The 213945-nt window shown below is 44.1% G+C and overlaps 1 protein-coding gene and 1 long non-coding RNA gene across 10 annotated transcripts; both read left to right on the forward strand.

Moving 5' to 3' along the window:
- Positions 1–26027: 26027 nt before the first annotated feature.
- Positions 26028–195350, forward strand: NCOA7 (nuclear receptor coactivator 7). Of its 7 annotated transcripts, none has more exons than XM_084623203.1 (16): positions 26028–26283; positions 63828–63958; positions 108157–108410; positions 150454–150533; positions 151490–151597; positions 153015–153128; positions 154406–154531; positions 156695–156879; positions 159203–160254; positions 161356–161524; positions 176333–176480; positions 186655–186780; positions 187073–187225; positions 187932–188027; positions 188788–188861; positions 194726–195350. In XM_084623203.1, the coding sequence occupies exons 2-16, from the start codon at positions 63909–63911 to the stop codon at positions 194859–194861; spliced, it is 2871 nt and encodes a 956-aa protein (XP_084479329.1). In that variant the 5' UTR covers positions 26028–26283; positions 63828–63908; the 3' UTR covers positions 194862–195350. The 7 variants fall into 7 exon arrangements, with proteins under 7 accessions (XP_084479329.1, XP_084479332.1, XP_084479330.1 ...); XM_084623206.1 differs by having other exon boundaries at positions 159236–160254; XM_084623204.1 differs by lacking the exon at positions 26028–26283 and adding an exon at positions 26506–26609.
- A 5289-nt stretch (positions 195351–200639) lies between these two features.
- LOC311518268 lies at positions 200640–206367 on the forward strand. 3 transcript variants are annotated; one of them, XR_014710936.1, is made up of 3 exons: positions 200640–201101; positions 203008–203234; positions 204866–206367. It is a non-coding gene; the product is annotated as an uncharacterized lncRNA (long non-coding RNA). The 3 variants fall into 3 exon arrangements; XR_014710937.1 differs by having other exon boundaries at positions 203182–203234; XR_014710938.1 differs by lacking the exon at positions 203008–203234 and having other exon boundaries at positions 204027–206367.
- Positions 206368–213945: the final 7578 nt, after the last annotated feature.

Consider the following 213945-nt stretch of genomic DNA (forward strand, 5'->3'; position numbering starts at 1 on the left):
CCCAAAAGCAATAGCCACAGACAAAACAATTGAAAAGTAATAATTCAATATACATATGTAAAGCCTGCCTCCCAAAATGCTCAGCCTTTGCAGTAGAACACGTCTCCCTGGGTATATGAAATTGGAGACAAAAGGAGAAATACAGTTCATGCTAACTGCAATATTTTCTGTGGATAACCCTTTCAGAGAAGAAAAGCTACACATACTGTATCAATCTTCTTCAGCCATAATGGATATCCATGACTATTCCATAAGAGAGGATGTGCCCACACATGCTTTTTTTAAAATATCTATCCAATAGTTTGAAGTCACGATATGCTTAGGGCCAATCCTGCAAAGAGACTTAAGAACACAGGCAACAATACGCAAAGGATTAGTCACATTGACTTCACTAGGACTACTCATGTAAATACAGTTATGTATGTTCTTAACCCTTTGCAGGATCAGAGCTTCAAGGAAGAAATGCTTATTTGATTTTCCTATGCAGACAAGTATTGATACAGTTCAGCATAGACACATGCACAAACATAGCAGAACCATGCTAGCATGGCCAGGAGACCTATTGTGAACTAGCAAGTAAATAAAGAATTTAAATATACTGTAGTTCAGCTTTATTATAATTCTTCATAATTCTATTATTTTTACTTGCACAGTGGTCGTTTGCAAAGGATTGGTGACCTCCTTCACAAATGCATAGTCAGACAGTCCCTGACCCTAAGAATGTATAGGATAAATCCCAACCTTGTTAACACTTACACACATGAGTAATTTTACTCATGTGAGTAGCCCTATTGATTTCTCTGGCTCTACTCACATGTATTTGCAGGACTAGGGCTTAAAAATGTACTACTAAAGGTAATATAGCATATTTTGTAAAAAATAAAAAATCTTAATGAGATCTCATTACAGCATCTGTAGTAACGTGTTTGCTCAGAGGTAGGGAGAAACCACTATTTTTCTGTATTTTTATAATGTGTGTAGCTTAGTATGCAATTTTGACTGTCAGATATATAACATCTATCTCAAGGCATCTAATTGCCATAAACAAGGAAAAGCAAAATACTAAACACTAAAGTTTAAAAAAAAAAAAAAAAAAAAAACCAGAAGCCCAAATGCCTAGAAAGCTGGTCCAGGAAGAAACCCAGTCGTCAGAAATCTTCCCACAAAGGATGGGCATGTGATTACAAAGCTGGACTGACACTCAGGAGTTGAATACACAGTTTCACACTCTGCAACATGCTCCCTGCATGACCTTGGGCTTTATGTCTCAATTTCCCATCTGTAAAATGGAGATAACACTACTTCCTTTACCCAATCCTTTGTCTTGCCAATTTAGAGTGCAGGCTCTGGGGGCAGAGACCGTCTCTACTGTGTGTGTATACGACTGTCAGACCAACAGGGCCCTAAGATCAGCTTGAAACTCTATGTGTTTATTGTAACGCTACCACTAATAAAAGATAATAGCAACTCTCAAGGCAAGCCATCCACCAACAAAGAAGTCCAATTCCTAACTGGCATAAAGGAGGAGGGGGGGCGGAAAGGAGCAGGGATGCAAATGGAGTCAAGTATAGGCCCTATCAAAATATCATATTGCTATTTATTTATATAAGTGCATGTGAATATTTATAAAATATGGATCTATGAAAAAAGTGTCTTATTGGCTCATGAAGTTATGACAATGTGTTTATCTGTCATATCCAAATATATTCGAATGCATTAAACAATTAGCCTTCCCAGAAATCATTATAAACAAAGGGGGGAAACATTAGGATATTTTCTCTGCTTTTTCCCCTCCCTTTTTAATTTTTCCCATAATTTAAATTATTTATGGGTGCTACAATTGTAAGCCAATACCAGCACTTGTAGCTCTAACCTGTGAGCTAGTAGCTAAAATCTAAGAATGAAGCACTTCATTTGCAGTTGCTGCAGTTCGGCTTTCTATTCTTATTTCCAGGGACACAGAAGTCAGACTGGTGTAAACAGTCCACGTGATGGAGGGGTTGTATTTTAAAGTATTTTTTAAAACTCTTACTGCTTGTTTTTGTGGATCCAACAAATTTCTAATGGAAGTGGGAACTGCCCATAAACAACTGATTTGGAGATCCTGTTAATAGAATAGAATGAATGGTCCTCAGATCTGCAAAAGTGGAGTAGGGGATTATTGCCTTTAACATATTTTTAACTTTTTCTTCAGAAACAAGATTGGAATAACCATCAGTTAAAAAGGAATTTGTGTCACCACAGACCTGGCTTTCAGAAGTGCTGTGTATCGACAACCATAAGTGAAGTCATTGGCAACTATACTTACTCACTACCTTAGAAAAATCAAACACTAGATGTGTCAGGTTGGGTACCCAAAAACTGAAGCACCTAGAATTAGTAGACTCTTTTAAAAATGTTAACCTATAGGTACACACATACACACACAAACTGGATTTAAAAAAAAATATTAAGATTGCATAATGCTCACAAAAGCCAGTACATTTAGGATGTTACTTTTATCCTTGAATTATTTGTTGCCATATACAACACATGCCACATATGTGGTTTATTAAGTGTTTTGTGGAGTTCAAAAAAGAATTAGATAAGTTCATAGAGGATGGGCCCATCAATGGCTATTAGCCAATATGGTCAGGGATGCAACCCCATGCTCTGGGTGTCTCTAAGCCTCTGACTCCCAGATGTTGGGACTGGATGCCAGGTGATGGATCACTTGATAATAGCTCTGGTCTGTTCACTCCCTCTGAAACCTCTGGCATCAGAAGCAGATTAAGGGTTTGTGGGGCCCTGGGCCAGAGCAAGAGGGGACCCCTCCCTACCCCTTCCGCCAGGGATTGGGGTCGGGGTGCAGGGCTTCCCCCACGCGCCCAGCACTCCTGTGGGAGAGTGAGGTCGGGGCATGAGGGCTTTCCTCACTCCCTGGCAGGAGCGCCAGACGGGCAGAGTGGGGCAGAGTGGGGCAAGCCCCCGTGCACTAACCCCACTCCCCTGCAGGAGTGCTGGGCGGACGGAATGGGTAGGGACACAGGGGCACCCCAGTTGGCCAGGGCTCCTGGGCACGGGCCTCATTGGCACCCAGTGGCTAATCTGCCACTGTCTGGCATTGGCCACTGTTGGAAGATAGTATAGTGGGTTAGATGGACCATTGGTGTGACCCACTACAGCCATTCTTATGTTCAGCCATTACTGAGGAAAAGAGAGCTGGTGGGAGGAATGACACCATTAATTCAGAATCATCCATGTGGACCGCTTTGCTTTGTCCCATTAGCCAGAGTTAGCAGTGCAGACCCATAAAGCATGTGGGATTCACAAAACTTTTTACAAGCAAGCGGGCTAGACCTGATGTTCTTGGTTTGATATCAGAGTTTTCCTTCTCCTAGATGGATTGGTTGCCATAGCTGAGGAGCCTTACCTGCCCAATATAGGCACAGAGTGATGAAGTGACATACCCAAGGTCATCCAACAGGTCATTGACAGAGCCAGGAGCAGAACCCAGAAGCCCCAGTCCTGCATCCTCTCCACTGTACTAGCCTCCTTAGAAGCCTGCCTTTGAATACATCCATGACATCCCTGGCCTGAATTTGAAATAAGGTGGAGATAGAAAAGAAGGAACCCGCTACTGACTACTTGGTGCAAAATTAGTCTTCTCCATTCTCTTGCTACTACAGTTACACCCAGGTAGTCTCGTACTTGAGGGGAGAGGGAATCAGCCATCTATTTGTGCTGGATGCCATATGCAGAAGTTCACAAAACCACCTTGCAGGTGTGAAACACCATTTTGAATCCTAGAAAGGCATCTGGGACAGCTTAAGATTTATAGCCTCCCACAGCATCACTTGAGTGGAAGAAATGCAGTACTGTAGTCTCCCATTGCCACAAACAGGAAACTGCAGCACTGAATGGGAAACTGCCATCCCATGTCATATATTTTCAGTTTATGTTTTACTTTGTCTTTGTCTTTTCTTGTGTAGCTGGTGTTGGTTTCCTGGCTTCCTGAAAGCCAGGCAAAGATTGGCAGGGCATGTTAATTTTTAAATATGGTTTACAAAAAAATAAATACATAACAGAAAAAAGTTATGGGGGAAACAAAACAGGGAAAGTTTGAAGGGGCTGGCTGAAACCAAAAGGAGGCAGAAACAGGGGTCTATCAAATAGGTTTTCAGCCCAAAGGCAAAGTCAGTTTAGGTCTTTGAAAGGATCAGAACTCTCGAGTAACTTGACAGGACTTGTTGAAGGACCTGTAGGAAAATAGTGCTTGGACTGTATTACTTGAATTTATGTATGGTTATTCAATCCATCTTTCTTTTAGGACAGAAACTATGTGGGTGAGGTAATATCTTTTATTGGACCAACTTCTGTTGGTGAAAGAGACAAGCTTTCTGAAAGAAGAGGTCTGTATAAGCTCAAAAGCTTGTCTCTCATCAATAGAAGTTGGGCAAATAAAAGATTTTACCTCATCCATTATGTCTTTCTAATATCCTGGGACCAGGATGGCTACAACAACACTTTCTTCTTTTATGATGTTAGTTTAAACAAAATGTATCCTGACTCTTCTTCCTTCACACATGCACCAGAACAACTCTCCAACCTACAGCTCTCATTTCTACAGCCATAGAGTGATGGGTATATAAGGCTAAAATGTTATTTAGCTTATCTTATTATATCAGCAGCATCTGCATATAGCATCTGCACTATCTAGATACCCAGCACTGTGGTAATCAGGCAATATAGTAATCAGACCGGATTCAAATAATCAGACCAGTCCACAGTAACTGCTTTCTCTAATAAATCAATATGCCATTTCATTTCTTCTTTAATAATGTAAAAAAAATTAAATCCTTTTATGGATCAATGTCATTTTACGGCAGATATTGCTCACTCTGGCCCTCTGTTCCCATAGGTCAGAGCAGAAGAAGATGAGACCATAGTCTTTTTTTCATATTTGTCTGGCAAAGAGATTGTGGTCTCTCCTCTTTGATATGGACTTCACCCCATCCTTATCCTTAGATGCATCCAGTTTAGAATACTGTAATGTACTCTACCCTGGGCTACCCTTGAATGCCACGTGCCTGCTTCAGCTAGTACAGAATACAATTTCTTGACTTTTAGGTAGCATTGGTTCTCCGGGTTCTCCCTCTTGCCATTTCATGTCTGAGTGCAGCTGAGTGCTCATTATGGCCCAGTTCAGCAAGGGATTAAAGCATGTGCCTAACATTAAGTCTAAAATAAATGCAACTGAAGATACTCTCAGTTACAACCACGTAAATCTGGAATGACTCATTGATTTTTCTGGAGTGACTCTGGATTTACACTGGCATAACTGAGAGCAGAACTGTGTTTCTACAGATAACAGACCATAACCTTGGTGTCATTAAGGCTGCTTTAACTGGCCAGAGGAGGATTCCCCCAGAGAGTAAAGATCAGCAGCACAGGGAGCAAGGAGATGAGTGAGGTGTCTCTACACTCGGGCAATCCCCAATTGCCAGATCAGCCCCATGGAGCAATAGGCAGCCAGGCATAAACTATAGCCATCCTTCTTTGTTTTACACCCAGGATCAGCCCAACAACTGACCAGGCCCAGGACTGGAAACATGCAACCCCACTGTCACCCCATAGCGCAGGTCAGACACAATTCAGGATCTGGGTAAATATATGGGCAAAGTCACACATTCTTTTTTAGAATTATACAGTCTTCCCATCTGGTTCCTGGACTCTTTGCTCCCAAGGGCAAAGTAGTACAATTCTGTTCTTTAAAAAGGTAAATTTTATTAATAAAAAAAAGAAGAAGAAAATACATCTGGGAACTTAGGCTTTTGCTAGATTTAAAAAAAAACAGCTACAAAGATTAAAACTCAAAAATAGCTCTCTTGAGGTCCAGCTTAAAGGTTACAAGCAAAACAAAAGCACCTGGGGTTAGCACAGAGGAATCTACAAGCCATAAAGAAATAAAAGGGATAAACCTAATAGTGTCTTCTAGACATTTCCTGATCTACTTACATATCTCGGGTTTTAGATGAGTAGTTTCTAGGTGTGATATGGATGATTTTTCAGACCTGGCCCAAGCGTCTCACAGCATAACTGCTCCCTATCTGCTTCTCCCTGAGAACAACAACAGACAGACAAAAGGGGAGTCTTGTTTCAATTTTAAAAAGTTCTAGCCTTCCCACTGGCTCTTTTTAATTCATAGAATCTCAGGGTTGGAAGGGACCTCAGGAGGTCATCTAGTCCAACCCCCTGCTCAAAGCAGAACCAACTCCAATTTTTGCCCCAGATCCCTAAATGGCCTCCTCAAGGATTGAACTCACAATCCTGGGTTTAGTAGGCCAACGTTCAAACCACTGATCTATCCCTCTCACTACTGAGCTATTGGCTAGGTGCCCACTCTCTTCCTTTTACCTATGCATAGCAGTGAGACTTTTTGACGCTTTACAGGTACAGCACTTAGAGAACAACTACTAAGAGAGATTTTATAGCTACAAGCTAGCTGAGTGTCCATAAAACGGAACTACCCATCCCCCCCTTCATTTATCAAAGATGGATAGAAAGCTGGCTAGATCATCGGGCACTTAGGACGGAAGAATCCCATGTACTGCTACAGGCTGGGGACTAAGCAGCATTTCTGCAGAAAAGGACCTGGGTATTACAGTGGATGAGAAGCTGGATATGAGTCAACAGTGTGCCCTTGTTGCCAAGAAGGCTAACGGCATATTGGGCTGCATTAATAGGAGCGTTGCCAGCAGATTGAGGGAAGTCACTATTTCCCTCTATTCAGCACTGGTGAGGCCTCATCTGGAGTACTACATCCAGTTTTGGGCCCCCCACTACAGAAAGGATGTGGACAAATTGGAGAGAATCCAGCAGAGGGCAACGAAAATATTAGGGGGCTGGGGCACATGACTTATGAGGAGAGGCTAAGGGAACTGAGCTTATTTAGTCTGCAGAAGAGTGAAGGGGGATTTGATAGCAGCCTTCAACTACCTGAAGGGGGGTTCCAAAGAGGAGGGAGCTAGGCTGTTCTCAGGTTTCAGGGTAACAGCCGTGTTAGTCTGTATTCGCAAAAAGAAAAGGAGTACTTGTGGCACCTTAGAGACTAACCAATTTATTTGAGCATAAGCTTTCGTGAGCTACAGCTCACTTCATTGGATGCATACTGTGGAAAGTTTAGAAGATCTTATTATATACACACAAAGCATGAAAAAATACCTCCTCCCACCCCACTCTCCTGCTGGTAATAGCTTATCTAAAGTGATCACTCTCCTTACAATGTGTATGATAATCAAGTTGGGCCATTTCCAGCACAAATCAGGGTTTTCTCACACACACACACCCCCCCACTGTTCTCCTTGGTGGCAGATGACAGAACAAGGAGCAATAGTCTCAAGTTGCAGCAGGGGAGGTCTAGGTTGGATAATAGGAAAAACTATTTCACTAGGAGGGTTAGTGAAGCACTGGAATGGGTTACCTAGGGAGGTGATAGAATCTCCATCCTTAGAGGTTTTTAAGGACCAGTTTGACAAAGCCCTGGCTGGGATGATTTAGTTGGGGTTGGTCCTGCTTGGAGCAGGGGGTTGGACTAGATGACCTCCTGAGGTCCTTTCCAACCCTGATATTCTATGATTTCATGCTAGCCTGGGATGCAGAGTCTGAGGTTCACTTCTCTGCTTTGACACTGATTTCCTGTGAGGTCTTGGGCAGTCTCTTTTAGTCCATCTGTAAAATGGGGGTGCTACTAGCTCCCTACCTCACAGAGTTGTTGTGAGGCTAAATGCCTTAAAGGTTGGGAGAGTCTCAGATATTAGTGTATTGGGGCCATATAAGTACAGTACCTTAACTAGGTAGACTTGTTCTAGAAACACACTAATGCACCTGATAATATTTTGTATTTTCTTTTCTATGAACAATACCTTCTAATAAAAAATGTTCAAGAGAAATATTTGACGTTTACGTACATTGTTATGTATGTTGCTGTCAAAGAAACTGATGATCATCGTAAAGTGAAGTGTTTGGGTTTGGTAACAGATATATGTTAGTATTTAATGTATTTTACCAGGAAATATGATAGGAATACCTGCTTTGTTACTTTGTGTGCACACCTCACTAAACCAAGCTATTTTACTTTATGATATTTAATGAGTAGTCTCCTTAACAGCAACCTGTACAGAGTGTGGATAGGAGTAGATCTGGAGGTCATGCAGTTAGGATGCCACCTTGTGGTATACTAAAACAATATTTTTTATCAATTAACGTATGATAGCTCTCCTTTAGAGTCTTGTGTAATATTTTATCTGGATATGTATACAGCAGACAACACAAAATAATGGGTGTCTTGACTTGCGGTTACATCACAAATGCCATGTTTGGATCATCACTTTGTTTACTATGGTTCCTTTTCTTCTTCAGAAAACACTGTGGTGTGAAATCAAGTAGAACATGTATCTTCAGCAAAAGCACCCATCATCTAAGTATCTTATTGACTGTCAATATCATGGAAACTGTTATGGATAATCAGATAAAAAAACCCTAGGTTAACATGGAATTAAGGTTGTAAATATCTACCAACAATCTAAGGGGGGAGGGAATTAGTAGAAGGTTGTAGCTTAAAAAGAACCAACCCCGAACAAACAACAGAAACAAACAAAACCCTGAATACCAGGACATTTAAAATAAAGGTCCCATTTAACAGCCTCTACCCCCTATTCCCAAATACTGGAAAGTATGTATACTAAGAGTTAAGGTAGCTATGCAAAGCTAGGCCAGATTCTCAGCCATTGAATTAAATAGAGTTTTACAGATTTATACCACCTGTTTACTGGTCTTCCTTAGCTCCATTTTCATATCCCTACCCAGGATCGGCTCCAGGCACCAGCAAAACAAGCATGTGTTTGGGGTAGCACAATTCCAGGGGCAGCATTCCGGCCACACTTTTTTTTTTTTTTTTTTTTTTTTGCAGGGGGGAGGAGGGGTTGTGCTCTCGGAGCTTGAGACGGCAAATTTTTTGCTTGGGACAGCAAAAAACCTAGAGCCGGCCCTGTCCCTACCATCCTAAGCACCTACCAGCTATAGTGGTTCCATGATGCCAACTATACAGGCTTTGGAGGGAGAGAAAAATTGAAATGATACATTTTAAAATGTCTAAAAATACTCATAAACGTTTTTCTATACATAATCATCTTGCAGTGTTAAGGTCCAAAATTTCAGAATTTATCAGGGTTAGAAGCAAGCACTGTGCATCGGTATCAACTTCTACTGGTGCCAGTGGGCACTCGACCCCCATCTGCCCCCGGCCCCACCCCATCTCCACCCGTGTCCCACTCCCTCCTGCCCCCATTCCAACCCCTTCCCCAAAGTCCCTGCTCCAACTCCACCCGTTCCCTGCCCCTATTCCGACTCCTTCCCCAAATCCCTGCCCTGACCCGCCTCTTCCACGCCTCTTCCCACCCTGGCCCCATCTCTTCTCCTGTGCGCGCCATGTTCCTGCTCCTCCCTCCTGGAGCTTGCTATGGCTGTTTGGCAGCCGCAAGTGCTGGGAGGAGTGGGGATGAGGCGCGCTCAGGGGAGGAGGCGGAGGAGGAGGTGAGGTGGGGTGGGGCGGGGCGAGGAGCTTGGCTGCTGGTGGGTGCAGAGCACCCACTAATTTTTCCCTGTGGGTGCTCCAGCCCTGCCCCACAGAGTCGGCGCCTATGGTACTGTGTACCTCATTTGAATGCTGGGAATCTGCTATTTCAATTAGTTTAAAACTTCTGTTCATCTTCTACATGGTGGCAATAACCATATGCTAAACTGCAGAGCCATGTGATCAATTTATTTCATCACTGATTGCCTCTTAGGCGCCCACCTCTATTACCCAGTTCTTCTGGGACCCATTCTAACATTCCAGTGACATGATTCACTCATTTAATCCAAAAGAACAAAAAACATGCCAGAGCAATGCTTCCTTCTCTTACCAACAAATGTGGAATTTCCTCCCAGAATCACATTGGCCCAAGGTCTAGATGGGCAATATTCATGCCTGGACCTGTAATAAGTTTAAGGTCTGATACTCTGTAACTCATTAATGCTAGAAAGAGAAGTTTTATACCATTAGAAAGGAAGGAATCTCACTTTTTAGAGGCATAAATTTCTAGCCCTAGTAAAATACAAAATATCTGACCTTAAAATTGCACCATTTGTGCATACAAAAGCTATTTTTGGGTTTTTTTTAGAAGTGTCTAAAGTCTCTTTGTTATAATTATTCTCTCTCCAATGCCTGTAAAGCTGGACTCTTGGTACTAAGAGACTCTGACTTTACCACTGGATACGCGAAAGTTATGCCCATAACAAATAACGCTCAAATGTTTAAAATATTGCTATCCTAGTTATTCTGTAAAATATATGTCATATATCACCATCACATACTCTCTCTGCTGATGGATATCACTTCAACCACTTCTAAAACTAGCCATCATTCTCTGAAGTGGAAGGCAGGAAGTAACATCACACCATTTCATTAGTCGTTTTGCACTGAGAACCAAGGGAGAGAGTGGAATATGGGAGCCACCTTGCAATCCCTGATGTTACAAATGTGACATCCTAATAGAGGTAGCAGGAGTAAATTGTAGATTACTGTATATGGAAGCAGGAAGTGTCCAAAATAAAAAGGGTAAAATGGGGGAATGGCTGAAATTCCATATTCTTTTTGCGTAGAGAATGTACATTGGCCAAACCGGACAGTCTCTATGCAAAAGAATAAATGGACACACCAAGACATTGTAACATTCAAAAACCAGTAGGAGAGCACTTCAATCCCCATGGACACTCAATAACAGACTTAAAAGTGGCCATTCTTCAACAAAAAACTTCAAAAACAGACTTCAACGAGAAACTGCAAAACTGGAATTAATTTGCAAACATGACACCATCAAATTAGGCCTGAATAAAGACTGGGAGTGGCTGGGTCATTAGAAAAATAATTTTCCCTCTGTTCATACTCACCCCTTCTTGTCAACTGTTGGGAATGAGCCACATCCACCCTAAATTAATTGGCCTTGTTAGCACTTACCCCCCACTTGGTAAGGCAACTCCCATCTTTTCATGTGCTGTATATTTATAGCTGCTTACTTTATTTCTCTCCATGCATCTGATGAAGTGGTTTATAGCCCACGAAAGCTTATGCCCAAAAAAATGTGTTAGTTTCTAAGGTGCCACAAGGACTCCTCGTTATTTTTGCTGATACAGACTAACACGGCTACCACTCTGAAACTTTTCAATATTATTAACCTAACTCAACTGAGCTAACTCAATTGAAAAACAAACACTTCTTGCCTGTCAAGCAGGGCCTTAGGGGACAAATCCTGCCTCCACCTGGTATATGAGCACATATCGTTCTATAGGCAGTGGAATGGGTAGAGAAGCACTGCAATGGGGAGGGCAGGGTGTGGGGAGTGCCATGTGACTTAGCTGGTTGGTTGGGGCATTGCTAGTGAATCCATGAGGGAATAAACCCACGAACTAGAGTTACCACCTTTGAAATGCAAAAATACCAGCATCCCCCACCTCCCAAGGCACGCCTGCCACAACCCCAACCCCAAGGCAACTCTGCAACCCCTGCTTCAACAGCCACTTCTAGTATGTAGAGATATAATACATCTAGATAAGACTGATAACAAATTGATAACAAACAGGCATTTATTTTATCAGCATCTTTTTTTTTGCCAGCCCGTCTTTGTAGTTTCAGAGTAGCAGCTGTGTTAGTCTATATCCACAAAAAGAACAGGAGTACTTGTTGCACCTTAGAGACTAACAAATTTATTTGAGCATAAGCTTTCGTGAGCTACAGCCCACTTCATCGGATGCATAGAATGGAACATATAGTAAGAAGATATATATATACATACCGAGTACATGAAAAAATGGAGTAAGAGGCTAATTAATTAAGATGAGCTATTATCAGCAGGAGAAAAAAACTTTTGTAATGATAGTCAAGATGGCCCATTTAGACAGTTGACAAGAAGGTGTGAGGATACTTAGCATGGGGAAATAGATTCAATATGTGTAATGACCCAGCCACTCCCAGTCTCTATTCAAACCCAAGTTAATGGTATCTAGTTGTTTCATTTAGCTAGTTGTCATTGAATGTGCAGTTTCTAAGGCAAACTTTTTTTCCCCAGGGGTATAGTAGGATCACTCGCACCATCACCATGATCGTCCACTGTTTACTACGCCTTGCATGTCTCCCCACTCTCACGTGATTCAAACCTTCTCTCTCACACACGTGTGCTGAGCTTGTGTGCTGGTGGGCAGCCAGCTACCGCATTTTCAAGAGTTTTGATTTATTATCGCTTAAACTGCGGAAGTGGGAACATCTCAGCATCTTTAGCTGGACAAAGAAACTTTTAACATTAGATATCCCAGTCTATTGTGATAATAAGGCAAATCTTTAGAACGACGTTAACAAAAAACAGTACTGTAGATTTTTCTGGCAACCCGCAAATCCATGAAAAAACTGGGCCAGGCTGGTCAAATACCTATCAGGTAGTAACCCTATGACCAACTGACACATTCCTCTGTGCGTGTGTAGGTGTAGAGGCTAGGGCAGGATGCAGAAGGGATCAAGAAGCAGCCTAAGGGAGGAAAGAATGTTTCTGTTCCTCGCCCCGCTGCTGTGGACACCACCAATCCAAGTCCACTTGCCAGGGCTGGATGCTGGGAGCAGGACGCGGGAAGCGATCCCGAGCAATGAGCGTGTTAAATGACAGAAATGGGGAGAACCAGGACTGGCCTTTCCATGAGGCGAACTGAGGCAGCCGCCTCAGGTGCCAGACTGTGGGACCCAGAGTGTAGAAAATTGTGTCTGCTGCTGGTGCATATGCATTCTCTCTGCTCTAGATGCACAGAGATGGTGGAGTGCTGTGCTGGAGGAAGGAGGGCACAAGAGACAAAACAGGCACGCAGGAGAAAAGGTGAGATGCAAGAACATAAAGCAGCAGGAGCTGCAGGGAGAGAGAGGAGGAGGAGCTTCTTATGTACCTCTCTAGCACCCCCAGGAGCCTGGACTGATTAACACCAGCTTCTCAGGGAGCTTCCTGTTTTTTGCTGCTTCCCTGAACCCACTTGAGGAGAATAGGCAGTCAACTGAAGTAAGTAGTAGGAGCCAGTTAGGCCCTTCAGGTGTTGATATCTTCCCTCACTCAGGCCCTGCTACCAGCCTGCTTATTTGTCCCCTTCAATTGAGTGTTGAGAGCCACTATAGCTGGCACAGAACAGCAGTCATGAGTGAAAGAAGAAAATGCTCCTCTGGGGCAGCATTCAGAAAATGAAAGCAAGCAAAGGAAGCTTTTCTATCGAAGCAGGAAGGAGCTCTCCTGAGATACGTGGACACAAACGTTCACGGTGAGCCTTCCAGCTCCAGTGAGGATGTGAGTGGTGAGGAGATGCTCTTCCAGTCAGTCAGAGTGCAGGTGACCTGGCAGCTACTGCAGCATCCATATCTCCATCTCAAATGGATGTAACCATGCACATTTCTGAAGAAAAGTGTAGATCAGAGAAAGGTGTGGTAGAGGCCCAAGAAACAGCTGCTCTGAGTTTAGTTCCTTAAGTCTAGATGATCCAGGACTGTGGACCCACTTAAGCAGTAGCCTGAGGGACTTCCTTGTACTGCATGGGCCACAGCAAGTGAAAAACTTCATGTTCCCCAAAGACAATGAAAATAGAAGTTTCCATCCAACACATTACTGACGTGAAATCCCCAATGGTGACAAAGTGGAGAGGCCATGGCTTATGTACGTCATCTGAGCTCCCTGCCCCAGGTGCCAAAATGTTGTGGGCTGGCCCTGGTAGGTTGACCAGATGTCCTGATCTTATAGGGACAGTCCTGATGTTTGGGTCTTTTTCTTATATAGGCTCCTATTATCCCCTGACCCCCGTCCCAATTTTTCACACTTGCTGCCTGGTCACCCTCGGCCCTGAGAGAACTGTGACACGTCTCTGCTGGGGCGCAGCGGGCTGGCCCAGGCCTGGCGAGGAGAGCACCAGGCCTCTGAGAGTGACCCCAGGCCATACTGCACGCACTGGTGCAACAGGCAGAGCCATGCTGGCGCACTCTGAAGGGTTTGTAGTTGTGGGGGGGTGAAAACCCCCTTCCAGGCCCGGTGCCCACCACGCTTGCATCTGCCACTGTCCTCTATGGCATGGATGGGTGGGTGGCTGTCCATCTCTACCCCTACCACACACATGTGCCTTCTAACACCGGCCCTTTAGGGGTATCCCGCTTTGCTGTGGGGGTTGTGCAAGACGCAGCTATTTGCTACTTCAAGCTCCAAACCAGCCCACGGGGGAGGGAAAAAACTTAGCTTCCCTGACCGGGAATCGAACCCGGGCCGCGGCGGTGAGAGCGCCGAATCCTAACCACTAGACCACCAGGGAGCTGGTAAATGTCTTCTCTGAGCATCGTTGTAAGCGCTACACGCAAGACGTTCTACCCGCCTCGTCACGTAGCCCCGCCTCCGCCCCCTCTCCGCCGTTCAGAGTGCGAATTCCTAACTGCGCCGACTCACACAAAACCCGCCCGTCTCGACACGTAGCCACGCCCCATCCGTAACTTGTATCACGCTCACTTCCTAGCCCCGCCCCGTGGCTTTTCCCTTTTCGGCCAGTACCACCCTGCTGGGAGGGAAGAGCCGGGGGTGACGCACCGAGCGAGGAAGAGCCCGTTCCCACCCGCGGAGGCCCGGCTTGGGAGCGGCGGGATGCAAGGGGCGGGCTGTGAGGAGCCCAGCGCGAGCGGGGGAAGCGCTGGGGCGGGGCGGGGGAGGGGGCTGGTGGCGCCGTGTCCCTGGCGCTGCACACGCGTGTTCGCGCACATGTGGCGGGGCCAGTAGGGAGGCGCGTGGGTGACCTGCATCTCTCCTGGAGTGGGGCGCGGCGCTGCCCTGCCGGGGGATGCCTGGGTTTGGGGTGAGACCTGGATCGGACGCGTGCCAAGTTGAGAGTGCTGCTCTCCCTCGCGGTATTTTAACTCGTGTGGTCACGGGTAGCTGCCTGAGACGACTAGAAGTGAAAAAGGATCCGAGGGGTTGGGAAATAATCTTTTCCTCCTCCTCTTTTTTTTTTTTTTTTTTTTTGGTGCTGTCCTCGTATTTCTTCTCTGCATGTGATGTGTAGTTGTCAGTTCTTAGTTTATTGCTTCTTTCGCATAGTCCGGAAGCTTTGCAGGTCTTGAGAGAGAGAGAGAGAGAAGGTGGCAAGCATGTTTACAAATAAGAAAAAAATGGTTAAAAAGCCACAAATAAATCAAAATCAAGGGGTTCTTGGGAAGGTGCAGGCAGAATAAATAAAATTAACTTAATTTTTAAAAACCTGGATTTCTGATTACTCTTTTAAAAAAAAGTAGTGTTACTTATCACAAGTGTAATGGTAAACACTTGGCTATATTTCTGTTTGGCCAGGTGTATTGTAGGTGCTTATGTTTCTCCATCACTCCAATAAGAAACTATTGTGCAGTGTTGGTATATGGAGTTAAATGCTTCACCTAAGAGGTAGCTGGATTTAAGTGATGGGTAAAATGCCAACCTATAGGCCAGGGGTGGCCAGCCTGACCCTGAGAAGGAGCCAGAATTTATCAATGTACATTGCCAAAGAGCCACAGTAATACATCAGCAACCCCCCATAAGCTCCCCGCACACTCCAGGGCCTCCCACCCACTGGCAGCCCCACTGATCAGTGCCTTCTGCTCCCTTTCTGCACCTCCTGCTCAGCTGTTTCATGGAGTGCAGGAGGCTCTGGGGGCGGGGGAGTGGGAAGGAGCAAGGGCAGTGCAGGCTCAGGGGCAGGGCCTGGGACAGAGCCAGGAGTTGAGCAGTGAGCACCCCCTGGCACATTGGAAAGTTAGCACCTGTAGCTACAGCCCTGGAGTTGGTGCCTATACAAGGAGCCACAAAATAACTTCTGAAGAGCCGCATGTGGCTCCGGAGTCACAGGTTGGCCACCCCTGGTATAGGGTCTGATCCAGCAAGTCCTCTGCCTGCAGAACTCCCATTGACTTCAAAATCATTTTCACATAGAGAGCTTGCAGGGTTGCAGCCAGAATTAATAAAATATCATAAGATATTTTGAGATGGAAAGTGTAGTGTGGGGGCTTAAATTTGTAGGGGTACTCAGCCTTAAAGCCTGGCTCTGATCAGAGTTATGCTTTTGAGGATGTTATGGGAAAAAGTGAGATGTAAAAAATGAGTCAAGAGTTTGATTAATGCAGCAGTTCTGAAACTGTGTGTCAGCACCCCATTTTAATAAGGTTGCCAGGGCTGGCATTAGCCTTTCTGGGCCCCTGGCCAGAAACCAAAGCCCGAGCCCCACCATCCAGGGCTGAAGTCAGAGCCTGAGTGCTTCAGCCCTGGGTGGCGGGGTTCAGATTACAGGCCCCCTGCCTGGGGCTGAAACCCTTGGGTTTGGGATTTGGCCCCCCTGCCCGGTATGGTGGCACTCAGGCTTTGTCGTCCCCCTTCCACCGCAGCTGGGGCGGCAGCGAGGCTCGGGCAGGCTTAGGCTTTGGTCCCCCATTCTCTGGTCATATAGTAATTTTTTTTTTGTCAGAAGGGGGTTGTGGTGCAATGAAGTTTGAGAACCCCTAGATTAAAGAATTCTTTTAATGTTCTTGTTGCTGCCCTACAGTTCCAGAAGAAGTAGTTAGCTGAAATCCCTCTGGCTGCCCCTGAAGACTGTAATATCTTTTCTGAGGGTTTGTTAATAAGAGCCCTTTCATCTTAATGGTTTAACTAAAAGTTAAATGGAGTTAAGAGTGACTGAAAGTATTATGACAGGTTTCAGAGTAACAGCCGTGTTAGTCTGTATTCGCAAAAAGAAAAAGAGTACTTGTGGCACCTTAGAGACTAACCAATTGAGCATGAGCTTTCGTGAGCTCATGCTCAAATAAATTGGTTAGTCTCTAAGGTGCCACAAGTACTCCTTTTTTTTAAAGTATTATCAGTCACTTAGGATAAACAGTGCTACAGGAATGTTGTAATTAACCCCAGATCAAACATCATAAATTAGAAAACTAATAGCTAAGGTTAAACTGAAAAGAAATCCAGCAAATTAAGGTGAAATGCACAGTCACAGTTGTTTGGGGGCCCTAACTCTGCCTTGTCAAGGATGCTTCAGGTTCCCCATATAGTTAACATTCACTGAAATATTCTGTATAGACTAATTAAAACAAAAAGAATTAATGGTCAATCTTTCCTCCATTATTCATGATAGAAAAATTCTCTTTCAGCAGAAACCTCAACTCTGTCCTATAGTGACATAAGGCAAAAATCACAATTTGGAGTGAGGCATTAAAAATGAGTTAACTACATGGGAAGTTTGAAATATTTGTGAAGGGGGAGAGTTAAGGTGCTTTTTTTGTTCCTTAACTGCATTTCCATACCTAAACATGTTTAGATTTCTTTTCAGATTAACCTTAGCTGTTGGTTTCCTGGGTTTATAATGCTTGGTTTGGGGATGATTACAACAGCTGTTAATGTAGCTTAGTTTACTCTAAATTACAGCTATGTACTCAGCTGTAACTCTGTTTTTAAATTTTTGTCTGGGAATTTTTATTAATGTCCTATATGAACAATAAACAAGAAACTGAAAGAATGTTATCATGTAATATTGCTAATGATTTGAAGATATGAAGCATCAATTTTCAATCATTTAAAAAAACTTTTATGGACAGATTCACTGGTATATTGTGCTGCTCCAAAGTGAGGTACAGCAGTCAGAGCATATGGACCAACTAAACTGAGTTAACAGCTGCTTTGTTTTGGTAGAGCAGCATAAAGTAACATGAGTTCACACTGCATTCACCTTATGTTTATCTCCACATGTGCCTACTCATCTTATGTTTCCTTTCCTCTCTGCCTACCTTTTGAGTAGTTTTGGTGTGGTAGGGTTTTTTGTTTTGTTTTTAAGCTATTTCAGATGATGGTTACTGCCATTATTTTTCATAATTGAAAAATGATTGTTCCCCTGCACTGTAAAGATGGGGAGACATTCAGTTCCATTGAGAACATTGTGAGAGAATGAGAACTCTTTCTCAAAATGGCCACCAGCTGTGGATTCAATCCCATTGTTCTCAATGGGAAATGGCAGCCATTGTGAAAGAGGGCACTTTGTGGAATTCTGCAGTAGATCGTTGTGTCCACAGCTTCTGCTGAGGAAGAGACTTATATGAAGAATAACAGGAAAAAAGACCATTGATCTTAAGTTCAGGTGTAGCCTGTGCATAAGATTTTAGTGAGTTTTAACTATATGGGAAGCTTGAACAGTCTGATGTTCTCGTACTGAGATTAAGAGGGTGGGGTGCCTAATGTTAGGTGCTAAACTCCTTACAGAACCCATTTGAACTAATTTGAACTCCTAAATTAACAGATATACTTATTATACACAGGAGAGAAAAAGTGGGTGAGGTAATATCTTTTATTGGACCAACTTCTGTTGGTGAAAGAAACAAGCTTTTGAGCAGGTGTTCTCAAACTGAGAGGCTTGTTATGTGACAGGGGTCACCAGTACAGAGGTTTGAGAACCCCTACTTTTGAGTTACACAGAGCTCTTCTTCAGGTCTGAGAGAGGTACTCAGAGTTGTCACAGCTAAATTAAAAATGGAACACACTGTTCAGCATTAAGTAGTTAACACATATTCTAAGAGAGCATTCAAAGTGAGGTACCCCATTAACAATTCTGCAGCCGTAAGACAAAAAAGGGGGGAGGGAGGTTAGTGGGTTACAGATTGTTGTCATAAACTGTAAATCCAGTGTCTTTATTAAGATGACGATTCTCAGTGCCTAGCAGAGTTATGAATTTAAGTTCCCAGGCTCATTTTTTTGGAGGTGTTGTGCAGGTTTCCTTTGAAGAAGAGGACTGAGAGGTCAGATGTGGCGAGGTTGTTTGTGAAAAGTGTTTGCCCGGAGATGATGGTGTTCTTGTCTTTTATCATTTTCCTTTGTGAGTTCATTTATCTGGCTGTGGCACTGAGGACCTTTCCCAGACCTGAAGAAGAACTCTGTAGCATGAAAGCATGTCTCTTTCACAAAAAGGAATTGTCCATTACCTCTCTCACCTTGTCTCTCTAGTATCCTGGGACCAACATGGCCACAACACCACAGCAAAAAACAATGGTACTTATACATTCTCAGAAAGGCTATTTTGTGCTCAGAGAGTAAGTGATTTAATTTGGGGAAGGATATATTGTCTTTTTCATATATAAAAGGTATGAATTCTGTGTCTTACATGCAAGAGTCAGCTCACCCTTTATTATGGAATTACTACTGCTACCTCCAGAATACAAGGAGAGCAAGTTCCTGAAGCCCTGCCTAGATTTTTGTATGATCTCATTCTAAACATTGATGATACAGTTAGCTTTACTTCACAGATGCATATTTCATATGCAGTAAAGCTCACTAGCCAAGTAATGTGTACATTGCAGAGGGACCCTACAATGCTAACCCACACGAAGTGTGCACGCAGGTAATTATTTTGTCCTTGTGAGTAGACAGAATACGGAAATGGAGTATAAGTCGGGTCCTGCTCCGAGTGATGTTGGTGGAGTTTTGCCACTGATGTGGAAACAGAACTGGGACTGTAGAGAAAATGTATCCTGTATATTTCCGTATACAGTCTTTGGATAGGTTTCAGAGTAGCAGCCGTGTTAGTCTGTATTCGCAAAAAGAAAAGGAGGACTTGTGGCACCTTAGAGACTAACCAATTTATTAGAGCATAAGCTTTCGTGAGCTACAGCTCACTTCCTCAGATGCATATCGTGGAAACTGCCTTTGGATAGAAACTGACCAGATCATATAGGCACACAATGGGGAACTATGCATCAGTAAGTGGAAACCTAGTGCACATGTTTAGTTTTGTGAACTCTTATGCTATGTGGTGGCTTTCTTAGGCCAGGAATACTCTAAAACTTTTGTCAGCATAGCATTTTCAGGTAGAGTTATGATTTTATTTATTTATTTTTATTTTTGCAACACTTCTGTGCCAGCAAAAGCTCTAGTCTAGCATAATTATACTGGCAAAAGCACTCTCTTGCAGCTATAAATTGTGTCTACTTTAGGAAGACTTGCTGATATAGCTATGCCAGCAAACTTTTTCTAGTATAGATTAGGCCTTAGAGGCCTTTCTCCTGAAGTTATGGGACACGTGATCATCTTCCACACTCCCCTCCCTTTTTTTAAAATGAAAGCTACGTTTCTTGCCCTCATAGTTGTGGAGGATAACTTAAAAATGTGAATTGAGTCAGAAAGCATATAAAAAGGTCCAGGCAGCTTACAAATAAAATGTAATGATGTTTTGGGGTGACTCATGATTGGCAATATTGAATGTTTGGCATCACAGTACTAGCTTTGTCCTGTTTTTTTAAAGAATCAATAGCAAAATAAAGATCTTGATGTGTGTGCTTAGGGAAACTTTAAAAGTAAAAATGTAAAATTCTCTGGTTTCACAATAAGCAAACAGAGTATTTTTCAAAATAAATGATATTCCAAATATATATAGAAAGAACTCTAATTACTTATAGTGATGATTTTAGTTTTGCGATGTGAATTCTTGTGAGAAATATTCTTTTAAACATGTAGTAAAAGATTAGCGGAGGAGTGGAGGGGAGAAAAAGTACTTTCCTGACTGGGAATCGAACCGGGGTGCCATGGTGAGAACAATGAATCCTAACCACTAGACCAGGGAATGGCAGCCTTTGGCATGTGGCCCGCCAGGGTAAGCCCCCTGGTGGGCCAGGCTGGTTTGTTTACCTGCCACATCCACAGGTTCGGCTGATCGCAGCTCCCACTGGCCGCAGTTTGCCACTCCTAGCCAATGGGGGCTGCGGGAAGCGGCAGTCAGCACATCCTGCGCCGCGTCCCGCAGTCCCCATTGGCCTGGAGCGGCAAACTGTGGCCAGTGGCAGCTGCGATCGGCCAAACCTGCTGATGCGGCAGGTAAACAAACCGGCCCAGCCCACTAGGGGGCTTGCGGGTCAAAGGTTGCCAATCCCAGCATTAGACCATCAGGGGAAAATGATAATGTTATTACACACTTGGATATACTTTTGTTTACATATGTAGGTTTCCTTTTCTTCTGTGACTAACTCATGTGACTCCTCTTTATTCTTTCACTTCACCCTTCCCTATCTAAGATAGCTTCACTATGTGTTGTTCTGTCAGTGATTCAGCTTCTCTCAGCTCCTACTGGCACAGAAGCGCAGCCGGTTGGGCTCAATGTCTCTTCAGCTCCAACTAGCATTCAAGAACAACCAAGAAAGGTGCACAATCTTCCTGCGGTTGGGGGACGGGGAGGAATAAAGTCTGAAAAAGAGACTTCCATCCATTAATTATAAAAAGGAAATGTTCATGAGCAATCAAAATTAATAAAGCCCAGCTTTTTATCAAAGGTACTGTAGCCAAAATGTTCAGAGTTAGGTACCCAAATTCACATATGGGCACCTAATAAGTATGTTATTTTCACATGGCTGCATACACGCATTTGACTAATGTGGTCATTATAAGTTAATACATGGGTTAAGTTATTACTCTAATTTGATTGTGGTTCTAGGTTCCTAAAAAGCCTAAGCAAAGTAAAGAATTGTTTTGATGTTAGATAAAATACATTAGGTAGAAGATGACTTACTGTAGATTTCTGGTGTGCCCTCTATATAGTGCTTTTTTTATAGTGCACTTCAGTACTAACCTATCTTGATTTGCACAGGAGCTCTGAGTGACATCTCTACAGTTGCCCTTTCCTTCTAAGCCTCTATTATCAGATAACTGGAGAAGAGACTTCATTGTCAGGCCCTTATAACTCTCTGAAAATTACCATTACAACTGAAGTGTTATACTTGTTTTCAGCATAAAGGTGATTTTAAAAACAAACAAACAAACAAACATCAAAATACATTGTCCAGAGCTTTGTAGCAAGCTTCAACCCTCTGCCCCCAATGTTGTGTTTATGAGCTGTGAGTTGGCTGACAGTACCTTCCTGTAATTTAATTTCCTTTATATTTTTATTACATGCTGTTAAACTTCAACTGAGCTAGAGGGTGCTATCTGAGAGTTTGTAAATTATGTTCATGTACAATATATGGCTACTATTTTCAGCTGGTTAGAAAATTGTTAGCCTTTTTTCAAAAGAAAATTGTGGGGTGGGGGAAAGGAAGTCTCAACTAAATTATTCTTGTGTAAAATGTTTAATGTTTTTTCCCTATCTTTCTTTCTCCCTTACTGTTAGACGTGAGAAGCCCTTTTCTGTACCTCAAAATCCCAGATTGCCCTTTTAAATGATTTAGTGTGGAAATGTATATGATTCTAGTTTTTACTAAAGGCTTGATCCTATATCCATTAAAATCAATAGAAAGAGTCCTGTTGACTTCAGTGGGCATTGGATTAGGTATTAATGACTATTAGTAATTCAGATAATACTATTAATAAGGCTAAGATTTAGTCATGGATATTTTTGGTAAAAGTCATGGACAGCTCACGAAATAAAAATTCATGGCTAATGACCCTCCATGACTTTTACTATACATACCCATTACTAAATCTCCACTTCTGGGGTGGGATCCTGCTCGTGGGCCCCTGCTCCAGCGTTGGGAGTTGACTCCCCCCCCCCCCCCCCGCCGCCCCCCAGTGGCCGCTGCTCTCCAGGGACTGCTCTCCAGATGGCATCCGGGGCCGCTGCTCTGGCCGTGTCAGGACTGCTACTGCTGGGGTGGTCCCCGGAGTGACTCCAGGACCAATGCTTGGGCTCTCCCTGGAGGTGGAGATGGCTGCTGCTTGGGCACTCCTTGGGGCCAGCTGCCTGGAGCTGTTCCGGCAGCAGGCAGTGTGGCTGGCTCCAGGGCCAGCCCGAGTGGCTGGCTCCGGGACCACTCTAGCAGCGGTCAGTGCGGATGGCCTTAGGGACCCACCAAGCAGCTGGCCACAGGGCTGCTCCAGCAGGGGCCGGTGCAGCTAACTCCATGGCAGCCCCTGGGATTGCTGCTTGGGCGCTGCCCATGACCAGCTGCATTGGCTGCTGCTCGGGCGGTCCCCAGAGTCAGCTGCCCAGAATCCATGACTTCCACAACCTCTGTGACAGAATCGCAGGCTTAACTATTAATAGTTAAAACTTCCAACTAACACCAAATATAACCGGTGGCTTTAGCTCTGTGCAAAGTATGCATTTCCAGTAATATTCCCCAAAACATCAGTGCCTAAGGAGAAATTTAAATCCATTCAAGAATTTGACTCTAGCATCCCAGTTATGCTGTTTGTTTATTTTGCATGTTAGTGTATCAAAAGCGGTAATTTAAAGTTTTGTCCCGACTTGGTACAAATCTCCCCAGATATCCCAGCAAGGCCACAATCCACAGAATAATTTTGTCAGTGGCTGAAAAAAAGTTATATATTTTTTTCAAACTAGTATAAACACTAATGGAACTGAATTGTACAACTCTAAAAGGACCAATTCACAGGCATTGGGGGTTTTAACTGGTAAAAACTTGACCACTATTAATAGCCATTTGATGAGCTGAATCAGAAGATGACCAGGTCGTGGGCAAATGAATGCCAAGGTCCCTATAATCATGACAAGGGAAGAGTCCAGACTTATTGTCAATCTTATGTAGTAGGGAAAAGAAGACAAAAATAAAATTGATATCAAAATATAACATTTAGTTAGGTTCTTATGTAACCCCATCACCACAGTATCTGAGTAGCTACTATCTCTAACTGTAGAAGCCCAGTATATAGTTAAGTGGAGTCTTAGACCTTGCTCTTATAAGGATTTTTATGGAGGTACAGGGTATAGCCACATGGAACATCCTGCAAGAGTGGGACCCTAATCTTCAAGATGCTTCTCATAAGTTTTATACAGCTGCCTATCATCAGTGTGGTTTCTGAGCACCTTTCATTTAAAATCTATTAGTAATAGAGCATGGCTGTATATGTTCACAAAAGCCTAAACCACCAAAAGGTGGGCAGCTACATTCTGTGAGCCTCTGCATTTTCTTTAAAATCAGCTTCAGATACAGTAAATTACAGTGATGTAGCCTGAGAGTGACAAATGCCTGGATCATCGGCTAGGTCGTTGGCCAAGAGGAAGGGGTGAAGTTTCCTTGGACCTGAAAGAAAGTATTGCTAGTCACTGACTTTACCTGCTCAGCCAAATTTAGGGATGAATTAAATAGGCTTTGCACCATTTTGAGTGGGAGATGTACATCTTCAATGGAAACAAATTGAAGAGGGAAAGAAAAAATGTCCCAGTTGGTTCTTCACAGTGTTTTCCTTTCATTGTGAATTATGTTTATTAGGGTAATGCCTGGGGACCAACCAAGAATGGGGCTTCAATAGGCTAGGCCCATATGGAAGGCATGATAATATTTCTTATCTTAAAAGAGCTGCCTTGCTATGGCACTTTATTCTTTATCTGGCATTTCATTATGAGAGTCTCATTTTACAAGCATGGGGAATATTGTGTGTTTATCATGGGTGGTGTGTGAACTGCTGGCTGGCGGAGGCTAGCTCCCAGCCCCGCCCCATCTGCCTGAGGCCTCAACCCTTCCATGCCCTCTGCCAGAGCCCTCCTTCCACTGCAGCTGCCAGCTTCGGCCCTAGGCTAGAGCCCTCAGCCCCAGAGTGCCCACAGCCTCCCCCACAGTCCTGGAGCGGGCAGCGCAGCCACAGCCTCCCTGACACTAGAGCACCGGGAGGTAGGTAGTGTAGCTACCCTGAGCACGGGGAGGGTGGGTGGCATGGCTGCAGGCCCCCCCAGCCCCAGAGTGTCGGGAGGGTGGATGGCGTGGCCTCAGCCTCTGTAGGCCCAGAGCGCCAAGAGGGTGGGTAGTGCGGCTTGAGCTGCGGCCACCCCACAGGGAGACTGGAGCTGCACCTAGCGGAAGCTGGAGGGGGGACCTGGGGATGGAGCATGTGTGGGGCCACAGCTGGCTGTTTGGGGAGGCACAGCCTCCCCCAGCCTATGATACCTGTCGCCCATGGTATTTATATACATAACTGCTTAACCTCAGGCTTTTAGTCTGCAGTTCATGATTTTGTGGGCTTGCTAAAGCCTTCAGGCCTGCTTCTGAAGTCTCAGGACTTCCAGAGCTGGAGCTGTGAATGTGAAACAGACTAAAAGGAGGAATAGAGAGAGAGGTGAACATTATACACTCTAATGGAATAGCTACAAAAATGACAAATCTTGTATGCTCGAGACCTGCTGTTGCCCAAAGTCAAATAATGTAGGAAAATATATTTATTTTCCTGATTTTAAAACAGAACACTTTTTTATCCTAAGAAGAAGAAAGGTGGAGGCTGGGAGTGTAGGGAGGCAGGGAATATGAATATCATAGGTTTTTCATTTTCCCACTGAAATTAAGGTTATCAATTTTCAATACTTTTAAAATTTGGGCCCTGATTCTATAATAGGGCTCATCATAGGTGCAAGGGGCCAACTACATGGATCAAATTGCAGGATTGGGGAGCTAGTAAAAAAAGTGTATGTACTTGTTTTGTTTTTTTTTGGGGTCCCAAAGTAATTGAGGGAACACTAATTTGTTCAGATTAAGGTGCTGACCCTGCCATGGACTCTATGGGGGTGCCGGGGGAAAGGGGGGGGGTCAACCCTTTATGTTGCAACTTGTGAGACTGAGGCCTTGACACTGGCAAATGTATCTCTCTTCCCCCTCCTCGCCCCCCCCCCCACCAAAAAAAACCCCTCAGACAAGTCAATTTGCCTAGAAAATGAGCAACCTGAGGGCCGGCTCCTTGGTGTGCTCAATGGGACAAATCACGGGGCCGAAAGCTGCGGTGACATTTTGAAGGGGCTAATACTGTCCCCCTCCCTCGGGGGCGAGGGAGCCGACGCGCACAGCGGCGCTGGAGGACTGGGCCGAGCAGGGGGAAGGCGCCTGCGGCCAGGCAGGGCGGAGCTGCGGGCCGTGCTAGCGGCGCAGGCAGAGCCGGGGGAGCGGGGCGCGCTGGTGGCAAGGGCCGCTGGGTGGGTGCGGCGCGGGCGGGGCGGGCTCTGCCTGGCGACCATGCTGCTGGCGGAGGCCGGGAGCTGCGCGCTCTCTGCAGCGGGCTGAGCTGAGCTGCAGCGGCCGGGTCTCTCCGGGGACCTCCCCTCGGCGGCCGTGGATGTTCCCGGGCTGCCGCGTCCGCGCCTCTGCAGCGACCCGCGTCCGCGCCTGCTGAAGCCGCCCGGGGGGGCATGGGGGCCCCGCTGAGCATCCCTGAGAGGATCCGACCCAGACCCAGCCGCAAGTGCCCGGCCCGCGGCTGAAGGAACCGGTGCAGCTGGGTGGGTCTCAGCGGGCGGGCAGCGAGCCCTGCGCGGGAGATGCCCCTCTCAGGCTGGGGTGGGGGTGACCCAGCAGCCGCCTGGGGAGGGGAAGGGGGCTCCATCGGGGGCTGACATTTTGCAGATCTCATAACAATTAACCTGCCTTTTCAGAGGCACAACAACACAGCCGGCGAGGGGGGAGGAGGAGGCGGGCGAGGAGGAGGCGGGCAGATGGGGAAGTGCATTAGTTTGTCTGGCTTCAGAAATGCTGGTTTCCTTGGCTTGGCTGTGACAGCAAAACCAGAGGGGGAACATCGGACTTGAGGAAGCTGCGGGACTGAAAGGTGCAGATTGTGTGTTGTGCATGTACAGCTAGCCTGTGTTTGGGGAAGGGGGGTTTCGCTTGAATCTTTACCGGATTGGTTATGTTTTGGTAGTACCCACAGCGAGGTAGCTGCTTTCAATCTCTGTAGTCCTGCTTCAAAGATTTTACTATCCAAGTCTTTTTGTTTATTTCTCTGCAATTAAAATCCTTTTGCAAATAGTGTAATTATTTCCTCTCCCACCTTTAACACGTTCTGAAATATATTTCCAGTTAGGATTACAGAATTTTTACATGCACTTCCAAGTAGTAGATTTCATTTTTTTTAATCTGAGGAGGAGGAAGAGAAGGTGATGGTGGTAATTTGAGGGAAGGGCCTTTAATGATATTTTGGGAGCATGAAATCTGTCGTAGGTATTGGGTGATGTGGGGTGGGTAGTCACTGCAGTGATGCACGGAAGCATCCAGCAATAGGCAACGATCATATTCCAGTGTGTCTGACATAACTTCATACCTGATATCCTTTGTTATTCAGGAAAATTGGTGGGCTAGAAACTTGGTTTCAAATACAATTTCAAAATAAAGAACAAATGCTGATTTTCATTGTCTTGCATCAGTCTGGATTTGGGGCAATTGTAAGATTCCCAGCATGTGAATTATTGGAAAATGGGGTTGGTTGTGATGGTTCTATTTAAAACAAATAGATGTATTTTAACTATCAAACGACATTGGTCACAAACATATTAAAGATTTGACCAAGAGAAGAGAGGCTGCTCAGAGTTAACATTACAAATCTGGACTCTGACTTGTGCCGTTGTATTTTTTTTTAAACAGTTTTAAGTGTGGATGGATTGTTATCCTGGATTAATAGTCCTGACATCTGATTTTCAGACTCATGATTTTCAGACACATTTTATAGTTTAATTTTCGTTTCTAAACAGAGAGAAGACAATAGCTAATAAGCAATATTTGGTGTATGAGAGTGGATATATTGGGCCCAGATCTTGCAATTTCATTTGAGCAACTGGACCCTACACCTGTTCACATCCTTACTGATTTCAGTAGGATTCTTTGAGTGGATACAGGGATTCACCTGTGTCGATCTGCCTGCAGTATCAAGGCTATGGATTTTTAACAGCTATCTTCTTGACATTAGTCTTTAGAGTAAATACTCAGTTATGTAATTTTATCACGTGTGTTATTTACTTAATGGTCTGTGAATACTGCACTTCCATGAGGTCATTGTACATGCTTATATCAATACATAATTATGGACTTTTAAATGGGTGATGTTTATGCACTAATTGATTATGATTTGTGTGGAGCTGCTGTGAGCTACATTGAGTGCCTGTATTTGGATAATATTTTGCATGCATATTGAAGAAGTCTTTCCAGTCTATCTCTTACACAAATTTTTTACATATTTTAAAGAATGAATACTGGTATTATATGTACAAAATATAACATTAGAAAAAAAAGTTACTGCAGGTTGCAAAAAGAAACACCAAGAAATATATATACAGCATCTGAAAAATGGTATAAGCAGCCCTGCAGATCTTGAAAATTGAAAGCAAGCCAAAGTAAAAATGCTTCCATTTTCCAGTCCTCCTTCTCTCTCAAACTCTTGTTCCTGGAAGATTTCCATAAATGAACTAAATAGATAATGGACTCAATCTTGCAAGTTGTATACCTGTGAGTACCTTTGCTCTTGTAAGTAGTCCCACTGACTGCAACAGGAGCAATCCCATGAGCAAAGTTATTCCCAGGCATAAAACTTCGCAGGATTGAGTCCATTGTCTGTTTAGTTCATTTATGATACAGTATTGTGAATTTTGCAGAAGAATCTTGCGGGAAATTCTGTTCTTTATTAAAGAACATGGAGGCTCTATGTACAGTGCCTTCCTTTTCTTTATTATGTAGCACAGCATCACACAAGGAACATTTCCAGAAAACATACTGTATATACATGCCTCTCTGTCTCTCTCTCGCCTCAATGAGCTCTTCCCTTGTGATGTTCCGGTTTCTATGAGTTGCAGCATTTCTTCATTTGATGTAGCTATGATTCTGATTTGTCATCTCTAATGTTGAAGTGATAAATCATCTCTTGAACTTGAAGTGAATCAATAAGAATGCTTCTGTTTGTTATCCTCTGTATTTAAGATTTGGAGAATACAAGCGGAATTACTCAGGGAGTGACAGTACTCAATATTTCACCTCCATATCTTTCTATACGTCCTGATTTTCCTACAGTGTGGTGCCTGCAAGCATCACAATATTAAGGCAAGGCCTTGAGCTTCTATATTCAGTGCTGATATAGAGCTGCATTCATTTGGAGAACAGAGTAGATGATAACAATGTTAAAGCAGGACCTCTTCTGTGACCTAATTGTCAGACTTGATACATCTCCTTTAGATGGATGACCAAAGTGGCGCCAAAGGGTGTCTCATACATGGAAGTATCTATATTGCCTGCCACATGATCTGTCTGATCCAATTAATTGCTGATACTGGCAGAAGAGGTTTTTACAAAAGGATAATTGTGAGCTAAATAGAGGACAGGAAAGCCCAATTTCCCTTTATACTCTAGTAGGCATTGAAGGAAGGTTGGAACACAACTGATAATAGAGCATTTTACCACTCCCTTTAATTTAGAGAGGAGGATCCTATGCCAGACAAAGCAGCATAGCCAAGGTTTGCTTACTGGTCATCAACGGGAAGAGAGTTGTTATTCTTCCAGTTCTGGAATAATAATACTAGTTTCACTGGGTTAGTAGAGCTGACGTGAGGCAAATTGGACTATTGCTTGGGCCCAAGAACTTGTATTAATAACTGGGGAGTTTCCCCCAGGCATCATGTTGAAGGTAAGAATAACAGTCTGCTTTTAGGTTAGTCACTTCTGAAATATACTGGACCTGAACCAAGACTTGGCACAGCAGACAATATAGATCCAAAGCCTTCAGCAATGTTGGACATTTTCTAGGATTTTAGACCATCCTGAGGCAATTTATGCACCATACATTGGTTGCATTGCCCTTTTCTAGAAGGATCCACAATCTGTCTCAGTTGTTCGCAAAAATCATGATGGCAAACACTCCAGTCATTAAACTTCAGTGAGTTTATGTACCAGTTTGACTCTTTAAGGGACCATTGTCCCCTTTTTGATATTTTTCACATTTTGCTCCCTAACCTGACAGACTGGCATCTGATTCTACTGTCCCATGGGGGAAGACAGACAGATTACATTGCTGTTCCATGTGTTCATGTGGTTTAGACACCATTGGACTTCCTTATTCACTTTCCACTAAAGATGTTGTCATATGAACAACCACTGTGAGGCAGGTTAGCTTTCAGTTTTTAGAGGGCCCAATTACGGATCCAGACATGGGAGGTTTGACTGAATGGTAGAGATAGTAACCCCTGAACTTGAGCCTAGTTTTTGAGGAACTGTTTGAAGTCTGAGGAATCTCTTTATCTTCTTCCTTATTTTCCCTAGTTTGTTCCCTGGGAGATTTATCAGGGCCATGGTAAAGTCCACCTGGAATCTGAAGGAAGCTGTTTTTAGTGAGGGTTCCAGCATGTATGTTTTTCCTATTCATCATAAATGCTTCTGCGTCCACGAGGAAAACCAGACCAAATATTCTCTGTTCCTGTGCTGGCTGTTGATCGGAATGTCATTCAGGGGTAAGCTGCTGAAATTGAGCCAGGCTGGACGGTGTCACCTATCAACTGAATTTGCTCAATACTTGTTCAGGCGTCTTAAACTGATCATGGGTCTGTGACTTCTGTTCTTCTTAAGTACCAGAAGGGGATACTCTCACACCTTGGAGGCTCCCCTTTGGGGGTTTCCTAGATTTTTTTTTTAAGATGAGCAGGGACCATGGTGGTCATCCAGTCTGACCTCCTGCACAGCACAGGCCATAACATTTTGCCTACCATTTCCTGCATCAAGCCTAAAAATTTGTAGTTGAACTACAGCATATCTTTTAGAAGGACTTCTTGTCTTGATTTAAAAATGTCTAGAGATGGAGAATCTATCACATCCTAGGTAAGCAATTCCCATAGTTATTTACTTTTACTATTAAAAATGTGTGCCTTATTTCCTGTTTGAATTTATCTAGCTTCATCTTCCCCACTCTGGGATCTTGTTATGCCTTTGTCTGCTAGATTAAAGAGCTCTCTATCATCAGGTATTTTCTCCCCATGTAAGTATATTCAGACCATGCTTAAGTCTTAACTTCTCTTCGGTAAGCTAAATAGATTGAGCTCTTTAAATCTCTTACTGTAAGGAAGGTTTTCCAGTTCTCAAATCATTGTTGTTGCTCTTCTTGGAAACCTTCCCAATTTTTCAACATCCTTTTAGAAGTGTAGACATGGAACAGGACACAGTATTCTGGTAATGGTCTTTCTAGTGCTGTTTTCATTCAAATTCCTGCTCTTTTCCTACTTGATATTTCTTTGCTGATGCATCCAAGGAACACAGTATCCTTTTGGCCACAGCCTCACTCAGGGAGGACATGTTCAGCTGGTTATCCACCAGGATCCCCAAGTCTTTTTTCAAATTAATTGATTTTTAGGATGCAATCCCTCTTTCTGTAGATTCCCCAAATTATGGCTTGTTTACAGATCTTCCCCTGTACACAATCAGTTTTATGATTCTGATGGAGTAGCATCAGTTCTCTGGGAGGAGAGAAGAGAAGGAAATTGTTTCATTCAGAACCCTTTCCCATCTCTATTGCCCAGGGATCCCCTATGGTCCTTCCTGAGATACAGGCAAAGAACCAGCTCCTTCACCTTAGAAGATGAGGACTAAGGCCAGGTCTACGCTACAGAGGTAGGTCAATGTAAAGCAGCTGTAAGTGTCTACACTGCAGTGTTGCTCCCGCTGATGTAAGTCCCCCCACTACACTGACCTAATAACTCCACCTCCATGAGTGGCATAGAGCTTAGGTCAATGTAGTTAGGGCGATGCAGTGTCTGGGTAGATACTGGGTAGACACTGCATTACTTACATCGCCTATCAGTTCTGCATGGAGCTCACAGCTGTGAGCCCGGCTGCTGGGTGCTGACAGTCTGGTCTGTCAGCACCCAGCAGTGGGGCTCCATGCAGAGCCTACAGCCCGCGCTGTCAGCACCTGACAGCAGAGCTCACACTGCTTCACTTAAGTTGGAGCAAGGACTCCTGGCAAGGACGTGCACACTGGCAGAAGGAGGGTAGTGTGGACATGAAAAACTGCAGTAATTACTGCGGTGGCTGTATGTTGACCAAATATAAACCGACTTAATTGTTTAGTGTAGTCAAGGCCTAAATGGAGAAGAGAGGAGACTGTTTAGGCTGTCTCACAATAATAAGAGTGAATTATTATTGGAATACCAGCCTGATGTGGATTAATTGCACAGGCATCTGCTTATCTCCAGAAAATGTCAACTAGCACCTGACTCATTTTCAAACTAAATTTAATGTTTCCTAGCAATGGCATTTTCCATTTCTGCAGTTACTCTCACTTCTGTACTTTCTGTCCCACACACCGTCTGTCTCGTTTTCTGTTTATTTTCTTATGTTCTAAACCAGCATAATAATGGAAAAGACTAAAACTATTAATATTTATGAGACTAGTGCTGTCACTTAAGTTTCAAGGGGAACTGGTGTGGCTTGCTGCCATACCAGCTGGTTCTGTGATCTCAAGCTAAATGGGGTTAGGCTGGGCCATTACTTGGACGGGACACATGCCAGGAATAGCTAAGGAGAGTTGAGGATTCAGCAATACATGGGTACTGTGTTGATGGGCACTATGGAAAAACATCAGGTAAATAAAATAGTAAGTGGCATTTGTTTCATGTAGTAAGAAATCATCTCTTGGCTAAGGAATGCCCCAACATGATGGTAAATTGAAAGGTAAAACAATGGCTTTTTTTAACCATTTGTGGTTATTTCAGATTCCATGGGACTGTTAATAAAGTAGAGTTTGACGGGATGTACAGGTGTTTTGCTGATCCCTAACCAGGATCCTATAGCCCTGCCACTCCCCACCCAGACAGTGCCCCGATGAAGAGGCCCTTTCAAGCCAGATAGTGGCCTAAGTTTTATTGATTGTCTCCCAGCAAAGGTTCAGTTACACCTCAAGTAGGCATGCCCAGCAAGAAGCTAATTAAGTTCAGCTGAGCCCAGTTGGGCTCAACACATTAGGATGACTTATAAAGGATTTAAAATAAATGTGGGCTCTTTTTTGCTCCTTTGTGATATATAAAGAATACCTGATGGCTCTTCCCCCTCCCATCCCCCCATATTTCTTTTTACCTTTGAAATAAATGTCAAGAATGTTTGTCTGGTTTTGTTGGAGGAGCTTGTGGAAGTCTCAGGGATGTTTATTGTGAGTTTGTAACACATTAAATGAAGGGACAAAGGTGCTGAATCTTAAAGAAGGCTCAAAACATTAGTCATGTACGTTAAACAGGTATTAATTAAAACGGGTTGGCAAACTTTTTGGCCCGAGGGCCACATCTGGGAATAGAAATTTTATGCTCACAGAATTGGGGTTGGGGTGCGGGACAGGGTGAGGGCTCTAGATGGGGTTGTGGGCTCTGGGGTGGGGCCAGAAATGAGGAGTTCACGGTGTGGGAGGGGGCTCCGGGTGGGGGAGTGGGGTACCTGGGGGGTCTGAGGGCTCTGGCTGGGGGTGAGGGCTCTGGGGTGGGGCTGGGAATGAGGAGTTTGGGATATAGGAGGCTGCTCTGGACTAGGACCGAGGGGTTCGGAGGGTGGGGTGGGGATCAGGGCTGGAGTGCGGGAAGGGATCCAGGCTCCAGGTGGGGGTGCAAGTTCTGGGGTGGGGCTGGGGATTAGGGGTTTTGGGTGCAGGAGGGCGCTCCGGGCTGGGATCCAGGGGTTTGGAGGGTGAGAGGGGAATCAGGGCTGGGGCAGAGGATTGGGGTGTGGGGAGGTCCCGGAAGCAGTGGCATGTCACTTCTCTGTTGGAGCACTGGAGGGGGCCATTGGAGCATGTAGGAGTTGGAGGGAGGCCTTGCTGTGGCTTCCGGGAGCTGCATGGAGCAGCCCCCGATCCTGTTCCCTGGCTGGAGCTCCGGAGTGGGGCCATGTGGCTGCCTCAGTGAGCCACGTTTAGTGGCCCTCGACCCTGCTCTGTGGCTGGAGTGTGGAAAGCCCCAGACCCCACAACCCAGCGGAAGTTCGAGGGCCGGCTTAAAACGGCTGAATGCGGCCCGTGGGATGCAGTTTGCCCACCCCTGAATTAAAAACTTTTTTTTTCTTCATTTTTAAACCATATGGCTAAAACTCCCTTTCTCTGTCGGTTATTTAGTTTTCACTCTTTCTCCTGGAGTTACCATTTTATTGGTTCTCCATTCGCCTTTATGAAAAAATAGAGACCGGCTTTATGTCTCACAAAGAAGCAAAAAAGGGCACAAGCTATTTTCCCTCTTGTGTACATCATCTTTTAAAGGTAGTCTGAGTTACTCCAAAAGGGGGAGAGGAGACTAGCAGGGAGCTTTGGGGAGACATAAGAATCTGAATAGAATACCTATTGTTTGGTTGGTAGTGTTGTTTTGGGTTTTACTGAGTGTTGAGCTGCATGGAAGAAACACAGGCAGGGACTTTTGGTTCATAGAAAAAATAAAAATGTGTGTTGTTTTGATTAAATCAGAACTTCTGAGATAAAACTGAAATCCCAGAGAGCATTTCTTGTGTTTACACAAACTCTGAACTGTCTGTGTCTAGATGAATCTCCCTTGATCTGCCTTGCTCTGGCTAGTCAGACCACCTGTCTCTCACCGTCTTGCACTAGAGGTGGAATTGCAGACACCCTCTACACAAGCGAGAGAAAATGGAAGGTCTCACAAAGTATTTGGCACAGCATTAGACCCTGATAAGAGCCCCAGAATAGTTTCAGCAAGGTCATTTGGCCGTCTAACAAAAGTAGGAGCAACTGTTCCAGGAATTACTACTTCACTGGGTCATCAACTCATCCAGCTGATGTTCTGACTTCCAGTCTCAGCCCTGCCCTGTCCAGCTAGGATATTATGATGATCTGGATGTTTACCCAGTCATTTCTGAGCAAGTAGCTACCGTGGGCGAAGGGTATTGTGAGTTCCTCAAGTGATACTCATCCTGACTGGCAAAACTCAAGCTGCCAACCAAGCCCTGGATGATGAATTTGCTAACGATTGAGAGTCTGAACCTAGCAGTACTTTTCTGAGTAGGGAAAAGTGAGAGCTACCCCGGAGAGCTACTGGTGTGTTAATTTCAGCGTCAGAACCATTTCCCCTACCTCCCCAGGGTTCTGACAATGAGTTATTGCCTAGCACTTGAAAGAATAGGCAACGTAGTGGCACTGGACAGAGAACTGCCTAGTAAAAGGCCTTTTAGACTACTGTTTTGTTCTAGAAGAACTTGCTGGCACGTGTCCAACTATGTGTTTTCTCTTTTGGAGTAAATACACCTCTGACCCCGTCTGTGGTCTGCTCAAGGGATGCCCCTAAGGTCTCAGGCCTCTAGCTGTCACGTCCCTTGGGACAGGAACCTATGCCCATTTTCCTCCAGACAAGGGTTTTAGGCTGCAGTCCCCTACAGTTTACTGTGATAATCTCACCAGGTGTGACTTAGCTTTGCACCTGCAGTTTCACTCTTTATTTCTCTCATAAGCAAAGACAATGGTTTACCAAAGACCAGACAGATGTACACAGAGCACAATACATTTATTTTAGGACAAAAACATTACAGAGAAAATGTATAATAAAACAATAAAAGATCTAAGTGCATACTTAAGCTTACCAATCAGCTGCAAACAATCAAAACCATCTGGAGGTGAAAAAGGAACATTACAACAGACAGGAAATCACCCTATGAATACTGACAAAAGACTGTTTCTGTACCACACTGAGGGGGAGAGGCGCTCTGTATCCACTCACAGAGCAGACCTTTTGAAGAATACAGGCATTTTCATGAAAAATTAGATCCTGGTTCCTATGAAGCCAGACAGCTCTGCAACAGTCCGAACTTTGTGTGTGTGTGTGAACCTGATATATTAAGTGTAGGCCCAGGTTTGCATTTGTTTTGTATTGTAACCATTTGTTTCCATCACTCTTTTTCTTAAATAAATCTTCTTTTGTTTTACTACAAGTGCTGTGTGATATACAGAAATGAGAGTTTAAGGTCAAACTAGTAACTTGGGTACAGGGAACAGTAGATCTGGGATTTCTGTGAGCAGACAGTGTCGGGGGCTGGATATCACAGGGGAACACTTCAAAGAGACTCAGGTGCATCTATTGTTAACCTGCAAGGTGAAGATGGAGCTGGCGTTCCCCAGAGAAGTGCTTGAGTGGCTGACAGGCTGATGGTGTTAGGGACCTAACACCCAGCCACCGTGGGGAAAACTACCTTTTGGGAGAGGCGGGGGTAACAAAGTGACTCTCAGTCCTGAGTACCCCAAGAATCATTACCTCTCCACACTGATTTTAGTTCCTGGGCAGAGCTCGGTAATCCTCCCCAACTAGCCAATTTACAATCCCTGGCTCAGAGAGGTAACATTTATAAAGTGGATAACATAGTTTCAAGCTAGGCCTGTGTTCATATGTGTCATGTGTGTAAAGTTGGATTTGCTGGTGAAACTCAGTCAGTCAGGCAGATGCAGCCCAGATCAGGGACACCAGAAGGGGGAGGCAAGGGGGCCAACGCCCTCCCACTTTTTGGCGCCACAGCCTCTCCACCTGCCCGGAGTGGGGGGGATCGAGAGCAGCCCCCAGCCTGTGTCTCCACCCCGTGGGGCCCCTCCTCCCCCCCGCTGGGCAGGAAGGTCCGCAGCTCCCCACAGCTGCCCGTGTGCTGCACATGGCTGTTACCTGGACCCAGCTCCAGCTGGGGGGCCACAGTCTGGCTATGGTAAGAGCTGCTTGGGGAGCTGCGGACCCTTCTGTCTTGGGTCCGTGGCTCCTGGCCTGCTCCGGCTTCCAGCTTGGTTGGGGGTGGGGCCTCAGGCAGAAGAGGAGGGGTGGGGGGCTCTGGCCCCCCCACTTTTGGGCAGGCTCTGCCACCCCTGGCCCAGGTGACTGAAAACTACACAATGACTGATTAGGTAGCAACCCTCCTTGCCATATGGTGAGAATGGAGGAGCTGAATACCAGGCAGTCAGAAGAGCCATCAGAGTTGGTAGGAGAAAAACAATGGACTACCAAAGAGAGCCCTGGTACACTCCTGCTTCTCACAAGGACTCATCAGTTACAGTGTCTAAGGAAGTCAGATTATGAGGCCAAGGAAAGTCCATTTGATTCACCAGTAATTTATTTTCAGCGTAGAACACTGGGCTTCATTAGTTGCGTGTGCCTGGTTATTCAGTGTTATTATAAGGGAGATAGGTACACCAGCAGAAAACAGATGACATCAGAACTGTGTAGCCTCCGTACAGCTATGGACCCTTGCAGTAGTTAGCTGCCCTTGTAAGTACTGCCTGAGCCAAGCCAAAGAATTAATACAATTCTCCTGACTTGTTGAGCTACCCACTGATGTTCTTACTTAACAAGGAACTAACTTTGTTTCACTTAATGCAGGAGTTTGGGAACTTCCTCAAAATTTAAGTCAGGTTCTCAAACTTTTTTTTTCACAGACCACTTGAAAATTGCTGAGGGTCTCGGAGGACCACTTAATGATCTGTCCAAATGTTGTTTGTACCATTATCTAACTATTGTAAAGCGCTTTTCATATCATAGAATATCAGGGTTGGAAGGGACCTCAGGAGGTCATCTAGTCCAACCCCCTGCTCAAAGTAGGACCAATCCCCAACTAAATTATCCCAGCCAGGGCTTTGTCAAGCCTGACCTTAAAAACCTCAAAGGAAGGAGATTCCACCACCTCTCTAGGTAACGCATTCCAGTGTTTCACCACCCTCCTAGTGAAAAAGTTTTTCCTAATATCCAACCTAAACCTCCCCCACTGCCACTTGAGACCATTACTCCTTGTTCTGTCATCTGCTACCACTGAGAACAGTCTAGATCCATCCTCTGTGGAACCCCCTTTCAGGTAGTTGAAAGCAGCTGTCAAATCCCCCCTCATTATTCTCTTCTGCAAACTAAATAATCCCAGTTCCCTCAGCCTCTCCTCATAAGTCGTGTGCTCCAGCCCCCTAATCATTTTTGTTGCCCTTTGCTAGACTCTTCCCAATTTTTCCGCATTCTTCTTGCAGTGTGGGGCCCAAAACTGGACACAGTACTCCAGATGAGGCCTCAGCAATGCCGAATAGAGGGGAATGATCACGTCCCTCGATCTGCTGGCAAAGCTCCTACTTATACAGCCCAAAATGCCGTTAGCTTTCTTGGCAACAAGGGCACACTGCTGACTCATATCCAGCTTCTTGTCCACTGTCACCCCTAGGTCCTTTTCCGCAGAACTGCTGCCTAGCCATTCGGTCCCTAGTCTGTAGCTGTGCATTGGGTTCTTCCGTCCTAAGTGCAGGACCCTGCACTTATCCTTATTGAACCTCATCAGATTTCTTTTGGCCCAATCCTCTAATTTGTCTAGGTCCCTCGGTGTCCTATCCCTACCTTCCAGTGTATCTACCACTCCTCCGAGTTTAGTGTCATCTGCAAACTTGCTGAGGGTGCAATCCACGCCATCTTCCAGATCATTAATAAAGATAATGATAAAGCTAATCTAATTGCCTTTTATGATGAGATTACTGGTTCTGTGGATGAAGGGAAAGCAGTGGATGTATTGTTTCTTGACTTTAGCAAAGCTTTTGACACGGTCTCCCACAGTATTCTTGTCAGCAAGTTAAGGAAGTATGGGCTGGATGAATGCACTATAAGGTGGGTAGAAAGTTGGCTAGATTGTCGGGCTCAACGGGTAGTGATCAATGGCTCCATGTCTAGTTGGCAGCCGGTATCAAGTGGAGTGCCCCAAGGGTCGGTCCTGGGGCCGGTTTTGTTCAATATCTTCATAAATGATCTGGAGGATGGTGTGGATTGCACTCTCAGCAAATTTGCGGATGATACTAAACTGGGAGGAGTGGTAGATACGCTGGAGGGCAGGGATAGGATACAGAGGGACCTAGACAAATTGGAGGATTGGGCCAAAAGAAATCTGATGAGGTTCAATAAGGATAAGTGCAGGGTCCTGCACTTAGGATGGAAGAATCCAATGCACCGCTACAGACTAGGGACCGAATGGCTAGGCAGCAGTTCTGCGGAAAAGGACCTAGGGGTGACAGTGGACAAGAAGCTGGATATGAGTCAGCAGTGTGCCCTTGTTGCCAAGAAGGCCAATGGCATTTTGGGATGTATAAGTAGGGGCATAGCGAGCAGATCGAGGGACGTGATCGTTCCCCTCTATTCAACATTGGTGAGGCCTCATCTGGAGTACTGTGTCCAGTTTTGGGCCCCACACTACAAGAAGGATGTGGATAAATTGGAGAGAGTCCAGCGAAGGGCAACAAAAATGATTAGGGGTCTAGAACACATGACTTATGAGGAGAGGCTGAGGGAGCTGGGATTGTTTAGCCTGCAGAAGAGAAGAATGAGGGGGGATTTGATAGCTGCTTTCAACTACCTGAAAGGGGGTTCCAAAGAGGATGGCTCTAGACTGTTGTCAATGGTAGCAGATGACAGAACGAGGAGTAATGGTCTCAAGTTGCAGTGGGGGAGGTTTAGATTGGATATTAGGAAAAACTTTTTCACTAAGAGGGTGGTGAAACACTGGAATGCGTTACCTAGGGAGGTGGAAGAATCTCCTTCCTTAGAGGTTTTTAAGGTCAGGCTTGACAAAGCCCTGGCTGGGATGATTTAACTGGGAATTGGTCCTGCTTCGAGCAGGGGGTTGGACTAGATGACCTTCAGGGGTCCCTTCCAACCCTGATATTCTATGATTCTATGATATTAAACAAAACCGGCCCCAGGACCTACCCTTGGGGCACTCCGCTTAAGACCGGCTGCCAACTAGACATGGAGCCATTGATCACTACCTGTTGAGCCCGACAATCTAGCCAGCTTTCTATCCACCTTGTAGTCCATTCATCCAGCCCATACTTCTTTAACTTGCTGGCAAGAATATTGTGGGAGACCGTATCAAAAGCTTTGCTACACTCAAGGAATAACACATCCACTGCTTTCCCCTCATCCACAGAGCCAGTTATCTCATCATAGAATGCAATAAGGTTAGTCAGGCATGACGCCCTTGGTGAATCCATGCTGGCTGTTCCTGATCACTTTCCTCTCCTCTAAGTGCTTCAGAATTGATTCCTTGACGACCTGCTCCATACTTTTTCCAGGGACTGAGGTGAGGCTGACTGGTCTGTAGTTCCCTGGATCCTCCTCCTTCCCTTTTTTAAAGATGGGCACTAGCCTTTTTCCAGTCATCTGGGACCTCGCCTGATCACCATGGATTTTCAAAGGTAATGGCCAATGGCTCTGCAATCGCATCTGCCAACTCCTTTAGTACACTCGGATGCAGCACACCCAGCCCCATGGACTAGTGCTCGTCCAGCTTTTCTAAATAGTCCTGAACCACTTCTTTCTTCACAGAGAAGAAGTGTGCAGCAGTCTGGGACCTGACCTTGTTCGTGAAGACAGAGGTGAAAAAAGCATTGAGTACATTAGCTTTTTCCACATCCTCTGTCACTAGGTTGCCTCCCCCATTCAGTAAGTGTCCCACACTTTCCCTGACCACCTTCTTGTTCACATGTGCCTTGCAAACTGTTTCTTTCCTAATTTGTCACAAAAATTACCAAATTTAATTAATTATTAGATGATAATATTCCCTAAGACTATAAGAATGGCCATACTGGGTCAGATCAGTGGTCCATTTAGCCCAGTATTTTATCTTCTGAAAGTCTGCAGTGCCAGATGTTCTGGCAGTTGGAGGTTTAAGGACACTCAAGCATGTGGTTGCTGACCATCTTAACTAATAGCCATTGGTGGAACTAACCTCTAAGAACATATCTAATTCTTTTTTGAACCCAGCTATATTGTTGACCTTCACATCATCCTGTGGGAGCCAGTTCCACAAGCTGACTGTGAAGAAGTACTTCCTTATGTTTGTTTCAAACCTGCTGCCTATTACTTTCATTGGGTGACCCCCTAGCTCTTGTATAAATAGGGACTCACTTTCTCCATATCATTCATGATTTTATAGACCGCTGTCATATTCCCCCCTCCTTAGTCGTCTCTTTTCTAAGATGACCAGTCCCATTCTTTTTCATCTCTCCTCAAATGGAAGCTATTTGATTTCCCCTAATCATTTTTGTTGTCCTCTGCAACTTTTCCAATTCTTATATATCTTCTTTGAGATGGGGCAGCCAGAACTGCACACACTATTCAAGGTGTGGGTGTACCATGGATTTATATAGCTGTATTAAGATATTTTCTGTCTTATCTATCCCTTTCCTAATGGTTCCTAACATTCTGTTAGCTTTTCTGCCAGCCGTTGCCCATTGAGTGGATGGCTTCAGAGAACTATCCACAAATGTCTCCAACATCTCTTTCTTGAATGGTAACAGCTAATTTACGTACCCGTCATTTTGTATATAGTTGGGATTATGTTTTCCAATGTGTGTTACTTTGCATTTACCAGTGTTGAATTTCATCTGTCATTTTGTCACCCAGTTTAGTGAGATCCCTCTGTAACTCTTTGCAGTCAGTTTTGGACCTAACTATCTTTAGTAATTTTGTATCATCTGCAAATGTTGCCATCTCACTGTTCACCCCCTTTCACACATCATTTATGAATATGTTGAACTGCACAGGTCCCAGTACAGATCCTTGGGGGACCCCACTTTCTACTATCTCCATTGTGAAAACTGACCATTTCCCCCTCCTCTTTGTTTTCTCTCTTTTAATCCAAGAGAGGACCTTCCTTCTTTTCCCATGACTGCATAGTATGCTTAAAAGCTTTTTGTGGGGGACCTTGTCAAAGGCCTTCTGAAAGTCCAAGTACACTATATTGACTGGATCAGCCTTGTTCACATGCTTGTTGACTCGCTTAAAGAATTGTAGTAAGATTGGTGAGGCATTATTTCTGTTTACAAAAGCTTTTTCCCGAACATATCATGTTTATTTATGTCTCTAATAACTGTCTTCTTTACTGTAGTTTCAACCAGTTTGCCTGGTACTGAAGTTAAGCTTACTGGCCAGGATTGTCTTTGGAGCCTTTTTTAAAAATAGGTGTTATATTAGTTAATCTCCAGTCACCTGGTGCAGAAGCTGATTTAAGCAATAGTTTACATACCAAAGTTAATAGTTCTGCATTCTCATATTTTAGTTCCTTCAGAACTCCTGGGTGAATACCATCTGATCCCGGTGACGACTTCTTGTTTAATTCATCAGTTTATTCCAAAACCTCATTTATTGACACCTCAGTCTGGGACAGTTCCTCAGATTTATCGCCTAAAAATAATCACTCAGGTGTGGGGATCTCCCCCACATCCTCTGCATTGAAGACTGATGCAAAGAATTTATTTAGCATCTCTGCAATGGCCTTATTTTCCTTGAGTGCTCCTTTAGCACCTCGATCGTCCAGTGGCCCCACTGACTGCTTGGTAAACTTCCTGCTTCTATTGTACCTAACACTTTTTTTGTTCTTTCACGATGGAACAATTTCATACTGCTTGCATTGGCTACACTGAGCCCTCAACTCCTAAGCTAATTGATTCTTTTGCCAGTGTGATTGATAGTGGCACTTTATTTAGTTCCAGTGGAATTGCATATGTATTGCCCATAAACTGGCCTCAAATACCTGCTTCCAACTTTAATCTTTTCCTTCCAAATGGAATTTCTTGTTGGCCCCAGGATGCCTATACCTTTGGCAGACCACTCAGTTGGTTTTAGCTCCTATGGGTATGTCTACACTGCAATTAAAAACCCAGGGCTGGCCCATCTCAGCTGACTCGGGCATGCAGGGCTCGGGTTAAGGGGCTATTTAATTGTGGTGTAGATGTTTGGGCTCGGACTGGAGCCTGAACTCTGGGACTCTGCCCCCTCGCGAGGTCCCAGAGCCTGGGCTCCAGGCCAAGCCCAGATGTCTCCACTGCAGATAAATAGCCCCTTAGCCCAAACGCTGCAACCTGAATCAGCTGACTTGGGCCATCCTTCAAATGCTTTTTAAAAATTTAAAATTTGGACTGTTTCTGAAGACAAGATACAAAAAAATAAAACATGCAGGGATTTGCTGGATTTCTCCTCAATGTAGGAACTTTTCTCGGTAGCTCACAGAAAATGAGGGGGAATGCCGAAGGGGGAAGCAATAGGGGGAAAAAGTATTATAGCAAAAACAAGATAACTCACTGACTCAGACGTAAACATTCTAATTTTTTTAGGCCTCCAGTCCCACTTTATGCCTTTTCTGGCATTAGTACAAGAGCAGCTTTCAAAGGCATTTATGGCTAGTTGTCTTCCTCAGCTACATAGAAATATCATAGCAGAACTGTGGCCTTCCAAACACTTATTCACAGGAGTAATTTAATGCAGTTTGCAGCAGTGTACAAATGGCTGCATGGTAGTAAAGTGGAAAAGACCTGGTTATATCTATTCTTAAAGAAATTAGTATTCAGTGTCACACTATTAATTATTAAAGCAAATGTAGTCATACCATGTATTATATAACTAGGTGAATTAAGTTTCCAATGAGGGAGATGTTTCTTCTTTATACACAGCACAGGTCCACTCCCTGAATACTACATGCAATTTCCAGCCCTCTACTATGGAAAGATAGAGGGGAAAACTGCTAGGCTAATAAAGGCTTTAGAGAGAATGGATTCAGGAGGAAAGGGAATAGAACTAAACGTGTTTAATATGATTGTTGGCTATAATACACAAAGGAATTTTGCAAAGAGGAGGGAAATAATTAGAAGTCTTCCTTTGTTTTTTCAGGGACGTGTCAGAGTGCACAGTGTGTAAATGATATGATTCACTGTCTAGTATTTGTGAGTGTAATGCATTCAGCGCTGCTGCATCTGAGCATCTGTTGAGCAGCAAGGGTTCTGTAATACAGTATTAAAAACACACTAATGCAACTTTAACAAGTTCAGAAATACAAAATTAAGGTTTCCATAGCAATGGTAAGTCTCCCATATTACACTTAGATAGTATTTTCAGTTACAGTTCAATGTGTTATTTAATATGCAGTGTGTGCAATGTGGCAGAGATAATGTTGCCATGGAAACCGTACATTTTGCTTCTCCTAACTTGTGTGCTCAAATATGAAACATTTGTATTGCATTACTGTACATTTTTTTCATTGGATTCCTTTGTTTTTATTTAAGAAGGAGGAAAAAAATGACAAGGGAATTTTGGAATTGCACAATTGAGTACAATAGATTGTAAAATATACCACGTGGATTGGTTGAAAAATGGGGTGTATAGTGGGGAATTAACAAGATTTTTAATTGGAATTTTTCATTTATCGTCTATTGTTTTAAAAATATTTAATACTTAAGAATGTGTCAGTTTAGTCACATGGTGGTTTTTAAATTAAAATTTTTAAAAAATCATTAAACTTCTTATCTTGAAAATGGCAAATGATAAATTATTTTTGATAATGTCTGACACATTTTGAAAAACTATTTTTCATGAACTATTTTTCATGAACATTTTCAATATTGAAAAAAAACTGACCAGCTCTAGATAGTATTCAATGGAAGAATGAAAGTTAGCTGCATTACTACTGAGGGCTTGGCTACACTACGCGCCAGATCGGTGGGCAGTGATCGATACAGCGAGGGTCGGATGCGATAAATTGAGTACTGAGCGCTCTCCTGTCGACTCCGGTACTCCACCAGAATGAGAAGCACAAGTTGAGTTGATGCAGCACGTCAGCTGTGACTTCCCAGAAGAATACTTACAAGAAGTAGCAGTAAAAGCTATACAAACTGTGGGGAAAAAAATTAAAATGTCTGGTACCCTGCTTGGTCACAGACAATGCTGCGAATGTATCCAAGATGAGAAGAAATTATTTAGAAGAGAGTGAAGAGACTCCCAAGCTAATAACATACGATTGCAGTGCTCATTTGATGCTCTTCCTAGCCAAAGACTTCAGTGCTCCAGAAATAAAGGCTAATGTTCTTGAAATTGCAAAATATTTCTGTAACAACCACTTTGCAGCAGCTGCTCTGAAAAAAGTGGGAGGAACCAAGCTAACTCTCCCACAAGACGTGCGATGGAACTCAGTAGTGGACTGTTCTGAGCACTATATCTATAACTGGCATAATCTGATGACAGTTTGTGAACAAAATCGTGAAAAAATAGATGGCATTGTCACAGCCAGAGTTTTCAACATTGGGCTTAAGAGAAATGTTGAACACATGCTTAGTACCCTGAAGCCTATTTCTGTAGCCTTGAACAAAATGCAGGGAAACAGCTGTTTTATTGCTGACGCTGTTGAAATTTGGAAGGAACTGAGTGAGATCTTAAAAAGAGAAATATACAATGACAGAGTTAAATTACAAGCATTAAAAAAACGAATGGGACAAGCACAATCTCCAGCTCATTTTCTTGCAAATATTCTCAATACTTGGTACCAGGATCAAACCTTAACTCCTGAAGAAGAGGAGATGGCTATGACATGGACCTCCAGCAATCATTCCTCCATAATGCCTACTATAATAAACTTCAGAGCTAAGGGTGAGCCATTCAAGAAATATATGTTTGCTGATGATGTTTTAAAGAAAGTCACACCAGTGAACTGGTGGAAGTCACTTAAGCACTTGGATTCAGAGACTGTTGAAGTGATAATCTCACATTTAACAGCAGCAGCTTCTTCTGCCGTTGTTGAAAGAATATTTTCTTCCTTTGGACTAATTCATTCCAAACTGAGAAATCGTTTGGGACCTGAAAAAGCAGAAAGATTGTTTTTCTTTTCCAGATTATGAACAAACAGGAAGATGAAGGTGAAGATGATTGAGTTAGCTGCAGAAGCCAGTATTTTAAGTTTCTCATGTTGACTTGGCTGACACAATCGATTTAATTTTTGTTTTTTTCTTTAAAAAATTTCATTTCACTATTTTAGTTAAAAACAATTTTAACAAAAACAAACCTGATTTTAAAAAACTTGAATGTTTAACTAAATTCAAAAATTCATATGCTTGTTTTGTTAAAATATTATACATTTGCTGTTGAAGAAAAAAATCCAGAATACATAATGTTGTTTTAGTTAAATAAAACCCTTAAATCTCTGTCTGGTGATGTTTTCCTCCTAATACAGCATGGCAAGAAAATCCTCCAAATATTAATGATTAACCTGTTGAACTGGAGATAGTTCGCCTCCCAATGACTTCATAAATATCACTGTCATGAATATAAAGAGAAGGGTGACCACTTTTCTGTATACCGTGCTATAAAATCCCTCCCGGCCAGAGGCAAAATCCTTTCATCTTTAGAGGGTTAAGAAGCTAAGGTAACCCCGCTGATACCTGACCCAAAATGGCCAATGAGGGGACAAGATTCTTTCAAATCTGGAGGCAGGGGGGAACAAAGCATTTGGTCTGTCTGTGTGATGCTTTTGCCGGGAATAGATCAGGATTGCAGCGTCACAACTCCTGTTAAGTTAGTAAGTAATCTAGCTAGAAACGCGTTAGATTTCCTTTTGTTTAATGGTTGGTAAAATAAGCTGTGCTGGATGGAATGTATATTTCTGTTTTTGTGTCTTTTTGTAACTTAAGGTTTTGCCTAGAGGGATTCTCTATGTTTTGAGTCTGATTACCCTGTAAGGTATTTACTATCCTGATTTTACAGAAGTGATTCTTTTACCTTTTCTTTAATTAAAATTCTTCTTTTAAGAACCTGATTGCTTTTTCATTGTTCTTAAGATCCAAGGATTTGGGTCTGTGTTCACCTGTACAAATTGGTGAGGATTCTTATCAAGCTCTCCCCAGGAAAGGGGGTGTAGGGCTTGAGGGGATATTTTGGGGGAAGATGTCTCCAAGTGGGCTCTTTCCCTGTTCTTTGTTTAAATGCTTGGTGGTGGCAGCATACGATTCAAGGACAAGGTAAAGTTTGTACCTCGGGGAAGTTTTTAACGTAAGCTGGTAAGAATAAACTTAGGGGGGGTTTCATGCAGGTCCCCACATCTAGAGTTCAGAGTTCTAGAGAACTAGAGTTCAGAGTGGGGAAGGAACCTTGACAGTTATTCATTTTCTCTTATAGCTATAAAACTAATCTGAAAAGTTTTCAAAATAAATCACTTTAAAAATGTATAGTGTGTACCTTCTAAAAATGAAACCTACATCTATCTCTGAGTTGTGAAGAATCTGTATTAAGGTTATAAAAATCAACAAGAATGCACTTTTATGTAGAAATCCATGATTAAATCAAGTCTTCCTGACTAGTGATTTAAATCAAATCCACCCTGATTAAAATATTACATCTTTTATCTTTTTTTAAAGGAAATTGCAGGTAGCTAGCCTTGTAGATAAGTGCTTTTAATTATATCTAAATACATAGTTCTTCGAGTGCTGGTCCCTATGTGTTTTCCGCCCCTGGGTACGCATGCGCTTCATGCACTCAAGTCTGGAAATTCTTCAAAGCAGTGTCTATTGACCTGCACTTGTGCAGTAGCCTTCTTCATGCTCCTGACTGAGGCTGTAAGAGGCAGTGTAGGTCAGTGCCTCTGCAGTTCCTTATTACTGCCACATGGTCTAAGTTGGAATAATTTCTTCCTTCGCTCCGTGCACAACATGTAAAGTAAACTTTTTGTAAATAGTTTTTATATCTCGCTTAGTAGTTATAGTTAGTATAGTATATAGTTAGTATAGGATAGGTTTCCTCCTCCCCCACTATTCAGGGGAAATCCTCCCCAGTCACAGAGTCCTGGAATTTAAGAATTGCATCTCCTGTGCTCTATTCTTCTCCATCAGTGATGAGTATTAATGATGCTTGTACTGCGTGGGTGAGGCACATATTTCTGCAAAGTGCAGTATCTGTTGATCTTTCCCTCCCAGAACTTGAGAGGCCTGAGGGCTCTGACTAAAAAAGTTCCCAAAGGAGGAGGCAATAAGGCCCTGTTCTGACCCGGGTCCAGGAGACCCCCCTGAACATTGGCCTCAACGGACCAGCAGTGCCTCTCCAAGCAGAAACCTTGGGACGGTGCCTTTACCACCGAAGCCCAAGGACTCCTTCTTCAGGACTTCCTATGAGAGTAAGGGGCACTCTCATGGGTGTAAGGACAGATGCCCACAGAGGATTGTCCATAAGAAATGCGTTTGCTCCTGAGCCGTTCTAGGTTGGGGGAGACATTGCATATGGAACCCACGGAACCAGCTCCACCAAAAACTGCCAGATTGGAGGGCAAGGCACTCAAAAAAAGGATCCACCAGTTCTGGCTGTGGCTGTGAGACCAAAGCAGAGAGACAGACACTCATCATTCCCTTCTATGTATGTGGGTCTGAACTCATTGTCGGTACCACCTCATTTATCCAAAGACAGATCAGCTGCAACAGATGAGCCAGGTATTTCAGATGTTTCTGCTGGAACTCCCCGGACTCCGGGCTGTATGGAGAACTTTGTAACACTGGAGGATATATTCCTCCTCTACCTGCAGTCTCCCCTCTTTTCAGACCCTGCCCTCCTGAGGGACATCCTTACCAAGTCAAAGTCCAATGAGGGGAGACTAGTAGCAAAAGTGGCTCTCCGGGCTACGGTAGATGCTGCAGATACAATGACCAGAAGTTTGGCCACGGGGTGATCATGCAAAGGTATTCGTGTTTCCAGTTAGGATTTCCTAGTGAGGTCCAAAACACCATCCAAGACCTCCCCTTTGATGAGGCCAACCTTTTTAATGAAAAGATGGATGAATCCCTGCACTCTCTAAAGGACTTAAGATCCACTTTGCAATCCCTTGGGATTTACATTCCAGCCTCCACGAGGAAACACCAGAGACAGCCCGTTAGATCACAACCACCCTTTTCACATGCTTCATGTTACCAGTGTCCACCTGAGCCTCCGCACGAATGACAGAAGATTCAGAGGTCCTGTTTCTCGGCTGCTTCTGCTGCCACAGCCTCTGCTTACTCCCAGACACCGGCTGGGGCCACTTTTGACATGCAGATCGAGACCCACTTACCACCACAAATGCCACCTATTTCCTCTCTGATCATCTTTGGAGGCTGTCTCACTTTATTCACCCACAGCTGGAACAAGATCACCACAGACAGTTGGGTCCTGGAGATTATCCACCAAGGGTACTTCATAGAGTTTCTTTCCTTCCCTCCTCACAAACCACCTTCCTGATCCCAGTCTCACCAACGGATTCTTCAACAAGAGGCAGAATCCCTTTTACACTGGGGTGGAGGGGGGGTAATAGAACACATCCTGCCTCACTACCAAGGGACAGGCCTCCACTCACCATATTTCCTAATCCTCAAAAAAGGCAGAGGATGGAGACACATCCTGGACCTTAGGCAGCTCAACATCTTTATTTGAAAGCTGAAATTCAGGATGACTATGCTGGCACCTATAATCCTTTCCCTTCAGGAAGGAATATGGTTCATGGCTCTCAACAGGAAGAATGCATATTTCCACATAGATATTCATCCATCTCACAGGAAGTTTCTGCACTTCATGGTTAGCCAAGAGCTCTTCTAGCTTTGTGTCCTCCCCTTTGGGCTCACTGTGGCATCCAGGATATTTACAAAAGCTTTTGCTGTGGTAGCAACCCAGATAAAACGCCAGGGCTATACGGTGTTTCCATACCTGGACGACTGGCTCCTAATAGGCCAAGCTCATCAGGAAATCACGTCAGCAACAGGATCTCTTTGGCACCTTTTTGCCACCTTTCTTTGCATAAACAAAGAAAAGTCCATTTTGTCACCCACAAGTAACAATAATTTTTATAGGAACAAGTCTGGACTCAGTCTCCGCAAGAGCATTTCTCCCCACAGACAGGTTTTACACATTGAGCAACCTTATCTCTTATCTCAGCACACGCAGACTGTGAACTACAATGCACTGGTGTCTTGCTCTGTTAGGCCACATGCACCTACATGATGCCATTCACCAGATCCACTTACGGTACTTGCAAGCTTGGCTCCATTCAACCTACTGACCAAACAGGGATTGCATCAACTCCAACGTCACTGATCCCACCAGAGTTCTCTCCTCCCTCGCATAGTGGTCCAACCCAAACAAAGCCATTGTGGGGACTCCATTCAGCTGTCCTATACCAAAGGCCACCATCTTAACAGACACCTCCTTTCTTGGGTGGGGTGCCCACCTGGACCCCAAGAGAGGCAAGACTACTCATAAACTTACTGGAACTGAGAAAGATCCACCTTGTGTGCAAGGTCTTCCTTCCCCTCAAACACTCACTCTATGTACAGATAATATCAGACAGTATCACCACAGTGGTCTATATAAACAAACAGGGAGGGGCAAAATCTTGTCCCCCAGCCTGGAAGCAGTCAGGCTTTGGAATTGGTGCATCAGAAACCACATTATGAAACAGGTTGCAAACTTCCTGGGTGTTCACAACTCCCTGGCAGACAGGTTAAGCAGAAGCTTCTCTACGCAGACCACAAATGGGAGATCCACGACAGAGTTCTAACCAACATATTTTCACAATGGGGTACACTGCTTTGGGATCTCATTGCTTCCCAAACAAACAGAAAGCTTCCCAACTATTGCTCGAGGGGAGCCATAGACCATGATTCCCAGGGCAGTGTTCTCCTGGACGGTTGACCTCAGATATGCCTTTCCTCCCTTCCCCCTGCTACCACAAGTTGTACAGCAGATCTGTCATGACAAAGTCACCATAATCCTTTGAGCACTCTCCTGGTCCAGACAACTCTGGTTCATGGAACTACTAACAATGTCCTCATGCCCACTAATCAGGATCCACCCATTTCAAGATCTCCTAAGCAAAACAGGAGGGAAATCAAGCACCGCAATCCAGGCTGACTCCACCTCACAGCCTGGCATTTGGATGGGTGTCAGAAATAGAATGTTCATTCACTGTCCCTATTCAGAAAATCCTCAAACAAAGTAGAAAAGATTCTACCAGAGCCTGCTACCAGGCTCCATGGTGGTGCTTTTCAGCCTGGGCACAAGGCCAGTAACATTCATTTGATACAGTGGGCATTCCAGTTATCCTAGACTATCTCCTTTCATTAAAGACTTCAGATTTGGCCCTTAGCTCATTGCGGGTACACGCAGCAGCGATTAATGCCTTCCTCCCTCTGATGGAGGGATGTTCTGTCTTTACACATCTGGCTACTGTGCAATTTATGAAGGGCTTGATCAGGACCTTCCCACTGGTCATTAAACCTACGCCTCAACGGGACCTTAACCTCGTCCTGTCAACACTCACCGGTCAACCCTTTGAACTTACGGCAACATCATAGAATCATAGAATATCAGGGTTGGAAGGGACCCCAGAAGGTCATCTAGTCCAACCCCCTGCTCGAAGCAGGACCAATTCCCAGTTAAATCATCCCAGCCAGGGCTTTGTCAAGCCTGACCTTAAAAACCTCTAAGGAAGGAGATTCTACCACCTCCCTAGGTAACGCATTCCAGTGTTTCACCACCCTCTTAGTGAAAAAGTTTTTCCTAATATCCAATCTAAACCTCCCCCACTGCAACTTGAGACCATTACTCCTCGTTCTGTCATCTGCTACCATTGACAACAGTCTAGAGCCATCCTCTTTGGAACCCCCTTTCAGGTAGTTGAAAGCAGCTATCAAATCCCCCCTCATTCTTCTCTTCTGCAGGCTAAACAATCCCAGCTCCCTCAGCCTCTCCTCATAACTCATGTGTTCCAGTCCCCTAATCATTTTTGTTGCCCTTCGCTGGACTCTCTCCAATTTATCCACATCCTTCTTGAAGTGTGGGGCCCAAAACTGGACACAGTACTCCAGATGAGGCCTCACCAATGTCGAATAGAGGGGAATGATCACGTCCCTCGATCTGCTCGCTATGCCCCTACTTATACATCCCAAAATGCCATTGGCCTTCTTGGCAACAAGGGCACACTGCTGACTCATATCCAGCTTCTCGTCCACTGTCACCCCTAGGTCCTTTTCCGCAGAACTGCTGCCTAGCCATTCGGTCCCTAGTCTGTAGCTGTGCATTGGGTTCTTCCGTCCTAAGTGCAGGACCCTGCACTTATCCTTATTGAACCTCATCAGATTCCTTTGTACATGTGCTATGATCCACCTGTCCATGAAGGTGGCAATCACCTCAGCAAGAAGGATCATTGAGCTAGGAGCCATGAAGGCAGATATTCCTTATACAGTATTTCACAAAGAGAAGGGCTCCCTTAGGAGCCCTAAATTTCTCCCCATGATTTTTTCTGAGTTCCATTCCAATCAGTCAATACACTTACCTGTATTTTTCCGAAACCCCATGCTTCTTCCAAAAACAGGAGACTTTACTCCCTAAGTGTCAGACGCACTCTGGCGTTCTACCTACAAAGAACCAAACCGAACCCATCCAAGACTCTTTGTTGCCATAGCAGAAAGATAATGTGGACAGCCATTATCCTCACAGAGACTTCTAAGTGGGTTTTGGGATGCATCTTAGAACGCTACAAAATAGCAAAACTTTCCCCTCCTGGGTGTATTACAGCTTATTCCATGTGAGAACAAGATGCCACTGCATCTTTATTGGAAATTCCACTTTAAGACGTTTGCAGAGCAGCACGTTGGAGCCATACTACCTCAGCTACACTGCTATTTGTACGATCACTAGCTCAATCAGAGCTATTGCAAGTATGTGTACATGAGCAGGGGAATCTCACTTCTAGCTACGAGCGGAGGCATAGCCTTTGAGATATTGTTAGGACTTTCAGGTTTCAGGTTTAATTCAAAATGTGTAATGCTAGAAGCAGGAGAGGAAGTAAGGAGCAGGAGATAAACCACAGAAGTGGAAGTTAAGAGGTGTGTGGCTCTGTCACAGATTTGCAATATGATCTGAAGGGGAATCTCTTAATCTTTCTGGGGCTCAGTTTCTCATCTGTAAAATGATGGTAATGCTATTGCACAGAAATGTTGTCGGGTTTAATTTAAATAAATAAATACTGTAGTGTTTTTTCAACATTTGAGAACTAACTGGAGCCCCAGTCCTACAAACGCTTATGCACATGCATCACTTTACACATGCAAGTAGTCCTGTTGACTTTAAGAAGTATATCATTCATTCTGTTTATAAAAATGTTATATAGGATTTTTCTGGAACATTCATCTTCCTATATGATATCTGAGAAGAAAACACTAGAGTTTTCTCTTTGTAAAGAATAGAGGGTTTGATTCTTTGCTGCATTGCCTTGTGTTGCCACGTATGCTTGTGCAACATGGATGTGAAATGCTACCAAAAAAGTGTGTTGGTGTTTTACACGAGCTTTGCACTGGTGTACATGCAAACACAAGATGCAAGGGGGTGAAGATTCCCTTTAAACCTATATAGGAATTAATTTCTACAGTAAGACTTGCCAAAACCCTTACAATTTAGATTGTCTGTTGAGAGCTACTTTTACCTTCAATATTATACAGCTCACCCCCTATTAATGAATTACCATGTTATTTTCCAGTTTTTTTTCAAACAGCAACAACTGAGTTGCACACCATGATGTATTGCACCATGTGGAAAATAACTTGATGGTGTTTGGTTGCCAAGTATTAAGGGCACAGGAGATTAAATCAGGATGTTTTTATCTTTGACAAATACCATTTTTACTCACAGCGTGGAATCCCTTGCATTTTTATTCACTCACTCATGTTCTGTGAGGAAACATAGTGATTTGATTTGGGGAACAATCCTACTTTCAGTTAAGTCAATAGGAGTTTTTCTGCTATGTCCACTGGAAGCAGGATCATGTCTTTGGATTGGAAACAGTGTTGACATACTTTTAATTCTGGTTTTCAGTAGAAGGTATAGCGATCCCACAAGATGGAGCTACCATAGCATATCTCTGTCTTCATTTAGCCAGAGAAATACAAGTCTGCATTGGTCTGATACCCAGCTAGGTTTATTTTGAACAAAAGCTCCACAGAAATCTTTTCCATGTATTCATTTTCAAATTTTTTATTTCTCGGTGTGTTTTCGAGTTGTATTAGATCAGTAGTTTTCAATCTGTTTTCATTTGTGAACCCCTAAAAAATTTCAAATGGAGGTATGGACTCTTTTGGAAATCTTGGACATAATCTGCGGAACCCAGTTTGAAAACAAGTGTTCTATGATAATGGTGACCTTCTGCAGACCCCTTAGACATAGTTTGTGGACCACAGGTTGAAAACCTCTTTATTAGATTTTAAAAGTGCAGTATCATTGCAAGAAACACTGTAGGCCTGCTGCTTCAACTTTTACTCACCCAAACACATTGAAATCAATGGAACTATTTGCATAAGTAAGGATTACTGTCATGAGCAAGGATTGCATGAGCAGACTCAATCTCACCACAATAAGGAAGCTTTCCTGGTGTAGTCTAAACTGGATAGTAAGCTGATTGGACCATGACTTTTTGCAAAGACAAAGAGCTTATTCATATTTGTGTTTTGGAAATTTCTTTAAAATTCACATGGTATTTAGTACCATGATTACATAGTTGAGGGTAAAAATTCCCTGGTTTTCTTAAGGTAACCTTCTAATAACTTCTGCATTTATTGTTCAAGGCACTTAAATCTAATTTAATAAAATATAGCTCAGGCTAAATTATATGGCTGTGCTGGAGGTTACTTATAAACCTCCAATCTCATTTGTAATTGCAGCATTCTGCCTGAAGAAAGAACTAAATAAGCTGTGGTTTACTCTAATCTTTGCTGGCTATGCATTTCTGTTGCCTTTTTATCCGGAGACACTGCAGTGTTGTTCTTCTACTTGGGTTTTTATGATAGCAGCAAATGAAATGAACTAGTTGATCATGACAGTAATTCAAAGTAAACCTGATTCGTCCAGTCATTGCTGAATAACTTAAAGAAAATTGCCATTGCCTTTCGCTTTGCAGGTATAGTGTTAAAATACACCTGCTTGTTGTAGTGTTTGACTAAATGGAAAGGCATGTTAAAATGAATATTTCTTTAAAGACTTGATAATACATATGCTTCAGCCCAGTAAACTACAGAATGTAAACCTTATTCTCATTTCCATGACTTGATAACAAATCAGAATCCTCACATTCCAAGCTTACTTGCTTCACAATAAGTCTGTATTGAATAAGCTTCTTCTATCACAATCCTGCAACAGTGTAGGTGGATTGTTGCACCCGCCTAGAGCCCCATTGACTTTATGGGGTTCCATGTGGACACAGAGATCTGCCCTCTTGAAGCCAGTTGCAGGATCATGTCCCTAATTAGTAAAATGGTGGAAGTATTTACTCTTTACTTGCAGTGCCCTAGCTTGCTGAACTCTTCCCTTTTTCACTCTGATCCATATTTCAAGATCATTCTCAAAATGCTGTATATAATTTTTCTTTAAGAACCCTGCCCCCCAACCACCCACACAGACTACTACTACATTTTTATAATGTTGAGTCCTTTTTGCTACCTATTTTCTGGCTGTTTTATTGGCAATATCCTTGCTGCTATCACAGTGTCCTAATATGTGTCAAATTGACATTGAAACAAATAAAACCCTGCATGTTTTCTTACATTTCAAATATAGTCCTTTCCAAGGAAGCAGATTCAAACAGAACCATGTGTTTAGACTATAAGCTCTTTGGAGCAGGGAATCTCTCTTCTATGTTACATGTGTGTGCAATAACTAATACAATAGAGTCTTGAGTCAGGTCTCCTAACAATAATAGGAAGCAATCAAATGTATCTATCCTCCAGTTAATAATATAGTGGTTATTCTGTGCTAGCAATTCAGAAAGCTGTTGAAATGTAGGCTCAGACTTGCCATGTCTTCCATTGTTTGTTGGAGAACCTAGAGAAAGAAGGATGTTCCAGTGGTTAGCATGCTAAGCTGGGATTTTGGAGACCTGGGTTCAGTTTCCTGCTTTTCCATAGACTTCCTGTATGACATCAGCAAGGCATTTAGTTTCCAGGTTCCTCTGTTCCCCATCTGTAAAATGGAAATAATAGCACTTCCCTACCTCTCAAGAATTTTGTCAGGAAACATGCAACGAAGATTGTAAAGCATGTACATATTACAGTAATGTGGGACATAGACGAGAGAAAAGTGCTAGCTCTTGTATGGGTTAGGCCTGGTCCACTACAAACTTAGGTTAACATAAACCACATTAAATTGATCTAATAATGGATGTCTACACTACTGAATCCCTTCCACTGACCTAAGTGGCCTGTAAAGTCGACTTCCGTACTCCACCTCCGCGAGAGGCATAGCGCTTGAGTCGACATGGGGATAGTGTAGACACTGCGTTTTGTAATTCGAATCAGTTGGCCTCCACTGTGTCCCACAGTGCTCCACTGTGACCGCTCTGGAAAGCACTTTCAACTCCACTGCATGTCAGCCAGGTACACAGGAAACAGCTGCTCCCTTGTTAAAGCCCCGGGAACTATTGAATTTTCATTTTCTGCTTGATCTGCGTGGCAAGTTCACCAGCATAGCTGATCTTGGAGACTCAAGGCCGCAAATGTGCTCTAGCATGGCGTATACAGGAGGTGGTGGATCTTATTGCTGTGTTGGGAGAAGAGTCTGTGCAGGAAGAGCTCTGATCCAGCAGATGAAATGCTGACATTTATGCCAAGATTGCATGGGGCATAATGGGGGAAAAGGGCTAAACCAGAGACATGCAGCAGTGCCGCGTGAAAATAAAGGAGCTTTGGCAAGTGTACCAGAAGGCAAGGAAGGCGAACAGTCATTCTGGTTCTGCCCCATAATCCTGCTGCTTTTATGAGGAACTGCATGTGATTCTCGGCGGTGACCTCACCACTACCCCAAAATTCGCCATGGATACCTCGCAGGAGCCCCGGGAGACCTCGAGCAACAATGAGGAGGACATTGTTGAGGAGGAGGAGAATGCACGGCAAACCAAGAATTGTTTTTAACTCTGGAGCCCATCCCTTCACAGGACCAGTTGGCAACACAGCGTGATGGTGGGGAAGGCGCCTCTGGTGAGTACACATTTCCATTCAAACTGTAGAGGTTACATGCTACTATTTTTTATGTTTAATCTGAACAAAAAAGAAGATGTAGAGGGTCTTGGTTGCCACTCCAACTATGCAGAGGGTGCTCTCCAAAAAAAGACTGTTTATCTGCACAGGGATCGCCTGGGAATCCTCCATGGAGATCTCTAGGAAGCTTTCATGGAGGTACTCTGCAATCCTTTGCAGAAGGTTTCTGGAAAGGGCTGCCTTATTTCGTCCTGGTAGGACACTTTCTCGCGCCACTCCAGTATTAACTCTGTTGGCATCATTGCAGCATGCAGCATAAGAACCAGGGCTATACCCAGACACTTGCAGAATCTGCTCTCGTGCCGCCTCTGTTACCCGCAGGAGAGTGATATCACATAGGGTCACCTAAGGGAAATGGGAAATTTTCACTGCTAGCCCTTAAACTGCAAACGCTTCAACAAGTAATCTGCCCCCGTTTGGTGAAATCTGGGTCACACAACCACGCTTTCCCAAACTGCCATGGTTGTGGTTGGAAGGGATCACCATGTATTGCAAGCAGCATTGTATTAAAAAAAAAGGGGGGGGGGAGTGACGGCTTCCTGTTTGTCTCCCTCCCCTCACCCCTTGGTGCTACTTTTCTAAAAATCAATCTACTGGGGGGAGGCTTTACACTGGTGCCTGTCCTCAAGCACCATCCAGGTTGCTAGGGGAAAGGGGGCTTTTCTGAAGTTCCAACCTGTGATCCCAAGGATGTCTTCACAAAAGCAACAGCACAAGACCTCTCACCCATGCCTCGTGGCATTACTCACCATGGCTGGAGCAGCAAACAGACTCTTGCAATAGTCAGCGGTTGTGATTACATTGTGGGTTGCAGTGAAATGTATTGAGGGGTGTTTTTTTAATAAAAAAAAATTAATCTTGCACCAGAAACAATGTATGCACTGTCAATGCTACCGTTTTGCTTTGATTCCTTGCAGCTGAAACTTTGTCTGTCGGCGCATCCTCCATACCGGGACAGAGACTTTCCTAGATTAGAAGGCAGAAAAAGAAGACTCAAGAGGACATGTTCAATGAGTTAATGCGCACCTCTGAGAGTGACAAGAAGGAGCTCAGAGCATGGAGGATTACACTATCCGAGAAGCTGGACATGGACAGGGAGGACAGGAGACCATGCAGGGAACAGGAGCATGCCACACAGAAAGGGATGCTGCAGATTATGAAGGAGCAATCAGACATGTTGAGGCAAGAAAGGCAGCTGGATGCTAGAGTCCCTCTGCAGCCTATATTGAACCTGCTGTCATCATCGTCCAGTTCTACATCCTCCTCCCCTACACATCCTATGAGGCGGGAGAGTGGGGGAAAAGTCATGTATCCCTTGCACTCAACACCAGGGGAGGTTACAAGAACCAGAAGGTGCCCATTCCCACACCTTTGATTGTTATTGCAGTGCACCTATAAGCAAACTTTCCTTGTTTCTCCCCGCCCCGCCTATAGAGTTATCAGCCCTTTGCCCAAAGTTATCTTACTTTCCTTTGCTGTCTCTGTGTGTTTGTGTGCATAATAAAACTTTATGGATTGAGGAGAAAAGACTCTTTATTCATTCAACACACGGTGGTTGGTGGGAGTGGAGTTTACAGGGGAGAAAATGCAATGGAGGGGACAGTTTGGTAAGGAACAACACAGATAAGGGTCACATTATTCTGGCTTATTGTTAAAACTGGTTTTCAAAGCCTCAGAGAGACGCAGAGCTCCTTGATGTGCTCTTCTTATTGCCCTGATGTCTGGCTGCTCAAAATTGGCTAACAGGTGATCTGCCTCAATCCTCCATCCTGGTGGAAACTTTTCTCCCTTTGTTTTACAGAGATTATGGAGCACACAGCAGGCATCAATAGCAATGGGGATATTGCTTTCACTGAGGTCTAACCTAATAAGCAAACAACGCCAGCAACCTTTTAAACGTCCAAAGGTACATTCCACCACCATTCTGCACTTAATCAGCCTATGGTTGAACTGGTCCTTACTGCTGTCCAGGATGCCTGTATAGGCTTCATGAGCCATGGGAGCAAGCGGTAGGCTGGATCTCCCAGATCCACGATTGGCATTTCGACAGCATCAGTGGTTGTTTTGCAGTCTGGAAAGAAAGTCCCTGCTCGCATCTTTCCGAACAGACCTGTGTTCCAAAAGGTGTGCATGTCATTCACCTTTCCTGACCATCCCACGTTGTTGTTGTTGAAACGGCCCCTGTGATCCACCAGCACTTACAACACCATTGAGAAGTACCCCTTTTGGTTTATATCAAAATACCAGAATCTGATTCATGCTCATCTACGTACTCATATTGTTGAATATATCATCAGCAATGTGCACAGCTCAGAGAAATAGTACTTGATGCTTGAGAACTACTGCTGCACAGCCAATCAAAAAGTGATTATAGGTTGTTACACTAGTGGCACCAAACAGATTTCTTTAAAGAAAACAAATGACTTGGAACACAAATAACATTCTTAATGTTTAATTAATTTGTTGTTTAAAATCAATTAGTTCATCTAGACAGACTGAGAGGTTAAAAGAAGGAAGAAAATAAGAGTCCCTGAGACTCAGTTCAAAGTTATCAATGAAAAGGGGTTAGAGGACTACTTATATATTAAGAAAATAAATTGAAAGCAAGAAGGCTAAACACATAACTAACCCAAATTTATAGTATAGTTTTAAATATTTCATATTGGTTTATATTTTATTTGGCTATGTTATTTAACACTGATTTAATTGTTCTCAACATGGAGTTTAGCAATAATTCATCTTGATATCAAATGTATGTCATTCAGTCAGATCTTCCCTCTTTAGAAAATTGTGTCCAAAAAACAAAACAAAACAAAACAAAAAGCAAAAAAACCCTAGCATCATCAGAGTCATTAAATAGAAATTTTCTCCCATCTATTGAAAAGTGCATTTTAGTGGGAAATAACACTGAATCTGAAATACCTATAAAGACCGATTCAGCTCCGTCATGCTTGTGTTTTTGAGCCTGGGCCATGCTGGCAGTATTTGGGAATCTGAGTATCTTTCTCCCTAATAAAAATATTATCTTTGGACCTCCATAGAAGTTTCATGATCCAATCCTTATCTGGTTACTACAAGAGGTGGATTTTTAAATATCTGTCCTAACCTAAATTAATCTAATCTCTTTTCTGACAGTATTGAAGGGACACTATCCATTAGAGTGGAAAATATGGGGTTTCTTTATTTAATAAAAGTTATAAAAATTGATTTAAGAATTTTCATATGTTTTAAAATTTCAAGTAAAAATGTGTATTATTTAGCACTAAACATTCCCCGGTAGTGTTTGTAACCAAATCATTGCAGCATTGAACTAGTGCATGAGAACCAGAAATTGAAGCTTTTCTTTCCCAACTATTGTTTTTTGTTAGTAATTACTGTAGGGTGCTATATGGTCATGATAGGAGATGGTCCATGAGACAATATCGCTATTTGTGCTATGAAAAAATTTCAGAACCTCTCGCCTACTTCGTTTTCCTTGTTCAAGTGAAGCGCAAAAACTCCAAACATAAATGGTGAAAACTAAATTGGATTTTTAAAAAATATTTTTAAAATAGAGTTTAAAAACTCTGTTTCTTTAGTAACATTAAGAAGGAATTTTTGTTAAGTACAAATTTTAACCTTACAACATACCTTTAAGATGCATTAGTATTTTGTTCTCAGAAATTTCTTTCTGAGAAAGTGAGCTAAGATTTAAAACTAAACAAAACAATAGACGTAGAACTTAAACAATATGAAGTCAGTTATATGTGAACTTTCACTGATCGGGCCAATTCCTAACAATGCTTGAGATGAACTCATTATTTCCCTCTCAGTACAATAAGACAAAAAATAACAGACACTTTTCTTCTCTTTTAAGAATTCCTCAATTTTATCTGAATGCCCTTACATCATCTCCACGTTATATGTTATGTTCCCATTTTCAGGGTAGTCCATTTATCCTGAATAGAATACTGCACTTTTATTGTATTTAGTCTTGATTTTGAAGTTGCCCGAAGGGATACACTCTGCTTCTTTTGTTTGTGTTGTACGGAGCTGAAATGGGAAGCAAATTGTAGCCTCTGGACTTGCAGTCTCATGTGTAGCTTTACTACGTGACACTGCACAGAATATAATTGTTTTTACTACCTGTTGTGTAGACAAAGTTAGAGAAGAAGAGGCTCCTTTTGCACTTGAATGTCTTGAAATTTACTAGATAGATGGTACTTGACCTCCAAGTGCAGGCTTGACTCTAAATATAGCACAAGCAAAAAAACCTGACTGTTATTTCCTTACATTTAAACATCTAAGTATTTAGGACTTAATTCTGAAAGCTGTTCAGGGCCTCCCAAAGTGGCTGGATGCAAGGGTGCTCCTAATTTTTCAGGAGGCACTCAGCATCTTGCATAATTGGGCCATAAGTATCTGGGACAGAATGGCATGTTATGGTGTTTTTCCTATGCTACTGTCACAAAGATCCTAGTATCCTACTGAAGACTTTGCAACATTTTCGTTTGCAGAGCACTTTTGATCGGGATTTTTCAGCATTTTTTAAAATGGTAAATCTGTCTAATCTAGCTAATTCAATTTAGGATTTATAATGATTGCTGTTAGCAGACTGCAATGATGACCACTGCATAAGATAACTGTATAGAAAGAAGATTTTAATTTGGAATATGTTCAGTTAACCACAAAGAGTTTGTAAGAATAGAAAGTGCATTCTGATGCAGTACATGTTGAGGAACATGGGCTGGTGATGTTCAGTGCTCATTATATGGGGATGGGAAAATTATGCCAAATATTTTGATAGAATATAATATTACAAGCTACCAAATATCTTCTTCTTTGGTATTTCAGTCAAGTTGACCTCTTTTGGATACATTTACTTTGATAGATGACTGCTAGTTTGAAGAGTGTGATTTTAATGCAGAAACAAAACTGGTGGGAACAGATTATGCTAAGGGGTAAATTTTCTGTTGCTTACATGGCAAATCATTTGTATGTCTCCCATTATTAAGGGGAGTGGTGGATTCTCCATCTCTTGATAGAAGATGTGCTTTAGCTAAACCCAAGTTATTGGGCTCAATGCAGGAGTAACTGGATGATATTCTGCGGCCTGTGTTATACAGGAAATCAGACTACTTAGATGATCTAATTGTCCCTTCTGGCCTTAAAATCTAATCTACTGCGGGAAAGTTACTCCCAATTAAATTACTACTTCCATCTGTGTATGTTTGTGTGAGAAAGTGAGCGCATGTCCAACAGAATAGCCTCTTGGAAAAAGAGTTGCTCCAGAGATGCTTTGATGGGGATTTTCAAAAACGCATGGCATTGTCCTATCATTAACTTCAGCGGGAGCAGCTTTAGACCAGTGCTGAGTAGCAGTGTATGGCCTCCCGCATATCTAAGAGCTTAGTAATTAGGGCACTCAGTTTGGATGTGGAAGACACAGGTTCACGTTCCAAGTCTGGAACAGGGATTTAAATCCAGGCCTCCCATGTCACAGGGGAATGCCCTAACCACGAAGCTATTTGTTAGCTAGTCTGGGATAGGTGTCTCTGAACCTCTTTTGTAGAAGCAGTTCCATTTTGTGTAAATAATTAAATATTCATTGAGAATGACTCTATACTATAGCCTGGCAGTCAGGCGGAGGGGAGGACACCTGTGTTTGAGTCCCTGCTCCAATTAATATTTTGCCCAGCTCTAGTGCAGAGCCCGTTTGAAAATCCTACCCTCTGGCTTAAAAGGGCCTTGGTCCTGCATTGTGTAAAGAAGCTGTGATTCCAATGCATAATGCCATAAACAGATATCTAGCCAAAACTGATATGCTAATCTGCAATAGTTTAAAACTTTGGATGTTATCTTGACCTTCTTTAGGTGTATTTTTCATTTCTCATACAGCCCAGAAAAGTCACTGGTTCCTTGTTCAAGGTGGCTACAATTCATCTGCAAGCAGCGTACAGGTTGAACCTCTCTAATCCTGCACTCCCTGGTCCAGCAACATCCGTGGTCTGGCATAGGCGCTGACTCCGTGGGTGCTCCGGGGCTGGCACACCCACGGGGAAAAATCAGTGGGTGTGGAGCATCCACCAGTGCCAAGCTGTCCCCTGTGCCCCCTTAACCCCGCACCTCTTGCGCGCTGGTGGCCCCAACTCCTCCTCCTTCCTCCCAGCACTTTCGGAGCGCTGTGAACAGCTGAGTTGTGGTGTTCAAGCTCCAGGAGGGAGGGTGAGGACCTGGGGCTAGCGGCTGGGACCCTGGGTGAGGGGCTGGCAGCTGGGACCTGGGGCTGTCATTGGAGCCCCCAGGCAGGGGGCCAGTGGCCGGGACCCCGGGTGGCAGCAGGGCCCCTGAGTGGGAGGCTATGCTGGGCGCAAAGCCTGGGGGGTGCTGCAGCACCTCCCATACCCCTACTTCCCATGCCTATGGAGACCCACTGGAACTCCGCATTGACCTCCTGTGGTTCAGCAAATTCTTTGGTTTGGCACCAGTCAGGTCCCGAGGGGGCTGGACTAGAGAGGTTCAACCTGTGCCATCTTTATTTGTGATTTTCCATATTGGTTTAATGAGGCATGACAAAAAAATACCTGTGCTGTTACAGAGAAAACAGATTGCTTTTTACTATTTCAAGTTGAATTGTCAGTGGGCCCCTACTCAAACTTTTTGTTTTTTTTGTTGCTTTTGTCAGCATTTTTCAGTAAATGCAATTTAAATTATTATTTCAGATTTTTGCTTCTCATATTATAGGATATCTCGGCAGTTTGGGACCATTATGGTCACAACTGGGAAACAAAAGAAGTGTGGGCTTTTTTGGTATATACAACCAATTTACAAATCTGTAAAGGATAAAATATTTACAAGCTGCTAAGACATTGTTACAGCTCTTTGAATTAATCCCCTGTAGTATGCCACTGTAAATGCTGTCACTGATTTTCATATCAAAATCTCTTCAGATTCCCTCTGATTCTCCCTCATTAAAAAACAAAAACAAACAAATCTCAGATATGATTTTTCTGCAGTGACTTGCCCAACCATATTCATTGTCTTGTGTTTTTGGTACAATAGGTCTGTATCATGTGACATGTTTTCACTGGTTAAAGTTTACTGCCATTTGTCATGGGGCTATGCATGTTATCTCCGCACTGTAAATTGCTGCAGAAGTTATTGACATTTTGATTTATGAACTTCTTTTTTGTTTTTAAATGATAAATACAGGGGGACTATACATGGGTATGAGGCACTGCGAAAAAGAGCAACAAACCCCAAACGCTCACCTGGCACTTTTCACTGTATACCATGGAGACTAAGGAGGAGAAGAAGGAGCGGAGACCAGGCTATTTTGCCCGGTAAGTGTGCATAATTAGTTCAGTGCTGATAAAAACGTACCTGTGGACTTTGCCATCGGTAATAGGCTTGTTTTTCACATTTTAAAATTATAATCTAGTGAATTATGAATCCACAGGTGCCTCAGTGGGAGCTGGATTTTCTATCTGCATTTCCCCCCTTGAGTTTGAGTAATGATTTGTTGTCCTTTTCCTGCTGTTTCTGGGTAATGGAGGCAGCGCTGCAATACCAGTTATAAATGTTACTTCCAGTACAGAGCTGTTACTGAACTTAGTTGCAATATGCTCTGAATCTCATATTAGCAACTTGCCTGGCTCCTGTTTAAGGTGAACTGGATAAAGCTGCAGTGACTGTAAATCTGTAACACAACAGAAGTTTGTTAACTTCAGATTCTTAAAGAGACAACGATTCAGCAGTACATTCTCATAGGGGGAAGGTGGGTAAATTATGGGAGATCATCACCCTAATAATTTGAAAGATGAGATGATGTTCTATGCTAATACTTATAAACTACTCTAATAGTTAGATTATATTACTGTCTATAAAGACAACATTATATTTTTGCCAACTACTTTTATTATCTTGGAGCCATGGCAAGTATTTTTTAAGGATAAAAATGAGTTGCTGGGAAAATAATTCTTTGTTAATATAATAAACATTTTATAAATAGTCATCCATGATGAGCTGTATGGGAGAAAAAGTGCCAAAGCTCAGTTAGTCTGTTTGAAAAATATGAGAGTAAAATTCTTCACTCTGCTTTCAAACAGAGATATACAAATAGCTGCTGTAACATTACTGGGAAGGAAAGTCCAGCACAGAGCTGCTTTTCCACCTTCCCTCTCCAGTCTGTACTTAATTATTGTTAGGCTTGGAAGGATTACGGTAGATTGTTATCAGTAAACATCTGTTTCACTGTACAGAAACTGATGAAAAAATATTTGTCAGTAATAATCAAAATTTACAGATAGGCATAGTAAGAAAAGTGCTGCTTGAGAACTTATTAGAGTTTGATTTAGGGATATTTACCTGGTATATTTTGACATTGGCTGTTGACAGTTTGTGTTTTAATGTCTATAAGGTTTTACCTTTTTGAATCTCAGCATGTACTGATATTAAATAATTATCGTCTGACTTCTCCTGATAATTTCCCGCTACTCTGAAAATTTAAATGAATAAAAATCAGGAACAAATGCTTAAACACATAATTTTGTGCAATTTTAAATCAGTAAAAATAAAAAAAAAATACTTAAAAAAATATTGACCTTATCTGTTGAAATTATAAAAAAATAAAAATCAAATTCTGCCAACCCTAATTGTTGTTAACCAACTACACCAAAAACTGCACTATGTGTTTTGTGGACTTGTAATAAAGTAGGTCCCCTCCCTAATAACAGGAGTGGAAAAAGGGGTGCAACAATTTTTTTGTTGCTGTTTAGCCAAAACCTAAGGTTAATGTGAGATGGAATGTAGAAGTAATAGTCATGTGGAAGTTCATAGTAGAGATAATTTCAGAGCTTCAGCTTTGAAAAGTTTCTGAGTGATGGCTATGGCAGTAGTTCTCTTCTCCCTTTTCCAAAGTCTGGAAGTACTCTCAGGACCCCTTAAATTAATGAAGGCTTTATGTGTTCCACATACCAAAATCCTCTTTGTTTGCAAGAGGCAGTGATCATTAGGGTACTAGTTACACTAGCTTCTATTCTTCCATATCCTGGTTGATGCATGGGATGGCTGTGGAGGGAGTTACAAGTTCCATTCCTGTACTGAGAGGAAGGTTGACACTGAGGACTACTTGGAGAAGATTGACAAGAAATGGCTGTTGTAAGTTAGGCCATGTCTACAGAAAGAAATAGCTTAAATTGATTTGGGACTTGGTGTAAACTAACCTGAAATAAGCCGCTCTTCAACCAAAATAAGAGAGTCCACACAGGGGTTTTTAAACCAGGATAAGGATGAAAATGATTTGGGGTTCATTAGGCACGCCAGGCGACTCTGTGCGCTGCCTCCGCCCACAGGTGCCGTCCCCGCAGTTCCCATTGGCCGCGATTCTCAGCCAGTGGGAGCTGCGGAGCTAATCCTCAAGGCAGGGCAGGGGCAGCGCACAGAGCTGCCTGCCGCATCTCCACCTAGGAGCCACTTGCAGGGAGCCGCCCCAGGTGAGTGACCCCCGAATCCAGCACCCCGCAGACCCTCCCATGCCCCAAGCCCCCTCCTGCACCCAAAGTCCCTCCCAGAGCCTGTGCACCGCACCCCCTCCCACGCCCCAACCCCCTGCTGGCCCCACACCAACTGGACTATAAACGGGAATTTCAGTGAAGATCAGAAATGCCGGTTTATAGAGCTTTTCAGTTGGTGAAGTGCCGGATAAAACAGCTTTTACTGCGTTAGAAAACATGCCTTATAGTTAAGGCTATGATTTTGTCATGGAGGTCGCGGAAATCATGGAATCCGTGACTTCCAAAGACTTCCATGACTTCAGGCCCGGTAGCTGGGAGCTTCAGGGTTTCGCTGCTTCCCGCAGGGCAGGCAGCTGTGAGATATCCCTGAGGCAGCTGGCCCCCAAGCTCTAAGCCACCATGGGCTGCGAGGGTACCCTGCAGCTCCTGGCCTCTGTGGGCGACGGGTACCTCGCGGGCGACAGGGGGACCGCCGCAGCTCCCTGGCCAGCAGGGCAGGGGGACCTCTGCAGTCCCCGGCCGTGGCGGCGACAGCGGCAGAGTGATCCCTGCAACTCCCCACCATTGGGGATGGGAGAGGGACCCTGAAGCTCCTTGCCACCACGGAGGGACAGGGGGACCTGGAGCTCTGAGCCCCCATGGGTGGTGGGGGCCCCAGAGCTCTCAGCCACCCCACCACTGCCCAGCCCCTTCTCATTTTATCATAGATATTTTTAGTAAAAGTCAGGGACAGGTCACGGGCTTCCGTGAATTTTTCTTTATTGCCTGTGACCTGTCCATGATTTTGAGTAAAAATATCCATGACAAAATCTTAGCCTTAGTTATAGTGATAAAGGAGCTCAATCTATTTAGTTTAACAAAGAAAAGGTTAAGGGGTGACTTGATCACAGTCTATACCTGCATGGGGAACAAAATATTTGATAAAGGGGCTCATCAGTCTAGCAGAGAAAGGTATAATACAATCCAATGGCTGGAAGTTGAAGCTAGACAAATTCAGACTGGAAATAAGGTGAAAATTTTTAACAGTAAGGGTAATTAACCATTAGAAGAATTTACCAAGGGTCATGGTGGATTCTCTGTCACTGGTAATTTTAAAATCAAGTTTAGATGTTTTTCTAAAAGATCGGCTGAATTCAAAAGGAATTATTTTGTGGAAGTTCTGTGGCCCGTGGTATCCAGATTAAATGATTCCAAGGCCAGAAGTGACCATTCTAATCTATGAATCTGTAAGTAAAGAAGGAGTTGATTATTTAGATAGTTTTGTTTTATAATAGTATCTGACAGTGTAATTAAAATATTTGAGAAATATTAAATCAGTGGTTAGATTTTCACATTCATCCTCTAGCATCAACACCTTTGCTTGGAAGAAGTAAGAAACTTGCTGTATAGAATGCATCTACACAGGTATATCAAGCTTGGGTATTTTTTATCATCTGCTTGTCCCCAGTCTTTTATGTGTTTTCAGAATGGAAAGTTTCCACCTACTGTTAAGGCATAGTGACTAGGCAGTTTATCCTTGCAGTATGAATAGTCTCAAAGCCAACATACAGCAGAAGTTGGAATTTTATAAATTACTGTGGGGGAAATATTGTCTTGTATCATCTTATTTACATAACAAAAATGGTTTAGATCATCTTACAGGGATGTAAATGTTAACTCAGTATCCTGCTATTCAGACTATAAACAGTATCATATTTTAGTCCCATTATTGTGACCAATGGCATGTATGCCAAAGACGTTTCATTCTCAAAAAAATGACTAAAGATATATAACTTGTTCAGATTTATGAATATTTATAACCCATATAATCTGTCCTATAACTGAAGATTTCTCCATGTAGTTGTGGATAAAGCTCTGGATGCTAAGGGCAGGTCTACACTTGACAGGCTTCTTCTGTCAGCGTAGGTATACCACCTCCCCAAGAAGCAGTAGCTATATGATTTAGCGCTGTCTAAACTGGGGGTTAGGTTGGTTTAACTGCGTCACTCAGGGGTTTGGATTTTTCAAACCTCTGAGCAATGTAGTTATACCTACCTGATTTCCTAGTGTAGATCTGGCCTAAGAGATACCATAAAGGAACGTCTGGGGCTTAGACCTTTGTGATATTATGGGGAGCAGAAATGTTGTAGCTAGTTTTCTGCCTGCTAGCGTGCCTTGTATCAGTACATAGCTCCAGAGCTTTTATATAACTATATAAAGTTTTATATAACTTTTTAGGGTGTTCTTTTAATGAAATATATTTAATATTTTGAATCCCTTTCACAATGGCTTTAGCTTTCAGATATTGAAGACTGTCTAGACCTGCACAAACAGCACTATAAGAAATTCTTATATTTTTGTAAGGGGCTTTGCTAAACTCAGAAGATCCTCTAGTGTGGATAGGTGGTATCTGCAGTTCATTGCTTACATCATATTGCTGTTGCATTTATTAAGAATAACTTTTATTGTATGTGTAAATCTGAAAAATGTGACAGTTTGCAGTTATCTAATTACTGCATAAAAAAATCTGTTATGGAAGTGGGTTTGGAATGTGAAGGTTTTAGGAGGTTTTGAGGCAGCACTTAACTTGGGAACTGTGTCCTTCTGATTTCTGAACTATCGGTGAGGTTTTACATTATCAGCGTGGAGCTCTTTGCAGTTCTGTGATAGCCTTTGTGTAAAACAGGATAAAAGTGTGTATAAGAACTAGCTAAGCACTACTTGTGCAATCAGTCACAGGACTACGTTCCCAACATACACGTTTTTCTTCAGGGCAGTCCAAGCAACAACTGATTTGTGCAGTCTTACTGAGTTTATACTGATATCTGTGCCTTCACTGAGTAGGTACCTTATAGGCGTGCAGAACAAACATTGTTACTAGGTGCGGGGATAGTGGGAGTATTTATTTGGGTCATTTGGGCCGTTTTCTGGAAAGGAAGAGATTCTTAGTGCTGTATGTCTAGTGACCATGCACAGTGAGAAGGGAGTGAAGGAAGAGAGACCAGGGAATAGTCCACATTTAGTGTAAAGAGATGTTAGCAAAGGGAAGAAGGGAGAAAATTAGAATGAAGAGTTTTGAATTCTGTTGCGGCACCATTATAAACATACAGAGCAAAAAGTGTTTGATTACTTAATTTCAAAACATACTGTGGTACATAAGAGATTTCAAAGCTGATTTTCACTAATTGTTTATCCTGAAAGATATGTGCAATACTAACTTGTTATGCAGTAAGCATACAGTGACCTTCTGTTTGCCTTTCTAAACGGGACCTTTGGTGACTTTTATCTGCCTTTAAAAAGAAAGCATTAGGAAAAACTGAACTTGTCCCTCCTTTAGTGTGTAAACAGTGTACATAATGCAGCTTTGATGCAGAAGTCTGTACAGTTCTGATAAGAGTTGGTGCTATAGTAGTCATAATATATTATGTCTTCATTTTCCTCCACCATAGAAAGAGTCTCAGAGCTGTCCCTGGAGATCTTTACCGTTATGTAATATTGCACAATTTAACTGATCTTGTCATTGGGATAGTTAAATAGCATTACATCTTAGTGGCCATCAAGACGTAAGGGAGGGCAGCAGAAAACAATAGGGTTGTTTGATTCCTCAGTTTTAGGCTCTTTCTGTACTCTGCAGAATCTAAGATTTTAATTTTAAAATATTGCAGTTTTATTTTTTCAGTTTTGAAAATAGCCTTTCCAGTGTACTATTGTCCTGTTAACTTCACCTTACAGAAAACTAGGTGCAGCCAAATTGCAGTAGGGAACCCCACAAATAATTCTGTTGATCTCCATGAAATTTAAGTTCAAGATGAAGCTGTTTAAATCCTAGCATTGAGAAATGGCAACTTAATAAACAAACATTCAGTAGTACAGAGTTGTGGCAGGGGATTTTTTGTTTGTTTTTGTTTTGTCTTGTTTCATTTTTTTTGTTGTTGTTGTTGTTAGCCTCTCATTCAATCAAATGTTTGGGAAGCCACAATTTACCTAACAATATTTGCAGGGGAATACAAGCTTTGGTAGTTGGCAACCTAATAAGAAGAGGCATGAAGACTGAATTGTAAACCAAGCCAAATCCCAAAATCATGTATATCCTTTACTGCTCTTTGTGATATATAAAATCAGGGGTAAAAATAAAATTTCTCTCTTACTGGTATGTGGGGGGGGGGCAGCTTTGGCCCCCTCCCCGGAAGGGGCGGGCCTCGGGTGGAAGGGGTGGGGCTGCGGGGTGTCAGCGTCCCCTAGCCAGCTCTCCCGCTCCATCCAGGGCTCCAGCAGCGATTTAAAGGACCTGGGGCTCTGGCTGTCAGTGGCCGGGGGGGGGCAAAAGGGGCAGGGACGTTAAAGTGCTGCTGTGGCAGTGCTCTAAGCTGGGTCCTTTTGCTGCGGCAGCGCTTTAGAGTCAGCGGTAAGGGCTGGTACAGGCGGCCACTTTTTACCGGTACACTGTATCAGCCCGTACTGCCTTACTTTCACCCCTGTATAAAATCAACATCAAGTTCTATGTTTGTCTGGGTTTTCTTCACACATTAGAATGATCAGGTCCTGACTTCCCTTTTTTTTTCCCTGGGGGACTTTGCAAACTTTAGGAGGACTGTGAATGTGACATTGCTGGACCCTAAAACTTGAGCTGCAGCTCCCCTGGCAATCAGTTGAAAGGGGATGGGAGTGGGGGGAGAATGTTGACCTTAAACAAACTTTCCTGTGCTCCCATAGTAAATTAAATTAACTCAAGATCTTTATCTCCCCTCAGCTGGGGACTTGAATCACTGCAGCTCAGCTTCAGTCTCTGGTCGTTCCCAGACTGCTAGAGAATGCCAATAGGATATGGGGAAAAAGAAGGAAATCCGTACCTGATATTTTTTTTAATCTAATAAAACAAGCAGATGGAAAGATCTCTTGTTTTGGAATAAAATCTTTAAGGCCATTTTTGCACATGATAATGGAGTAGTAAATAACTTTTTTCTTCACAGTTGTCCTTTAAAATGACACTGCAGCCTCCCTGCTGCCTTTTTTTCCACATTCTTTCTTTTAAGGAAGAAAGCAATTTTCTTTAAGTGCTGGTAGCAAGCCTGCCAGTGTTTGAATTACGGTTAGTTTTTTAGAAGTCAGTATCAACAAGATATTTCAGTTAGTATAGTTGGGAAGTGATTGCACAGCCAAAAAGAAATAAAAGAAAGAAACTTCGCACAATGCATCTAGGAATGTCTCCTCAGGAAATCTTTGTGACTCTGTGTTCCTGATGAGCAGGGCAATATGCCTGTAAATCTCACCCAACAGAGAATGCATCAAAAATACTGGAAAAGGACAAAACAACTCAGCTCTGGAGGAGAGGTAAGGTCTGAATGCAGGTGTTGTGGTCAAGAACGCCTGAATTTTATTCCCCTCTCTAATTCCATCTGCGGTCTTGTGCAAGACTGTTAAGATCCCTGCCTCGTTTACACCACTTTTAAATTGGGAATATTATTATGTATTTCTGGCCTGTTGTAGTTGGTTTACTAATGTGGGCATTGTGGCAGAAGCTGGAGTAGTCCCTTAGTAAGTGTCCCCAACAGTGGAAGGTCTGCCAGGTTGTAGTGGTGAAAGTTATGGTGGTGTGAGGTAACTGCAATCCCCTACCCACTACCCCAACCCTCAAACTGGGCAGCTGGCAATGGAGGAGGCATAGCCAAAGTACCTGGGGGATGTGTTGGTTCAGCACCCCTTCATTGCAGCTTCCACAGGTGCGTCTATGGAACTTAAAGCTGCCTCCTTCAGGACAAAGCTCCATGGGAGGGCAGGTAATGAAAACACAGATTCAGGGAACCTGGACCCCTGGCTCTGGACCAGCTTGGTCTGCAACAGTAAATTATGTGCCTGCAAAAATAACCTGTTTCGGCAGGAAACTGAAATACTTCCTGTGGACCAAAAATATTATCCCTTGCCAGTAAATTTGCTGTCCTAAAAATTTCACACACCCTTCACTAGGAATTGCCATTGGTCCATCTAGTGTGGTATCCTGTTTCTGACAGTGGCCCATGCCAGATGTTTCAGTGTAAGGCTTAAAACTCCTGTAATGAACAATTATGCAATAGCATGCCCATGGAGGAAGGATTTTTTTTCCCCTTAGCCCCCCAGCCACTAATTAGTGGTTGGCTAACATCTTAAAATTTGATTTTTATACTTGTGGAATTATGAATGATTAAAATAATAATAATTAAGACCCTACATTAGGAAAGTGCTTAAGCATGTGCTTACATTTAAGCACGTGATTAAATCCCATTGACTCAATAGGATTTAGGCATGTGCTTTAGGAGTTTGAAGCTGCACTATTGAAGTCAGTGAGAGTTTTGCCGTTAAATTGGATAGAAGAGAATCACACTAAGGGCTTGACTATACAACCATTTAGTTCACGGCAACCTGGGGTATAAGTCTACCCCATGCTAGTCTGCTGCTGAACACTTAATACTTGTGTGGGCTCTGCTGCTGCACACTAAGTTCCCTGGTACGCTTTAATCTACTCCTGTTTCAAAGCAGGAGACATTAAAGTGCACTAGGAAACTTTTAGTGCATGGCAGGCTAGTGTGGGATAGATTTACACCCCAGAAAGTTAACATTAAGTTAACGTTAGCCTTCTGGGTGTCCCAGTGTGTCGTGTGTTTGTCTCAGAGGTGAAAGTAAGCCAGTACGCCCCGGTAAAGCGTACCGGTAAGAGCCAGTGCACCGTATGGGGCAGCCCGGCTTCCCCAGGAGGCAATTTAAAGGGCCTGGGCCTCCCAGCAGTGGCTGGAGCCCCAGGCCCTTTAAATTGCCTCCGCAGCCCCGCTGCTGGAGCCCTGGGGTAGCGGCTGAAGGGCTCCGGCAGCTATTTAAAGGGCCTGGGGCTCCCCTGCTTCTACCGCCCGGGCCCTTTAAATAGCCACTAGAGCCCTGCTACTGCTACTCCAGGGCTCCAGCGGCTATTTAAAGGACCGGGGCGGTAGAAGCAGGGGAGCCGTGGGCCCTTTAAATAGCCCCCAGAGCCCTGGGGTATTGGGGGCTCCGGGGGCTATTTAATGGGTTGGGGCTTCAGCTGCCTCTGCTGCCCCGATCCTTTAAATAGCCGCTGGAGCCCCACCGCTTCCCCAGGGCTCTGGTGGCTATTTAAAGGGCCAGGGCGGTAGAAGAGGGGAGCCCCGGGCCCTTTAAATTGCCTCCAGAGCCCCACTGTTGGAGCCCTGGGGTAGTAGCTGCAGGGCTCCGGCAGCTATTTGAAGGGCCTGGGGCTCCTCTGCTTCTACCGCCCAGGCCCTTTAAATAGCCACTGGAGCCCCGCCGCTGCTACTTCAGGGCTTTGGCGGCTATTTAAAGGACCGGGGCGGTAGAAGAGGGGAGCCCCGGACCCTTTAAATAGCCCCTGGAGCCCCGGGCTGCTGCTGCTACCCCGGTGGGGGGGCGGGGGGCACTTACCTTACAGGGTGGTCTGGGGCTGGCTCTGACCCCCTCAACCCCACCCCTTCCACCCTAGGCCACGCCCCTTCTGGGGGCCAGAGCTGGTCCCAGAGTACTGGTAAGTCACTCAACTTACTTTCACCCCTGGTTTGTCTATTTAGATTGTAAGCACAGAGATTGTCTCCTTCTGTGTCTTATAAATAGGGAGACCATATTCTCCCAAAGGGAAAAGGGACACCCCACTGGCCAGCCTGATGCCCCCCTTAACTCCCCCCTCCGCCCCCTGTGCGGCTGGCCAGAGCCCTCCCTGCCTCCTGCCTGTGTGGGGCCAGCCCGAGATCCCCCTTCCCCCGCGGGTTTGATCCAAGCCTCACCGGCGTGGGGCTGTCCCGAGGCCCACCGTTGCCCACCCACCCACAGGGCAGGCCCAAGCAAGCCACTCCCCCAAGCCATCCCTCCTCCATGGGGCTGGCGTTGCTGCTTGGCTCCCCTGCCCTGCATGTTTTCTCCGCCCCGCTTGGGGTCGCACCCCACTGCAAACGGGACAAATGCAGAGTATGTCTCTGATACTGCAAATGTTTATGGGTGTGAGTAATTTATGCAGGGAAGAAAAGCAGAATATATTCTTTACTAGTGCAGAACACTGCGACGACTATGGCCCTATTTTCTTCCTGATTTTTAGAGATGGTCAAAAAATGTAATTGTGACATATTTCTGGGAAAATTGTTTTTTTCCCAAAATGAATGTTTCCATAGAAAATATTAATGTCAAGTGAAATTTTTATGACTTTTTAACATGAAAAGCTGTTAACAGTTTTATATTTTTATATCAAAAATCAGAAAAGCCATATTTGTTATTTAGCATATCACCAAATATTGAAGACCCACTACTATCACAGGCTTTATGATAGTAGTGGGTCTTAAATATTTGGTGGTGTTATGTTAAATAGCAAATATGGCAGTTTCCTGAATATCCTTGGAAAAACTTATTAAACTGAATTAAAATATATTTTGGGTCCACTGTGTTAAATGCAAAGTTTATGTATTATTGTGGGCTGGGATTGCATGCAACCTCTCTAGCAGGGGCGATGGGGTGAAGGGAGTAAGGCCTGAAAGTTCAAAGAACTATATTAAAAATGTGCCAGACAAAAATGGACTTTTGGAACAATAAGTGTTAAGTGAATTTCCTGGAAAATACCTTAAAAAAGACTAATGCAAATTTCCCACCTTTGGTTATGCAAAAATTCAGCCTTTTAAAATTATGCCCTAAGGAAAGAGTCTTTGTCTGCTAATTACGTGCTACCAAAGGTAACAATGAATAGCCATATAAAGAAACTGGCTGCTCTACTAACCTGTGTTCTGGTTCTAAATCCAAGACCCTTATAAACTTGTAGCCATGGGAAAAACCCAGTTGTGGGTTTTAAAGAACTAACAGCTACCAGATCCTGAGGCTGGAGTTGGGATAACCTCTGATAAGATTTTTAGCATGTGTGTAGGTTCGTTTGTTGTTTTAATATGTTTCACCTGAAAAATAAAAGTGCTTGTTTATAAAGAGCTGTGTGGTAACTTATAACTGTGGTCAACACCCTGGGCATAGTCTCTAAAAGGAAAGCAAAGGGCAGGTGCTGGCCTTTTAGGCAGTCTGGCTTGCTGGAAATATGACAGTGTAGGCTGGGAACTGTACAATCTGGAATAACAGTCAGAAGGAAAAGAGATGGGCCTCCACCCAAGAGAGGTGATGCCGGTTAAGCAGCCAGGAGCCTAAAATGGGTGCGCTTAGTGGACCACGATGGGGGAATGCAGGTGCAGTTGGCCTGAACTGTGACACTAGTGTCTAGAACAGCGTTTCTCAAATGCATGGCTGCCACCACGGGCTTTTCTTGTGGCCACAGCCTCCTGGGCAGTGATTGGGGGGGCAAAGCAGCCGGCCCGCCCCTTCCCTGTTGCTCCTCGATGTGCCACCTTGGTGTTGATTGCTGGGGCTGCCAGCAGGGGTTGGGCCCTGACCCGGCCCCCTTCTGGAGACACAGTGCTGGAGGAGCAGGCAGCCTGTGAGTTTCCAATCTTCCCAGGGGTGGTAGGGCTCAGTTTTCAGCCCTGGGATGGTGGGGTGGCAGGCTCCGGCCACGGGGCTTCAGGCTTTGGGCTCTGGCCCCATGCCCTGGCTGCAGGGCTTCGGGCTATGGCCCCGGGGCTTCAAACTCCTTCCTGAGGCCCCATCCCCCAGGCTTCAGGCTCTGGCTCCCCGCTGCCTCCCCATCTTCCTTCCTGGGGCCCTCATCACCCCTGACCCCTGCTGACTATCCATCCACCTCCCCATTCAGGGCTTAATTTGTCCCCGGGCTTGCCAGGGATGTATAAGTCTGCTGTGAAAAGTGAAACTTGTATGTTTGTTAATATCACTTTTCACATCAGACTTAGTAGCTGGCTGGGAGGCTGTAAAAAATATTAACAAACATACAAATATCACTTTTCTCAGCAGCAGACTTAATAGCTAGCAATAAATACATTACAGTGGTTTTGATGTGCATATGTGCATGTTTATTTGTTTTCCCTAAAGTTAATTAAGTATTTTAGGAAAAATTGTCAGAGCAGCCACCACAGGGAAAAAATGTGGGGTGCTGAGCACTCACCGGCACCCCCATCAATGCCTCTCCCTCCCCCTAGAGCCTCCCGCCTGCCAGAGAGCCCCGCGGATCAGCGCCTCCCTCTCCCTCCCTGCGCTTCCCGCCCGCCGTGGTCAGCTGTTTCACGGCATGCAGGAGGCTCGGGGGGTGGGGGAGGGAAGAGGAGCGAGGACGCGATGCACTCGGGGGAGGGGCGGAAGTGGGTGGGAAGAGGCAGGGTGGGGCCTTGGGGAAAGGGTGAAGTGGGGATGGGGCCTGGGGCAGAGCCGGGGGTCAAGCCCCCCCTGGCACTTTGGAAAGTCGGTACCTGTTGTTATGTGACCTTAAGAAAATGTTAAAGGAGCAATTCCCAAGACACATCACTTCATTCTACCTTCTGTCTAATGCTGTTGGTTGAGAGCCAGCTGTAACTCATTATAAAAGAAGGCATTCGGTAGATTTGTAAATCAAAGTAAAAATAGCCTTATAAAAGCCTTCCACTGTGAGGGGATTTATTAGGTTGCTGTAATGGCAATGTAGACCTGAATGCGTTATAATCTATTTTTCTTGGTTAAACAGAAAAGGTGTGTCAACACCGCTGCTGGGAGGTCTGACTCCCAGCTAGGGTAGATGTATATGCATTAGCTCTGCTTGTGCTCATGTGATAAAAATATCCGTGTGCTTGTGGTATCATGTAAGGTGGCTTGGGCTAGCTGCCCAAGTGTGACGATGCGACGCCGCAGGGAGGGGGGAGTGTTGACCTGGGAATGTGCCCTGGGGATGAGAGACCTGAGAGCCTGTCACCTGAGCCAGGAGGGGGAGGGGGAGGGGGAGGTAACACCTCTGCCCAGGAATGCGAAGAGAGGCTGCAGGAGAGACCCTGCTGGGCGGGTTTAGTTTTCAGTTTGGGGCTGGGTGGAGGAAGGCAGGGAACCCCAGGGCTGGGGTCTAAGCTCCCTGCTCCCCCAGAAGGACTTGACTGAGGGGTCCTGGTTGTACCGACAAGCTCTGTTTTGGACTGTGTTCCTGTTGTTCAATAAACCTTCTGTTTTACTGGCTGGCTGAGAGTCTCAGTGAATCCCAGGAAGAGGGGTGCAGGGCCTGGACTCCCCCACACTCCGTGACAACTGGTGGCAGTGGTGGGATGTACTGCACACTGTGAACGGTGCTTCCTGCACTAAGTGACTGGGGAACAGTAAAATGAAGGGGGATTGACGGGGACCAGGCTTGCTGAAGATTCAGAGAGAGACGGTTTCAGGGGGCAGTTAACCCCTGGGAGTGTGTGAACAGAGAGAAGGACTTTTGCAGTAACAGGGTCCCTCGGGGGATTGCAGTGAGCGGTCCCAGGGGCGGAGGAGTCTGCAGCTCAACCCTGGCAAAGAAGTGGTGACCTCAAGAAGGACTGGCACACGAGGGGTTTTTCCTGGAAACCGTAGAAAGCTGCCCAGGCCTGCGAGTGGCCAGCAGGGAGATGTACGCTAAACACCTTAAGAGTGACCTGGTGGAGCCGTGCAGGCAGAGGGGGCTGCGCATTGGGAGGTCCACCAAGGAACAGCTGATTGCCCAGTTGGAGGAGAGGGATCGCTTGGATGACCCGAACCCTGTCCCTGAGGGAAGCCGCCCGGTGGACTCACCGTGGGCCCTGGGGTCTGACCGGGCTGGGAGGGGTCAGACTGCAGCCGAGGACATCCCGAGACCCTTCCTACCTAGGCCTGGGGAAGGGGTTGGGGGAAGCCCAGCGAATACCGAGGGCACCCTGATCCTCCCTTACTGGACTCCAAAGCCGTGGAGGTGTACAGCCGAATGACAGGGGCGGAGGCAGGGGACTATGAACTGTTCAAACAGGCCCTGCTCCGTGAGTTTGGGCTGACCCCCGAGATGTACCGGAGAAGGTTCCGGAGTCAGCGTAAAACGCCTGAGGTCACATACCTACAACTGGTCAACCGAATGCAGGGATATGCCCGCAAGTGGACAGCTGGGGCCCAAGCTAAAGAGGACCTGCTTGACATAATCGTACTGGAGCAACTGTTTCCACGGTATGCATCCGATGAAGTGAGCTGTAGCTCACGAAAGCTCATGCTCAAATAAATTGGTTAGTCTCTAAGGTGCCTCAAGTACTCCTTTTCTTTTTGTATGAACAGTGCCCTTCCGACCTGAGGCTGTGGTTGGTGGACAAAAAGCTAGAGAACCCTCAGCACGCAGGGCAGCTGGCCGACGAGTTTGTGAACAGTCGGTCAGGGGGTAGCAGGGAGGAGTCCCAAAAGAACAGCCGCCCCCCCCCCGATGCAGAGAGAGAGTCACCATGGGGCCTCCCAGCGGGGAAATAGGGAGAACCCCCTCCAAAGGGGAACGCCTGGCATTGGGCCCTTCCGACCCGCTCGAGGGGACCAACGTGACCTGAGCTGCTATCACTGTGGCCAGAGAGGCCACATACGGACCCAGTGCCCCAGGCTCAGGGACAGACTGAGCAGACCCAACCTACCCAGGGTTAACTGGGTAGGGACCCAGTTGGACGAGGGGCAGATGGCCCAGGCAAGGGGGGCTGCCAGTTTACCACCTGCTCAGGAGGGAAGAGTACCCCAGGCCAGCTCCGCCAGAGGGCTGGATACTCTGGACTCAGGGTGCTCGGTTTACAGGGTGGGCGCGGGGTTGTCCCTCCGGAGAGAGTGCCTTGTTCTCCTGGAGGTGGATGGGAGGAAGGTCAATGGATACTGGGATACGGGCGCGGAGGTGACGCTGGCCCGGCCCGAGGTGGTGCCCCCAGATTGGGTGGTGCCCAACATCTACCTGACCCTGACGGGGGTGGGCGGGACCCCATTTAAGGTGCCCGTGGCAAGGGTACACCTGAAATGGGGGGCCAAGGAGGGCCCCAAGGATGTGAGGGTACACCACCATTTGCCCACTGAGGTTTTGATGGGGGAGACCTAGAGGACTGGCCAAGCAAGCCCCAGACCGCCCTGGTTGTGACCCGTAGCCAGAGCCGGCGAGGGGCACTGCACCCTGACCTTGGGGAGGGTACCACACCGGAGGCGCAGGACCCTACCCTGGTGGGGAGGGAGCGCCGAGGGTCACGGCTCAGAGAGGCTGTGGCCTCAGACCTGGCCAATGAGAGGGAACCGGTCTCCATCCCTTCCCCAGCCGCTGAGTTCTAGGCCGAGTTGAGGAAAGATCCCTCCTTGTGGAAGCTCAGGGACCTGGCCGACCTCAGTGTGGTACGGACCATGAGGAGAGGTTGCCAGGAGAGGTTCCTGTGGGAGAAGGGGTTCCTGTACCGAGAATGGGTTCCCACAAGGGAAGTAGAGTCCTGTGGGATCAGGAGGCAGCTCCCCAAGAAGTATCGCTGCAAGCTACTGTACCTGGCCCATGATATCCCCCTCTCAGGGCACCAGGGAATCCGGCGCACCCGGCAGAGGTTGCTACAGAACTTTTACTGGCCCGGGATCTTTACCACGGTCCGGCACTATTGCCAATCCTGTGACTCCTGTCAGAGGGTGGGGAAGGCCCAGGACAAGGGGAAAATGGCTTTGAGACCTTTGCCCATCATAGAGGAGCCTTTCCAGAAGGTGGCCATGGACATCGTGGGACCTCTCAGCGAGACAACCCGGTCGGGGAAGAAATACATTCTGGTGGTGGTAGATTTTGCCACCCTCTACCCCGAGGCAGTGCCCTTAGCTTCCATTGAAGCAGACACCGTGGCGGATGCGCTCCTGACCATTTTCAGCCAAGTGGGATTCCCCAAGGAAGTCTTGACAGACCAAGGGTCCAACTTCATGTCGGCCCTGCTCCGGTGCTTGTGGGAGAAATGTGGGGTCCGGCACAACTGGGCCTCAGCTTATCACCCCCAGTCCAGTGGGCTGGTGGAGAGGTTCAATAGGATGCTAAAGATGATGCTGAAAACCTTTATGAACCAGCACCCGCAGGATAGGGACAAGTACTTACCTCACCTGCTGTTTGTGTACAGGGTGGTGCCCCAGGAGTCTACCAGATTTTCGCCTTTCGAACTGTTATATGGAAGGAGGGTAAGGGGCCCCCTGGACCTGATGAGAGACGAGTGGGAGGGGAAGGCCACTCCCGATGGAGAGTCAGTGGTGGAGTATGTCCTGATCTTCCGAGAGAGACTGGCTGAACTCATGGGCCTGGCCAGGGAGAATCTGGCCAGAGCCCAGAAGAAGCAGAAGGTCTGGTATGACTGCACGGCGCGGGCCCGTGCCTACGCCACCGGGGATCCGGTGATGGTTCTCATCCCTGTGAGAAAGAACAAACTACAGGCTGCCTGGGAGGGCCCTTTTAAGGTGGTCAAGCAGCTCAGTGAGGTAAACTATGTGGTGGAGCTGTCGAACCGGGCGCACCACCGCTGGGTGTACCATGTGAATATGATGAAGTCATATTATGCCAGGGGGAATGTGGTGTTGGCCGTGTGTGGACAGTGGGAGGAGCAGGGAGATGACCCTTTAGTAGATCAATTCCCTGGGACCAGAGCTGGTTCCCCCCTGGAAACAATTCCCCTCTCGGATCAGCTAACCACTGCCCAGCAAGCTGAGGTCAGGGGGGTGCTGCATGCGTACCGACAGCTGTTTTCCAACCAGCCTGGACTCACTAATCTGACTGTCCACTGGGTGCAGACAGGGTCGCACCCGCCGATAAGATGCTCGCCCTTCCGAGTCACAGGGAAAACTGCTCAGGACCTGGAAAGAGAGGTCGGGACATGCTGGCTTCGGGGGTGATCCAGCCATCTGCCAGCCCTTGGGCCTCGCCGGTGGTGGTGGTCCCCAAAAAGGACAGGTCGGTCCGGTTCTGTGTGGACTATCGGAAGCTCAGTGCCATCACTGTATCTGATGCCTACCCCATGCCCAGGTCTGACGAGCTCCTAGACAAGCTGGGAGGAGCTCGGTACCTTACCACTATGGACCTTACAAAGGGCTACTGGCAAGTGCTGCTGGATGCAGATGCCCGTCTGAAATCGGCCTTTATCACCCCTCTGGGGCTCTATGAGTTCCTGACCCTGTCTTTCGGCCTCAAGGGAGCACCGGCCACCTTCCAGCGCCTGGTGGACCAGCTACTGAGCGGGATGGAGAGTTTTGCCGTGGCATATATTGATGACATCTGTGTCTTTAGCCAGACCTGGGAGGACCATGTGTCCCAGGTTAGACAAGTGCTGGACCGACTCCAGGGGGCTGGGCTGACTGTAAAAGTGGAGAAGTGCAAGGTGGGGATGGCTGAAGTATCTTACCTGGGCCATCGGGTTGGGAGTGGCCGCCTAATGCTGGAACCAGCCAAGGTGGTGGTGATCAGAGACTGGCCCGCTCCCCACACCAAAAAGCAGGTCCAAGCCTTTATTGGGATGGCAGGATACTACCGAAGATTTGTGCCCCACTTTAGCGCCATCGCCATCCCCATCACTGAGCTATGCAAGAAGGGGAAGCCAGACAAAGTGGTCTGGACCGAGCAGTGCCAGGAGGCTTTCTGGGTGCTGAAGGAGGCTGTGGTCAATGGCCCAGTTCTGGCAAACCCAGACTTTGACAAGCTATTTGTGGTGTTAATGCAGGAGGATGAAAAGGGGGAGAGACACCCCATCGTGTACCTGAGCAAGAAGTTCCTACCCCGGGAGCAACACTACACGGCCATCGAGAAGGAGTGCCTGGCCATGATGTGGGCCCTCAAGAAACTAGAGCCCTATCTCTTTGGGCGACACTTCACCGTGTACACCGACCACTCTCCCCTGACCTGGCTGCACCAGATGAAAGGAACCAACGCCAAACTCCTGAGGTGGAGCTTGCTCCTGCAGGATTACGACATGGACGTGGTCCACGTGAAGGGAAGTTCCAACCTGATAGCGGACGCGCTGTCCCAGAGAGGGGACCCCGAACTTACCCAGGTCACTGGTCAGAGTGACCCCGCTCAGTTCAGTCTCGAAGGGGGGAGAGATGTGATGCAGCAGGGAGGGGGGAGTGTTGACCTGGGAATGTGCCCTGGGGATGGGAGACTTGAGAGCCTGTAACCTGAGCCAGGAGGGGGAGGGGGAGGTAACACCTCTGCCCAGGAATGTGAAGAGAGGCTGCAGGAGAGAGTCTGCTGGGGGGGGTTTAGTCTTCAGTTTGGGGCTGGGTGGAGGAATGCAGGGAACCCCAGGGCTGGGGTCTAAGCTCCCTGCTCCCCCAGAAGGACTTGACTGAGGGGTCCTGGTTGTACCCACAAGCTCTGTTTTGGACTGTGTTCCTGTTGTCCAATAAACCTTCTGTTTTGCTGGCTGGCTGAGAGTCTCAGTGAATCCCAGAAAGAGGAGTGCAGGGCCTGGACTCCCCCACACTCCGTGACACCAAGTCCATCCCATTTGAGGTCCTGTGTAGGTAGTTAGACGTGCCCAGTCTGAGCTGCTGTCTGTGCCACTGCAGCCACTCAGTGATTTTTAGCGTGCTAGCTGGAGCATAGCTAGTGCGTGTATGTCTACCCAAGCTGGGAATCACACACCTCCAGATCCGACGTAGACATAGCCAAAAATTGGGGTTATCTTATGCATTTCTAAATTTGTTAGGATTTTTATATATAGATAGATATATATACTGAGTTTTTAGGTTCTTCAGTCTTACTAAAGTAATAATAAGGAGCTCTTATACATCTTTTTTCAGTTCATAGTTCTCAAAGCTCTTTACAAAAGAGGGTAAATATCCTTAGCATCATTTCACAGATGTGGAAACTGAAGTCCAGAGTTGCAGTGACTTGATCAAAGTCATAACTGAGGTGTCATGAGTGCAGTGCCATATCCATTGGATCATGCTGCCGTTTTGGTGATGCTGATGGGTGACTGTGTGTGAAATCTGAATCTGCTGTTTACTTAGGCGTAGAAGGATTAGATTTTTATTGATAAATGTCGATTTTTACCATACACACACAAACTGATAAGATCTTTCCATAGATGATAATCAAAATTTACAGATAGGCAAAGTAAGAAAAATACTGCTTGAGAACTTATTAGTGTTTGATTTAAGGATATTTACTTTGTATATTTTGACATGTGATGTTGACAATTTGTATTTTTATGGTTATAAAGCTTGAACTTTTTGAATATGTGTCTACTGTTATTAAATAATTATTTTCGGACACCCTTGTTGTCTGACATCCTCCCAATTCCTTGCAGCTGTAAACATTTAAATGTATAAATATTAAGAGAGCTTAAAAATAAACAGGTTTCAGAGTAGCAGCCGTGTTAGTCTGTATCTGCAAAAAGAAAAGGAGTACTTGTGGCATCTTAGAGACTAACCAATTTATTTGAGCATAAGCTTTCGTGAGCTACAGCTCACTTCATAGCATACTAATCTAAGGTGCCACAAGTACTCCTTTTTAAAAAATAAACATTATCCATCAAAATTACAAAAAAATAAAAATCAAATTATGCAAAGATTGTTTCTACAGATAAGTAATTAATGTCCACTAAAGAGGAGGGAATTTTCTGTAATAACCTATGCTGCTAATTTAGTCTCTTACATAGTGTATTTTGTCATTTTAATAGATAATTGGGTTTGTTTAATTGAATTACAGTAAGGTTTGTTTTGAAAATTGAGAGAGCTAGTAGAGATTATTGTTATAGTTGTGTTTCAGTGGTAGTTGAACATGTTCATTATTTTAGAGTACGAAATAGTGTGCCAGCCCGCAAATTTGCCCTGAGTCAGTTTAAGCTTCTTGGCTTTTCTCTTTCTGCTGCAGGATGTGTATCAGTGTGGGCACTTGTTGCCATTTCAGAGAGCTGTTTTCCTGCAGGGTGGCTGATACATGGATTTATGAAGACATTTCACTCAAGATTAATTGTTTGCACCAGTTTTGATATGAAAAGAAAGATTTTTGGCTCCGCAACGGAAGTCTGGAGCAAGGCGTGATGCTCTGGCAAAGCATCTGACTTCCCTTAATTTTGCAAGCAGCTATAATTTATTTAGCTTGAAATCACTTATTCATGAGGTTTCAGAGTAACAGCCGTGTTAGTCTGTATTCGCAAAAAGAAAAGGAGTACTTGTGGCACCTTAGAGACTAACCAATTTATTAGAGCATAAGCTTTCGTGAGCTACAGCTCACTTCATCAGATGCATATCGTGGAAACTGCAGCAGGCTTTATATATACACAGAGAATATGAACCAATACCTCCTCCCACCCCAGGGATGGGAGGAGGTATTGGTTCATATTCTCTGTGTATATATAAAGCCTGCTGCAGTTTCCACGATATGCATCTGATGAAGTGAGCTGTAGCTCACGAAAGCTTATGCTCTAATAAATTGGTTAGTCTCTAAGGTGCCACAAGTACTCCTTTTCTTTTATTCATCAGGTTACATCAGATCCGATGAGAGGGTAGCTGTGCCTAGAGCTGATTGAGCTCCTGTGGCACTGAGCTGAATGAAGGGGAGTTGTTGGGCAGGCTAGAGTGGAAAGGCTGGGAAGTATCTGTCTAGTGGAGTCTGATGTAGGCTTCTAATAGAATAATTCTGTGCAATATATTTGGATAGTGTAAAGTTTATGGGAGGCTCCTCTTAGAGAAAAGAATTAACATTAATATTGTGGTGAGGTGAGATTAATATAGTTAGGATGAGTATTCTTTTAATTATATTGTTGTGAGGTGATACAATGTAATTAAAATAATATTCTCCTTATTATATTAATCTCATCTCTCTAAAATAGGCATGTGGGGGCACAAACAGATAAAGATCCTTTTAAGGTGATTTAAAATGCCTATTGGCTTAATTAAAAAACAACAAAAAACACCTTACTGCATGTATGCATGTTGCTGGATTTCCAGTGACCCCGTCTGTGGAGCATAATGTGCATGTGTCACAGGATGTTATGCTGATTGTATACCAGTTGCCAGGGAAACTTTTACAAGACACACATTGTGGAACTGTTCCCAGTGGGAAAAGGATGTCCATTAAAAGTGAAATGAGGAGGGAAGGTTTGTGTGATTTACTAAGAGTTGTGTTAAAATTGTAAGCTGACACTGTACATTTCAAGGTTTTTTCCTGGTTCTGCTTGTGGGCGAGGGGCTCTGCAGGGACATGTGAGATCTTGGCCTAGCAGACAGCCTATATAGTAAGTGGGGGTGGGTTGTGCCTCTTTGTTTTAGGGAGCAACCTTCTTTCTCCCTCTCTGATTTTGGTTACTCTGTGTTATTGTTCTGGATTCTAATAATAAAAGTAATATTACATTGCAACCTTCCAGCAAGAGTATTTGAAGGTTTTTTTTAATCTAGCTTTTCTGTGTCTGTGCTGGGGAACGTAGCAGTTTGTGCGTATTTTTTCTTTCCATATCTGTTTGAGGGCTTAAGGGGAGGTTGTTTTTGGTTGGCTGATTTTTTGTTTGTTTGTTCGTATAGAGGGTGAAAATGGAAGAGGGTTTCTGTTTTTATTATATATATAGATATAGTTATATAATACAATATCAAAAATATCAAGTTTTAACTCCTTGTTTTTCTGGAGGTTTTCCTTGGAGGTTCCGAAGATGTGGACTGGGAGGTCTCTGTCTATAAATGAAGGGGCAGAATGTCAAATTGTTAACAAAAAAGAGCTTTTCTTCCAGTTGATTGTTAGGCATTTGAGTTAAAGTAACAGTTTTCAATAGTCTAAAGCAAAATTCTTTGCATGGTCAGATTTCCATTTTTTGGTATCTGTGATGTTATAAGCCTACTACTACTCCAGTCATAAAGTCTTCCGGAGAAAACAGGGGAAACAAGACAATTTCTAGTGTCAGAAAGAAACAAATGAAAAATCACCTCTTTTTAGGGTGGAGCTGGGGTGGGAATTGAGGCAAACTTTATACATCATAAAGAAGCAGAAAAAAAGCGGGGGAGCACTATCATAATATGTTTTCTTTTTGTAGGTTACCTTGAAGGGAGTCTGAAACAGGGAGTGGCCCAGGTTCACCTGCGGGGTAGATTGCAAGTGCTGAATTAAACAGACACTGTCACCTTAAATTTTTTTTTAAATGGACTAATGTGAAATTTTCCAGTTTCTGACAGAGCATCCTTTAAGGACTAAGAAAATAGTCTTGACATTTTAAAACATTGTAAGGGTTTTTCTGCTCCCCTATCACTGTTTATAAGGCCCGCTCCCCCACCCCCCAGCAAATTAACCATAGCTAACTCATACAGGAATCAATAGGAATCTTTCCCTTATTTTAGTGGGAATTTATCCAACCCCCCCTTGTCAAAATTGGTGGAAACCAACAGAGACTGGAGGCTTTGGCTTGAAAATCATTGTTATGCATTTAGATAGATGTGGGAAATAGAATATCAGTTGTTACTCAGATGTCAGGGTGTGGGAGCACTACACCAGGGGTTCTCAAACTAGGGGTCGGGACCCTTCAGGGGGTCACGAGGTTATTACATGGGGGGTCACGAGCTGTCAGCTTCCACCCCAAGCTCCACTTTGCCTCCAGCATTTATAATTGTACTAAATATATAAAAACATGCTTTTAATTTATAAGGGGGGTCTCACTCAGAGACTTGCTATGTGAAAGGGGTCACCAGTACAAAAGTTTGAGAAGTTGAGGCACTACACAGATGCCTGTAAGTAAGTAAATAAATAAAATAGTTGTGTTGCCTGTCAGAACTGCCTTATATGAAATACTATTCTTGGTGCTTAAATACAAAGACAGCTGTGAAAGACACTAATCTGAGTGATGTCGGTCCTATTGTCATGGAAATGCAGATAGCTAAAACTCTTTTTGTCTGCTGAGTGGCATATTTTCTCTTTTCCCAACCTGCCCAAGGAAACATGATAGGTTATCCATTAGTGTGATGTGGCTAACCCAAGTATCTCCTGTAATAGCAATTTATTCATTCACCAGACAGGTAATGTACTGCTGCATCCAAAGTCTATTGTTTAGTCACAGAAACCTGCCATACAGTGCTCAGACTCAATTTATTTTAAGAATAACTTTCTGGATTGGATTCTGGGGTTCAAATCTGGCCCCAAGTTTTGTTTTTTCACCAAAATAAAAAAAAGTTTCTGTAAAATTGAAAACGGTAGAAATGTTTCTATCAAATTTATTCCAAAGGAAGCATTTTTTGTTAAATAAATCTTCCTGAGTGGTTGCTGTGAAGGACATGGTAGTGATCTGTAATATTTAATAAATATTATAGGTTCCATCTTATTGATTGTTCTTGTGTTGTTTGCTGTCTGATTACAAGGGGTTAATTCAAGCAGGAGTTAGTGGCCTGTACCCAGGAGAAGGACAATAGCTTCAGATGGCCTCCCATTTACCAATACTTAAAGGACAGTGCAGGTGTCATTACTTCTAACCATGCTGAGCTCAACAGTCTGGTTGGCAGGGTGGATCGGATCCCAGCCTGTATTCACAGGGGGGGATCCAACTCCACCTAGGAAAAACTGGAACAAAGACTTTTGTATGGATAAAAAGATAGTTCCTGAAGGACTGGGGAGAGTAGGCAGCAAACTGCTGGGGAGCAGATTAAATTCCAATCCCCAAAGGTTGGAGTGTCTGGGATAAACTAGGCTTACTCTTTAGGTAAGAAGAAAAGGAGGACTTGTGGCACCTGAGAGACTAACAAATTTAAATTTGTGCCACAAGTCCTCCTTTTCTTTTTGCAAATACAGACTAACACGGCTGCTGCTCTGAAACCTGTCTTTAGGTGAGATAGACCTGCATATAAACTTTTTATTGTATTACACACCCTTTTCTCTGATTAGGCCTTGTTCCTCCTGATGAGATTAAATGATTCTTTTGTTTTGAAAAGATTGTGTTAGGTCACTGTGTTCACCACTACTCCCAACAGGAAGAACCACAGGTAGCTGCTCCCAGTCAGACCTGCTGAGGAGTGAGTGGGAGAATTGAAGGATTCCACCCTGAGTGAAGTGAAGGCTCAGGGCTACTCACCTGAATGCATGCGCTCAAATGGTATGTCTACACACCAACTCAGGCTTGCGGGGCTCAGGGTGCGGGGCTGTTTCATTGCTGTGCAGATTTCTGGGCTCAGGGTGAAACCTGGGCTCTGAAACCTTGTGAGGTGGGGAGGGTCCCCGAACTCAGGTTCCATCTTGAGCCTAGACATCTACACAGCAGTGAAACAGCCCTGCCTCGTGAGCCCGAGTTGGCTGGCATGGGCCAGCCGTGCCTGTGTAGTTGCTGTGTAGACATAGCCAAAGGGATTAGAGAGGGGTCAAAGGTGAAGCTAGGCCTGTAACAGTGAGAGTTGCAACCACATTCTGCTGCATTGTGTTAGTGTATAATAATAATATGTAGCACTTATATAGCGTTTTTCACTGGCCAGGCGGAGAGAAATGCAAATAGTAAACAAAATCAGAGAGAGGAAAAAGAAAGTGAGATTTTTTAATAATCTGTTGTGTATAATGCTAGGTGGTGTCACTAGTCCAGACAAAAGGATTTTTTTTAAAAAAAAATATATAGACCAAGATTTTTAAAGTGACTCATGATTTGTAGTGCCTCAGTTTTTGGATGCCAAACTTGAGGCACCTTAAAATGCTCTGCTTTTCAGCACTGTCTGAATAGCAAGCCCCTCTAAGGTGTCACAGATTGGAAATTCAAAATGTGACTCACCCCAAATCACTGCCTTCTCCCTGGATTTGATGGTGGTCTGAAGGCTCTATGCTTTGCTGATGAGGCTGCCGCAAATTGGCTTGGCATGTTCTGCATTCAGTAAGAAGACTAGTCACTTTTGGAAATTTTGGCCATTATTTTTAATCTTACGGTGTCTTTCTTACACGATGCCATTTGCAAAGAAAGTTACGTGCCAGACTGGTGCGAATCATGCACTTATAGTACAGTGCTCAGGACTCTGGGTTAGATGTGGTAAAAAAACACATCAACCCTGTATTCATGCTACTGCTCTCGCCATTGCTACTGCCCGTAGAACAGACCTGATAACCTTTGGTTTATGTCTTTTTCTTTTTATTAATTACAGTTTATCTAATTAAGAACACAAGAATATTATAAGCAAATGTATTAATTGGAGGAATCTGTTTATAGTGTCCTTTATATGAAACTGTGTTTCTGAGGATCAGTGTACATGTTGAGGGTTTCTTAAAGTTAGTTGGTAGATGTATGTGAGAAATCTTCTGTAATTTTCCATTACTGTTTTCTTAGTTTTGAGACTACACATATGCCCTTCAAAACTTGCTTGTCCGGTTTTGATAAAAATAAACAAACTGCAAATCTGAAAACTAAGGCCCTGGTGGGTTTAAATTGTAGATGGGCCATTAATAGGCTGTTAGTTTTACTTTTTAGTGAACCAGATGATTCAGGTCTCCCTAAAAGTGATGCAATCTTACGCACACAGATAAAGGTCATCACCTTCTCCAGAGCAGAAAATGCAAGTCACTAAGAGTCTGGAGCCAAGATCAACCATGATGTAACAGGTTGCAATTTCAGCATAGATAGTAGCTTTGCACAAGTTTACCCAAGGACTGAGTATAACCGTATGTCTGAAAAGTGAGCTGTAGCTCTCGAAAGCTTATGCTCAAATAAATTGGTTAGTCTCTGAGGTGCCACAAGTACTCCTCTTCTTTTTTCAATCTGATCATAGTGCACTGCTGCTGTTGCACCAGATTTAGATTGGGGCTGTAGTTATTTTTGACTAACAAACCTTATTTTCCAAGGGCTTTTTTGTATATACAAAACATTTTTCCTTCTCTCACTATGTATGTATATGTAAAAAGAAAAGGAGTACTTGTGTGGCACCTTAAAGACTAACAAATTTATAAGAGCATAAGCTTTCATGAGCTACAGCTCAATTCATCGGATGCATAGGGTGGAAAATATAGTGGGGAGATTTTATATACACAGAGAACATGAAACAATGGGTGTTACCATACAGGCTGTAACAAGAGTGATCAGGTAAGGTGACCTATTACCAACAGGAGAGCGGGAATGGGCAGGGGACCTTTTGTAGTGATAATCAAGGTGGGCCATTTCCAGCAGTTGACAAAAACAGTAGGAGGGGAAATAAACAAGGGGAAATAGTTTTACTTTGCAAATTAATTCCAATTCAGCAGTATCCTTGCAACAAAGCCCGTCGCCAACTGTGTCCACATATCTATTCAGGGGACACCATCACAGGGCCTAATCACATCAGCCACAGTATCAGAGGCTCGTTCACCTGTGCATCTACCAATGTGATATATGCCATCATGTGCCAGCAATGCCCCTCTGCCATGTACATTGGCCAAACTGGACAGTCTCTACGTAAGAGAATAAATGGACACAAATCACACGTCAAGAATTACAACATTCAAAAACCAGTCAGAGAACACTTCAATCTCTTTGGTCACTTGATTACAGACCTAAAAGTGGCAATTCTTCAACAAAAAAAACTTCAAAAACAGACTCCAGCGAGAGACTACTGAATTGGAATTAATTTGCAAACTGGATACAATTAACTTAGGCTTGAATAAAGATTGGGAGTGGATGGGTCATTACACAAAGTAAACTATTTCCCCTTGTTTATTTCCCCTCCTACTGTTCTTGTCAACTGCTGGAAATGGCCCACCTTGATTATCACTACAAAAGGTCCCCCCCTCCCCCCCCCCCCCCCCCGCTGTCCTCCTGGTAATAGGTCACCTTACCTGATCACTCTTGTTACAGTCTGTATGGTAACACCCATTGTTTCATGTTCTCTGTGTGTATAAAATCTCCCCACTATATTTTCCACTCTACGCATTCGATGAAGTGAGCTGTAGCTCACGAAAGCTTATGCTCTAATAAATTTGTTAGTCTCTAAGGTGCCACAAGTCCTCCTGTTCTTTTTAGGGATACAGCCTAACATGGCTGCTACTCTGTAACCTGATCTACTGTATGTATATATAGTTCAGTTCTAAACTACTGTTATACACCCCTGTGGATTGTATTGAATTTGTTTCTGATAATTAATTAGGCCTTAGTAGAGCTCATTGCAGGGTTGGGTCTTAGGCTGTAGTTAGGATAAATTTAAGAATCACATCTGTTTTTACGGCAAAGAGTCCTGTGGCATCTATAAACTTAACAGACATATTGGAGCATAAGCTTTCGTGGGTTTTTAGCTTTTTTCTTTTTAGCTTTTCTTCACCTTGTGTCTCGTGTTTCTAAGGCCTTGTCTACATATTAGTTTTCACCAGTTTGAACAGGTGTAAACCCCTATGCAGATGTTCTTATTTCTGTTTAAAGTAGCTTATTTCAGTTTACTGTAATAATAATACCTTACTCACACATACTCTTGTCATCAATAGATCTTAAAGCACTTTACAAAGGAAGTCAGGATCATTATCTCCATGCTACAGATGGGGACACTGAGGCAGAGAGCCATGAAGTGTGACTTGCCCAAGGTCAGACATCAGCAGAGCCGGGAATAGAACAAAGGTCTCTGGCATCTGAGTTAAGTGCTCTATCTGCTAGGTCAGAGGTGGGCAAACTACGGCCTGCGAGCCACATCTGGCCCGCGGGACCGTCCTGCCCGGCCCCTGAGCTCCTGGCCAGGGAGGCTAGTCCCTGGCCCCTCCCCTGCTATACCCCTTCCCCTGCAGCTACGCTGCCACATGAGCAGCACGGTCCTGCAGCACAGAGCGGCAGTGTGTCTAGCTCTGGTCGGGCAGCTGCCAGACATGCTGCTCTGAGCAGCATGGTAAGGGGGTGGGGAGTTGGGTAAGGGGCAGGAGGTCCCGGGGGGGCATTCAGGGGACAGGGAGCAGTTGGATGGGGCAGAGGTTCTGGCGGGGTAGGGGATGGGGAACGAGGGGGATGTCCCGGGGGGGGCGGTCAGGGGAAAAGGAGCGGGGTGGGGAGGTTGGATGAGTGGGAGGTTCTGAGGGGGGTAGTCAGGGGGTGGGAAGTGGGAGGGGGCGGATAGGGGACAGGGACCAGGCTCTTTGAGGAGGCACAGCCTTCCTTACCTGGCCCTCCATACAGTTTCGCACCCCGATGTGGCCCTTGGGCCAAAAAGTTTGTCCACCCCCGTGCTAGGTCATACCTCCTTCCATTTAGTTTAAACCTGTTTCTAATCTATTTAAGATAAACTAAATTAAGCTGAGTTTAAATTGATATTCAGTGTCCACTCAGCCTTTTGCACTGGGTTAAATAAATCAGTTTAAAAATGCACCTTAAGTTAAAAACTGTGCATCTCTGTTGATAGGCAAGTCTAACTATACAGAGAAGGAATTAAGCAGTCAATATGTCTCCCCTTAAAAAGAGGCTATTGTAACATTATGGAGGGATTGGGGAGGCCTCAGCTGTGAGCACTGTTGTCAAACATCATAGGGGTTATGTGATAGCAGTATTGTTCATTACATTTTCATGCTAAAGGCCACTGAACAAATTCCCTTTGTACGGTAGGCTTTTGGATCTTAAAGTACAGCTGTGACAATGTGTTTAAGATTTTTAAACACAAACTCCATTATTTTTGTTTTTGTAACACAAGTTCTTCGAGTGATGGCCCCTATATGAATTCCATATGCGTGCCATGCGCCGGAACTGGAACTGCTTGTAGTAGTTTCTGTTGGCCGTGTGGTGTGTCCAAGGCTTTAAGAGGCTGTGTGGGTCGACGCCGCTCCAGTTCCCTCTTACTGCTGCATGGCCAGAGACGGAACCCCTCTTGCTCTTAGTCCACTCAGAAAATCTTGTCCGTTCCTTCCGAACTTCTGTAAATAGTTTTTCTAGTTGTATATAGTTATCTACCAGTTTTTAGTTAGTTAGGTCTCCCCTATTGGACTTTTTTCCCCTTGCAGGGCACTCCCCCATCCTGTGCTCTGTGCTTGCGCTCCTTTTCTGTGAGCGATGAGCATCAGCGCTGTCTCTATTTTCCCTGCAAAGCCCACGTTGTCGCCAGCTGCTCAGTCTGCCGGTCATTCCCGCCTCGAACTCAGAAAGCTAGGGAACTTTGCCTCCACAAACACCTGATGGAGGAGACTATGTGTCCACGGTGCAATCGGATCTGGCACTGTCGGATCTGCTGGAGCGGGCCCTTCCCATGCAGCACCAGTGGAATCGACACAGCCGCTGCAGGCCTACGGGGAACATAAGAAACATGGATATGGGCATAAGGGTGGCTTCCTAATGCGGACCACCTCTAAATGCTGCATTGCTTCCTCAAGCCTTCCTCCAGGTCAGGTGAGAAGTCGCATGTCAACACGGCTGCTCTGCCTCCTAAGAAATCTCATACAGAGCATAAGTCCAAGCGCCGCCGTGAACTGCCAGAGCCACCTCCAGCCGTGGTAACTGGTCCATCGCCTTCATCTCCAGCACTGTCGATGCTGCCAGGGCCATCCGGACTTTCACGCCCCGACCCACGCACACCACGATGCTTGTCCTCACTGACGCCTATGTCAGAGCTCATGCTGCCATATGCTGGCTCCCCTCGGCACCCAGGTCTCCGGTCGCCTTGAGGCTTCCATCTCCAGCAGATGAACCTTTCCTGTTGCAGCAGCACCCTGCTTTTCTCTGCCTCACACTGTCAATACCGCCAGTGGCTGACCCTCTTCTGCTCCAGGAGCACCCTGTTCCACCCCATCTTGCGCTGACAGCATCAATGGCCCTATCTCTGCTGGACCCATCCTCAGATTCTGAGTGGTCCTCCAAGCTGGACCCCACATTCTCCCCCGCACGTGTTGTACCAATAAAATAAAAACCAGCAGGATCTTATTAAAGGGAAAAAGGCAAAATACCACATTTATTGTGAATACAGAAAGAATCATAGTAAGCAGTTAGTTATAGTTATAACATTCCATTCAATCTCAAATTTATTCTCACATTCATTCATTCATTCATTCATTCATACACACACACACACACACAGGTTCTGCAAGGTTGTTATCATAGTTACCAGCCTTAGAGTTGCTCATGCCAAGCCACTGGCCAGGTGGCCTGGACATGAGGAGGGAGCAGGGCCTTGTCAGATGCTCATCTGATGCTCCTGGAAGTTGGTTTGCAGAATCAGACCCCAAAGTTCTCACTTTTTAGAGTCTATTTTTATAGGAATTTCTTCCTATGCCAGTCTATGGGAATTGCTTCATCATGCTGTTGCTGAATCAATCAGCAGATAGCACATTCCTGATGGCTCCAAGATGTTATCTTGTTCTTTGGTTCTCCCATCCTTGAGGCTGTTGGGTGGATTCCAGTCTGCCCACCGGGGGGGATCCTCTGATTATTTCCACTTGACGCCTTCTTCAGCCGATGGACACTGGATTCTTAGGCTGGCACCTCCCTGATCATTCAGTTATTATCCACACCAAGCATCCATCCACATACATCCTCTATCTCTATTTTAATCACAATGGTTAATACAACAAAAGGGCAGGGAGTCTCTGGGTGCTGTTTCTGTTGTTAGAGTATTGTTTTGAGTCTCTCTCTCTCTGTGAACTGCTTTGAGAACAGACTCTGTCTTAGAATGTACTAACACAATTAGCAGCTTGCAAGTTTCACACATAGAGGGAGAGAAACAGTACCAAAAACCAAGAGACCTCTTAATTAGTAATACCCTGGAATTTAAACTCTGGGGAATCAAACTCATTTGTGATTTTAATACAGAACTTCTTTAATATGATCCAACATAATCCCCCTTTTGACACTAAGATTTATAATCGTCAGTGTCACTTTCTATGTAGCCTATTCAAGAGAAGGTACTGTGAGACAATTTGAGTTTGTGATTCCAATTCATGCCACATACATGATCCTAGTGATGTATCTTTACTACAAGGTTCTGGGGCAACAGGCAAGGTGAGGCACACCCACTTTTGAGGAGTCCATTCGGTACAACCTCTAGTGTCCAATAGCTTCCCTCCCTCCCCAGCCCACTGGCTCAAGGTCCAGGGTAGCCAAAAGGATCCCATGTGTAATATGGGGAGTGGGTTAACCTTCAATACCTTTGCCTCCAGGGACTGTTGGTGTGCAATTTTGACAACAATTTCTCCCATTAACAAGTCTGGTTTACAATACTGGAAACATATTGCATCCATTCATATTGATAAGTGTCAAACAATTATCTCTTTCTTTTTTAACAAATGCATCAAACCCTTAATATTTCCCAATATGACCCAGAACATTTTGTGTTCCAAAGTAGCTAGTGCAAGTATCTGCATTTCAGTGCATCCCATAGCTATGCCTGTGTAGTTTCCTATTTCTAATATTTTTTTTTTCTTATGGATAAGCCATGTGGTAGTATTAAGCCATTACTAAAGATTCCATTGGCCTTTTAGGTTACCCAGACCAATTTGGACCAAGTCTACTTTGGCATGTACTTGTTTTTGTATCAGGCTGTCCTGTAGCTGGGACAGAAAGCTTAATTTATTTTTAAGTTCCTGCAGGTCTTCAGTATTTTTTTTTTTTTAAACACACAACAGTGCTAGCAACAACACAAAACACAAGACAAAACATAGAACACAGAACACAATTTCTATTGTGACAGTAGATTCATGGTATTGGGTTGCTTTTCAGCTGGCAGCTTTTCCTGATTTTCTGAAAGACAAAAAGAACATGTTTCTACCCCTTTTGGGGTGGCAGATTATTGCTTAAAATATTTCTTTTACAAATACCCTTGCTGATTGCAGGCAAAACAGAGAAATTGCCCCCATATTTTCCTGTTTTTGTTCTATAGGCAGGCCAGGTTTCAAAGGCTTTTATCTTTTAAGGGTTATGGGGAAATTATCCCACTGTTTAGTCATTAAATCCCTGAGTTTTCCTTCTTATACAGCAGACCAAGTTTATAATGTTTTTCCTGCTGTGTTAAGCTTTAAGTTTTATTTACAGGTAATAACTGAGAAGCATCATTACCATACGACCTTAAAGGATTTTTCCAAAAATCATACACACTATACGTTGTTACAGGGATACTTATTATCATTAAATTTATTAAAATTATCTTGTTATCCCATGCCTTTTATTTAGACAATTTGTTTGCTGACTAGGTATGTCCTTTATCTGCAGCTCCTTTGTGCTGCTAGTTCTTTCCTTCCTTTATCATTTAGGTAATTTGCATTTTCACAGAAACTTCCTGCTTTTGGATTTAAAGCCATCAGCAGCTCAGAGACTCTATCTTAAAAGGGACACAATCAACTTTCACCAGAGTTTTGATTACTTTTAACTTCTGCTTCCAAAACACACAGCAATCTGAAAAAGAAAACCCAACCTATTGTGGCTCCCTTTGGAGCCCTAATAGCATTTCAATTAAGTAGCATGGTATGTTTGCATTTCTTTTGCCCCTTCTACAATATACCCTGCACATGTTCTGGGGCAAATGCACATTCCTTCCATAGTTTAACTTCTATAACATTATCCAGATCCATTTTTACATAAGGTGTCACTATTTCTTTTTTTTGCTTACAGAGTTTTCATGTACCTTTATCAAAGTGACAGTCTGATTACTCAGAGCCATTTTAAGACACAGTGTTTCTAACATTGCTCCTTTTTGTTTTGTGCACCTCACCCCTGCTGTTGCTTCAGAGAGGCACTGTCTTTTTTAATTTTTTTTTTTTACTACAACTCTCATCTGCTATTTTGTTACAAAAACAAACAAACAAAAAACAAACAAAAAGAATCCAAATTTTTTTTTTATATTCTCCTGATTTTGACTGCCCTGCTGCAGCCACAACTTAAAAACATTTTAAATTTTGTAAAGCATTGAGTTACCTTTTAAGGGTTAAATGCCAAATCCCAAAGCCAAACAACACTAATTACCTGTGTCTAGCAAAAAGGTCTGTCAGTTTTGCAACTTTGAATTAAAGAGTCAAATGGATTTTTAGTGGCATTATTTAAAACAAAAACAAAACTAACTGGTCCTTAGAACTTTACATATTTACACACACACAGACAGATACATACACATTTTCTTTTCCTTAACATCCCTTCCACACTGCTCTGTTTTTTACATCTTACATTCCCTTTATACATTTGAGGCAGTTAAGTTCCAATAGAACCCTCTTATGTTCTTTTAGCAAATTTGACTAAATTGTCCAGTCAAATGATTTTAATCAGTTTATTTTTGCCTGGCTAATTTACAGACATTCCTTTGGAAAAGGGCCCATTTTTCTTTCAGAATGGCTGCAAAGAAACCAAGAATGCTCTAACACTTTTCCTTTTTAACATTTTCGGTTAAAAGTTGTTTGGGTGAAATACAAAGTTTAACTGCTTAATTCCCTCCAGCCTCTGCAGAGTTAACTTTTTTTTTCTTTTTTTTTTACTCTCTTTTCTCTTTGTAATTATGCCTGGGGGTGCCGTACATAGGGCCTTCTCCCCCTTTACCTGCGTCCCTCCAGCCTCTGCAGAGTTAACTTTTTCACTCTTTTTGTATTCCTGGAGTGCCTCTTTCACTATTTTCAGCTGGCTTTGGATATTTGTAGCCAGCACCTTCCAATTGTCTGCTCCCTTTTCCGTTTGTGCCTTTTCCTCTTTACATGAAGACAAGCGGAGGGAAGAATCCTTACATGCCTCCCACAACAACCAAATTGCTGCTGCATCTCTTTTGGCAGCACTAGAAGGTTTGTATATGAGGATATACTGAGCCAATCTATCCTCTAGGTCCGAAATAGTGCAGACATCAGCTAGGGCTTGTTTAGTCCAAGGACTGTGCCCAAATTTTTGAAGGATTTGTTTAAAAGGTGTAATTTCTTTAACAAAAGGTGAGGTTGGAGTTCCTTCTGACTCCATTCCTCCCTCTGGTACTCGCTTACCCTGTTTTCTTTTAAACATCTTAACATGGATATTTCAATCTCTTTGTCACTGCTGGTATTACTTAGCAAGTGACACAGCCTAGATTCTGAAATCATAGCTTAATCTATGCGTTTTTCCCCTGCTACCTTCTCGGAGGCCAGCAGGTCCGGTTAACCTGTTTCTCCCTGCTACCTTCTCGGAGGCCAGCAGGTCCGGTTAACCTGTTCTTCCCTGCTACCTTCTCGGAGGCCAGCAGGTCCCCTGCTACCTTCTCGGAGGCCAGCAGGTCTGGTTTAATCTGTTTTCCCTACTACCTTCTCGGAGGCCAGCAGGTCCCCTGCTACCTTCTCGGAGGCCAGCAGGTCTGGTTTAATCTGTTTTTCCTGCTACCTTCTCGGAGGCCAGCAGGTCCCCTGCTACCTTCTCGGAGGCCAGCAGGTCTGGTTTAATCTGTTTTCCCTACTACCTTCTCGGAGGCCAGCAGGTCCCCTGCTACCTTCTCGGAGGCCAGCAGGTCTGGTTTAATCTGTTTTTCCTGCTACCTTCTCGGAGGCCAGCAGGTCTGGTTTAATCTGTTTTTCCTGCTACCTTCTCGGAGGCCATCCCTACTACCTTCTCGGAGGCCAGCAGGTCTCCTGCTACCTTCTCGGAGGCCAGCAGGTCTGGTTTAATCTGTTTTTCCTGCTACCTTCTCGGAGGCCAGCAGGTCTGGTTTAATCTGTTTTTCCTGCTACCTTCTCGGAGGCCAGCAGGTCCCCTGCTACCTTCTCGGAGGCCAGCAGGTCTGGTTAACCTAATAGAAATGCCTAGCTCACTAGAGCTGGCGGTGTGCACACCAATATTTACAATAACTGAGGTTTTTTACCAATATTCCCCCTTTCGCAATTCTCCACCAAAATGTTGTACCAATAAAATAAAAACCAGCAGGATCTTATTAAAGGGAAAAAGGCAAAATACCACATTTATTGTGAATACAGAAAGAATCATAGTAAGCAGTTAGTTATAGTTATAACATTCCATTCAATCTCAAATTTATTCTCACATTCATTCATTCATTCATTCATTCATACACACACACACACACACAGGTTCTGCAAGGTTGTTATCATAGTTACCAGCCTTAGAGTTGCTCATGCCAAGCCACTGGCCAGGTGGCCTGGACATGAGGAGGGAGCAGGGCCTTGTCAGATGCTCATCTGATGCTCCTGGAAGTTGGTTTGCAGAATCAGACCCCAAAGTTCTCACTTTTTAGAGTCTATTTTTATAGGAATTTCTTCCTATGCCAGTCTATGGGAATTGCTTCATCATGCTGTTGCTGAATCAATCAGCAGATAGCACATTCCTGATGGCTCCAAGATGTTATCTTGTTCTTTGGTTCTCCCATCCTTGAGGCTGTTGGGTGGATTCCAGTCTGCCCACCGGGGGGGATCCTCTGATTATTTCCACTTGACGCCTTCTTCAGCCGATGGACACTGGATTCTTAGGCTGGCACCTCCCTGATCATTCAGTTATTATCCACACCAAGCATCCATCCACATACATCCTCTATCTCTATTTTAATCACAATGGTTAATACAACAAAAGGGCAGGGAGTCTCTGGGTGCTGTTTCTGTTGTTAGAGTATTGTTTTGAGTCTCTCTCTCTCTGTGAACTGCTTTGAGAACAGACTCTGTCTTAGAATGTACTAACACAATTAGCAGCTTGCAAGTTTCACACATAGAGGGAGAGAAACAGTACCAAAAACCAAGAGACCTCTTAATTAGTAATACCCTGGAATTTAAACTCTGGGGAATCAAACTCATTTGTGATTTTAATACAGAACTTCTTTAATATGATCCAACACACGCTCCTATAGCCCGGACCCTCAGTGCTAGCTGTCTCCTCAGGTGTATGGCCCTTCCACCGAGGCGTGGTTTCATTACCCCTGGGGGCCACTGTTAGGGGGCTTATTCCTTCACCCGCTTCCTTCCCTGGTCCTTCTCGCATGAACAGAGAGCAACAATACCCAAAGTCCAAAGGTGCAAACAATTCGATGTTTATTGGGGTGAACTTCCAGCAAGCATGATTCCAGTTTCCTTCCTTAATATCCTCCTTCCCAGCTCTGACACCACAGAGCCTTACACCTGTGTCCCTGTTCCCATTCCTGCCCTTAGCCAAACATTATTCCAGTTTCCTTACCCACATTCCTTGTTCCCATCTCCCCCTTTAGCAAAACATGATTCCAATTTCCTTACCCACATTCCCTGTTCCCATTTCCCCCACACACCCCTACCCCCTCACTTCCTGATTGACTGCAGACTATATAGTAAAACTTGAGTTCTGCTTTGCTATACCTTAACCAATCATTTTCCTGAAATTTAACTAACCAATCCTAACATATTGTAACATGATTATGTAACCAATTATATCCCACCACTTTAATTAGTTTACACCCAGCAAAATTAATTATACAGCAGACAGGAACAATCACAGAACCAGACAGAGATTATACAGACAAACAATAGCAAAGTGGGAACTATAATGACAAAACAACACAGAAGTGAGGATTTCACATCCCAGCTATTGATAAGTGAGTTCTTGCCAGACAGGATGCTATCAAACTAAGTTTCCTTTTACATCTTCTAGGCACTTCCCTTTCTCTGGAGGCGATAGGCATTATCAGGACAGGATTGTATTCCTAACAGCCCAATAGCACCTTATTTCAATGTGACTAGTTTGGAATGTGAGGATCTGACCATTCGCTTCCCAGCTTATGGCTGCCTCTGCTGCTTAGCCAAAGATCTTAGCCTAAGAACAGGGCCTCTAACTGTCACAGTAAGAGAAGGCCCCTACACTGGCAGACAGTGATTTTGATTCTCTTTTGTACCTCTGTAACTAGCCAAGTGATAAGAATACACCTAAATTCTTAGAGTATAGGCCTTTACAGACAGACCTGAATATCTATATCCTAACAGCCACCAATGCCCAGTGACCCATATGCCTGGCCCTACTGGCCTGCTTGGGATCCTTACCAGGACAGCGGGGTACCATTGCTGCCACCTCACCGGCCGTACCCTGCCTGCACCGCCTCTCCTTCTGTCTGCGACAAACCCTGGGAAGTCACAGCACCCACCACTGACACCGCTGGTCCTTACTGGAGCCTCCTCGTCAGTGGACGACATGCTTATCCTGCCTTCCTTCCCCCGCGACGACCATAGTCAGTGTGACGGGTTGGATCACAGAAACCCCCTTTGGGAATTGCCACCTGATGTGCTGAGACTACCTCTGAACCCGTTTTCCCTGCCAGCTTGGGACTTCAGTGCCCTGCCTGGTTGTGCCAGACACGCTAGCCTGCTGCAAACACAGACCCAGGTCTGAACCACGTCCCCCACAAGCTGCAGGCTTAACTGAAAACAGCTTAAGAAGTGCTCCTGTCTCCAACACTCAGGTACCCAGCTCCCAATGGGGTCCAAACCCCAAATAAATCCATTTTACCCTTTATAAAGCTTATACAGGGTAAACGCATCAAATGTTTTCCCTCTATAACACTGATAGAGAGAGATGCGCAGCTGTTCCACCCGCCCCCCCCAGGAATTAATTCAAACTCTGGATTAATTAATAAGTAAAAAGTGATTTTAGTAAATATAAAAAGTAGGATTTAAGTGGTTCCAAGTAATAACAGACAGAACAAAGTGAATTACCAAGCAAAATAAAATAAAACACACAAGTCTAAGCCTAATACAGTAAGAAAACTGAATACAGATAAAGTCTCACCCTCAGATATTTCAGTAAGCTTCTATCACAGACTGGACTCCTTCCTAGTCTGGGCCCAATCCTTTCCCCTGGTACAGCCCTTGTTCCAGCTCAGGTGGTAGCTAGGGGATTTCTCAGGACTTCAGCCCCCTTTGTTCTGTTCCACTCCCTTATATATCTTTTGCACAAGGTGGGAATCCTTTGTCCCTCTCTGGGTTCCCACCCCTCCTTCTAAATGGAAAAGCACCGGGTTAAAGACGGATGATCACATGTCACTGTATGACTTCATTACCCACTTGCCAGCACACAGGTATAGAGGAAGACTTACAAATAAACACAGACATCTACAGTCAATTGTCCTGGTTAATGGGAGCCATCAAGTTACCAAACCACCATTATTGGCCCACACTGCATAATTACAATAGGCCTTCAGAGTTATATTTCATATTTCTAGTTTCAGAGACAAGAGTGATACATTTATACAAATAGGATGACCACACTCAGTAGATTATAAGCTTTGTAATGATACTTTACAAGAGACCTTTTGTTGGAAGCATATTTCAGTTACATTATATTTACTCATTAGCATATTTTCATAAAATCATATAGAGTGCAACGTCACAGTCAGTACCAGGACCTGCTTTGGCGCATGGCTGCAGCTCTCAACCTTCCCGTGGAAGACGTTCAGGACCCACAGAACCAGTTCCTGGACATCCTGCAACCTTCTGGGCCTTCTTGTACTGCCCTACCTAGCCACAAAGCCATCCTACAGCCAGCTCAAGGAGTCTGGCACACCCCGGCTTCCTGTGCCCGTACCCCAAAGTGAGCGGAATGCCGGTACTTTGTGCCATCTAAGGGTACGGACTTCCTGTTTACTCACCTGTCTCCCAACTTGCTCATGGTTCATGCAGCGACTGAGTGTGCCCAACAGCAACACCTTAAGGCCACCCCTCCTCATCAGGTGGTGAAGAAACTTGACCTGCAAGGGCACAAGGTCTACTCCTTCGTAAGCCTCCAGTTCTTCACTGCCAACTACCAAGCCATCTTGGCGGAGTACGACTTCCTCTCTTAATCCAAGTTGACGGAGTTCCAGGCCTTTCTCCCGACAGAGAAACAGCAGGATTTTCAGGCCCTGTTGGTCGAGGTTAAGCTAGTTGCCAAAGTGGCCTTCCAAGCCGCGGTTGATGTTGCTGACTCCACATTGCGCTCTCTGGTGTCTGGGGTGGTGCTCCACCCGGATTCCTGGCTTCAGTCCTCTGGCTTTCCCAAGCAGGTCCAGACCATCCTAGAGGACCTTCCCTTTGACAACCACAAACTCTTCAGCGATAAAATGGATAAGTCTTAAAGACTCCTGTGCCACCCTCTGGTCGCTTGGTATCTATGTCCTGGCCCCAAATTGCAGGCAACGGCGGTCGTCCTTCCGACCCCACCCTCACACTGCCTACCAGCCCTACCCTCAACACCTGCAGACCCATTTCGCCAAAGCCCACGCACATAGTGACCTCGCTATTCTGCCGTTGCCACTTCCACCACCTCTAACTTCTCACAACATTCATCCAAGCAGTCCTTTTGACTCTTCCTCCGAGACCCACGAACCTCACTCCACTCCTCCCACAGCACCTCTGATCATTTTCAGGGGACTTCTTGCCCTGTTTGCCCACAACTGGGACAAGATCACTACCAACTGCTGGGTGCTGCATGTTGTTCACCAGGGGTACCCCATAGAGTTCCTCTCATTCCCTCCTTGTGGCCTGCCCCATGGTGGCCGTAGGTATCCTTCCCATTGCAATCTCCCCCGAGAGAAAGTGAACACCTTCCTCCGTAAGGCTGCCACAGAATGTGTCCCGTGCAGCTACCATGGCCGTAGTTTCAACTCTCCTATTTCCTTGTGCCGAAGAAGGGGGGTGGCCACCGCCCCAATTTGGATCTGTGGTTGCTGAACACATGCATACACAAGTTCTTCTTCAAGTGCTTGTTCACATCCATTCCACATTAGGTGTGCATGCGCCGCGTGCATGAGCGTCGGAAACTTTTTCCCTTAGCAGCTCCCATCGAGCCAGCAGGGCCCCCCGAGTGGCGCCACTGCGCCATGCATATCTACCCCCACCGGCCCGACGCCCTCCAGTTCCTTCTTACTGTCCGTGGCGGTGTTGGAACAACCTCTCTCTCTCTCTCGTAGAAGAGCAGTCCCTTAGTCTTTAGAGTAGCTGTTATCAGTTCGTAGACATACCTATTGTGGACACTTAAGTCATTAGGTGCTTGGAGGCCTCCAGCACCTGCCCCAGGCCACGGGGCATGCCACAGGCCCACAGCTTCAAGGCTTGCGCCACGTGCCGCAAACCTATGCCAATTAGTTACCCCCACGACTCGTGTCTATGTTGCCTGGGGAATGGACATCAAACTGAACGGTGTAGGATTTGCAAGGCGTTTAAGCCAAGGACAAGGAAAGAAAGAGACTTTCGTCTAAAGCAACTGTTGATGGAGGCTGCATTGCAGCCGCAGGGCCCGGCGCACCCAATGCCAGCTCAGGCTTCCTCAGTGCGTAGTGCCCCGGAGCCGTCGAGAGACCTGGCACCAGCTAAGCGCCGTAAACTGTTGGCCCCAGAGCGCCAGGCTAGGCCCCGGCACCTCTCTTCCTCCCTGGTGCGGCCCCTGGCGCAGCCGGAAGGAAGGCGCAGTCGTTCCCCGCACAGGAGGCTGGCGCCTTTAAGCCGCAGCCTCCCCCTCCACGTCAGTACCAGCCTCGCCATCGGCATGAGCCTTACCGTAGGCGAGGCAGGGATAACAGGCAATGGCGCAACAACAATAGTAACAATAATGTGCCGGGCCAGAACAAACCCCAACCGGGCACTAAGCCAGGCTTTTGAAGGTGCGTTCGAGGACAGCATACCAGACCAGTCACCGAATCCATCCCTTTGTTTCCTGAACTGCCTGTCCCGTTTCTCCCGTGTGTGGTCCACCATTACGTCAGACCTTTGGGTCTTACGCACGGTGTGGAACGGGTACTCGCTGCAGTTCGCCTCCCTCCCCCCTTCTAGCCCCCCTTCTGCATCCCTCTTCAGTGACCCCTCTCACAAACATCTCCTAGAGGAGGAAGTCCTCTCGCTGCTAGAGGCGGGGGCGGTACCTCATGGCCTCAGGGGAAAAGGGTTCTACTCCCAATACTTCCTCATCCCCAAGGCCAAAGAGGGCCTTCGCCCCATCCTAGACCTACGCGGGCTCAACAAGTACATGCAACAAGTTCCTGGTCAAGGTCTGGTTCCGCATGGTCTCTCTGGGCACCATCATCCCTTCCCTGGACCCCGGGAGACTGGTACTCTGCCCTTGACATGAAGGATGCGTACTTTCATATCACCATCCACCCAGCACATCGGCGGTTCCTATGCTTCACCGTGGACCGAGAACATTACCAGTTTGCGGTTCTCCCGTTCGGTCTAGCTGCGGCCCCAAGGGTGTTCACAAAGTGCATGGCGGTGGTGGCAGCCTTCTTACGGAGGCAGAGAATCCAGGTGTACCCGTAGCTTGTCGACTGGCTCCTGGCGGGCTGATACGAGGTGGAAGTGTGGGGCCATGTGGAGGTGGCCCTGAGGTTGTTCTGTGAGCTGGGGCTCCTGGTCAACGTCCCCAAGTCCATGCTTGTACCCACACAGAGAGTGGAATTCATAGGGGCGGGCCTGGACGTGGTGCAGGCCAGAGCAAGCCTTCCGGTATCCCGATTCCGAGCTATCCAGCAAGCGGTGGCCTCCCTGCGCCAGTTTCCAATGACAGTGGCCAGGTGCTGCCTGCGGCTGCTGGGCCACATGACAGCATGCATGCACGTGGTCAGGCATACCAGACTGAGACTCAGAACTCTGCAGGCGTGGCTCGCTTGGGTGTACCGTCCAGGCAGGGACCCCCTGGACTCGGTAGTGACAGCCCCAAGGGACATGCTGGACTCCCTGCTGTGGTGGCAGTCCCAGCCTGTGGTTTGTGAAGGCATCCCCTTTGCCGCCCCACAACCGGACCTGACGCTGGTGACATACGCATCAGACCATGGATGGGGGGCTTACCTGGGGGACCTCATGACATGGGTTGTGGTCTGGAGCAGAGCGGTCGCTCCATATCAGTGTGAAGGAGCTCAGGTCGGCTCATCTCGCCTGCCAGACCTTTCACGCCACTCTGAGTGGTCACAGCGTGACAGTTCTGACAGCCAACACTACTACCATGTTTTATATAAGCAAACAAGGCAGGGCTCATTCCTCGCTACTCTGTCGTGAGGCTCTCCTCCTCTGGGATCTTTGCATAGCCCATGCAATTCACCTTGAGGCATCCTATCTCCCAGGGGTACAAAACGAGCTGGCGGACTCCCTCAGCAGGTCGTACCGCATGCACGAGTGGACATCAGGGCGGACGTCGTGCTTTCGGTCTTCCGCAGGTTGGGGTTTCCCCGGGTAGACCTGTTTGCCACCAGGGCCAACACCCAGTGCCCGCGGTTCTGCTCGTTTCAGGACCGCAGCCCGGATTCGCTTGCAGACGCGTTTGCGATCCCGTGGAGAGGGGGCTTGATGTATGCCTTCCCCCTGCTCCCCTTGGTGCACAAGGTCCTACTCAAGGTGAGCAGGGACAGGGCGGCGGTGATCCTCATCGCCCCAGTCTGGACCCACCAGCACTGGTACACATCGCTCCTAGAGCTGTCGGTGGAGGCCCCAGTAGTCCTGCCCCTACACCGGGACCTCATTACACAGGACAGCGGGCGGCTTCTCCATCTCGACCTACAGTTACTGCACCTGACGGCGTTGAGGCTCTGTGGCTAAACGCCCTGGAGAGCCAGTGCTCCCTTCCAGTGCAGCAGATTCTGCTTGGCAGTAGAAAGCCCTCTACCATGGCGGCCTATATGGCCAAGTGGAAAAGGTTCTCGTATTGGTGTGAACCCCGCCAGATGCGGCTGTGCCAGGCCCTGGTGCAGGCCATCCAGGAGTACCTCCTGCAAGTCAAGCAGCAAGGGCAAGCCCCGTCCTCACTCAGAGTGCACCTGGCGGCCATCTCCGCCTTCCGTCCGGGGTTCTCAGGGGGCTAGTGTTTTCCCACCCAATGGTGGGGCGGTTCCTTAAAGGGCTGGACGGTGGTTCCTGTACTCCTGCCCACCAGTCCCTCCATGGAACCTTAACCATGGTTGCCATCCATGTACATGCATCCGGCAGTTCCTTTCCCTCCGTGGCCACATGGAGGGAACACAAAGTTTATAAATGTGCAATATAATAAAGACAGGACATTTTTAAAAGCTGTACTAAGACCGTGTCCAGAGATGTTTATGCCAAATATAAATTTGTGGACCGAGATTTTCAAAAGCAACTAGTGATTTTGGGTGCTGCAATTTTTAGGTTCCCCGTTTGAGACACCTGATTGGCTCTGGTTATCAGAAAATGCTGCCCATTTGTGCTGCCCAAGTTGAGACACCTTAAAGGGGCCTGACACCCATCCTCTGAAAATCAGGCCCCTTTATGGTGTCTCAACTTGGGCAGCACAAATCGAGGCATCTGAAATCATTAGTCACTTTTGAAAATCTTGACCCCCCTCCTGGATTTTTTTACTGTAAACTCTGAGCCAGGAAACATATTAATACTATAATATCTTGGTATGTTACAAATATATCTGATGGAAGTACACCTCTTTTGCAATCCTTGTATGTATGTTGGTTTTCCCTTCCCATCCTATTCCATGTCATGAAACATTTTAATAACTGTAATGGATCCTTAATAGTTGTAGTTTTATGGCTATCTTCTCTCAATGCACATACATAATGACTGTTATCAGCCTCAGAGAACAACATATAGCATCCTCCTTAGTATCCCTGTAACTGAAAAGCTATTAATGCACTAGAGGGAAGGATCATTGAGGTTAGTTGTTTTTCTGTTCATACAGTCTGTGTCAGTGATTTGTAAACCAGTGGTAACAGAGGATTACATTGCCATTGATAATCTTCATGACAATCTCTCAGTTAAATGGTATTCTTACTGAAATTGAGCACCAAAGATGATGACTGGAACAGCAGTTGTGACACCTGCCATGTATCTCTCACTTTGGGTATATTTTAAGGCATTTTTGAAAAAAAAAAATCTCTTGTGGTAAAAGATTTTGTAGAGAGTTACGGGCAGGGCATTAAGATTTCTCTTCTAGAAACTGTGACAGCTTGAGAACAGCCCTATATGAACAGTCCTGACAGAACCATAGTTATGTTGCTTAATGCAATAGGCATTCAGAAACTATGATGGTGAGGGTGATATAACGACCTTTATAGAACAGAATATGAGTGGCTGCTGATAAATAACCTTGAACAAAATGTAATTAAATAAGTTTATATCAAAACAGGCTAGCTCATAAAGCAGAGGCAGTCAACTGTGAAATTATAACTTTAGCTGTTGTATTATAATACATTTAGACCTGGAATAGTTTTGATTTTATCCCTTGTCTCATCTTGAAAACATTGTTTCCCCCCTTCCTTCCCCCCCCCCCCGCTCCTTATAGTGGTATAGAGAAAAGAGTATGCTGTTTTGTGAAGGGTGTGTGTGTGTGAGAGAGATTGTAGTGAGTCACCATATAATAAATTCATTTGCAGAAATAAGATTGGCCAGCTCAGTTAATCAGTTCCCAGTAAGAGACCATGTCTCACTCTCATTTTTTTAAAATTTATATTTTATCTAGGTTGAAAAAGAAAAAGCAAGCCAAACAAAATGCTGAGACAGTCGCTGCTAATTCTCGTGGAACCACTGCTTCCAGAACTCAGGTTGGGAAGGATGATGGCAGTAAGGTCATTTTGGAGCAAATCAGTTCTGAAGACAACTGCAAACTTGCTGAGGAAAAGGAGGAGTGTGTCACTGAAGAAGAGAAGAAAAAGAAAAAATATAATCAGCTAAAAGATATCAGGCGCACAGAGCTGAAAAGATACTATAATACTGGTGAGTGATGTTAACACGACAGTATTTTGACACAGTATTGTTTTGGTAGTTCTTAATATCTTTTTCTCATGTGATTGACTTAGGTATTCCTTAAAGCGATAGTCAACTTGAAATCTTGTCATATCTAAAAATTAGTTAAAATAGTTTCAGGTACTGCCCCTGCCCCCGAGGCTGTGTCTGCTCTATGAGCTAAGGGTGTGATTTCCCTGCTCACTTACAGGTATTCACGCTAGCTGGCATTAAGGTGGCATGAGTCTAAGTGGTAGTGTAGCCACACTAGCACGGGTAGTGGCAGCGGAGCTGCAGCTGAGCTGTGCTGACTACATACCAACCAGGGCTACCGCTGTTACACTGCTATGTATACTTGCGTTGGCTCGACGAGAGCTGTCACGTGAGCAGGGAAACCACACCCCTAGTTCATAATGTAGGCATAGCCTAGTTCCCTTCTGCCAACTTTTGTAGTTTTTCAGTCACTGGTTTCCTATTTTTTTTTTTTAATGTTTTTTCTTTTCCCTGTTACTGCGTGAAATGCCCACACAAAACAGGGGAAACTGGCTGTAGGCAATGTACTGTCAGTATCATGAAGTAAACAAATGAAAAGATAGAAGTAATTTTCTTCCTTTTCAGTTGTGGAAATGTGAGGGGGTTGGTATTTTTTAAATTGATGGTGTGCATTCAATATTGTTTTTCAGTTTGTTTTTTGCATACTGACAACCGAATATATAGCAATCCTGAAGTGTGTTGTTTTTAAATGTAAGTCCTGTTCTATTTGCAGTGCAGTGAAATAAGTGTTAAAAACAATCCACCCATAGTCTTGAGAAGATATGGCATTGAGACATGGATAAATGATTAAAAAAAAATTGTCCATGGTCTCACAATCACTTATTAATTTTACACATGTGAATAATCCTATTGAAATAAAGTTTAGCTTGTGCCTTAAAGTTAAGCTCACATCTAAGTGTTTGCAAGACCAGAGTCTATATGTAGCGTCCAGTCTGTTGGTCTGGATTACATTTTGTTACATTCCCAGAATCTAGGGTGACCATATTTCCCTAAACTGAAAACAGGACACTGGGTAATTGGCAATGCCAGGCAGCTCAGGCTATCCCCGCGTCGCCTGGCGTTGCTGCTTGCCTTAGCCTCACTGCACTGGGCTGGCCTAAGCCACCTGGTGTTGCTCTCCCAAGCTGAAGTCACGGACTTCACAACTTTTTAGGCAAAACTTGGCATTTGTCCCATTTGCTATTGCCCAAACGTTCTTCTGCACCCCTTTGGGGCAAGAGCAAACGAGACAAATGCCCAGTTTTGCAAAAAAAGTCATGATGTCTGGGACAGAGGTTAAAAAAGGGGACTGTACAGGTCAAAACGGGATGTATCATCACCCTATCTAAATCATTTCAGAGACAAGGTAGGTGAGGTAATATCTTTTATTGGACTAACTTCCGTTGGTGGGAGAGACAAGCTTTCAAGCTACACAGAGCTCTTCCTCAGTTCTGGGAAAGGTACTTAGAGTGTCACAGCTAAATATAAGATCGAACAGATAGTTTAGCGTAAGTAGCTCATATTCTAAGGGACCGTTCAAAGTTAAGTGGCCTGTTAACACACCTGTAGTTACAGGACAAATATATATTTCAGATATGATTTAAAATAATATATTGTGTCTTCCAAATGTTGTATTGGGAATTTGATAGAAAAAGTAACCATTAACTAATGTTTAATTTATGGTGTCAGTATATGGCCTCACTGCAATCCTGTTCTGTGAGGACTTGCTGTCACAAAGCTGTCTCTAAAAAAATAATATTGTACATTTTACATCATAAAGACATGACCTTTTTGTGTCACATGCTATACTGTTACAATTTGTGCCCTGCACATTCATGAAAACCCTCTTCACTCTGAATATCCTGCATTGTAATAAAAGAATCAGCAACCAAAAAGGAGCTAGTGCCTTGTGAGCAGCATGTGCAGATTAGTCAACAGTTTGAGAATCTCTCTTGTACATTAACCAAAGCTCTTCTGTGGAAATTTGTGATCATTTTTTTTTTTAAAGACCCTATCCTGTAAACTCTTTTGCTTGTTGGTAACTTCATTCACTTGAGCAAAATTCCTTGTGTGTAAAGCATTGGCAGAGCTGGACCCAAAGAGATCAACAATTTAGAAGTTTTAAAAACATTGTACTTCAGTTTATCTTGAGCACTGCCTCAGATCAACAATGTATTTGCAGTAGCATCTTTAGTATAGGAACACTGAAGTGTTTGGATTGAAGAATAAATCTTTTAAATTACTTCTGTTTAGTTGTTCTGGCGAAGCTTTTTGCAAGTATTTATAACTGACAAATTGAAAGACACCAAAGTAAATACTGTGCTTATTTATTTAAATAAAAGCGTTTCTACTTAAAATGATTTAGATGAAATCTTGTTATAGAACCCTTTCTCTAAAAGATCATTTTTAAATAGAGAATGACAGTCTGGAGAAGTTCTGAGTTTTGTGAGATGGCTGGAATTTGTTTTAGTGTTTCAGAGTTTTTGTGAAACGTGGAAGAACTATTGGAACTTTCTTGGAAAAACATGACAAACACGAAAACGAAGTTGCTAGGACTGTAAACATCATGATGCTCCCCTCCTCTCTCCCTGTACTCCTTCAAGGCTCTTCTGTGGTCACATTCCCAGCCATCGTTTTCTCTTGAGTGTCTTTGCAAGCTGGTTCTTTCCAGCAAAAAATGTGCCCCCTGAGCCTTTATAAGGAGAGCGTTTAGCATCTCAATCTGAGTAAACTGAGAATGCAGAGATTGAATTTATATTAACAAAATTTATCTCATCTTTGATGGGATGTTTAAAATGGACTGGTATGCTTGAAAAGTGACCTTAAAAGCTGTTTATCTGCCACACCCAAATTCGGGATCTCTGGATTCTGCAGCACTCTGGGGAGAACTCTGGGCAGCTTCAGATGATACATTTGAAAATTGAGTTTTATTGTCAGATTAAATATAAAAATGACTAATATAATCCATACAGTAGTCCCTGTATTATTAATCCTCATACTAAATTAGGTTTATTTTACGATAGCTTCACAGTTTCAGAATACCAAAGATTTTTACCTATTTGGTTTGTAGAAGTTGTTGGAGGGAAAGCTGGGAGATATGGGAAGATTGAGATTGTGGGACAAGCACAATGGCTAGTTGTTGCTGCTAAAATGATCAACCTGAGGTAGTAGTTAACAATGTTGACATTGAAATGATCATCTTAAAGTTACAGATTTAATCAACTGAACTAAGAGGCAGCTCATACCTCTCAGAGTTTGTTTCAAGCTCTGCAAACTCAAGCAGACAAATCACTGAGGCCAGGTCTACACTATAAATTTACATCAGTATTACTACGTCATTCAGGGGTGTGAAAAATCAACATCCCTGAGCGACGCAGTTATAACAGCCTATCCCCTGGAGTAGACAGCATTATGTCGACGGGAGGGCTTCTCCCATCAACATAGCTACTGCTTCTCAGGGAGATGTATTAACTACACCAACAGAAACAGCTCTCCCATCTACCTAGCAGCGTTTCACTGAAGTGCTACAGTGGTGTATTTGCACCAGTGCAGATGCATCACTGCAGCATTTTAAGTGTAGACATGCCCTTACACTAGTTAACATTTTCAAAGTAATCTCCACAACCGTAAGGGCTATAAACATTATTTATTAATTTATTTATTTTTTAAAAAGCTAATTAGATCCCGGAGCGCAGTTCTGTACAAAGGGGTGAATTCAGGAGTTCTGCAGTTACAGAACACACAGGGCCCTACCAATAAGGGGATACTTTCTGCCCAATCAATAATATGTACACACACATCCTGCAAACAATTCACATGTTTATTTGAAGTATCACAGGACTTCCTTAACAAGCAGGCTAATGGAGAGTGTCCGTGCCGTACTTCATTCAGTCTACGTGTGGTTTTGATCAGTATTCTTTAGACAAGCCCTGAAGTGCTTTGACTAAACCCAATAACCTCACTCTCTCTTGTCCTTCTGCCTGTCCATATATCTAGTGTTGGTACATTTGTATGTTTTGGTGGTGGTGGTGGTGGTTTGTTGTGGCTGCTAGCTTGAGGAATATCTGTATAATTTAACTCTACACTTTAGACCTTTAACATTTAATGGTTTCTGAGTGGTACTTCTGAGATTATTTCTCAGTAATAGTTTATGCTTTTCCAGTACACCTTTGTGCTTCTGTGGAAAAGAAAGAAATGTATTAGATGTATTAATGGCACTGTAGTTTGCCTCATCTGTGTGCTAATGTGATTGTGGATGCATAATATATAACATGGCTTAATGGAAGTTTTATCACAAGTGCTTTGAGTCTAGGAAGGTCAAGTCTGTCAGTCTAGCAGAAATTTGTCCTCTTAATAATCTCCCTTTCATGCTTTACAGGGTCTTAAAGCCTTCTTTATTTATTCTTATTGGGGAGAAGGGGGAGGAGCACCACATCTCACTATAAATCATTATGTAGACTCCATGAATCTTCATTGCAAGCATGTAAATCTGCATGCCTGTGTTAATTTGTAAATGCTGACTGTGACTTTCGCATTCTTTCACTTTGAATGTCAGTCCTCTTAATAGAATTGTGTAATATTTTCTGTCCACACAATTTCACTGACTCAACAAATGCCACTTCTTACATTAGGATGAATATAATGCAGCTTCTTAAGGGTGTGGAGATGCATATTAACGAGGCACTGTTGCTTTTCTGATCGATGTGGAGGAGGAGATGGTTCATAGAAGGAATTGATTTTTCATTTTCTATCTTTGGAATAGGTTCCAAATATGACATGAGAATGAGAAATCTTACAGTAGAATATATGAAGAAGGAATATGATATTATCTTGTTGTTACTGGTAGAGGCCAGTAGGTGACGTATCAGAACCAAAAAGGAATAGCTGTTGCACCTTTTGATTCTGTAGGAAAGAATCAGAAAGTGGAAATGAAAAGTTCCTTTTAGTTTACCTAAGACCTCTCCCAGTGCAGTGTTGTTCCCCACAGTACATTTTCTAGTGTTTTGACTGGTTTATTATTAAATGTCCCAGGCTAGGGAGCTGCTACCACATCCTTGGGGAGAAGATTGCACAGTTTAATAGATTACACTGCCAGGCAGTCCTTCCTGATTATTTATCCTCTTCTTGCTCTTTCTCATGCAAGTTAGCAAACTCCAATTTGGACCTATAGCTCTGAAATAAACTTATAAAATCTTTCTCTTTGACATCTAAATCTAACCCTATAAAAGCTTGCTTTGTATCTTCAGCCCTCATTTTCTTGGCATCTCAGCCTTTAGGCAACCTCTGTCTGTCTCTGCTCTCAGTGTTAGTGGAGACATTATCACTTCACTCCTGATTTTGCCCCTTCCCTCCTTGGCCTTTGGGATCCACCCTCTTCTCTACACTTCATGCGGTACCTTCTCACCTCCTCTGCTGTGATTCCTGGCAGTGGCCTTTTCTAGAAATTCCTACTACTAATCTCGCTTTTAGCAGCTGGTGGGGGCTCATCAGAGGGGTCCAGGTGTAGAGGGGTAAGGATGGTCAGGGTAAGGTTTCGATAGGCTAGGGCTTGCTTAATGGGGGAGCCCCAGCTGCTGCCGCGGGGATGCCACATGCCAGGCTCCTGCTTCCCTCCTGTGATTCCTCTATCCCCTTTTATTCTCCATGCCCCTCACTCCCACATTCCCCTCCCCAGCCTTATTCCACCCCCATTTCCTTCCCCACTGCCTCCCCTTCACCCCCCTTCCCTCATTTCCCCCACACCCCTTTACCCAGCCCCACCACAGGCACTCACTGTTGCACAGAAAACAAGAAGGGTTCACAGTAGCAGCCATGTTAGTCTGTATTCGCAAAAAGAAAAGGAGTACTTGTGGCACCTTAGAGACTAACCAATTTATTTGAGCATAAGCTTTCGTGAGCTACAGCTCACTTCATCGGATGCATTCAGTGGAAAATACAGTGAGGAGATTTATATACACACAGAACAAGAAAAAATGGGTGTTATACACACTGTAAGGAGAGTGATCACTTAAGATGAGCTATTACCAGCAGGAGAGCGGGGGGGGGGGAGGGAAGAAAAGCTTTTGTAGTGATACTTAAGGTGGGCCATTTCCAGCAGTTGGCAAGAACGTCTGAGGAACAGTGGGGAGGGGGGGAATAAACATGGGGAAATAGTTTTACTTTGTGTAATGACCCATTTACTCCCAGTCTCTATTCAAGCCTAAGGGTATGTCTACACTACGAAATTAGGTCGAATTTATAGAAGTCGGTTTTTTTGAAATCGGTTTTATATATTCGAGTGTGTGTGTCCCCACAGAAAATGCTCTAAGTGCATTAAGTGCATTAACTCGGCGGAGCGCTTCCACAGTACCGAGGCAAGCGTCGACTTCTGGAGCGTTGCACTGTGGGTAGCTATCCCACAGTTCCCGCAGTCTCCGCTGCCCATTGGAATTCTGGGTTGATATCCCAATGCCTGATGGGGCTAAAACATTGTCGCGGGTGGTTCTGGGTACATATCGTCAGGACCCCGTTCCCACCCTCCCTCCCCCCGTGAAAGCAAGGGCAGACAATCATTTCGCGCCTTTTTTGTCTGCTGCCAGCCAAAGATGTAAAGGATCGATGGAGTGGGTCAGAACAAGAAATAGACCAGATTTGTTTTGGACTCATTTTCCTCCTCCCCTGTCTAGATCACACTGCAGTCAGTCACAGAGAAGGCGCAGCGAGGTTAATCTAGCCATGTATCAATCAGAGGCCAGGCTAACCTCCTTGTTCCAATAACAACGATAACTTTGGTGCACCATTTCTTATTGGAACCCTCCGTGCAGTCCTGCCTGAAATACTCCTTGATGTACAGGCACACCCTTTGTTGATTTTAGCTCCCTGAAGCCAACCCTGTAAGCCGTGTCGTCAGTCGCCCCTCCCTCCGTCAGAGCAACGGCAGACAATCGTTCCGCGCCTTCTTTCTGTGCGGACGCCATACCAAGGCAAGCATGGAGGCCGCTGAGCTCATTTTGGCAATTAGGAGCACATCAACCACCACACGCATTATCCAGCAGTATATGCAGCACCAGAACATGGCAACGCGATACCGGGCGAGGAGGCGACGTCAGCGCGGTCCCGTGAGTGATCAGGACATGGACACAGATTTCTCTGAAAGCATGGGCCCTGCCAATGCATGCATCATGGTGCTAATGGGGCAGGTTCATGCTGTGGAACGCCGATTCTGGGCTCGGGAAACAAGCACAGACTGGTGGGACCGCATAGTGTTGCAGGTCTGGGACGATTCCCAGTGGCTGCGAAACTTTCGCATGCGTAAGGGCACTTTCATGGAACTTTGTGACTTGCTTTCCCCTGCCCTGAGGCGCATGAATACCAAGATGAGAGCAGCCCTCACAGTTGAGAAGCGAGTGGCGATAGCCCTGTGGAAGCTTGCAACGCCAGACAGCTACCGGTCAGTTGGGAATCAATTTGGAGTGGGCAAATCTACTGTGGGGGCTGCTGTGATGCAAGTAGCTCACGCAATCAAAGATCTGCTGATATCAAGGGTAGTGACCCTGGGAAATGTGCAGGTCATAGTGGATGGCTTTGCTGCAATGGGATTCCCTAACTGTGGTGGGGCCATAGACGGAACCCATATCCCTATCTTGGCACCAGAGCACCAAGCCGGCGAGTACATAAACCGCAAGGGGTACTTTTCGATAGTGCTGCAAGCTCTGGTGGATCACAAGGGACGTTTCACCAACATCAACGTGGGATGGCCGGGAAAGGTGCATGACGCTCGCATCTTCAGGAACTCTGGTCTGTTTCAAAAGCTGCAGGAAGGGACTTTCTTCCCAGACCAGAAAATAACTGTTGGGGATGTTGAAATGCCTATATGTATCCTTGGGGACCCAGCCTACCCCTTAATGCCATGGCTCATGAAGCCGTACACAGGCAGCCTGGACAGTGGTCAGGAGCTGTTCAACTACAGGCTGAGCAAGTGCAGAATGGTGGTAGAATGTGCATTTGGACGTTTAAAGGCGCGCTGGCGCAGTTTACTGACTCGCTTAGACCTCAGCGAAACCAATATTCCCACTGTTATTACTGCTTGCTGTGTGCTCCACAATATCTGTGAGAGTAAGGGGGAGACGTTTATGGCGGGGTGGGAGATTGAGGCAAATCGCCTGGCTGCTGGTTACGCGCAGCCAGACACCAGGGCGGTTAGAAGAGCTCAGGAGGGCGCGGTACGCATCAGAGAAGCTTTGAAAACCAGTTTCATGACTGGCCAGGCTACAGTGTGAAAGTTCTGTTTGTTTCTCCTTGATGAAACCCCCCGCCCCTTGGTTCACTCTACTTCCCTGTAAGCTAACCACCCTCCCCTCCTCCCTTTAATCACCGCTTGCAGAGGCAATAAAGTCATTGCTGCTTCACAGTCATGCATTCGTTATTCATTCATCACACAAATAGGGGGATGACTACCAAGGTATCCCAGGAGGGGTGGTGGAGGAGGGAAGGAAAATGCCACACAGCACTTTAAGCACAGCACTTTAAAAGTTTACAACTTTAAAATTTATTGAATGACAGCCTTCTTTTTTTGGGGGCAATCCTCTGTTGTGGAGTCGCTGGTTGGCCGGAGGCCCCCCCACCGCGTTCTTGGGCGTCTGGGTGTGGAGGCTATGGAACTTGGGGAGGAGGGCGGTTGGTTACAGAGGGGCAGCAGTGGCAGTCTGTGCTCCAGCTGCCTTTGCTGCAGCTCAACCATACACTGGAGCATTCTGGTTTGGTCCTGCAGCAGCCTCAGCATTGAATCCTGCCTCCTCTCATCACGCTGCCGCCACATTTGAGCTTCAGCCCTGTCTTCAGCCCGCCACTTACTCTCTTCAGCCCTCCACCTCTCCTCCCGGTCATTTTGTGCTTTCCTGCACTCTGACATTATTTGCCTCCACGCATTCGTCTGTGCTCTGTCAGTGTGGGAGGACAGCATTAGCTCGGAGAACATTGCATCTCGAGTGCGTTTTTTTTTCTTTCTAAGCTTCACTAGCCTCTGGGAAGGAGAAGATCCTGTGATCATTGAAACACATCCAGCTGGTGGAGAAAAAAAAAGGGACAGCGGTATTTAAAAAGACACATTTTATAAAACAGTCGCTACACTCTTTCAGGGTAAACCTTGCTGTTAACATTACATACATAGCACATGTGCTTTCGTTACAAGGTCGCATTTTGCCTCCTCCCACCACGTGACTACCCCCTCAACCCTCCCCCCTCCCCGTGGCTAACAGCGGGGAACATTTCTGTTCAGCCACAGGCAAACAGCACAGCAGGAATGGGCTATACTGAGTGTCCCTGAAGAAAAGCACCCCATTTCAACCAGGTGACCATGAATTATATCTCACTCTCCTGAGTATAACACAGAGAGAGAAAGAACGGATTTTGGTTGAATGCCAGCAAACATACACTGCAATGCTTTGTTCTACAGTGATTCCCGAGTATGTGTTACTGGCCTGGAGTGATAAAAGTGTCCTACCATGAAGGACGAAATAAGGCTGCCCTCCCCAGAAACCTTTTGCAAAGGCTTTAGGACTACATCTAGGAGAACCGCAAATGCCAGGGCAAAGTAATCCTTTCACATGCTTGCTTTTAAACCATGTATAGCATTTTAAAAGGTACACTCACCAGAGGTCCCTTCTCCGCCTGCTGGGTCCAGGAGGCAGCCTTGGGTGGGTTCGGGGGGTACTGGCTCCAGGTCTAGGGTGAGAAACAGTTCCTGGCTGTCGGGAAAACCGGTTTCTCCGCTTGCTTGCTGTGAGCTATCTACAACCTCCTCCTCCTCATCATCTTCTTCGTCCCCAAAACCTGCTTCCGTATTGCCTCCATCTCCATTGAAGGAGTCAAACAACACGGCTGGGGTAGTGGTGGCTGAACCCCCTAAAATGGCATGCAGCTCATCATAGAAGCGGCATGTTTGGGGCTCTGACCCAGAGCGGCTGTTCGCCTCTCTGGTTTTCTGGTAGGCTTGCCTCAGCTCCTTCAGTTTCACGCGGCACTGCTTCGGGTCCCTGTTATGGCCTCTGTCCTTCATGCCCTGGGAGATTTTCACAAAGGTTTTGGCATTTCGAAAACTGGAACGGAGTTCTGATAGCACGGATTCCTCTCCCCAAACAGCGATCAGATCCCGTACCTCCCGTTCGGTCCATGCTGGAGCTCTTTTGCGATTCTGGGACTCCATCATGGTCACCTGTGCTGATGAGCTCTGCATGGTCACCTGCAGCTTGCCACGCTGGCCAAACAGGAAATGAGATTCAAAAGTTCGCGGTTCTTTTCCTGTCTACCTGGCCAGTGCATCTGAGTTGAGAGTGCTGTCCAGAGCGGTCAGAATGGAGCACTCTGGGATAGCTCCCGGAGGCCAATACCATCGAATTGTGTCCACAGTACCCCAAATTCGAGCTGGGAACGTCAATTTAAGCGCTAATCCACTTGTCAGGGGTGGAGTAAGGAAATCGATTTAAAGAGCCCTTTAAGTCGAAATAAAGGGCTTCACTGTGTGGACGGGTGCAGGTTTAAATCGATTTAACGCTGCTAAATTCGACCTAAAGTCCTAGTGTAGACCAGGGCTGAGTTGAGAGTGCTGTCCAGAGCGGTCAGAATGGAGCACTCTGGGATAGCTCCCGGAGGCCAATACCATCGAATTGTGTCCACAGTACCCCAAATTCGAGCTGGGAATGTCGATTTAAGCGCTAATCCACTTGTCAGGGGTGGAGTAAGGAAATCGATTTTAAGAGCCCTTTAAGTCGAAATAAAGGGCTTCACTGTGTGGACGGGTGCAGGTTTAAATCGATTTAATGCTGCTAAATTCGACCTAAAGTCCTAGTGTAGACCAGGGCTAAGTTAATTGTATCCAGTTTGCAAATTAATTCCAATTCAGCAGTCTCTCGTTGGAGTCTGTTTTTGAAGTCTTTTTGTTGTAATATTGCGACTTTTAGGTTCAGAGATCGAGTGACCAGAGAGATTGAAGTGTTCTCCGACTGGTTTATGAATGTTCTAATTCTTGACATCTGATTTGTGTCCATTTATTCTTTTACGTAGAGACTGTCCAGTTTGACCAATGTACATGGCAGAGGGGCATTGCTGGCACATGATGGCATATATCACATTGGTAGATGTGCAGGTGAACGAGCCTCTGATAGTGTGGCTGATGTGATTAGGCCCTATGATGGTGTCCCCTGAATAGATATGTGGGCACAGTTGGCAACGGGCTTTGTTGCCAGGATAGGTTCCTGGGTTAGTGGTTCTGTGGTGTGGTGTGTGGTTGCTGGTGAGTATTTGCTTCAGGTTGGGGGATGTCTGTAGGCAAGGACTGGCCTGTCTCCCAAGATTTGTGAGAGTGATGCGTCGTCAGCACACAGAAGGGGAGCATGACTGTTACTAGGACCCAGGAGGCTGAGTTCAGCTGCGGACTCAGTGGAGCCCAGATGCAGCCTCCTTCAGCTAGGCAGCTCTGCACTTGCAGAAATGGGTGGTGGTGGTGGTGGGGGGCAATGGCATGTAACCCCGTGTGCCCACCCGTGCCTCACCCCCCCCAACCCTTCCCCCCCCCCCGCCCATGGTTGTCTCCCTGAGTGACTTCCCTGTGCTTCCCTGCTGTTTTCTGCAGGGAAGGATAGGAATTTGGCGGGGGGTGGGGGTGGGGGGTGTTTTCTGCAGGCATGCAGTCACGCAGCACGCAGAATCTTCCCCACCAGTTGCACTCCAGAGCCTCCTTGAGTCCAGGCAGGCACATCTGCTAAGGGGAGAGTCTGGCGCTAGGGTGGGAGCCCTGGAGTACATCTACACGGCAGCTGGGAGCATGCTTCTGCTTCCCGGTTGGTGTAGACAGACACGACTTCCAGCTGGAGTAGTGTGCCACTTCAGGCTAGCACACGAAAAATAACAGTGTAGCCAGGGGTAGCACTGGCAGCGGTTCGAGCCAGCTGCCTATATACAAACCCTTCCAGACCCTCTGGCTACACACCTGGGCAGCTAGCCCTATCCGCTGCCTGGGCTACGCCCATGCTGACTATTTTTAGAACAGGAGCCCAGCAGAGCTCGTGCAGACCTGTCTACCCGCGATGGCAAGCATGCTCCCAATGGCAGTGTAGGCGTACCCTCAGGGGACCCTTAATGTACGGCCCTATTCTACAGATGGGAAACTGAAGCAGAAAGGTAACATGATTTCCTGAAGCCATACACTGAGTCGATGGCCAAAGCCAGCATTCAGACTCCGAACCACCTGACTCACTGCCGTGTGTTCCTTGTTCCACACCGCACTCTGTCTCACGACCAGATGGGCTGACCAGCCACAGCTTCCATTGACTAAAGCTGCAGTTGTGAGTGCTCCGTATGTCTTAATTTGGGCACCCTGAAAGTGGTGAACACACAATTAGGGGCCAATTTTTGTCAAAAGTTTGGTTTAGCATCACATAGGAACTCTTAAGACAGGGATAGAATTCAATTCTGCAGGGTGGCATTTAACTTTCCTTAACCACAAAGCCATCCATTCTCTTCTTATAATCCCCTGCCCCATTCACTATACACCTTCCTTTTTTTCAGTAAATGTGGCAGAGATGCCAGAGGGGCCTCCTTCATTACACAACCCTGATTCATCGCCATAGCAGTCCATCCAGTAAGGTGAATGAGGCAGGATCTTGTGGGAAAAATAGTTTGTGATCATGTAATTAAAGATCTTGTTCTAATGCATATGGACAAGTGTATATTCCCCTAAGCCAAAGGGTATTTTAATGGGGGAAAACAGGAGGAAGATTCATTTTGTTTGCGTCGTATCTAAAGGTGCTCTGCATGAGGCCACCTGAAGGGTGGTGCACGTACAGTGTTAATAAAATATTCAGAATTTTTAGCAGCAGGCCAAGAACAAGCTTTAGGTAGCAAGTAAAACACAGATGGGAAATGACAATGTTCAACAGCTCATACCATAGCCAAATCTGCACTGATTACATGGGACCAGCAGAAGGTAGCTCCCTAATACTAAGACTATCCCACTGTCAAACCTCAAAGTCCTCTTGCAAATCATGGAGGCGTGGAAGCTCTTTAAATAAGTCTGAAGAATTTTTGTAATGAAAAGGTTAGACAACTTAAATACATAATACTGCATGGTACATTGGGGATACACTTCAAATAATATGTATTTTATTGGTGACAGTCTTATTAAATAGACATAATCCTATTAACACACTTTTCTGAACTGGGGTGCGCAAATTAAAAAAACATACAGTAACATCAGAGCTCAGAGAAAAAATGACTTTTCCGTGTGGAATTTTCAATTTAGAGTAGACTTAAAATTGAAGCATTACTGTGATAATGTGGTAGTTTTATTGGGTATTTTAAACCACTTTGTTTAAAATATATGATTTTATTTAACATTGATAAGAAGCTGAGGGCATAATTTAATAAAGTTCTTCTCATAATTTGACCTGAAAAAGGCGAGGTACATTTAAAAAACAAAACCGATATAAACTGTCACTGGCAAAGGGCCAATTTTCTACATCAGATCTAACCATAAAAGGTTTGATTCTGCCACCCCTTATGCCACCCCTTGACTACCTGACTTTCTGAAATACGGAGCACTCACCATCCTTAATCGTAGCCAGTAGAAGTTGCAGATACTCAGCACCTCTGAAAATCAAGCCCTAGTGGGGCAAATTGTTCCCTAACATGTAGCCCAACTAGCTGGACTTTGGGGTAGCGGAGGTTTCTAGAAGGGGCTGGAGATGAAGGAATCATCCTCCAGCCAAGGCTGCAGTGTAGCAGCAGAGCTGTTCAGTGGCTACTGCTGCAATACTGCACCCTCATTATGTAGGGGATGGTGGATCCATAACGAGGCAGATCCTTAGCCCTCCTGCCCCACCCCCAAATCTCTTTATGTGACAACATTCTGGGAGTATGCAGGGCTGGGCACTGGATGTGTGCATACCCCGTGTAAGGGTATGGCTTCACTAGCAACGTTAAAGTGCTTTAATGTGGCTGTTTGCAGTGGCAAACTCACTCTCCTGCTGGTAAGTGGGGGGGTGGAGGGTGAGAAAACCTGGATTTGTGCTGGAAATGGCCCAACTTGATGATCACTTTAGATAAGCTATTACCAGCAGGACAGTGGGGTGGGAGGAGGTATTGTTTCATATTCTCTGTGTGTATATAAAGTCTGCTGCAGTTTCCACAGTATGCATCCGATGAAGTGAGCTGTAGCTCACGAAAGCTCATGCTCAAATAAATTGGTTAGTCTCTAAGGTGACACAAGTACTCCTTTTCTTTTTAATGTGGCTGTGTAATTGCGGCACCAGCACTGGGAGAGAGCAAGCTCTCCCAGCGCTGTAAAAAAACCACCCCCATGAGGGGAGTTGCCACTTTACAGTGCTGAAACTTGCAGCGCTCAGGGGTGTGTTTTTTCACACCCCTGAGCGAGAAATTTTCAGCGCTGTAAAGTGGCAGTGTAGACAAGGCCTAAGTCTCTCCATGTCACACCTCCTCCTCTGCACAATGGAACCCTAGCAGTTCAGCTACCTACTGGGACCCTATGCCTATGGAGAGGGCTAGGGTTTTCCCTTTGTTGAACGGATTTTTAACTTTGCAGGTATGAGTATTAATAAATGTAACTAAAAGCTCCATGCACATATAAATGTACCGAAGAATTTGCATATGGTTTTGAATGATTGCTTTCTGTTGAAAGCAGCTTGGATGTAAATCTCTTCTTTTTTAAAACATAAGCAACCCTTCCAACAGTCACTTATTCTTTCGCAGACAGGGAAAACCACAAACAATGCTAAATGTTGTAAGATTTAGAGAACATTGACACACAAGATACTGAAGCATAATTTCCATCCTCTGTGTAAACAGACTGAGCACCCTCATGGCCTTGCATCTCACCCTATGATCACACAGACCTATGCCAGCTTCTTTGCCCCGTCTTTCAAGCACAATATGAGTATTTAGACTAAATACTGTGGAAAAATAGAGGTGATGGAACTCATATTTAAGTACTGTGACAAAGGGATGTGATGGGACCCACATTTAAATTACGGTATACGTTAAGCAAGAAGAAAAGGAGTACTTGTGGCACCTTAGAGACTAACCAATTTATTTGAGCATGAGCTTTCGTGAGTGAGCTGTAGCTCACGAAAGCTCATGCTCAAATAAATTGGTTAGTCTCTAAGGTGCCACAAGTACTCCTTTTCTTTTTGCGAATACAGACTAACACGGCTGTTACTCTGAAACCTGTTAAGCAAGAAGATTGCTTTATGTCCTGGGAAAAGCTTTGCTCCCAGCTCCTAAGCTGACAGTTTTCTAGAGTCCTAGCCTTTGTGAGTGTGCTGTGGCTCTCATCAGGTGGCATCCAGGATCAGTGTATCATGTAACCTGAGTCTCTCTGTTTTATAGTTCCTGAAAATCCTAAAGTGCTAAAAATACTTAACAATATACTGGACATTGACATCATCTGTTCATTCACACATTTTTCACATCATATTTAGGTTTCTAATTCACAACCTCATAATTCCCTGCAAATAATCAAGGATTACAACGAACATTTCAAAGAAACCGCCCATTTCAAACAATTATTTGAAACAAATTATTTTAAGATGAATAGATAAGCATTTTGTATAAAAAACAATTCATCTTACATACTGTTAACACCTTGATGTCTTTCAAAAAGCATACACCTTTTTTTGTGCTGTCTGGGTAAACATCCCCTATTAGCAGGTCTTCCAGTATCAGGTCTTCTTCACTCTAGGTGGTTTCTTGGGTTCTTGGCTGATTTGTTAGGCAGCCTAATATTTTATATACACACAATTAAACTCACCAAGACTTAAATAACAAATGTAATAAATAAAGAATGGTCAGCGTACTATCCATAAGAGCAAGGCTTAGAACATTTTGATTCTGTAAATCATAGCAAGGGAGTCAGAATATGTATAAAATATTTGGTGCAATGTCTTCCTAAATCTAGGTTTCAGAGTAACAGCCATGTTAGTCTGTATTCGCAAAAAGAAAAGGAGTACTTGTGGCACCTTAGAGACTAACCAATTTATTTGAGCATAAGCTTTCGTGAGCTACAGCTCACTTTATCGGATGCATACTGTGGAAAGTATAGAAGATCTTTTTATACACACAAAGCATGAAAAAATGGGTGTTTACCACTACAAAAGGTTTTCTCTCCCCCACCCCACTCTCCTGCTGGTAATAGCTTATCTAAAGTGATCACTCTCCTTACAATGTGTATGATAATCAAGTTGGGCCATTTCCAGCACAAATCCAGGTTGTGATGACAACAGCACCTCCTTTGGACTCAAGGAATATTTCCAACACACCTCTGAACAACATACTAATCCATAGAGACCTCCCTATCAACACTACAAAAAGAAGGATTCTAGGTGGACTCCTCCTGAAGGTCGAGACAGCAGACTGAACTTCTACATAGAGTGCTTACGCCGACGTGCACGGGCTGAAATTGTGGAAAAGCAGCATCACTTGCCCCACAACCTCAGCCGTGCAGAACACAATGCCATCCACAGCCTCAGAAACAACTCTGACATCATAATCAAAAAGGCTGACAAAGGAGGTGCTGTTGTCATCATGAATAGGTCGGAATATGAACAAGAGGCTGCTCGGCAGCTCTCCAACACCACTTTCTACAAGCCATTACCTTCTGATCCCATTGAGAGTTACCAAAAGAAACTACAGCATTTGCTCAAGAAACTCCCTGAAAAAGCACAAGATCAAATCCGCACAGACACACCCCTGGAACCCCGACCTGGGATATTCTATCTACTACCCAAGATCCATAAACCTGGAAATCCTGGGCGCCCCATCATCTCAGGCATTGGCACCCTGACAGCAGGATTGTCTGGCTATGTAGACTCCCTCCTCAGGCCCTACGCTACCAGCACTCCCAGCTACCTTTGAGACACCACTGACTTCCTGAGGAAACTACAATCCATCGGTGATCTTCCTGATAACACCATCCTAGCCACTATGGATGTAGAAGCCCTCTACACCAACATTCCACACAAAGATGGACTACAAGCCGTCAAGAACACTGTCCCCGATAATGTCACGGCTAACGTGGTGGCTGAACTTTGTGACTTTGTCCTTACCCATAACTATTTTACATTTGGGGACAATGTATACCTTCAAATCAGCGGCACTGCTATGGGTACCCGCATGGCCCCACAGTATGCCAACATTTTTATGGCTGACTTAGAACAACGCTTCCTCAGCTCTCGTCCCCTAATGCCCCTACTCTGCTTGCGCTATATTGATGACATCTTCATCATCTGAACCCATGGAAAAGAAGCCCTTGAGGAATTCCACCATGATTTCAACAATTTCCATCCCACCATCAACCTCAGCCTGGACCAGTCCACACAAGAGATCCACTTCCTGGACACTACAGTGCTAATAAACAATGGTCACATAAACACCACCCGGAAACCTACTGACCGCTATTCCTACCTACATGCCTCCAGCTTTCACCCTGACCACACCACACGATCCATTTTCTACAGCCAAACTCTGCGATACAACTGCATTTGTTCCAACCCCTCAGACAGAGACAAACACCTACAAGATCTCTATCAAGCATTCTTACAACTACAATACCCACCTGTGGAAGTGAAGAAACAGATTGATAGAGCCAGAAGAGTTCCCAGAAGTCACCTACAACAGGACAGGCCTAACAAAGAAAATAACAGAACGCCACTAGCCGTCACCTTCAGCCCCCAACTAAAACCCCTCCAACGCATTATTAAGGATCTGCAACCTATCCTGAAGGATGACCCAAGACTCTCACAAATCTTGGGAGACAGGCCAGTCCTTGCCTACAGACAGCCCCCCAACCTGAAGCAAATACTCACCAGCAACCACATACCACACAACAGAACCACTAACCCAGGAACCTATCCTGGCAACAAAGCCCGTTGCCAACTGTGCCCACATATCTATTCAGGGGACACCATCATAGGGCCTAATCACATCAGCCACACTATCAGAGGCTCGTTCACCTGCACATCCACCAATGTGATATATGCCATCATGTGCCAGCAATGCCCCTCTGCCATGTACATTGGTCAAACTGGACAGTCTCTACGTAAAAGAATAAATGGACACAAATCAGATGTCAAGAATTAGAACATTCATACACCAGTCGGAGAACACTTCAATTTTATTGTTTTGTTTTGTATTGTAACCATTTGTTTCCATCACTCTTTTTCTTAAATATATCTTCTTTTGTTTTACTACAAGTGCTGTGTGATATACAGGAATGAGAAAAGGAGTACTTGTGGCACCTTAGAGACTAACCAATTTATTTGAGCATGAGCTTTCGTGAGCTACAGCTCACTTCATCGGATGCATACTGTGGAAACTGCAGCAGACTTTATATACACACAGAGAATATGAAACAATACCTCCTCCCACCCCACTGTCCTGCTGGTAATAGCTTATCTAAAGTGATCATCAAGTTGGGCCATTTCCAGCACAAATCCAGGTTTTCTCACTCTCCACCCCCCCACACAAATTCACTCTCCTGCTGGTGATAGCCCATCCAAAGTGACAACTCTCTACACAATGTGCATGATAGTCAAGTTGGGCTATTTCCTGCACAAATCCAGGTTCTCTCACCCCCTCACCCCCCTCCCAAAAACCACACACACAAACTCACTATCCTGCTGGTAATAGCTCATCCAAAGTGACCACTCTCCACTAGTAACTTGGGTACAGGGAACAGTAGATCTGGGATTTCTGTGAGCAGACAGTGTTTGGGGCTGGATATCACAGGGGAACACTTCAAAGAGACTCAAGTGCATCTATTGTTAACCTGCCAGGTGAAGATGGGGCTGGCGTTCCCCAGAGAAGTGCTTGAGTGGCTGACAGGCTGGTGGTGTTAGGGACCTAACACCCAGCCACCGTAGGGAAAACTACCTTTTGGGAGAGGCAGGGGTAACAAAGTGACTCTCAGTCCTGAGTACCCCAAGAATCATTACCTCTCCACAGGTTTCAGAATAACAGCCGTGTTAGTCTGTATTCGCAAAAAGAAAAGGAGTACTTGTGGCACCTTAGAGACTAACCAATTTATTTGAGCATAAACTTCCGTGAGCTATAGCTCACTTCATCGGATGCATACTGTGGAAAGTGTAGAAGATCTTTTTATACACACAAAGCATGAAAAAATACCTCCTCCCACCCCACTCTCCTGCTGGTATTCATAAACCAGTCGGAGAACACTTCAATCTCTCTGGTCACGCGATTACAGACATGAAAGTTGCGATATTACAACAAAAAAACTTCAAATCCAGACTCCAGCGAGAGACTGCTGAATTGGAATTCATTTGTAAATTGGATACAATTAACTTAGGCTTGAATAGAGACTGGGAGTGGCTAAATCATTATGCAAGGTAGCCTATTTCCCCTTGTTTTTTCCTACTCCCCCCACCCCCCCAGGTTCTTGTTAAACCCTGGATTTGTGCTGGAAATGGCCCACCTTGATTATCATACACATTGTAAGGAGAGTGATCACTTTAGATAAGCTATTACCAGCAGGAGAGTGGGGTGGGGGGAGAGAAAACCTTTTGTAGTGGTAAACACCCATTTTTTCATGCTTTGTGTGTATAAAAAGATCTTCTATACTTTCCACAGTATGCATCCAATGAAGTGAGCTGTAGCTCACGAAAGCTTATGGTCAAATAAATTGTTTAGTCTTTTAGGTGCCACAAGTACTCCTTTTCTTTTTCCTAAATCTACAGACAGACAAACTGAAGCAAATGCTCTAAGAGGTGGGGATGGCTCCTGCTCAATGAAACGTGACCCCTAAAATTCTAATATTTTAAATATCAAACATTGTTAACTATTTGACTGCTGATTACTTTAGCAGAAACACCGAGCTATTTTGGGACTGCAGAGTTTGAGTCCCATCAGACCTTCTTCCACCTTAATCTGAAATGCTTTTTATTACCCAATCTTTCAAACCATTGGGCTGATGTATGACACTCTTGTTTGCAGTCTGCGGGAGGTCACTTTATTATTCTTTTATGAACTGCAAATATACTGTTTTCTAAATGATGATTAAGGCTGTGATTTTTTCATGGAGGTCGCTGGAAGTCACAGATTCTGTGACTTCCAGCGACCTCCATGAATTCAGCCTTGTTGGACGGGAGCCGGGGGACCCCTGGAGCTCCCAGCCACCGTGGGTGGTGGGGCCCTCTGCAGCTCTGAGATGCTGTGGGCAGCGGGGCCACAGCTCCTGGCCACAATGGGGGTACCCCGAATCTCCTGGCCACCGCAGGCGGTGGGGGTACCCCAGAGCTCTGAGTCACCAATGGCAGTGGGGCCCCTGGAGTTCTGAGCCACCATGGGCACCAGGGGTCCTTCAAAGCTCCCAGCTGCTGTGGGTGGTGGGGGTACCCTGGAGCTCCAAGCCCCCACAGGTGGTGGTGGTCCCCAGATCTCGGAGTGGCCCTGCAGCTGCCAAACCTCTGCAGGCAGCATGGGGACCCCACAGCTGAGCTCCCCATTTTGTCAGGGATATTTTTAAGTAAAAGTCAGGGACAGGTCACAGGCTTGCGTGAATTTTTCTTTATTGCCCGTGACCTGTCCGTGACTTTTACTAAAAATATCTGTGACAAAATCTTAGCCTTAATGATGATAGATGAAGGCTGGACCAACAGGAAATTTGTGTTTAATCACAGAGGGAAAAGAAGCCTGCCCTAATTTTCACATGTAACTCACCCAGCTAGAGACACCAGCATGGCCATACTGGGTCAGACCAATGGTCTAGGCCAGTAACCTGCCTTCTGACAGTGGCTGGTGCCAGATGCTTCAGAGGGAATGAACAGAACAGGGCAGTATCAAGTGATCCATTCTCTGTTTTATAGTCCCAGCTTCTGGCAATCTGAGGTTTAGGGACACTCAGACCATGGGGTTGCATTCCTGATCATCTTAGCTAATAGCCACTGAGGGACCTATCCTCCAGGAATTTATATAATTCTTTTTTTACCCAGTTGTACGTTGGCCTTCACAACAACGAGTTTGATAGGTTGACTGTGCATTGTGTTCAGAAGTACATCCTTTTGGTTGTTTTAACACTGCTCTCTATTCACTTCATTGGGTGACCCCTAGCTCCTGTGTTATGTGAAGGGGCAAATACTTCCTTATTCATTTTCTCCACACCATTCATGATTTTATAGAACTCTATCATATTGCCCCTTAGTCATCTCTTTTCTAAACTGACAGTCACAGTCTTTTTAATCTCTCCTCATCATTTTTGTTGCCCTTCTCTGTACTTTTTCCAATTCTAATGCATCTAATGGGGTTACCAGAACTACACACAGTATTCAAGGTGTGGGTGTAGAATGGATGTATATAGTGGCATTATGATATTTTCTGTCTGCTTAACTATCTCTTTCCTAATGGTTCCTAACATTCTATTAGCTTTTTTGACTACTGCTGGACATGGAGCAGATGTTTTCAGAGAACTATTCATGATAACTCCAAGATCTCTTTCTTGAGTGGTAAAAGCTAATTTAGATCCCCTCATTTTGTATGGACAGTTGGGATTATGTTTTCCAGTTTGCATTACTTTGCATTTATCAATCTTGAATTTCATCTGCCATTTTGTTCCCCAGTCACCCACTTTAGTGAGATCCTTGTGTAACCCTTTGCAGTCAGTTTTGGACTTAACTATTTTTAGTAATTTAGTTTAGTCTGCAAACTTTGCTACCTCACTGTTTACCCCTTTTGACAGGTCATTTATGAATATTTTGAATAGCACTGGTCCTCATACAGATCTTTGGGGGACCCTGCTATTTATCTCTCTCCTTCCGAAAACTGACCATTTATTCATATCCTTTGTCTTCTGTCTTTCAACTAGCTATTGATCCATGAGAGGACCTTCCCTCTTATCCCATGACTGCTTACTTTGGTTAAGACCCTTTGGTGATGGACTTCGTTAAAGGTTTTCTGAAAATACAAGTACACTACATCCACAGGATCCCCCTTGCCCACATGTCTGTTGACCACTGTCTTCTGAACTAGTGGAAGGTGGAGGGGGGGGAGAGGGCTCAGGAGTGAATTAGCTAGCAAAGGGGAGGGAAGAAGCTAAAGCCAGAGAGCTGCTTTTTGCACAAAGGGGAAATTAAATGCAAAGCTACGACTAAGAAATTAAGCCCTCAAAGGCAGGAAGTTGAGAAATGACTGTTTTGTACAACATTGCAAACTCATCCTAGTTGTACATATGTGGTATTCTTATTTTGGTGGTGTTTGATTATATAACTTCATATGTTACTGTTCATATTGTTACATGTACACTAGAAAATACACTAAGAGGCAACACAGTAAGTTACCTCAGCCGTATGAACCTTTAACTTTGGAATTTCCTGAATCTTCCATCTGTAATTTCTCTATCTGAGCCTTTCAGCCTGACACGCCAGCAGGAGCAATCTATTCAGTTACACTGCTTTACATGAGTGGTGGTTTTCACTTGAAGTTTGTAGCTGAAGTGGGAGCTAGATAGCACTATCTGGGTGTGTGGTGACTAAAGTTGTTTTATACTGATCCAAAGTGAATTTGGCAAGCGCATGAAATGGTAATACTTGAATGAGGAAAACCCAGAGCACAAGAAAGCTATGCCACACATCTCCCCAGAGGACTGAGTTCAAAGTAATTTGAAGCTGAGAGGCTGTGCATACTTACCTAATTGCACTATGATACTTTTCTGCATTAGTAAGATGCCCATGAGTGGCTCTCCTCCCCTATATCAGTACATCTTTACTAGCTAGTGGTCTAATGGATAGGAAAATGAATGAAATTGTACTTTCCCAATGCAGTCAATTGTCTATGGCTTTTAACTGCATTAAATCCTCCAACCTCGAACCAAACAGTTCTTGATGCCTGTGTTCTTTCCTGTTCTGTGAGGTATTTGCATGTAGGGGACAGTTGGGTCTGGTTCATCCGGTAAATGTTTTCCTCCACTTACACAGGCTTTTACTTAAGATGCTTTTCTCATGTGTCCCTTTGAACTCAGAGTTTTAGGTTAACTTTTACAATTGCTTTAAAAAATGCTTTAAATATCTTTAATTTAGAATTGCCTGTTTTCTCTTCCATACGCCAAGGTTTTTCCTGTACACGTTGTTCTATTACTATTATTTTCTAATAGTAATCTTTTAGTTCATGTATTTTTTTCCCCCTTTGCCTCCCCACCTCAAGGTTGTTGTAATCTGGGAGTAACTCTGTCTCTGAAAAACACACAGTATGAAACTGACTTCCAATGTGTGGTCTCATGATAAAGTCCTCTCTGTGATGTGAGTGGATGCTAGTGAGAAATTCTCTAAATTACCCTTTGAATCTTAAACACTATTAGGCAAAGCCAGCTTGAGTTCCAATCTCAGCTCTTATTTCTATGTTCTTGGGCAAGTCACTTAAGCCTGCTTAAATTTAAGCATCTGAGCTGTCCTATTGATCTTGATGGCACTATTCAGGCACTTAAAATTAAGCACATGCATAAGTGCAGGATTGGGAACCTTGTGTACGCTTGGGTTTTGACAAACATTTCCCAGTATTGTTCACACCCCTGAGTCTTTAGTATTCCTACCATTGCATCCAGTGGTAGAGTAGACAAAGGAGTACAATTTTCAAAAGCACCTAAGTGGCTTAGGCTCCTAAGTCCCATTTTCAAAAGAAACTTGGGCACCTAGGAACCTAAATTTTAGTTCAGAGTGGTAGCCATATTAGTCTGTATCAGCAAAAAACAACGAGGAGTCCTTGTGGCACCTTAAAGACTAACAAATTTATTTGGGCATAACCTTTCGTGGGCTAGAACATCTGATGAAGATGCATGGAGTGAAAATACAGGAGCAGGTATAAATACATGAAAGGATGGGGGGTTGCTTTACCAAGTGTGAGGTCAGTCTAATGAGTGAAATCAATTAACAGCAGGATACCAAGGGAGGAAAAATAACTTTTGAAGTGGTAAGAGAGTGGCCCATTACAGACAGTTGACAAGAAGGTGTGAGTAACAGTAGGGAGAAAATAGTATTGGGGAAATTAAGTTTAGATTTTGTAATGACCCAACCACTCCCAGTCTCTATTCTGGCCTAATCTAATGGTATCCAGTTTGCAAATTAATTCCATATCGTGGAAACTGCAGCAGGCTTTATATATACACAGAGAATATGAAACAATACCTATTCCCACCCCACTGTCCTGCTGGTAATAGCTTATCTAAAGTGATCATCAGGTGGGCCATTTCCAGCACAAATCCTGTGCTGGAAATGGCCCACCTGATGATCACTTTAGATAAGCTATTACCAGCAGGACAGTGGGGTGGGAATAGGTATTGTTTCATATTCTCTGTGTATATATAAAGCCTGCTGCAGTTTCCACGATATGCATCTGAGGAAGTGAGCTGTAGCTCACGAAAGCTTATGCTCTAATAAATTGGTTAGTCTCTAAGGTGCCACAAGTCCTCCTTTTCTTTTTGCGAATACAGACTAACACGGCTGTTACTCTGAAACAAATTAATTCCAGTTCTGCAGCTTCACGTTGGAGTCTGTTTTTGAAGTTTTTTTGTTGAAGAATTGCCACTTTTAGGTCTGTTATAACCAGAGAGATTTTATTGACATTCAAGTGACTTAAGAGCCTAGGTGCTTTAAAAAATTGTATCCAATTTGCAGCAGCAACTGGCATTCTTAACACCATTTCGATAAAATGGGCTTAAACATTTGCAGCTGCAAAAGCCTTGTTTAGGCTAGTGCTCATGCTTTCACTTGTACTAATTGTAACAATGATGGGAAATGTTTGCCAGAAGGAGGCTGGTGTGGACAAGACTTTAACTCCCTGCTTTAGCTTCCTCATCAGTAAAATGGGGTTCATACTTAGGCCATGTCTACACTACAAACTTATATCTACACAAGTTACATTGGCATATAGCCACCATAGTTGGTACATCATTTGTGCATGTGCATACTTGGCTCCTTGTACTGACAGTGCATGTACTCACCAGAAGTGCTTGTATCAATGCAGAGTGCGGTACACCATGTGTAGGAATCCCATGTGCAATTCGTCACCATCCAGCGCACTGTCTTTTACATAATGGGGCCAAAACAAGACATGCAGAGGTGACTGGGAGCCCGGGGTCAACTTCCCTGTTTGTAACTGTCTCCATCCCATAAGGGTACCTGTATCCCATAATTTTTACACTTTATTTTTCAAAATCCTACAAACCTACACTGCCCTCCTCACTGTCCACCATCTCTGACAGAAGCATGGAGCCTGCACAGCTCTGCACTGTTGTTATCAGCGTTGCAAGCACAGGGCGCACAATCCTGGAATACTTGAAGAGCTGCAAGAACTGAATGAGTGGGGAACATGACAATTGTTGGAGGACAGACTGCTGTTGGACATAGCGAGAACCAATTCAGGGCTGTTGGTGGTGTCCACAGAGCAGCTGCGGGTGGTGGAGCACCGCTCCTGGGTGAGAAACAAGCACTGACTGGTGGGATCTCACTGTAATGCAGGTTTGGGAGGACTAGCAGTGGCTGCAGAGCTTTCAGATGCACAAGGCCACGTTCCTAGATCTGTATGCTGAGCTTGCCCCAGTGCTCCAGTGCAGGAACACCAAAATGAAAGCTGCTCTGACAGTGGAGAAGTGAATGACTATCACACTGTAGACACTTAAAACGCCAGATCGCTACTGGTTAGTCAAAAATCAATTTGGAGTCAGGAAATCCACCATGGGGGCTGTTGTGATGCAAGTATGCAGGGCCATTAATCACATCCTGCTGGACGTGATTTGAGCAACGTGCAGGAAGTAGTGGATGGATTTGCAGCAATGGGGCTCCTAAACTGTGGTGGAGCGATAGAGGGCGTATACCTGTTCTGGCACTAGACCACCTTGCCACAGAGTACATCAACAGAAAGGGTTACTTTTCTGTGGTTATGCAAGCATTGGTGGATCACTGGGGAAAGATGCATGTGGGCTGCTCAGGAAAGGTGCATGACACTCGCATCTTTAAGAACACAGGACTGTTCAGAAAACTGCAAGCAGAGACTCTCTTTCCCGATCGGCAGATTACCATTGGGAATGTTGAAATGTCAATAGTGATCCTGGGGGACCCAATCTACCATTTGCTCATGATGCCATATACCAGCCACCTTGACAGCACCAAAGAACAATTCAGCTATTGGCTCAGCAGGTGCAGAATGAATATGCTTTTGATTGTTTGAAGGGTTGCTGGAGCTGTTTACTCACAAATATTGGAACTCGGTGGGAAAAATATCCCAATGGTTATCACTGCCTGCTATGTCTGGCATAATGTATGTAAAGCAAAGGGGGAAATGTTTCCACCGCGGTGGAGTGCAGAGGTGGAACAGAGGTCTGCTGAATTTGAACAAGGGTTATTAGAAGAGCTCAAAGGCTCAGGAAGGCTTTGAAAGACCATTTTAACAGCAAGGCAGAGTAGTGTGTGTTGTAGTGTGCTCTACTTGGCCTTGCGCTTTTGTAGCCTGGTAGGAATTGTGTGGTGATTGCTGTACATGTAGGAATGTAACACTGTCAATGCACCTATTAATTTTGTTTGTGAATGATCCTATTAGTTGTGTGACATTGTACAGTAAGAGGTAATGGCTTATTTTCAGAACTGCTGAGCACACGGCGGCATATGTTGTGTACTAATAAAGATGAATTAAGCTCCAAATAGAATTTTATTCTGTAACAAAATCAGTGCAAAAAAACCCTGAGATTTTAAAACAAATACCCTAAAAAACCTAATAAATTAAGATAATAGAACTTACGAAGAGAAAGAACATGACTTTAGCTACACGTACACCAGTCATGGCTTTCACTGGTCAGTGTCTGTGAAGCTGTGATTGTTTTGAATGTTCCCTGGACTGGAGTGGTAGGGCAGTGACCCGGGATGCCATGTGGAATGTATACAGAGATCCCAATGTTGAGTTCTCAGTGGGCTACAGGTGGAGGCAAGCACTGGATTGTTGAACCTGCAGGTCCACCAGAGTCTGCAGCATCTGTGTTTGTTGCCTGAGAAGCCCCATTGTGTCCTGATACATCTCCCTCTCCTTTTCCTGCTGGGACTCCTGCCTCCTCACCACTCTTTCCTTCTTCAGGCTGATTGCAGTGTTCATGCTCACGGTCCAATGTAGCATAGGCTTGCAGGATCTTGCTGAACCTGTCATCCCAAGTCCTCTTCTTTTTCCTCCTTATCTGGCTCAGGTGTTGTGTGGTGTTGAAGGCTGCAGTGGCAACAGCTGAAGATAAAACACAGAGGTACCATTGTCAGTGCATTCACTACAGAAAGTGAAATTTAAGATTTTGAAGTCACTCCTCTCAAGTTTTAAGCAGTACATTCTCACTTCTGTTTGGGATTGCTTGTGCACAGTGGCAGTCATGGCACTAGCCATGGTGAATATGGCCCACTGAGGGTAGGGGAAATGAGGAGTGAATTGCTTGGTTGTATGAGTCTAGTAATCAAGGGCAATGGCACTGAGTACTGGCCCTATTTTCCACATAGGGTGGTGATTTTAGCTGATATCTCGCTCCTGAGGGTCACAAAGGCAGGGAGAGCACAGCAGCCGCTGGCATCCCAAAGCTGCCCGGGCCTATATGTTGCTAGCTTGTGTACTGCAATGATGCCTGCTGCAGATATCACTGAGTGGCACAGAAAAGTGTCCTATCACAGAGGAAGAAAGAGGGCAGACTTCCGTAGACACCTTCGGCAGAGGATTGCAGAGTACCTCCATGAAAGTTTCATCAAGATCTCTCAGGAGATTCAAGGGACATCCCGGTGTACATAAACTGCTCTGTTTCCCACCCTCCCCACCTAACTCTAGAGGAGAATGAAAAGTAGATAGCAACTCTGCCTTTGTTGATTGTACCACTACCTCTTCTAGCACGAGTAAAGTCATGAAAAGTCAAAAGATGTGTCCTGCTGCTTTGTGGGGGCCATCCCTGTAGCTGAAAATTTACTTACACATTTACCCAAGATTCTTTCCCCTGCATCAGGCTCAACTGCCTGGACTGCAGTGGAGTCAAAAACCGGTCCTGGCTTGCAGCACAGCTGGATCCCCTGATCGTCTGTCCCCTTTACTTCTTCTCTTCCTCCTCCACAACCTCTTCCTCCTCACTGTTCACAGCAGGGACCTGTGACTCAGGCTTCACAGAAGTATCCAGGGTGCTGCTGGTGTGGGGGTGGAGTGTCTCCATCGAGTATGGTATGCACCTCTTTGTAAAAGCAATAGGACTGCAGCTCGGCACAGGATCACGTCTTGTCCTGCCTGGCCTTCTGGTATGCCTGCTGCAGCTCCCTGTCTTTCACCCAGCACTGCTGCTGTTCCCCGTCTTAGCCCTTCTTCTGCATCCCTTTGCAATCTGCTCGTAGATGTCCACATTTCTCTGCACAGCCTCTTCTCCCCACTGGCCCAGGAGATCCAATATCTCCTGTCTACGCCAGGCAGGAGCGCGTCTGGAGTGTGTAGCTGGCATGGTCAGCTGGGCAGTTGCACTCATCAATGGAGAGCTGCTAGGTGTGCTCACCAAGCCAGGCCATCAAGAAACGGAATTTCAAAAATTTGTTGGGCTTTAAAGGGGGGACTTCTGGTCTCAGTGACCCCTGGGAAGTGGAGTTCAAAATGGTGAGCAGAGTGGTCAGTGGGGGGTACTGTAGGACAGGTGCTGGAGGACAGTTAGGGTTGACATGCAGTGTTTACACTCGCACTGTGTCAACTTAAGTACATTGGCCACAGCTCCATGCTGCTTGGGAAGGTGATGTTACTATGTCGAAGCAATGGGGTGCTCACAGCGGTGGGAGACACATGCACAACTAGGTCAACATAAGCTGCCTTGCATCAACCTAACCATGTAGCGTAGACCAGGCCTCCATTATCTCCCTCAGAGAAGTGCAGAGGATTAATTACTTTAATTTTTATAAAGTGCTCTGATAATGAAAAAATACTTTGATTGGATGTAAAAGGCTATTAAAATAGTCTTAGGTGTTCTGCTAAGGTTTTGCCTCAAAACCAAGTACATTCTCAAATGACTCTGTCCTTTAACTCAGTGTTTCTCAACCAGGGGTCCGCGGCACCCTGAGGGGCCATGAGCCCTTTCAGGGGTGCCCCGGGGCCATGAGCCCTTTCAGGGGTGCCCCGGGGCCTCACGGCTGAAACCAGGGGCCCCAACCGCCGGCACCTCCCATGGGGCTGAAGCTGGGAGCCCTGGGAGTGGCACAGAGCTGAAGGCGGCAGCCCTGCCCCAGAAGCGGCGTGGGGCTGAAGCTAGCACCCCCTGAAGCCAGGAGCCCCAGTCTGCCTCTCCTCCCCCACTAAAGCTGGGAGTCACGTGGGACTGAAGCCCCGAGCGCCAGCACTCCCCACAGGCAGAAGCCCTGAGCCCATGGGCAGAGTTGGGGGGCACAAGGATGTTGGCCCCCCCAAAGTGCAGTGCCTTACCCACAGTGGGGCAGTCTGGGGGCAGCTCCACCCCACCTCCCCCCCGACACACACCTCCTCCTCTCCCTCAGCCCCCGTTGTAGATGGGAAGCCAGAGCCAAGCAGTGCGGGGCAGCTGCTCCTCTGGCTGGTGGTGCCATGGAGTGGGCAGCTGTGGCATTTCCCCCATCTCCTGCAGGTGCCTGAGGTTTCGGCTGTTCCTCAGATCCCAGCTCCCTTTGACTGCTCACGCAGCCTGTAAGAGTCACCCAGGTGGGGGGACCCGGCTCCGGAGCCAGCAGAGCCCTCGGGGAGCAGCCACCGCAGTGGAAGCCCTCCTGGCACACAGCCCCTAACTATCCTTATCTCTGCAACCTGAGCTACCTCCCTGCAACCTGAGCTACCCCCCCTGCCCGTGCACCGCCCCTAGCTATCCCTTGCCTGCACCCTGAGCTACTCCCCTGCCTGTACATAGCCCATAGCTGCACCCTGAGCTAGTTCCCTGCCCATACACAGCCCCTAGCTGCCCCCTGCAAGAGAGAGCAGAAAGAACAAGATGACAGAGAAGAAACGTACAGGAATCAAGATGGGGACTGGGTCAGGGGCGAGAAGTGGCAGCAGAAGACATTTAAATTACAGGAGTCTAGAAAAAAAATAAAGAAGCTGAAAGAATTCATAAACAAATCCTCCCACTTCCATTCAAAACAGCCAACAGTAGGTAGGAAGATACCCCCACAGACATACAATGAAATCACCCCCTCCACATGCCAGTATCGCTGCAACCTGCTATAATGACATCCTAGAACCTAGAGATAGAAAAGACATGTTATGTCATCTTATCCATTTTCCCCCTTCCCCATGTCTCCCACACGCCTACCGTGGCCAAAGCAGGATTGCTCCCTACTTTCTATATTCTTAAATTCTGTGCGTCTCTTTTAGGATGACTCACAGGAGGAGTATTATACCACATCTGCATGGAGACGTGCAGTTTCACATTCTAAACAGGAGCTCACTGATAAGGAATGTTTTCTGAGATTCAGCCATTAACTCTGTTTCATCCCATTACCTCTAGTGCAATGGTTGGATCATTTCATCTCGCCCCTGTGTGTTCACACTCTTCAAATACTTGTGGACTGCAATCATGCATGCACTCCTTATTCGTAGTTTAGCTAAGCTATCATTATTTAATGCCTTTAACTTTTCTTGATTAAATGAATCCTTGAAGCCTTCAAGCACCTTGCCTACACTACCACTCCTGCTGCTACTGCCCAGAGAGTTGAATGGGTGATAGCAATCGTGGGATATTTTCTGCAGAAAAGCCGGGTACAGACAAAGTTATAGAGAACCTGGTCTAGCTCTCACTGGGAGCAGGAACAGACCCATAGAAAGTACTGTTTATAGTACCTTACAGCACCCAGATCTGATACTTCTGTGTATACAGCCCAGCATTTTACTGGCTTTTTCCATGGACTCTCTCTCTCCATTTACACAGATATTTACTCGGTTGCAGGAGTAATATTCTACTATAATTCATGAAGGCTACTAGGAGGATAGTTGCTCTTTTAGCATCATTTTCTTTTAGCACTCATTCTTACTTACCAAAATACCATCAAAAAGTGACTGTGCACATTTTTAAGGATCTCACAGCACTGAAAAGAAAAATCAGAATAATCTTCCAGGGAACGCAGGAATTATGTATAAATTCACAGATTGAGGCATAAAGGAATCAGTAGTTCTTTGCTAAAATCTTTTTTTGAAGCTGATCTATTCTATTGCTTTTTTTCTCTGGACACTCATTCTCATTGTTCTTTATTAATAATCATTTTCTATATACTTTTATTTTGCTTCTTGTTATTTTGCTATTGTCCATGTGTGTTGGATTCGTGAGTAGCTCCCTCTCCGCCTCCATTTTTCCCCTTCCTACAAATGCTATTCAGCACATAGCACAAATTAACAAATGGTATTAACATCTTAGAATTCTCAAATGTTCGAGCCACCAGCTTTTCGGCAAATGGGCACTACAGAAAAACCTGAGACTGAGAACATGAATGTATCATGTCAGCACTAAGCAAAAGTCCAAGTTCAAAGGACAGACTGCCTTTTTTCTTCGAGCCTGAAATACTATTTGACTCAAAAAAGGGGGATTGTCCATTCTGCCATGGGATGAAGATGCCTGGCTGACCTCCACCACCCGATATTTACTAGGTGCCTGGGACCTCTCCTGGAGCAAATGGGACACAAGTATTAGTGTCCCTAATTCATGCACAGAGAAGAAAACTTCGGTTCCTTCAGAGAGAAATGAGGGTGAGAGGGGGAAATAATAAACATATATATATATAATATTTTTGTGCAGAGTTCAATTTGTGACCTCTGTAAAGTTAAATGTATGATAAGTGTGGTTACAAGTACAGTAAAGTGACACTGTTAGGTCCTCCTGGGATTTAGGTTAGTTGGATTTCTTTTATCTGAGTTTGTTTTAAAGGTTACATTTTTTAAAAAATGTGTACGCAAGATACAGCAATAGCTCATACCTACATGCCAATATTTTCCACCAGCGGAAGTGCAATAATTAAATGGCAAAAAACTGTCAAATAATGTGGGTGGGGGGTTAGTCTAAGGATTTTATCTAGAATCAGTTACTGTATTTGCAGGGTAAAAATAAATAGCCCCAAACAAAGAAAATATGACTAAAGATTTCACATTTGTTTCTGAAATACATTTAGAAGCACAAAGGATATGGGCCCTTTTTTGTGGCTTTCAGAGCCAGAGTTGAGATGATAGATGAAGATGCGGCAGGGCAGCCTGCCAGCGTTAGTTGGGGGCATTCTGCCTGTAGAAAGCTGAGGCACAAAGCATGCCTTTGGTAAGAAGCAGTTTTCACACCCTTTTTAGAGGTGCAATATAGGCTCCCATCAGCACCAACGTCCAGCAGATGTACAAGGGGCGATATGAGCATGGCCCCACGACACTCAGCCATACCTTCTTTAGGGTTTGCAGTGCCTCTGGCTGTGCTAGCCCAGCCCCTTCCCAGGTGGGGAAGGGAGAAGATGCATGAAGCCCCTTGCTTTATCTTCTCCACTCAGACAACCACAATAAGGAAGAATTCCCCACCCTTTCCATCACACCTGATACAGTACTTGCAGCCCTGTTGATGCCTTGTGGAAAACTTTGGAAATCTGTTTAGAGACTGTTTTGCCTAGATAGCTTCACTCTTCTTTCTATCCTTTGCTCCCTCTGCCCGCCCCCAATTTTATTATTAAAGATAGTAGCATGAAAATTGAATCTTTAAGAGTCCATCTGCTCCTGTTATTTAATCCCATACCTGATGTTTAATACTTTGTTTCTGACATCAAAATTGATTATGAAATTATTGAAATTGAGGGACTGGAGTACTTGTGGCACCTTAGAGACGAATTTATTTGAGCATAAGCTTTCGTGGGCTACAGGCCACTTCATCGGATGCATGCAGTGGAAAATACAGTAGGACGATTTTATATACACAGAGAACATGAAACAATGGGTGTTACCATGCACACTATAACGAGAGGTTTCAGAGTAACAGCCGTGTTAGTCTGTATTCGCAAAAAGAAAAGGAGTACTTGTGGCACCTTAGAGACTAACCAATTTATTTGAGCATAAGCTTTCGTGAGCTATAGCTCACTTCATCCGTGAGCTGTAGCTCACGAAAGCTTATGCTCAAATAAATTGGTTAGTCGCTAAGGTGCCACAAGTACTCCTTTTCTTTTTACTATAATGAGAGTGATCTAAGGTGAGCTATTACCAGCAGGAGAGAAAAAAATGTAGTGATAATCAAGATGGGCCATTTCCAGCAGTTGACAAGTAGTTGACTCTGAAAATTGAGGGGTTGTCATTTTAGGTAGGGAATAAGTAGCAGGAGCAAATGAATTCTTCAGAAATAAGGATCCTGGTTTTCCTCTAGCAATTTTTTTAGTTTCCATATTGAGATAACACACCCACATACATACAATGGACAGGCAACCAGTGAAAACTAATAAATATGCCTATTACAAAAGAGGTCTATTACTATTGGTTATAGTTACACAAAGTATTTTCTGTGTTTATTAGATTTACTATCTATTAGTTAATAGGGTTGACCATGATCTGAATGGTGTCCCTCAAATCCCTGCTGGGAGGGGAATGGCTGTGTTTATCTCCCTCCCCCACTACTCAGAAAACTCATAGCTCTCTTTTTCATGGCATCCCTCTCCTCTGGATCCCAGGAAGATCATTCTTTAGATTCCACAAAGTGGCCCAAGAAAAGTTAACTGTGCCTGGGGCTCACAGACCATCAGTCCTTACAGGCTGTGGAGGTGGCTAAGGAGGTGGCTGTTACTCAAAACAGAGCTTGGAGTGGGTTGGATATTTTAATATTCGAACCAAACTATTGTTCAATGTCTAAGCTGATTTCCAAACTTTTATCTGGTGGTTAACCCTTTCTCTCCTGCCTCCAGTTGCCCAACTAGGATTACAGACTTTTAGCAGAACACTCTGATAAGCAGAAGTTTGACAAGTCTTACTTAACAATTTTCAGCTGACAGTCTTAAGTTTTCTGGATGCTTACATGGAATACGGAATACACGTTACTAAATATCTTTTAAGAGATAGCTTTTAGTGTTGTTTTGAACCGGGGGAGAAGGGTGTTATGGTGCCCCCCATAAGGCTTTATGGAAATATGCTTATGAATATATATGACATAACTGGAATATGTTCTGTGCTACATATGCCACGTAACATACCTATGGAAAGGTTATGATCTACTGAATCTATTAATCCTATTTGTATGCATGTATCATTATTGTATTTGAAGTTATGAATATTGGCCTTGTACTGGCTTGATTTCTAAATAACCTTAGTAGAGCATTTGATCAGTTCCGGAGAAAGGAATTTGCAAAGTTAAATGCCCAATCAAGAAGCATTTAAGGAACAATGCATCTTGGAATGCTCCAATCCACATGAGAAGTCTTCCTGGAGACATTCAAGAAACCATGTGGGCAATGGCTTCTGCCTGTAAAAGCTGTGAGTCATGCATGGACACGTGACTTGCCCAGGTGACTCCAGAACTCCATTTTGGAGCTGGACTTTGCATAGGAGAGAGGAGGGGGTCTCCATCCACAAGAGAAAGTCTATTTAAGCCCAGGGGAGACCCCCTCCATTTTGTCTTCAGCTGGCTAAAGAGAGAGCCTCTCCACCAAGAAAGAAACTGGAACAAAGGGCAATAACTACAGGGAGTGTGAGTGATTGCTGGACCTGGACTAGAAGGAGATCAGTCTGTAAAAGGTTTCAGAGTAGCAGCCGTGTTAGTCTGTATTCGCAAAAAGAAAAGGAGGACTTGTGGCACCTTAGAGACTAACCAATTTATTAGAGCATAAGCTTTCGTGAGCTACAGCTCACTTCCTCAGATGCATATCGTGGAAACTGCCTGTAAAACTGTCTGTAAAAGGAAGCTTACTGGAACTGGTGAAGTTTTGTCTATATTCAGTTTTATTAGACATAGACTTGCGGGGTTTATTTTATTTTGCTTGGTAATTCATATCATAGAATATCAGGGTTGGAAGGGACCTCAGGAGGTCATCTAGTCCAACCCCCTGCTCAAAGCAGGACCAATACCCAACTAAATCATCCCAGCCAGGGCTTTGTCAAGCCTGACCTTAAAAACTTCTAAGGAAGGAGATTCCACCACCTCCCTAGGTAACGCATTCCAGTGTTTCACCACCCTCCTAGTGAAAATGTTTTTCTTAATATCCAACCTAAACCTCCCCCACTGCCACTTGAGACCATTACTCCTTGTTCTGTTATCTGGTACCACTGACAGTCTAGATCCATCCTCTTTGGAACCCCCTTTCAGGTAGTTGAAAGCAACTATCAAATCCCCCCTCATTCTTCTCTTCCACAGACTAAACAATCCCAGTTCCCTCAGCCTCTCCTCATAAGTCATGTATTTCAGTCCCCTAATCATTTTTGTTGCCCTCCGCTGGACTCTTTCCAATTTTTCCACATCCTTCTTGTAGTGTGGGGCCCAAAACTGAACACAGTACTCCAGATGAGGCCTCACCAATGTCGAATAGAGGGGAACGATCACGTCCCTCGATCTGCTGGCAATGCCCCTACATATACATCCCAAAATGCCATTGTCCTTCTTGGCAACAAGGACACACTGTTGACTCTCATCCAGCTTCTCATCCACTGTAACCCCTAGGTCCTTTTCTGGAGAACTGCTGCTGAGCCATTCGGTCCCTCGTCTGTAGCGGTGCATGGGATTCTTCCGTCCTAAGTGCAGGACCCTGCACTTGTCCTTGTTGAACCTCATCAGATTTCTTTTGGCCCAATCCTCCAATTTGTCTCGGGCCCTCTGTATCCTATCCCTACCCTCCAACGTATCTACCTCTCCTCCCAGTTTAGTGTCATCTGCAAACTTGCTGAGGGTGCAGTCCACACCATCTTCCAGATCATTTATGTAGATATTGAACAAAAGCTGCCCGAGGACCGACCCTTGGGGCACTCCACTTGATCCTGGCTGCCAACTAGACATGGAGTCATTGATCACTACCCGTTAAGTCCGACAATCTAGCCAACTTTCTATCCACCTTATAGTCCATTCATCCAGCCCATACTTCTTTAACTTACTGGGAAGAATACTGTGGGAGACCATGTCAAAAGCTTTGCTAAAGTCAAGGAACAACACGTCCACCGCTTTCCCCTCATCCACAGAGCCAGTTATCTCGTCATAGAAGGCAATTAGATTAGTCAGGCATGACTTGCCCTTGGTGAATCCATGCTCACTGTTCCTGATCACTTTCCTCTCCTCTAAGTGCTTCAGAATTGATTCCTTGAGGACCTGCTCCATAATTTTTCCAGGGCCTGAGGTGAGGCTGACTGGCCTGTAGTTCCCAGGATCCTCCTTCTTCCCTTTTTTAAAGATGGGCACTACATTAGCCTTTTTCCAGTCGTCCGGGACTTCCCCCGATCGCCATGAGTTTTCAAAGATAATGGCCAATGGTTCTGCAATCACAGCTGCCAACTCCTTTAGCACTTCCCCCCCCCACTTTGTTCTGTCTGTTACTACTTGGAACCACTTAAATCCTACTTTCTGTATTTAATAAAATTACTTTTTACTTATTAATTAACCCAGATTATGTATTAATACTTGGGGGGGGGAGGCAAACAGCTGTGCATATGTCTCTATCAGTGTTATAGAGGGCGAACAATTTATGAGTTTACCCTGTATAAGCGTTATACAGGGTAAAACGGATTTATTTAGGGTTTGGACCCCATTGGGAGTTGGGCATCTGAGTGTCAAAGACAGGAACACTTCTGTAAGTTGCTTTCAGTTAAGCCTACAGCCGTTAGGGGACGTGGTTCAGACCTGGGTCTGGGTTTGCAGCAGGCTAGTGGGTCTGGCTCAAACTAGTTAGGGTGCTGGAGTCCTAAGCTGACAAGGCAGGAAAGCAGGAGCAGAAGTAGTTCTGGCAGATCAGGTGGCAGTTCCCAAGGGTTTTCTGTGATATAACCCGTCATAGAGGGAATCTTCCTTTCTGATGCCTTCCCTGTGAGGGCTTTACAGGCACTCAGATACACATCCACACACAGACAACCATACCTTCACATCCTAAACTAACAAAAAAGGTTGGGATGTCTCCCAGATAATGAAAACAAAGGGAAAAAGTAGAAAAAAGGGAAAAAAGAAGAAGAAGATAACAGGGAATTTGCAAACTCTTCTGTGCTTGCAGTCTTCTGGACTTCCATGGGTCAGTAGCTAGAGCTGCAGTCAAGGAAGTAGATGATGTCATAGCTAGCACAGTACTTCACAGTAGAGGGCTTTTCAGGTGCTGGGAGACTGGTCAAAGGCTGGTATAGCCCATTTATTGATGATATGATTTCCTTCCCTGGAAGTAATTAGTTCTGGGGTTCTGAAACATCAGTCATCTTTTGTCTCAAAAAAGTGATCATCTCAGCTTTCTCCTTGGTTTTGATGGGTGGGGACTGTAGCTTACTCTACCTTGCAGCACCATCCCCTGAGGGTCTTCAGGCACATCAGTTATGAAAACTACTTTCAATTCTGATAACATGGCCCAATAAGATTTGTTTTATGTCATCCTGGGCTCATGTTATTTTCTGGAAAAAAGTCCTGCTGAAACCAGCAGCTTTTTAAAAAGTATTCAGTGTTGTATGCCACATGTGCTGAAAATATCAAAATGAAAAAGACAAACACTTTTTAGGAAGTTAACATGGCATTACCTGGGTAACAAAGACCTTGAACTTCAGTGTTAGGTAGGTAGGCAAGTGTTGTTATCTTTATTTTTTTTGCAGAGAGTTTAAGTAACATGCCCAAAATATATGAGTCAACAGGTATCTGCCATAATATTTAGTCCTGCCACGAGTGCAGGGAACGGGACTAGATGACCTCTCGAAGTCCCTTACAGGCCTACAATGCTATGATCACCGTACGGAGAGTATCCTCAAATTCTGCAAAAACAACTGATTACAAAAACCCTAACAAAAATATACCAGCCACTCAATGTGAATTCACCAGCAACATTAAGAAGAAACTCAGACGGTTTATAAACATACGTCCCATCATTTCTTGCAAACAAGGCTATTTGGCAATCTTTTATATTTTAAGTACTGGGCCATAAGTCATGCAACTTATCTCTTTGAAAATTTCAATCTTATAGAAGAAAGGTGACTATAAAGGTGATCAAATTAAAAATCTATTTAAAAAGTTAATTTTATACAAGGTCTGTATTCTCATGTATGCTATTTCTCTTGCACTTGGAAAGAAGAACATATGTATTGGCAAAGGTGCTAGATGCAAGAAAAATAGTTATTGGTGAAAATTGGGTATAATTAATTTTGACAGTATCTCTTTTGCCTCAGTTAGAATTTATATTTAGCCTAAGCTGATTTTGTGAACTTTTGCAAAGCTTCCTTTCTGTTTGCATTATGTAGGCTTTTTAAATTAAAAACAAGAATCAGCTCACTTTTCTGTATTCCATCAGACAGCTGTTTGGAACCCTACTAAGTAAATACATTAACAGTTACACAAGCCAAGAACTACCATGCATTTTTGGTACTTGGAGGGGAGGAGGATACATTTAGTTGGAGCCTCTATTATGGTGTTTTTAAAGAGTTTCCATGGAGCTTGCAGGCGTTTAACTCTTATGATTGTTCCTTTTAATTTAAGTAACCTGCTCATTTTTGTATAGTTTCCCTTCTTGAAGTTAAATGCTATTGTGCTAGGTTTCTTTGGTCTTTCCCCCCTTACAAGGATGTTAAATTTCAGAGTCTCCCTAAAAGAGTAACATAAAGTACCAGAAGGCCTGCTTTGCAGTATTTGGTTACCTGTTCTCCAAATCACAAAGCAGGATGGAACAAGTGAATCAGCCACTGGTTACCTTAAAGAAATAGATATTGTTAAACAGACCTAAAGTTTAATTTTCAGGGCTTTGTGGGGTTAGATCACAAAGCAGGGACTGGAATCTATTTTAATGGGTTCGTAGAAACAGCTGCTAGTGTTGCTAAAACTGATTTGTGGAGACTGGTGTCTGTCTTCCTCCCACCCCGCTCAGGAGCCACCTGTGCAGGTAGTCTAAGTGCTCCTTGCCCCACTACTGGCCCTGCTCCTTCCTGTGCTTTATTGCAGGGCTTGGGGTTGTACGTGTTGCATGCGCAGGACCAGGGAGGGCCCTTATACTTTTGTTCCAGACAGAGCCTGCAATCCTGGGGCTGGGGGCGGTGCGTGCAGGGCAGCACTCGCTCTGGTCTGGTTGGAACTGGACTGCGCAGAGCAAGCCCCCTCCCCAGCGAGCACTGGGAGAGCTCAGCTGCCCTGCCCTCTGCCAGCGTTTCTCTAGCTGATCGGAGAAGACCCGAGGGGTGGGCAGCAGCTTCTTCCCATTGCATTAGTTCAGCGAGCAGCAAGCACGTACTGTTGTTGGAAAGGGGCCTCAGTCTGCAGGGGAGAGGCCCCCACAGCTCAGAGCAGCAAGAGGCTCTGCTGGAACTGCCTGTCTCGCCTGGAGCCAAGCGAGCGGTCTTGGGAGGAGGAGGAGGAGGCGGCGAGGAAAGGGGAGAGACGTGTCCTTTCTAGAAGGATTGCAGGACAAGCAACAGAACAGCAGGATCAGAAGTCCCCGTTCCTTTGCAGGGTATGAGCCACCACGTTCCTTATCAGACGCGTTGCGCGTGATTAGGGACTCTGCCCTCGTTCCCCGCCCGGAGATGTTTGCAGTGGAGTGTTGTTGTGCCCACGATCCAGGTGAATGTTGCAACATCTGCCCTTCTCCCGCTGCGGCGGCGGCTGCCACAGACAAAAGAGCTGCGTGCAGATTCCCCCAAGAATGCAGCAGTGTTGAAAGCGATGAGACTTTGTCTTCTGGGTACAATTCGGCAAATGGAGACAGCTGCGAGTCCTTACCTGAAGTTGTGGCCTGTGATCCTAGCAGTTTGATACCCCAGAACAACCTGCTAGAGGTTATGCACAGTTTTTCCGTTCACAAGCATTTCTCCTGGTGTGTTGACTACAGACAGCCTTACCTTTTGTTAGGTATGCAGTCTTTGATTCCTGTTTCCTTCCGCTGGTCACTTTACTTGTTAGAGTGTGGGGGAGGAGGTTAAGGGGCTGAATCAATTTGAAATCTTACGTGAATGGGTGTATTTTAGAAGTTGTTCTCTAATAGCAAATAATTGTACCTTTGCCCCTAAAAATGTTTGGTTTTGTTTCCATTAAGCACCTACAGAGACTATTTTGTAGTAAGGGCACAATTTGAAAATTAATACTTATGTTTCAGAGTAACAGCCGTGTTAGTCTGTATTCGCAAAAAGAAAAGGAGGACTTGTGGCACCTTAGAGACTAACCAATTTATTTGAGCATGAGCTTTCGTGAGCTACAGCTCACTTCATCGGATGCATGTCGTGGAAACTGCAGCAGGCTTTATTTATACACAGAGAATATGAAAAAATACCTCCTCCCACCCCACTGTCCTGCTGGTAATAGCTTATCTAAAGTGATCATCAGGTGGGCCATTTCCAGCACAAATCCAGGTTTTCTCACCCTCCACCCCCCCACACAAATTCACTCTCCTGCTGGTGATAGCCCATCCAAAGTAACAACTCTTTACACAATGTGCATGATAATAAAGTTGGGCCATTTCCTGCACAAATCCAGGTTCTCTCACCCCCTCACCCCCCTCCCAAAAACCACACACACAAACTCACTCTCCTGCTGGCAATAGCCCATCCAAAGTGACCACCCTCCCCACAATGTGCACAATTAAGGTGGGCCATCTCCAGCACAAATCCAGGCCCTCTCACATCCCCCCCCCACACACAAACTCACTCTCCTGCTGGCAATAGCTCATCCAAACTGACCACTCTCCAAGTTTAAATCCAAGTTAAACCAGAACTTCTGTGTTTCTTCACATCCAGAACTCCCAATAACATCAGATCCTAAAGGTCTTTTGGGTTTTTTTTTTTTTTTACAGGCGCTTTATTCATGCTGTGTTTACCATGTTTTGGTTTTAGCACTTGCTTATGAGTATAGATTAGCAAGAAAAGACATGATGCTGCCAATACCTTTACAATCAATACAATTATCTAGTCATTTAGCTGTATATATTTAGTAAAAGTGGTTTATCTCTTAAGTAGCTGCAGTGTTTGCATGACTGTTTCTAAGTAATTGAGGAGTAACTTTAGTTTTCCAAAGAAATAATTGCACCATGTAGTTAAGAAAAAAATGCTTGTTTTCAAAATCAGATTTCAGCCCTCCAAAGGGATCAACCTAGGCAGAGTCCCATTGATTTCAGTAGAACTCCATGCAGGTTTATCCTCCAGCACCTTTACTCAGTAATCCTTGAAGTCAGTGAGAGCTGTGGGCATGCAACTGACTGACAGATACCTGTTGTGTCTCTCATATTTTGGGCATGTTACTTAAACTCTCTGCAAAAAATAAGGATATTATTACCTACCTAACACTGAAGTTGAGAATTCTAATGAATTAAGCTCTTAGCCTGCCAAGTTTTACACACATGGGATTAATTTTATGCTCATGAGTTAACGGAACTATTCAGGTGCGTAAGTGTCTACAAGGGCCTTAGTTTGTAAAATATTTTGAGGGTGGAAATAGTATTTAAAATATTAAGTATTATTCTGATTGTTCATAAACCTACTGATGCAGAATTATTGAATACGGCCATGTGCTAGCTCTTTCTATCTGGACATCACCCCAGTCATGTAGTACAAAAATGTGCTTTGCCCCAGAAGTAAATTGTTCTTCATTAACTAAGGGAAGAATCCACGAAGACTTTTTACAGGAATGCAGTACAGTATAAGTTGACCTTAAAAGGCTTTAAAATGCTAATCAGAACCTAGTATTGATTTAGTCTTGGTGGCCATATGGTAAAATTTCAGAACTTGACAACCTTTTTTTTTTTTTTTTGCGGTGTCACTGTTGTATGTGATCAAACCACAGTTATATCCCACATACTGTAAATATCCTCACTTGAAAAATGTTGACAGGTAAATGAATGGTTTGAGACATTGTTTGTTTGTTCCTCAGATGACAATCAAAACAAAACCAATGAAAAGAAAGAGAAGAAAATGGTTGCTCAGAAACCCCTTGGAACTATAGAATATACTGTAAGTACTGGGTGCATAATTAGGTCATTTATTAATGTTGTTTAAAATGAGGTTGTCGAGGTTAATGAGACTCTAAAGAAACCAAACTAATATAGACACCCTTTAATTCCTTTTTAAAAATATCTTCCAAATATCCTGTGTGTAGGAAGGGAAATTGGTCTCAACGCCACAACCATCCTCTAACTTGGGCATCACCCACCCTTTCCCAGCTGCCTGCCTTCTGTATTTCCAGTTCCATAGTGGGGCCATGTAAAACCTCTCCTCTTCCTCTGAGAAAGATTTCTGTCCCATTAAATGTTGCCTAGGCCTTCTAGCAGGAATATGTTTGTACCCTGGTCATGAGATGCCAGCGTTTTCTTTTTGGAATGCCAGTGATGTACACTGCCTCTGTACCAGAAGTGATTAGTTGTGTACTGGGAGAAAGCTTACTGAAAGGTGCCAGGGACATATTGCAATGTCCCCTTTCCCTACAGATCCAGGAAGGGAAGGAACTCTTAACCTGATTCTCTCATGTGCTAGTATGCTGTTACCACCAGGCCTGCTGAGAACAGGCTTTAATCTTAACTGCTAGAATGGGTGAAAGAGTAACGAACATCAAATATATATATAATGTGTGTACAATGTGCCCCCCTCCTCCTCTCTCCTAACCAGTTCTAACTGGAAGGAGCTAAGTTAAAATGATACATTGTTTAACTAAGGTTGATGAAGCAGTGAGAGAGGGATCTTAACTGTTCTCTTTTCTCTGTTTTATAGAGTGGAAAAAGTGCTGTTAACACAGTAGCTGTTGTCTTATAATTAACTGTGTCATCTTGCAAAAATTAGATTGATAGGAAATATGTTAGATCACCAAGTCCATACCCTGCAACTGGTCTACCCGATAAAGTTTATTTAAACTATTATACTGATCCTGTACTTGATTATTGCTGTATCTTAAACATCAAGTTTCCTTTCTTCAGGCTGGAAGTCAGGACACCCTAAACAGCATAGCATTGAAATTTAACATCACTCCAAACAGACTTGTGGAGCTCAATAGGCTGTTCACACACACAATTGTTCCAGGGCAGGTAATTTTTAAGTTTTAAATACTGAAAAATTCTGATTTTTTGCTATGCGTTTAAAACCCCCACCCCCAACTTAATGAGTCTATTAGGCAGATGTATATGATGGTGATGGGCAGTAGTATAAAACCTCAGAACGGAGTCTAGCTCAGATGGTTGCAAGAATTGGTCTAGGCCCACTTGGGAATCAGGCAGCCCAGGAAGCCAGCTGGCCAGAGGCAATCTGCATGGCAGGAGCCCACAGCAGCTGCTGAGTGAAATTGACATCCTTGTCAGCTTCACCACTGCTAATAGTCAGTGAGCAGCTGCTGTCCTGGGAACATAGTTAGATATGGAAACACAATATATTGGCATTTCAGAAACAGATTTTTCCAGAATTTCTGATTTGCAAGAAATCTTGAAAATTTGATTTCATTCTGAGTCAGAACAAAACCAATTCTCAAAATTCTGAAATTTCTCTCTAACCAGAAATCCTGAGTGAATTCACGTACAGGGACGCCTTCAGTTTCTATAAAAAAAAATGTAATTTTTTGAAAATGTCTGTACTCGTAAATAATATTATGGGTTTAAAAAGTTCTGTGGTTTTAACTTTTTGACCATTGAAGAGTATTTCTTTCTGCACTTCTTTGGGCTTTGACATTGACAAATGACTGTGCAGTTTTATTTTTAAGGTCTTATGCTCCTAAAAGCTTGAAAGTCTGTAAGAGTAAAAATCCAAACAAAACATGGCTTAAATCTAAATGTCAACAAATGTTTTTATTAAAAAAATTTGTTGACATTTAGATTTATTTTTTTAAATAAAAAGTTTCCAAGGTACCTGACAGTGTTCCATTATATATTTTCTCTTGAATTCAGAAGAGTTTTTCCCTCTGACATAAATATGGTTTGGAAAAGAGAGATCTTATTGCAAAACATAATTTCCTGTAACTTCTAGCTCTAAAATTTACATTTGTTGCTTCCTCCAGTGGCTTCTCTTTTTTTTTTTTTTTTTGGGTCCAATTTTTGCCTTTATAACAGGCATCTGCTGCACTAACTTCTATAGACTATCCTGTGATGATTTCTGTATTAGTTAATCTTGTAGTTAGGTTGTAGTTTACACAGGTAAGGGAGGTTGTCATTCTTTCAAAACTGGTGTATGCTACTGCCTTTCTCAAAAAACAAAATATAGACCCTGATCCTTCAGTGAAATTCATATGGAACCCCACTGACTGACAAATAAGAATTTTAGAGATAGGAGTTATTCCAGAATGTGTTTTGCAGTGAGATGTGTTGTCAATACCAGATTGTCTTTGTTGGGACTCCTGCATAGATCTCATTGCAGAATCAGGACCATAGTGTTTATATTACATATGTCTGTCTTTTTTTCTTCTATATGTAATTATTTTAAAATAAGTTATTTGTGTTTAATGTAATCTTTGTGTAGGTTCTCTATGTCCCAGATACTGACCACTGTTCCAGTGCTGCTAGGTTAGCGTCTTCCAGTCCTGGTGCTCCTGTTTCTCCTTCATCATCAGATGCTGAATATGATAAACTTCCTGTAAGTAAATCTTGTGTTTATAGAACACTGTCTCTTTGAAGCTCAGGTTAAATCCTATTAAATAGTTATTTTTGATGAGCTTACAATTGAGGCATTGTAGAAAATGGCATTAAAACCAGCTGATGGGTTTGAGCCAGTTGTTCCTGGGAGTTTAGATGTTTCTGTGCTGCTGTTTACACAGTTACACCAATCCTCACCCCCAAATCTATGGCTATTTAAGAGAGATTTGAGACTAGAATGCAGTAAACTGCTGAGAGTGTTAAGCCTCAGTCCTACAATCTGATCCATGAAAATGGAATCCCATTAAAGCCAGTGGGGCTGTGTGCATTGGTATTTCCATGTCAGTCAAATTGAAGAATTGGGCCTTAGCCAGTGTTCTCTCTAATTTTTCCCACCCATGTGCAGAATGAATTTTATTATGTGCACCAGTACGGAGGTGATTTGTGACACATCACATTCATATTGGTGCACATAACAACATTCATGGGGTGGGGGTGGGGCCGAGGGGTTTTTGTGCGAGGGGGCTCAATTGAGGCAGAGGGTTGGGGTGCAGGGGTGTGAGGGATCCAGCTGGGGGTGTGGGCTCTGGGGTGGCGCTGGGGATGAGGTTTGGGTGCAGGGGTTTGAGGGCTGCGGCTGGGGGTGTGGGCTCTGGGGTGGGGCTGGGGATGATGGGTTTGGGATGCAGGAGGGTGCTCTGGGGCTACTGCGCAGAGAGAGGACCCCCACGCTCTCTCCCCGCAGCAGCACCTGGGCTGGGGCGGAGAGGCGCTTGTCCCTGCCTTGGGAGCTCTGGGGCTGGGGCTGCAGGGTAGGCACCCCAGCTCCAGCAGGGTCGGCAGGCTGGCTGTGCCGCAGCTGGGACCACCAGGCTGCTCCAGGGTCAGGCTGCACCTGGGCCTGATCCGGCCACGGCAGGTCTGGGCCGCAGGGTGAGTTCCCTAAGTGTCTGCGTGGCACTAAATAGGCTACTGCACAGCCTATAGGCCTAAGTGTGGTTAATTTAGGTGTCTAACTGAAAACTGTTGTAGTGCGTGGTTTTGTTTTTTCTTAATTTCCCGTCTGTCATTTACTTGGAGATTTTTTTTTATAAAGTTATAAACAAAACATGGTCACATGCTGGGGGGAGTATGAAATATAAATCTGGCCGTGTTTTTCCTTTAAACCAAAAGGAAAATTGTTAATGGACCTTGGTCTTTAATTTTTCAAAAACTAAGAAAGAACATGTCTGTGAAACTGGTCCTGTTGTTTCGCACTGAGGCTTTTGCTTTTTAAAGGATGCTGACTTGGCAAGAAAGGCCTTCAAACCAATTGAGAGAGTCCTGTCATCTACCTCGGAGGAAGATGAACCAATAGTTGTCAAATTTTTAAAAATGAATTGCCGTTACTTCACAGATGGTAAGGTAAGTGGAGCTTGTGCCTTGTGTCTCATTCGAGATCCTTTTAGAGAGTGAACTTTTGTTGTTAGTGTAAGTCAGAGGCCAACAGCAGGGTTGGGAGCCAAGCATAACGTAAGCAAGTGCTCTGGACATTCTGTTTGTTACTTCGCACTATACTGACATATTTGCTCTTTACATCCATTTACTTATTACAGTGACTGCTTGATAGAAGACTAGTTCTTCCTTCCCACCCATCTCTTTCTCCTTTATAGCCTTTTATTAGAAAGGTCTCCTTCCAAGAATTGTTGGGGGGGCACCCATCTGCTAGGAAGACACCCGTACAGAGAGTATTGCACTTCATAGTTCCACTAATCATGATATACAAAACGCCTGAGCAGAGACTGCCAAGTTCCATCAAATTACAGGATCACTTTATAAAATGGACAAATGTCCCTTTTCGTTGTTGTATGTGTGTGACCTGAATTGGCTTTGAACTCTCTTTAGAGGTAAATGCACAAGATCAGGGCAGATCTTCGTTCTCTCACTCCTGAAGTATGAAAACTCTGTTTCCTTACGCTTATTTATTTTTCTTATCTACTCTTGTTGTTTTTCATTTAAGTCTCCTATAAAAGATGTTTACACACTTAAGTTTTCCCATTCTTTGGAGTCAACAGGAAACACCTGAGATACTAATTGTTTCAACTTAGCTTTATTTTTCTTTTGTCCTATTGTTTTGTGTTTGCTTTTTCTGGTTCTGAATAGATGTGGAATATGCATTTAACCAACTTGGAGTTTTTGTAGAAAGTAGCAGAATACTACAGTGTGTCTTATGCAGAAATTTGTACAACATAGTGCTTTCTTATATGAAGCTTTTTTGATACTGGGTTCCATTTCACAAAATATATAACTGGTCACTTTCTTTGAAGCCTGCGTATGCTTTAGGAGCCAAAAACAGCTTCACACCTCAGCAGTCCAGTGTGGACTTTGTTCTTGGTAACATATCTTCAAGCAGAGCCTGATGTAGTCCTGTTTCCCCTTTGGCCCAAATACAGAACTTGGCCGATATATGTAGAATTCTGCTGTCTGTATTGAGAACAGTGACTTTGATAGCTGTGAGTTTGAATGGCAGAACCTCCCGCCATACACGCATATCACACAGAAGAAACATGTGCAAAGTATATCTTGCCTTTGTTCCACAAACTAAAGGTAACATGTGCTCCCTAGTATCGATCTGTTTGTTTTGTATCTCTTCCTCTGGCTTCCTAGCCTCCACTGGCATGACTTGCTGGTTGACTAGCCTTTTCCTTAGTGATGCTTGCAGTGTTATGCAGGCTAATCTTATTGTCATTTGGGCCTTGTGACAACTGTCTGTCAAATGACTTAAGATCAAGTGCAGCATTAGCTGAAAATTTGGTCATGATTGTAGGCTACTAAAAGGCCACATCCATGAGCCCCATATCTGGTTGTGGGAGACAGTCGTTTGTCCAACCCAGGGCTAGTCATTTCCAAGAGTTAAAAATCTTTTCCGCAGCAGTGTAAATTGCCAGCTTGGTCCAGTGGTGACACTGGAGGGTGGAGACTGGAATCACCATGTCGGGTCCCTGTAAAATAGGTCAAGAAAAGATTTTCTGTGTACCAGATGGCGCTCTCAAGGAAGGGGATGTGGAACCCTAGATTCATCTGCTGTCAGTACAGCAACCTCTCCATGTTCCTATTACTGGGAAGCCCTGCATGTGTGCAGAAGTCCATACCAGCAGGTTGAGGTAGGGCTGCTAGCACAGATTTACCGGTGTAGCCAAAATAAAAAGTTGTTGGTGGGTTTAAAAAAAAAATCCTCTTTCCTTGCCTCTGGTTAATTAACAAGCGGCAGCTCTAGTTTATAGCAGCCAGGGATGAGAGTTAAGTACCTTGAATCCTCTTTATAACACTGTCCTTGTCAGCTAAGCATTTTGAGTGTTCCAAAGAGTTCTCTTTTTATTTATCCTTCTTTATAATACCTGGGCCAGTGCAGCTGGGAGCCAGAGTGTTCTGTTAGAAAATATTGCCCCACATGGGTATAAAGAGACATGAGAGAGAGTATTATACTAGGCAAATAACTTAAAGGTTGACACTGAGCTATTCATTAAAGTGACCTCTGGTCAGTGATTAGATTTGATATGCTAACTCTCTCTTTGTTTTTATTATTAGGGTGTAGTTGGGGGTGTCATGATAGTGACTCCAAACAACATCATGTTTGACCCACATAAGTCGGATCCTCTGGTAATTGAGAATGGCTGTGAAGAGTATGGGCTCATCTGCCCTATGGAGGAGGTTGTCTCGATAGCCCTCTACAATGATATTTCTCACATGAAGATTAAAGATGCCCTGCCATCGTAAGGAGTGTTCTTTGCTAATTGTGTTTACATCTTTATCAGCCGGGGTGGGGAAACAGAACAAGAAAAGAGAGGTTTGGTGGGAGTGGTAATAAAGTTCATGAGAAGAGACAATTAACAGTGCCTTAAAAGAAAGAGAGGCAGAAAGGTGTGATGTCCTATAAAACAGTGATTCTCAACCTGGTGTAGGTATACCCTGGGGGTATGCAAATGTCGTTCAGGGGGTACATCAGCTTATCTAGATATTTGCCTACTTTTACAACACACTACATAAAACGCAGTAGTGAAGTCAGTACAAACTAAAATTTCATACAGACAATTACTTGTTAGTACTGCTCTGTATACTATACACTGAAATGTAAGTGCAATATTTATATTCCATGGTAAAAATGAGAAAGTAAGCAATTTTTCAGTAATAGTGTGCTGTGACATTTTTATATTTTTATGTCTGATTTTGTAAGCAAGTACTCTTCTAGTGAAGTGAAACTTGGGGGTACACAAGACAAATCAGACTCCTGAAAGGGGTACAGTAGTCTGGAAAGGTTGAGAGCCACTGCTATAAAAGAAGAAGGAAAGTAAACTTTTCAACAGCAGAAAAGGAGACACGTCGTAGGTATCAAAACCTAAGAAACAGAGGACAGTGAAAACGTCCAAAGGCAAAGAGAAAGATGGCACGCCATGTGTAATGTTTGTGGTATTTATTCCTGCGGGTTAGTTTCTGCAACTGATTGAAGCCCCACAGAAAGTGTTCCACAATTTTAATGGAAGGGAGGGGGACTACAGGATGTTAACTGATCAGCTTTAGTTCAAATTGGTTGCTGTTGTGACTATATTGGTTAATGGAGCAGGTAATTTAAACGCTTCTGGTCGCAGCAGCAGGAAAATTCCTACCTCCCACAAACCTCCAAAATATCAGTCCTCTTATGTAGGAATCAGAGATCATAACCCATTTAATTTCTTCAATACACAGCAGTGTTTTCTTAGCTGGTATTTTCCCTTTTATGCTTCGTCAATTGTACCTTGATGATAAACACTGTCCACAGGTGTGTTCTAGAAAACAACTTGTCTTCTCAATGCAGCTAACAGGGTTTCACCGTTTTAAATAAATGCGTCATCTTCCCTCTTCTCCCCTACGCAACAAAAAACAATTAGTCATAGCATCTCAGCCACGCAAAACAAAGGCAGCTAGCCCTGCAGAGATGTATAGTGGGGATATAGTCATAGGTAAGGCTAAGATTTTGTCACTGATTTTTACTAAAAATCACTGACTAGTCTCAGGCAATAAACAAAAATTCACAGAAGCCGTCGACCTGTCTGTGACTTTTACTAAAGATAATGGGGTGGCTTGGGGCTCCAGGGCCCCCCACGGCAGCTTGGGGCTTTGGTCCTAGGGCTGAGGTGGAAAATCTCACTGAGGTCTCTGAAAGTTACAGAATCTGTGGCCTCTGTGACATAATCTGATCCTTAGTCATGGGGTTTCCTGTCTTATCTGTTTAGACCTCTATACCATACTTGCCATCCCAGTATCTTGGTGGGAAAATATATAAGCTTTCATTATCTGTTCTCAGACTCTTTAACCTTGACCTGTGTGAATAATAAAGTAAATAAAGATCTTGAGCTATATGTCCTTATATTTCCAAGATTTTTCTACTTTCAGGCTCTTTGATGGCTTGCCCCCCCCCTCCCCCCCGATCCCTAAAGTTTCTGGGGAAATCCTGCAGTCAAATGATCAATTTTAGCATTGAGGGAATAACAAGTAATAAGAGTGACTTATGCCTTGTAGGGCATTTACAGCTCTAAAGTTGTGTAAGTGCTTTAAAAATGTAGAGGTTCTCTCTGTGGTTTTCTGTACTTTCAATAATTAACTTCTACCATTTAAAGAAGCAGGAATGCGGCAAGAGCCCAGAGTATTGTCCCAGACATTCCACTCTTCTTTTATAAAGGATGAGAAGTAACAGAATACACAGGCCTAGATCCTTAGGTGGCACAAATCAGTGCAGGTCCTTTGACTTCAGTAAAGCAATGCCATTTTACACCACCTGGCCTTATTTTTGTATTATTGAGTACCTGATGACGCATACCATGTTGATTACATATGTACCATATCTTCCCCCATGAGATTATACTTGGCAGAATTACTCATCTTTTTAAAGTTATACTTCCTATAGCTTCTTCATTTTGATACCATGTATTTCAGCTGGCTTACATTTTATTTGTACATTTTTTGGTTTGGTTTTGTTTAAAATCATTTTGACATATTTAAGTTGTTTTCTTTTCCATTTTGTTTTAACATCCCACGTACATCCACCATTTCTCCTGACAGTGACATTCCAAAGGATCTTTGTCCTTTGTACAGGCCAGGAGAGTGGGAAGACCTTTCCTCTGAGAAAGATATCAACCCTTTCAGCAAATTCAAGTCCCTGAGCAAGGAGAAGAGGCATCAAAATGGGGATGATTCCAAATCAATAAAGTCTTTGGACAAGGAGAAGTCTGCAGATTTTGAACTTCTTAAGCCTTCTGACAGTCCTGTTTCAATGGAATCTAAGTCACTGGAACCTCCCAATGACATGGCCTCCGCTGAACCATCTGAAAGGTCTGCTGTAGGGGGACATACCAAGGAACCTTCTGGGGGAAAAGCTGCTTCAGATTCCAAAACCAAAGAACATTCCCTTATAGGAGGAGGAGATGATGACTTCGTTGAACTGCAAGAGACTGCATCTCCTACAAATACCAGATTAGACAGAAAAGATGCAGTAAGAGAAGGTTTTCCTTTTGACCCCAAGGAGTCAGGGAAAGCCAGGTCGCAAGTAACCAAATCTCTTTCAGAAGTCCAGGACCTACTGGCATTTGATTCCTTGGACACAAAGAATGATGTTGAACCCAAAGCTGATATAGACTTAGAATCATGTGAGAAGCAAGATGTCATGCCAGAAGTAAACAAGTGTGCCAGTTCCCCGACAGGTAAGGTGGAGACTACACTGGACACTCAAAAGGAGCTAGATAAAAACAAACTTATTGAGTTTTACCTCAATAAAGATAAAGATGGGTCACAGTCTTCTGAAAACCTACATAAGGCTGGAATTGGTGAAGGTGAAAACAATAAAGTAACAGGCATAGACCTCACACTTAGCTGTTCAGAGTCCCAAGTTAACAAACTTGTTACAGTTAAAAGTGGGGAGCCCGATTCAAGCTGCATTGAAAGGAAAGAGCCTTCACTGGAAGTCAGCTTGCCTGCAGTGGAGGAAAAGGATCTTAAAGAGTCTGTGAAATCCTCATCGGTACCATCTCTGGACAAGGCGTATCAAGAAACACAGTTGGACAATAACTCAGAAATCAGACTGTGGCTGTTACAGAGAATTCAAGTACCAATTGAAGGTAGGTCTCTGTCTATCCTTATTCTGTTAACTGTGGGAGCTGGGCAGTATCAATTCAGTGCTCACTAGGATGATCTTCCTGTTAATTTCCTTTTCAGTGTAGTTTGGTATTTTACAATATAAATCTTCAGGCGATAACTTGACTGTACAAATTCTCAATCCAGAAGTAATGTAGGAGAAAAAGGATCCCTTCTAATTGTTTGGGCTACTGAGTTTGACAAATGGCTAACGTGCTTTGTCCATGTTTAGTAACTATTTTTTGTAACATTTTAGCGATAAGTGCAATAAAATGTCATCCATTTATAGAGTTGACTGACACACAGTGGCTGAAAGATTACTATTATTTTGCTATGTATTGACATGATCTGCAGTTCCATTGAAGACTGCCAATGTACTTCTAATGTGTAAAAATCCAGAGTAGTACACAGCAACATATTGACTCTAAAGAGTGTGTGTGTGTGCAGGCGTGCACATGTTTATACTGTTTCTTAGTCCTTTTTGTGCTACTGGACCACCCAAGATGTGCTGCTGAGCAGGAGTATAAGCACAGTCTTGCTGAGTGACCATTCTGTTTGTTCTACTATTATGTGACTCTTGATGAAATATAGGAGCACGTTGGAAAATGTGGAATTCTCTTGAACTTGAAAACTCTTGAACAGTTGGAGCCAAACTGACCTCCAGTTTACATAGCACGTGTGAGGTTTGGTTGTGTTTCTTTTTTTTTTTTTTTTTTTTGGCAAGTCTACGGGCCTCATTCTCCCTTAAAACCAGGGTAGCAAACTCCATTGACTTCAGTAGAGAGAGCCTTGATTTACAACAGAGTAGGACAGAGGAGAATCATAGTCTAGAGGTCACAAATTGTGTCTGGGGGGGTGGGGAATTTAAATCTCCCCTTTGGAAAAGGTCTGTGTACCACTGACAGTTCTTCGGCATCTGTCTTACTGAAAAGGTGGTCTTCGGGCCTTCCCAGGGTGAATGTGGCAAACTTGAGTTTCCCAGTGCTGTTGAATATTCCTTCCCAGAAGGAGATTGATCTTTGTGTCTGTATCTAAGCTACCAGTACTGTACTGGAAGCCTATCATTCCTTTTTTCTCTGATTCAGATATGCTTCCTTCAAAAGAGGAGAAAAGCAAGACCCCTCCAATGTTCCTGTGTATCAAAGTGGGCAAGCCAATGAGAAAATCCTTTGTTGCTCAAAGCACCACCATGGCACAGCAGTATGGTAAAAGGAGAAAGCAGCCGGAGTACTGGTTTGCTGTTCCTCGGGAAAGGTAGGCTGCAGTGCATGATACAAAGACATTTGTCTCTTCATTAATTATCAACCATATCAACAATTTTAGGGGCAAATCCTGACACCTGCTATCCCACACCAGAGTTTGCACAAGAGCCCAAATGCAGCAGGAATGCTAGGAGGTAGAGTCTGTGTGGTGTTCTTGAGGATGCAGGGGAAGTGTGTGGGGTGAAGAGGGATTGGATGCACAAAGGAAAGCGTACTACTCCTTAGCAGCATGTGAGCAGATAGTTGTTTGGGAGGTGGGGATTAAGGAGTGACTGTCAAGGAAGTTCAGTTGTTTGTTTAGAAGAGTATAAATTGTAATAAATAATTTTCAACAAAGGAGGGTTGGATTCCTGCACACAAGAATTCCAGATTTTTTTTTTTTCTTTTTCGATGAGCCTTTATGTCCCTTGTATTCTGAATTGAATGAGACCGCTGTGAAAAAAAACAATTTATTCTGCTGGAAGGATATATTGTGTATAGTAGTTGAATAATTTCTTGCTTAAACTTATTCTAAGATCCATAGAATAATTTCTTGCTTAAACTTATTCTAAGATCCATAAGAATTATAGCATCATGATTCACTTGAATTTCTAGCCTGTTAAAATATTATTTATTCCACTGGAATTTATAGCTTGTAAAGATAGTCATGTGGCCGCTGCAGAGAAATTCTGTCAAATGTGGGCATATCAAAAGGTATTGCTTCCTTCAAATCTCAAGAGTACAATACTTAGGTCTGCATTTCAATGTGGTTATGTAAAAATAGTGGCATCTTACTCACATCTGTTCCCAGTTTGTATTTGGAGACTGATTGTCTGTCAAATGCTTTAGAAAGTGGCCAGTGCCATTGTACCTAAGTTTTGTTAACAGCATGGAGCCAACACGATTATGTGAGCTGGATCTATTCGGGCTTACACATAGAATTTTTTAAGTTCCAATTTCAAACTCTGCCTGTCAATTCCACTTGTGCAGTTACAAGTTACATAGGTGTCCGAGTATGGATGGAAGTCAGTGAGGCTTCTTTGGTGTAAATTAGGGCAGAATTGGATTTGCAGGACCTCTTACAACTGCAATGATGTACAAGCCAAAAGGAAGCCAATTTGATTTTTTTTTAACTCCCCATATTGAGTTTGTGGGGTTGGCACATCACAAAATTATCTTCTTACACAGCAAGTTAGCTTAGTTTGCTAGTAGGTCAGTGAGCAGCAATAAATGCAGAACCCCACAATGCCAGTTATTTTAAAGGTCATTTTTCAAAGTAAATCACCCGTTAAACCATGCTCTTGATTTTTCTCCTTTTTGGCAGATGTGGACCAGTTTGCAAAAACTGCTTACCTGGATTTCACTGTACCAATAACCTCTAGCTTTCACTGATGAACAAAAGAGCATAACTGGCTGTATTTGCTCATCAAACTTGTTGAAATAAGGCTTTAATGCAGTCAATTACTTAAAGTCTCATTTCCGATTGCTAAATTTTCTTTGCAATGGTATGGCTTTTTCAGACTTATGTTCTGAGAGAGCTTTTTTCCAGCCGCTGCCGTTTTCCACATACAACCCTCATACTCTCTTTCTCTCCCCCGCCCCACAGCATTCTGCTATTGTATTGCTATAATGGACTCACATAATATTCAGAGCTGCTCAGTTAGTTCTATTGATGGTCCAAAAATTAAGGAGAGAGAATTATCCCACTGTTGCAAATATCAGTCAGGGGTTTTAAGCTATAGGCAGTTTTTAAAAATCATATTTTCCTAATCTTCTAATAGTTTCAGAATACAAAAAACCAAAGATAAAATTAGCTATGTCTGATCCCCTGGTGCATTTTAGAAAGGAGTTAGTTAAGCAGAGCAGTGGTGTGGAACTTGCTGACTCAGAGAGAAAGGTTTAATCTGGCTGGAATGTTGGTAGTAGTTAAATTTATAGTGGTTTGAGCAGTAGTTGAAGATAGCCAGTGAATTAAAAGCTATGTGCAGAACCCAGTACTTGCTTCCTGTGGGGTCACAAAACTGTAGATTAAGAAAATTCTAGATTCAAATGTGAGTCAGCACTTCAGAGTTAGAACGATACTGTAACTTAATGCAAGGCCAGTATTGCTTTGTCGGTGGTGTATCTAATTTAATGTTGTATAAAAAATGCTAAATCACTTTCTCTGATTGCTTATTCTGTGTTCAAGGATAAATCTGAAATATATATATTAACCTTAGCCATGCTCGAAAAATAACTTGCCTACCTGTCATTGCGGAGTAGAAAATATTTCTGGCGAGTGAAGTGGCCACGTATAATTTAAGCTATTTTTTTAAAACTAATTTTCTAGCCCTTTTGATTACAAAGAAATCATTCTAAATGTGAACTGCTGTTGCCGAGTCTGCAGGCTGACCGCTCCAGTATTCTGCTGCTGCTGCTCTTAACTTTGTCAAAGAGCCTCACAGTGAAATCAACAAGACTGGTGACTTTTCAGAGCTGCTATTCAAAACCTTGACAGTTTCACTGTGTCCATAATCAGGTCCGTTTCACTGTGCCATTCCTTGGGAAAGCTGTGAACAGCAGATCATGTAGGGCTGTTTTTGTTTGTTTCCATAGATCAAAAAAATGCTTTGTTTAGTTACAAAACTTCAGGTGCTTATGAAATTATTCATTCCAAATGTGTAGTAAAAAAATCTGTATAGGCTCAATAGCCACATACAAACCCTCTCAACCTGCCACAAGTGAAACCAAATTCTCCCCTCTGCGACCCAGTCATAGTAACCTGTGTGACATCTTAGTTGGTCTTTGTTTTATTCATTAAGACTTAAAATTGTAGCCAGAACGTGGAGAAATCAGCATCCATGCTGCCAGTCATTCTGTCTAGTTAAATTTCCCCCATAGTTTCAACTCCAATGAGTTTATTCCATCCTATACTTTCTTGTAGTGTTGCTGTGTGCTGTTAAACCACTGCTGTAAATAACCCCACGGGTGACTGCATTTCAGTGGTGGTGAGATAATGGGAACTTAAACTGCTCCTCCCAGTATAGTACTTGCTATGTGCATACATAGTGCAGGCACCCTGGTCTTTCAGTCTGGCATGTTTCATGAGTGCTAAAGTCACATGACAAAAGTTACTTCATGATTTTCAAATTTAGTTTCATACCATCATATACCTGTCTGAATTAGTCTGTTTTTCAGTGTTTTCTGTAAGCCACTTCAAACATCACTAGTGGAGACACAAAAAAACTTCATTCCTTAGTTTTAACTGTTTTTAATAGCTTTTACTACAACTTTTAAAAAAAATATGTGCAGAACCCAGTATTTTCTTCCTGTGCCACAAAACTGTAGCAAAATTGTAAACAGCTAATGTAACCACCTCGTCTTCTGTCTCAATTCTTCTACTGGATTCCTTCTCGTGCAATACATGACTTACAAGTTTCAGAAAGTCCCAAAAATATGTCTCTCCATTATCCCTGATGATGTAGTTGAGTTAATCGGTGACTCCAGGGCTGCTCTTTTGATTGCAAAATCACAGCAGGCCTTGTCTCTAGCACGTAACTGGGAAGATGTAATCATTAAAGAAGTCTCAGCTGAAAAAGGTGCACTTCATAAGGGAACTTCTTGCGCTGCTGTTTGGCAGAGTAGCACTAATGCTTTTGGACAGTGACTGAGAGTAACTGATTCGCTTGCTGGTAGACCTGACAATGGGTGTTGCTTACAGCGTTGGAGAGTAAGTATAAATGGGCTTGTATTGTATGGCTTTATATTTCGCTGGAACTAAGTGAATCTGTAGAATTACATTTCTGAATTGATCCTCAGTTGTTGTTGAGGATATTAGGCTAGAAGTTGAGCTACTCTTAAAATTATTTCTTTAAAGGCATTGAGAGGAAAAATATCTAGTGCTGGAAAGTAAACAACTGTAGAATGGTTTTTAGTTTAAGGTATGTATGGAAAGTGATGAAAAAACACAGATTAAGGAAGACTAGTATGAAATTATTCAAGGTGAAACACACTATTCAATAATTTCTTCATTTTTGTTTTAAATTCTGCTTTGTGAGGACTGAAGTGTACATACATATCAGGCTTGAATCCAGAACTGCCAAATATACACTTACAAATTCAAAACACAAAAGTGCATGCTACTTTAATTTTTTTTTCTAATTACTACAATATTCAGAGTAGTTTCCATACTAAAAAGTAAACCTTGTTCGTTATCAACAGTAGCCTTTCATCAGCCAAATGTATAGATTTATTTTTTGCCTTGGTATCAGCATCCAGGAAACGGTAAGTTCAGGAATCGACTCTCTCTCATTGGCACTCCCTTATTATGTTTGGTGCACACAGTAGCTTCAGGAAAGAAAGGTAGTAGGGTTTTGGTGCTTGATGAATATGGGCAATTTCTGTTTCCAACACAGTTAATTTTATATGACAGGATGAAATTCTGGCTGGTTTGTCTTTTGTTCATGGGAACCCTGGCTGTAAACAAACTGTGACATTCAGCTGAGAAGAGATTAGTGGTTATTGAAGTTGGATCTCTTGCAAGAAATTTCAAACAAGTTGAATTCCATTCTAACTAGCAAGGGTCTAGAATCATAACATGGTCCCATGTCAAATACACCAGGACTGTACATCATGGATGGTGTGACAGGGATCCATTTGGATTTTGACATGACTGGACATTGGTGCTAGGGACATCTGGAGAGGCTGGCCCCTAAATTTCCCTCCCTTTCCTATTGTTGGTATGATTCATGGAACAGACTGGATAAAGTTAAGGATTGGACTCCTTGGGTCATCCCAGCACCAATGTCTGGTGCCCTTTGAAACTTCAAATAGGTAAGAGACCAAGTCATAGATAGATTAGGTTTTCAGTGTGTTCTGGAATGTGTTCTAGTCATGCAGCCAGTGGGTGCCTTGGATTTTCACTTTCATATACCCTTTATAGATTCTAAAGCTAGAAAGGACCACTGTCATAGTGTAGCCTGTCCTCCTATGTAGCACAAGCCACGAGACTTCCTTGATCCCAGAACTGAATACAGGATTCCAGTAGCAGTCACACCTGTGCCAAATGCAGAGGTAATATAACATCCTTACTTGTACTTAATATTTCCTATTCCCAATGATCATGTTAACCTTTTTAACCACAACATTGCACAGCAAGCTTGCATTCAGCTGATCATCCACCATTACACTCAAGTATTTTTCAGAGTCACTGCTTCCCATGACGGAGTAGCCCATTCTCGTCTTCACTACAGAGTTTTGTAGACAAAAATTATGCTGCTTTAATTAAAGCATTTTAATTGAACTGCTGTTGCATGTCCACATTATGCTCTTTGTGTCGGCAGAGTGCATCCACCCTAACAGCTCGTATGTTGACACAGAGAGCAGTGCACTGTGGTAGCTATCCCACTGTGCAACTGGCACAGGGTGCTTTGGGAAGGGTTTGCAACACCTTATGGGGCAGGTACAGCATCACATGTTGCAGGTTTCTCAATTGCATTGTTCCAAGGGCATCCTAGTAGATTGCAGCTCCTTTCCAACTGAAGTGGGCTGGGGGTGGGAGGAGACAGAAACCAAGTGTGTGGACCCCCCGCATACACATCAGCCCTCAGCTCTGCACAGCTCAGCACTCTCTTCTCCCATCCTTCCCGCAGCAGCAGCCCACTCTGCCTGCCTGCCTGTAGTTCTGTGACTCTCCAGCTGCTGGGAGCAATATCCACAGCAGCTCTGCTTCCCCCAGAGCTTTGAAAAGGGAGGGGTGCATGACTGCATAGCTAGATGAAGGGCAGCCATCAGCCTCCCTGCCTGCCGCACTGCACTGCACCTCCCCCCCCCAGCAACAGTCTGCCTGCTGCTGTGTTCCTAGTGCAGGGGGAGAGGATTCCGGAGGCATGCTCAGCTGTCAGAACTTCCCAGAGCTTTGAAAGGAGAGGGGCACATGCCTGCAGGGCAGCTGAGTTCAAAACAGTGAGCAGAGCAGTCGTGGCAGGCATTGTGGGATACTGGGGGAGGCCAGCTCTGGCGATATAAGAAACGGCAGTGTCTACATCAGTGGTTCTCAGCCCGCAGCCTGCAAGCCACTTGTGGCCCAGTCAGCGCACAGCTGTGGCCCATGTGACATCCTCAGGGCCATACAGGTAGCATACATATTGTGTGGATGCAGCCACGTAACACACAGAGAGCCGCATATGTGGCCCACACTGGTAAATAGGTTGAGAGCCACTGGTCTACACTAATGCCTTGTTGCTTTAACTTTGTTGCAAAAAGCGGTCTCTCTCGTCGAGGTGGTTTTATTTTGTCGTCAACAATGGCATTGCTGTGTGAAACCTCCTCTGTTTCGTCGACAGAACTCTGCAGTGTAGACAAGGCCTAAGTATGGTCTGCATCTTTGTTCCTGGATGTTGAAGTTTCCCACATTTCTGAATTTCAACCAGCTCTAGATTTTATATTTACTTCTAGATCATTGCTAAAATATTAAATAGCATAGGACTAAGAACTGATTCCTGCAGGGCCCAATTATAAATGCTCCTGCTCAATAACAGTCCCCATTTACAATTATATTTTGAGACCTATCAGTTAGCCAGTTTTTTAATTAATTGAAATTGCCTTGTTGATTTTTGTATCGTTCTAGTTTCTTAATCAACATGTTGTGCAGTACTAAGTCAATGCTGTTCAGAAATCTAAGTATTATAACATCAGGCTATTAATTTAAATGGGTAATCTTATCACAAATGATACCAAGTTAGTTTGAGATATTTTTCTATAAACCTATGCTGATCCGCATTAATTAAATTACCCTACTTTATTAATTGAGTCCCATATCAGCCATTCCATTATTTTTCCCAGGATTGAAGTCTGGGAAACTATGTGGGTTGCCCTCTTTCCCCCTTTTAAATATTGGTACAACATAAGCTTTTCTTCCAGTCGTCTGGAACTTCCCCAGTGTTCCAAGACCTATTAAAAAGTAAAAGGCTATTCAGGCAGCTCTCTTAAAACTCTTGGATGCAAGTTATCTGGAACTCTTGATTTAAAGATGTCTAACTTCAGTAGCTGCTGTGTAACAAGCCCTTAAGTTACTTATGTAGAATTGTTTAATCACCCTCATATGATATGAAAACATTTAGCTTTTCCCCAAATACAGAACACAAATATTTTTGAATACTTCTTGCTTTTTGCATTATTAGTGACAGTTCTACTTAATGGACCGCTACCATTGTCAAGATTCCTTTCGTTCCTGTATATTTTTAAAATACCTCTCCTTATTGTCCTTAACTCTGCTGGCAATGGATTTCATCTTGTGTCCTTTTGCTTCCCTATCAATTTCCTACAGTTTCTCACCTCTAATATATATTTACTGTTAAAAGTTTCCCTTTTTTTCTATTTGTTACATATTTATTTTTTATTACTGCTTTCAGTTTCCCTCTAAGCAAGGGTATGGGTCAGAGGTTGTTTTTTTTGTTTAACCAGCATAGCCTTCTTTCTCATGTTTTTGCTTTTGGGACATCTAGTAAAATGTTCTTGAACAGTTCCCAATTATCACTAACATTTTTCTATTTAAATTCTTTCTCCTAGCTCATCTGGCTTATAATATTCATCTTTGTGAAATGTCCCTGGTAAAGCACTGTGTGTGTGTGTGTGTATATATATTTATACATATTCAATAATATTTAATATTTATATATTTATTACTGGTTGGGACTTTATCTCTGTGCACATAACAAATGTAATCCAGTCACAGTTGCATGCATCTAGGCAACCCTTAACTTTTAGTTGTGTGATCATGTCCTCTTTATCGGCAAAATTAGGTCTAAGACAGGTTTTCCCCATGTTGGATGCAACGCTTTTTGAGTTAGGAAATTGTCAGTTATAATTTTTAGAAAGTAAGAACTGGGAATTCCTCCATTTTCACATTTATAATGTTGCACTGAACCAGAGGTGATGTGTTGTATATCACTTCTTCAGTTACCTTCAGAAGGGACATCATTTCATCCTTTGAACAACTGACCTTTTCTTGTAGTGACTGCCTAATACAAGGACCTTGGTTTGAAAAGCAGATGACTGAATTAGATAGTAAAACTGGCCTTAGTCAAAATAATTTAAAAAAATAAAAAATCTCTCAAAATTTGCCTGCCTCTTAAATAGGTCAGTGATGCAAAACTTTTCTAGCACCGTGGGTTGCACACCCTACCATTGGTACAAGGGCTGCACCTAATTTACATTAAATGTACATGGGATTTTAGCGAATGCTAACCACACAGTTTTATACTTAGACAGTGCTGTAAGCATACACAGTAGTTTTTCAGTACATGCACAGTATAATGCTTTAAGAAACTGCTATTAATGGCTCGTACTGGTTCTCTCAGTCCATCCTCTTGTCTGGCTTTGTTTTTGAGGTTGTCACGTACATTATGGAATCTGCTTTGGGTCTACAATGTATGAATTTGTCTAGCTCTGTCATAGAATTTTTTTCCCCCCACAAATATAAATACTTTCAAACATGCTTTCACAACAGTAGCTCTCTGAATATCAGTCCCTTCACAGGGATTAGTAGAAATTTAGCTAGCTTCCCAAACTTTGGATCAGAGTATTGCACGTCAGACGTGTCTAGCTCAACTGTGACTATGTTTTCTACAGGTTAAGCTAAAAATGAGTCTGTAAGCAACTTGGACATTTTGTTGTCCCCTTAGAAATTTTAAAACTGTTGATCAAATGAATGTGGAAACTTTTTCATCCATTCAGCATAGGAATCTTGCTATTACTTGAGCAAGTCAGGAAGTGGGAAAGATCATTCTGCTGAAGTTGTCCATGGGAAAAAATCTTGTAACTAGAAATAAAAGCCTTCTCTCCTCCACCATTATGATAGCCACAAGCTCTCCCAGCTTGATATTTTTTATAAGCATGCAGATTTTGTTAGCTGTTCGAGTTAGTCAGGTGGCTTCAGATTTGCAGAGAGTAGAGTCCTCAATAGCTGCAGAATAAGCCTTCCATAAGCTCTCCTAGCTGATTACTGTTGATCATCCCCAGGTTTGCTCAGCCTGTATAGTGCACATAACTTTTATTTACCACCCCCTTTTTGCATCTCTAATTTCTGTTATCCAGCCACTTTGGAGAAGCACATTAGCTAAGTAGTTGTGCTACGGTGATGGAGCAGTGAAATAGTTGTTTAATGGACATTTTAAATTGCCGTTAAACTTCAGAGATAAACTCTTCTCCACACACATCTTGCTTACCTGCCCCCATGCATCCTCCCCCACTCTGAACTCTAGGGTACAGATGTGGGGACCTGTATGAAAAACCACCTAAGCTTATCTTTACCAGCTTAGGTCAAAACTTCCCCAAGGTACAAAATCTTCCACCCTTTGTCCTTGGATTGGCCGCTACCACCACCAAACTAATACTGGTTACTGGGGAAGAGCTGTTTGGACACGTCTTTCCCCCCAAAAATACTTCCCAAAACCTTGCACCCCACTTCCTGGACAAGGTTTGGTAAAAAGCCTCACCAATTTGCCTAGGTGACTACAGACCCAGACCCTTGGATCTTAAGAACAATGAACAATCCTCCCAACACTTGCACCCCCCCCCCTTTTCTGGGAAATGTTGGATGAAAAGCGTCACTAATTTGCATAGATGACCACAGACCCAAACCCTTGGATCTGAGAACAATGAAAAAGCATTCAGTTTTCTTACAAGAAGATTTTTAATAAAAATAGAAGTAAATAGAAATAAAGAAATCCCCCCTGTAAAATCAGGATGGTAGATATCTTGCAGGGTAATTAGATTCAAAAGATAGAGAACCCCTCTAGGCAAAACCTTAAGTTACAAAAAAAATACACAGACAGAAATAGTTATTCTATTCAGCACAGTTCTTTTCTCAGCCATTTAAAGAAATCATAATCTAACACATATCTAGCTAGATTACTTACTAAAAGTTCTAAGACTCCATTCCTGGTCTATCTCCGGCAAAGACAGAATATAGACAGACACATAGACCCTTTGTTTCTCTCCCTCCTCCCAGCTTTTGAAAGTATCTTGTCTCCTCATTGGTCATTTTGGTCAGGTGCCAGCGAGGTTACCTTTAGCTTCTTAACCCTTTACAGGTGAGAGGAGCTTTCCCCTGGCCAGGAGGGATTTCAAAGGGGTTTACCCTTCCCTTTATATTTATGACACGCCCCCCATATCTCAGCTAGGGTGAAAATATGGCCACATCGTCAAGGTAGGTGACTGCATATTCTCCTAATCCTGCTAGGAGACCATCTACAAGTTTTTGGAAGGTGGCGGGTGCATTTCGCAACCCGAAAGGGAGTACATTAAATTCATACAGCCCGAGATGTGTGGTGAAGGCTGACCTTTCCTTGGCAGATTCATCTAGCGGTACCTGCCAGTACCCCTTGGTTAAGTCCAAGGTAGAGATGAACTGGGCCCATCCCAGTTTCTCTAATAGTTCATCTGTGCGTGGCATTGGATAGTTGTCTGGGCGAGTTACAGCATTTAGCTTACGGTAGTCCACGCAAAAACGTATGTCCCCATCTGGTTTGGGAACTAGAACCACTGGAGATGCCCATGCACTTTCAGAGGGGCGGATTACACCCATCTGTAACATATCCTGGATCTCCCGTTCTATAGCAGTTTTAGCTTGAGGAGACACCCGGTAAGGTTGGACCCTAATTGGGTGAGCATTACCTGTGTCAATGGAGTGGTATGCCTGTTCAGTCAGTCCTGGGGTGGCTGAGAACGTTGGCGCGTAGCTAGTGCACAGCTCCTTGATCTGCTGTTGCTGCATACGCCCAAAGGTCATGGAGAGGTTCACCTCTTCCACACCACCACCACATTTCCCTTCGTAGTAGACACCTTCAGGCCATTCAGCGTTGTCTCCTCCCTGGGCTGTAAACTGACAAACCTTTAATTCTCTGGAATAAAAGGGCTTTAGAGAATTAATATGGTACACCTTAGGCTTTCGGTTGGAGGTGGGGAATGCTATGAGATAATTAACAGCTCCCAGGCGCTCCTGGACCGTGAATGGCCCTTCCCACGATGCTTCCATTTTATGGGCCTGGAGCGCCTTTAAGACCATGACCTGGTCCCCTACTTTGAAGGAACGCTCTCTGGCATGTTTATCATACCAGGCTTTTTGCGCTTTTTGAGCATCCTGTAAGTTTTCTTTAGCAAGGGCTAAAGAGGTTCGGAGGGTGTTTTGTAGGTTGGTTACAAAGTCCAGAATGTTAGTTCCTGGAGAAGGTGTAAATCTCTCCCATTGCTGCTTCACCAACTGCAATGGCCCCTTAACCTCACGGACATATACAAGTTCAAATGGTGAAAACCCTAAACTGGGGTGTGGTACAGCTCTGTAGGCAAAGAGCAACTGCTGCAACACTAGGTCCCAATCATTGGAGTGCTCATTTACGAATTTACGTATCATGGCCCCCAAAGTTCCATTAAACTTCTCCACCATGCCATTTGTTTGGTGGTGGTAAGGAGTGGCAACCATAGGATTTACCCCATGAGCTTCCCAAAGGTTTTCCATAGTTCCTGCCAGGAAATTAGTTCCTACATCTGTGAGGATGTCGGAGGGCCAACCTACCCTGGCAAAAATGTCTGCTTGTGCCTGGCACACACTTTTAGCTCTGGTGTTGCTTAGAGCTACTGCTTCCGGCCGTCGGGTGGCAAAATCCATGAAAGTCAGTATGTACTGCTTTCCTCTGGGTGTCTTTTTCGGAAAAGGACCCAGAATATCCATGGCTACTCTCTGAAATGGAACTTCAATGATGGGGAGTGGCTGGAGAGGGGCTTTGACCTGGTCTTGGGGTTTTCCCACTCTTTGGCACACCTCACAAGACTGGACATAGGTAGAAACATCCTTGCCCATTCCCTCCCAGTGGAATGAACCCCCAAACGGTCTTTGGTCCTGTTCACCCAGCATGGCCATTAGGGTAATCATGGGCTAAGCTCAAGAGCTTGGCCCGGTATTTAGTTGGAACTACCAACTGTCTCTGAGGATGCCAGTCTTCCTGGTGTCCCCCAGAAAGAGTTTCCTTGTATAAAAGTCCTCTTTCTACAACAAACCTGGATCGATTTGAAGAGAGGCAGTAGGTTGCTCTGTGCCACCGTCCAAGCTCTCTGGAGGCTTTCATCTGCTTCCTGTTCGGTCTGGAACTGTTCCCTTGATGCTGGAGACATCAGTTCCTCATTGGATTGTGGACCTATGCTTGGTCCCTCTGGAAGCGATGTAGGGGATGGGGCTGTTTCCGTTGACTGTGAACCGCTCTCCGCTGGTGCACTATGTTGGGATTCAGGCTCCGGCTGAGCCTCTTGTGTAGGGTTATGGGCTGCTGCCAGTTCAGGTTCGGTGGGGCCCTCTGGTGTTGAGGTTGCAAGTACTGGATTCAGTGCTGACACTGGGTCTGGTGTTGGTTGTTCGGCTGGTTCTGGTTCTGGGACTGGTTCCGTCTGGGTCTCTGGGACTGGATCCACTACTGCTGTTGCAGACATTGGCCTGGGGTCCGGGTCCATCACCTCTGACCGGGTCCTGATAGAAGTTTCCGGAACAGAGCTAGGCCTCACTGCTTGTTTAGCCTGGTTGCGGGTGACCGTTCCTACCCTCTTGGCCTGCTTCACATCATTGGCCAAGTCTTCCCCCAACAGCATGGGGATGGGATAATCATCATAGACTGCAAAAGTCCACGTTCCTTACCAGCCCTTGTACTGGACAGGCAACTTGGCTGTAGGCAAATCGAAAGAGTTGGACTTAAAGGGTTGAATCGTCACTTGGATCTCTGGGTTGATTAAATTGGGGTCCACTAAGGAAGCATGGATAGCTGACACTTGTGCTCCGGTGTCCCTCCACGCAGTGACCTTCTTCCCGCCCACTCTCACAGTTTCCCTCCATCTCTGGGCTACTATTACAGACTATCCACAGGCTCTGAAAGATTACACTGGATTTGGCCTTGCATTTTGAATGTTTTTCTTTGCGAGCATAGTCACTTTTTTAAAAAAATTAAAATGAGAACTTAAATTCAGTAAAAACAGAAGGGCCTCCATTGGGACATGGATTTGTCCCAAAAACCCACCTCTCATTCTGCTTGGGGGCTTGGGGAGTTGCAGCAAAGCTGAGGGTCCAAAGTGAGCCAGTGGCCCAAGATGTAGCTGAGATCTGGGAGAGCATTTGTAGCCAACTATTGGTGTCCCTTTTTGTAGGTGTAATTTATTTTGTTGAACACTAAAAAGTGCCCCTGCAGCTCACTTGCAAAATTCTAGTTGGGGACTAATCTGTCTAGAATTTGGAGGTTGATAATTTAAGTGATTAAGGGCTAGATTCTGACCAGTGTAGTTCCATTGTCTTAAATGGAGTTACTCTGGATTTACACTGGAGTAGCCATCAGCAGAATTTGACTCTTAAGAAAATGTCTACAGTGCAATAAAACACCTGTGGCTGACGCTGGTCAGCTGACTCACGCTGGGGGATTATAAAATTGCAGTGTAGCAGTTCAGGCTGGAGCCCAGGCTCTGGGAGCCTCACCCCTTGCAGGGTCTCAGGGCTTGGGGGCTCTGAGACCCCATGAGGGAGAGGGTCCCAGAGCCCAGGCTCCAGCCTGAGCCCAAATGTCTACACTGCAGTTTTATAGCCCTGCAGCCTAAGCCCCATGAGCCTGAGTCAAGTGACCTAGCCCAATCACAGGTATTTTATTGCAGTATTCACATTTTAGGATGAAATTTAATGATGTTGCTTATTTGGTGTTTTATAAAAATGTTCAAGATCAGTCATGCATAGATCATAAGTCCTAAAATGATTTGAAATGTAGAAAGGATCTTCTAGGTAGGCCTGGGTGGATTAGATTTTTATTGGTAAATGTTGATAAATATTGATGAAAAAATATTTCCTTCAATGATAATTGAAATTTACAGCTAGACAAAGTAAGACTGTATTGGAAAAAAAACAGTGATTTAGTCTATTTAATTAGGCTTGTTACAAATCGACTAGCAAGTGATTAGTAAAAACAAGTATTTATAGATTTAAGGATATTTTGGTATGTGATGTTAACTGTTAATATGCAAATTGTCTACAAAACGTTAAAAAATTTTAATCTCAATGTCTCTGTCATTCAATAATTGTCTGACAACTCTGCAACTGAAATTTCAGTTGATAAAAATCTAAAAAAATGCTTAAAAATAAACACCTGTCAAAATAATATATATGATATTGAAGTGCATGTACATCTGAATGTACTGATGAATCTCACACCCACCCGTTACACATTTTAAGTGGTTAGCAGGTAACGGTTTAAAGATCTCACACACTAAAATGGAAAGAAAATGAAAATCTGTATCAGAGTACATTTCAGAACACAAGGAAGTAATCAAGTTTTAAGAAAACAAAAACTGGAGAAAAGGATGTTGAGTGTATGCACTGCAAATGGTGTGGCCCAGTTATTAAATGTAAATATTTATAGGACTAATAGTACCAAGTCTACAACAGTAAATTGTTTGTTCAAATGAAAATTTTAAATTGAGGATTAGAAATATAGTATTTTCTTAAACTCAGAGGTGGCATTGAGTTTTGAGCTCTGTTTTAGTCCTGCAGCAAACTACATTGAATTCGACTCATCAAAGCATTAATCTACTGAATAATTCTTTCCCTTGTTCTTCCATCCACACAAATATCCCCAATATTTGGTGGGGAAAAAAATTAATAATTTTTCTGGGTAATTTTTACTTATTTTTGTTGTTGTAGTAATAACCTCTGATAAATTTCTGGGGAAAATTTAATAAAATAGGGCCCTTAATTTTTGTATACCATATGACAATTCTGTGGAAAACTGAATACCGTGTCCTCTCTTGTTTTGTTTCACAGGGTAGATCATCTGTATACATTTTTTGTTCAGTGGTCACCAGAAGTATATGGAAAAGATGCCAAAGAGCAAGGTTTTGTAGTGGTGGAAAAGGAAGAGCTTGATATGATAGACAACTTCTTCAGTGAGCCATCAACTAAAAGCTGGGAGGTGAGTGCCTTCTATTTTCAGAGAATCAAGAATGATACAGGGAATGTGCATCATCCACTGCGAATCTAAATACCCACCCTTTTAATTTTTCTAACATTCTGGCACTTTTTTTACTGATAGGACTCTTATTCCTTGTATTATGGTGTCCTCAGGCTTTGTGGCTGTCCAACATACCTACTCTGATCCCTACAGCTCCCCTCTCCCTTTATATCTCTAGTGATCCAAGGTAGTGATCAGGCAAGGAACTTTCTGATTCCAGCAGAGTCAATAGAAGTTATACAAATATTTACTGCAACTATCATACAAAGTTTTTTTTAAACCATATTTCGTAGCCTTTTTGAGGGAGAACATTTTTTCTGAAACTTTACAAATGTTACAATAGTATTAATGTTGCAAAAAAGGGCACTCGTAAGTCAGCTTCAGTGAAGTTTCAAGGTGGAGAATATCATTTAGCATAATACTTGCTTGAGCATCTGTTTTAAATCATTAATGAATACTTTTACAGCATTGCTGATGTATCTCTGATCTGTGGGTTGTACATACATGTGTGAAAGGCCAAACATTTCACAATGTTCGTATGAAAAAGAATAAGATAAATAAGGTATTAAAGTTTTACAGTTCTGGGAAAAAGCTTTGCGCTGAATAGATAACTGTGAAGTATAAGTGAACTTTATTTTGAGTGTTGCATTACTGGGACAGAGTTAAGGAGGTCTGGGTGCTGATCTTTGGGACATGTTTTTGTTCAACAGACTTTGTGGGTTTGATGCTAAGGGTAGAACTGTTTGTAACATTAGGTTCTGATTTCCACCATTGTGACTGTAAGAACCCCTCAGTGTCAATTGGCAAAGGGTTCACTGTACTGTAACAAGAACGCCTAACAAGCGTGACAAACTACATCATCTTGTACACCGCTTTCATCTATTTATCTATAAATGATGTCATGTAGGATCTTTAATGAAAGCCAGGATCACGCTGATCATTAATACCATTGTGAAATGTGTGTATGGATACCACCACTTCCACCTTAATTGAATTGGCCTTGTTAGCACTGACACCCCACTTGATAAGGGGCAACTCCCATCTTTTCATGTGCTGTGCTGGGTTTGTGTGTATGTGTGTGTGTATCTATACTACTTACTGTATTTTTCACTCCATGCATCTGATGAAGTGGGTTTTAGCCCACGAAAGGTTATGCCCAAATAAATTTATTAGTCTCTAAGGTGCCACAAGGACTCCTCATTGTTTGTTTTTGCAGATACTACATAAAAAGGTGTGTGGTTTTTTTTTTTTTTTACAGATATAAGAAATTTTGTTCCTAAAAGAGTCTCTGAATCAAGGCAGGTTTCTTAACAAATGGGTTTCTGCCAGGCAAGGGATGTATATTTACCTGCCCGCCTCAGTTCATGTGTAAGTTAAGCATTGCAAGCCAACACAGTGCACATAAAGTCAGCATGAATATGTGAATTCAACATGAAGTCACACCAGGGAATAAATCTCGGCAGATCACCCTGACTCTAGGTACAAAAAATGGGATGTGAGCATATAAGGAGGAGGCAAAAGGACATCTCATTATCCTGCACCTTAGGAAATAATCAGGCAATGGGATTAACTAGAGAAATGGCCTTAAATAAATAGGATGAGATCCAATAAGGACAAATGCAAAGTACTACACTTAGAAAGGAATAATTAATTGCACACGTACAAAATGGGAAATGACAGCCTAGGAAGGAGTACTGCTGAAAAGGATCTGGAGGATTATAGTGGATCACAAACTAAATATGAGTCAACAATGTAAAATTGTTCCCCCCCCCCCAAAAAAAAACAAAAACATCATTCTGGGAGGTATTAGCAGGAGTGTTGTAAGCAAGACCCAAGAAGTAATTCTTCCGCTTTACTTAGCACAGATAAGGCCTCAGCTGCAGAGCTGTGTCCAGTTCTGGGCACCAAACTTCAGAAAAGATGTGGACAAATTGGAAAAAGTCCAGAGGGGGCGCAACAAAAATGATAAAAGGTCTAGAAAACATGACCTACAAGGAAGGATTTAAAAAAATGGGTTTGTTTAGTCTGGAGAAGAGAAGACTGAGAGGAGACATGATAACAGTCATCAAGTAAAAGATTGTTCTAAAGAGAAGGGTGATAAATTGTTCTCCTTAGCCACTGAAGACAAGACAAGCAGGAATGGTCTTAAATTGAAGCAAGAGAGATTTATATTTGATATTAAGAAAAACTTCCTAAATGTAAGGAGAAGTTAAGCACTGGAATAAATTACCTAGGGAGGCTGTGGAATCTCTGTCATTGGAGGTTTTTAAGAACCGCTTCCCCCCACCCATGAACGCTTGTTGGGTTTGGCTAGAAGGATAATACTTAGTCCTGCCTTAATGCTGGGGTCTGGAGTAGGTCCTTTCCAGTCCTACATTTCTATGATTACATTCATGAAAAGAGGATCCCAACCTGTCCTGATTGGGAGCACTATAAAAGACATTTAGGTGAGAAGAGACTGCTTTTAGACAAATAACTTCAGCAGGTTAACCAAGTTCAGTCTCTAGAAAGCATGTATGGATTTTGTTTTACATATAACCTTTATGTTTCCATTATCCTCATTCACTGTCTCCTAAATCTTAACTTTTGATGATGAACTTAGGATTGTTTTAATTATAAATATATCTCAGGGCTGTGGTGTTACATAGAAGCTGATCCTGAATTGAATCAAATAAGCTGGAGTGTACACTGGGATAGCAAACCTCATGTTTCTGTGACTAGCTGGTGTCAGGGCTGAATATCACAGGGGTGATCAGCTCAGGGACTGAAGTGCCCCTATGGGTAAAGTGTAAAGCAAAGTGAAGGCTGGCATAGCCCTGAGGAGATTGTTTGGGTAGCTAACGACTGGGTGTCAGTTGCCTGACAGCACCAGCCTAAGCATTAGCAAGTCTCTTTCTCTCACTGGGGGTGTGGGGTGGGTAACAAGGTGACTCTCGGTAACTGTTCATGCTTTGGGGATTTTATTTTACACACTTATTTGGTGTATCTTCTCTTGAATTATGCTTAGTAACTTGTAAATTAACATAATGTTTTGTTTGGAATTTGTTGTATTTTTGTTAATTTCTTCTTTCATCTCATGTCAGGCTTCTGCCTCAAGAACATTTCTGTATATTATCTAGTGAAAACTTGAATGTTGGTGAAAGCTTTGTTGAGAATGAAAAGATTTCCCCCTCCCCCCCCCCCTTCGCCCCCCGAGGAGATTGCTCACCAGCTCTATGCTTCTGTTTCTCAGACCACCTCATTCCCAGGACCCACAGATGGCCTTGATTTCCCAACCATTCCTCACTGTCTGATTCCCGACTCCAGCTGGTTCTCATTACCAGGTTGCAGACTCATTCCCATTCTCCAGCCAGCCCCTTTCCTTGACTTGCTCCTTGCCCTATCCCCAGTGGCTGCTTCTCCCACTGCTAGGTGTGCAGAGGATACTCCTGGGGGAATTCTGCATCACTGTGCATGTGCAGAATTCATGGCCCCACAGATTTCTTCGCTTCCCTGCAGAAAAATGATTTCTGATGGGGAAGCAAAGGGAAGCCCACAAGAGCAGTCATGTGCCCCTCCCTGGCAGCGCAGGCAGGTTGGTTCAGGCGCCCGGGGCAGCTGGTAGAGACGTAAATCACCACTAGGACGGTAAAGGGGGGTGGGGGGTGGGCAGTCATGTGTGGGAGAGGGAGACACACACTCTGTCCCTCCTGCTTGCTATTGTGGCATGCTTGGCATGGAGAGGCAGGGCTTTGAGGTGTTTCTGAGGAGGTAGGCATGGGGCAAAGCGGAATGTAGCAGCCTTCCTGCTTAGTGAATTGTTCCCATTGTCTTTGTGAATTCCCCCAGGAATACAAAACGGATGTAAAAGTTTTAAGGCTCCTTTACATTGCCAGAGTGGTGTAAAGAACAGTATGGCCTTATAAATGCTTATGGTGCTTAGTGATTAGAACTGGCCTAAATTTTTGGACTGAAAAAAAAATCCTATCAAAATGGGCTCCATGAACTGTTTGGTACTTACCTTTCTGGAGATGGTCAGTAGCCAGTATAAATTGTGAGTTTGATACCCCAGCCCTTACGTGCTCTTCAGTTGCCTACAATGTGACACTGAACGTATGGGTGTGTGTGTGTCTTATAATGTCAAACCTAGCTACATTACTATTAGACGAAGGGAGTTTGGGGATTTCCTCTAATGCTCCCCACTCCCATTCTCCATTCACTGTATTGTAGTTTAAATAAATTACCAAACTAATTGAAACTGGCATGATTATATTGCATTATTTTGACAAAATGTGTGGAATTTTGCAGCATTTTAAAATATTGTGTACAGAATTTTTAATTTTATAGTGCAGAATTTTTAATATTTTGGTGCAGAATTCCCCCAGGAGTAAGAGGAGGAGTCCTGCTTGACTGGAGCTTAGGAGACCTGTGGATTTTCAAAGTAGCCTGAATATCAGAGCCTGGAGCCTCTTCTCCTTGGAGCCTATAGAATACACCCTACCCCCTGTTCAGTGTTCCTCCTTCATTATCCAACTCTCCCATCCCCAGCTTCTATTAGTTCCAGAACACAGCTGAGTGTAGCACTTAGAACTGCTAGCCTTACAACACCAATTTTTAATTTAAAAAAATTGATCTAGTATTTAAGAATTTAAATAATAAAATTTCAAACATCTCTAGAAAAATTCTACAACTCTCCTATTTTAAGCATTCCCATCTGCAAACAAATGAGTTGCTATGCTCAAAAGTTAGAGAAAGGGATGGAAAGTAGGGCTTATATTGAAAAACTGTCCCCCATTTGTAATTGTTAACTTCCACTTGACAGTCTGTAGCTTAAATGCTGTATAAAGAAACAGAGGAGGCTGTCCAGTCCCAGCTGCGCTCCAGCCGTAGGAATTATGATACCTACGGACAGGTTTCACGCTGAATGACCAAAAGGGGCCATGACCAGGACACCCTGCAGTGCAGGGTCAAAGTGAAGGAGCTGCGGAACGCCTGCCACAAAGCATGGGAGGCAAACCACTGCTCCTATCATGCTGAACTCATTGTTCTATTTTAAATATGTTCTGGTGGTAATAAGGAAATAGCTGGAAATTGTTCCAAAGGTACAAAAACCCACCAACCAACTCTGTACAGCTTTTACATATGAAGGTGGATCTGCCTGGAAATGGCTTTGAGGAACGCCCTAATTTGGTCATAATCCTTTGTGAAACTTATACTTTCTGTTGGGGAAACAGAAAGTAAGACTGTACCAGGGAAGTGTATAAGCAATATTATCACAGCGTGGCAGAAGCAGTAGCTGCCTTGTCTAGCGTGTAGGAAACAGCTTTGGCAGTACAGCAGAGAAGTTTGATATAGTGAAAATAAATTCCATAACAATGAGAGTGCGACAGATACCTTTGGATATTCAGATTGTTTACTGTGTCAGACCTAACCAGGAGCCTTTTGTGCAGGTATGTTGGACTGCATACAATGCTGTGGTGCTGTGTTCTATCTCTGTACCAATAAACTAAAATGCATTTTAACTGGATATTTCTGCATGCTGAGGCTTGCTTCTTTGTTCCTAAAAATGGCAGTACTTTTTGCAGTTCAGATCTCTGTGGGGTTTTTAATGTTTATGCTACCTGAACTGACCTGTAAATGGTTGGTAATGCATATCTCTTCATTGCTGTTTTGGCCTGACTACAGCATTGAGATATTTAATTCATTTGGTGTGATGCAAGTAGGTGAACTTTTGGAGAGTTTGTCTTCATTGAATGCCTTTTTGTTTTAACTTCTTAAGAACTGGAATTCTGTCCCTTTTCGGGTGGTAGGATGGGGTTGACTTTTATTCCTTATTGATAGAAATTGATGATGGACTTGTTAAGAAGAAACATATCTGCAGCTGCTTGTCTTTGCAAATTCAGTTATACATCAGTACAAACATATTTGCTGGTAGACTTGGTTTGAGTTCTTTCTTTTTGAAACCTGGAGGCATTATGAAAGCTTTGTAATCAACCTTCCCCCTCCACTATTTTCTCAGTGTGCGGGAGAGGAGTCACTTATAAAATATTCAAAATTAAAAATGTAAAAAAGTCCAGGTTCCAGGGAGACCACAGTTAATGAGAGAAGAAAGGAAAAAACAGAAAATTCATATCTCTTAAATCAGTTGCTCTCAACCTTTCCAGACTACTGTATCCCTTTCAGGAGTCTGATTGGTCTTCCACACCCCCAAGTTTCACCTCACTTAAAAACTACTTGCTTACAAAATCAGACATAAAAATACAAAAGTGTCCCAGCACATAACTGATGAATTGCTTCCATTCTCATTTTGACCATATAATTATAAATCAATTGGAATTAGGGCTGTTGATTAATCGCAGTTAACTCATGCGATTAACTCAAAAAAATTAACAGCAATAAAAGAAAAGAAAATTTATCACGATTAGTCACACTGTTAAAAAAGAGAATAGCAATTGAAATTTATTTAATATTTTGGATGTTTTTCTACATTTTCAAATATTGATTTCTATTACAACACAGAATACAAAGTGTACAGTGCCCACTTTATGTTACACCAGACCCTCGCAAGAACTCAGGATTTGGGATCCATGCGCGGGACTGCATTAATGCGGGGACCGTGTTAAAATGAATTGCAATTAAAGTAATTAAATTTGGGATCCATGGCCACGACCATATCTATGCAAATTCGTGCTATATAGATGCGCGTTCTAGCAAGGGTCCAGTTTATTTTATTATAAATATTTGTACTGTAAAAATGGCAAACAAAAGAAATAGGGTTTTTTTTCTCAATTCACCTCATACAAGTACTGTAGTGCAATCTCTTTATCGTGAAAGTGTAACTTAAAAATGTAGATATTTGGTTTTTGGTTTTTTGTTACATAACTACACTCTCAAAAACAAAACAATGTAAAACTTTAGAGCCTGCAAGTCTTACTTCTTGTTCAGCCAATTGCTAAGACAAACAAGTTTGTTTACATTTACCGGAGATACTGCTTACTACGTCTTATTTATAATGTCACCTTAAAGTGAGAACAGGCATTCACATGGCACTTTTGTAGCCGGTGTTACAAGGTATTTACCTGTCAGATATGCTAAATATTCATATGCCCCTTTATGCTTCGTCACCATTCCAGAGGACATGTTTCCATGCTGATGATGCTCGTTTAAAAAAAAAAAAAGCGTTGATTAAATTTGTGACTGAACTTCTTGGGGGAGAATTGTACGTCTCCTGTTCTGTTTTACCTGCATTCTGCCATATATTTCATGTTATAGCAGTCTCGGATGATGACCCAGCATTCGTTTTAAGAACACTTTCACAGCAGATTTGATAATACACAAAGAAGGTACCAATGTGAGATTTCTAAGGATAGCCACAGCATTCGATCCAAGGTTTAAGAATCTGAAGTGCCTTTCAAAATCTGAGAGGGATGAGGTGTGGAGCATGCTGCTGGGAGTCTTAAAAGAGCAACACTCTGATGTGGAAATTACAGAACCCGAACCACCAAAAAAAAAATTAATTTTCTGCTCGTGGCATCTGACTCAGATGATGAAAATGAACATGAGTTGGTCCTCACTGCTGTGGATCGTTGTCAAGCAAGAACCCATCATCAGCATGGATGTATGTTCTCTGGAATGGTGGTAGAAGCATGAAATGACATATGAATCTTTAGCGCATCTGCCACATAAATACCTTGCAACACCAGCTACAACAATGGAAATTAACCAAGATGGTCAGGGATGCAACCTCATGCTCGGGACAACCCTACACTCTGACATGTTTGTCTGAGCAATTGGCTGTACAAGAAGTATGACTGAGTGGACTTGTAGGTTCTAAAGTTTTATATTGTTTTATTTTTGAATGCAATTACTTTTTGTACATAATTCTACATTTGTAAGTTCAACTTTCATTATAAAGAGATTGCACAACAGTACTTGTATGAGGTGAATTGAAAAATACTGTTTTTCAGTGCAAATATTTGTAATAAAAAATAAATATAAAGTGAGCACTGTACACTTTGTATTCTATGTTGTAATTGAAATCAATATATTTGAAAGTGTAGAAAACATCCAAAAATATGTAAGTAAATGGTATTCTATTTAACAGTGCGATGAATTATGATTTTTTTTTAATCACTTGACAGCCCTAACTGGAATATAAATATTGTACTTGCATTTGAGTGTATAGTACATAGAGCAGTATAAACAAGTAATTGTCTGTATGAAATTTTAGTTTGTACAGTAGGACCTCAGAGTTATGAACACCTTGGGAATGGAGGTTGTTCTTATATCTGAAATGTTCTGTAACTCTCAACAAAATGTTACGGACTTCAGCCATGAGCAGGTTGGGGCTGCAGCTGCAGCATAGGGGGAGGTCAGGGCTTCGGAGGGGAGGGGCCCTCAGGGCTTCTGCCCTATGGGAGCACCAGGGCTCAGGGCTTTAGATCTGGGAGGAGCGCTGGGGTTTGGGGCTTCAGCCCTGCGGCTCCATAGAATCATAGAGTTTAATTGTAGGGTGATAGGTTTGTATAGAAAAGATGGTTTAGATAACTGATAAATTTGAAGCCACAGACTCTGCAGTCAGTTCTCTCTGCAGACTCTGCAGTCAGTCTAGTGGAACAGGCAATGACCTTAATGGAGTTCTGGGGGAGGAAGGGCATGGTATTTTCCTTCTAACTAAAGGAAGAACATTTTAATCCAAATCTGACTAATGAGTCTTTATATGGATCAATGTTGTTTTTAAAGTTGTAGCAAACTCAGATTTAAAACTATCAGTGACCAATCCACATTTCCAAAGAATTATTCGATAGTTTTTCAACTGAAAATGTCTGATTTTTTTTTTTATTTAAGTACCATGAGACATTTGACCTTGGAATACATTCTTAAAATTTCTTGAAATAAGCATCAGTTTCCCAAAATGACTATTTTAAAGACAAGAAAGAACTTACACTAGTAAGAATTTGGAACTAAATACTTGACTGAGCATATAGGTTCATTGAGAGCTTACCTATATGATGCAGCCTTCAGAACATGTGCTTTTCTTCCAGGTTTTGCTCAAATGTAACTTTCTTTTTGGTTCTTCGGTGTGGTGGTTTATTTCAATTTATATAAATAAATGTTTATTTCTTTGTAAATGGGCAAGAAAGGGCTGCCGTAGGGTTAGCAATAATGGGAAGTGAAACCTAAAGCCTTATTTATATTAGTGTTATGCGTTAGCATCTGAGAAGAGTTCACTGTGCTTGACTAACTGCAGGAAGGAAAACAAAGAAGCTTCTTTGTCCTTCATATTTGAAAGAATATCCCAAGCCCCATGGCCCACATACACATGGTGACTCTCAGGAGGAGGTGGCCTTTGCACTCCTTTGATGTTGGACTAAGTATGTACCAGGCTACTTCCCCAATATAGTTTAGTTTCTCTACCAGCTAATGGCCCCAAGGGGTTAATACAGCAAAAAGGGATCGTCAGGCCATAAAGAAGACCTCTCCATGCTTCCTGTGCTACCCATAGACATAAGCATATAAGAGCTGCCATACTGGGTCAGACCAATAGTCCATCTAACCCAGTATCTTGTCTTTTTACAGTGACCGTACCAGAGCCTCAGGGAGAGTGTACAGATCAGGGCAATTTTGGGGTGATCCACCCTGTCTTCCACTCCCAGTTTCTGGCAGTCAGAGTATAGGGTTGTCCCGAGCATGAGTTTGCATCCCTGACTGTCTTGGTTAATTTCTATTGGAGGACCTATCCTCCATGAATTTATCCAGTTAATTTTTTAACTCAGTTAAATTTTTACCATCACAAGATCGCATGGCAATGAGTTCCACAGATTAATTGTGGTGTGAGGAAAAAGTACTTCCTCTTGTTTATATTAAATCTGCTGCCTATTTAATTTAATCAGGTGACCCCTGGTTTTTGTATTGTGGGACAGGGTAAACAACACTTCTTTATTCACTATGTAACATTGTCCCTGGGGTATATCCTTACACTGCGTGGTCCTGCATATATAGGATATACTAGCTTTCTGGGGCTGCTTCACAGTGTATAAGATCTGGGTCTGGTACTAACTTAACTCCATTAGTCTAATTCACTCGTCCCAGTTTAAGGTTAATGAAAACCCAGAAATTGACTCAAATTTATAATACTTGTGTCCTCTTGTCTCAGATTATCACTGTAGAAGAGGCAAAGCGTCGAAAGAGCATTTGCAGTTACTATGAGGAAGATGACGATGATTCTTTACCTGTCCTAAAGCACCACAGCGCACTCCTAGAGAATATGCACATAGAACAGGTATAATTAGTAATGGAGTTTTGGTTTGCTCCCTTTCCCATATTCTCATTTTCTTCCCTGCTGACACTGGAACAGTTACATTAGAAATTATATTGGCACAATATTGGAGATTTAAATTTCTAACCACAATGCTTCAGCTCTTTATTTTGGGTGCATTGTAAATACCCATCTCTGTAGTGTCTAGGTGTCAGGCACAGCTTTTTGCAGTGCTCTACTGACTGTTGACTTGAGATGAAGAGAGAGAAATCATATATAATTAAATGTCTACACTAGTCTCTTCTTTCACTCCTAGCTTGCACGCTGTCTGCCAGCAAGAGTGCAGGGATATCCATGGCGGCTTGCATATAGCACGTTGGAGCACGGAACCAGCCTGAAAACTCTGTACAGGAAATCAGCGTCTCTTGACAGTCCAGTCCTCCTTGTCGTCAAAGATATGGACAACCAGGTTAGGACTTGGGAATAGTGCACTTATTTTGGGGTCTCCTGGATTGGAATGACCCAGTTAAAAAAGAGCTTATGATTGTAAATAGATTAAACATAACTATCTTTATCATTTGTAGTGCAACCTTCACATGGGTATTCCATACAATTTTAAGAGTTGCATACGCTTGTTAGCAAAGCAGCAGTTTTCAGCCAAATTCAATTATATGGAATAGTAGGAGTCAAAATAAGACAAGACGTATGTTATACTATGCTTAGTACTGACTGTTAAATTAGCATATTTATCCTTAAACTCAAACCCAGGAAAATATTAGTACTAAAAGAGGTAAAAATCTGTCCAGAACTCACAATTTCTATGGAGCATGCTTTGCAACTGTAATTGTGTTCTCGCAAGCATCCATTCCAGTCACTAGCAGACTTCAGTTATCAGTCTGTTATAAAATAGCAGAGAGCATCCTTGGGACTGGTGTGAAGTACTCCAGTAGCTTCTAGAATCCTCATATCTGGAGCCCTCTGGCTTTTAAAACTATAAAGGGGTGTGGACAACCCAGACACCAGATCAGCTTCCCTTCCCTCCCCCCCGAATTTCACTAATTAGCCTTTATTACCTAAAACGTCAGTGCAGTTATTTGTCAGAAACTATATTTGAAAGGCCTTTTGAATTTTGCAAATTGTCTTCAAGTATAACCCAACCATTTTTGTTTTGACAGATATTTGGAGCATATGCAACACATCCTTTCAGATTTAGTGACCACTATTACGGCACAGGCGAAACTTTCCTCTACACGTTTAGTCCAAACTTCAAGGTAATTTGTTGGGGAAGGGGACCCATGGCTAGGGGGAGCTCCACTTGTGAAACATGCTTGACAAAACATTACTGAACAGCATGTTTATCGTGAGACCCTTTTTTGCAGTGTTGAGGTAGCCATGTTGTTTCCAGGATATTAGAGAGACAAGGTGGGAGGGGTAATCTCTTTTATTGGACCAACTTCTCTTGGTTAGAGAGAGAAGAAAAAAATTGACTCCTCAGAAAGCATCAGTTTGAAGGTGTGTGACAAACTGCTTGTGAATGCAGCTAATCACTAAACTCTTCATTCAGTACTACCAAACTGCAGTACTTCCAGCAAAAGTGACTGGAGGAGCTGGACTCTTCCATGAGGGTGAGAAGAAGGTTCTAGGTTGATTGTGTGGGAAGATGTAATGAATAAACCATGGAACACTCATAAAACCGGAGAGGTGGGAGCTCCAGAAGTAGTTTGATTTTACACAGTGCTTAGACCATAGTGACAAGAAACTAGAGAATGGGCAACTGTGAGACACCCCTAAAATGTAAATAGGCTGTTTGTTTTTAAATATTGAAGATATTAAGTCTATGAAAAGCAAAGGCATATTGATTGGACACACGTGAAATTTAAAGCAATCTATCGTTGTGCCTTTTTTAGATATGAACCATGCTGCTTTTATTTTTTACACACACACACACACACAATTACCCAGAATAATTCCCTAGCCTACTTTTTTAGTTTATTATATTTCCGATAATCAAATTTGGGTCTTGTTTTCTAGGTGTTTAAGTGGTCTGGAGAAAACACCTACTTTATCAATGGAGATACCAGCTCTCTAGAACTTGGAGGGGGAGGGTAAGTGTGTGGTTTTTTGGTTTTGAAATCCTATAATTGACTACATTTTGGGAGAGAAGGGATATTATTAGATGTAAGTGTGGAAGGAAAAACTGGTTAGTCCAGTAGATTAATTTATCCGTCTTTGAATAGTGTTCCTATGGGTGCTCCACGTCGGGCACACATGCGCCTCTCAAGCCCATGATCGGAGATTTCTAGTCAGCAGTGTCCATTTGGCCTGCGCATGCACCCTATGCCTCCTGGTGGCAGACACTGAGGCTACATAGGGATGCACACGCAAACCACCCTCCGTTCCTTCTCTTCTGCCTCAGCCTTACGGAACACCTAGCATGTCTGCCTAGAGCGTAATTGGACTTCTCTTTGTTTTGCACAGATAGTTGTACTTAGTGTTTTACCATAGTTAGTTTTGGTGAGATGATTGTGGGTGGTTCCCCCCCCGCCCTTTCCTCGGGGGAGACTTGTCTTCTGGCAGGGCATGCCTGACTCACCAGACTTCAAATGCTGCCTCTGTTGCTTGGAGGCTATACCAGTAAGCAGTGGGCACTCTCAAGTGTGTCTGTTGCCTGGGGGAGTTCCACATGTCCCAGAAGCGTTCCTTCTGTTTGACCCTTAAGTCCACAGCTAGGAAGATCAGGGAGATAAATCTCAGACTGTTGGCCATGGAATGCTTCCTGCAACCACCCCCTGAGCCAGTCAGGAGAATCCCTGGACAGATGGAGCACCCTGTCAGCCTCAGGGCTTACCTCCTCTCAAAAAGGAGCCTGCTGGGAAGACTCCCAGAAAGAGCGCGGACTCTCACTCTTCCATCTCCAAAAAAGACCAGGTCCCTATCGAGGTCCTCAGTCTCCAAGGGTACTGTTGAGGCCAAGGACTCTTCCTCTGGTACCTGTGGGCCTGCAAAGTCCCAGAGCTCAAAGAACAGTAGACACAGCTCTGATACGGCACCTGTACCCTCCCCTAGTAAGGGGAGGGTAAGCACACGGTACCATCAAGTTCGACCCTGCCATCAGCAATGAAACATCCTGTTCAGTTGTTGTTGCCATCATGCACCTTAACCCCATCATCATTACCAACGCAAGCTCAGTCAGGGGTGCCTGTACATGTGGTACCCTCAGTACCAAGCAAGCATCAGCTCCTGACATCTATAGTATCTGGTGTATGCCCATCATCGTTGGTACCATCGGCTCCCACATAGGTGTTCTACTCCAGGTGCACATACGCATCTTGAGTCCTTGATCAGAGATTTCTAGCCAGCAGTGTCCGCTCAGCCTGCACGTGCTCCCTATGCCTCCTTATGGCAGACACCAAGGCAATCAGGGAACTCAGGTAAACCACCCTCAGTTCCTTCTCTACCTAGTCATCCCCTGGGGAACAACCAAAAATAAAATAAAAGTAGAGGGGAAGAAGGCAGGTAGCAGAGCACGCACAGAACACACATCTCAAAGAACTGCAGTTCCTGCACATGGTGAGTAACATTTCCTTCTTCTTCAAGTAGCATCCCTACTGGTGCGCCACTTCAGGTGACTTCCTAGCAGTACCCATGGAGAGAGGAGGGAGCTTCTATGGGCTGACATGATGGCAACTAAGAAGGCCATCTTCATAGATGAATGAAGTAGGGGGCAGGTCCCCCACGCCAGCAGACGATTGGCATTGACATACGGCACCGGACCTTTGACTGCCTTCTCTGGCACCTGACACGCGGTACTGGTCTCTGTCATTGGATTCCAGGCACCGGTCCCCCGCCTCCCTTGCGGCACCGAGCATCAGTACTTCGGACCTCAGAATCCTATGTCGACTCACATTATTAAAGGCATAGTTGGCATAGATCCCAGAATCGATGAAGGGAGGCACCACTGAGTTGGCAACAGCAGTGGCAACCCCTGGTGCAATGGCCCTTTTGGATCCCCGGGGTGTATCATCAAGTCCAGGGCACCTTGTCAAGGGGATCAAGGTCTGTAGCGTCAGGATGCCGGCCGCAACACTCTCCTGGGGACAGACTCGCTCCTCGAGGATCCAAGGCCACCCTGTCCCAACTGTCCCCTCAACCTCTGGTTGTGACCGAGACGTCTCCACAACAGGACCAGCCCCAGGCATAGACTGTGGTGGCCACAATCGTCTATTGACCAAGAGTAGGTCAGAGACTTAGAGGGACAGGAGGACCCGGTAACTCCACTAGCCACCTCATCTTCTTTCCCAGACGAAGCTGTAGCAAGGGCGTCCGCTTCAGGGCCACCTCCAATAGATCACAGGGTGCACCAAGACATCCTCAGGTGAATCTCACAACATGGAGTTGCAAGTGGAGGAGGTTGTTGAGACCGAGGTTGCCATGGTGGACATTCTCGCTCCCAAAGGTACATCACGGGTGGCTCTGCCCCTAATCAAGACAGTGCAGAACAATATAAAAACTCTGTGGTAGACCCTGGCCTTGACCCTGCTCTCGACATGAAAGATGTGTGCTTTCACATAGCCATTCATCCAGCCTACAGACTTTTCCTGAGATCTGTAGTCAGCCACAAACATTACCAGTTCACAGTGCTCCCATTTGGTCTATTGACGGCCCACCGAGTATTCACCAAGTGCATGTCGGTGGTCGCAGCCTTTCTCCAAAAGAGGCAGGTACAAGTGTATCCCTACCTCGACGACTGGCTGCTGCAGGGGGGGCGGGTGCTCCAGGGAGTAAGTGGAGTCCCAAGTTTGGTTACTCAGAGACCCTTTCGAGAGACTAGGACTCCTCCTCAATGTGAACAAGTCCACGCTTTCACCGACCCAAAGAATAGAATGAATTGGGGCAGTGCTGGACTCGGTACAGGCCAGAGCAATCCTGCTGGAGTCCAGATTTCAAGCAATGACCGATATTATCCAGACTCTCAGGCAGTACACCACCACAACTGCAAGGGGATGCCTGAGTCTCCTCGGTTGTGGCAGACTGCACCTGTGTGGTCAGGCATGCCAGACTGAGGCTCAGGCCACTGTAGGCATGGTTCACCTCAACTTATTGCCCAGGTCGAGACAGCTTGGACTCAGTAGTGACAGTACTGGAGTGAGTTCTAGAGTCCCTTCGCTGGTGGCTAGACCCTTGCATGGTCCACGAAGGACTCCCATTCAGCACCCTTCAACCCCCCATGACCCTAGTAATGGACACGTCAGCTCTGGGTTGGGGGGCCCAGCTGTAGAAGACCTACAGATGCAGGATCAGTGGTCGCAGGTCGAGCTCTCACTCCACATCAACATCAGGGAGCTCAGAGCTGTGTGTCTAGCCTGCCAGACCTTCCAGGCCAGAATTCAGGGTCAGTGGGTGGCGGTGATGACCGACAACACCACCACCATGTTTTACATAAGCAGGACGGATCCTGCTCTTCTCTTCTCTGTCAGGAAGCTTTCCAGCTGTGGGATTTCTGTATAGCCCACTCCATTCACCTGGAGGCGTCCTATCTCCCTGGAGTACGGAATGAGCTTGCAAACCACCTCAGCAGGTCGTTTCGCAACCACGAGTGGTCCATCCGTCTGGACGTCATGCATCCCATCTTCCAAAGGTGGGGGCTTCCCCGGGTAGACCTATTTGCCACCAGGAGCAATAGGAAGTGTCCCTTTTGCTCTTTCCAAAAACAGTTCAGGCTCTATCTCAGACTCGTTTGTGCTACCCTGGGAAGACCATCTAATGTATGCCTTCCCGCTGATATCGCTTATCCACAAGGTCCTGCTCAAGATCCACAGGGACAAAGCGGAAGTAATTCTGCTGACCCCAGCATGGCCACGCCAACTTTGGTACACCACGCTTCTGGAGCTGTCAGTGGACACCCCGATCGCCCTGCCACTCTACCCCGATCTGATTACACAGGACCACGTTCTTCACCCGGACCTCTATTCCCTCCATCTCATGGCTTGGAAGCTTCATGGTTAAACCCAAAGGAGCTCCAATACACGGAATCAGTAAGGGAGGTGCTGCTTGGTAGCAGGAAACATTCCACCAGGGCCACATACCTAGCTAAGGGGAAAAGGTTCTCATGCTGGTGTGAGCAGCATCGCGTACCTCCACTTCAGACATCTACACTGTTCATGCTGGAGTATCTACTGCATCTGAAGCAGCAAGGTTTGGCGGGATCATCCATCAGGGTACACCTCGCGGCCATCTCGGCGTCTCACCCAGGAGAGTTGGGGTATTTGCCAGCCCTATGGTGGGCCGTTTCCTGAAAGGCATGGAAAGGCTATATCCACAGTCCCAACCGCCAGTACCTGCTTGGGATTTCATTCTGGTCCCCTCTAGGCTAATGTGTGTGTGGGGGGGGGGGCATTCGAACCACTGGCTACATACTCCCTTCTGTATCTCTCATGGAAGATGACATTCCAGGTTGCCATCACATCAGCCAGGAGGGTGTCCAAGTTAAAAGCGCTAACCATCAAACACACCCACACACACACGCACTTCCATAAGGACGAAGTACAACTCAGGCCGCATCCAGCCTTCCTGCCCAAGATGGTATCCAAATTCCACATTGGCCAAGACATTTTTCTACCAGTCTTCTATCCCAAGCCGCATGCTCATGTGCAGAAGCCGAGGCTTCACTCACTAGATGTCCAGAGGGTGCTGGCGTTCTACATTGAGCACACAGAGCCTTTCAGGACGTCTAACCAGCTGTTTGTAGTGGTGGCAGACCAGATGAAGGGGCATCCGGTCTCATAGAATCATAGAATATCAGGTTTGGAAGGGACCTCAGGAAGTCATCTAGTCCAACCCCCTGCTCAAAGCAGGACCAATCCCAACTAAATCATCCCAGCCAGGGCTTTGTCAAGCCTGACCTTAAAAACTTCTAAGGAAGGAGATTCCACCACCTCCCTAGGTAACGCATTCTAGTGTTTCACCACCCTCCTAGTGAAAAAGTTTTTCCTAATATCCAACCTAAACCTCCCCCACTGCAACTTGAGATCATTACTCCTTGTTCTGTCATCTGGTACCACTGAGAACCCAACGCATTTCTTCCTGGATCACGGACTGCATCCATACCTGCTACGACCTCGCCAAGATCCCAGCCCTGGATATTACAGCCCACTTGGCGTGTGCTCCAACCTCGTCTGCTGCTTTCCTGGCTCAGATGCCCATCCAGGAGATCTGCAGAGCAGCAACCTGGTCTTCGGTGCACACATTTACCACCCACTATGCCATCACCCAGCATGCTAGAGAGGACACAGCTTTCGGGAAGGCGGTTCTCCAATCAGTGATTCCTTAACTCCAATCCCACCTCCAGGGGAGAGCTTGGGAGTCACCTGATTGGAATCAACATGAACAAGCACTGGAAGAAAAAACAATTACTCACCTTCTTGGGACTAAAAGAAAAGGAGTACTTGTGGCACCTACAGCTCATGAAAACTCATGCTCAAATAAATTTGTTAGTCTCTAAGGTGCCACAAGTCCTCCTTTTCTTTTTGCGGATACAGACTAACACAGCTGCTACTCTGAAACCTGTCATCATGCAAGGCACTTCTTGGGACTGTTGTTCTTCGAGATGTGTTGTTCACATCTATTCCAATACCCACCCTCCTTACCATCTGTCAGAGTATCCGACAAGAAGGAACTCAAGGGTGGGTCGGGTCAGCAGGGTCATAAAGGCGTCACTCCCGGGGGCTCCCTAGCGTACCCAGTGGGAGCTGCTAAGGGAAAAGTTTCCGACAACCATGCATGCAGCGCACGCACACCTGATTGGAATGGACATGAACAATACATCTTGAAGAACAACAGTTACAAGAAGGCGAGGAACCATTTTTTGCCCAAGCTGTGGGGGTTTGTTTTGTTTCTAGCTAACAAGGATGTGGGCTTAGCTGTTGTAGATAAAGTTTGAACTTTAACTTTTTTTTTCTTCTTTTTTTAGTGGTCGATTTGGTTTATGGCTGGATGCTGATTTGTATCATGGGCGAAGCAACTCCTGCAGCACCTTCAATAATGACATCTTATCCAAGAAGGAAGATTTCATAATACAAGATGTGGAAGTATGGACATTTGAGTGAAATAAGGACTGCCTTATGGACTGGGTTCATTGAGGATGCTGAAAGCTAAAGCCCCAGCACAGGCCTCACAGTGTAACACTTTTTCTTTCTGATATCCCAGCAGAACACGGCTACACAAAAACGTTCTGAGAGCCAATTTTAAGAGGCAGAAATGTAGAAAACAATAAGAGGACCAGTGTGTGTGAATGTTTTTACTCTCTTCCCACCAACACTCCTTCAGTAAGGAAACAAGATGCTAATGAAGACATTCATGGTGTATGAATTTGTTTAAAGCAGTTTTGTTTTTTATTTTCTGTAACTGTGGAAAAAATACTGTGGGGGGAAAAATATATATATATATACAGAACATTCCATGTGTATTTATATTACATGTAAGTGCTAACCAAAAAGAAAATCTACAACATACTTTCTGTTTGCCATGAAAACAATAATAATCTGAAATAGATGAACAGAGCACTTAAAGGGAACATGGTTTTTTTTAAATCTTTTTATTTATTGTTCATTGTATAGTACATTTGTTTAAAATGTAGTAGGTATGTTTTTTTCTTTTAATGTTTAAAACCTCAGAATTTGACAGAAAAATACTACTGAGGTGTTTTTCATATGTGTTGGCAACAAATCCATTTGATTTCTAAAGTTAGTTTTATATATATATATATATATATATATTATTTTGTAAATGAAACTTTTTTGTTTCTGTTTTGTTGTTGCCCTAATTTAGGGGTTTTGTTTTTTGGCAGAAACTCTGAGTGCATAATTCTGGATTACTTTCAGAGGGTGGGAGAGAGGTGGGTGCTGTCAGCTTTCATTATTGACTCTGCTGCCATCTTCCTATTGATCGGGTGTTCTACTGGCAATATATGGGACAGCAGGGCACATTCTTAGGTAGCGTAACTTGTCGTAGCTTCATTGACTTCAGTAGAGCTGTGACAGTTTATACCAGCTCAGGATCTCCCCCAACATGTTTATATTCATGACTAAGAAAATGTCTGAAAAGAAACACAGGTTGGTTTTTTCAGCCACTTGCGTGGTGACACAGAAAACTAGCTCTGTTTCATTAGTCTTACCTACAAATTTAAAAAAAAAAAAAATCTTGTTTTTTAATAGGGAGAAAAATGTAATGTGAAAAGTTGGAAGGAATGTTCTTTCCCATATAGGCCATATTATGTTGGTGTAAAAACTGTTTTTCTTGGTCATTCTTATTTGGTTTCCTTCCTGAAAAAGGCTTGAACCAACATGCTAACTTATGCTTTTACAAGTAACTAATTATTTCTTTTTTGGTTTAATGAAGTGGCATTTAAATGCTGACCAGAATTTTTTCTCTGGAGGGACATTTCATTTATGAAAGGCAGAGCTGAACTCTAATCCAGTTAGTGCTGTGAAAACACCAACAGATACAAAAGATAACTGAAGGAAATAAGAAAATACTTTTCTTTATGGTATGTGACCAATTCTACCTTGTCAAAAAACATGGCTTTGTGGGTGTTTTTGTTTAAAAAAAAAATTATTTAAATGATAATCTCTGCTAGTAGGAAAGGAATACTGTCCTGCCTTTAGAGTTCAAAGCAAAATGTAACACGTCATACTGAATCCAATTAATCATCTTAAAAGAAGTCAGGTTAGAAATGGTGTTGCACTCATTCTCAAAAATGCACTGTAAACACTTGGAATATTCCACCACAGTAGTACAACTCCAGTTAGTTACTACTGTTCACCCTCTTCTCCCATCCCCCAGAAATAAAAGGGAACAACTTAGATGCCAAGCATCAATCAGTCTTAAAGTCCACACAGAGGTTCCATGCAGTTAAAAACTGATGCTGTAAAAACAAGAAGTCTGTAACACAGTGCACATAAGCTATTAACACTGTTTTCTACCACTTGGTCTATCCATAAAAAAAAGTTCTGATGGATTTAGCTGTAAGATATTTCAGAACCTGCTAATAGCATAGTGCTTTGAGAGATGCTAGGAATGTCCAATAATGTCTGCCATTTTGGCCAGTTGCATACCCCTTACTAGTTACAAGCAAAAAAAAATTGTCATTTTACATACCTATCTCTCTTATTTACCTACAGTTTATTCCATTACTCTGTACTTGTCAGAGCATATCTAAACGCTGTGTTCTATATTCAGCAGTGTTGTTCATTAAAACTTCTGTGACCCTTTACACTTTAAACTATGAATATTGAATATATGTAATGCAATGCTATCGCAATATTTTCAATAAAGGAGTTTATGCATTCAGATACTTACTTTGTATGTTTTCCCTTTTACATTTATTTACAAACATTGAATACTCCTAAAATGAGGGAATAATACGAGCCCTTCCTTAAGGCACAAATACTTCAGATAAGAATAGTAGCTGAATCCTCCTTGAGAAGAGAGTTTCAAAGGTACAGATCATAGCAGAGGCAGAATACAGGAGTAGATGGTGGAAGTTATTGGTATGTTAACATCCATTTTGGTATGTTATTTTCTAACTTGGGTTGATTCAATGTACTATGAAGGGACTTCAAGAAGAAAAGCTATGCAAAAAAGAAAAAAACACCTCCTTTTACTAGGAAAAAAAATAATGAAAATAATAGAACAGTTAATCTGAGGATCTGATCAGCCTTATTCTGCAGTGCTTAGTCCTACTTTTGTGTGTGCCCACATGCCATGTTACAAGTACTTCATGTTTTTGAGAACGGTCATGATATTCCTGAGTGTCAGCCTATCTCAAGATACGAAAAGGTAGCGCACATACTTAGCTTACCATCAGACTTCTTGCAAAATATAATAGTTTTATTCCCAGACAAAAAATAACTAAGATGAAGCTAAAATTGACTATATTAGTAACATGAAGGTAATCTGCAAAGAATTTGTGCCTTTTTTGCTACTTTATAGTGTATGAAGAAGGCCTGAAATTAAAACCAGAAAAACTCTTCTGTGGTGTCTGGTTGGTTGGTTTGTTTTTTGGATTCTTTTGGGCATTTTTTTTTATTTTATTTTTTAATTTCAGAAAGATCAGGCATGTCAAGTTTTCGGTCTGACTGGAGAAACTCAGAGGTCTCAGAATGAGCATACCTTCTATTCATAAGTTTAAGTAACTCTTTGTGTAAACTTAATGGTGACCAGAATTTGCAGGAAAACTGTAAACTAGGAGTAAAACAGTCTAGTGTTTTATGGTCACTAGTGATTTTGAAACTGTTATGGATGAAAAGTTATTTCAGAATCATATGCTTTAATCACTACAGGAATACAGTTGAAGGTTTATTTTGGTGTTTCCTTACAAGTGTGTGATGGATTATTAAGATTTTAATTTCCATGCATTTTTGTTGGCTGGCTGCTGTATAGTGTTTGCTATCTCTTAACTGTGAATTTTCCAAGTCGTTTGAGTTGGTACTTGTACTTGTGCAAACTTAGCTGTTGCACACCATAGTTCTTTGTGTTGGAATCATTATTTAAATTAGCTCCCACTTTCTGTTCTCAAGATAGGATCTTGCAAGAAAACATCTTAGAATAATCTTTAGAGGTGAACTTTTTCAAAGTGTCTCAATTTAAAACTACTTTTCTTTTTTGATTTTGGTGGGAAGATTCTCCATAGAGATTGGCTTGTATTCTCCAAGCTGTTCTATTTCATGTCAGCATCCATCAGCTCCAGGAGTAGAAAGCCACAAAGGTGGTTTTGTAGGGAATTTTTCTGTTTTTGTTGTTTTTCCCTACTTATCCATCTTGGATTCAAGGGGTGGTTGTTGTCCCTCCATTTTTGGTGCCTATCTTGTTGCCAGATTTGGCGCCTTTTTCTCCGCCATGCAGGAAAAGGTATGGTCGCATGACCGTAATCTGCCTCTTAACAGGAGAGTATTTAAGGTTGGTTCGCGTGTCCCACGGCTGCTGCCCATCAGAGTGGCAGATCAGTGCCCATTGTTCCATGTGCAATTGCACTGCTCTCACTCACCTGGCATACCATCACTTATCACCTGGTGTGCCAAAAAATAACGTACCTGGGCATAGAGTTAGGAGCTGAAGGAAGAAAACCTGACACTCAAAGAATTGAGCTCATAAATAAGTTTCCTGCTTCACAGAACCGATCTTCTCTATGTTCCTTCTTGGACCTGACAGGGATTCTCGAGAGAATTCATTGAAGGTTATGCAGAGATGGCCCGCCCTCTGTACCAGTTGCTGAAGAAGGGACAATACTGGATATGGGGAGAAGAACAGAAAAATGCCTCTGTCAGCCTAAAGCAAGCCCTTATGAAGGCTCCGACTCTTGCTTATCCTATGCCTAATACTCCCTATCAGTTACAGCTGGCTACAACAGGAAAAGATCTAAGTGCAGTCCTAACGCAGGATGCTGGTAATGGTCCTAAACCAGTTGCATATGGCTCAAGAGTACTAAGCAATGTAGAACAACCGTATACAGCATGTGAAAAGGAGGTATTGGTCCTTACATGGGCACGCAGCCACTGAGAATATATCATCAGAATGTCCCCAGTCAGTCTCAAAACAGCCCACACTCTTACCAAGTATGTCCTTTCAGGATGAATAAATGAAGGAAGGGTCTCAAACTTAGGTTAGCATTCTGGACTCTTAGCCTAATCAACAGGGACAGCAAAATTGACAAGACATCTCAACTATCAGCTGCACCATATGCTTTGCTAATACAAGGTGAGGAGCATGAGTGCCCTCTAACATCAGACAACTTAGAGCACCTTTAAAATGGGCATGACATACCAGGAAGCCAAAGATAAACATCTTGACGTCTGGGTAGTCAATGGGAGTTGCTATCACAAGGATGGCAAGCTGCATGCGGGCTATACCGCCCTTCAGCTCAGCTCATAGACCATCGTGCACAGCACTGTCCTAGCCAATTTGCACAGGCAGCAGAAGTTGTTGCCATCCTGGCCGTCTTAGATGCTGCGGACCCAAAGAGCAACTTGTTGGTATGTTCAGACTCTGGGTGGTGAAGGCACTCACAAAATGGATGCCAGTATGGATCCAGAGATCCATGAAGACCTCGGATGGAAGACCTGTCTCCTATGCAAAATACCTTTTACACATCTGGGATTTTGCCACCTCCAGGACAGGTAATACATATTTCCTGTAAAGTGAAGGCACGCAGGAAAGATCAGGCCGAAATTGCAAAACACAACAATCAAGTTGATAGCCTCACAAAGCAAGCAGCATTAGTGGGAAAAGAATATTTGTGGACCAAGTCTGATAAGATCTATAAAGGGCAACTTGCAGAATCTGAAATCATGAGCCAGGTAGACATCATAGACCATCAAAAAGCTGACAAAGTCCAGGACCTTCAGTCAAAAGAGGAATATAGAGGGTATAAGCTCTTCAAAAACAAGAATGGTATCATCATGGCCCAAAGGGAAGATGTTAACAATGTTACACCGGTATTAGTGGTGCCTGAATGCTTGAGAAGAGAACTCATCAACCTATCACATAACCAAGGCCACTTTTGGAGTGGAAAAAAACACCAACAGAATCCTAAGCATGGGCTGGTGGTTGGGAATAACTAGAGATGTCTATTTGCTTGCAGTGTGCTGAAAATAACGCAGACCACAAAGTAATCAAGGGCCCCATGGCACACCAAAAGATTGTTGGTCCATGGTCACATTTACAAATTGACTTTATTGGGCCATTACCCTGTATGGGCAGAGGTAATAAATATTGCCTCGTCATCATAGATGCATTCTCCAAATGGGTGGAGGCTTATCCTACCAGAAATAATACAGCCTCCACAACAGCAAAAAACCTTTGCACGCTTTGGTCTGCCTGAATGAAGAGTTCATGTTTAGCTATTCCACCTGGAAGCAGGCAGGGCACACCCTGACTGTTTTGTAGAAGCAATGCACACATTGCTCTATCCAAGGACAAGGGCTAGATATGAACCATGAGAACTTGATTGTTTGGACAGCAACTGTGGGAGGCTTTCTTAGCCTGGGCTCAAGGCCTGAGAACCAGGATTGTAGTAGATAAAGGATGGTAACTAAGTATATTAATTAACGTCATACATTCCTTTGGGTAGCAGTGTGTAATGCTTAGGGGGAGAAATATAATAAAAGGAGAAGGTGGAAGGCGGGGGGGCAGAACAGCCCATCTCCGCTGACCAGCCTGTTTGCTTGCATAAAGCTGTGTTCTGTCTGATCATTGAACCGCCACAACTGGCGCCCAAACGTGGGGCCCTCAGCACTCACCTCGCCCGGCAAGGGTTTCAGACGCGTCACTCATCCGCTTCGTGGATCCCGGTGAGTATTTTTCATTGTGGTAAGTATGGGAAGCTCCCTCTCTGCTTTGCAAGTGCAACACCGCAATGAGCTGCAGTATTTGCTGCGTAAGGCTCAGCATGACTGCCCGGCTCGAGCACTTACTCTCCTGCTACAGGAGGTGCGTGCCCAGTGCCCGTGGTACCCTGAAGCCGGAAGCCTTAAGCTAGCGGACTGGGAGCGATTGGGCCAGACATTGCACGAAGAGCCTCGGGCACCCGTGCAGGCTTTACATGCCTGGCACCTCTGTCGCGACGCGATACAGCGTGTCGCCTCCGACAGGCCCTCCCTCGCGAGGCTGGTGATCTCGCCACACCCGTCCGCTCCTGCAGCCATCCCCCCTCCTGGCGATGCGACACAGCGTGTCGCCTCGGAAAGGCCCTCTCCAGCACCAACAGAGGGGCTGCCGATCCCGCCACCCCTGTCCGCTCCTGCAGCCATCCCTCCCCCTGCTTCGCCCCCAGTGCCTCTATTACCTCCGCCTCCCTGGCCTTCCCCACCGGAGCCGGTGTGTGATCACCCTCCTCCCGTGGGGCCCCCCGGAGGCTCATCTGCATCTGCTCAGAAGCTTTCGCTGGTGCAACAAATGGTTCACTCAGCGAAAGCTCGATCAGATCTTACAGTGGAGGAGCTGGCTGATCTGGTCTCAGTTTGCCCGGTGACCTGGCAGAATGATGACCAGGGCAACCCCGTGGGCACCTGGACCACTTTGCCATACTCGGTGGTTAGAGAGGTAAAGAAAGCAATTCGTGAATTTGGCCTGACTAGCACCTTTGTGCGTGGTCTCATTGAAGGGATAGATACTGGGTACTCCCTAATCCCTGAGGATTGGAAAACGCTGCTGCGCATGATGTTATCACCCAGTCAGTATGTTATTTGGCTTAGTGAGTATCGGCAGATGGCAGAACGCCAAGCTCAGGTACATAGAGAGCACGGTATCATTTATGAGCATTTGGCAGGGGGGGGCCCGTTGGCTACTATTGAGATGCAGTCTCAACTCCCTCAGGCCGTCTTCCCCATTATTTCCACCTGTGCCCAGCATGCTTTCAAGAAGGTCCCGGATTCAGGCAAGCCTACCAAAAGCTTTGTCAGTATCCGTCAGGGTGCCTCAGAGTCCTTTTTGGATTTTACCAACAGATTGCATGAGGCTATCCTCCGACAGGTGGATAACACTGAGGCAGCTCACGAGCTCCTGTTAAAATTGGCAGTTGAAAATGCAAATGAGGATTGCCGCCGTGCTCTCCAGGCAGCACAAGCCTCTGGTATTTTAGAGCTCTCAGACATGCTGCGGGTGTGCCAGAACATTGGCACACAAGCCCACAAGGCTGGAGTTCTGGCTGCCGCCCTCAGAAAAACCGGGAAGGAGGGGAAGCGTTGTTACCGCTGTGGTAAGGAGGGTCATTTTCAGCGGGAGTGCCGCTCATCTAAGGCACCAGCCCGACCCTCAAAGAAGTGCCCCAAGTGTGGGAAAGGTTATCACTGGGCTAATCAGTGTCGTAGCGGGTCGGGAAACCGCGCGACGGGTCCCCCCCGAACCCAGGGCCAAACGGGGGTGTTTCCTACTCAGACAACCGCTCCTCTGCTTTAAAATCCATAGACTCTATGAGGGCGGCGACTGCTGGAAGTGCAGGGCTTGATTTGATCATGCAGGAGGACACTGACTTTCGGCTGCCAGGGGAGGTCTGTGCCATACCTACACAGGTGACAGGACCTCTCCCTGCCGGCTTTGTAGGTCTTGTTCTCCCTCGCTCACATGCTGGGAAACAGGGCTTTTTTGTCATTCCAGGGGTCATTGATGCTGATTACACTGGCATTATTAAGGTTCAGGTGTGGACTCATCTTCCCCAGTCGCTCTCGCGTGGACGGTCAATTGCACAATTGATTTTAGTCCCCTATCAGGTGCCAGCTGCCGAGGATCGAACTCGGGGCAGAGGCGGCTTTGGATCGACGTTGTCTCACTCGCCGTCTCACAGCGCGTCTTCTCCACTTGTTGCTCTGACAATGTCAGTCCGCCCCTCGAAACCTCAGTTAACACTTCTCTTAAATGATGTTCCTTTTACAGGGCTGGTGGACACTGGAGCTGACGTTACGGTGATTCGTGATCTGGAGTGGCCGGTTAGTTGGCCTACGGTTCCTTCTAGAGAATTGTGGGGGATCGGGGGTAGTAAACCCGGGCGCCAAAGTTTGTCTTGGGTCACGGTCTCTAAACCGGGAGGCCGTACCCTTGCTACAATCCGTCCTTTTGTACTCCCTGTCCACCTCAATATTTGGGGCCGTGATTTACTTTCAAAGTTAAACACCACCCTCGATATTAATATCTGATGGCCCAAAACCCTCCCTCACCCACCTTGCCCTCCACATTACTATTGGTGTGGCAATCCTTAGAGCCCGTGTGGATTGACCAGTGGCCCCTCCCTCTAGAAAAGCTAAAAGCACTTCATTCGCTTGTGCAGCAGCATTTGCAAGCACAGCGACTGGAGAGCTCCACTATTCCCTGGAACACCCCGGTGTTTGTTATTAAGAAAAAATCGGGTGCTTGGCGGCTGTTACATGATTTAAGGGAAATAAATAAACGCATCCAACCTATGGGCCCCTTGCAATTTGGCTTACCAAATCCAAATTTAATTCCTCAAACCGATCAACTTTGTGTGTTAGATTTAAAAGATTGTTTTTTCACCATCCCCCTTTGCCCTCAGAATTAGCTGCTGTTATTTTGGCCTTTCAACCTTTTGCTGATTGTCCCTTTAATTTAATTGTGGATACCCATTATGTTTATCAGGTAATTGATCATTTACCCCTTGCCCTCATTACCCCCCAGGTTGATGCAGACCTCCTTCGCCTGTTTTTGTTTTTGCAGCACCCTTTTGCCACTTGTCATTTCCCTTACTTTGTTGCTCCTATTCGCAGTCATACCCCTCTGCCTGGGCCACTCACTGAGGGCAATGCACGCGCCGATCGCGCGTTGCGTGGTCAGGTAAATTCCCTTTTTTCTGACCCCATTGAAAGCCATGCCTTTTTTCATCAGTCTGCCTCTGTTTTGGCCCGGCAGTTTCACATTCCTGCTGATCATGCACGTTTCATTGTTCGTTCCTGCCCCCACTGTGCTGCTGCTGCTCCTACTTTTTCTTATGCCGTTAACCCCCGAGGTACCGCAGCAAATCAGCTGTGGCAAATGGATGTTACTCATGTGTCACAATTCCGCCCCTATTCGTTTTTACATGTTTCCGTTGATACTTATTCAGGCTTCTTTTGGGCAACCCCACAACGTGGGGAAGCCACTAACAAAGTTATTCACCATTTGCTGGCCTGCTTTTCTGTTATGGGTCGCCCCTGCCAAATTAAAACAGATAATGCCCCAGCCTACTGCTCTGCAGCCCTCTCCACCTTTTGTGCCCGCTGGGACGTCCGTCTTAAACACGGAATCCCTTATAATTCCACGGGCCAAGCCATTGTTGAACGTGCCAATCGCACACTCAAAACCTTGCTAGATAAACAATTAAAACAAGGGGAGCTGCGTCTCCGAACCTTAGGAGACATTCAACAACAAATGCATATCCTCTTGTTTACTTTAAATAATTTAACACTGAATGCAGATCAGCAGACCCCTGCGGATCGGCATTTTCACAAATCTGAGGTACTGGAAAGACCGCGTGTCTTTTACCGTCAGCTGCCCGATCCACAGTGGCTGGGCCCAGTACCTCTAATCACTTGGGGTCGGGGATATGCTGCTGTGTCCCTCCCTGCAGGACCGTTGTGGGTTCCAGCTCGGTGTGTGCGACCGGCACTTAAACAACATGGCATGGCACCAGGGACTGTCGAATCCCATACCAGAGTTTCAGTTGACCTTGGAGGAGACCGCGTTGCCCCCCGAGTCGACAACGACGGGACGGAAACGGAGGAGGCGTAGCATCCCAAGCCAGCCCGTGACATGGGGAGCAGTAAAAGCATTGGTCCAACGAAGACTGGCAGCAGATCAACAGCCAGAGACTCCTGAGACTTTGTGGCGATTCTCGCCCAAATCACTGCTAATTCTGTGATGATTGTGTGCCTTTTGTGCCTGCTATTTCCTGTAGGGGTTGGCTCGGAAGCGCTTCCCCCGTTACGAGCCCGAATAACATATAACATATGGGAAAGATTGGCTTCAATAGCAAATGTTACCCACTTTTGTTTATCTAATTCTGTAGCAGCCGGAGATTTGTTAGGTACATGCCTTATTCCAGTATGTCATCACCCTGAGGAGATGGAGAATAAGACACTGTTCTCTGCTTATGCGAATTTTTCCTCCCAGTACTCTAGCATGGCTAATTGGGGCCCGGCCAACTATACTCTGCCTTGCACGGCTATATCCCTCCACACACCGTACCCGGCCGGGGCTCACAATGTCACCTGTGCGCGTGTAGTTAACTGCACTAGTACAAAGGTGCCCTTGGGCTGTCGAAAAATTTCTCAACCCCTTTTAAATTGTTCCCATGCTGTTAATGTTTCATATAATTATGGCCATATCATCCTACCATCAGGATGGTTTTTTACTTGCGGTTCACGCACCTTTAATTATATTTCTGCAAATTTAAGTGATGGCACCCTTTGCTGTCTTAGTAGAATGACACTTATATTGCCTTTTGCTGGTTACAATTGTAGTAAAAGAAGTGTACCCCTTTTAGATGATTGTATTGCAGATGTTGAGCTTTTTGGTTATTCTGTGTTTGTAATCATTGGGCTTATTTTTTTGCTGCTGCTGTGTACAATGTATTCCTTCCTTGTTAAGACTTTGTAAAATTTTGCCGTGGAAAGCTCCCCAGGTTATGTCCTTGTCTGTCTGGGAGTTAAATAGCATGACAAAACAAATTGACGGCTACCATAAGATGGCCAAATATCATTAAATAAAAAAACGGGGGGATGAAGAGTTCATGTTTAGCTATTCCACCTGGAAGCAGGCAGGGCACACCCTGACTGTTTTGTAGAAGCAATGCACACATTGCTCTATCCAAGGACAAGGGCTAGATATGAACCATGAGAACTTGATTGTTTGGACAGCAACTGTGGGAGGCTTTCTTAGCCTGGGCTCAAGGCCTGAGAACCAGGATTGTAGTAGATAAAGGATGGTAACTAAGTATATTAATTAACGTCCTACATTCCTTTGGGTAGCAGTGTGTAATGCTTAGGGGGAGAAATATAATAAAAGGAGAAGGTGGAAGGCGGGGGGGCAGAACAGCCCATCTCCGCTGACCAGCCTGTTTGCTTGCATAAAGCTGTGTTCTGTCTGATCATTGAACCGCCACACCTGAAACCATCGACTCAGACCAGGATCCCCACTTTGTGAGTGAAATAATGAAGGCCCTATGTCAGGCTCTGGGTATCAAACAATTTCATATTGCGGGACACCCCCAGAGCTGTGGGTTGCTCTCCATAAGATCACCAGCAATAATGGAAAGAACCGGGACCAAAAGTTGCCATTGGTCTTCATGGCATTAAGATCCACAATAGCATCCCTTGGCTTTACACCACACAAGGTGGTAATAATAGGTTGTGTGATGAAGATTCCAGAGCATTGATGGGTAGGAGGGGTTCCTCCTGACCACTACCAACCCAGGGTTCTGATAGATAAGTATATGAAGGAGCTTCTGAATAACATCAGTTGTATTCAAAGACAGGTCGCCCTACAGTTGAAGGCAAATGCCAAGTTCATGGAAAAAAGGTTAGGAGACACATTGAAACCTGTTCAATGGAACATTGGGGATTGTGTTTTATACAAATTCTATTCAGAAAGAGGGCATGTCCTAAGCCCAAGATGGATAGGGCCTGTGATAATTACAAATAAAGCCAGCCCCACCGTCTACAAGGTGGAATTTAAAGGGCAAAAAAGTTAAAACCCTTAAATGGGAAAGGGGCCAAGTTACTGCAAAATGTAATCTCTCTCTTTGTTCATCTCTCAGGTGTCCAAAATCATCAATCACCTGCTATTGCTTTTAATTATACAAACATGTATATGTTGTCGATAGAAGAAGGGGAACATTATTTTTATAACCTTGAATCACCTGTGAATGGTACTAAGGAAATTGAAAATTTCGGAAATTTCTTGGAAATGAGAAAAGACCATGGGGAGTATCTAATGGACCACCTTTGCTTGATGATAAATGCTTGGTGGTCACCTACAAAAGAGACACCAACTGTATCCTCCAATGGAAGGAGGAAATGGGCAATAAGGTAAACATGGATGTAGTTAGTTATAACACTAATGTAATCTTAACTGAGAGAAATTTGGAACCTTTAGGGAAGGTTACCAAATTTGGCGAGAGCTGTGTTTGGAAGCTACATGACAGATGCGTCACCAACTGTACTAGTGGTCTTATAATAAAAAGTCCCCTAAGATGTGCCTGTATGATGTCTAATTTGGCCTAAAAACTGAGGGAAGGGATCCAGGAAGTAAAGATATTCCTAAATATGTAATCCTATGTACCATATGTAAGAGTATGGTTACACACCCCTTCAAGTGCATATTTTCTTGTATTAAATTGTAATAGCCAACCAAAGCAATACTGTAATGCTTCGGAATATGTGAACAAGTTTTGCTCGTTTGTATGTTTAAGAATGGTTTTTGTTTAAAGAACAAGGAGTACTTGTGGCACCTTAGAGACTAACATTTATTTGGGCATAAGCTTTTGTGGGCTAAAACCCACTTCATCGGATGCATGCAGTGGAAAATACAGTAGGAAGAGAGACAGACAGACATACATACATACATACACAGAGAACATGAAAAAATGGGTGTTACCATACCAACTATAACAAGACTAATCAATTAAGGTAGGAAGTATTAACTTGTCTGTGTCTGTAGATGACTCTGGAATGTGGTACCTGGCAGGTCCTTCTGGGGTAAAATATACTATAATAACTGTTGTGCCCAAACCCTATGTTAGTTCTATCGGCCCTCTGGTGGTAAAACAGGACCTGAAAAGGTTACTTATTATCAGTCCCAGTTACTCTCTAAAAAGAGTAAATATGGACATTCCAGTGCTAATTCATATGTCCCCCAGATATGCGCCTTTTGTGACACCTTTAACGAGAGGCTGGGATGCTTGGTTAGACAAGCATCATCTCTAAGTACTCCAAACAAAAGAGGAACCTAGCAGCCACAGTGCTAGGAGGGGTGGGACTAGCCTTGGGGTGGCAAATTCACTGAGTACTACCAACTTGGCCCAGAAAATCAGGATACGATATGACCTCCCTCAGCCAGCCCCTTACCTCTACACTCAGTAAAATCAGTGAGTTAAATTATGATGCTGTAGATACCATGAATGTCTGTACACCACCAAGAAAAAAAATCTTGATAAAACAATCAAGGCTAAAGGTGTGCTCCAGTCCAACACCTCATGGGCACTTGCCTGTATGCCGACCCAGGCATTGCTACAGGATGTAGTGGTAGGAATCCTAAGAGCAGGATTTCAGGGTAATATTCCCCTTGAGGTAAAAACCTAATGTTTAAAGATGTCATGCCTTTTGAGAGAGAACATCATGCCTGGTGGAAGCTAGTAGATTTTTGTTTTGATGCAGACATGAATAGAACAGCTCACATCCTAACCATCAGCAATGCCAGCACAAAGTGGGCATATCCCTGCATTCCCTTGTGTATTAATATTAACCAGTCGGTGTTAATACCTTCAGACATCCGAAGTTGGGTGCAGGAAAGTGAAGGGCAATACTACAGTATTGATATTAGTGGATGTGTAAGGGAACCAGGTAATGGATATATCTGTGCCACTGATGTCTATATGGCTCCACATATCTGCTTAGATCCGGACCAAGGAAAATGCCACTATGACCTTCAGATATATGAAAGCAACCATTCAGAGTTAGTAATAGTTAATAGCAACTGTGTTTGTGTTAGAAATCTTTGTAGAACATTTACTGTTAACTTCTTTTACGAAGTTGTAAACAATCCCCATGTCAATTTGTCTTTGTTTTGTCATGACTATACAAAGGTGCAATATAAGTTTTGTTTCAGAAAAGTTAAATATACAGAACACTGTGCTCTCATAAAGTTTGTGCAACTACCTAGACCCTATCCATCTAGGGGTAAACATAAAGGTGTTGGAACAATTAGTCCAGCACCCTGTACTAGAGGGTCACATTAAGGATCTGGCCAACCAAGGTAAAAATTTGATGCTTACCATCCATCACTCCACAAACAACATTTGAAAAGATCCTTAAACGGGTACTAAAGGATGCAAAGTTCACTCATTGGTGGGAAAGTTTATTTGCAAGTCCCACTGAAGTTACAAAGGTGTGGTATATTCTCAGTTTGTTACTATAGTGTCAATTATTATTACCACAAGTTGGGTTAAGGCCAAGGTAAGAAAGGCCTTTATGCAGCACAGGTATTCTAGTACACCTGGGACACAGAAATGGTAACCAATGCAGTCAAGACTGCAAGGTTACCAAGGATGGGAAATGTAGGGAATTTTTCTGTTTTTGTTGTAAGTTGCTTTTGGTCAACTTCATTGTTGGCAAAATCACTGTGTGGTGTTTGAGTGGGCTGAGACTGTTTGTTTGTGGCAGAAGGCAAAAGAGTTTAAGACACAAATGGGTATCAGAAAGTTTTTCAAAAAAATCAGTGCCAGAAAGTGCCTCTGAATGTGATACAGAGATGGTCCCACAGGAGCCACTTCCTGCTAAGAAAAGCAGAACATGGAAGGAAGAAAAACAAACATTTCAAGACCAGTTTCTAGTGTTTCTGAAGCTGTCTGATTCAGTTTCTGAGCAAGTTGCATTCTGATCCACACAATGTTTGCAAGAGAGAAATTCATCAAATCAAAATTTATGCAATGCAATGTTACTAGAGCACTCATGTAGGGATACTTGAACAGAATTACCACAATGAGTTTCAGAGGCGCAAGCTGTTACATGATGCAAAAACTGAGTTTGAAAGACAACAGTGGCGGCTCAAAGACTTTTTTGAATAAACCAGATCAGATTTGAGTGCCTACTTTTAAAGTTGCACTACTTTTGGGGAAAGCAAGAAAACCATTCAGCGATGGAGAACTCCTGAAGAAAATTGTTCTGGCCATAGAACCAGAAAGTAAGCTTTTCAGAGAGATACCACTGAGCAACAGCACATTACAGGGGAGCACAAGAGATCTGGTGAATTTTCTACAAAATGAAATTGCTGGAAAACTCGCAGCAAGCCCTTTCTACAGTCTGTGCTTGGATGAGAGCCTTGATGTCATGAGGAATCCCAAGGTAATCGTATGTGTTCACTTTTTGGACTGTGATTGCCATTGTTTTTCCGAAGGTATTTTATGTCAGGTGCCTCAGAGATAGGCCTACTGACAAATACATTTTTGAATGTGTTCAGATGAGAATGTAGGCGTGCCATGTTAACTTTGACAATCTCTGTGGTTTGACAATTGATGAGGAAGTAGCTATGCAAAGTGGATGAGTAGGGTGTTGAACTGCTTCCAAGAAAGGTGCACTCAAACGTTTTCTGTTTCAATGTTTTGCCCAAGAAGTATTTACCAGCAAAGCTTCAATGGAAAGTATGGATGAGGTTGAATCCATAGTGGAAAAAATGCATCAATGCTGTCAACACCAGCAACGTCAATAAAGGAAGATCCGCAACTGTGTGTGAAATGGGCTGTGAGACACACACGATGCTGCTGAACAACAACCCAGTCCACTGGCTTAGTTTTAATGACAGTGTGCAGAGGCTCTTTAAGCTCTGGGAAGAGCTCATTGAGGTTTTGAATAACATTTCACCGTAACTGTCCCAAAAACTACAAGATCCAGAAGTACATGGTTGTCTAAATCGTTTTTACCAAAGCTTGCTTCCTTGAACCTGGAGCTTCAGAAACCTCAGCTAACAATATTTGATGATAATGAAATAATTTAATACATTTAGAATGACAATACCTGACAGTCCAGCACCTACAAGAGGAATGGACTTTTCAGTTTATCAGCTTAGGCGGTTGGAATGTGCAGCAAAAAGTCGACTTAGGTGTAACCAAATACCTGAGTATCCTCTTGGAGGATCTGGAAAATCGTTTCAGTGAGGGAAACTTATTCTGTCAGTTCACCTTTGTCACTGACCCATTCAGCAATTCTGGTTCAGCTTTTTTGGCTGACAAAAAAGCCAAAGCCTTGCAAAGCCAAAGCCTTGCAAGACAGATTTGCTTCCTTTGACTCTTTTTGGATTTAAGTTCCTCATGCTGAAAATGTGCAATGATTCAAGAGTAAAAACATACTTCAGTCAGCCTACTGTTATAGTACAGAAGTTATGGAGTAATGCGTACCTGTTTTGAGGACACCTACAATCCCCTAGCTAAAGTTGCTTTGCTTTTCTTGTGGGTGGGGGGGGAGGAGGAGGAAAAGAGGCAGGGGCAGAGCCTTCAGGAAGGGGCTGGAATCTGGGCATACCCCCTCCAGTGAGCACCCCCATGACCCCAGCTGTCTGCCCACCCCGACTCCTGCACCCCCTCACACACCTCCCCCAGCCTCCTGCCCCGACTCCTACACCCCCCCACCCCCAAATCCCCACCCCAAACACCCTAAATGGGAGTTCTTGCACGCACACCCATTCCCACCTGCACCCCTCACACCAAACAGGAGCTGCCCCAGGTAAGGGCTCCACACTTCAACATCCTGCCCTAACCCTGAGCCCCCTCCCTCACCCTAGCTCCTGGCCAGACCCTGCACTCCAACGGTTGTTTAAATTTTTTAATAAAGTGCTCTTATCTAAAGTGCTTTACAATAGTTAGCTAATGGTACAAACAATATTTGGAAAGATCATTAAGTGGTTCACTGAGACCCTCTGCGATTTTCAAGTGGTCTGTGGAAAAATAAGTTAGACTACAAGAACAATCAAGGTACCTCACTTATTTTCATTTACTTCCTATTACTTAGAGGAGGATGAAGAGAAAAAAAATGAAAAATGGGGGCTGGGGGGAGAGGAGAGAGTTTTCTTTTTCTTGGCTGGGTCCCAAAGAGGGGCCCCAAAAATGAAGCTGAGCACAGGGCTGGGGGCCCCACTAACTCTAAATCCACCACTGGCGGTCACATCACCTTAGGGTGACCAGATGTCCCGATTTTATAGGGAGAGTCCCAATTTCTGGGTCTTTTTCTATTACCCCCCACCTCTTGCCCTAATTTTTCACACTTGCTGTCTGGTCACCCTACATCACCTGGGCTGGAGATACTGTGTGGCCTGTACTCCTTTTCTTTTTGAGAATACAGACTAACACGGCTGCTACTCTGAAACCTGTGTGGACTGATCCCCACAATCTCCAACCTACCTGGGCAGTACAGCAGACATGGCCCTGCCCACTAGCTCCTCTCCACTCCCCCACAAGGCTTAGCCTGCTCACTCTTAAAAACGATTGCTTGCCCCCCCCCCCCCCCCGCAGGCTTTTCTGGCAGCCCTGTATCCAGTTTTAGACTGGTTTCAGAGTAACAGCCGTGTTAGTCTGTATTCGCAAAAAGAAAAGGAGTACTTGTGGCACCTTAGAGACTAACCAATTTATTAGAGCATAAGCTTTCGTGAGCTACAGCTCACTTCCTCAGATGCATATCATGGAAACTGCAGCAGGCTTTATATATACACAGAGAATATGAAACAATACCTACTCCCACCCCACTGTCCTGCTGGTAATAGCTTATCTAAAGTGATCATCAGGTGGGCCATTTCCAGCACAAATCCAGGTTTTCTCACCCTCCACCCCCCCACACAAATTCACTCTCCTGCTGGTGATAGCCCATCCAAAGTGACAACTCTTTACACAATGTGCATGACAATCAAGTGGCCAGCAATGCCCCTCTGCCATATACATTGGTCAAACTGGACAGTCTCTACGTAAAAGAATAAATGGACACAAATCAGATGTCAAGAATTATAACATTCATAAACCAGTCGGAGAACGCTTCAATCTCTCTGGTCACGCAATCACAGACATGAAGGTCGCTATCTTAAAACAAAAAAACTTCAAATCCAGACTCCAGCGAGAAACTGCTGAATTGGAATTCGTTTGCAAATTGGATACTATTAATTTAGGCTTAAATAGAGACTTGGATTGGCTAAGTCATTATGCAAGGTAGCCTCTTTCCTCTTGTTTTTTACTCCCCCCCCCCCAGATGTTCTGGTTTAACTTGGATTTAAACTTGAAGAGTGGTCAGTTTGGATGAGCTATTACCAGCAGGAGAGTGAGTTTGTGTGTGTATGGGGGTGGGGGGGATGTGAGAAAACCTGGATTTGTGCAGGAAATAGCCCAACTTGATTGTCATGCACATTGTGTAAAGAGTTGTCACTTTGGATGGGCTATCATCAGCAGGAGAGTGAATTTGTGTGCGGGGGGTGGAGGGTGAGAAAACCTGGCTTTGTGCTGGAAATGGCCCACCTGATGATCACTTTAGATAAGCTATTACCAGCAGGACAATGGGGTGGGAGGAGGTATTGTTTCATATTCTCTGTGTATATATAAAGCCTGCTGCGGTTTCCATGATATGCATCTGAGGAAGTGAGCTGTAGCTCACGAAAGCTTATGCTCTAATAAATTGGTTAGTCTCTAAGGTGCCACAAGTCCTCCTTTAGTTTTAGACTGGAAACTCCAGTAGAAAAGGGACCCCAGCGTCTGGTTAGCAGTGCTGGCTGGAGAGGAAAAGTCCGGTTACCAGAGTAACCCCATTAGCTCCGCTGCTCCCACCCCCCGAGGGCTGGAAGGGAACCCGTCCTGCTGCTGCGGGAGGAGGCGCAGCTCGCTGCAGAGAGGGGAAGAGGCCGGGCTGGAACCAGGTCGGTGGGCGCTGGATGTGGGCAGGGGCCGGGGCTGTTTACCCCCTC

Source organism: Lepidochelys olivacea (genome assembly GCF_965140295.1).
Source record: "Lepidochelys olivacea isolate rLepOli2 genome assembly, chromosome: 3".
In the NCBI taxonomy this organism is placed as follows: Eukaryota; Metazoa; Chordata; order Testudines; family Cheloniidae; genus Lepidochelys; species Lepidochelys olivacea.

Excerpts from the sequence above, each read along its gene's own strand:
- NCOA7 (XM_084623202.1), top strand. The coding sequence starts at position 148,119 with ATGTTTGCAGTGGAGTGTTGTTGTGCCCACGATCCAGGTGAATGTTGC. Across the intron at positions 154,532-156,694 it reads GTTACTTCACAGATGGTAAG|GGTGTAGTTGGGGGTGTCAT; the intron begins GTAAGTGGAGCT and ends TTTTATTATTAG. Across the intron at positions 176,481-186,654 it reads CATCAACTAAAAGCTGGGAG|ATTATCACTGTAGAAGAGGC; the intron begins GTGAGTGCCTTC and ends CTCTTGTCTCAG.